The sequence below is a fragment of the Prinia subflava genome, chromosome 25 (genome assembly GCF_021018805.1).
Source record: "Prinia subflava isolate CZ2003 ecotype Zambia chromosome 25, Cam_Psub_1.2, whole genome shotgun sequence".
Lineage (NCBI taxonomy): Eukaryota > Metazoa > Chordata > Aves > Passeriformes > Cisticolidae > Prinia > Prinia subflava.
The window spans coordinates 2,970,024-3,208,216 of record NC_086271.1 but is presented as its reverse complement, the minus strand read 5'-3'; the positions used below and the strand labels follow the sequence as shown (position 1 = coordinate 3,208,216).

At 40.9% G+C, this 238,193-nt stretch overlaps 4 protein-coding genes and 1 long non-coding RNA gene across 11 annotated transcripts in view; 3 read left to right on the top strand and 2 right to left on the bottom strand.

Moving 5' to 3' along the window:
- Window positions 1-9,285: 9,285 nt before the first annotated feature.
- Window positions 9,286-166,045, top strand: LOC134561977 (uncharacterized). The gene is made up of 3 exons (XR_010083034.1): window positions 9,286-9,353; window positions 162,411-162,589; window positions 164,207-166,045. It is a non-coding gene; the product is annotated as an uncharacterized LOC134561977 (long non-coding RNA).
- Window positions 166,046-173,317: 7,272 nt separating this feature from the next.
- On the bottom strand, window positions 173,318-195,328 carry PROS1 (protein S). The gene is made up of 15 exons (XM_063419411.1): window positions 194,932-195,328; window positions 191,227-191,384; window positions 190,775-190,799; window positions 190,370-190,456; window positions 188,950-189,072; window positions 188,716-188,838; window positions 186,815-186,940; window positions 184,635-184,756; window positions 182,866-182,984; window positions 181,250-181,439; window positions 180,435-180,602; window positions 179,263-179,431; window positions 178,670-178,818; window positions 177,770-177,983; window positions 173,318-175,676 (listed from the first exon to the last, which is right to left on the bottom strand). Exons 1-15 carry the CDS (start codon window positions 195,326-195,328, stop codon window positions 175,531-175,533), a joined length of 2,316 nt encoding a protein of 771 aa, XP_063275481.1. The 3' UTR covers window positions 173,318-175,530.
- A 343-nt stretch (window positions 195,329-195,671) lies between these two features.
- Window positions 195,672-228,083, top strand: ARL13B (ADP ribosylation factor like GTPase 13B). 7 transcript variants are annotated; one of them, XM_063419417.1, is made up of 12 exons: window positions 195,672-195,810; window positions 198,175-198,342; window positions 199,892-199,958; window positions 201,798-202,047; window positions 216,948-217,053; window positions 219,329-219,531; window positions 220,540-220,633; window positions 221,763-221,979; window positions 222,396-222,512; window positions 222,952-223,020; window positions 223,761-223,804; window positions 225,980-228,083. In XM_063419417.1, the coding sequence occupies exons 2-11, from the start codon at window positions 198,274-198,276 to the stop codon at window positions 223,766-223,768; spliced, it is 1,200 nt and encodes a 399-aa protein (XP_063275487.1). In that variant the 5' UTR covers window positions 195,672-195,810; window positions 198,175-198,273; the 3' UTR covers window positions 223,769-223,804; window positions 225,980-228,083. The 7 variants fall into 7 exon arrangements, with proteins under 7 accessions (XP_063275487.1, XP_063275489.1, XP_063275482.1 ...); XM_063419419.1 differs by lacking the exon at window positions 222,952-223,020; XM_063419412.1 differs by lacking the exon at window positions 223,761-223,804.
- STX19 (syntaxin 19) lies at window positions 205,643-214,318 on the bottom strand. Its single transcript, XM_063419420.1, has 2 exons — window positions 214,086-214,318; window positions 205,643-207,024 (listed from the first exon to the last, which is right to left on the bottom strand). The coding sequence occupies exon 2, from the start codon at window positions 206,908-206,910 to the stop codon at window positions 206,032-206,034; it is 879 nt and encodes a 292-aa protein (XP_063275490.1). The 5' UTR covers window positions 206,911-207,024; window positions 214,086-214,318; the 3' UTR covers window positions 205,643-206,031.
- Window positions 228,084-230,199: 2,116 nt separating the features above from the next.
- NSUN3 (NOP2/Sun RNA methyltransferase 3) overlaps window positions 230,200-238,193 on the top strand; it is a 14,061-nt gene continuing 6,067 nt past the window's right edge. The window contains exons 1-5 of the mRNA XM_063419359.1: window positions 230,200-230,582; window positions 231,322-231,431; window positions 232,260-232,603; window positions 233,874-234,028; window positions 234,555-234,676. Of these exons, the coding sequence (XP_063275429.1) occupies window positions 230,280-230,582; window positions 231,322-231,431; window positions 232,260-232,603; window positions 233,874-234,028; window positions 234,555-234,676 (1,034 nt within the window). The 5' untranslated portion in view covers window positions 230,200-230,279. The remainder of the gene's footprint in view (window positions 230,583-231,321; window positions 231,432-232,259; window positions 232,604-233,873; window positions 234,029-234,554; window positions 234,677-238,193) is intronic.

The following is a 238,193-nucleotide window of genomic DNA, read 5'->3' as shown; positions in this document are numbered from 1 at the left end:
CTGCTGTCCCCTGCTGTCCCCGCCGAGCATCGTCCTCACCGCTCCTCCTCTGCTGCCCACAGGGGCTCCCCATCTGCTGTCCTGCAGCCCAGCCTACCAGAAGCCCCAGGAATGAGGAGGGAGATGGCTTGAGGAGATGTTTCAGAGTCAAAGCAGTGTTTCAGTGGTTGCACTGTGAATTGTTTGCCCGGCTGCGCTTTCCCTGGCTGCGCCGTCCACGTTTAACTCTGTGAATCCCACCAGACATTTGGGGTTGCCTGGGATTCTTTGCCCCATAAATCACGTTCAGTGCAGATATATTATCCCCATCTTTTCTGCATTATCTGGGTGGCTTTTTGCAGATCCAGCTGGATATTTGCTGCCAGGTTTTTGACCACTGCTAAAACGTGCAGCTTCCCCTCAGCCTGGTTGTCAGCTAGTCACCAACAACGATTCCCATTTTTAGTGTGCCCCTTTAAAGTTGCATCACCTTTTAGTATTTAGCTATTTTTAATCTCTTTCTTTCACTCTCATAAAGCTTTTGGGGGGGCTTTAGTTGAGGACTAAGTCACAATTCCCGCTTGTATATCCTTTAAAAAAATGGTGCCTCATTTAACTGAGTTAATACTTGCCTAATTGCAATAGCAAAGCAATAAAATTCAATCCCTACACAAATGTGATGCTGTAACTTCCTTTCCTCTCACTGATGGAGCACTGGGCTACCTGCCAAGAAAGTCAAATGAAAATAGGAAACAATATGAACAAATAAAATCTATTTCTGAGATTTAGATATAGATATTTTCTTGAGTTTTTTGCTTGGTTTTGGTTGGGTTTTTTCTTAATATTGTTATTACTCAGTTTGGTTTTTTACTTTCTGTTCCCAACTTTTCTCGTTGTTCATATGAGTTTTTAGAGACAGAGAAGCTGGCCACAGAGAATTTTTTTCCCTGCCCCTTTTTACCTCTTCCTTATATATAAGCTGTCCTCTTCATATAAGGGTTTTTTGTGGGGGGAAAAAAAAAAAAAGTATATCACATACCACCTCCCCAGCACAGACTATATAAATAACTGTAATTAAGCCAAAGAAACATTACATTCCTCCCAACAAATACAAAATAAAGTTGAAGTAAACCTCTGTCCCTGGCACCAGGCAGCCTTCAGAACTGTAACACAGCTTTATCAATTTCCTGCTGCAAGGTGAGAGATCCCATCTGAAGAAGGACAGAAGGCAGAAGGAAAACATGCACAGGGCTGAAGAGGTCAGAGATCTTTGCTACTCTTAACACCCAAAACTAAGTGCATTCTTTCTCCCTCCTTTTGTAATTTCTGTTCAATATATCCTCTGCTGAACAAGTACCACAGCCAGCTAAACTGTGCATTTAGAATGCAAGGAAAGATATTTAATAGCACCCACACACTAAGGGGATATGCTTAAGATAATGTTGGGTGATTGTGACCCAGCTCTGCAGCGTGCAGACCAGGCTGCATCCTCTCACCGTGTGTTTTGAGGCATAATGTATATAAACATTAGGAACACAAGCAGCTCCTTGGCCTTTTCTCTCTGGCTGCCACAACACCTACTGCAGTCTGGGGTTTAAGCATTCAGCCCGAACTGCATTTTTGTGTATCTGCTGTGGTTTTAACCATGACAAGCCCAGCACCACAAGAACCCTGTCCCCCCAGTCCGCCTGCTCCGATGTTTTCACTGGGCTCGGTGCCCTTTCAGAGGAACCTCTTTCACAGGATTTCTTCCCAAACCCAAGTCTTTACCTTTAGTATAGGCAATCACTGGCTCTTAAATGGCCTCTTAATGAGTCCTTGCAATGATTTCGGCTACGGCCTTTCGTTGCTAAGTGCCTGCTAGGAGAGTGCTAAAATCACAGATTAAATACTTTGCTGCTCTCAACAGGAAGATCCTATGGATCACAGTAGATAGTGCTCCTTCAGAAGACAGAGCAAAAGTTTTCCATCTTTTGGGAAACCAGTGGAACAACCTGCTTGGATATTTTTCTCCTAATCCTTTGGAATTTACAATCTGAAATTTAGATCGCACCCTGCTTTCATCTGTGTCCTCGGTGTCTGTGCAGCATCTGACTCAAAGGGCACAGGGCCAAGTGAACCAATGGTCAAAAATGTTTCAGTGGCTTCCCAAAAGGCAAACTTTCAAACTTCTCTGCTACTATTCTATCATTTTATCAACAGGACTTCTTTCTCCAAGTAGCTGTTCCTGTCACGCTGTGAAATATATTGAGTTTGCTATGACAGGTCTGGCTGTGTGTACTGTGATACTGAAGCAATAAAACTTTTGAAATATTCTTGAAATATTTTTAAAATATTAAACAATTAAAAGTTTTATGGGCTTGGATCACCAGGTGTATGAAATCTACTTGATGGTTTAGGCTGTTAGTCCTGTATCTGGTGGAGAGGTTGCCACTACTATGCAGAGAAAAACTTTATCTTCCAGTACAAAGGAATCTGAAAAAGCTCAGAAGGCTTGTCAGAAATTTCACCTACAGTTTGTGAAAAGCTGATTAATTTTCCAGTGGGAGAGTGAGAGGGGAAAAAAAAAAAAGAAAGAGATCTGGTTTGTTCCCTGAAATACCAAGCTCAGTAATATTGGAGGCAGGAGTAGAGGACTCGGGGGAAGCATTCCTGTTTCCTTCATTTAGCCTTAGCAGGGTTTGGACACAGGGCTAAAGTTACCCCTCTCTCCAGGGATGCTGTGCAGGGCCTTGGATGTGGAATGGGAGCTGTGCATTATAAATCTCTTTGCACAACAGAAGAGTGTAAGATTCTTGGAAGAAAAATACATCGGCTCTTGTGTCATTTGAGGGTTGTGGCACTTCCAACCTCTCAATAATTGCCTAGCTCTTTGCATTTGTGAGAAAGCAGAATGAGATGCCTTAAAAGGGGGTTCTGCGTATTGTAAAAGTCCGACTGCAACTCGGAGAAACACCCCTGAGACTTATTGCTACCATTAGAAGCTTAGAGTAATGTGCACATATTTTTCTTTTTAGGCCATGCACACTTTATCCAACCCTCAGAGGTAAAAGGAAAAAAAAAAAAAAGGAAAAAAAAAAGAAAAGAAAAGAAAAATGAAGAAATGTTCTGTTAAGTGTGGGGTGGTTTTTTCCCTCTGCTTTGATCTTGGCACCACATCCCTGGCATCACAGCCCATGGTGCCACAGTCCCTGGGATCTGCTGAAGGCCACAATTTCTCTGTGGTGCTGTGATTTCCAGCACTGCTTCTCAGCTGCAGGAGGGTGTGAGGCAGCAGCTCTGGGGGGAGGCAGGAAGGGAGGGGGTTTCATTCCGCCTGGAGACCCCAAAACTCAGCTCCAGGCTTCCCTGTGGGGTACCAGCACCTGGCACAGCCACTGCCCAGCCCTTGCTGAGCTCAGGTTTGGCAAGGCTCAGTGGTGAATGGTGGTGGAATACTTCGTTAAGGAAAATGCTCCTTGTTGGAAACTCATTCCGTGTCATTCTCTGTGAGTATCTGTGGGGCCTCAGCAGCAGGGCAGAGCCAAGGTAAAGGTTTGACTTTGTTAAGTGCCTTGTCCGTTCTTGTTAGGTTTGTCAGTGCACTTTAGAAGATCTCAGGTCTACTTTGCAACCTAACAACTGCAATGTTCTCCTTTCTGCTGAAACTTCTTAATCTGCCTTGTACAAAACAGTGGGAATGACTAAATCACAGCAAAGAGGAAAAAAATACAGTGAGGGCTTTAGCTGTGGAATAATTTGGAAGTTTTCACTTGGACACTAGCTATGCTCCAAAATCAGCAGCAAAAACAGGTTTGAAACTATTGTCACCAAAGACTTTCAGGAGGATGACATCCTCCTGAAAAGTCTGAGTCTGGCATCTCACAGAAATAATTTGGAATGGCCTGAGGCAGAGAAACCCCTCAGCCTTTTCAGCTTCAGAGTTCATGATTCCCATGGAGCCATGCAGCTCTTCCCATCCCTACACCAGAAAAATCTTTGGCCTAAAAGACAAATCCCGTTCTCCCTGTCTCCCAGGCGTGCTGGGCTCAGAGGGATGACAGCCCCTGCAGTCTGTGTCTGGGGCAGACATTAATCCTGAGCCAGGGCTGATCCCCACCCAGCCCGGTCCCTCTGCCCCTGGGCTGCCTGGTTACTGTCACAAAATCCTGATGTGCTGTGAGAGCCACAGAGTTAGGGGGGAATGTGGGTTTGTTATCTTCTTTTCTTCGTGTTAGAGCCGGGATTAACTCACGGGAGTCACAGTTTTGTGTTCAGACTCAGCGTTTGTTAATTCTTATCTAAAGTGCAGTCTCACGAGTCGTGAGCTCTAACTAGCAAGGTAGAAAACGGAGGTGCCTCTAACTCTTTCCAAGGACTTTTAATTGCTAATTAGCCCAATAACGAGATGACACCTAGATTATTTATCCTTTTGATCCAGTAATTGACTGCCCAAGGTCCGCAATGCAGACCCCTTCACCCAATTAGCAAAACCACCCAAAACCATGAAGAAGAAGGTGAAGAAGAAGGACTTAGAGAACACCCTAAATCCTCCATATTGCCCCTTATATATTATTATATACTAAAACCTTACATTCTGAGTTTTTCACCCTGTGAGATCACACAATTCCATTCAAACTACACACCCACAGCCCCGGTGCCATCACTCCATTTCAGAAGCCTCAGTTCCACAGCCTCAGGCCAGATGCAGTGCTGGCTTGAGGGTCAGTGCCTGTCGGCACAGAAAGCCTGGAATTTTCATCCTGCAGGGTTCCAACATGGGAAAGCCCAGACTGCACAGGGCTGTCCTGCTGCTCATCACCCTGGGGCTTTTCCCCAGCTCTGCAGCCCTGCTCCACCCTGGTGCTGGAGCTGTGTGCACGGGGTCCACTGTGGGATGTTCCTCCAGCCTTTACTGCCACATCAGCCTCACAAGGATGGAGACAATTGAAAGATGGCAACAGCTTCGTCTGCCAGCAGCAGCCCAAGATTTCTCAGTTGCAGGGCATTTTTAAAAGTTTTCCAGCCCATAACATATTGCTAAAGCTTACAGACAATCGTTCTGGCCAATCACTAAATGCATATGTACACCTGCTTCAAACAATGTTTGTCTGTATGCTTTCTATTAACAATACACAATATTCCATTATTAAGCTTAAAACCTTTTACTATCTTGCTAAGCATGTTTTTCTGCAGTCTTAAGGTCTGTCCTAGCCAAGCCTAAAACCTCAAACTATAGCTTCGTGTCCTTGCTTGCTGCATCCTTGTATCCTCTGCTTTCAAGCTTTACAGCTGCAGCTAATTCCAAGTTCTTCTGCTCTTTGTGTTTCTGGGGGCTGCTTCCACGGCTTTCTGAAGCCTCCTTACCTTTAACATTTCCCACACGCCCTCAGCAGCAAGAGAGGAACCTGTGCAGTCTGTTTGCTGGGACAAGAGCTCGCAGGAGGACAATTTCCTCTCCTCTGCTGCTGGGTGTGACTCCCCCTGGCTCAGGGGGGCTTTGGCAGTCTGGCTAGCAGAGGCTGGAGCAGGAGCTGTGATAGACCTGTCAGGGCTTGACAGCTCTGTTTTGTGATGCACAGGGGGATTTGGGTACAAGTCAATTGAAGCTGCAAGAAATTTAGGGGTATGGCATCAGCTTGTATGATTTTTTTTATCTTTTTATGTTTAATAAATGAAATTGCAGTAGATTTTAACATGCGTACTGTGGCTGTAGCAGACCTGGATGACTTAATAAAAACTAAAATCAATCAAACAACTTGATTTTGTTGGCGAGTTTTTGCTCTGTAAGTGGAAATAAATGTTTTTGCAACCCTGATAATTTCACTCTCATTTCTTCAGGCAGTGCCAAAACACTGAGTTTATATTGTTTGCTGAGTGCAGCTTTGTTTGTTTTGGTTTTTTTTGCTGAATTTGTGTTTAAAGAACACTCTGTTAAAGATCATTTAATGTAACCTTTGTCACTACAGTGTCTATCAATGATGACCAAAAGCGTGAAGGAGTCCTGTGGCTTGAGAAAAGACTTTTCACCTCCTCACTCTCTGTAACCTTTATTTTTCTTGAATTAACTAACTAAGGGACATGATGAAGGCAATTAAAGCTTCAGATCACTGACTCCATGTGGTCACAATAGAGTTTATTTTTATTGTAAGATAATGACTCGCAGTGAGGGAAGGAAAAGGGATAAGGTTTTGAACAAAAAGATGCCAGGAAGGGAATTTGATTTTATTGGGAGCATGATGAATAAAATGACATAAATTGTATAAAGCTACGTAGTGTTTACTCCTTGGTAGATCAGTGGGAGGTAATCAATGGCCTATAATTGGAAGAATATTTGGTTTGCCTCTACTCTCAGCCCTTCCCTGGGCTGAAAGACCCCTTCCTTCAAAACCAGGTAGTTACAACACCCATTATAATCTCATTTTGGTGTTGCATGTTGAGCTCTGTACCTTGCTGTGCTCTCACAGAATTGAGCTCAGTCCCACGAGTGGCTTAGTATCTATGTGCTCATAGAACTTCTGACACTTGCATTCAAAAAATCTCACTTAAAATAAAGAGAAAGAAACCAAGTGTTTAATTTAATTATCCTGTTTTGGAAAAAGAAAAAAAAAAAAAAGCCTCGTGTGCATTTGGGCACTCAGAGTAGATTTTGATAATAAATCAGAGATCGAAACAGTGACATGAAGGTAAAAAATAAACCATGTGGGTTTTTTTTCTGGAGGATTTTTTTTTGCCAGAGTTAGAAAGAAGACTCCTTTAGTAGATACAACCTTATAAAATAGTTTATATTCTTGCTGGCAGGAGGCATGTTCCTTCTCTTAGGATATGATTTTTAACCACCATTTTAGAGAAGCTGTTGAAGCAGCTGTTCCAAGAGTGTGAAAATTAGAGGCGGTGGCATCTCCAAAACCTGAAAGTTGCCATCCAGGTCAATCAAACTGGAAGAAAGCCACGTGTCCTGTGGCTGTGGGTGGAAGAAAGATGCCAAGCAGGACCCAGAGCCCTGCAGGAGGCACAGCTGGAAGGCACAGCCACCCCACCAAAGGTGCTGCTGAAGCCAAAGGGAGGTGAAACCCCAGCCTCTTATCTTTTTTCCATTCTTCAGTGAATGATTACATCTAGCTGTGGATTCCACAGCATTACCCCTGGAGGATTTGCTTTTGGACAATCCTGATTCTCAAGGCTTTGGGGGTTTTCTGGTCCATGGAGCATAAAATCCTGAGGAGGCCAGGAAAAAACAGGATTTACAATCCGGCTGAAGATTTGGAAAGACCCTCTGGGATGTCTGCCCCCACACATGACTCCCAGAAGCCCAAAAGAGGAGAGTCTGGATATCCATGCCCACCTGCCAAGAAATGGGAAATTTCTAGGCTCAAGCCAGATGTGTAGCTGGAGTTTATATGACTTCCTGTTCTCTCTCAAATCCATGGCTTTCTGCTCTGAGACAGTCCTCACAGCAGAAAAACTGAGCTCAGCACATCTGTAGACTTATTAGCTGCTTACCGGGTTGCTTTGGGGATAAATATTTTCAGATTTTTCATAGGATAATTGGAATTTCCACAAATTAGCATTTTTCTGCTTAGGAAGTGTTCTCCTGATGCCAGCAGTCCTGAGCAGTGCAGGTGCAGCCAGCAGAGAACTGATACATTTAAAGAACTTTCTAATAGGTCAGCTAACAAACCCAACAAAACCAATCCATTTTCCTAGGTGGGCATCTTAGGGAGGTTTTTGTTCTCTCCTGGATGCAGTGTGCAGAAAAAGATTGGCCTTGTTAAAGCCTCTTGCTGCACAGAAAGGTGTGAAGGTTTCTATGTCACCTGTGCAAGCATCGGTGTTATGCCCTGACTCTTTTCCTTTTGTCCAGATAAGGAATTTCATGAGCTACAAAAATGATAAAACCTGTCCAGAGGCAAAACATTTCTCATATAGCCTTGAACCTGTGAGTTTTCTGATGAAGGAGCCACAAAACCTTTACAGCATGGTAGCCCTCGGATGGCCTCAGAGGTTGGCAGAAGCCCCCCAGGAGCACCCTCTGTGGTGTGCTCAGCCTGCAGGTGTTTCTCTGAAGGAGGTGTGAAATCCCAGTTTAGCACCTCGGTGGTCTGGATTGCCCCAGTCCTGCTCAGCCGGGGTTTCTGGGGGAAGATGAGCACCCTGTGTGTTACCTGTGAGGGGCTGGTGCAGTGCACGGGCACGGTGAGAGCATGAGCTCCTCTCTGCTAACTGAGTGCTACCACATGTGGAGTCACTGCGTGTTTACAAAACTGCCTGGGTGGGTTGATCAAAGGAGCAGGGCCTTTCCTTTGGTTTCATTCCTGTTAACTGATGAGAGTGAAAAAAAACCCCAACCAATCTAATCAAAACTGAGCTGCAGCCAAACAAAAAAAAACCCTCAAAAATGAAGGATGATTAAGCTGTACTGTGCTTGTATCTTGGATTTTTGAGGCTTGCATAGAGAGATGCCTGTCCCCTTTCTTTCTATTCCAAGCCTGGCACAGCTGGAGCCTCATGTCCCCTCGAGATACCTAATGACCTGCAGATTTATTCCAAGGCAGTTAAGGGATTTAGCTCCTTCCAGAAACTGCTGAGGAAATGATCATCTGATACAGAAGATGTGGTTTAATGTAATGACATGCAAGAGGGAAATATGTCATATCCTCAGGGGCCCAAAATGCCTCTCCCAGTCATCCAGATGGATATTCCCTGGTGCAGGATGTGCACTTCTCCCGGACCCTGTGGTCATCACAGAGCAACACTGGAGACGCAAGCAACCAGAAACTTGTCCTACTGTCACAGGAACCTCTCTTTTTGTTGTAGGAGCTTAACATTTGACCTGTGCAGCTTCAACTTTTTCCTTTTAGCATCCACATATCTTTAGGGGAAACTGTGTAGCTGAGTTTTTAAATGGGATCAGTAGCAACTACCTGCACCTGCGTCCATCTGCAGTGAGTTAATAAAGACAGCTTGCATTTAGATATAAAAGTGTGTATTTTCCCATGCTGGAACTTGATTGTCTTTCACAGAGTTACACAAGGGACAGATTTGGATAAAAGTAAATCCAGTCCAACTTTTTACTCAGGGCAAAAGTTATATTGGGATTAATAGGCTACTCTGGCTTTCTGTCCTGCAGAATCAATTAAAAACATTTATAAAGGAACAAACAAACCACCCCAGGGGTTTGTGCACCTATTTTTTTAATGGCCTTTTATCACGCATAGTCCTCAGCACCTGTTCAAAATGCAGTGTAATCTGAAGAGGGCTTCTTTATTTGGGTGTAAATGTCACAGCTGTGTGTGCTTAAAGCAGTGCTTAAAGCAACTGTGGGCAGGGCGAATGTGTCTGGCTCTGCTGACCAAGCACACCAGGACTTCCTGAGGGCTGCTGGCTGGCAAAAGGTACAGTAACCTCTGTTGTGATCATTTTTGGTGCTTTTGAATTTGAGGTAAACCTAGAGCTGTCTTGGGTTGGTTTGTAGACTGTCACAGGTTGCAGTCTGCCTTGGAAGAGTTTTCTGTGGCAGTTGAGAGGGGGTTCCTGGTGTGGCTGCTCTGCTACAGGTGACCTGCAAGGCCCTGAGATAGGGAAGGACCCTATTTCCATGGAAAGCACCTTGCTGTGGCTGCCTGGCCTTGTCACCTGGGGATTCTGCATGGGCTGGCAGCTTTGCTGTGCCTTGGCCTTGCCTTGGGGTGATGCAGAGATTTTTTTTGTGGCTTGAGAAGTGAAAGTTGGTGGAGTGAAACCAGGAATGGTGGTAGTCTTGGCTTGTGCTCCTGCTCTTGTGTGTCCTGCCCACCAGGGCAGATATGCCTTAAGAGAGATGCTTGGCTCTTTTCTAGTGTTAGCTAGACCCAAGGGTTCCTGCTTTTATGAAATGTGTTATAAATGGTAAGGTTTTCAGGTATGATGATGTGAGTGCCTTTAACAATGTGATAAAACTCCCTGTAACATTTATTATCTGCATGGTGGAAATAGAACTGCCTTCTTGCCTTGAATTCCAGGCTTCCTCTTACCTGATGTGTACTGAGCTAATTTGCTATGAAGCTATTTGCTAAAGTAAAGAGTTATATGATGGGAGGGAGGGAAATAATTTCATGCTTAGGGACAGGTTAGGTTTTAGAGGCCTCTAAGAGACTAAACTCAGCTTGGAGGGTGACAGTCTCAGCCTACTTTGTGCCCTTTGAGCTGCAAATCTTTTGCCGACTTAGATGTTTTCCTTTACAGGTTGATATAGATTGATTCACTTTTATCTTATTTTGGGTTTTTCTGCTCGGGGTTGGGGAAAGGAGGTGACTGTGGTGGAAAAGAATTGATGTGCATTGCTCCCCTGAAGCAGTGCTTCCCCCGAGCCCCGCTGTGAGCAGGGAGCATTGCCCTGTTTGTGCCATGTGCCCCACGTGTGCCAGAGCTGTGCATGCCAGGCACAGCCACGAGCAAAGAGCTCCCACAGTCAGTGGGGCTGGCAGACAGCAGGGGCAGCTCTGTGGTGCTCACAACAGGAGCAATCTCTGCTCAGGGTGTGCAGGAGGATAGCAGAGGATGGCTTTCCCTGCATGCAGAGGGCACCGACGCTGCCTCTTGTCAGGACACTGAAATATGAATTACATTCCGGGCCTGAAACTCAACCTCCCACCTTGACAAATTGGCTGTGAGCTGAGCATGATTTGAGCCCCTCCAGTGCAGCCTGGCTCGGTGTCACCCCTCAGTGCCCCGTGAGGAGGACGTGTGAGCATCACACAGCTTGGCAAAAGGGTAAACAGTGCAGAGCACACGGCCAGATTGTCTGCTTGGTGCTAAATAGATGGGCAATAATTGAATAATGCTGTAATAGCGGAGGAAGATCTGCCTAACATAAGGCATAAATTATGCTTCTCTCTCTCTCTGCCCCAGCTCAAATGTTTCGGAATCCTTTTTCTTTGCCATAATTGGACATAATCAGTAACACAGTCAGTGACTAAAGGCTGTCTGGTATCAATTCCCGCATTCAGCAACCACAACATCTAGATTGTGAGAGAGTTAATGTCCTCTATTAGTTGATTAGTTCAGTTAATTTGTTGTGTCCCATGGTGATTGTAAAGTAAATACAAAAGGGAGCTCTGTTTCAAATGTCTTCCTGCAGCTCTGTGTGTGTTATGTACGTGTGGTACATGCATATGTGTATATCTGGAGTTCTGTCTGCTTGAAGGTGTTGAGAAACTGCAGTTTTCCCTGGCTGCAGAGGAAGCTTCTGGCTCAGCATCTCCTAAAGAAAAATTTCCAAGAATATTTCCTCTGGTTCAAAGGGAAAGACTTGTTTTATGGAGCAACTCAGAAAGAGATGTGTGTGACTTAGAAGAATTTATCTCAATTTTACTTCTAGATATAGCCTGTGTGTCATGCCTTGTTTTCTAATGGAAATTCTTTGGGCAGAACTCCTTTTCTTCAGGAATGTGGCCTTGTGATTAATTAATAAGCTTAATATAAATCATCCTTTCACTTCTCCTCAGATAAAGCTCACTTCTGCTACTGCAGATGCTAATGTGTCTTCTTTAAATCATAAAGCATGGGTAGACAATTAGTTGTGTGTTTTCTTGTGACCTAGTGGGTTAGTTATGGATTTCTGAAGTAGTTCTTTATGTCCACCCATGAAAGACAGTGCATGTCACACCACAAATGCTTTTATTTCCTTTGACAAACTAGACATGCTGAAAAAAAGCAGAGAGTTTTTGCAGCGGCAGACTCCATAGATGTGGCAGGTAGGAAGGTATCCTGTTGACAAACAGCTTCCTAGGGTAAAATCTTACTTTCCTGAGGATTCAGACTGAACTACAGAGAGAACCTGTTGGCTTTGTACCATGGAGATCCCCGTGCCAGCAGTTCTGCATCTTCAGAGCAAGCTGAAACCCTCATGTGGGGACTTGCTTGGATACCTGTGCTCCAGCACCATTTACTTCCTCCTGGTAGGCACCAGCAGCTTCCCCTGGCTTCTATATTAATCTTTATTCCTGAAAACAGGCAGAGATGGCATTTCCCACTCTGTGACAGCTGTGGTGGTGGGGCTCCTGATGATGGGCCCAAGTGCAGAAGGAGCTTTCAGCTTGGTGGGGAACAGCAGCTTGTAACAGTGCCATGATTAAAGTGTCAGGTTACTGCTCTTTTGTATTATATGCAGACTGCAAAAGATTAATGCCGGGTGATTTATCTTCTGTTGGATTTGCTTGGCAGTGAATGAGACTGTAACCAATTTGCCTGGGGCAGGGGAGCTCAGAGTAAACCCTGAAGGTTTAGGGGGATGGACTGGACAGCCTTCTGTGCCCTTCCTTGTCTTGGGGAAGTCGCTTAGGAAAACCTGGAACATTATGTGGTCACTTTAACTCTTGAACTTTAGCTTTTGAAGCTTCAAATCACCTTTTCCACAAAATAGAATCCCCCAGACCAGCAGGTCCCAGAGCAGACTTCAGTTTGCCCACATTTCTGCAGCTCCCCACATTGCCTGCATTTTTTATCACTGAGAGCTTCCCGAACGAAAACAGCTTGCTTTGCTTTCTGTTTGTGGGTTTGTTTTTTCGGTCCTTGGTCTAAAATTTGCCTTTAATCCTGTGAGGTGTGGAGTGCCATGGGTTTCTGTTCTTCCTGGGCAGTCTCCAGCAGTGGTGGGGGACACATCCCTTGCTGGCTGGTGAGCAGGGCGAGCATTTCGTGCTCCCGGCTGGGAGATGGGGATGTGCAAACACACCCTGCCGAGTGGGGAAGCGCTGCGGGCTGGCAGCCAGCATCACCCAAAGGTCAGCGCTAATTACTGCCCCTCGTTTGCATGAGAAGCTTTGAAAGGTGGAGGAGAAAAGCGTCTGTGGCATTTTCTGCCAACACATTACCGGGCTGACGGGAGGATGTCAGCGCTCATCAGCGCTGATGGACCGCGGGCTGGTCCTTGTGCAATTAAGCTGGGCAGGAATATTGCCGCAGAGTTAACTTTGTGGGAGTGATTGCTGTGGGTGTCAACACGTGCCCCCCGTGAAAAGGAAGAGGATGTATTTAGTAAGTACATGAATCCTTATTACGAATGATTAGTCAGCTGTTTAAGGTGATCACCTCTGTCTCCACTCCGTCCTTCCTCTTGTTTTTGCATGTTTTACTGCCAGTTGCACCAGGGAAGGACAGAGGGCCACATCTACACTGATTAGGCTCTGTTGACCAGAGTTTTGACTGTTTCTCATCTAATTGAACCTTGTGAGGTTTAGTGTGAAACATGAAGACATTTTTTAAGCCTTGATGTACAGATGTACCCTGCAGCTCTGTAAAGAGCTGAGGTGGAAGCAGCTGAAACAGTAGTACAAGGGAGGTCTGGAGGAGCTGAAGGAAAATCTGACTTTTGGAAGAAATCTGAAGGCAGGAGGCCCTTAATTAACAAGATCATTTGCTTTGAATGACTTGGGTTCTGCATGTCAAATTTCCTTTACCAGAATTTCAGTCGGGGCAAGGAAACTGGGCAGTGGAAACAAAATCCCTTAGGAGTGTCTGCTGATTACCTGAAGGTGAAGTCGATCAGGACCAATTTCAGGATGTAAAAACATTACTTCAGATGAAAGCATTTATTCAATGGCATTGGTAGCATGATAGGGCTTGGCTCCAGCAATTAAAATATTGCCAGAGATACGTCCTAGAACATGCCAGGTCTGGTCTGTGTCTGTGTCACCTCTGTGTATCTGTGACTCTGGGAAACACTGCTGAGTCTCTGCTGTTGAAGAGCCAGCTTTTCCTTTGGTGTGAATTGGGCAAATTCAGTTATTCAAATCTATATGCTCTTTTTATTTCCCCTGAATAAATCAAAGTAGAAAATAGCAGTAGCTCCTTGAATTTGTCAGTTGAGCTGACGTGTTTCTTCCAACCCTGTCCCTCGCTTTTCTCTGTTATTGTTAGATATTTAAACTGGCTTCAAAGAGCCTGCCTACCTAGTTATTAACTTAGAGAGACTTCAAGTTCTGCAGAAGCCAAGTGCCCGAGCCCTGCTGTCACTGAGTGACAGACGAGTGCGAGTTCTTTATGCTCCTTTGAACTTCACCACCTTCCTGCTCGTCCCATGCACAGGACATGAACACCGACTCTAAAACACACAACAAAAACCCTCTCACAGAATGAAGCAGTGGCTGTGGCCTCACATAAATCAGGGCTTTGACTTATCCTTTGCACAAGAGGAAAATACCAGGAGACAAAGGGCTGCGTGCGTCCTGGGAGACAGAACAATTTGTCATGCATTGGGATCCTGTGTGTGGCCAAAGGCAGTGCTCAACGGGTGATAAAAACTGCTCCTGCTGTCCTCCTGTGGCACCTGGATGCCCGCGGATTGGGATTGCTCTGTGGAGTTTATCTTCTCCTCCTGGGTGTGGTATCTCCTCTCCAGATGTTTTTTGGGGCCTGCCCTGGCAGTTCCTGAGAATGGTTTGCTGCACCTGAGAGCCTGCACCTTTCTCAGGCACAGCAGCAGCACTGTCCCATCTCACCTAAACCAAACAGAAGCCAAGGCACACTACTTACTTCCCTGCAGGAATTTTCACAGCTGATTTAAATCCTATTTCAATGCCTGAATAAGCCACCTTCTGAGAGGAGTGAGGCAAAAGTTGCTGTCCCCTGCAAAGCATCCTTGGCTTGGTTGTATAAATTTCATTGAGTGTTTTGTTTCATAGCTGTGGTTATCGGACACTGCTTGTGTTTAGGAATTGAGTTCATACAAGGTTTGAATTTTAGGGCAATGGGGTGGTCGGAATGGTGAAGTAAGTCAGAATGGTTAAGTCAAAGTAAAAAAATCCTCAGATGGTAGAGGGTAAATAATGGGAGTCTTGAGATTAAAGCTTGGAGCTGGGTCAGAAGTAGGAGGGCACAGTTATTGTCCCCAGACTGGGGATAAACTGTGAGTAAATAAAATGGCAGGAAGAGGAGGCTGAGTACAAGTCTTGAAACAAGCACTAGGGTTAGAGAGGAGTACCTTGATAGAGTTAAGGAATTTTATAGCCATAGTTTACATAGCATTTTTGTCTTAGTCTGTGCTAGGGCTTGCTGAAGACTTCCAAAAATCCCCTGTTTAGGCTTTTATGTTTGGCTTTCTGATAAACATAAAGGTGAAAGAGAGAAATTTACAGCAAGAGATAATTTCCAGATGGAAAACCTTCCTAGCTCAACCTCCTCAGAGGTCTGTGAGGTTTTAGTTCAAGCCCCTTCATAAACTAAAAGGTGCTGCTTACAGTATGCTTATTTTCATATTTGATTAGTAAGCACACTAAAAATGTGGTAAAGAGCAGGACTCTGCAGGGAGGCCATTTCTCTCCACACCGTGCTATCATTTGTCACTCAGTGCTGTTAAATTAAAAGCAGCACGGCTGCAGCTCAGCTATTACCTACAGCCACTTAAAGGCCAGCAGTTTCAATTTTAAAATGTTTTACATTTCTGTGAGTCTCAGTAACACATCTTCATCCATGACTGCTCAGCTTTTTATTGACTCGGAATGAAAGAGGAATGTGAAACCGTTTTTGCTGTGTGCCTTGAAGTGTTCCCAGGAAAAGGGAATGTGCCAGTGTGTCAGGCTGAGGTCTGGGTTTTGGGGTTTGGGGGGATTTAATTTTTTTTCTTCCTTTATCTTTGTAGTAAAAGTGGGGCTATAGTAGTGCCTAGAGTACACAGGAAGATTTTCCCTAGTGGAAATGTGGTGCTGGGAGCTGCCTGAAGTGTCTGCTACAGCTGCTTATATTATCATGAAACCACTTTGATTTCTTTGCCTCTGTAAATGTAGTGAAACCTTTGATTACCTGAATTATTAAAATTAGGGTTCTGGTAGAGACAAAAAAGGAGTTCATTAAAGGGAGATCGACAGAAGGCTGATATCACTCTTTATCTTACCTTTTCTATTTTTCAGGTTATGTAGTTGTTAGTTAATTTTAAACAGTAATAGCTGGTGAGGTCTGTGGGTGGGAAGTTGCCCAAAACCTTGGTTGCCTGTATTTAATGAGGGCTAGAGGAGGGGGGGGAAATTTAAATCCTGCTGGGTTACCTTTTCCTATTCTTCCATATGTCTTTTATCTCTCATAACTCCCACTGAACAACCACAACAATCAACAGAATAATTCTTTATTGAGCAGAAACAATTGCATTTGAAATGGTCTCATGGTGTGGACTATTTTAATGTGCCACAATGAAACTTAGAGTTCATTACACTGGCAGCTGAGGGGATACAATAAATATTTGATATTTATATATTTGAGGACAGAAAGCAGTTTGCAGACACATGACTTAAAAGAGCTGATATTCCTGGACAAGGAGATCTCCCTGAGTTTTGCACTTCCAGTGACTGGGAGACCTCACAAGGTAAACAATTGTCATAAATTATCAAGTCCCAATGTATTGTAACACTGACAGACACAAAACTCAGCTGAGGGAAGAATAATCCATCTGGCCTTCAGATGACTGTGCAGTGATGCATAACTTTTCTATTAAGAGCAAATAAGCCTTCAAGGTAGGGGATACTGGCAATGCTTTTGCTGGTGGAATTGGGGAAAGTAGAAAGAGGATAAAATCTCAGACATAGTGTGATAGAAACAATTGTTCAGCCAAATATCCTGAAGTAAGGCTTTATTTTTTTTTCCTGAGATGTATTCTATGAGAGCAAGAAAGATAATCTTACAAAACCCCCAAAAACTCATATTAAAACAATCACCTGGGGATGGATGTGAATTACTTTGTTTACCTAAACAGTAAAGGAGTGTCTGAGAGCTGCTACTACGTTCAACTTAAGGACCATGCAGGTTTGCTCTGTAAAAAATGTCTTTGCTGTTTCTCTTGTGCTTTGCTCAGTTTAAAGATGATCCAGCTGATTTTTGAATCTTACCATTGTCTGGTTGCAATGAGAACTGATCCTGGGGGAGGAGAAATACCTGAGGACATTAAAGGTCTTTAGGTATTTAGACAGAAGCCTAAACATTAATGTTTACATCTCCCCCTGCCAGGAACATGTCTCTGAAGGAGGCTGTTGCCACTGTACCACTGATTTTATCCTTACTAAAATATTAGGACAACAGCATCCATCCTGACAGGGAAAGGGGAGCTTTAGGGTAACTTCATAACCCAGCAGATGCAAACTGATCAGAGACAAAAATTAATGTTATATTTTAAATTATTAATTAGCCATGCATTGGAGAAAAGGCCTATCTAGATGCTGGAGCTGTATTCACTGGTAGCTGAACTGCTGGAAGACACATTTCCAAATTCCTTTGATTCATTCTGTTTTCTCATTAGCTGCAGAGGTCCCAGCCTGCTGAGAGGTTTCTGCAGGATTGTGGCATCTTCTGGAGCTGATATTGGCTTTCTGGTGCTGGTGGCTGCCCAGCCTGGAGCCACTCCTTCACACAGAAAACTAGAAATACAAATTGTACAAGTGCCAATTTGTATTTGAATGTGGAAAAAAGCTTAATATAATTGAGAAACTGTTTCAGCATAACCTTAGACATCTTATAGCTACACTGCTCTCAGTTAAGAAGAGCTTGTGCATTGCAAAATGGTAAAAGTGAAAATCAGTCAAAGGCTTCTTTGGTTTTATTTGGCTTTGATTTTTTTTTTTTTTAGTTGATTGATGGTTGGTGTGGTATTTTTTTTTAAATTTGTGGTGGTGGTTGTTGTTTTAACTGAAATGTGGAAACAAGTTAGTAAAACAAAGCTAGGGAAACTAAAGGGGCTTCTTGGCCCTCCCTGCCATGAAAGGGATCTCCTCACCACAGCCCCAGGAGCTCTAACTTGGGAGTAGAGCCTCTCAAAGGTGACAAAGGCATTGAATTTCCTTTAAAATAGGCATTGCATGGTCCAAAGTGTGTGTGTGTGTGTGAGGGAGTTGGGAGCAGTGAGCACCCCTGCTTTGAGAGAGAATTCATGTTGTTTTCATAAACCACTGGGCTGACAAATTTGAAATGGTTGCAGAGGTTCCTGAATTGCCTTTAAATTGGAACTTAATGTCACTCTGTTCAAAACAAACAGCTTCCTTTTTTTTTTCCTTCCCCCCCACTCTGAGCTTCAGAGTTTGATTTTTGAATGTTTTCTGTATCAGCTTGAACAAGTTGTGCTTTTGGCTTCCCTGTCCTTGAGGCTGCAGAAGTCTCTCTCACTGTGGGGAACACAAAGCCCTGAGAACTGTGGTGGGTTAGAGTTGCCTGTGCTGCCTCAGACTTTATGATAAAACAGGAAAATCCTAAAACAACATTGCAAACAACACTGAACTTAAAAAAAAAAATCCTAATGCAAAAGTCTCTTCTTTTGTGAGTAGTAGCACACATGAGCTTTCTTTAAATCAATATATAAGTAGTTCAGAAGCCAAAGTTAGTTGAAGGTTGATAATGACTGTGGAAGGAGCCTCTGGAGGCGCATTCTGCTTTCTCACATCACCTTCCCCCAAGAAAACCACCTGAAAAGTCCTTTTCAGTGCTTCTTCCTTCTGTGAGGTTTATTTTTGCTGACCTCGGTCCTACTGGATCATTCAGGCTAAAGCTACACCTCTCACTAATGTTTCAAAGTGTATTCAACCCTCTAATTAGCTGGGATAAAAAAAGAATATTTAGCTCATTATCCTGTTTCAAAATTCTAATGGAATGGCACTGCTGCCACTGTGATACATTCCATATTAGGAGAAAAAGTGAATTTCTGAGATGTGAGAAATGTAACATCCTGTCACCCTTTGCAGGGCAAGAATCTGATGTTACCACATCTTTGATAGAGAAACCAGAGGGGGAAAAATTCTTTTGGCTGTTCTGTAGTGATGTGTTTTTACTTCCTTTCAGCGTGTTGTTAAACCCCACAATATTCAGGAAAAAAGAGCAAACCCCTCAAAAACTCAGAAAACCCAGCCCTAAAGTGCATCAGTAAAAATTTTTTTTTGTAAAATTCCATATAAATACATAAATATACTTTGATGATATGGGCAGGGAACCTTAATTTAATTTCCTACTAAAAACTTCTGTCCTTGTAATTACTTCAAATACCTGTACTCCAATTTTAAAACTTCTTGCAAGGCCTATTAGGGCAATGCCTTTAAATCAGGCATTAAACTGCAATTAAAAAAAATTTTTTTAATATACTGGGGAGAGGCTAAAGAGACAGAGAGTCACCAAAGGAGGTGGGGTGGGAATGTATGTGTTTAATCTTAGAGGAGTGCAGGTCTTTTGTGGTGCTTTGACTTTTGGACAAACTGAGCTAAAATCCAAATAGCGGCATTTTGAGTTATGTGATGAAAAACACAAAGCAGAGATAAATAATAGTGAATATTTACAACACTGATGCCCTCAGTATAGCTCCAGGCAGTTATTAAACAGCAGATCTTCTTTCCCAAAGTAAAAATAAATTGGATTGTTTTCATGTGTGTGATAGTACTGTAAACAATGGATTTTAGTCTACACAACTTTAGTGTTTGATGCAGCATTTTCACTGAGTTTACTAAAATGTGTTTGTGTCCTGTGTGTGACTGACAGCATTTAGTGAGATACACAAAGAAATCTCCCCTTGTCACATCCCCACATCACATTCAGGCGGGGATGCTGGGGGAGCCTGAGTAGTTAGATCCTACATCCAGAGGCCCCAAAGCACCTTGCAAGGATATTGGAGCAACCTGTGTATTTTGTGTCCTGTTGATGTGCAATCACACTCTGGCTCTTTGGGAACAGAGTGGGAAGTGTTCCAATTCTCTGCAAAGCCAAAACCAACAGAAAAGATCATGAAATCATGTGGTCCATCTACAGTGACTTTCTCCAGGCATCATTTTGGTGTCAATCACCTGGAAAAGGTTATGCCAGCATTCAGTCTTTCCCAAGCACAAGGTCTCGATCCAAATGCTGGGAAGCAGGAGCTCCATTGAATCAGGAGTCTCAGGGACCAAACCCCTCAGCTATCAGCAATCTCTTCCTGATGAGTTCACCACTGCTTTGATTGTGCATTTTTAGAGACATGTGTTCCATAAATATAGAACTTTATAAAATAAATGAGCTTTTTGATCAGGTTGCACATCAGCATAATGCAAATACAAGCCCTGAAAGAGCAGCATTTAAACATTGCAGTTTTGAAGGATGAGAGTATGTAAGTACCCTCCCTGAAGATTTTTTTTCCTCCATGATTAACTCTCTTTCATTTTCTTTAATCCGTTGCCATGTGCAGCAAAAAGACAAATTGTGTTTACATTACCTTGGTCCTTCCCTTCATTTCCAAAACAACTGCTTTTATGCACTACATGCAGCTCGAATCAGGCCTAATTACCAAGCCCTACATCTGCTTTCAATCTGTGGGCTAGCACACAAGGTTGCTCTTGTTTTGAGGCTTGCACGGTGGTTCCACTTGTTTGTTTATGTTTTTGCTTCAGAAATGTATATCTATAAACATCCACAAGGACAACAGCATCCTAATATTTGACATCCAGCATGCAACAGCCAGGGAGGATTTCTACTTGGGTCTCTGCTTTGTCCTCAGGACAGGCACGATGCTCTAGACTAACCTAGCTCACTGAATCCATATTGGGGATCATTGTTATCCTCTTTTTGCTCCTTTTCCATCAGCTGCCTTTGGTTAACAAGCTTCCTTAAGACTTCAATAAAAATTTCCCTCTCCATTGTTTGGGTTGTTTTCCTCCATGATGGCAAAAGTTGTGCTGAAATAAAAGACTTCCTAAAGGCCCTAGGGAGGAAAGAGATTCATTCTGCTTTGTGCTGCATTCATCTCAGTTTTCCTTGAAATGGTTGTTCATGAAACAGTAGAAAGCTGGTTCTGAGAATTTCTATATTAAATTTTAGAATAGGTGGATGGCAGAATTAGCTTGAAAAGGAAACAATCACTTAGAAGGTCATTGTTGCTATAAGCACCAGCATGTTGGGTCCATGATCAAGTCTCTTTGTGCATGAGAGTGAATATAGAATTTATTTAATGGAAAACCAGGATTATGTGACATACATTGCATAGCAGGCAGTAGTGGCAAAGCCCTGGAAAATACCAAAAATAAGAACGAACAAAATCTCAAATTTTCACAAAATCTCAAATATGATCCAGATCATGATATGGAACTACTATTTATTTTTTGATTAATTATTGTCTTTGCTGTGGCACCAAAACTGATGTTGGATGAATCTGTTGAAATACTTTATCTTGTCTCTTAACACACAGAGGAGAAAGGGGCAAGCAGTAAGCCCCAGGTGGGATTTCTGTCACAAAATGCTGTCAGGATTTTGTGTTTTATTCTGCCAACATCCAAACCATTTGTATGCCTAGTGAAATGTTTATACATTGCAGGCAAGTGTACTCTCACACTCTAAATGAGCCACCACATATGTGTCAAATGTTCTAATATTTTTTTTGTCTTTATCCCTGAAGGTGTAAATCTTTTTAGGGCATTTCAATGTTTGGTTTGATCTCGTTTGGTTCTTTGATATATTTGTGAACAAGAGTGCCAGTGTTCTTTCCTCTTAGAGAGCCATTTGTGGGGTTTTTTGGGTTTTTTTTTAAAGTGTATATAATTATTGATGATATTATTACAGAGTGCATCTGCTGTAGAATAGCTCTCCTAGATCTCTTTTATTTTGTGGAGTATCTTTCACAACGTAATAAGACTGAATAAAATTGAGAAGGCTCCTTTGCTCCATTTAAATTACTCTCTGTCTTGACATCACATTCTTCATTTCCTTCATTTCCTCAATGACTTAATAAGTACTTAAATTAAACAAGAAAGGCGTTCTAACACAGAGGTGAGGAAATCCAGAGTTAAAGCTGCTACTCTGCTCTTAATTCACCCGGTGGTGCATAGGCACTCTATTAAGAAAGCCACAGAACAGCAGGTGAGCTTTTATCTCCTGTTTCTGCAATGCATATTCCATCTGTGCTGCACAGGTCACTGCGTGTGCTGTGTGTGATCACCCACTGCTCTGGACCCCTGCTGCACCAGGCTGCAGCCAGGTGATGTAAGAGGATGAGGAATGACTGCCTGATTAATATATTCCTGTGTTGCCTGATGATCTCTCTGCTCACAGCACATTCTTTTAGTGGAATGGGACCCAAAACCATCTTTTCCCCCACCCCCTCTGTAGCCTCCTGTTCTTTCACTGCTTAACTTATAGAATGTGTGGAACCTCTTGTTGTGGTCTTCAGCTTATTAGAAACAGAGGTCCTTTCCTCGAGTGACAAAAGCTCAGCAACCTTTTTTGGGTTCCCAAATTACTCTTACGAGTCAAGAAATGAGTCCTGGCATGTGCCAGCTTTCGTGTTGCAGTGTTCCTGCAGTGACATGGACAGGGACTGTCCTGAGCTGCCACAGCATTTGACACTCTGGGTGGAACTGGTGCTTTCCATGCAATACCTCCTGTAAGGTATCACACACCTATTGCTTAGTAGTGGATCATGTAATCCATTCTGAGGGAGCTTGGCAGGATATAGGGTGTTAATCCCCAGAAATGCTTTCTGAACACTCTGATTTAGACCACAGTTCTTGTATGGGAGACTCTTTGAGCCTGATTCTCCAGTCTTGGCTCCCCATGAGCCTGGACCAGCCAGGAGCAACTGGCCAGGTGTGTTCTCTCTGCTGCTGCTCCATCCCCAGGCTGTGATATTCCAGGAGGGAGGGATGAGTCCCTGCCGTGTGCAGGGCACCAGCAAAGCTGTTAACATCTGTGCTGCTCCATGCTGCTCCTTCCTAAGCCCCTGACTGTCCTCTGAGACAGCAAAAGGGGAGAGGAGGGTTGGGGGTTTCTTCTTTTCTCTGTGCTACAGCTGGGATTAAGACATGGGACACAGTTTTTGTGTTTGGACTTGCATATTTATTAATTGTTATCTGTAGTACAGTCTCATGACTTGTGAGATCTAGCTAACAGGGTAAAAAATGTCTCCTTTTGACTCTTTCCAAAGTCTTCTTAAGCATAAACTATCCAATAAGGAGATGGCACCTATATTATTTTTACTTTTAACCCAATAAACGACCACCCATGGTCTGCAATGTGGACTTTTCTATCCAATTAAAAAGAAAATACCCAAACCCGTGAAGAAGAACTTAGCCTACACCCTAAATCCTCCATAGTGCTTTATATATATTATTATATACTAAAGCCTTAAAGTCTAAGTTTCCAGGGTTTCAGCAGAGGGTGAATGCAGAGTAATTCCTGTGCCTGCACGCTCTGGGAGCTGGCTGTGAGATGAGTGTAGGCACACTGCGAGCTGCAGCTCCCCTCGTTGTGGAAATGCACTGATCAAAGGCTCTCTGTCAGTATCTGATTAAGAGCCATGTAAGAGTGCTGAAGACATTTCCTTCTGGCTAACAGCTCTGATTACAGGGGGCTCCTGGAGTGAATTTCCCTGCTAGCAGACAGCCGTGTCTCCAGGCTCCACCTGACGCTCTAGGGTTTCTCAATGCCGTGGCTTCCTGTTGTTGAAGGCTACTATTCATTCACAGCTTGTAAATCAGTGGCTTGTAAATCAAAGCATGAAAAAAACTACTGTTGGAGAAATGTTCCTCAGCAAATTCCTCTCCCTCCCCCAGATATTTGTTTTCCCAGGGTGTACAGTCCACGATCATGGAAAAAATATTTTAAAATTCAACATCTGTAACTAATGATAGAGGTGGAAATGAAGGGCCATACCTTCTTCATTACCTAGGAAATTTGCTGTAACTACTTTAATGTGATTTTTATTTTATTTTTTTTTTATTTAGGATGAGGTTTATTTTATAGCAGAGCCAAATTAACGTTTTTATTGCTAACAAGTAATAGGCTCTCATCTTTACAGTAACCTTCAGAACGGCTGAAAGCTTAATGTAAGCAAGAACCAGAGGGGAGATTTGGGGTTGCTTAGCACTGATTTTCCTGCAAAAATGATTGAAATAGTGTTAAGGAGCTCTGCCCTGATGAATGAATCCAGGTGAACACCAGCAGCTGCTGCTACTGCAAAGAGCACAGTGAGGATCCCTCTCAGGGGCTGGAGAGCTCCAGGAAGCAATGATAATTACAGGACAACATTTGGTAGCCAAACCTCAAGAAACACACACCCTTCGAAAGAGAACAGGCTCAGAATTACTGCCAGACATGCTGCTTATCTGGTGTGACACTCAGAAATGTGCTGTGCATGTAATTTTTAGCTTTAACTCCTCTCTGTGTCAGCAGGCAGAGTTGCCTGCTGGCCTGTGTGCCTGTGCAGAAATTTTACTGGGGCAGATTTGAAGAGATCTCAGTGTTTAAACCCACCTGGCACCTACAAAGCTGAGTCTAGGGCCTCCCTGCCCCTCAGCCCGATGTGCTCCCATCCTTACCCCAACCAAAGCTTCTCCCATGTGCCTCAGGAGAAGAACCTGTGCTGTGCTCACCTTGGGCGTGGTGCAGATGCAATCCTCTGCAGGTCCTGAATAAACTCTGCAGCTGGAGTTCCCAGCTTCCCTTTGCTTTTTAGCCAGAGTGGCCTGTTCCAACCACAAAAAAAGTAATTTTCCATCTAAGATCATTTAACATGTACCAGATGGGGTTTTTTTGGTACTGAGCCCTAGAACAAGGCAATGACTGGAGGAGGGCCGTGAGAGAGAGATCAAGAGAGAACTGCTGCAGCCACAGCTCTGAGAGAATCCATGGGATTTTATATGGGGAGGATGGGATAAAGATGGCATAGAGAGCTAGTGAAGGAGCTGAGGCAAGAATTGAGGGAACATACGAAAATAGTAAGAACTGCTGTAAGAAGAGAGACAATTTGAAAAGAAATATAACAACTTCTCTGAAAAGCTAAAATATGTGACTTAACTTCCTAAAGGGCGGGGGAGCAAACTCCTTTTTCTATCAAATTAGGTGATACAGCAGCCAAAGAAACATCTGAAAATGTGTTGGGCAGAAGTAAAAAAGTTATGGTCAAGATATAAAAAGAAAAAAAATTATTAATTTTGCTTTATTTTGACTTTAATCATCACATCATTAATTCTGAACTTAAAAAATAATGCTGTGTTATTACTCTTGATGATGTGGTTAGTTGGTTATGCTCTTTATGTTCCTTGTTGCAGTGAGAAAAATCTGAGTGTGCTTTGAAGTAAGAGCTGAGATGCAAGAAAATGCATTTCCTAAAATGTACTGACAGCTTGCAGAAGGGACTGGGCTAGCAAGAAAACGTCAGCTATGGAAAGAATAATGTGCTTAATTTCACAGTTCCTGGAAGTGTTGTCTCTGAAAGAACTTTGTCTGTGCACAAGGATAACCTGTATAGGAGCTTCATAAATCTCTCTGGATTCATGTTTCTAATAAAAACAGGTCAAAATTATTTTCTTAAGTGAAATCAGAACCGAATTTGATGTATAAAATAAAAATGAGGTTTTTCTGTTCTCTATAACTCCTAATTTTTATGCTCATTTCCATTTCTCAGTTTTAACACAGAATAAATATGAAAATGCTGAGATGTCTTAAATTAAGGGTTGCATTTGCAGTATTTCCATTGGCAAAAACTAGAAATCTGGTGGCCTATCCAGTTCTGTGTAACCAGGAAGGTACCACGAGCTTCTGGGTCTCCACACACACAAAAATCCCAGACTCTGAGGTTTTCCATAGATAGAGATGACTTGTTTTATAGTTTTCTCCCCTTAGCTTCTCAGAACTTCTGAAAACAATTCCTTTTATTGCTTTTATGTTTAGGAGTAAAATTTCCTTCAGTTAGGTATTTAAAGCTGCAGTTGTGGATGAGTTAACCATCAATTCTGTGCAAGACTCTTGAGATGAGCTCAGACTGCAAGCCCTGTGACACTTGACCCTTCCACGTTTGCATGTTCACCTGAAAATGCTGACTTGGAGCCAAGCCCTTTATTCTGTGCTTTGCTGTCCCAGTGAAATGTGTTGCTTTTCTCAGGAATGCTGCAACTTCTACCTGAAGCTTCTTTTACTTTTCAAAATTGAACCTCTGGACATGAATTCATGTAGAAGTGATTTATTTTGAAGCCATTTTAATAGGCTTAGGTACTAATTAGTTTCAATTTCTTGATTACTGTCTTTAATCATTTTGTGATTGGTCACTTGACCCTAATGACTCAATTTTTCTAATTTGATTAGGAAGCTATGGGCCCTGCTAGGGTGGGTTGCCTGGATATAAACTCTTTCTGGAAGACCCTTTAGCAGAAATGTCAAAAGAATAGCTGCTCAGATCCATCATTTCCCTCTTATTCGTGCTGGGTGCTTTCCCAGTTTTGTATCCGAGGGCTTGCAGGAGACCTGATGGATGCTCCTTCCTTTTTGATGTTGTCTGGGCATGGCTGGAACTTCATCACTGAGAAGGGGACCTGCCTGTAATTACTGGGCCTGTCCTAGTGATGAAACTTGTCTCTGGAAAGGGACCTTAAAACAATAAGACAAGATTAATATCTGTGAGCAACTTTGGTATGTCCATTCCATTCTGAGAGTCATGATGCAAACCTTATCCTGCTCTGTGTGACTGGGGAGGAATTCAGCATTTGATTTTCCCCTGGTTCCTGCTGCATCTTGTCTTTGTGTAAATAGAAGGCACAAAAACCCCAGTACATAACATTTTTTGTATCAAGTGAATTGATTTTTCATTTCCTTGTGTTTCCTTCAATTTTTTTCAATTCCCTCTTATGTGTCTTGTGCTTTTTCATGCCTCTGCCTTTGACTCTTTTTTTTTTTTTTTTTTCTGTCAAACATCAACTTTTTGATTTGTGTCACATTTCCTTCTCCCTCCTTTCCTATCCTCTGCAGTCCTCACAGCTTTTAACCAGGGTCTTGTTTAATTATTGCATTAGTCTGCATCATTAATGGCAATCAAATCCTGTATCTCACTTTCCTTTTCTATTGCTACTGGAGCTTGGATATGCAGGGGTTAGAGGGCATTTGCCCCAGAACCTCTTGTGCTGACCCTGCAGAAGTTTGATGAACTTGAACATATTAGGAAGTGTTTAAATCCAGGCAAAGCTGTGGAATCTAAGCACTTGTTATAGATAGGAAGAGTGCTGAAGCCTTAAAGCCTTTCAGAAATTGCTTTCTCTACAATAATATCTCTGGAATGTGATTGATTATAGTCTCAATAATCATTTAATAAGTAATCTCAAAGCCTTAAGTGGCTGAAGATTTTTTTCAGGGGGTACCAGTTGCCTTCATTTTTGTCCAAATCTCTATTTAAAACATTAGTGAAGAACCTGAAAGCTGCTGATGTAGACCTTTGATTTCTTTGCTTCTAGCTGGTGTGGAGGCAGTAATCTCTGAAAGCAGGGTCAGGGAATTATTCCACACTATAACTAAGCTTGACATCTCCCCAGTTCTGTAAGGAGAGACAGAGATACAACCATTACTTGGCTAGTGGTCTTGGTGGTGTGATAACCAAGATGGAAAATTGGTTATAACTGCAAATTGGTGTTGGAAGCCACTGGGAGGTATAAAACACATCACATGTTTCCCAAGGTGCACAAGGATGTTTGGGCAAGGTGCGTGTGTACATCTATTTATCCATAGATTTTTTTTTTCCCTCTGTCTTTTCTCTTTCTAAAGCTGAATCAGAAGTGGGGATGAGAATGTGGGGAAGAAAATTGATCAGAGCTCATGGAACAGAATTCAGACCACTGGGACTCTGGGCACTGGTTTTTAGTTTTGGTTGAATGCAGCACCAGGTGGAACAGACTTGTGGGTCCTGTAAGAAACTTTAGGAAAAGCTTTTATAAAAGAAATATTTGATAAGTAATTGGTCTATGATAATGGATGTCTCCAAAAATCTCTGCTGTGCACAGAGAAAACCTCTGAGGGAAGGAGGGACAATTTCAGTCACCTTGAATATGTGAAATATTAATGCCTGATATATAAGGGACACCATAAACATTGATAAGAATTTGTGAAGAAAATAAGTTTTCCTTTTCTATCATATTCTATCTAGAGAAGGAAAAAATATTGTTTGACTGACAACAGCTTTTCATCTATGGGTTCTTCATTCTCTTTTCAGAGCACAATGCTTATCTCTGCAGTTGCTTGAGCAACAATCTCCTGCATGCATCACGCAGGCTTCTCCCCTCTCTGGGGCCTGCAAGTCCCTGCCCAGCAAAGTTTGTTCTTCAGGTGCACTCCTTTCATGCCACTTCTTCCTGTCCCCAAAGGCTTCTTGGCCTTTTTCTCCTCACCTGCTCCCCTCTATCCCCTCATGAGCTGTGTATTACACCTTCCAATCGTGGATTGATTATTTTTCTTCAAGGGGGAACAAAACTCTCATTCAACATATTTCTAAATTACAGCCTCGAGGGAGGAGGAGCAGGAATTTCCAGCTACCTATTCCCAGCTGAAGTGCCTTTTTTATTTTGGTGTGTGTGTAAATTTAAATGTCATTTATCTGTAGGGAATTATGAGAGATTTTTTTACGAGCAGGCAGCTCCACCTCTAGGGATTAAAGTAGAGATTTAATGTATTTTCTTTCTTTCTTTTTTTGGCATAACTTCTATTTTTTCTGCATTTTATTGATCAGTTGAAGACCTTATAAAGAGAAAGAGACAGTGAAGAAATCAGTAGAGTTAGGTCTTGGGTATGTGAAGTTTCCTGGCTTGTCTATAACCTGTTGTGTGGCTTCTCTCTATTTATTTTGCTTCCTTGTGCATATTAGAATCATCTTTTCACAGTCTTTTAAGTTTTTTTTCTCTGGAAGTAGTATAGAGCACCTGCATGTTGTTATAAGAGAAAGAGAGGGAGTGACAAAGCTTAAAAAGACCTTCATTGTTGGGAGCAATGTGGGTCAGCATCCCCTTTTCACAGAAGGATGGGGCAGCTATTTGTATAAAATTTTTGTTGTTTTGGTTTTTTTTGTGTGTGTGTGTTTTTTCTGTGTATGTATGTTGTCCATTCAATATTCCCAAAGTTAAAATTTACCATCAGCCTTGTTTCTGAATGCACTGATAGCAGTGCTTTCAGTTGTGGTTTGTTTGTTTGACTTGTGGGTGAGACAACAGGGAGCCCACAGATGGCATCTAATATTTAGGCAGAAGAAGTCAGCACCAGTGTCACAGTGGAAACTGTTATAAATAGAAAATGTGTCTGCAGAAGAGCTAATTAATTTACAGTGAAGACACTAAGCAAGATAACTGGTGCCAAATTCATGCAGGAATATTTTAAACTGACATTTTTCTCAGCCTTCAGAATAACTTCCACTCTGCTCCAGCATGGGGGAGTGTAAGAAGCTGTGGGAAGCCTGGTGGTGTTTCCAGCTTCTCTGAACGCGGGTTCTGCCAAGTGAAACTCTGTCATGCAGCCTGTGCTGGCAAGGGAGAGAATGTGTTCAGCTATCTCAGAGCTTTCAGTGGCAGAAAGCATTCCCCCTCACTCCTGGGGAAGTGCAGGATGCAGCCCTGGTGAGAAGTTGTGCAGCACACTGTAATTCCTTCAGCGCTGAGGTGGGGCTGTAATCGAGTGAACCAACAACAACAGATGGATTTGTTCACTTGCTGGTTGGCTTTTTTGGTTTTTTTTCCCTTGGCACACTTTAAGACCTGGGTTTAGCATCTCTGGTTAAACGATACTTCACCTTCCCTCCCACATCTGGCCCTTCCCTTTTGTGCCCCCGGTGCAAATGAATAGCTTGTCTGTTCCCTGTGCCTCGCCTTAAGCCTGAGATCTGTGCCATAATTTGGCTCCAGTTTGATAAGACGCAGACACGAATTCTATCTGCTGTAACTAAACCTCACCATTTATAAATCTCTTGATGATACCGAGGCTTTAAGCAATTTTTCCTCCCTCTCTGATAGATGGGGCAGAGGCAGGTCTGGTGTGAATGCCAGCTAAACTGTGAGAATGCAGCATAATACTTGGGTCAAGCTCTTGGTTAGTTATTTTTATATTTTTAAGTTGAATCAACACAAATTTCTTTCATTTTTCCAGTGCTCTTCATTTTTATGCAGTTAAATACTTTTTTTTTCATGTTGACTTCAGGTATCCAGCTTTGATATCTAGAATTTTTTAATTCCCTATTTGGTAGTGGGAGGCTCTCAACACTTATTCAAGATATGGGTTACATGATTTTGGAATAGCTGGGGAAACTTTCCAGGGCAATAAATCTCTTTTGGCTTGGAATGAATTCATTTATGGTGTATTGTCCTGGGTTTTGCAACAATGCAAACTGGTAGCTCTTGAAAAATAGCTGTGGAAAATACACAAATAAAGAGACTAAAAGACTCTGAAAATCAATCTTCCCTCTTTTGACTTTAAGGATTTTTTCTATAGTTTAATGTGCGTGGTCACCTGACTTCCTCATCCACTCTTGTGAGCATGGTAAATGCAGTACCAGCCCAACTCTCTCTCTTTTAGCACTTGACAAAGTTGCTGTCTGTTGGACTTATCTCTGGAAATATCATTTAGGCCTCCTTATGCAATGCTCTTGTTCAAATATACATTTTCTCTCATAGTTTTTGACCTCATTGAAATTTCCCCCCCTTGTCCCCCCTCCTTTGCCTCTTCCCCACCTCCAGCTCCAGCCTGAAGCCATATGGACTCCTTCACTCTGAGCACTAACCTTTGATGGATATGCCCTTTATTGCTGCTCGCTCCCAGAGTCTGCAAGGAGCAAGACTGATTTTGCAACTGGTTTATTTCATGTCTTGAAATCATCCTGGGGTAGGGAAGGATCACAGGAGCTCTGCATCTGAAAGTTGTTTTTCACCCGATGAACAAGTTCAGCAGAGTTAATCTCTTCATAAAGCCCAAACCATTCCTTGCTAATGGGAACCACGTGCACATCAAATAGCACAGGTCCTGGGGAAAATACTTTGATGCTCCAGATACAGAGCATCTTCAGGTTAAATGTTGCTGGAGACCCAGGGTGGTGGGAGAAAGTGGAGGTGCAGAATGGAAATGGGGTTTTGGGGGATCAAAGCGGTGTGCAGGGCACAGCTCAGGTCATTGTGCTGCCTACAGCTCCAAGCAAAGATCAACAGAGCAAAGACCTCCAGAACTCATGTGAGGTGTATCTTTTCTTGGCTAACACCTTGCAACTGGAGGCCAGGAAAAATACCAGGGGTTTGGGGAATGGTTGAAGCAATGTTTCATACATAATCTAAGTTTTGGGGTGCTATTGAAGCTGATGTCATCACTTGTGGTGTCACTCAGCTCTATTTTCCAGTCAGAGTGTAAGCCAGAAACAAACTTGCCTACAAACTGGAATGATTGTTTGGAAGAGTTCAGCCACCCCTCTGTGCTTTAGGGGCACTGACCAGGGATGGGGGGAAGGATGGAACAAAATCCCTTGTGAGCAGGAGCATGGGAGGGGAGTTGCCACTGCTGGCACACCGTGTGCTGTGGCTAGTGGGTAAATGTGCAGGCTTTTTGTGCATTTCTAGCCAAGATTAATTACCTCTGCTCTTTTACTCTCTGTGGCATTGCAATGAGCACACAGCTTCACAAGTTCACCATTTGTGCATCTGTGTGTTTACATGAAATGTTTCAGCTTTATTTCTGGCAATAATTATTCTTTCACTTCTAAGGACAGCTCTGACATTTATGTCTGTATAAAGAGATGCACTCCCATTTTCTTTGCCTTCTAATAGTTAGGCCAGTAGCTAATCCATGTCAAAAAGGATCACTTCTCTGCTTGTGTCCTTAGCTTTGCGTCGGGTGACTTCTGAAGTTCCTGTTCTCACATAGCAAGGACAAAAATAACTGTGTGGGTAAAAATGAAGTATGGGGACTGAATCCTCAGGTATATTAGAACAGAAGATGTACACGGGATTTTAAAGGTGTCTGTCCACCCTTGCAGGTATTGAGAATCCATTAGACCCCTGCCTAAATGCTGCTGGTGGCTTTGTTTCTGTGCACTGTCACTCTGCAGCCTCTGCCAGCAGATCAGGGCTGCCAGCACAGGTTGTGACCTGTCTGCCTCAGCTGTGCCTCGTTCTGCACAGGGGGATGAGGGTGTGGATGTGGGGAACGTGTGCAGTGTTGGCTTTTTGGACTACATTCACCTTGGAGCCGCTTTTTTTTTTTTTCTGAAAGGTTGTAATGTGTAGTTAGCCCAGGTCAGGGCATGGCTGATGCTGTTCCTGCAAGTCCCTTCCACCTTCCTCTGTCTCCCTGCCTCCTGCCACTATCAGTCCACCTAAGGGAAAGGATTCTGTTCCTAATCCAGGAATCCTAATCAAAAGCTGCCTCTCTGCCATGTCACAGCTCTTATTTGTAATTGTGCTGTGTGCATCTGTAGGGTTTTTTTGTTTTGTTTTAATCAATAATCGAGGGGCAGTGTTCCCTTCTGATCCCTTGCTGTGTCCCCTCCTGGCCTGGAGACATTTCAGGCTCCAGAAGCTCCACCTGGAAGCCATCCCGCTGCTGCTGCTCCCCCTGCCTGCCCCGCAGGGAGTGATAGCCTAATAGTTTACACGTGTACCTCAGTTATCTCTTCCCTCTTTCCAGCTCTCTTCCCTGCCATGCATCCATCACTGTGCAACAGCAGCTTTGGGTGCAGCACCCAGGCTGCATTAAAGCCCTGCTTGATTGATTCCTTATAAAGATTAAAGCTGCTGACATTTGTGTGCCCTAGCGCAGATAGCTGGCTTTGATTATTCTCTGTTCCACCCCAATATCAATCTGAGCCAGTGGAGTTATGCAGATGCAAGGGGAAAATCAGATGTGCTGCCCAGGCCTTTTGATGTCACCATCTGCCTGCTCTGATTTGCATCCATTGCTGCAGAAGGAAAACAGGAGCTCACCTTGTAAGCAATCACCCCAATTCAATAATTAATCTAAGGGTGCACAGTCTGTGTCACAGCTGGAATTATTGTGCCAGGTTTCATCACTCTGCCTTCGTTTGTATCTCCCTGGTAACTGGCTGTGACAGGGGAAACAATTGGTTGGTTTCCTTAACCAAAATGTTAAAATGGAAAACACATTAAGCTTTAGGTGCTAAAAGGGTTTCTGGGGTGAGATGGGGAGGGGAAAGGGTGTGGAAGTCTTGAACCAGTCATGCTCACTTTGACATTATTTCTATGCAAGCAAAGCCCTCCCAGACTCATTTAATTTTTTTATCTTCCTGCCACTACAAATAATAAATTCCTTTTTCTGGCACTGCCCTGTCCTGTGTAGAAGGGCTTGTTCTCCAGCTGCAAGAAACCAAAGCATGTTTTATTGAGCACCGCAGTTCAAACCTCTGCAGTGCTGCCCCAAATGCCACGCTGGCTGTGCATCCCAGGCAGAATACTGCTATTTTCCCCTCAAAACATAAAGCAGGTCACTTTGCTTGCCTTTTGTGGCCCACGAAGGATCTTAAGGAGCCAAAGAAGCTGAGGGTTTGAGGCACTGGGAAGGCTGGGCACTGTACCACTGACAGTCCTGCTTTGACGTATGATTGTGATGTCTCCTGGGGGGCTTGCAGAGAGGTCTAAAATGACCCTGTGGTCTAAAGAGGAACACTACTGGTAAAAGTTTGGAGAGAAGAAGTGAAGGTCTGGTCTAGGACCCAGTGGTTTTGGTCTACTCCTATTGATTTAAATGTTTCACTTCTAAATGAAAAAAACACAAAGTCCAATATCTATATCATGGTTTTTGTTTGGTAGTTTTTGTGAGTTTTTTGGTCAGGTGGTGGTATTTTTACTTGGTTTTTTGTTGTTTTTTTTTTAATAAAGAAGTAAGGAACCAACTTCTGTCAGGACTGGGACATCTCTATATGTGCCCAAAGGTATAAACATCAACTCTTTTAGGATTTTTCACTCTCAAGATGAAACCAGAAGAGGCTGGGGAACTAAAACCCTTGTAGCTTGAGCCACAGACAGATATGAAACTTTAGAGCCCCAAGTTAAATTTTGTTTGTGGGCATTCAGAATATGACTTAGTTTGAGAGCTGGGTCCTGAGGGCTCAGGAGCTTGTGTTATTGTGAGTGGTAAGCGAGCAGAGGAAAGGCTGCCTGTTTGCTCAGCTCTCCCTCATCATGTACCTTTCTCTGTCTTTTCTGATTCATGTTTCAAACCACAAATCCTACAGGAAGATGCCCTCTGTAGGTCACTTTATGGAGCAGTGATTTACTTGCAGATGCTGCCCCAGGTACTTTTCTGTCAGCGTGTCTTAAATTTCATCCCCGTAGGAGCTGCAGGCTTGCAGCTCACCCGTTCCCTGCCATGGGCACTTCTGTGGCTTCTGATTATAAACCTGCATTACCATATTCTGGGTAATAGTTGCTTTTCATTATCTCTTTGCAATTTTCCAGCCCTCTACCCACCAAGGAAAAAAGAAAAAGTCAAGCCTTCATAAATTGTGAATAAGCCCCTGTCATTTGTGATCCATTGGTTTGTAGAAAACCATTAATTGTGATTCCTCCTCATTAATTCTGGCTATGAAGATCATGCAGAGCCCAGTGTTGCATTAAGCTTTTTATTGTTGAGAGACAGCAGTAAGCCATGACCTTATAAAGCCTAGCAGTCAGTATTTTTATTAGTATATAAGATATGATGCATTATACCTGCCATTTCTGTGATTTTCATGGATTGCTCACAGCTCTTAGGAACTCTGCGCTTGACATTTAAGATGGATACAGCACCAATTAATTTAAAAACACAAACTTCCTGGCTATTCTCATTATTGAATTAGCACAGTATTGTGAACCACTTGCCTCCTGTGTGTGAGAAACAATTCATGAGTGGGACATCAATGTTAATGCTGTTTTAACCTTGGCTGGCTTGCTCAGGGATGGAACACTTGATGAGATGCTTACATCTTCTGGAAAAGTGCTCGTTTCAGCCAGCTAAATCGACCTGCTTATGGGTGTGGTGATGGGGAAAATATGCTTTGGGTACAGGCTATAACCTGGACATTCTGGAATTCAGAATTGCTCAGAAAAAGCAGGAACCTGGTAGCAAGAATGGAGTCAGGGTAAAATCTCCCCTTAGCCCCAGCAGCTGGAGGTTAGTGTCAATGAAATGAATTATTCTGTTGCTTAGAGAACATACTTGGAAGTGTAATGAAAACTCTCAGCTGAGCTGGCATAGCCCAGTCACTTTTTAAAAATCACTTTTCTTCCAGTTTTGCCCCAAAAGCTGTAGAAATCTGTTATTGTTCCCAGTCGTGTCTGGATATGAAAAGCTCTCAGTATTGAATTATGTCCCCTCAGAGAGGACAAGCAGCTGCATAAGATACCAAACAGCCAAGAAGTTTTACCTCTGTGTACTGTGCAAGAGAGAAAACAGCTTTGACACACAATAGATAAGAGAGATTGGTTATTTTAGTGCCTGTGTTTGTCTTTGAAGCTGTATCAGCAGCCCAAGAAAAGTTTACTCTGCTCTTACAGTGAGCCGTGCAGCTGCAGGCTTCACCCTTGGAAACCATTATGGGTTTTACCTTCTCTGTAGATGCTTGTTTGAACTTCCTAGAAATGTTTGAAGGTGTTGGAGGAGGATCTGGTGCAGAATTTCACAAGCTGACCTCAGTATCTGGAAAGCTGGCTGGAACTGGAAGAGGAGCAGCTAAGTTTTCAGACCTATATTTAATTGTGTTTACTTTGTAGTACCTCTATCAAGAATGAGACCCATTTTAAAGAATGAAGTTCCCTTATCAATCATTTGGATGGAGATTTCAGTGTCAGTGACCTGAATGTTGAAATCAAGTTGTTCAGATTTGGATAACAAGAGTACCAACTGCTGTGGAAATTGTCAGGTTTAAACTGATCAGAATATAAACACTGTTAGTTTGAAAACTAGATAAAGGTTAAAAAAGTGCATGCTAAGCCACCAAGCAGGAATAACAATCATAAAGTGGTATTCAAATAGCTCTGCTGGGGGAAACTGCTAATTGTCCCTCTTGGGTAAATAGGTGAAAGAAGAGAGTAGCCTCAGGGTAAAAAATTACAGCCTCAAGCCAGACAGAGAGGGACCCTGTGGGTGTCTCAGCCGCTGCTGTAGGTTCGGATTTGGCAGTGCCAAGAGAGTGCCTTTCCTGGGCATTCTCCTTCCCAGGAGCTCCAGGCTGTTCCACCCCGGGTGTTTTGTCAGCCCCGGACTGGGCTGCCCTGGGGCAGTGAGCAAGGAAAAGGGAGAAGCGACAGAGATTTTGTTGTTTTTCCTCATCTCCTTCCTCCCTGCTGTTCCAAGCCCAGGCTCAGCTGGGAAGGGACTGCCAGGACAGGAGAGTGAGGGTAGGTGCCTTGAGGAGAAGCACTCTGGGCAAGAGAAAATTCTGATGTCAAACTATAAATAACTTGAGAGATCCTGGTCCTTGACAGCAGGCTGCTCCTTAAAATTGGCAAATAAATTAACTTTAGCAGACTAAAATGTAAGCTTTCTGTCATCCTTGGTGTCTGAAAACCTTTTTTGCTTTTATTTTAAAAGGGAGACAAGGGAAGAAATAACTTCTAAGAGTTAGCATTGTCTGTGTTGAGCAATGTAAAAGTGCAAGATATATTATATCAACACTAAGTTTGGCCTGTTAAGCCTCTGCATTAAAATTCAGTCTAATCTGGTGTGATCTATTCCCTAGATACCATATGAAAAATGAAGAATTTGCCTCTTTAGGAACTGTTTCAGTCCTAAGCCAAAATATCCATAAAGCGGCAGCTACTGTTTATCCGCTTGCACAGAAACATCTACGAGGTTTTACACTTTTTGGATCCAGTTACAGCAAGTGTCACAAGCTGAATAACAAAACCTTGTTCCCAGAGATCTGCCTTGGTTATTGATGGTGCCTTTAACAAGCAGGAAAACAAGTGCAGAGGGTGGGAGTCCGACCTCCACTTGGATCAGGAAAAAGCAGAGGGATGGAGGAGGACATTGGCAGGACAGCTTCTGACCTTGTGCCCAAAGACTGCCAAAACTCCACAAGGTTTTTTGTTTTGGTTTGGTTTTTTTGGGGTTGATAAATGAAACAGCTTTTAAATAGACTGCTGTTGCCATTTGTTCCCCTTGCTGTTGCCTCACACCCAAATTGTGGCAGCTTCCAGGTGATTTCTCTCAAGCCCTGGAGGAGAACTCTCTGCTGACAGGGAAATCTCTGCACTGATTCATTCACAGTAATATTCATACTCTTCTGATCCTCAGGACTTAAATGAACCTCTACTGCCTCTTCACCCACAGTATATGGTGTTAATTTATCAATCTGATTAGTTCTTTATATGCCTACTGGAGATTCTGTTTGGGAACGAGGAATGGAGCTGGGAGCTGGTGTGGGAGCTGGACACAGAGCTCCTTCTGACAGCAGAAACCAAACTTTGTCTGTCCAGGGAATATCCTCAAACACCCCAAGATGTATTCATGGGGCTTCGTGCACGTCAAACAACCAAACTGTTGTGGCTTGGAGAGCAGCAGGTGCAGGGATTGCTGTTCCTGGGAAACTTGATGAAAGTGTGGGTTATTCTGATTTCATCTGAGAAGCTGCTGCCTGACCCTGTGAGGGTTGGTCTGCAGATCCATTTCTTTCCTCCAGAAGGAGGTTTTCTATTATAAGGGTGTGGGGTTGGCTTAGCACTATGTGCTCTTACCCTTCTGGGCCCTCTCTATGTAATACTTGAACCTTTTGTGTAGGGAAATGTTGCAAAAACCATAAAGATATTTATGGCCTACAGTGAGCTGCTGATTTGCCTCTTCTGTTTCAGCTAGTGCTGTCACTGTTGTGCTTACCCAGAATATTTGAACATAAAAGAGTTGTGTCTTCCATTTGCTGCAGCAACTGGCAATTGAAAGACTAAAATAAACGTAATATTCTCAAAATAAATCTAGGGAAAACCAACAGGCTATCTTGAGCATTCTGGCAGCCAGTGTTGTATTTCTTTTTCTTTGCTCTGAGTCAAACTGAGTTCTCTCAGCAGAAGGAAGCCAAAAGCCTGTATTGGGGTGGTTCTGTGCATATCTGAAGCATTGAAGGCATTCAAATAAGAATGTTTTGCCCAGCTGTTTAGGAGAATATGCTGCATAATTGGTGTACCATAAATAAAGTGACTATTGGTTAGCACAGCTGTCATTTCTATAGTCAGACTTGATGGAGAATCTGGGAGTCATTTGTTATGAAAATCTGGTAAATCTGGTGGGTCTGTTTTGTCACTCTTAATTTGTAGGCTTCCAGAAGAATCTAGAAGATTTCTCAAACAAACACAATGGGCTTGTCTTTAGTGCAGGAAAAGCTGTAATCACTTTGCTCATTGAGACACAGCCCTGTTTCTTTCTCGGTGCAAAGGGAAGCAGTCAAAGCCAAGTTAATCAGGGCTTGTGAATGTGGGGTATTTTTTTGAGGGGGGGATTTTTTTTGTTTGTTTGGGTTTTTGGTTGTTTTGTTTGTTTTATTTCATGACAATAGAAAGTAATTTTTAAAAAAAGCAAGTACCTTTTGTTTATAAAAATTCATATTCAGTAACCAAATTTTTAAAACTTAATTTGATTAAAGGACCAAAAATAACTTCTTGGGTCATCTCATTGCCAGATATGAGCTACTTAGCTGAGGCTGTGAAATAATAAGAAGCTGGTTCAGGTAGGAAGCTGTCCAATTGTAGGAGCTCCCTAAACAAGATGTGCTGTAGAAATCATAATGGACTCCTTCTGCTGGTGTTGTGATCATCTTCCAGACAGAAAAAAAAGGAGAGAATTCTTTTCTTGACACACGGACCTCTTCCACCTCAAGGGATGGGTGGACGAGGACTGACTGTTCATTATTGGTGTGAGGGGTCTTCTGTCTTCAGTGAATTCATGTAACACTAACACATCTGGCCTCCTCAAGAGTCTCCCAATTAGACAAGTTTAATTTTTGGGGTAAGAGTTGTGGAGTTTGAGCTCTGTTAACTGGATGTGCCTGAGTGCTCTCCTGCTGTCAGCTCCCCAGGGGAAATGAAAGGCTTCCACAAGTGAAGAGGGAAAGATAAGGCTTAACACTTTGTAATTCCTTACCATGATCCCTTTGTGTCCAGCTGACAGCTCTGCTGGCCCCAAGGCTACAAATAAGTGCCCAGGGAAAATGGGAAAAATACTCTTCTCCCTATGTTTCTGTCTAGGGAGGGACTGTATCCATATTATAAGGACCACGTAACAGAAATAGGAGCAGAACAACACCAAACACTGTCCAGTACAGTAAGAAATCCCAGATGAGGATTGTGTTCAGCTTCGGAAGAGAGCTCAGGAGTTTTTGATGGTTTTTTGTGTTTTAATCAAAAACTAGAAGAACTTGTAATATGAAGCTAAGCTATAACTTTTTGCTAAAAAAAAAAACCAAAAAAACCCAACCAAACAAAAAGAAAATGAAACCTACACACACCCTCAAACCCCTGAAAACTGGGAATGGGACTGTGGAGATTTTTAATGTATTGGCTTTCTCTTGAAAGCCCAGAGGCAGCATCCCAGGTAACTGTGGAGGGGACCTGATGAGAAACACGTGGGGTGAACCTTTTTGAATAATGATGCCATCTGCAGGAGTTTCCCAGCCATCAGCCCTTGTCCCAGAAGACCATTTGTACTTCACAGCATTAATATTCATTAGGTGTAACACCATATGTTGCACAGCAGGATGCACTGCCAGCAGACTGTTTGTCATAAAGCCAGATTTAATAAAGCATTGTAAAACAAACATTATGATGATAAATACAAAATGACAGGCTAATTAAGAGAATCTTAATTGCCATTTTTCCGTAATAACATTTGTTTAGTGTGTATCTGTCCTGTGCTAGTACCTTCCTTGTACAGCTTTTCACTTTGTATTAGTTCCATAAGGGAATCTGTGCCCTGGATGTTTCAAGGCATTTAATGTACTGTTGTAAGAAATAAATTCAAGATTAATGAATTGTTGCTAGACTATAGATGTGCATAACCATTGACCTCCAATCTTGACGAGTGCAAAGAAATCCAGCCCTGAAATGTAGATTTCAGAAGGGTGAGAGTTTGTTGGGGACAACTTAATGCCCCCTCTTGAGGGAATAATTTGACAGTGCAGCAGTTGCATTTCTTTAGACAGGCACTGTGCAATCCTTCTACAGGAGGAGTGCTTTTCAGGGAACAGCTTAGATATCCATGGCAATTTTCACATTTCATTGTGCAGACTGAACGGCCTCTTCTTTGCCTCCTTCACTCGAGTAGAATTTCATTATTGCTCCAGTGCCCTACACTGGTGACTTGATGGGAGAGGAAGGGATTTAAAGAATGTGAAACGATATTGTGAATTAATGCAGGGAAGAGACACCTATTTTTCTTGTTGCTATTACATTTTTATCATAGCAGTTGCTGCCAGAGTGTCAGGAAATTAATATATCCCTCTCCAAACCTGTCAAGGTGGTGAGTTACAAAACTTTCAGAAACTCTCGCAAAAGAAAGATGGAGAAATAAAATCCTATACTGTTCAATGTATATCTTCATACCTGATTCTTTTATATGAGAGAGATAAAAAATCATGACTCGAGAAGGCCACAGCAAAACTCATATGGGAGGTTTCCCATCATAATTGGGGTTATGATTGGATTTTAGTGTTCATCTTAATAAGATTTCTACTTCCACAGGTGTCATTTTCCTCTGTAATGGAGATTTGGGGTTCTGCCTCTATGTACTATTTTGTTGTGACCATAACTAAAAGCAGGTACAAAATTGAAAGTCAGGGGGAGGGAAAACCCCAACTCTGAGTCCATTGAATATTTTGAATTTTACCACCACATCTTTATGCCTGGGCCCCTGAAACCTGTCACACATTTCACAAAACAAACTATCTTTAGGGACAAAAAAGACTAAAAAGGGTCCAAAAGTTCAGAATTCATTAATTTAATTAAGTCTTTTTTCTGCTGTTGTAAGTCAGATTAAATTTTTAATGTACCTTGACTTGTAGATTTTGAATTAGTAGTGTTTCAGAAACTGGATGTGCTTGCTTTTTTGCTTGGAGTGGTTTGGTGTTGCTGTTAGCTGTGCTGTCAGACTTTTTAAAAATTTTTTTAAATTTTATTTTACTTAATTTGTGATAAACTGTAACTGGAACAGAGAATAAGCTTGATAAGTCTTAAGCTATGAGAAGTCTTTTTTTTGGTTGTTTGGTGGTGTGAATTGGTTTGTCTTTTGTCGATTTTTGTGGAGTTATTTCGAGGTTTTGGTTGGTATGGAGGTTTTCCATGTGAATAGGTGAAAAATATTTCTTTCCTTCTGAGAACGCTTCCTGGACTGTAATTTACAGCCCTTCCCAGTCTCCCACCTGGATCATCTCCCAGCAGTACCTTATATAGTGCTTTACTCTTGGTTTTCTCACTGAGTACTGCTTCTTTCTGTACCCTTGGGTTTGGACTACACTGCTCAGGTTTCAGTGTTCTCTCCTTAGCACACATAAATTATCAGTGAAGGATTTTCTAGCCTGATTCTGGGTTGGGGGGTTGGTGTGGAGTTAACTACTTTCACTCTAGGTTTTAACCTTATTAGAACTATTGCTCCTTCTCTTTGCTTCCTGTGCTATCTTCAGGTGGCTGCTGGGTGTTTGACATTGCCTGTGATGGTAAATTTACTTTACATCTTCCAGAATATGAGGTGAGCAAAATGTCCACCTCACCTTGTGTAGGCTCAGTAGGTCTCATCACAAAGGAAGAAAAAGGCTTGAAAAATTATATTAAAATAAAATAACAATAATAAGCCCCACTGGATGTCAGATTTGTACTACTAGAAAAAAAAATGCACATGGGCTTTACTTGAAACACTTCTGCAAGAGGCAATGAATGCCAAAGAAAAAAACCATTTAAATTTAAATCATCCTGGGATTGCAGAGAGAAGTGGGATGGCCAGGACAAATTAATAACTAAGGAGTGGTTTCCCTTCCTCCAAAGGATGGCCAGGACAGTCATACTCTGGAGCAGGGAAGATGAGGTAACTGCAGTGATGTGCTGAAGTGATTTTTGGGAAAGTGGAGATGGAATCTCAAGGCACATAATGAGCCATCTGATCCTGCTCAGAAAATGGTGAATGATGTGTTTAAAACCCACATCTTCACCTGACAGCTGTAGAGACTTCAAAATATTTGTGTTGCAATGCTTTTAGAAATATCTTATATCCTTTATGACATCGAAGTTTTCATGGCCAAGGGGCAGAAATGATCGATTCACAGGCTCTGGTTTAGGAAAGTGGTTTCAGCACCTTGGGAGTTGAGTGGTGAATAAACAGAGTGAGTTCCTCATGTGTTTTGTGCTACTCTAATTTATTCCAAGTAGCAACCATACTTTTTTCTGTCCTCACACTTTCCTCTAGTGTTTGATCAAAAATGGAGAGGCAGATGCTGGATTTAAGGTGCTCCTCTGGCCCTTCTGACATCAGTGGGGTTTTTTATTCAGAGAAGGGAATGTGTATTCATCTATTGTGGGCTGGAAACTTGCTTGTGGTTGAAGCCCATTTGTGTTTTGTGTGTGCTTTTAGTAGTTTCATGTTGAGAAATCCAGTGTGAGTTTCCCCTATACAAAAGATTATCTGTCTGTGAGTGGCGAGTTAGCAAAATCTTCTCAGTTCTTACCCTGTTCAGTAATGCCACGTTAAGAAGAGATGTGTGGTATATGCTAAGAACAGATTCCTGAGAGCTTTTAGACAAAATATTTTCAGTACATCAGTGTTTCTTGTTTGTTTTGACAACTTCGTCATCCTTATCTCTTGAATAAGTAACAGCAAGTACAGCTGATTTTTTTTTTTCATGCTTAACTCACCAAAGCTTTCAAAACAGTGATGACAAAAGAAAAAAAAAATTGCCTTTCCATAATAGGCAGGTAAAGTTGTGCTGCATTGCTGAATGTGTCTTTGGCAAAAAGATTTGTGACAGACTTTTCAGTGAGTGACTGAGGATAATTAAAAGATGAACAGCTGGGTACATGCAAGCATATAGGGCCTGGACAATAAATAGCATTAAAGAAACAAGGAAGGGCCACTGCAGCAGTGATCCTGTCCTTTGATTTGGGGCCTCAAAGTTCAATAGGTGTGATTAAAAACAAACAAACAAAAAAACCCCAAAAAACCCCACAAGCCCAAACAAATAAAAGCCTAGATAAAGATCAGAGCTGAGTACTATTGAAGTGCTATGCATGTCTTTCAAAAAGAGTTCACTTTATTTCCTTCGTAATACTAATGTGTGTTGTCATCTTGGTAGCTCCGAAGATCACAGAAATGTCACCTCTCCTCCTCCTCCTCACTGCTGCAATGTCTGTGACATCCAGGCCTCACTTCCAGAGGATGTGGAAGTTTTCATTTGTTGAAAGTCATCCAGGAAGATTGATATAAAATGCAATTTATTAAGTCAGGCTCGGAAAGTCTGAGTTGCAAAGAGATGGACACGACAGGAATTATTTGGGAAACAGAAGTGATGCTGGACCCTTGTTTTGACTGGGTGCTGCTGCTCTGAGACTGATTAATGGTGTTGGAGAGCTCTTAGATGGCCATGGCTGGCTGAGCTGGTGGTTCAAAAGCTCATTTTCCTCCCAACTGGATTAGTGGAATGGAGGGACAGCGGTCCTTGCTGCCCAGCCCCTCAGGGATCACCAAGGAGTGATGCCCTGACCACTGGACAGGTCTTGTTGGTCACAGGGGAGCCCCTTCCACCTTTCACTGGCAGCTTTTGGCTCAGCAAAGCTTCCAAAACCCCTGGCAGCACAAGCAGGCAGTGAACTGTACTGCAGCTTGCTATTTCCAAGGGCTCAAAATATAAATCACCTTTGCCAAACAAGATCGAAGTGAAACATGATGAAATGGAGCAGGTATCTGAAAAGACTTTGTAAAGATCTTTGGGTTATTTATTTTCAAGCCAGCTGAGGAGATTGAGACTAAAGCATCCAGCTGGGAAGGCTAGGAGAAAAAAGCATCTAGAAGTCAGACTTAGGGTTCATCAACATCTTCTGCTGTTATGAATTTAATCTAACAAAATTATTTTGAATATTAGTGAGGGATTTGCACCTAGAGAAGAGAAATAGTAGTGTAAGAAAGCTTTTCTGAGATACACTAAACTCTTCTTACCACCAGAAAGAAATGCCATCAGTTTGTGACTAGTTTTTTAAATTATTTAGGAACAGCCATGGGGATTTGGATTAAGGTTTATACACAATGATATTCTGTGCTAAGTTTCAGTCTGGGAGTGACACGTTAAAAACAAGCCCTGTCATGTGATTATAGGACGTGAAGATGTGTGCTAGAGAAGGAAGGCAAAGCAGAATGATAAAAATCATGATTAACTTTAGGAAATAACTGTGAGCTTCAGTGTCTACATGCAAGAAATGAGGTTAGGAAGGAACTGGGAGGAGAGGCACAAAATGGTTAGATGCAGTTATAAATTAATGTTAAATGAAAATATTTAGGACCTGAAATGGTACCAGTGAGATCCAGACTATCCTGTTTCCTCAGTCTAAAACTACTTAGATTTTATACATGTAGTGGACACTTGCTTTATTTTGAATTTTGTCTCATCTGGTGACTTTCTGCAGCAAGAAAACAGCAAATCTGTATTCTAAGCAGATCAGTAAAACAATAAATTCATTACAAACAAAAACCTCAGCTTAGAATAAAATAGCCTAAATCCTAAATGGGCATTATCTTAAATTTATCTGTTATTACTTATGCTCTCAGCATCCTCTTGTGCATTTGTTGGAGAATGTCTGGCTAGGTGTTTTCACATCTGTCAGCAGAGCCAGCCCCTAAATGTGGAGTGCAGCACTTGGGAACACTTTGCAATGATCCCCAGAGGACCTTTGTCCTGTAAAAAGCAAAGAAAGGATTAGATGGACCCACAAATGCATTACTTTATTTTCATCTGCAAGAGGAACAGCATTGCTCCAGCTTGGTCCCACGTGTTCCATCACTTTGGACAATGATCTTGCCAGACTGTAACTACTGCTGTGTTTGAGAGGTAAGTGTTATATTTAGAAATCCTCAAGGCAAAGTCACAACTTGAAGGATATATTGTGAATTACTTTAGTAAATATTTTTCTTGTGTTGTAATAAATGAAAAAAAAAAAACAAAAAACAAAAAACAAAACAAAAAACACACACCACCAAAAAAACCCAACACCCAACCAACCAACAACAAAAATTCTTTAATAAGTGACTTGGAAGAAACATCAAAAAAATGCACTGCAGAAAGGAGAGGCACATTAGTGTGGGTGGTGCTGCACAGGACAGAGAGAGAGATTTAGCAAAACTAAATCCTGGACCTCTGGAAACCAACACCCCAAAATAATCATTGCATGATTTAATTTGTGGGAACTTTTAGGAGTTATTCCTAATAATTTTGTCATTACCTATATCTGGTGTGGTGCTGTATGAGGGAAGAGTTCCTTACAGTGGGACACTTTTGACTGTGGAAAAACTATGAAGCAGCTTAGATCAGATTCAGATCCTCTGTAGGTAATTGGGTCCTTTTGAATTGAAATATAAGTAACAAAAATGAAGATGTCTCCAGACTGTGCTTTTAGTTGGAGATTGGTTCTCCTTTTTGTTTCCCCACTCTGGATGTCTTCAGAGGCTTCCAGATAAAAGTTCAGTGTTCTGCCTAGACAATTGTCTCTTAAACAAGTTACTGATGATGCTTTGTTTTGAAAACTGCTGGAACTGTGAGGCACATGTGTGATTTTAAACAGTGAGATAGGAAAAGTTAGCAAATATGAACTCAGCGTGAAGGCAGTAACTGGGGGGAGCTTTTGACTTGCTGACCTATAATACTTGCTCTTTATTCATTCATATAAATATTTTGTTTAGTGTCTACTTTGAAAACACTGAGTCAATCTGAAAAAAAGTTGAAATATTTTTAAAGCCTGTGTACTTCTCCATAATCAAAAGAAAAAAGCTTTGGGGTTTATTTTTAATGGGTGGAGTGGGGAATCTTCAGAAACTCCCCCACATTTACATGCTGAGTCTGAGTCCCTGCTGGTGACCTGAGCTTTAAGGACACTTGGTCACATGAATAGGGGAGAATTCAGCTGGCTGATTGCTTTTCTGTAAACTTTGGCCTAATGGCTCTCATTTATTGTTTGATTATGAATTCTTCATCCATTCCTTGCCACTAAAGCCAATTGTGTCTTTTTATGAAGGTATGAGAGCACCTTTTCAACTAAAAAGAGAGAATTCTGGATTTGCCTTTCTTTAAATTTTTTTGTTTGGTTGGGGTTTTTCATTGGGTGTTTTGTGTGAGTATGAGATTTGTTTGGTTGTTGGGTTTTTCCCTTTCTTTCCTGTATATTACTGAAAAACTACACCATTTAAAAGCACCCCTGGTAATTATAAATTTCAGCCTTTCCCTTCCTGTGGCAGACAAGAATGAAATACAAGTCCACAGGTAACAGAACATGCCAGTAAGCTGTCAGTGCACAACACTTAAAGAGCTTTCATTGGATATCCATCTTCAAAGTGCCTTGTAAACAGTGACAGTCAGAGTGGCTGAATGAATTCATCACTTCTGGGAAACATTGGCTTGATTAGATAATTATCCAGTTTCTTTTGTGCTATGGGGCATTTCACCTTTAGTGTTTACCTGTTGGCTTCTGGAGAGAAGTATAAATTACTGGACTGCAACTTTTCCCACATATATTCATTGTGGTCCCTCATAAATATCTTGAACCTCCTTAATTCCCTGTCTGGCCTCAAGTATGCTTCTTCTCCATGGAAGTTTTCAAAGGTATCATTTTTTCTTTGTGAAAAGGAAAGGGAGAGAAGCAGAATGAGCAGCAGTGCTGCAGCATCACCCTCCCTGCCAGGTGTGTCCTGCGGGTCCCAGCTGGCAGGGGCACCAGTGCAGCCTGGACACAGAGTTTGTCCCTTGTTCCCAAGGTGCCTCTGCACCACTTGAAGCTGAGATTTATTGCTGAGAGGGTGGACTCTGCTCCAGGGACTCAGCTTGGAGAGCTGCTTATCCGGGAATACAGGTCAGTGCCTGGGGAGCAGTGGAGGGAGCTGGGTTGTTTTCCCAAGCTTGCCCCTTTTGACCACAGAGCCAGGCCCAAGGGGGATTTGTTGCTCTCATATCTTGTGCTAAGACTCTGGAAGGTTTGCCAGAAAGAAAAAATAGGTAATTTTTTTTTTCTGTGAGAGCTGCCTGGAAACATTGCTCTTTTTTTCTGCTCTGAGCCCCTCTAGGCAAAGCAAATCAGTGTATTATTGTGGGAGGAAGAGAATTCTGCTGCTCAAAGCCTTTGTACTCCTGGCCTTATCCCTTGGCTGATTTTCCCAGGAAAGGAGCCAGGGAGTGTAATCCCACATCTGCAGTGGGGACAGTGGCTTGAAACCCCTTTACCAGTGATGCTGCTGCCACAGAGGGTAGAGCCCTACACAGAGAGTGGTTTCCAGAAAATATTGGGCTTTGAGGGGTGGGATAAGAGGGTTGGAGGTAATGGGAACTTCTCAGGCAGGGATCTCTTGTCTGGGAGGCCTTTTGAGGGGTTTGGGCGATGAGTACTGGAGATGTGGGCTGTAGGCTTTTGGGAGAAAGTGCTGCCCTGTCCCTGCCTTCCTGGAGGCTGCCATAGCATCTCTTGCCATCCCTGTGGGCTCTACTGTATTCCAGCAGTACAAAATATAATTCCTCTAAGTTTACTCTTTGGGAGTGCTTTGCCATCCAAAGGTTTTCTCTGAAATTCTCCCAGTTGCAGACTGAGACTTGTCTATCCCTCTTCCAGCCTGCAGTGAGTTTGGCAAATGAACTCTGTGCCTCCGGTTTCCAGTAAAACCTGATGTGGCAATAAATAATGATCTGTCCCTGAAGCCAATTAAAATAAATACATCTTAAAATGTCTAATTAAAAATCAATCAAACAGCTCATGCTTGCATTTATTTCTTTCCAATAGATCTAGATTTAATCTCTAGAGCATAAATAATATTCCCTCAGATGATATTTAGAGTAGGGCATTATGTATCTTTTCTATGAACTATGGTTCAAATATCAATGCCCACCCCCTATATCCAAAAATTGTGTGGTTGTATCATCAGCAAAGGTAGCAGCAAGCAAAGATTATATGTTTAAGGAAGTAAGTTTAGGGTGTTTTCCTCTAAGTGTAATTCACATTGTCCAATATTACTAAAACAAATGGGCTATATAGCTCCTCACAGAGGGACATGTTTTTAGCATTTGGCTTTCGGGGAGGTTCCCAAGCACTTTCACATGAAGTCAGCATCTCACCCTCTGCTGTTACAGATGGAAAAGCTGGGATCCAGAATGGGAAGGGGCTGGCCTAAGGTTTCTCCAAAACCCTTGGAAAGTCCCCCAGTTCCCCTCCAGCCCATTAGTTTCAGGCAGCAGCCAGGCACTGGCTCCTTATTTGTGTTGCAGCAGCACTTAGCAACCTCACTGAGGTGGGGACGGTGGCGCTGCCCCAGCCAGCAGCTCCCACCCCTGTCTGTGTGCCTTGCACCCCAAACAGCTGCAGCCAGGAGAGCAGGGAGAGGTGTTGAAGTGACATGTCTAAAACCAGGCCTCAGGGAAGCAAGAAACATCAGCAGGAAGTTCTTGAATTTCAGCCACTGGACGATGATTTCTGCTTTGGTGTTAGGAGAACATCCTTCAGCTCCCGGGGGGAGCCTGCAGCTCTCAGGGGGCTGGGGGAGGCAGGACAAGCCATCAGTCAAACTCAGAGTGTGCTGCTGGCAAGAGGGTGTTTGTTCTGGTCCTAAATGGCCTCAGGACCTGGGTGTCATGTTCCAGTTTATCACAGCACATCGAGGTATTTTGCTTTCTTTCAGTGGTCCATGTATCTTCTATGTGCTAAGATGAGAACTTTTCCTTGGAAGAAATGCAGCCATGGTTCAGCAACACAACAGGCACCAAATGTTGTCTGTAAAAGAAAAACTCCCTGATTTTTTCCATCTCACCATTTTTAGCAGCTGTTTTCTTTTCTTTCTCTTGTAACAAAACAGTAACTTATTTACCCTGGAAATACGTATCAGCTTGGGGGTTACAATCCTTTCCTTGGAGTTTTTGAACCGATCCAGTTTGATAAAAATTCTGCATGTTCTAATCAGTCAAAAATAGTCCTCTCATCAGACGTGTATTTTTGGATAGCTCTAATCATGATTGAATTGGTCAGATGCCTAACTGCTAATTTAAATAGAACCATTTCACCATCCAGAGTGCAGTGAGTCACTAAAACGAAAAAAAGAGAATCTGTCTCAAGTGCTTTGCAGTAAAAATAAAAAATTGAAAAATTTACAGCCTTCCATTCCCTCATAGTCAGACAGCAAAATCCTCTGCCACAGCATTTGATAAGTTTTTCTTCATTATTTGTATAAATTTTCTTAAAATCAGCTGTAGTTGTGTTCCCCCCCTTGAACTGGTGACCATCACTTGAGGTTAGCAAGAAAACAGAGGTGTTGGATGGGTTTTGTGTGACTGTGGGTATTTGCAGTGGAAATTAAATAATGACAACTCTGCTCAGACATGATTGCACCACTTGCTGGGAGTCATTGCTTTACTGCTTTGTCAGGTTGCCTTAAGACAGCAAGGAGGGTTGGCCAGGAGCAGAGTGGTGTTTTCAGGTGAGGTTCAAGCTGGACATTCCCTCTCTGGCAAGGTGCAATCACCACACTGGTGCCTGTTTGTACCAACAAGAAGATTTCTTAGATTTCTCCCTAAATGATGCGAGAGAGGCCTCAAACAGCTTCAGATTTTTCAGCTTGTTTGACCTTGTCCATCCTCTTTTCTAAATGACCACTCCATCTTAACATCCAACTTTTTGTTCATGTTTTAACAACTTGAAGAGGGCTACACCAGCCACTGGGCATCAGTCAGGCAACAGGAGTTGTCAGGAGGGAGGAAAAGGCTCTTTTCCAGCTCTGTGACTGAGGACAGCCTGTCCTTTACTGATCTCCCTCTCCCCACCTGCATTCCCCCCCAGCACTCAATTACCCATTAAGGTTTTTAAGAGAAACAGAAAGGCAATTAAGTCCAGTACAGCAGTGAGAAAGAGGTGGAAGCCGTAGGCTTGCTGAGAAATCTATCCATAAATGAATTAACTGCACAAATAATTCCAGCTAATTAGAGGTGTGCATTCCCCAAATAACTTGATTCTCTCATTTACTTAATTGAGTTGATGGTTGCTCTGGGATGGAACAGTGAACTGTGCAGTGGCTATTACAGTAAATATCACTTTGACTAAATCTGTTCAAACAATCCAGACTTTTTCTGTTAACTTGGAATTTGCCACAGAATCAAAACTGTTGCTTTGGGTTTGTTTTTTTTTCCAAATTACATCTTTGTTTTTAGTATTTTAGAAGATGAAGGTAAGGTAAATTCCATTTACAATTCCCTAGTTTAGCTGAAAAGTAGGAGCTATAAATGAGGATTGCTGATCAGAGAAGTAGGATCTTTGTTTCACAGTTCAGAGAAATGCTCACAGGACTGACAACTTTCCAAATGATGACACAGATAAAACTGCCCTGCTTGGATAACAAATCCAGGTATTGCCTGCACTCTAAGCAAGCTTTTTTTGGGTTTACACAATTTAGAATCTTTCCCTAGATGGAAAAATGGAAGAGAACCAGCAAGCTTTGCTGGTGAGATGATTTCTCTCTAAATGACAAGAGAGGCTTCAAACAGCCTCAGGCTTTTCAGCTTGCTTGACCTTGCCCCTCCTCTTATTTAAATGACCACTCGATCTCAGTGTCCAAGTTTTTGTTCCATGTTCTAACAACCTGAAGAGGGCCACACCAACCACTGGGCATCAGTAAAGCATCTTTCTTTTCTGTTTGTTCCTTTGCTTTGCTTTCTTAATTATATTAAAGAATAAGCATAAAAATACTGCTGGTATTGAAACCATCCCTTTTCAAGAAGAATAGATTTCAATTCCTGCTTTGTGTTAGGACCAAGAGAGAGGAAACTTGACCAAGATTTTTGTTCTTTAGTGTAATGCTTGCTGGTCAAGGATCTCCATTTTAGCACTCAAGGATTAGGGATGTGAATGAAGGAGAGGAGAAAAAAAAGGAGAGAAATTAAAATATGAGTAGCAAAGCTGAAACAAACAGACAGTAGGCACCTTTTTCTTTAGGAGAAATCAAGTTGGAAACATGATCCTGTTCTCTCTTCTCTTGGAATCATTAAAGGTACTGGTCTTTTGCTAAGGAAATAATTTAAGTACAAGGTGATGTCCACAGTGCTGTTTGTCCTTAGCTTGTACCTGCTAACAAACAGGGAAATCCATCTGTTATGGAGTCACTTTCCTAATGGACCTTCAGAGACGTGTTCCACATGTCAGTGTTCACAGGGAAAATAAAGAAGGAGACTGCCAGGCCACCCAAGGCTTTGCAAATAGAAGATTTGTTCAAGGAAACCTTGAAAAGGTCCAACACAACTTCTCTCTGTTGTGTTATTACTTCACTGGCAAAATCTTTCCTCTGTCCTTTTGATTGTCACCCTCTCCCAGCAATACATCCTCATGGTAACTCCATTTCTGCTCAGTCCTGCCCTTCTTTTCCTTCCTCTTGTTGCTCTTCTGCTGTTTATTTTCTTTTCACTGTTGTATTTCCTACTGGCACCAGCAATCTAAACTAGTGGGTGGGTTTTTGAGGCAAGGCCATTTTGTATTCTCTTGGACATGAGAACATTTCTCTTCAAGCAAAAAAGCAGTGTTGCTAATTTGGTACATTGCTGAGACTTAAGTTAGTTTCTAGATTTTTTTTTTGTTGTTTTTTAATTGGATTTGAGCTTCAGCAGATGTTGGAAAGCAAATAAACCATATGCAGTGGTTGTTAGACATTACTCATGGTGTAATCCCTTTATCCAAATACAAAAGTTAAACATATGAAACCATATCCTTAGATAACTGCAGGAGTTCAGCTCATAGTCAGAAAGCCACCACCAAGTAATTCCCATCATTATTTGGTGCAGCACATCCTCTCTGAAGGAAGGTGGGCAGACAGGGGGAAGATGGATTCATGGCTGTGCTTTAAAATAAATGTCAGCTAACCACAAAGGGTCAAATTCATTGCTGATGTAACATTGCTGGCTTCAGTGGATTTACACTGGGGATTAATGTAGTCCTTTCTCTAATATATATATATGTGTTCAGGGGGGAGGAAGATGGTTTTTTTATAGATTCAGCACAGGATATGCTGGCATATAAACAACCCAAACAGAATTGTTCCCTTCTCAAACATCTGTTAGCATGAATGTCCAAATCCTGTGTATCTGCCACAGGTTGTTATAATCGAGCTGCATTACATTAACAAAAATACAATAACCATTTGGTCTCTACTTTAAACAAGAGCTTATAAAAATGGCTTTCAGGTGGAGGGAGTGGTGATTTGGCAGCCTTCTCTTGGCAGGCCTGTGGATTGCACATGAGGGAAAGTTGTTTGGTGGTAGAGCAGACAAATTGCTTAACAATTAATAAAAATAATGCCTTGTGTTTCTGCATGACAAGGTGCAGTGTAGGAATTCTCCTCTCCCCAGCTGCTCCCCACTAATAAAACAGCTCTGTAGGTTTTTAAATTGCACACAATGAAGTGAAACAGTGCTTTAAAATGGGGTAACACTGTGCTTTGCACAAGTAAAACTGGAGGTACATGGGTTACAAATCTAATTTCTCCAGACTGTCCTGCTTTTAAAAGTCTTTGCAGCCACACGTCAGTCACCATATTACTTTTGGGTTTCTTCTGTTTTATTTAAGTTTCTAAGAGTTTTCTCCTATATTAACCAATATAATAGAGCGTGTAGAAAATTATTACAAAAATCAACCACATTCTTTTAAGAATTGTATAGGTATGTTTTCATCAGACTAGAGCAAATTTAATATCTTAAATCTTATTTTACAAGGCAATTCTACAAGCCAAAGTGTGTTGCAAAGTGATAAAAGGCTCAAGAATATTTTCTTAAAATCAGAGGTATGTTTGAATATATTCTTTTTGTTCTGAACATATGATGGGGTCTTAATTCTGAGGCTTCGTGTGGAGGAGACAAACTTTGTCAGCCAGGCTGCAAATCAGATGGGAAAAATTTTGCCTTGTTTTTTGTAAAGCAGCATTTTTGTGAATTTTGCTTTATTTGCTGAAAGCTCCATGGCCAGATCTCCTTCTGGAGAATGGCACATCAGCTGCTCTGGGGTTGTTTGCTCCTCATGCTCTTGGCTCCACTGGGCCTCTGCCATGTCCTCTCTGAAGTACAACCAACCAGTTTTCTTCTCTTACCAAGAACACTTTCTCTGTTTTACTGAGTTCTGAATGTTTTCTGTCCTGAATCTGAATTTTCTCTTTTTTTTTTTTTTTTTTTTTTTTTTTTTTTTTTTTTTTTTTTTCTTCTTTTGCACCTTACTCTTAAAGTAGCAATTGTTTTCCTTGGGAGAAAATAGGAATTTCTTGGAGTGTCAACTTTTTAGAAAAGAAATCCAGGCTTCTGGATGTAATTTTCCTTTATAGTAGTGTGTGTGATTCTCATAGCACGGATGATGTTTTATCAGTGGTAATTAGAAGCCAGATACTGTGTGAGGATTTCCTCTTTTCAGAAGATATAATTTATTAATTGTACAACACACTCAGCAGTTTCCCCGAGTTAATCCCCAGTGTTTCATATTTGAGATTACCTTGTTCAAACAGCAGCTTTTAACTTTAATCACATAGGTTTGGGGAAATATCTGTTATTTTGCTCAGAGTGCAAAACCAGTTCAGACTAAAGCTCTAGAAATCTGCTGGAAATCTGAGATTGGACTCGTCATAGAACAGAAGCTGGTGGGACATTTGGTTTGGGCAAGGATTTTGTCTTTTGTAGCACTTGAAATCAATAGGACTGGGATAAACCCTCCTATTGCTGCATAAAGATAAAATAATTACTTTTGGTTCTGCTTTTCTCATATACTCACTGGTTGTCTTAATTAAAATTATTGCCTTGAGTTTGATAAATTAAATTACTTTAAAAGATTCCTTATTTGTACCTATATCAGTAAAGACTGAATACTTTAATTTGGAGTTTATAGAACCTCCTAACTGCAGCATTTTTTTCTGGTTGTAGAGAAAACATGGTCAGGTAGATCCTGAATGATGATCTAGTAAAGCTGACACAAAGTATTGCTGAAAAGCTTTGAAGGAAAATAAACAATAAAAATAACTTTTAGGATGTGGATTAAGGTAGGAATTCCTATGTCTCCAATTAGTTAACAGATTTGTATCCAGAAAGGAGGAATTACATCCTGTTAAAGTGATTTTTAATATATATATATGTTGGTTTTGGAGAACTTTTTATGTTTTAAAGCAATACTAATAAACACAAACGTTTGCTGGTAAGCATACAATAGTCAGAAGTTGTTAATGTGGTCTTGATTTCCTGCTGCTGGGTTCAACAGGGTGTGCTCAGGTGATGTGTTAAAGAAATCTGTGTGGTTTAACTTGGTGGTTTTGGTGGGGTTTTTTTTGGGTTTTGTTTTTAATTAAATTAATTTTTTTCTCCTCAAATAATTCCTTATTAAGATTCTTGTAAATGAAAACATTTAGGTGTCTACTAATCACCAATAGCAGCTAATATATTTCTCAATTAATCAAGTAAAGCCTGTTAAATGCAGTTTAAGGACCATTTTATGGGGATTGTCAGTGACACCTTTGCAAATGTACTTGAGCAAACTTTATTTGAGAACTTACCAGGGCTCTTGGGCAAACAAAGCTTTACTCCTCTGCTAATAACCAGTTGCATTGAGGGCTGTGCAGCATTGAGAAGCAGTGAACCTGTAAACCTATGAAATTTTCTGTGTCCTGCATCATAGAATATCCATGCCTTCAGTGGTTTCCTAGCTGGTCATAGGGAAATGCAAAGAGGTCGAGCAGAGGGGCACTACTACAAATCCCCATTCCTAAATATCTGTAGAGATTCTCAGATCAAAAGGGGGATACAATTTATTTTACCTGGTTTTTCTTTAATGCAATCCTTAACCAAAATAGTTATGTTGTTGAGCATAGCAGAGACGTAAATAAAGTCCATCTTTCACAAGGATGAAATCATCCCAGTTCTGTGGCCCAGAGGTGTTCCCATAAGATGCTCTCTGTGCAGTCTTTTTTGGGGGCTATAAATCCTCAGAGGTATTTTTAAGGGTGTATTAGCTGTGCCTTATGGAGGAGACCTGTGTTTCATTTGCCTAGCAGCTTTCATTACAGGTGCCTTTGGAAGGTTGATGGCTGGAGATAGAATCAAAAATAGAGGTGAAAAGGAGTTATTACTTGTCAGAGACCCTTATCTTCCCTGCTGCTCTACAGGGCTCTGTGAAATGGCCCAGATTACGGATCGATAACAGAGTGCTTGCACTCAGCTAAAACCAAAACCCCATAAACTTTAAAACACAGAATCAGTGCTCGGCTGGGAGCTTGCTGAGAGCTGAGCTTTACTGCTCGGCTCATCCAGCTGAGGTCTGGGGAATATTTGTCTTCTCAGTGGCATCAGTGGAGGCTGAGCTGGCTGCCCTGGTAGTCTGGCCATCCTTCTGCAGTGACATCAGTTAAAATGCTCCAGAGGACTCTGCAAATGCACTGCCTTCCCGCCGATTGCTGGAGCTGCTGAAGGATTGAACAGTGTCTTCCAAGGGAATAATAGCACCTGAGAAAATGTGCTGCTCTATAATGCCTTCCTTACCTTTTTGAACTTTGCAGAGGACACATGTTCTTGTTGGTGAGATTAGCACAGTGTCTGGACAACAGTGCACATCTGGTTTTTTACTTTCTGCTTTTACTCGAGTGGCCGTGAGTGTGGCAGAGGCTTCAGGTTCTGATCCACGGCTCCAGGGCTAGGGTCTGAGGAGTTCATGTGTGATAGTTCTTCTACAGATGCTGTGTTTTTCTCCTTATTGTTCTCCCTTTGAACTGTTTAGGAAATCTGCACCCATGAAGGCAGCAGAAGTCAGGAGCTGGAGCTCCCTAGCAGTCTGTGCCCTCCCCACTCTGGATGGACAGTGTGGGGTGATGGGGATGGGATCCAGAAAGAGCTCCTGGTGCAGTAAATTAAGACTTGCAGGTGTCCCAGAGGCCCAAAATGCTCCATCACACAGAAATCTTGTCTAGTACAACATTTCTGCAATATTTATACTTTTTATCATAGGTTTACACGCTGCTGTGGCTGCTGTACTTTCTCTGTATTTATGAGGCTTGCCTGGATATTATTATATAAATAATACCTTTTCCTTAGCCCTTTTCAAATGCTCCCTTTTTCCTGTCTCTGATTGTCCCTGCAGGTGTATTAACACAGAATTTGTACCTTGATACTTTCTCACTGCAAGATGTGTGTGAAAATCTCACGAGATAGCTGACGGTCTCTTTTGCATTGCTAAGTGGTGACAGCAGGATTTCAGGATCATAGGGGAACAGGCAAGAGTCCACTGTAATGTTTCTAAATCCTCTCTTAAAAGCTCTCTGAAGCTTGGAAAAGTCATGAGAGAAACACCTGCGGGGAAAACATGAATTTTCTGGGGGTCAGAGGGCAACTGGGTTTGCAAGGGAGCTCGAGAAGCCTCTCATCCAGCTTCCTGCTCAGAGCGGGGTCAGCCAGGGCTCAGCCCAGGTTGCTCAGGGCTTGACCCAGCCAGGATCTTGAAATACATCAAGGCTGGAGACTGCACTGGGCAGGAACTGCTCCACTGCCTCACTGATCTCATGGGGGGGAGTTTTCTGTATTTCCAGTGTGAATTGCTTGTTTCAGCTTCTGCCACTGCCTGCCATCACCCTGCTGTGCACCCCTGGGAAGGGCCTGCCTCTGCCTAGGGATGACTTCCCTGTGGGCAGTGGGGGCAGCTGCTGGGTCACCTCAAAGCCACCCATTCCTCAGTCTGAACAAGCCTCAGCCTGTGGGTTTGTTATCTTCTTTTCTTCTGTTAGAGCCTGGATTAAATGCTCGGGAGAGGCAGTTTCATGTTTGGACTCAGATGTTTATTAATTGTTACTTATAACACAGTCTCATGAGTTGCGAGTTCTAGTTAACAAGGTAGAAAATTGCTAACTCTTTCCAAGGTCTCTTTAAGCATAAATTATCCAATTATGAAATGACACCTAGATTATTTTTACTTTTAACCCAATAACCAACCACCTGTGGCAATATGGATTTTCTTACCCAGTTACAATACACCACCCAGACCCATGAAGGAGAAGATGAAAGAAGGACTGGCCTACCCCTAAAACCTCCATCTTGCCTTATCTATATTACTATATTCTAAATCCTTACAATCTAAGTTTTCCACCATGTGATATCACACACTACTACTCAAACTACACACCCACAATCCCAGTGCCATCACTCAGTTTTGGAAGCCTTCTCCACAGTCTCAGGTCAAATGTGGTGCTTGCTCAAGGGTCAGTGCCTTTTAGCACAGAAAGCCTGAAATTTTCAGCCTCCAGTGTTCCAACTTCAGCCCCTCAGCCTTTTCTCCTAGAACAGATCCTGCAGCCCCTGCTTATCCTGGTACCTGTGTTATGACCTTTATCAAAGCTGAGGGGCTGAGGAGGTGGGGATGGGATGCAGTGCTCCAGATTCACCCTCACAAGTGCTGAGTGTGAGACCCCTTGATCACCTTCCCCTGCTTTTGTTCCTGCTCCTCTTGTCTCTTTCCTGTTTCACACCTTTCCTTTCAAATTTCAATACAACTAGACTAGAAAGGAGTCCCTTGTCTTCCTTCTTTGAAAGATTTTCACCTCTAAGGTTCATTTCCACTCACAACAGATTAAAAACTGCCTGGGATTTGTTCACTTGCACCAGATAATCCCAAAATCACAGTGTTTTAGAGCACCACAGAGTGTTTGCAGCACATGTCCAGATAGGGGCTGGATAAAGCTAAAGAAAAAAGGAAAAAATAAGACTGAAAGTCAAAGCCCAATAAAATTCTGAACATAGCATTCAGGACAAGCCTTTACTGGTAAAAAGGACTTATTCTGTCAAAATAAGAAGTTTTAGATAAAGCCCTACATTATTTTTTAAAAACACATGCATTAGTTCTGCTCTGAAAAAGATTGCTAGATAGAAGTCCTATCAGAGAGTAACTTCTTCCAGCTTTGATGCTTTTAAGAGATGAAAGTGTGTTTTTGGGCAGAGGAATAGGCCACCCACATCATACCCACTGTTAGAGTAAAAATTAGGCAGCCATGAACCCATAAAAATAGATGAGTCTTCATCAGTCATCTGAAATATTTTGGTTCATTTTGCTGCAGATTCAAGTTTTCAGGGGATCTTTGCAGCGTGAACACAAAGTGGGTGAGGTTTGTTTATGAAGGGATGAGGTGCTAATCCTTCTGCCCTGATAACAGCCATGTATTTAGGGCCATGGAATACCTTGGCATTACTTTTTTATGTGCAGAGGATTTCTGAAAATGGAAGTACCTGGAAATAGTTATCATATTTCAGGTCTCCCAAGCGGGAGCTAAAGCTGCAGGTGATGTTTCAAGAGCTATGAATCAGAGAGATCCATTTAATTCATTTAAGGTCGTGATGAACTCGTAGCCTTTGGTAAGAGGACTTGAGCCAGCCAGAAAAAGATTGAATTACTTGTCTCATGGGAGGCTTTTCTCTTTTGCTGGAGATTTCAGGCACTTGGGGGTCAATGTGGAACAGCTTGGACAGTGTCCCCCTGGCTGAGCCCCAAACCATCAAACCCCTCTCGCTGTCTTTCTTTGCCAGCACTTGCTTCACCTTCACCAGTCCCAAGACATGCAAAGCCAAATAGAAGAGAGAAAAAGAGTCCAGATGGGAAAGGGTGACCAGATGTTTTGGTGAGGTTGGGATGATCCATTACAAAGGAATTCTGTTTTGTTGCCACTAACATAAAGGCTGTTCTTGTGCATTGAAATACAGAGCTTTCATTATCCCAGGCCTTTGTTCTTCCCTTTCAGACTGATATTTCTGCATCTGCACTCTACTCGCCTTTGCATCCTGGGTATAATGGAAAAGAAATGACTTTTTCACCTGCCTGTAGCAATCATTTCTAGAAAACACTTTCCCAAGGAGCAGCAAGCCTTGCAAGTTCCTAACAGTGTTCCTTGGAAAGGATTTAGCCACCGTAGGGCTGCTCCCAAATGAAATGAACCGCAATTCTTACAGAACTCCTGACCTCCACATGCATGTTCACACATTCTCAGCAAATATTAGGGTGAGTTAGGTCTCCTTTCTAAGCAAATACAAACCTGTAAATAAGCTGGAGAATCCATAACCCTTGGACATCTGTGGTTTTAACTCAGTTAATACGAGGTATGGCTCTAGTGTTTATTGAGAATGAGAGTATGAAAATATACAGACATAAAGAATCTGCTGGAGGGAAAAAAAGTTTCTTTAGGTGTCCTAACCTTCAATATCACTTTCGTTAATCGATGATAATTCAGCCTCACATAAAGAGAAAAGGTTGTAATTTGTAACGTCTTTTATTCTGAACTGTCAGACCCTCAAAATGCAAAGTTAAGAATGTACCAAATAATTGAAGAACAACAGGCAGGCTGTCTTTGCATCTAGAGTACCCAAATTTGCTTGAAGAGCAAACTTGACACAAACAAGGCTTCAGTTAATTCATAATTAATGAACAAATCATTAAAGGTAAAGAGAATAAATAATTAAAGGTAAAGATATTAATTTGTAAAATAAAATAAATTAGCTTCCCTGGGACTACTTTCTGATTCCACTGATCTGTTGAGGAGCCTTTCCTGAGCTGTAGTGGTTGTACACATTTAAGAGCAATGTGAGAAGAAACAGGTCCTTGAAATAGATGACTGACTGAAATTGTGGCTTGACACTCTCAGCTTCACTCTGTTCTTCCACACAGGTTAAAGAAACCTGTGTGTTGTTTGTCTCCTTTTTTTTCTCTCTGAATGCTTGTGTAAGTTCACCAAATTTTGGTTTTGGTTACATTTTCAATCTCACCCATAATGTTAAGCAACTTTAATTATTATTTTAACGAAAGCTTTCCCTATCTATCATCTGAACCTTATTTTTTCCACGAGGTTTTGACTCCATAAATAAATAATTGCCTATTCTAATACCTGCCCTGCTGGCAGAGCAATGTGGAGGGCTCCAAGCTCAGATCACCACCCCTTCACAGAGTACTGAGTGTGTTCCAATCTCAGAGATTTACAGGACTGGGAGTTTTAAAAGGTTCATGCTCACAGGAAAAATGCTGTTCTCATGATTGGAACTTGCTGTGGATTTCCAGAAAAAGTGCGAGTTGAGTGTGTTTTATTGACTTGCTTAAATATTGAGTGAGTACAAATTCAGCTTTTTTTAACCATCTCACACCAAAGGAAAGTGGGATGACCGATAATCACCTTGTTCATATTTAAGATTAGTTTGAACAGGAGCCTAGTGGCTTCTTAATGCATCCATCCATCTATAGGGCCAAAGAAAAGTCCATCCTGTAGATCAAGGGTGCAGCAGATGAGCTCAGTCTTTTGCCTTCAAGGATTGTTCTCAGAATTCTTGTGATGGTTTTATCTCAAATTGAACAGCTCTTTCTCAGTGAAATAATTAATTACTCAGATGAAATACTCTATTAGGTTTGCTATAGAGACGTTTATAAGCAGGGTGTCTGTAGAAATGTAAGTGTTCAAGCTGTTCATAATCCATATGAGTGATATTCAAAAATTGGCATTATTTCCACAAAAAGACATCTTTGTGCATTATCAAGGCAGGAAAAATTACAAACAGAAAATTCAAATGCAAGCAGATAAAGAATATTTCTCTTCTCTCAGGCTTTTCTATTTATTTACTTTAACCCAACTGGAATTTTAAAAACTAAGTGAAATTTTGGGTTGGTGACAAGTTTGGCACAGTTAATTTTAAAATCTAATTTAAAGGTAGAATTGGCTGATTAAGGCTCTTGGGCTGCCTGTGTTTTGAAGGCAACTAAAACATCATTACCACAGTGTGGTAAGATAAAGTAGCAGATTTGTGTAGGAAAATATTCCTTGTTCCATTCTGGAATTACTCTTAAAAAATACATTGCTGTTTTATGCTTGTCTGAAGAAGTTTTAGAAAAATTATTTATTATCTGTTGAAATGAAGAGAAAATTTTTCCCCCTTTATGCAGACAGGAATGTTTGAGTTACACAGGTGCAACTCCCCTTTCATTTTTTCCAATGGCAGAGTTTGGCCCCTCACCCCCTTCCAAACAATCCAACAGCAGCATTTCCCTCCTGGTTTGGAAGGCTGAATAAAGTGATATATTTCCCATTTCTTGGCTGCTTTGGCATTCCTCCCTGAAAGGGAGGAGAAGCCTTGCAAAGTTTCCTTTGGCCCAAGCCCCAAAACATCTGCTGCAGCTGGGGAAAGGCAGGTCAGGCTGTGGTGGTGCCCACAGTGGGGGCTGCCCAGCAGCCCCCAGGGCCCTTCCTGGGGAGGGGAGGGCTGGGTGGCACTTTTAGGCTGCTAAAATTAGGGATGCTTAAGGCCCAGAAACAATTATGTGGAATTATAGCATGGTTTGGGTTGGAAGGGACCTAAAGTTCATCTGGTTCTGACCTGGGTGCTAGGGGCTGAGTCTACTCTCCCCTTGTGCTTTTGAAGGTTTTGTGAATTTATTCTGATCTCAGTTTTATTCCATTTTTCTTTCTGAAAAAGTAAACATTAAATGGCCTGTTGAGCAAGCTGAAAGGCCACAAAATATTTTTAAGGCTTATAGGAACCTGAGAGAGGCCTGTTTTTTCAAAAACCAAATAATTGCACTGCTGTGCTCAGGTTGCTCTGAACAGCCAAATGTTTGTGTTTATTCTCTCTCAAAACTCGGGTGCCCAAGCTTCAGTGGTCCCACCGACTGCCCGTGTGCATGCTTGTGAAAAGGGATGCATTCTCTTTCAAACCCACGAGAAAGAGGATAATCAGCACTAGCTGATATCTGCTGAGGGTGTGGACACTGGGAGTTGGCTTGTGGAAATTTGCTGTGCTATGAAGGAGTGAAGCTGAGCTGAGAGTTTTGGTCACACACACAGTGTGCTGCTTTGGAGCTCATGGAATGAAATCCATGAGGAGAGGAAGGCAGCTGGGAAGCAGAAGGCTCTCTCAGGGCTGACAGGGCTCCTTTGCTGAGGGATTTATGCCCTCCTGTTTTCCTTGTCTCCCTTCCATGTCCTGTAAAAGTGAGGATGATAAATGACAGTTTTTATTTCACTTGGAGTGTCTGGGGAACAAATGCTTTGAAGGCTGAATGCCTAATTGCTATAAAGAGTAAGAATAAGCTACCAAAACCAGGTACCTTAAAACACCCTGTAAGCCTAACCAAGCCCCCTCCCTATAAACCTGTAAAATTCCTGTAAAACTCCTCTTCAGGTAAGACACTTCTGTTGTCTGGCAGCAGCAGCATTCAGGCTCATTTCAGCAGGATGAGAATTTTAATTGAGAATGAAGCCACTCAAGCTCATTAAGCTGGTCTTAATTCATAGCTTAAAGGTAGCTGGTTTCCATTAAAAGCCAGATATAAATATATGCATGCAGTGTGACCTGCTGGGTGCCTTGGGTTTTGCTTTCCTTCGCAGAGCTTCCTGGGGGCTAATCACCTTCCCAAAGGAGCAAACAAGGGGGTGAGAAAAAAAGATGGAATTCCCACTGCAGACCCTTCAGCAGAGCCCTTGGTCTGGGGAAAGATTTTTCTTTCCTTCCAAAGGAAAAGATAAAGCTCTGATGCCCCAGAGCCCTTTGGCTTGGGCCAAGGCATGTGAATAGCTTCAGTGAAAGGAAAATATTTTGGTGAGCTTCAGGTCTGCTCCTTGTTCTCCTGTTCTCCTTCTGTTATTATGGTGTTGTTTTCAAAATATCTTTACTTCTCTTCTATAGCCTTAGGAAACTAATAAGAAAAAGTATCTATTACTACTCTGAGAGCAGCCTGGGCTGTTCTTCTAAGTGTTTGTGGAGAAAACCTTTCTATCCAGCTGAGAGCTTTTCTAAATTAAAGCAGAGGACACTGAGGTGAGCACTGTGACTGCCAGGTGATTCACTGAGAATACCCTGCTCCGTGGCCCAGGTTTTATTGGCAGCTTCTTTTTTTTTTTTTTTCTTTAACATCCTCAGTTTCTTGCAAAGAGACAGGGTAGACATATTTTTCCAACTGGTGTTGAAAATTCTTCTTTTATGGAGGGCCAGTGGTGATGTTCCTTCTTTTGCACCAAAAGCAGTTCTTGAGGGGTGTATTTACATGTAAAACACATAGATGGGATCTTTGTTTGGATCATTGGTCATGCCATACACATCCACAGCATGAAAAATTGTCCTTAAGTCTTCTGTTTACTTCATGTGTGGTGCAGCTGCAAAATATGGTGGAATAATGGAGCATGCTCTGTTACAGAACCATTCTTTGGACATTCCCCTCATGGCCACCTTTCTTTCCCCTCACTATTCTCTGCACTCAAGGATCATCTCTGTGCCAGAAAAATGTGTGATTGCAAAGCAGGTAAAAGACACCCTTGAAAGCTAAAATAAGGATGCAGCTGAAGGATAGCTTTGATAAGGGTGCTCAAGCAATTATAAATAGATTTTGAGGAAATAAATGTGTGTATAGGTACAGGTCAGAGTAAATTCAAGAAAGTTAGTTATAAATTTCATATTGGAAGGTTCAAACTGTCTGGTTTTTTTACTCTTACTTGGCTTGGTTATGATATAATTATGCTTCAAATCTGAGAAATAAGGACAAAGCCTGTTCAGATGTATACCTACATAACCTTAATATTAATATGTGTATTTACTATTCGTAGTTGCTTTTCTGAAGGAACTTGTTGCCAATACTGCTTTTAGAAAACTTAATATTTGTTTACCCTACCTCTAAAAAATAAAATCTGAGTGTAAGAAACACATTTTCATCACTGTTTTTTGTGATGTTCACACAGTTCTTTCCAACCTGGTCTGTGCTGATAGTTTCAAACATTTCTCAGTGCACTGCATTTTCAACCTGTTAAAATTCTGGTTTGTGCAGTTAGGTGAACAATTTTGTAATTTGATGCTCATCCCAACCCTTCCCCTCTGAAAAAACCCAAAAGCACATAACAAATGTTGAGTTAAATAATAGTCAAAACAAGAGGCAGTTTAAGGGGACTGGATTTATAATTCCCTAGATTTTGAAGCCATGTAGGTGAAAGGCAGGAGGCAGAGAATTGAAAACAGGCATAGACCTACAGTCAGGGAAACTACAGCCAAATATTGTGCTGACATCTCTGTCCTTCAGTCAGCATGTGTTAAATTAAGAACAACAGTTGATAACGCCCTTCAGAAAGGACATCTCTGTGTTCCCTGAAGCTATAGGATATCTGACACCACCAGTGATGGATTCCTGGGGCCACAGGAGGACGGATTGTCCTTGAATCCCCTCTTCTCCAGTGTCCTTACGAAAGGGCTCCCCACCCGTGTCACTGTCAAGGCGAGTCTGAGGACCCCTCTTGGTTTTGTTTAAGAATTCAAATGGCAGAAGGAACATACAGCAATTCCCCAGCTGCAGATGTGGATCTGTGTTTGGCAGAGCAGAATGCAGACTGTAGGGCTGTGCCTAGGAAGGCATAGCTTCACCCATTTATCAAGAAAAGCTATTTGATCAAATGAGAATCCCAACAGATCCTGACAGCCACCTGGGGGTGTGTGTGCCACAGCCAAAATCACCAACCCAGCAAGTGAAAGAGCTGATCACATCCACGGGCTAAATCATGTGCACAATGAGGAGCTGTCTGCCCTTATCCCATTTGGAAAGGTTTGCTTTTTACTGCTAAGCAGCAAAATTCCAGAATTCCTGCTGCAATTACGGCTGCACTGGCACTGCCTGCCTGCTTTCCTTGTTATGGCATTTATGGACATTTTCCATGCAAAGCAGAGAGACGTTCCCACAGTCTTGGTGTGACTGGAGGAGTCTGTGAAGACTTTTTGGTTTAGAGGAAGGTCAGGGCTACCTTTTATCAAGTGTTTGTGGCTCAGTTTAAGGCTGAGAGTTCTTTAAGGACCTCATGTACCTCAGATCCCACCCATGCCATCAGCAGTAATAAAAACCCCCACAAAATATTCAGTGATCCTGTTTAGTGACAGCTGAGGAAATGCTGGGCCTCACCCAAAATTCTTTGCTGTAAGAAGTAAGTGAAAACATAGGTTATATAAATTAACTGTTTATGTATTTCCAGTAATTAGTAAGCTGTGTTAAAGAATTGAATTTTGGGCCAAAATTTTAACTGCAGGAAGATCCAGTTCTGGTTCTTTGTGTGTCTCATTCTGTGGCTAGGTTAGATTGTTTTATTTGAAATGGCTTATCTGCCTGAAAGTGGTTTCATTGCAGCTTAGTATTTCAAATGTATTTTTCCTTCAAGTTTTTCTCTGTGGCAGTTTTAAATCCCTTTAGCAGAGATGTGCAAACCTTAGATTTAGTGTATGAATATATATATGTGTGTGTCTATATATGTATCTATTTCGTGTCTGAGACCAATTCCAAATGTGATTTTATTTTTAAGTGAGCACTTATGACCTGCTTTATTTGCCTGAATTAATGGTTTTTCAGGAGTATGTTAGGAATATATATCAAAAGCTGTTATCTGAGATACATTCCTTCAAAGACATAAAGCAGGAGCAAGACTCATCTTTGTTTAGAAACATCAGATTTGACTACTAGAGAGGTTTAATATGAAAATTCTTTTGGTTTTTCATCGGTTTCCTCTAATACATAATGAACCCAGAGTAACTCATTGAGTGCTTGCAGAAGTCTGGGCTGAGGCCCAGGTATCCAAGTGCTCTCAGACAATCGACCTGTCTTCTCTCACTCCCCAACATCAGCTCTGCAGGGCCATGATGTAATATGGGAGATTTTTGGCATCGGGGGGAGAAGCCCTCTGGAAATTAAAGCAGCAGTTCCCTTTGCTGAGTCTGGAGTCTGGCACTGGGCTCTTTTCCCCTCTCTGCTGGATCCTTCAGGCAGGCTAAACTCCTCTGTGTTCTCCCATCTTTTCCTGGGGGAAATGGGGGAGGGAAAGAGGGAGTGGAACAGCAGAGAGCGAGCTCAGGCTGTGCCTTCCATGGCTCTGCTCGTGTGTCTGAATTTTATCTTGGGCATGAACCCTGCCAGGACTGAAGGACCTCTGGTGTCTGACCCAGCTCTGGCCAGCACAGACCAGTTTGTTTTGAGGATTTAACATGTGACACTTCCAGTACCAAATAAAACCATCCCGTCAAGATTTGAATGCTATTTTTTTTCTCCAGAGACCTGAAGTGAAGCAGCTCACATGGTTTTCAACCTCCCCAGCCTTACAAAAGTGGTTGGGGTGTATGAAAGGGAGCTGTCTCTCTGGATTCATCTAGGGGCAAAAATAAATCACTAGAAATTTAGAAATAATGGTAACATTATTTTTAAACAAATAAAAAAAAAAAGAGACAGTATCAATCAGGGGTCTTTATTTGCAAACCAAACCCCAACCAGATCTAAGTTACTGTTTTGGACTGGTATGTCAGGACTTTGGAGGTGGCATAGAGCCTTTTTTCTTAGTCAGTGTTACTGTGTGCATCATGTGTGCTTGTTGTCACCCACAACACCGAGGTGTGTGGTCAGCCAGTGCTCTGGCCCCAGGGGAAACTGGAATCTCAACACTCCACAAATATATTTCTTCAATTTATGAAACAGGGTTACAGAAGACAGTTCTACAAAAGCAAATCTTTGTGGCTTTTGTCTCAAGCAACTATAAAAATTCTCCAGTATCTGGGGAGTCTAAGGGGTAACATTCCAGGGGACATTTCCACAGAATGGTAGAAATATATTTGTGAAAGAGGAAAAGAAATCTATTGCTTGAGAAAGGAAAACTGAAATGCTTTTCCTCCACCTGTGGATGGCAAAGTGTAGTGGTGGTTGTTCATGTTGTGGCTCTGTGCAAAGGCTGGAATATATGCTGTGAAATGAAGAAAACTAGATGATAAAATGAAATATAGACTATTTCATGTGCTATGAAATAATGAAAATGTCCTGAGCAGTACCGTGAGCCAGACCAGTGGTCCTGGCACTGTGGCTTAGGAGCAAAGTATGGGAAGCTGCCACTGATTTAGTTCAGGCTTTCAGAAAAAGGCAAGAGTGGTGATGTCAACAGGGTGGTGTTTGCCATTTTGGCTGCTGGGAACACTGGGCTGTTCTGTCACTCCTGCTGACTGTGACATTTCAGAATAAGTCAGATAAAATTCTGGAAAATGCTCTGTCACGATCCCTTTTGAGCAGGAATGGGGAAAAACATTAAGAAGTAGGAATCTCAGCCAAATAGTCCCATCTCATTTTATTTGATCATTTTAATGATTTACCATTTCCTTGACTGACTTCTATGACAACTTTGTCTTGGGTGTTAAAGTGGTGTTTAATTTATTTTTTTTAATTATTTTTACGTGCGGCACTATTTCCCTTCCAGATGGGTTCTGAGCAGGGGTGGCTTTTCCTGATGCTCACTTTGTCAGATCAGCAGAGACAGCTGAACAAAGGAAGTTCCATTTGATGAGTTATGATCACAGGATAATCTTCTTGAGCAAGGAAATGAAGGAAAGCATGATATGATCCATTGCAACTCAGAGACACTGCTGAAAATTGTGGAGATGTCAAAGGGTTGTCATGTCTTAAAGTCCCAAAAACGGAGCTGGGCTTTCTGGTTGGCCTTCTTATCATCCTTACCAGACTTCTCAAGGGGTCTTACTATTACCACACATCTTTATTTGTTTTTAACATTATTTTTATAACTTTTTGAGTCTCCCTGTATGTTTTGGGAGATGTTAAAACTTGTACTTGTTGCAAGCCCAGCTGACAGGACACAGAAGTCAAAACTTGAGGCCACATTCAGGATGTTGTGACTGTTCTTTTTATCTGCTTGTCTAAAAATGAGGGTTATTTTCTGATTCACAGTGGGTAAAACTTCTGGCTCTTTGTAAAAGACTTGAGGACATGGTTGGAATATTTTTGTGTTCAACAACTGCAAAAGACTCATCTGTTTGCAGGGTTGCAAGCTCATAGCAGAAGAAAATATCTGACACTGAGGTTGATGAAATAATTTTATTAAATTTAAGATTAAAAGTTATTTGGAATGTTATCCAACTTTGCTCTTGGAAGTTACAGAAAACCTAGGGTGTTTTTAATTGGATTTTTTTGGAACGCTTTCAATGCCTCATTGAGGAGACAGCAAAAGGAACTATAAAAGGCAGTACTTTCAAAAACTAAAAATACTTCAAGATCAGCAATCCAAATTTCTTGTTTAAAAAGAGCACTTTGCAACTTTGATCTGAAAATTTTGCCATGTAATGTTAAGTAAGCAAAATAGATACACAAATATTACGAAATTGAGAACTGGGCTCTTTACTGATTGCAGGAGGGTAACGCTGGTCACCCTGAGGGGGAAATCAGTAAAGGGCAGGAGATGTATCCAGTGCAGAGTCAGGAATGGATGAAGGCAGCAGAATTTCAAAGCAGGGAATTTTGAGTATGAAGAACAAGCAGGCAGGAAAACAGGATCTCAAATCTCCTTACCCATCCACCCCCCCAAACCCAAACAAACAAAAAACCCCCACAAAAAACCCCCAAAAATCACCATGAACAAACAAAACCCCCCCAAAACCAACCAACTGACAAAACAAAACAAAAACCCCAACAAACCAAAACAAACCCCAGACAAAATCAAGGATGGAAGAAAGACAAAAGACCTCGAACAGCAAGGAGAAAACTCTGAAACTTTTCCTGTTTCCCTGAAAGCTCTGCCAGCAGCTGAGCAGCAGAGGCTGAAGGCAGCAGGTGCAGACTGAAATCTAACCAGCATGGGTGCTCTTTATCAGCAGGGCTTTGTTCCATTGCTCTTCTGTGGCCCTCCTGCCATGAAGAGCCATTCCAAGGTTGCCTTCCAAATGCAGAACCAGTGCTGGGAGGAGGAGTGTGGGCCACGAGTCTGGCTAGCAGCTCGGTTTATTCCTTGTGTTGACAGGTTGCCATGTGCCCTGAGGCTTTTTTCTCCCATCTCTTCTCCCTCAGTTGAGGAATTTTTTTTTTCTTCTACCTCTGTGTGAGAAATCCCTGTGCTCACCAATACCGAATACTGTGTCAGGGAAGTGAAGGAAATGGATGGTAAGTTTGTGAAGAGAAGATATTTCTAGTTCTTGTGTTGCTTGAAGGTCTTTTCTGTAGTGAAACTACTCTGTTTATCCTTATTTCTGCGTCCCATCTGATCAGCTGTTCACCTGATAAAATCTTTATGGTGTTTGTATGTTTGTTTTACAGCAATAACTTGCTCAGGACAGACCTCTTGGTGTATGGTAAACACATTGTTTTAATTGGGTGACAGTAGATTTTAGGCTTTTTAATTCCAAAGTGTAGGAAAACAACAGGGATGGAGGCGTGAGAGGACATTGGTGAAAATGTGGAGAAAAAACTACACATTTTGAACTTAAAATGGTGACAGATTTTGTGCCAAGTGGGAAGGAGGCAAACACAGAAACCAGAGCAGCTGCTGAGACTGTAAACCGAAGAATTTCTGGAGAAGAAATTGATTATTCCACTCAGCAGGACTCTCTGGGTGCTTTGTCCAGGGGTGAATTTGACAACACAGCTGATAGCCATGAAGGGATATATTCTCTTTTCTCACAACACTTAGCTCATCCCTGGGAATTCATGTCTGAGCAAAGTCTCTTCCAACAGAAAATTGAAGCATCCCTTAAAGAGTCAGTCACAGAAAGATAAAAGATGTATTAGAGCTGTAAGATTTTCTAGCAACAAAAGTCTTTATTTACCAGTTGAATTATAAATCTACAGTAATTTGGATGGCTTGACAAGTGTGATTTCTTTGCAACTCAGTTAAAAACTGCAAATCCCATGTGATGCATGAAAATTTATTTCTTTGGCAAGCAAAGGACACTTTCATTGCTGACTCTGTTCATTTTCAAAAATTAACACTTGGGAAAGAAGACAAGAGATTTTATTTTTACTGAGAATGATAAAGAATGACTTTGCTTGTTACTCTGATCTCTGTATAATTCATAGCCCAAAACATAGCTGATCCTAAATCATACAAACTACAGCACTGCTGTTGGTACGTGAGGAAAAAAATTACCCAGAAAAGTTTATTATTTTATAAACAAAATAATCAGCATTATAATAGACAGGAGAATGGACATGAATGCAGAACAAATTCTTCTTCTTCAAAACTAAGTCAGAAATAAGGAGATTAAATATAAAATTACTGCCAAAGTAAGTGTGTAGCTACTCATGGCTTGGACTCTGTCCCCAAATCACTGCCTGTGGGTCCTTTGTGGCCTCAGCAAAGGTAATTGACACCAAATTATTTAATAAAACATTTAGTTTACTTTTAGGATTTTTAGTAACTGTTCTTGGACACCTGGTTTTCTTTGTCTGTTTCTTGTCGGTTTTTTTTTTTTTTGTTTCCATTTTGTCTCTGAAGCCTTGTATTATTTTAGATTAGGCCAGAATGAATGATGCTTGTTTACCATATAAAGTCACATCCTTTGCTTGCAAAACCAGTAATTTTCCAACCCAAGAGCAATTTACACAAAGTTTTGCAGTTTTATTGGTCTCCAATGGCAGGATATAATTTCAGAAACAGAGAAGCCCTCAAGAAAACATGGATTTTCATATGCCTCACTCTCTAGGACTAAGTAGTCAGTTGGGGAAGGAGGAAGGAAAGGAGGAAGTAAGCAGTTGATATTAATCCAAGCAGATGATTTTGCCAAAACTACCCATGAGACAGCAGCAACTTTTTCTTGAGAGATGAATCAATCTTTCTTTGTGATATTTCAACAACTTTCTTTCTTCTTGCAAAGGAAATGTTTTTCAAATTCTACAGTACTTGATAGCCCTGCCAATAATGTGCCCCAATTCCTAAAAAATAGGCAATGGAGTACAGGGAAAAATCAGAGTGTCACTTGTTTTCAAGCAAAAATTTCAGGGCTATGAATTAAAAAAAATTCAAGGTAAACTCCAAATTTGAGGGAAGTGAGTGTGTTGTATCCCCTGTTTTTGGAGTGTGTATTGGGACAACATGAGCATTGCAGAAAGGAAGGTAATTTGGTAAGGTGAGGAAATTAAAACAGGAATGAAAGATTTCATTGTCTGCTAAGGGTGGAGTGCTAATAACAGACAACCTGATGAATCTGAGAGGAAAAGACTCCAATGCTGTGTGTTTTGTGACAGCAGCAGCAGAGGCAGCACGGTGGAAAACGCTTGGCCCTTTTCAAAGATGTTGGAAAGAGGGGAAAAAAGTGTTGGGGAAGCCGTGCTGAGAGTCATCACCAGGAGACAGCACAAAAACCCGAGAGCAGTGAGATTCCATCACCTCCAGGCATGTAAGCAGCAGGGGGACTGACAAAAAATGTGGGAACTTTGACTGCTGCTGGATGAAGAAGTGGGAAAACACCAGAACTCGTGATACAAGGGTGTACCAAGGGGAAAATAAACATGATTCAGGGATAAGGCTGCTCGAGAGTGTTTTGACAGGATCGTTTTATAGCTCTTGATTCTAATGGAAGTTTTCAGTATGGACAAACTATTATCAGGAAAGTATCCTTTCGGCCAAAATTAGAGCAACCCCAGAGACCAATCCCAAAATATCTTGCATGATTCCATAGGAAATGCTGACTGGAGATGTGTGGGGATAACAGAACAGGAAAAATGTATGATATTAACTTTTCCACACATGTGAGCCTCAAGTTTATTGTGAAAACATGAACAAAAATGTGCCCAGTGAGTAGTTCTGAAAGCACAAAAACATTGAAGGTAAGAGTGCTTCTATCTTGTTGCTTCCTCATTTGATGCTCCAGAGTGAGGTGAGCTTGTGACTCCTCTCTGTTTTCTGTTTCAATTTTATGGGTTTCTTCACAGAGATATGTGTAGTACTAGTAGAGATTTCAGGCCTTGTGTTTCATATTTACCCTACTAAATAAATCAAAATTTAAACATCCTATTTGTAATCACAAACTAAATGTGCAGCTGAACCTGAGGTAAATCTGCTGTCATGGCAGATATACTTGTTAACACTCTGGGGAAAAAAAAAAAAACAAACAAACCACAAAGAGATGTAAAACATTCATTATTAAATTTAGTGTTTGGAATGAACATTTAGTAAGTTTTAGGGGTTTTAAACCCTCTGTCTGAAGCAGTTTAAAATTTCAAAAGTCCAGAGTGCTAAGAATGATAGTTGAAACATAGAATTTTAAAAGGGTTTTTTGTTTCTTTTACTTCATAATATGTTGTACCATCTCTGTATCAGTATAGGTGTTTTACCTGTCTATAGGTGCTGGGGGAAGTTACTATTATTTCAAAAGAGGTGTATTTTTTCCACCCAAAAAACCTCAAGTGACTCCACTGACCAAATCTAATGGAAGTAACTGAAAGGTGGAGGATAATTCTGTAAATGGTTTCAGCTCCCTGTTCTCATGACCACAGCAGTTTATTCCTCCCAAATTAAACAGCAAAAGGAGGAAAGAGAGCAGATAGTATCAGTAAATAGATGTTGTTGAACTTGGTTTATATGAACCCAAGATGAAGATTAGCTTTGTCCAAAAATAAATTGATAAGCCCTAAATATTAAACAAGTAATTGATTATTAATTTAACTTCAGCAAGGTAGGTATTAACCATGAGAAAGAAACTCCCTAAACTTGTCAGGATTGAGAAAATTAAGCCTTGATGTACTTTTATCACATTAAATATACAAGTTTACAGCCTGTTCCAAAGATGAAATGGATGTTTCACTCTAATTCATGGATTAGAAAGGAACAGGGGCAAAAAAGGGGTTAGGCAGATGTGGTGCCTGCTCCCTTGAATATAAAATGTATTGTCTTGCTCCTATTCTAGCCAAACCCAGTGTGCAGCAGACAATTGTTGATATAATGGCAGAGCTGAGGCAGAATGCAGCACAGCAATACTCAGAGGCCACAGCTTTCATTCTTCCCCTCGCTCCTTCCAAGCAGCACAGGAACATCAAACCCCTGGCATTGCATGAGGTACCTGAGCTCGTTTGTTTGCAGCTCTCTGGGGCCACAGTTGCTCTGCAGGCACTGCTGACATTTAAAGATCAGCCAGATGTGGTTGTGATTTTATTTCTGACTCCACCAGCCAAATTGTGTGAGCCACCCCCTGGTGATGGGGTTCGTGCAACTTGCTGGAAGAACCTTCCAGGCAAAAATTGTCAGCCTGTTATGATCTTCTTCCTAGCTCTCCCCAGTGATTCCATTTAAGTGCATCCTGCTTGACAAAGGAAATCAAAGTTGCTAACTCTAATTAATTCCAGTCAAAAATTATACAGTAAACTGCAGTCAGCTTAGCTATACTGAAGGAAACATTAATTCTCCTGTTTTGCAAATAGTAAAGATTTTAAATGGAGCCTGTGCCCATATATTTTGAGTTTTTTCCACACAATATTCAGAATCCCCACTTTCAGGATGTCTTGTCATAGCCTGTGCCATCTCTGCCTTTTCTTCTGTGTATCACTTGACACAAGGTCTGTGTAACTGTTCTGCCTGGGAAATTCTCAACCAAAATATCAAAACAGAAAGACAAGGAGCTACAGGAGAGGCTTCAGCAGACAGTCACAAAAATGATGAGGGAGCACCTCTCTTTTGAGGAGAGGCTGAGGGAGCTGGGTCTATTTAGGCCAGAGAAGGGAAGATTGAGAGGGGATCTCATTATTGTCTGCAGATATCTCAGAGGCAGTGGCAAGAGGATGGTGATCAGTGACACTATGAGGAGCAAGGGCCATAAATTAAAACACAGCAAGTTTCACCCCACAGTGAGGAAGAACTTTACTCTGAGGGTGGCAGAGCACTGGAACAGCTGCCCAGGGAGTTTGTGGAGTCTCCCTCTCTGGAGACACACAAACCCCACCTGGATGTGCTCCTGTGCCACCTGCTCCAGGTGACCCTGCCTTGGGTGGCCTCCAGAGATCCCTTCCAACCCCAAGTATTCTGTGATTCTGTGGTGTTGCATTCCCAGGTAGCAGGGACAGAGAAACAAATTATTTTGCACTCACTGAAGGTAAAGTTTAAAACAGCCACAACACTGTATTTAGGAATGCAGAACTGTTCAAACAGATCCCATGAATCTTATGTTTTTAGTTTGTATTGTATATACAATGCTTTTTTAGCCTTAATAGCATGATCACTCTGTATCTTATTGTTTAACACTATTCATAATTCAAGTTACAGAGGAAAGGTAGATACTGTCAGTGCCTTTTCCAATTTAGCTCCATGACAGACCCACCAAATGTTAGAAATCCATTTCTTTAAGGTAAAAGATGTGCTTTCTGGGGCTTTCCTCCATCGATTCTTCTAGATCCACACCCTTGTCTCCTTTCCTTGACACCGTAGGATGCACAAGCTGATCCTGGAATTTTGTTGGTTTTTAATTTTTTCCCCCTTTTTTTCCTTCTCTATTTTCCCAGCCAACCAAGAGCAGAGAGTTTGAGGATAATAAAGGGTATTTGAAGCAAGTCCTTTTTGAGGCTCCTTGCTCTGTTTGGGGCCCCCTAAAATGAGATGAACCCCAGCAGGCCATGCTGAGCCTTCCAGAGCTATCCTGGTGCTGTTGCTGTGCTGAAGTCCAGCTGAGTCAGTCACCCATTTTCGAGTTAGAAAATCTCTTTTTCCCCCTTCTGCCTGGGTATCTTCAGTTTTGGTGCTTCCAAACAGCCCCTGAAGTGCTGAACAGCATGCTGACCCCAGCAAGATTGATGCCAGGGTGCCAAATAACTGATGCAGGGCTGGGGCTTTACCCCTGCTTGGAAATGAATAGAGTTTGGACATCAGGTAAACGAGAAAGGGAAATCTCATCATTTTCTCCAGTGCTCATAAGTGGGTTCATACCACATGCAGAGCTTTGAACAAAATGGCTCTTCACCAATTTCCAGTCTGAAATTATCACACTGATGCAAGTGCTCCAAAGCTTTTATTTCTTAATGTGAGATAAGTAGTCTTTTTCAAACTAGGATACATCTCTTTATCTAGGAAAAAAAAATCCAATTTTTACTGTGATTTTGATTTTTATAAAACTCTAATTTCACTGTGGTGTGATCTAGACAAATTTAATTCTTAGATTGTATAGAGCTAAAAAACGTGACGAACAGGATGTCTTTGGGTCTTCTTAAATTAATGAACTTATTATGTTGAGCAAATGAAAATACAACTTTATAGGGTGATCATTAACTCCTGTCTGCAGTGGGCAGGTCAAAACCTCTACCTCCACCTCGCAGCACTGAGGTAGCTGAGGCACTGTTACCTTCTTCTTCTCCTGCTGCAGACAAATGGGAATGAGACCATGTTTCTGAAAAATGAACATTTCCTCTATTTAATATCTGTTTTTTACTTTTTAATGAGTGATCAGTGAAAAAGAATTGAAAAGCTTCAATCTCTGTGAATTATATATGTTTTTCTACATCGAGGAGCTTCCTGAAGTGGGAGTATCCAGGCAGAGAGAAGAAAAGCAGTATTGGAACAGCTTAATCACCAAGCCCCAACAATAACCCTCTTGGACCTTTCTGCTGTCTGAGAGAGAGGGAATCTCTGGCCAAATGAGTCCTCTCCTGTACCTACCACCATATGGAAGTGCTTTTCAAGAAACCGTTCCTTGAGGGTTTGGAAAGCGGAGGAAATGATTTTCATGATTGTTTTAGGACTTCATAAGGATGGAGATAAATTCTTTGCCTCACCCACAACTGACAGCTAGTGCAAGAGCCCATGCCGACAGGAAATTCAAATTTTCTGCTGGATATCAACGTCATCCCTACTTAACTCTGGAAAGTGGGGTTAAAGGACGAGCTGTGGTTACAGTCTATGGAAACTAAAAGCATTGTTGCCTGAGATGTTGTGAAGAGCTGAGGTTTTCTAGGCACAGGGCCAGCATTTCTTCCCCCTTATTTAACAAACTGGACTCCAGAGATGTTAATAATTTCAAGTGGCAGATTACAATATGCAGTGGTGGTGAAGCTATTAGGTGGGTTTATTTTAAGTAGTTGGAGAGGGTGTTTTTTTCTTCCTAACATTTTTCAGGCCCAGATTTGAATTCCCAGGGTTTTAATCCAAAAGGGACTGCTACATCAATTTGATGGAACTCCTGTTTTCCACAGGCTGTTACACTTCACACAGTTAACAATGTGTTGAGTCTAGAAACTTGTGTTGGCATAACACTCAATTTCTAGGAGGGTATAAACTTGAAGCTATTGCACCATGTCCCTCAGGAGTGTGTTCTACTTGTTTATGTGATGTACTTTTGAATAAGTTAATCAAGCTGTTATTTGTTTTGACTGAAATTGGTTTAATTGCCAGCTGTTTTCTCTCTTGAGCCTTGGTTAATTGATTTAAGTAATCATTAATATTAAGTTTCTTTACCCAAGTCCTTTTAAGTTTTGAGAGAGATAAGCAAGCTGGCATCTATTAGTATTTTGCTGTATGACTTGGCCTACTGCTCTCAAGTAATTTTGTAGATCTTAATTTTTATCCTAAGATTTCAACATATTTTAAATCCTTTGTTATCCTTCAAAGGACTTTATCAAGAATCCAAATCAATGTTATCAGCCATGGTCACATTTAAATTGAAGTTGAATAGATAGTTGCCTAGAAATGATCCCAAAAATTCCTAATTAAACAGTTTTTCACAATTGACCATCTGGTGACCTTCTATTTCATGTTTGAGAGGTGGAGTTGTCTGAATCCATATAATATATGCTTTGTAGAACAAGGTGAAAAATCTCACGAAAGCTTAATTTTAACATATCAGTTACTCTTATTGTGTAAACTTGTTACCTTATTACAGATGACATTGTGATTATTGGGCACCACTTGTCTTTCACAGGATTATATTCCTTAAAACATGGCTTTTGAATCACTACCAAAATTTTCATTATTTTTTTCTTAGACTGATTTGCCTCCCTTACCATTATATGTATTTTCTTGTGAACTTTAACAAAAATATACCTGGTTTTGCAATTTTTTAGAAGTAATATTAAGCCAGAGATCTCTTCTAAACTTCTTGAGTCATGAGCAACAGTTATCATCGCTCCTGGAGTTAAACTTTTTTTAATGACTAATTCTCTAATGGATATTGTGTAATGACACTGTTCTCCCTTGCTAATGGACTGGAAAAGTACCTCATTGCCTTCAAAGGATGTGATTATGTCATCCTGACTCTGTCTAAATAGGGAACTTTAATATCTGTTAAATGTCTCTGCCCTCGTGCTTATTGGAACTAAAGAGATGTGGTGTAGGATGGAGCTGATGTGCCAGTTTTGAGCTAATTCTGCACTCTACTAATTTTCAGGTGCCTCCTAGTCTAGGATTGCCATTAATGAGTCATTTTACAAGAGCTGTTCGACCTGCACAGCATTTACTCATTTCAAGGATGCATTTCTCCCATCACCTTTCCACATCTTACAGCCAAACCCGCCGTGGCCCCCAACACAAAATTACCGACACGTCCTTTTCAGAGGGGTTCTTCAGCCAAAGAATTCTCAGTGCCTTGTGCAGAACAGGCACATTCTTAGAAGTTTTCTTTGGAAGGGTGAAGAAACTCCTCTGGTGGGTTTTCTGCATCCCCTCAGCACCACATCCCTGCTCTCAGGCTGTGCATGAAGGCAGAGAAGTCACATCCAGGTGAGCACTGCTTCTGTCTCACAGGAATTGTTTGTTATCTTGTGAGATGAGCCTGCTCTTTACACAGGTATCCTGTGGGGAATAATCCTAGCAGTGCAAAGTCAAGGAATTCCATTTCCCTCTTATTTTTATAGCAGAGCACTGAGATAGATCAATAATCATCTGAGCTGATTTATTATCCACTTGTTTCAAAAGGAAAAGGACAGTTAAAAACTCAGGGTGTGGACCTTTCCAGAATGGAATCATTTTGAGGTCTGCCACCTCTGGCTCTTTATTCATGCAGGCCCCTGGCACAGTGGCACCTGCACAGCCAAATCCACATCCAGGGGCAGAACTGGAGTTACTTCTGGAAATGAATTGGGCACTCTGTCTATGAAACAGCTGCTGGAGTGATACCACAGCAGCTGTGATCATCTAAGAGCAAACAAAGCACTTCAAAATTCAATTGTACAAAAGGGCCTTTGAGGAGGATGATAAATGACCTAAATTAAGCTACAATTTTTAAGTGTTCAATTATGAGCCTTGCTCATAATGAACACTTTCCTCAAGATTTCTTGCACCTGTCGCTGTTGGAAAACAACTGGCATTCACCTGTCTGTTGTTTAAGGTTTTGTTCTCAGCACATTATTTCTCAAACAGCATCTGAAGTGCTGGCATAAGGAACTAATATGTTGACTTTTTCGTTTCCTTTTGGCATGCCACTTCCTTCTACTCACCTGGCAGGAATTCAAAGAACAATTTGTGTCTGGGAGCAAAAAAAAGTCTGTCTTGGTGCAGAGTTCCTTTGATAAAAAGTGTTTTCTATATTGATGTCTCCAAAGTTATTTTGGGGTTCTCCAAATCTCAAAATAGCAAGGAATAATTAACCACTTGCCAAGATGATGAACCTGTAAGGCAGTAGATTTTTGAATCAATTGTGTAGGTGTAGTTTCCTTAACAGCAGTGCTTTTAACTGCTGGATTGTTCCAGCGTGTTTTGTGCTTGAAACTAAAGCATGATGAAAATGTCATTTTCTCTGTCATTTTGTATTTTCCACTCTGCTTCTTGGTAAACATTATTGTCACATAATCTATTGCTGAAATCCCTTTCAGGACTTAAACAGATCTGGTTTGCAGATATCAGATTTGAAGACTGGCAGTCCTCTAGGCTTTGGAGCTGTGTTATTTACTTGACAATCTATTTTAGGGTGTTTCATTTTCTTTTTGGTTGAGTGGAGGTGTTTAAGTGTTAGTCCATATTCTGTCCTTGAACTGAGCTTGAAAATGTGGCTATCAAAACCTTAAACCCAAGCAAAGTGAGGAGCCAGAACTATCTTTTGAAGATCAATTTTCCTAGAATAATTTTTAAGTCATTTCTTCCATTACCTCATTAATATCTGTGTCTTCCCCCTGCTCTTTTTCTCCTGCATACCATTTCAGTGAAGTAAAAAATTATGATGGTTGTGGGCAATAAAAAAAATATGGGGTTATGAAATGAATTTAATTTTTCAGGCTCTTTTTACCAAGTGACATTGTGAGGGCCCACTGGCTGCTCAGTGCTCCACGCTCCCCAAGCACGGGGGTTGCTTGCAGACACCCCACCTCTGGGATGGCTGCAATGCTGGGGCTATAAAAATGACTAAAAGGTGAAGATTAAAATGAAGCATGGGACTACTTTCTGCCTTTTCTTGAGGCTCTAAATCTCACAGAAGCTTTCAGTGGCTCTGAAGTTCCATCTCAAAATGGGAGGAAAAGAATTTGTAAAGCAAAGTTTTGTCATTTTGATTCCAGGAGGTAAAATGTCAAATGCTGTAAGCCCGCTGCACTGACTTTGATTCTTGCCAGAGGTCCAAAAAATCGTGCCATTTTGAAAATCAAAGTGACTGGGAGCATGATGTATGTTTGTGCAAAACAAATGCCAAACTTGCATGCTGGAGTATTCACGATCCACAGTTTTGGATTCATAAACAAGTGTTTGAGCCAGGGGTCCTTAAGTATCAGCCTGATGGAGACCAGAAACTCTGCTATTTACTTATCCAGCTAATGTGCACTAATCAATACTCCTTCAGGAGTGAATATTTGAAGAAAATAATTCACGCTTTGTTTGCCATGTTGAAGGAATTAATTGAACAGGTTTTGGTATTGAAGACACTATAGGAAATTGCAGCCTGGTTACAGAGCAGGTAAAGAAGCAAAATGTAGTGGTTACCTTTTCTGTCATGAATTAGTTTCTCTGTTATAATAAATTATTTTTCTAGGGTTCAGATATGAGTAGGTTACAACACAGATTTGTCATTTACCCTCACACACAACACCCTTATAATATCCTTATCTTGGGAGATATTTAGAGGGTATGAATCAGCTGCCAAGAGTTAAAATCCCTTAATTAATTTGTCACATGCTTTTCTTTTAACACTCTAACTGTACCCTTTTCCAAACTGAACTCTGATAGCTCCAGATTTCTGGAGATATGACTTTTTAATCCAAATAGTGCCACTGTCCTTCCTTCATCTCCTTCTGCCTTCAGTTTTTAATCTCTTTTAACCTCTGCAAGCAAGACTAAGGCAATGCAAAGCATCACCACTGAGTTTTCTGGTGTTTGTTTGCATTGAACTCTGTTAAAGACAAATTGTCATGATCCAAATTTTTCAGTTCTCAGAAATAATTCACATCACACTTTTTGCCTGGCAAGATCTTGCAGGAACATCTTCTTGTGAGATACTCTCCCATTGATGTGATTTGATCATGTGGCACAAAAATCTCATCTTTGGAGAGCCATCATGAACTGTTCTCCTCCACAGACATGTGAATTCCTAAAGGGTTCTCTGTGATTTCCCTGGTTCCGTTCAGGAACTTCCTCTCCCTTGCTGGGTGGAAGCTGTGGCAGCAGAAGTGACTGGGGAAGTGTCTTAGTTTGGAAAGACAGGTGTCTGCCAGGGAAAAGCCAGAGCTTCCTTTGGAATGGAGAATGTAAACTCCCTCCCTCTGAATTATTGAAATTTTGAAATTAAGGGGCTTTCAGGCAAAAATATGGGAATAAGAATAATAGCTCTTTACTAGGAATATTTAAAAGGTAGTAGTACAAAAAAAAAAAGGCCAACTAACAAAAAAAGAAAACCCTGACAGGGTCAGGACCTGACACTGTTATGGTCAGGGAGTTGGGAGCAGTCCAATTAATTCCTCCTTGAGGGACAGATGTGGTTCTGTTAGAGCAGAGATGATCCTGTAGAAGGGTGAGTTTTCCTCTGAAGGTCCAGTGGTGTGAGATGGGTCTGGTCTTCCTCTGGGAATGCAGTGCACACAGGCTGCCCTGGTGTTCCAAAGCTCAGCTTTTATCCAGGTGGGAATGCCAGGCTCCTCCCCTGGGTGGAGCATCTCCCATGGATGATGGAATCCATGCAGTGAGCCTCCATGACCCACGGACAGCAGATATCCCTGGAGGGAGGATGGGTCTTGGAAGAGACCAAGAGCACAGCTCTATCTGGTTTTAACAGCTGCCCATTAACAGAAGACACCCGTGCCTGCTCCCCCTGGAGTTATGAGGAATGGGTCATAAAGAGATTTAAAAACCACCTCCCCAGCCTGTTTCAACAGATGGAAATGGAACAGATCCAACATTGCAGCCCAAGGCAGGCAGCAGCCACAGGTTGCATTATACAAACACTGCTGACAATAAGCCTTCGAAGCTCATGAATCAATTTTAGCAGTCAATGGTTTTTAAATGTGAGTTTGATTGTATTTCTTATCTGTACTGTAATAGTTTACATTGATTTTTTTGAGTTTTTCTCGAGCAACAACAGAGCTGGAGAGCCCCAGTTAGAGCTCATGCCTGGGATGCTCCCGAGGGCTCCAGGCTGTGGGAGACTCTTCCATGGCCAGGAGAGCTGGAGGTCTGTGAGCTATCCTGTTCTGCATTTCCAATTAGAGCACTGGAGACTTTGTAAATTAACCAGAACATCTCTACAGAGGGAGGCATTTTCTGTCCTCAGCCCGTAACCCAGGCACAGCTCCCACTGATTTTGTTTTGGGTTTTATTTCCTCAGGACATTTTAGATGTGATACTCCAAAGGAAGGGAAGTTGACGTCATAAAAGGATCTACTTCTTCTTGCTTACAATGCAACAGGGAGCCCTTCCAGATGAAGAGCATATTCAGGTTCCCATAACATACATAATTAAAACACTTGTAAAGGTTTATTTCATATATAAATTACCAAAATAATCACATTACTATTACAGTCCTTTTTGGGTAGACAGAAAACAGTGCAGGTTTGCCTTTTTTAAGATGAATTTACAGGCAGCAGAATTCAAATTCTATATGTCCTTTAAGGTTGTTAATATTGTCCTTACAGATAATAAATTACCCAGAAATAGGATTCCTTTATAATTTTTACTTTGTAAAATTTCAGTAGTTTGCATTACAAAAATAATGCAATTGCAAGTGTCTGTTTTGTGTATTTTTATTTCATTCATCATCTAAAATGTATTATTTCTGTAAAGAACTCCCATTATAGCACAAACTTTAACAATATCAATTCCCTTCAATGGTATTTTAAGTATGTTGGTTGTTTCACTGATAAAAATGACTAAAATGTGTGTTGGGGGGAAAGTGCAAACACTAATTCTATGGCTTTTTAATTTGCAGTAATTTTTCAAAACCTTTCAGAAAATGAAATCAGGGAGAAGCGTGACCCAGGCCCACCACTAGAGAACTTACTGAAACTGTGTTCTTTATGAAATGAAAACATCCTGATTGCTCTTATTTCAACTGTAGCACATGGGTAGAAAATATACACAATAATTTTACAGTCAGAAAAGTGTCTGTAGTACCAGTACAGGCTGTTTGTAAACTCTGTAAGGGTATCTGCCCTGGCAGTTGGAATAATCTGTAAATTTAGGATACCTCTTTAATGCCTTATAACATATTGTTGAAGCCAAATGGTTGCCAGATGAATGATTTGCAATATAAGAATTTTTATAAGCCTATAGAAAAAAGAGCTTTGTATAAGAAAGTATTTTTCTGCAACTCCTTCCCATAAGAATATTCTCAACCCAGGCTAATTTTGTTCATGCCAAATAGCTTAAATTGAAATAGTAACCATCAAATAACCACTTTTACTCAGAACACATCTGCATCCTATGACTCTGCAGACAAGGGTGCTGGCCCATATGAAAAGGGATTTACTTTTGGGAGCTTTCCCAAGCAGATTTGGAGTTTGAAATAGCAATTAAAAAAAAAAAAAAAAAAGAAAAGAAAAAAAAAAAAGGAAAGAAAGAACCAAAAGGCCAGAGAGGCTTTAGTTCAATGTTTATTTCCAGTGAATTCATATACAGGAAATTGAGGAAGACTGTCCTGCTATGGGCTAATTGGAAAGTGTAGGAGCATCAGAGTAGTGTTCTAGTGCTGAGTAAAACACTTCCCTCCTCAGATGCTCACACAGAAATTCACTGGTATTCAGCAAAAGGCAAGGTAACCTCCAGGATTTGTGGTGAACCCTGATACATTTGGCCTGTGGACCACCTGGAGGTAAATATTTCAAATAAAAAATTTTAATTTCTGTTCAGATTGCCATTAACTCCATCCATCTCATGCCCCTGCAGTGTCAACCCTCTGTGGGCAAAAATGCAATGGGAAATCATCCTATTTGTGCTCTCACGGGGTTCTGGAGGTGGATGACCATGAGTAGATGGCTGGGAGTTGAAATTATCCATTGCTCTGTCCTTTCTGTACTGCCTGGGCAGGGTGAGATGTCTGACCTGGCCTGGAATGAGGAGCCAAGGGATCTAAAGCTCCAGGGCAGCTCTGGGAGGCAGCTCTGGCACTCATGTAGAGAAAAAAGGGCACCTCGGTGCCTTAATTAAGGGAAAATGGCACCTCAAACCCATAGTAAAGGGAAAGCCTTAATGACAGCAGAGACAGGAGCTGAAACTTAACTTTTTTATATTTTAGCCTGACAACCCCAAATTGCAAACCTGTATGAGCACAGCCTGCCTGTGTCAAACCATAAAGAGGAGAATTTAGTTTAACTTGCCCTCTGAAACTTGTCCTTCTTCCTTTGCATAAATCTTGCTCTCTGCCAGATAAGTTTAGATATTCCCTAAAACAAAGTAAGGCTGTTCTTGATTCTTACTTAGAAAAGAGTCCAACAGAAGTTGTTCAGAGCATGGAATATTAATGAAAAGAGATGTAAGATATCATCCACTTGATATTATTTTAGCAGTAAATTAAAGGTAGTGACCTCTAACAAAATTATAAAGATGGCTAGATTACCAGGGAAGGAGTTCAGCCCAATTCCAGCATGTGAAACTACAAAATGGACCTCTCTGGCTCCATTAAGAGGTTCAAGAATTGTAACAGGGGTCTCCAGATTTCTATTAAAATAGTATATGCAGTGTGATTACAATGCATTATATCTCTATATAATATTTATTCATTTCCCTAGTCTTTTGAACTTCATGATCCTTTGATCAATTATTTTCAGAGAAGGAAATTGAAATTTCTTACATGGCAACTTTGACAAATGTGCAGCATATATATTGTATAGCACTCTCGTGGGGGAACTTCAGAAATAAAATTAGTTCCATCAACATGCCATGAATTCATTGGCTTGGGCCTTCCTGAGCCCTTTGTCGTGGTGAATGTGCAAAGGATTCTTTCACCTTTATCCCTTTTTCAGAAACATTGTCTAAGATCATTCTTATTACTCTTCCTAATTACCTTTCCCAGCTCTTTACCTTTCTTTTCTCAGCAGGAGTTTAATAACAAGCTATAATTTCTCTATGGAAAAATAAGTGCAGAAATATATATATATATATATATACACACACACACGCATACAGATGTGTGTGTGTGTGAGTGCATATAAGTGCCTGCACACACATATATACATAATTTAGTGGAAAAATTACTGTCTCAGCAGGCAATATATGCCTTCCATTTAGGAGACGGGCAAAGATGATGATAAAATCATTAATTCTGTCAATATAAATGCTAAATAGAAATGGGAAATTGGTTCTCTGCCTTGTGTCACATTTTCTCCGGTAGGAAATTACAGCAGAGAAATTCAATCTGATGAACTTTTTGTGTTTGGAGCCCCCTCATCAAAGCTACAGCACGTGATAGGCAATAAATAGCGTGACACCTCTTAATTAAACTGTGCTATTGTTTAGCCCAAAATAAATGCTTTTTTTTTTTTTTTGCTTGGCTAGTGAGCAAACTGCAAGCTCCCATGGGAATCATAACATAAAGAAGCCATAAAAGTTAACCAAAATCAAATTGACAAGCATGCATGCTTAGGCTGGGTACGGGTATAAAGTCTCTAAAGATCTCACCACATCTTGATTTCTAAATAGAGTAATTTATTTATACAAAAGCACATATCTGAAGGCAGAGAGTTCTAAGAGCGGCCTTATTCTACAACCAGTTACAAACCTAGGCAAAGAAAGTCTGAACAAGACAATAACTAAAGCATAGAAATCTTAACACACAGAGTTCTAATGAAACAGCAAATAAAGCACTGAATTCCTAACAAACAAAGCTCTAATAAAACTATAGACAGAGCATATAATTCACAGCCTCAGGGTAAAGCAACCTCTTATTACTGTCTGCATTTTCAATCGCTGGGATCACACTAACAGAGAGGAATCGATCACAAATTTCAGACAGGAATCTCAGCCACAGGGATCGTAGTAACAAAAGGGACCCCGAAATTCCAAACCCACACAGAACCCTCGACCACAGGGAAGCGGACGCAACGGGAAATCCCGAACCGCACAGAGCTCCCGTCCGGGGGATCGCGAGGGCAGTGGGGGCCCGAGCCACGCAGGGTTCCCGAGGGCAATGGGGGCCCGAGCCAAACAGGGTTCCCCTCCGGGGGACCGCGAGGGCAGATGGAGGGTCCGAGCCGCGCAGGGTTCCCGTCCGCGGGATCGCAAGGGCAGATGGAGGGTCCGAGCCGCGCAGGGTTCCCGTCCGGGGGACCGCGAGGGCAGATGGAGGGTCCGAGCCGCACAGGGTTCCCGTCCGCGAGATCGCGAGGACAGTGGGGCCCCGGGGTCCCTCCCCACACAGAGTCCCCGACTGTCCCAACCAGCGCACCGGTAGCAAGTGCTGCAGGGGAAAAGGGGGGACCCCGGGGCCCAGGTCCCTTAGAGCGGGGACCGCGATGTATAATACCTTAAAATCCCATCTCGGCTCCCTGTCAAGGATCGTTCCTCAGGTTGCAGAGAATGGAGGTTGGATCGATGGATCGAATTGATCAATCAATCGATGCCTCCACCTCCAACCCTGAGGCTTTTTATCCCAAATTGCAAAATGCATATTCATATTTTTTATCTACACACTAACCAATCTAGGTACAATTCTAAAGTTCGTAAAACTACGAAAAACAGTATCAGAACCTACGCACTTAACATATCTATTAACGCAAAACACTATCTTGCTAGCCTCAAGTTCTATCTTGTTATTGTAAAAAACCTCTATCCTATCATATATGAAAAACTCTATCTTCCCTGCATAAAGTTTATACGAGTTACAAACAGCAGTCTACCCTATTTTTGTTATGTCTTTAAGTTTATACGAGTTACAAGCAACAATCTACCCTATTTTTGTTATGTCTTTACTCTATCACTAGGCCTGAAGCTGTGTCCTTCTACACTGAACTAGGACTTAGGGCATGTAAAGCTTAAAGCTAAGGGTTAGATTTCTACTTTGTGCATTTAAAGCTTTTATATATTCTAATTTTTCTAAAGGCTTTAATTCTATCTCTGTACTTTTCACTTCTCTGTGGAGGATCCATGGAAACATGGACTCCGACACATGCACTAATTATCTCTGGCATTATAGCACTGCAAAGGTGGATATAGGTTGAGAAATAATAGAAGTAAGCCCATTAGTAGTAAAGCTCTGAGGGTTTGAATGTTTGTAAAAAGAGCATTTTTTTACCTTTATTCTGGGTATTTTATGCTTTGTACAATTTTCTAAATTTGTAAACTTGTAATCTTTTAAGTAATATCTAATCATATTCGATAAGTTTGCAAGTTGTGTTTATAAAAGCACTATTTTGGAAAATGGCTATGTCATAGCTGGGGAAGCCTGTTACAGACAGATGTAAACTTTTTCACACTGGATGATAGCAAGGGCTTGTAGCAAGGTGGTGAAGAAAAAGGAAGTGGGAAAATATGCAAAAAATAAATTAGTCTGATTTTACAGTGTGAGTCAGACACAAGAAGGTTTTTCAAAATCTTCCATCTACATCTGTGATTTACTTTTCCAAATACATAGAGTACTTCTTGTTAGTTGTGAATATGAATTAAATTTCAAAGGTTGTGAAAAATGAAGCATCTTTAACCTCTTTTTCTGTGATCTTTTTAATTATTTTAATACATTTGTCTGTCTAGTAAGAAGGAAAATATTTAAAAAAATCATAGAAGGTCAGAGTATTAAGATGGATTTCTGAATGCAATCAATTCCTTTTTTTAATATAAAAATTTTCTGGAAAACTGAATTCTTTTTGTTCATGCTTTACCTGTAATTTCCCTGAAAACTCAGTCAAGAACTTCAAGAAAGAGAAGTGCTGCTCTTCTGTGTAAGGCACTTGACCCATGAGGGACTTTGCTTGCTTTAGAACCAACCACAGTATTTTGCAATGAACAAATCAGTAAATGGAATTATTCCTTCTGCTCTCACCTGTGGAGTGAGTAAATAAAATCAAAACTCAGTACAGGGAGAAGAAACTTAGCTCACCTCATTGTTGGGTTGTGGAAGTAAGAGCCAGGGTTATCCTACAGCTGAAAAATGCAGAGAGCCCCTGCCATAAGCTCAGGGAGCAGGGATTTAGAACTACGTTGGAAAGAGTTCCTATTGAAGATCCAATCTTGGGAATTTATTTAACTTTGAAGAGACAAATTTCCTGTTACTATGTGTCCAAGTTGTCTTCATATGAAAAGATTGCTTGTACTTGGTTTTACAGGCAAAAATCTGGATTAAAAATCATCCTGAAAGCAGTTGCTTCCTGTAACTCCAAAGTAATACTAATAGGTATTGTTGAACTCCCAGATGCACAGAGGCATTTTAAATGATGCATGTTTTCTTTTACCAGCTAACCTTTACTGATCTCTCAAGTCGTGTTATCTTTAGGAATCGATAGTCTACCAGCAAACGGAATTATGAAAACATGGAAAGCGCTCAAAGATCCGTGACTTCGGGTGGAAGTGATGGAAAACCCTCGGCTCGAATTACTGCTTGAAATATTGCCTCTTAAGGGCAAACAAGCCTCTTGCTTTGCCCATTAACCTGAGCATGAAGAGCATTAGAAAGCAGCAGAGCTGAGCCCCGGGCCCGCGGAGGATGCGGTGTTTGTTATTGCTGCGTTGGTGCGCAGCGCTGCACGGCTGGAATACAGAACGAGCCTGATCGCTATCAGCAAAGCAGGTTCTGCAGCCACCCTGCTGTCAGAGATGGATTTTACTGCCCCTCCAAAACGGAGGGATTGCTCCAAATCCCCGCGTGCTGCAGGGAATGCAAACGCGGTGCTGTTTCATTTGACTAAGCTCCTGAATTGTTTTTGTGCTCTTTGCTACGGGGAGCAGAGTAAAACTTGTACAGAAAGGCAAAATAGCGTGTGCATGGTCAACTTAAATTCAGAATTACAGACTGGGGGGAAAGAAATGACAATGAGAGGTAATTTTTTTCTGCAAAGGCTGTGGCAAATTCTCCCTGTCCAAATCTTTAATCCAGTTTGGGTGGTTTTGAAGGGCATGTAAAATCAAAACCAGGATGAAGGATGGTTACCAGAGGGTTTAGTCAGCATTGGGAAAACTTGTCAAGTTTTAAGTTTTATCTTTCCTCCAGAAAGTTCTGAGCCGGGGTGAGGATTGTCCCAGCACCAGCACCATTTTCTCAAGATTCTTCATGAGAGCAATAGATCCACACCTTTATGGCAGCTGGACCTTCTCTATCCACAGCTTTTATTTGTTCTAGATTTGTGTTTTTCCTTGTATCAGCAAACCTTAAAAACCATAGTTTTCTTCATGTATTCAGCTAGCTCTCTGAGGTAACTCCAGAAACAGTTCCCAGCCAATTCTATTTTTGAGGGTCATCTGCTGAAAATAAGTCTGAAAAATTATGAAAATCAGAAAAAGAAATGCTTGGGGATACCCCACCTCACCGGGTACAATATGTATTTTTATATAAGTTAATCTATTTTCTGCAGCATTCCTCTCTGTGTTTACAAGAGCTAAGACAATGTCTCTGAATTCCTTATACCACATCCCTATGCTTGGAAACCTTGGAATTTTTTTAAATCTTTTAGCAAAGAGGTAGAGCAAGACCATATGAGCAAAACCTTTTAGCTTTGGAGGGCAGGGGAGAAGTAAAACTTTTGAACTTCTACTCAGACTTAACTGTGAGTGTTCAGATATGATTTCCTTTTTGTTTGCCTACTAAATTTAGTACAGACTGACATCCTCATCTTTCTCTGGTGTGATTCCACTGAGAGTAACAAAACTGAGCTGATTTTTGTAATACCTTAAGCCATAATTTCTCTGTTTTCAGTGGTGGCTCATTTTAAAGCCAATCTGTAGAAATATAGCATTTTGCTAACTAAGACCAAATACATAGATTAATGCAGGGTAAAAAGGTAATGTGAAATATTAAATACTGGGAACTTTTATTGTGAAGAAAATATGGGGTTTTTTCTTTGAGTCTATCTTTTATTTATGAAAATGAAAATTTTTATGTTTCAGCTGAGTAGAAGTATTTGTGCACACTGATACTCTTTTCCTCTTGTATTTCTTTTCATAAATATTTTCAGTCCTCCCTCTATGTTAACTTTTTTTTTAGCCCCTTGATATTTAGGCTCCTGGGAATGTTTCTGTCCAGATTTTTCCTGCAATGTGTAAGACAGAGAAATGAAGCTCCATTTTCTTAAGGAAGTAGGACTTAAGGAAAACTCAGTTACTCCCAGTAACAACATAACTGTGTTTCCTTTGTCCTTTGTTTCTTATTAAGTGTCTGAAATTATTTTGCGACTTGTAGAAATTTAAAATGGAAAACACTGCAAAATCATCTGTATTGTATAAATACAAAGCAAGTCTGGAAATGTACTAGGAGAGACCCAGTGTGAGTGTCATCTTGTGTGGGAGGCATTCTGCCCGAGCACTTTCTCATTCTGTGTTAAAAATACCTTTGGATCCTTCACGCTCATGCCAAACAGAAAGTGCAAAGAAATTCTGGCCCACGAGGAGACCACCTCTAGACTGAGAGGAAACATATGCTCCAGAAGCAGTGCTCTTTTTCATTCAGCCAGCCTGGCATAATCCTCACATTCCCAGACTGACTCTTGTCAGGATTTAAAAAATGCATGTGGGGGCAGCTGGAGTAGTTTCCGTTCCACTTTATTTAAGCTGTGCCTCTCATCCTGCCACAGACTTGGCAGACAAATGCCAGCCTTCTTCAGCTCTTGGAGATGACTAAACCAAAGCCCTGGTATTGATTTTAGGATGATTTAGTGCCCCCGTGTCAGGAAGATGTCCATGGATTCTTTTATTCACGCTGTTACAGGAAGGGTTTAAATTGGCAAGAATTCACAGTTCAGACTTCATCTCTAATCCATATTAACAGAATAGCATTGCCTTTCATTAGCTGTTAATGAATGATTTGGTATGGGCTGTGTGCTTTCTGAGTGGTCTCACACCATCACCATGTGTTAATGGCCTCACTTGTTTTCTCTCTGGGATTTTTCTGACTCGTTTTGTTCTGAAGGGAGTTTAACATACCCTTGCATTGAGTTTCTTTATGCATTATATATTAAAATAGAAATTCAACATACATTTATTTATTTCAACTTATTCCTCTCCAAGAACAAAATTCCACAGGTCTCTAGAAATGAAGTGGAAATGCCTGGAGGAGAAGGAAAAGCCAAGTACCAGACAGTCAGGGCAGGGCAAAACTGAGATCAACATGTGAAAAAGGGTCAAAAGTTAAAATCAGACTTAATGCAGATAATCTGTGCATAATGTTTTGGGGGTTCTTTTTCACGTTCTTTGGATGTTTATATGTGCAAAGAAGTCAGGACAAGATACTCTCAGTAAAATCTTAACACATGCGTGAAAACATTGTACTGTAACACAAGTGAATGTTAGAGGAAAAGACCAACATAAAAACTCATGTTTTATGAGGATTCAGACATTATATTGCTGCTTATGGCTGTGTTGGACATAAAAAACCAGAAATGTCTGTATGAGGAAATGTAGCCTTGGGTTCATGCCAGGCTCAAATGCAAGGAACAAGACAAATACAACCCCAAATTTTATTTCTATCTCATCATATTTGTGTTTGTGCACTCTAAATACATCTAAGATCACACGTGTTGAGTTGAAAATCCATTTGTCAGTGAACCCGTAATTAAGTAATATTAAGCAAAGTAATTTCTTCGATAACAACAATTGCATGCAGAGATGATATTGGAGTTTAGGACAGATAGAATGGGAATGTCTTCCAGTTTCTAAGGGGGACCTGGGTGGTGAATTTCTGTATCATCCCTGATAACAATCAAAGCACATTCAGTACAACTCAGCTTAAGCATGTGCAACAGCAGTAAAAACAAACATGCCAGCCAATGCCCTAAGAAAGGTTAGTCAAAACCTAATCTATTTTTATGCCAGGTCAAAATTCACGAGGGCAAACAAATTTTCTGGCAATTCTTGACATTTTTCCCTCTTTCTATTCCTTGTGCTCTTTTTTCCATACATTGAATTGCTGCAATGAGAAAATGACTGTTTCAATTTTTACAGCTAATGAATCAAATAGTCAGCACCAGGAAACTATCAGAAGATCCTTCTTGAAAAATAAAAGGAAGGCTTTTACCTCCTTTCAGCTTCTATCAGGTAAAAGACTTGTTTGAGAATTGCTGCCTTATTTATCCCACATCCTTTTCTGGCGAAAAATGCCAGATTTATTTCTTCCACAGTAAGACTGCAGAGCTGGTATTTCATCTGTCTCACCTTTTAGGAACCTTTAGATCTATTTGTGTGTTTGTTTCACTTGCTGGTGAACCTAGAGGATTTCAGGGTTCCAGCTGGAGTGGAGATCTTCAAATTTCCACTGAAAATTCTGACCATGGCTGCAGGAGAAACACAACACTTGAAGTTTTACCAGGTGTGGTATAAAAAAAAAGATTATATTCACATTTAGGCTGGAGAAGGAGTTTGCTGGTGCCATGTGGAGACTGCTGAGCTCTCCCAGTGACCATTCCAAGCAAGGAGGGAGAGAAAGCCCTGGACTGGCCCCAGTTGTGGTGGATGATTTTATTCCCAAGGGAGAAGGAGCTGAACGGGCACCTGGGAATTGCAGCCTTGTGCAAGGGTGGGCTTTCCACATTCCCTCCCTCCAGGCCTCACTCCTTGGGCAAGGCTCTCGGATACTGAGCCTTTAAAACTATTTTAATAACGGCAGAAAATGAATATGATGTATTGCCAGTGAAAATATATTAATCAATTTAAGAGTAATAAAAAGCCGTTAAATTCACGGAGGGTGCAGGTTTGGAAAGCTGAAGGGTTGCAGGTTTGCCAGCTCCACTTCCTTTCTGGATGCTGCTACTGAGGCACAAGAGTGTTTGACTGATCCAGAGATGGGTGGGTGCAGTCCCTTTAATCATTAAAAAAAAAAAATAAATTAATGAACACTCTGTGTGGTAAAACAAGCATAGCTGGAGAGGTTTTGGGGGCTTTTTGTCCTTGGTAAAAATGAAGAAATAAGGAAAAAATTATTATGTTCTTAGAACATAAATATAAAATATTTTATTAAATAAAATCCATCATTTTACCTTGGTTTGGCTTAAAACTTTCCCATTAACTCCAAAGCAATTTGCTGGGTTTTTCTGTCTTTCTTGTGAACATCAGCTTCTAAATGAGAAATGACCCTTCAAAATTATTTGAATACCATCCCTCTCTCCCAAAATTGAAAAGGAAATATTTTAATGTTTCCAAACTATTTCCCACCCATTTCTTTCAACCAACACTTTATGTTGAATCTGCTTTTAGTTTCTCAACAGTTTTGGTTTTGGCAGAATTCAGTTTTCCACTGAATTCTCCAATCTTTTCAAAAGAATACCTGACTTTGATCATGTGTCCCCTCATAAGAAATAGGTGTGTCTGTCTGGGAACAGCTAATACCAAAAATAAGAGACTGTAAGTGCTTAAATTAAATTCTTGAGGAATTAGGATGCTCAGGAGGGAAGGGAGTTTTTAACCTGAGGCTTAGTCTTAAATGTTACATCCCTGTGATTTCTGAAATTATCTGGAAATCTTGACAGAGTATTTCACAGTAACACTTTCTATGATACACAGGGTGGAGAGGCTCCTATTGTTATGAATATTGTGATTTTCCCCTGTGTATCTTGGCTGCAGATAGGATATAGAGTCTTGAAGAATTTTTTTCCCTGTACTAGAGCTCTGGAGAGTTTAAAGGTCTTTAAAGTCTGATTTTCCAGAGGGAATTGCAAAGCTAAATACAATCCCTGACACCTCCAGAGGTTTAGTATCTGCTTTCAGGAAAACCACACCTCCTCACTTTGCAGTTCTTGGATTTGGACCTCAGCAGTGTTAATCATAAAAATAAATAAATAAATAAATAAATAAAAGGTGAATGAATATTTAATATAATAAATGTCCTCAGCATAATAGAAAACCATGGAGAAACATGAGGAAAACTGAAGAGCTGTTTTCATAATGACCATGATTAATATTGTGTTATTTTAGAGCATCATGTTATATTTCAAATGGTGACTTAGCACAAAAGCACCATTACTGTGGGGTTTAAATCACTACTTATGAAGCTTTCCTCTGGTAGAGTGAGAATAAGGTTGGCCATATTAATGCATAAAGAGAAATATTATTCCATTTAGACCCACAGAGTGCTCTCTATAATCAGGCCCAGCACTGAGGACTGTAGTTTTAACACGAAAGCACCATGAAAGGTTAATCAAACCTGAATATCCTGCTATGAGATGTTGCTTTGATGGATGAACTCTTTATGTGCAAATGGGGGCAATTGACTCTCTCTGCACCTCTGAAGGGGTATTGATCTTCCACTTGTGCTGTGGATGCAGTGTTCTTAATTGGGCTATTTGATTTTTTGTTATGTCTAATTTCATCTGGTTTTTATTTTAGTGGGAAGGGCTCCCATTTATTGAAGTCTCTACAGCAGTAACGAGATTGTCATTTAAGCTAATTCTGTTTGTTTCAGTGGTAGAAAGGCTGCAAAACTGCCTTATTGATTTTGCTTATAATAAAATGCTGCTTAAAACATCTGTGGCAGCTGCAAGAACTCCATTTCAGCCTAAGAAAAAAAAAACACTTAGGTTTTCCAGATCTGAAGTGGTAGAACAAAATCATGTGAAGGAGGAGCTTCTTTACTTTAGGGGTAAATGACTGGAGGAAAAGGAGTGGGGTTGAAATGAGGGGAGAATAGGGGGATATGTTTGATGGCTGAGTGTTTTGTGACATTTCTTTCCTTGCTGTTGAAGAAGCTCAGTGGGAGGACAGCAAACTCTGGGTCTCCAGACTGAAAGCTCGGCAGAGGTGAGAGCTGACTGACTATTCTTCGATGACAGCTGCCTCTACAGCCTCCTTGGCAGAGCCTCCTTGGAAAGCTTCCACCGGAGGCTGGAAGCTCTCTCTGCTGGACAGCCAGAGAGCTTTCATGCTTTGTGAACTCTGAAAGCTGAGCTTCCTTCAAGAGCAGCCCCTGTGTCCCAGCAAATTATTTCCAATGCTCTGTCCTTGATAGTAGTTAGGTGCATTCTGATTAAATCCTGCCAGGTTTGTTTGCCCTGTGGAATAACTTGGTCTCTGACATGTAAGATAATGTTAATGAACATGGAATTGCTATTGAAACAACTTCCAGGACCAGTATCCTCTGTTCAACCAAGTCAGGCTTAATATTGCTTGACATTAGAGAAGAATGTGTCATAGATAAGAGATGTCACCTGAGGTGCTTGTGGGATGGAAGGAAATGAGACATTTTCAGGAAAATAAGTTGCACTGACACAAAAGTTTGCTGCAGTACCCAGCGGGGGAGCTGCCTTTGGCATGTTATCCAAGAAGGGAGTGTGCTTTCTTCTCTGAGAGCCCCTCTTTTCCTGCAGGGCCTTACTGCTTCCTCAAGCACTGACACATGTTCCTCTGCAGCAGCCAGTCCAGCAGTCCTTGAATTTCCATGCAGAGGCCTTCCAGCTTGAATTACTCACCCAGGACACACGGGCCGGAACTCTGCTGGCTCTCTGCTCCACTGCAGCTGCTTGTCCCACACAGCAAAGGCTGGTCTGCCTTTCTGAGTGCAAGAGCAGAAATGCTCCTCTTGTCAGCTCCAAGCAGATGTCTTCTGGAGACTGAGCTATAGGGAAAGGTCATCATAGATCCATTTTGTGCCTGGAGTAAAGCTTGGGACAGAATTTTGTCCTTGGTTATTAAAGAGCCAACAGACCAACTAGTACACCAGTAAAAGTAAACAGGACAAAAGTAGTCCTCAGCTTTGCCATTTCGTATCTGCACTGGTGGGCCTAGACCAACTGAACACCACAATCTCCCAGACTGCTTTTCCTCTTTGGGGACATTAAAAATCATCTTTCTTTATTATCAGCAATTAAGATTAATGGGCATCATTCTACTCTTTGGCGCTCCAGGATCAATTCTCTGCACACTCTAAGCTGGTCTAAACTGAAATTGTGGTTAAATTGTCAAAAGAGAGTCATATTTTTTTCCTTTTGCTATCTTACCCTCCTTGCTTCTGTCTTTATACACCTTCTCAGGTAAGGCAGAATTTAACCTGAATCTTCAGTTCCATGGTTAATTTGTCTGTGTGGCTGCAAAGTTGCCTGTGTCAGCACACACAGAGAGTGGTGAGGCTGCAGTGTTGCCTTACATTACAGCTCCTGTGAAAATCCTGCTGTAGCAAACAGGTTTCCAGCCTGACGTGTCAGCTAAGCCCAACTGAGTGATCCAGGGCTACAAACAACTTCCTTGTGTCACCCATCTCCCTTCCCTCTCCACGTATCGCACGCGATCAGGTCAAGCTTTCCATGCCTCAGACATTTTTCCTGCCCTACGTTTAACCACAATATCCTGTTCCTGCAGGTGCACATCCCTCTTTGCAGCCAGGGTTGTGTCCATCCTGGGGAATATTTTCCAGAAGCTGGTGGATGCACTCGCTGGAAGTTGTCTCCCTTGTGCACAGTAACTGCTCACAGCTCAGCGCTGCTGTGCTTTTCTTTTCCGTCTCTCTGTAGGTTATCCCCGGGATGTTAGGACTTAAATTTTCTTCCTGTTGTAATGACTGGGTGCCTACTTTCTTGGAATATTTTTTCCTGAGCAATTCATCAGCCCAGCACTTTTAGCAGAACAACATACTTGTATATGCTAAACAGAATCAAAACTCAGGTGAAGTCAAGAGCAGTGGAGTATGAAACAACAGAGCAAGTTGACACTTTGCAGTTTCAATTCTTTTCATATGTTAAGATTTTGATGTTTCAGAGGTTTCCAGCTCTTCCTGTTTTTACCATGTCTAGAAAGTTGAAAAGCTGAGTCATAAAGAAAGTCAAGCCCTTCTGCTTCAACATTGTAAAAACCAATGGGTTAATGAATGCTCCAAGCATGCATTTAGCCTTTTGCTATGCAGAAAGTCATAATTTTTTTTAGGCTGAATCTTTCATTTGAATGTATGATTGACTTGGGCTTTTTGTTTTGGTTTTTAAAAGTGTCTGAGGAATGTCTACTGTGCTTCTTGGTTTTCTGCCCCAGTCCTGCCAAAATAATGTTGTCAGAACCAATTGTGCTTTCCAACAATTTAAAAAAATCACTTTCTTCTGAAAGGGATAAACAAGTTTTGAATCAGACTTCATATACCCAACTTCCAGCTAAACCAGGCATGGCAGGCACAAGGCCAGGAGAGATGTAGAAAAACTGACAGAACAGAGAGCTTTCATGTAAGGTAACAATGCAGGTCAAGAAAAGCCACAAAGCAAAAGGAGAAGGGATTAAAGATGTCAGATGACCAGTAGTGAAGGCAAAACCTTTCAGAAAGAAGTAGATTCTGCTGGAGGCTTTTTACAGTGCTTATGCCAATCTGGACTTAATACTGCTTTGGGGATCTGTTGGAATGAATGAGAAGTGCTGTAGAAATGCAATTTTTAGTACCAGAATCCATGTCTGAGAGTTACAGCCAGGAGCACTACTCAGCCGTGGTTTCTTTCCTGACTGTACATTTTAATGTTACAAAGGTAAAACGAGTTTTTTAGCTTTTGAAATTCATATTTTTAGAAAAAGGTTTTACCAAAAGGACTAAGAAGAGCATTAATTTAGTATCTATCTCAGATAGCGGTTTGTTATTTGCCCTATCTAGAATGAGATTAAATCATTCCTTCATAATTTAATCCACTCTGTTCAAGTTAAATATTTTCATTTAGGCTAAGAGAAGTTTCTCTCTCAAAACTGTACACAACGTTATAAAAGAGAAATAGGATTTTCCATATTGGAACCCAGTTTTCAGGCAGTGGAAATGTAGTTTATTTCACATGATAGTAGCTGTGCTGTGCCTCTGAGTGGTGTTGAAGAGGAGAGGTGCAGTAAGAAAGAAGAAAATGTCACTATGCACTTTTAGCACACATGGTTAGACCACAGCCCCTTTCAGTATGTAGGTAATTCAGGTAATTCACCTCACAGAGATAATTTGTGTTTAGAAACAAGTGCTTCCCTAGGTAGGGCTGGCATATTGGCAAAGCAGTGGTAAAACTATATCTATAATCAGGCAAATTGGGGGAAAAAAAGAGCCACATCAGGGTGGTGTTTTCGTGCCCAGATTGGTTTAATGATTTCTAAAGAGCCATCTTCCCTGGGGCTTGTCTTGTTTTTGGTCAAACTAAAAGCCAGAGCTCTTTTGGAGCTTTCTTATCACTTGAGAAGCCCAGGGAACCTGGAGATTGCTCAGTGCCAAGCCAGGCCTCCCTAAGCCACAGACCAGGCCCTTCAGAAATCCGTGCCTACAGCAGCATTACTCAATGTGAAACCAAGTTGTAAAAGATTTCCCTGAGGCTCAGAATGAGTATTCTACATCCAGACCATATTCTTTCAAAGGCATGTAATGCTTTTAAAATATAGAGGCAGGCCATGATTTTTAACCTTATCTAAAAGCAGTTTGGTACACTAAAAAACTCCCACAGATGCAAACATCATGTTGATATATTTGCTCTTATCTGATAATACAGAGAACATATATTCTAAAGCAGCTCTCAAATGACACAGACCCTACAACAGCCCCCCCACTGTACCCTCTTAAAGCTTGGGGGCTTTAAAAGGTGTGACAGGGCAGGAGTTTGCAGCAGCAAGGTCTGAGAGGAGGTGATAAAAGGTTTTTCATATATTTTTCTCCCCTGCCCTTACCCCAGTACAAGCCAAAAAAAGACTTGCTGGCCTGTAGCAGAGCTGTTGAGCACTTCTGTGCAGTCTGAGTAATTTTTTTTTCTCTTTAAAAATATGATATGAGTTTGCAGCATCTCGTCAGAACAACCGACGGTTTAAAATTGCCTCCTGCCAGCTGAGTTATTGCTGTCTTAAATCATTATTCCAACAAAACCACCGGGGCCCTGAGGCCACTAGAGGCTCCTGACCCCCTTCCCCAGGGTTTCTCCAGCCTGCCCAGAGTCCAGAACCCCCCGTCAGCCCCCTGGGACTGCCAGCCCCTGATGCCAGAGCAGAGCCCAGCCTGGTCCCCCCTGTCCCCAGGGCGGTACCCAGAGCTGGGGCTGCCCCAGTGCCCCTTCCTCAGCAAGGCTGAACCCCAAGGTGAAACCTTGGCTTGTTTCTCTTGGGGTTATTTTGGAATCTGCAGTGTGTTTTGGCTTGTTTGTCATCTCTTGTCACTGTACTCACAAAGGCACAGCCATGTTGAAAAAAATCAGAAATAAAAGGTCACACATTCAGGAGGCTGCCATTTGCAGCCTGTGTTTGGCTGTGGAAGAGAGGGAAAAGGTTTGAATTTCTGGCAAACAGGGGCAGAATTCTTTCTGATGAAGCCTGTGATGATGCACGAGCCATGGCTGAAAATCATCCCCCAGAAGGGTCACTCCAGATGAGGCTTGGAATTTTAGTTTTCTGTGGTGCTGCATTAGGGTGCAAAGCCCACATCTGAATCCCCATTACCCCAGAAGAGATTTCTGATTCTTCCAGTTCCCTGTTGCTGATTTTAAACTTTTAAAAGTGAGGTATAATTTGTGCCTGGGAGAGCTTCTGCCCTGAACCCAATGTTGCCAATAAAGGATAGCACTTTGTTTATCTCCTCTAGATTTGACTAAAAAGGAAACCCTAGAAAACAAATGATGTCATGACTGCCATTTGCTCTCAGCTCCTATTTGCTAATTTGTTTTCAGCATGGAAAAAGTATCTAAGCATCTTTCTAATGGATGGAACTCATTCTTTCCATTCTGTAGAAGCTCTGCTTTAGAGAGGACTTGCTGCAAACAGAGCGAAGAATCTGACAGATTTTCTAAATACGTGGGCAAATTCTCTTTTTGGTTTCTAATTTCTTTTTTAGGTTTGTAGAGTTTGGGGGTTTGTTTTTATTTTTAAATCCTTAATTGCTTTAAAGGTGTCCTTGCTTCCTACTCACTCTCACAGGTAGATGAACACATAATTTTCTGGGTGCCGGAACAATCCAACCCCTTGTTAACATGACTGGACATTAACATTCCTGTACTAGATTAATGAAATTCATTTTTTAAAACAGCTACAGCCCAGAAATACATGGAAACACTGCGCCAATCAAAACTAATGAAAGGAGCCTTAAAATGGAAATGGAGCAGTGCTTAAGATGACCTAACGTTACACATGCATGTGCTTTCTAGTATTGACTTCAAGTAATTTTGGACATTTTAAAAGGTGATAATTTAAATTTTAAGTTACTTTGACAGATTAATAATTACATTCTTCTAAAGTTCAATTGGCTCAGGAAACATGATTTTTTTTTTAAACTGACAAAGCAATGTTTATCTGCAAAGAGAAGCATTAACACCCTGTAAGAAGCAGATCTTAAGTCCCTGAATATTAATTTACATAATGTTCCTGCCTTGGATCAATGGGAAAGGAGGAAATTGTGAGGAAAAATAGCACGTTTTCGTATAAGAAGAGAATTTTACCTTTAAGGCCAAATCATCACTTGTGAAGAAGATTTTTGTCATCTTTTGAAATGTCTAACAAAACAAGGGGCATTAAGTTTGTCACTATATGAAATTTTCAAATCCCCAGTTTTGAAAATGTTATGTAATAGCCTGTTTTCTGATTTTTGTCAAGCAACAATAGCAGATTTTTCAGTAACCTGTGTCTTCTTTAAGGACATCTACTGTGAATTTGCATATTCTTGCAGTGTGGAGTTGGTATTACAATAACCACGTTTTTGGGACCTTCTCTTAGGTGTTCCCACAGGAATGTACTTACCCCTTGAACTCATTGCTCACCTGCACAGGGCTCTGTGCTCTTCATTTCTCTTTCAGATGCAGAGCTATATTCTCACACAGAGATTTCAAAGTGGAGGGAAGGAATTATGGTGAACGTGAGGAAAATTGCCCGAAGAACACCCAGAAAATCAGAACTGTAGAATTTACTGATACAATATCACATCTAAGCACCTCTGTGGTGATGTGATAGTTAGAAAAGAGTTTATACAGTTATAGATGTCCAAAATCAAGAGATTGTTCAGATTTGTGATAGGTGGTGCTGAGACACCCACAGAGCCCACCTTAACTCCAGATGTTGTTCCATAGCCCTGGTCCCAGATAAAGTTGTTTTGTCAAGGTAAGGTCTGGCCAGGGGCTCTGGTGAGACAGCTGGAAGTATTGATCCTTCAGCTGATGATCCTGGGAGATGAGAAAACCATCCAAAAAAAAAAAAAAAAAAAAAAAAAAAAGCTTTGCCCTGTGTCAGCAGAAATACTGGGTGGTTTTGAAATGCAGTGTTTAAAAACAGTGCCTTGTGAAGAACACTGGCAAGGTGATTGTTCCTCTGAGGTACAAGCTGATTTCAGGGTCATGCAAAATGTATGGGGTGATCCACAAGATACTTTTACTAACCAAAAAGGAACTAAAAAAAACCACACACAAAAAACCCCTCCCAAAACCCCAAAAACAAAACAAAACCAACCAAATAAAACCCCACCAAGAATATTTGTTTTTCCTAGGACCTTTTAATATTGGAAAGGTCATATTTGCTTAAAATAAAGTAAATATGAGGGCATGGCTTGAGCTGTGTAGGGTTTTCCTGACTGGTTGAAACTCTGAAGATTAGAAAGGTGATCTTGGAAATGTAAAGGCACAGATTCTGTTGATTGGTAATGGGCACCACTCTTCTCCCCCCACACCACCCCAGCACCCTGATCACAGGACTTAGCACAGGAAAGTGCCTGATCTCTCAGTTTCCCCATTGTGGCCACAGCCAGCTTGGCAGAAGTTTGGGAAGTCACAGACCAACCAAGTGAAACTCCTGAACAGTGTAAAAGATATCTGTTTCTTTTAGTCATTTCACAAGTGGCTGGTTCTACAAGAGGAGTCTATGTGCAATTAAATTAGTGTAATAACTGCCTTCTCTGAAGCTAATGGGATGATGTGAGAACAGAACAATGCAGGAGCACAGTCTGGTCAAGCAGTCACCCTAAGAGAGGGAATGATGTCATCTCCAAAGAGGATATCAGATGCTTCTCTAATTTACAGAGGGAAACTTTTCAGAATTGCTTGCTGCAATTCTGAAAGATGCCAAGAGCCTACAGTGGTTCTGTGCTGCTCCCAGTGGGCTGTAATTACAGTTATAAATGAGCTTTCCCTTCTGAGGGTTAGCTCTGTCCTCCCTGAGCAACTGAAGGGAAATACAAGTGGAGCCAGGACTAGGCAAGGGACAAGTGCAAAGCTGTGGGTCAGGGAAAAGCAGAGAACAAAGGGATGAAGAGACCCTGTCAAGGCAGCCGAGTTAATTCCTTATTTTTACTATAAGCAGAACAAACAAAATAGCTGCTCCAGTGAGTTATTTACATCAGTGTGCTTCAGAGCAGATGGAGGGCTTTATATCCCATTATGAAAGGCATGGAAGTTACAGTGACATGAGTCCTAATTATGAACAACTTAAACTGCACCATCTGCATTTAACAAAGCTCCATATGCGGGGGGATGATCGAGCTTGGCTGCCTGCATTTGTTAGCAACACGTGCAGAATAGACACGGACAGGAAGACCTGAAGATGCTCAGGCAGGCTCTGTGAGAGGAACTGGAAGTGTTTGTGGTGTCCTTTGTGCCCTCACTGACCAAACAGAAAACTGGGGCAAGAGTCACCCCAGGATAGAATTATTGCTGCTCTTAAGAGGGGTATTCCTACGTGTTTGCCAATTCCAGCTTATTGGCCATCCAGTCTTAGCTAACACCTCCTTTTTATTTTTTTTTTTAAGTTTTTTCTCATTTTTTCTTTTTATTTTTGGCAGAAATTCTCACATCATCTTCCCCATGGCAATCTGAGCAGAAAGTGTGTAATTTTAGATGCTCAGATTGAAAGCTCCATTCTTTTGCCACTGACAGCCACTCTGCCATGCAAATTTCAGCTTAAGGGATCTGTTGGTTTCAGTTTAATGGAGAATAAGAAAATTGATCTTTCTTTGGAAAAGGAAATTTCATTGACGGAAATAGCCTTCGTTACCCAAAACACAAATTAGTGTCCAAAGTTTGACTTGAAAGGGGTCCTTCTATTCTCTGCAGCAGGAGGAATTGTTTCTCTGCTTCCTTTAAAGAGCCTTAAACACAGTCTGTAACTGAGAGGAGATTCAGCGGGGGAGTGCTTATTTTTCTTCTGATATTAGCAGTTAGTTCCACAGGAGAAAAATTTAAGACCAGAGCCACACTTAGCTGCTTCTTCCCCCTAATTATGGCCACTTGAAATACGAGGGAATTCCAGGCAGTGTACAAAACGCTTTGGTTGAAAAGATGAAATTTCAAGTGAACATAAAATTATTTTTTTCAGCATGCTTGCATGTGGAAAAAAAAGGGTGAAGGAGGTCAGATATGTACGTGCCTCTGGTTATCACAGGTGATCTGCACTGCAGCTCTTCTGGCTCTCTCTTCAGAGCTCCAAAAACACAGCCTAGCAACAGCAGCCTCCTAAATCTGGGCCACTCATGGCCCTGCCCTCAACCACCCCTCTCCTACCTCGCTCAGAAAGGCTTTTGATCTGGAGCAATCTGAAGCAGAGTGAATAGCTGGTGAACTCTTGAGATGACAAACATCTTGCTCCAGGAGGGTTTTGTGAATCATCTTTTAGTGAGAGATGGCAGGAGCTGAGGTAGCTGTTATTACACTGGGTTCAGTTCCTCCTCAGGCTGGACTCTGTATCTCTGTGAGAAAAAAACAAAATACTGAATTAGGAACAAAAAAAAAGTGAGGTCTTTATAAGCAAAAGTAATTGGGTGAACACAGCATGGTTGAAAAGTGAGAGGGGATCATTAATGTCTGTTTTCACAGAAATCTGGATGTAAGGGATTAAGCTGACTGTAATAGATTCCTCCCACCTCTGTTTCCCCCCTTTCCATTCTGCTGCCTCTGATATGGAGATTTACACTGACCCCTGGGCTTCTAAATCTTGCAATTTGCCAGCTCTTTGATAGAAGCACATTCTCACTGGCCACTTAATTCCTTTTTGATCAGTATTACGTGACACCAGCAATCAGAAGGCCTTTGATTCACCAGCACAAAAGGGAGAATGGAAATGTACTTTTTTTGCCCCTAACACAGCACTGCCATGAGCCAGGGGCTGTAATCCTGGTTTCATTTTTTCTTTCCTGTTTTTTAGTGATTTTAGAAGCCCAGCTTCGAGCTAAGCAAGAACAAGATAAGACAAGTTCTTTTACCATCTGAATACTGAGGGAATAAATCTTTTTATCTCTCCCTGACTTCAGGTGCAGGAAGTAAAAAACCTTTTCTGTATGAACACTGAATAGGACTGGCCCATTTTACTTTCCCTGTAGCATTAGCTGCGTTTCTAAAAGGAGACCTATTTAACCACATAAAACAGCAGGAAGTGTGAGGACAAAATGGAGCTATTTTCAAGAAGACAACACTGAAGAGTCAGATATAGCAGACACAGGGAGTAAAACCACCCTCCATTAAAGTTGTGACTGAAGGATTCTGGAGAAACTCCTTGAGATATTATTTCACGAGTCTCAGGCTAATGTTTTCTTTACCAGCACAAGTATTTAAATACAAAACATGTAAATAATAAGGGTGAAAATTAAAAAGAAAAGTGAGCTTAGATGTAAAGCGAAAAGTTGTCTTTGTTTCCTGTCTTATACCCAATTTCTGCTCCACTTTCTGTGTGTATATGGTGTATGTACACTCCTGTCCTGAGGATATCCACGATAAAGAGTTGATATTTTATCAGTTTCTGAAGTATTGCTTGCACCTTGTTTGCCAAAAAAATGCTGTAATTTTATAGAAAACCAAAAAAGCCATCCCATTTTGTTATTAAAAAAAAAAAAAAAAGCCATATTATTCAAAATAGTAATGCCATAGATTGATTCATATAACTTTACATATGTGATACATTAAAGTGGTCTTAAATTAGAAAAAAGGGAAAAATATCTTGGGCTGAGAGTTAAAATAATTTCACTTCTTTATTCCTCTCTTTCATTCCCTCTCCACGATGCAAAACAGAGAGCCTGTTTTAGTTTAGTTAATGGAATTTGTAAATAAGCATTAGTGAATTTAGGATTTTAGAAACAAATTGATTAATATCCAGAGTGAATATGTACAACTGAGAGAAAAATACATGTTTAAGGTTGCTACCAGAGGATTAGGAAGGTATGAGTCCAAGTGCCAAGAAAGGGGGAAACCACTTAAATCATCAGTCTTCATTTTATCCATAGGAGTCTGAGGGCTAAATTAAAATTCTGCATAGTGAGAGTAAAAACCATTGCTGTCTTTATTATTGTGCTAGTTTGTGAAAGGGGTTCAATAACACACAATGAGGATGGAGCCCCAGTGGCCCAGGGGATCCCTCACAGTTCTGTGCCCCTAAAGTCAATATTGAAAAGGCAAAGCCTTTATGGGGGTGAGTGGATTTTTTTCAGCTACACAGAAAAAGAGCTCCACTCTGTAAACTTAATGCCCTTGCTAGCTCTGCTGAGGTCTGTATAAAAGGTGTCTACTGACTGTGGAAGTTCCTTAACCTGGCAGTGAATCATCCATCATTGAATGCTGCATGTAAATACCGAAGTCAAGAAGGTTTTCCCAATGTCCTCTAGGCTGGTAAGACTCAAACATCTTGGATTTGACAAACAACCCCCAAGCCCTTCCCTGACCTTGGCTATGAAATTCTGGTCAGATGAAACACTTTTTTTTTTTTAATTGCTCTCTCATCTTGGTTGTAGAGCCCACCATTGTTTATTGAAGACAGATTCAAATTGCAAATTTTCACTTGACAGGAAATGAACAATTTCTGCATGGGTTTTTATAAACCTCCTATTTTTTCACAAATAAAAATTTTGAAAAAATATTTTTTGATAACTTCAATTACGGTACACAAGCAAAGCAAACATTTCGTCTTTTAATTTTTAAAGATGATGCAAACATCAAACATTTTGATGAAGTTTAAAACCAAAAAGTCATGAACAAAAAAATATCCTATTTGAAATTAATAGGAAGCTGTGGTTTTAAAAAGATCACCATTCTCCCAGAAGTGTATTCTGATGGACAATATTTGACTCTTTCAGTTGTTTTTAAGTAAAAAACACTCTTTTGGTTGGACATGGAGAGAGAATGGGTTTGATTTCATTTTGGTGACTCAGGTACCATGTAGCAAAAACAAGTTATGAAAGCTGGGCTTCTGCGATACTCAGACTGTATAAAATGAAAACAGTTACTTATGTTTTCTACCTTTTCTTTGGTTTTTGATCTTCTGTTCCACTCTTAAACATGAAATCCTGTGATGAAAATTATTTTAGAACAGTTATCTATAGCATAAAGATACTGTGATATATGTAAGCAAATGAAATAATAATTAGAAAAGGTTAATTTCCATCCTGATAATTCTCCTTTGATTCATGAGCAGAGTTTATAAAAGGAATTGAGCCTGAAGCTGCTGTACCTAGGTTGTTTAAAAGCCAATATTTTGCTGTTGTTCTCTCTGTTGTTAATTGCTGTATGATTTGAAAATGCAAGTGGCAGAAACAGCAATAGTCTCTTGTGGGAGCAGGTCCCTGCTGAGTGCCAGCTTAATGAGAGAAGCACCAAAAATCTGCCCTTTTTTTGGTTTTTTTTAAGGGTGGTGAAGTTCCCTGTGCAGTTTAGGGGTCACAGCCTCTGATGGGGAAATCCAGTGTAAGGAATCACTGCTCTTTCTGGAAAGAGAAGGCTCCAAAAAGCCCATGAGGTGTTCACTTGGGAGAAATCATCTGCCAAAGACTCTGCAGCAGCACTGAGTTACACCAGCTGAGGCCAGGGGATGGGCCAAGGTAGGGCCAGAGCAACAGAAATTACAGATGAGATCTTGGAAGACAAAGCTTTTCTTCCACTGATGTAGAACTACATTTAATTTGCCGGCATGCATTGAGAGCAGATATCAAGTTTATTTATAACCTTCAGGGTAGAAATTCATCAAAGAGAGCTTTCCTCAGTGTCTCTGCTTTGTATCTGCAGCAGAAGTAAAAAATAACCAGAGTGAAATTTGCTTGATGCAGCACTGGAACTTTCATGTTAGTATGTACAAAAACATACACATAGGTATTAATTGTCTAGGATGATAATAACATGCTATCCATGAATTTATACCTTATTAACTACCAGGAAAAAAGCAACAAGCATTTTAGCATCTGTGGCTCCAGGCAGCAAACAGCCTAATCTGCTGATACAGGATTCAGCTCTGTTGAAATTAGAAAAGTGTGGTCTAACTTAGTTTGAGAGAATCATCTCCTCATTTCACATGGACCATTACAGGAAATGCTGTATTTTCTGGTGCACATTTGGATGGATACCTCATGGTGGTCACCTGCAAATGGAGCAACAGGACCACCTTCCTGAGCCTCAGGTGTTCCCACCCTTCAGAGCTGTGACAGTCTTGTGCCTTTTATGGTGTTTTGCAGTGGATTTTCTTATTTTGAGAGGAATCCCTCGGCAAATAACTCAGTGGCTGAACTAATGTCAGCAGAACATTTGGGGTTTTCTTTGGTTGTTTGGGTGGTTTTTGTTGTTGTTGTTGTTTTTTGGTGGTTTTTTTTTTTTTTTTTTGGTTTTTTTTTTTTTTTTTTTTTTTTTTTTTTGTTTTGTTTTGTTTTGTTTTTTGGTTTTTGGTTGGTTTTTTTTTTGGTTGGTTGGGTTGGTTGGTTTTTGTTTGTTTGTTTTTTGGGTTTTTTTGGGGGAGGATTAAGATGACTTTAAAAAAGGAGGCCCACACCTGCCCCGCCCTAGGTGGAGGAGGGCAATTGAACTCAGGTTTTCTGCATCTCCTGTGTGTCTGAACCTGTGCCCTGGAGGGCTCACTTGCTGCCCAAGCTCCTGAGCAAACAAATGCTCTGAGAATTATTTTAATAAGGGCAAATTCACCAAAAGTTACTGAGATTAATGCTGTGCAAGTAACAGCTTCTTTGGGATCTGGATTGATGGTGGTGTTCCTGCAAGAACTGTAAGTGACGTCTCATGTGTTTTTTTCCCTAACTGAGCCTTGTTTGTTGTATTCAGCAAAACTTTGGGAAAATGGATGAAAATCTGAACATAATGTAGAGGGAAGATGATTTGAAACTTTTCTTGTACTTACTTTTTCCCTTTTGGCATTTTTTTTGGTAGCCATGAAATAACTGGATGTATCAAGTTCATCATCTGCAAAAAGTGCTTAACTTTTTTTGGTGTGATAACATAAAATAAGCAAATTCTGATATGTCAAAAATATTATTAGGACAAGAAAAATCATCTCTATGAAGTAACTTCATCTGTTCCAACATTTTTGCATTTTTTGCTTCTCTCTAATTATATGTACATATATATGTACAGGCAAATTTTATAAAAGGGGCAGAATGAATGGAGACTTATAAAGTATATTTTTATCTTTTGATCTTGAAATAGTTGTCAACTGGGATTATGCAAATATCACAGGGAATGAAGCAAGTTCCTGTAGTGATTAAGAAGGTTTTAAAAATAACACCTGGTAGAGCTGTCCTGAGAGCAGTTTTTTCTTGCATAAAGTTGGCCGAGTTTCATTTGTTACCCTTGGGGTTTGTTTGTTTACTGGGTCAATTTTTGTTTGGTTTTAGAAATGGATGGTAGAAGATGCTGAAAAGTATTTCAGGAGTAAAATGTAATTGCATTAACCTGCTGAGACTTGAGGTTGTGTTTTGCACTTACCCCTCTCCAACTTCTTGTGATAATCTGGCTTTGTGTACTCAGTAAGAGGGACAATTTGCTGCGTATTTACAAGACACTACAGAACCTGCAAAAATTCTTTTTCATTGTGTCTTTATTGTCCTCTCTAAAACATTTTAAGGGTGTCACGGCTTGTAAATACAATATTTTTGGTGTTAGAACAGTTTATATCTCTTTTCTTTCTCCAGTGTTCATGTTGTGTATCTCAGGAGATGAAAAGTTTCAGTCTGCAGTTTGTTATAAGGGGGTTTATTAATTTATTGGTGCTTCTCAAACATGAATGAATTTATTTTCATATCAGTCAGTTCCCCTACACAGATAGAAAAATGAGTGCTGTAAAGGAAAATGAAAGTTGTTGTGTCAAAATCTGTGACTGAGGAGAAAGGGTGGTATTGGATAAACAACTCTCCGGGCCAATTTACATATCCAAAATAATTCATTAGTATTTTTGGCTGTTATGGTTCTGTTGGACTAGAAAATGACAAAGCAAATGTGTTCTCTTTTGGTAGGTCTAGTTAAACACACCTTAGGGTAATTAGTCACCATTTAGTGCAAATTTTATATTAAAACAGCTGCCTGCAAACTGTTTTCCAGTATTAAATCTTCACCTCTAACCACTGACAAGCCTTCCATATGGACTGGAGATTCTGTATGCTATTTAAACTTGCAAGTTTTCAGCTGGACAGTTTCTGTTACTTGATCACTTTCTAATCCACGGGATTTTTTTTGTTCTGTCTAACCTTTGTGTATTGCCATGTGGCCAAGTGCTGTCAATTTTATGTCCCTCATTAAATTTGCATGACTTTCCAAAATAAAATCTCCAAATTTTCTCAGTAGGATCATTCATATGTTCCACATAAACAGATGAACACTGTGATACGGTGGCAACTGATAATATTTGGAATAATTTGTATAAATTCTAGGAGTGGCTGGTGTTGGCATGTTATTAATTGTGCTTACTGAAACTCACATTTTGCAGAGAGGAACTGATTTGTCTCTCCAAAGTGTCTCTGTGTTCCTGTTCCTTGGTGTGAGTATTGCATGATTAGGACAGTGATGCTCAGGAAATACAAGTTTTTGATGGAACTGGAAAGTGAAGGCTTTGTTCATTGTAGTCAGGCAACTGCATTAAGCTTACAGGGTGTTTATTTCCCATCTGCCTGGGTTAAAGCCAGCTCAGAAATGTTTGCAATGTAATAGCTGCCGAGTTAGCTCTGTGTGGAGCAGACACAGAGAAACAACCACTGCAGTCTAGACAGTCTGCAGGAAAACGTGGGGGTTCCTTAAATTAGAATAATGCTGTGCTCTCAGGATTAATGTGTTCAGCTCTGGCGCCTCTTGTTCCTCCCTTGTGTTAGAGAGAGCTGGCACAGCTCTCCATGGGACTCCTGTGCTGGATTCAGGTTTAAAAGGGAAAAAAAGAGAGGAAAAAAACCCCCTATCTTCTTTGTTCAGACTGGTTTTGGGTATATATTACACAGTGCAGCCCCAGAAATACTGTTCCAGTGGGAGAGAACCTGGATTCACATCCTGCACATGAACAGCTCAGCCTGGGGAGCTCATGCAGACAAGAGAAGGTGGAAACATCCTGGGTGGTCCAGGCAAATGCCCTTTTATACCCTAACGTAGCACTTTAGTGTTTAAAACAAGTACTTCAGCCCAAGCCTAAGCAGTGCCTGTCTTGTGTCAGTAAGGCTTTAGTTGCCTGTTGGTGTCTGGTTTTAGGTAGGTGTGAGAATTGCTCACCCCATAGCAACTGCCTCAAGCCAGAGGTTTGTGAGTATTCCTCTCCTTTTCATGAGTGAGTATTCCTCTCCTTTTCATGAGTGAGTATTCCTCTCCTTTTCATGAGCGAGTATTCCTCTCCTTTTTGTGTGAGTATTCCTCTCCTTTTTGTGTGAGTATTCCTCTCCTTTTCATGAGTGAGTATTCCTCTCCTTTTCATGAGTGAGTATTCCTCTCCTTTTCATGAGTGAGTATTCCTCTCCTTTTCATGAGTGAGTATTCCTCTCCTTTTCATGAGTGAGTATTCCTCTCCTTTTCATGAGTGAGTATTCCTCTCCTTTTCATGAGTGAGTATTCCTCTCCTTTTCATGAGTGAGTATTCCTCTCCTTTTCATGAGTGAGTATTCCTCTCCTTTTCATGAGTGAGTATTCCTCTCCTTTTCATGAGTGAGTATTCCTCTCCTTTTTGTGAGTATTCCTCTCCTTCTTGTGAGGAATTTCCACGATCCAAAGCAGAGCCCAAAGGCTGGGGGATTCGGATTTTTGGATTTTTTCAGCCTGGTTGTTCCAAAGGCAAGGCAAAGGGCCAAGTAAAGTGCATCTCCCCTAACAGCAGATATCAAGGAAAATCTGATTCCTCCCCATTCTAAGCTGTTTGTGCTGCCTAATCTCAGGGCTTGCCCCTTTTGAAAAACTTATTCCCTACTGCTTGTCCTGTTCACAGGAAGTTCAGAGCTTTCCAATTAGACTGGTGTAAAAGTCTATGCAAGCAAACATTTTATATTTCCCACAGCAAGTTCCCACTTTCAGAGCAGACCCCCAGCTCTCCATTTGGGGCTGTTTTTTTAAGTGAAGATAATGTGACACTGAATCCCCATGATATCACTTAGTGCTTTTGCTTGAGACTGATCTGGCATTTTTCTAGGCCAAGGAGGCAAAATATTTTTAATTACTCTGAGCATATCTTGCTCCCCAAAGTTTTGATTTTTCTGATGAGCTTTGTGGTTCTGAATTTTTAAATATTATTCCTAATTGTATGGATATTTGGAGATACCTGCTGGATTCATTTTGCTCTAGCACAGCCGTAGGAAATAACTGCAAAAATCCAGACTTCTGTGCTTAACACGTCATTGTCAGAACTTTGTACCAATATTTGTGTACAGTTCCACACTGAGGGAAGCATCTTTGGTGGAAAGCACTTTATGTATATGGATGTTGAGCTGCAGGCAAAATTAGGAGTTGACATCTGCCGGCTTCTTGGGAGTGAAATACGTTACTGAAAAATATTCTTTCTGAAAGAAATTCTGACTTGCACTTTCTCTTTCTTTTTTTAGTTGTTTTTTAGCTTGTGTATAACACAGTAGGTCTTACTACAGCCCTGTTCTGTTTCTTCTCCTTTGCAAACACCTTTTTAAAGTTAGCCCTCTGTTCAGACATTGCACAATCCCCTTTGGATTGCACTCAGTGCTATTAAATATTACAGCAGCATACTTTCTTGACTTTGCTGATGTTAAAAAAGAATATGTTTTTTCTAGTTTGTTTTTTTTCCTGTTTTTTTCTGTGAGTATTCTGCTTTAAGCATACTTTGTAGAGCTTCTGCCTGGAGCCTGCCAAGAGCTGAAGCAGGTTTTTCAGGGGTCAGCTGTCAACTGCTTGGTCACAAAGGTCCTGAGGCCTGCAGGGAGCTCCACAAGCAGGTGGAGGAGATAGAGGAAGAAAGTGATGTCTTGCTGATGTACACAACAGCCCTAAGGGACACACTTTCCCAAAAGCAAATTCTGCAGGGGCACTGTGGTCAGGTGTCAAAAATGTTTACAGAATTAATTTCACTCTCTGGTGGGGGGCAAGGAGGGAGCCCTTCCACATCTTAACTTTCTCCCTTGCTCATTCTCCTGATGCTGCTCCCCTGGTGTGACACGTTTGTTTGTTGCAGTAGTGCTGAAGGAAGCCAGGTGGCAGGGGCACTGGGATTGTACAGACACAGCACAAAACCTGTCCCAAAGGTTTTATCCATTAAAGCAACATTATTATCTTTCTCAGCTTCTCTCAGCTTTTGGGGCCATTGTCCGACATTTTGGCAAGCGTGCGGTTCTCTGAACTTTCTTGCAGTCAGTCCTCTTTGAAATATTTGTATTGCAGTTTAATTTGAAAATTCTATGTGTAGAATGACTGAGTTTTTAATCTATATGCAACAGGATAACTTCTGAGATAGTTTTAGTGAGGTAAGTCTGCTCAGAACACGGTTTGGGACGCGGTCACAAATCATCACAGCACTCATGCGTTTGTAGAAGGAAGATGAGGAATGGTCTGTTTGTGACATGCTCACAGCACAAGTGGAGATTGTCATCTCCCTTGGATCATGTTGATGGGAGCAGGGGGCTGGGAGGATGTGAAATTTAGCAACTGAATAAAGATGGCCTTGGTCTGCAAAAAGCACTTTTATTAATGAATTTGTGAGAACTCACAGTTTCCAGTTTCATACCTTCTGCACTGATTTCTATTCCACCCCCCTAAACTGATCGATGCTTTGTGTCAGACACACTGGGAATCCATCAGGATCTGTTTCAATCCCTCAGGTGAATCCTGAAGAGAACTTTTTTTTCCCCCATCACCCCTCCTAGGCCACATGAAATTAGGGTATATAATCTGTTTCTCTGGACTCTACCATCAGCTGCCCTGGTATTTTTGTAAGTTCAAGTGTTTGGCTGGGGCTTTGCCAGGTTTTGGTGTTTGGTTTTGTTTTTTTTCATTATTAAGCACTAATGTGGTTTTTCTTACTGGAGCACCAAGGTTGATGGTCAGCTGATTGTGGGGGAGAAGCTGCTTAAAAATTAAATGACTCTTGTACCAGTGTTGAAATCAATAGGGCAGTGTCAGCCTGCAGCACATGAAAGTTTTCCTTATGGCTGAAAAAAAGGTAGGGAGTAATAACTATTTCAAAATTACTCAGTTACTGTTCCCAGCTAACAAAGGCGTTCCCAGGTTTTTAAGAAACATTCCTTGTACCGCTCTGAACTGATGACTCTGATACCAAATGGAAACATTCGTTCAAATGTTATTTAAATAATAATTGCTGAAACCATTTCTATTTCTATTTCATTTCTGCTAATAAAACATCTTCATTTTTAATGAAATACTGTCTACACACACTAATTTCCAGCAAAATATTCTTTATTTTTCACAATTATTAAGACAAAGGAGTACATTTGTGACATTATTAAAGCATCATCAACAAATTAGCTTCCTTATCTGTTCTCTATCTGCATAATCCCCATACCCCTGTCACCATGTTTACAAATCCAAATGAATATTATGCAGCCCAGATCTAATTAATTTTGGATTAGTCTTCCAGACACATGTAGTGCTGATCAAAATAATCTGTATTCTCTCTTTTTTTGACCCCTGGAGTGTTCTGTTTGTCAGGGGATGTGCTGGAACACGAATATCAACAAGCAGGTTAATCCTTGGGCTGTCGCTCTCTCCCAGATCTGCAGCATCCTGGAAACCTCAGAGATCCAGGGAATGTCGGGGAGCAAATCAGTGTCATGTGGGGCTTAGGACAGACTGAGATCTGACTAGCTACCTAAGTGATCCAGCATGGTGTGTAGTGAAAATAGTCTGCTGAAATGGCTTTTCAAAAAGATCTGGCCTCCTCTTGTGCCCTCCTTGAAGGGGAAGAGCCAAATGGAAGAGATGTTTGAAAAACAAGCTGAGCTGCTATGAATTTCAAAATGGGTAATGAGAAATTTAGGTGATGGTGATTGGGTGATTTGTTTGGTTTTATGCATCCTCTGACAGGGCAGCTAGCTGGGACTTCTGCCCCAGGTTCATGGCACGATCAGAAGGTTTAAATGGAAAAATTAACTTCCCCATCCAAGCTTTCATGGTGACTGAAGGAAAAAAAGTGAAGATATTGTGCATTCAAATAATTGAATTCTATTTGTTGAATCTAGTAATTCATTTACTATAACACAAATTCAGGCCCCAAAATAGATGGTCTGCAAAAACTTCCCTTGGAAGGCTGTTATTCAAAACAGGAACTCAATTCCTTTTTCCTTTTTCCTTTTCCCAGAAATGTTTGTAACCAAAGGGATGGAAGAGAATAGCTCAAGAATGACTATTTTTTCACTGAATGCAGATCTGGTTGGGTTTTTCTTTCTGGCTTGCCCTCAAACCGGATTCATTGTCCCCCCACGGTGCTCCCTCAGACTGCAGAGCTCTTTCTCTTTGACTTGGGGTCCCCCAGTGGGTCACAGCTGCTGGCATGAGCTTGGTACCAGCTTGTGGAGAGCCAGTGCCAGTGATTAAATGGCTTTTCCCTCCTCTGTGCCCTGAGGTACCGAGTTCCTAGATCAATGTCAGGCTTTAAACCATTGTCCCAGTGACACAGAACTTGCTATGACAAGGCAGCTTTATTTATGTATCTTTGAAAACACCACTGAGCTGCCTTTTCTTCCGTGGCCCTTTGTAATGAGTTATTCTCCAAGGCTGGAGACTGACTGGTTAAGCTGGTCTTACAGAGAGTTTGGATAGGGGACATGCCAGAGCGTGTGTCAAGTGAGACACTGCAGATCTTTCTGTGCTTCACTCAAGCTCAGCTTTAGACAAATGTATAGAAGCACTGGTAGCTGGGATGTTTTAGCATCCTGAAATAAGAATCATACACATTTCCTACAAGGAATGTTAGAGTAGCTGCAGTAATTTTTGGTAAATACATACAAATCTGCCTCTACTTGTAGGCTGCCAAAAATGAGGAAGGAACAGAGATGCTGAAATAATCTTTTGGTGAAAATTTGGCTCTAAGGCCCAGCTGCTGCAAGTACTTAAGCATGGGTTTAATTCTGTATGTGTGGTCAGCATTACTGTGAGTTTAACAGAGGTGTTAGCATAGGGAGAATTGAAAACTTGTGTAAATTTTGCTGAGAGAGGTTTATTTGTGAGCCTCAGCATAAACAGGATAAATCTGGTAATACACAAAAGAATGTGTTCCTCAGAGTTGTTACATGATGAATTTGGGCTTAGATTATTTTCTGCCTTTGAATGAAACCTAGAATCAGTCTCTGAGGAACAACAGCTAGAAAGGATAGGGGGAAATAAGGCTTCCAAGTTGGTCTAGAAAACAAAAGGTGACATAAACAATATTAAACTGATGTCTTTAGTGTTCATTTCTTATTCTGCCTGCCTGATCAGTTCTCACTGGATGCAATGGCTGAAAAAATTGTTTGGGACTGCAATAGTTTTATGTATTGCCTTCTGCTCCTCCCTTATGTCAAATGTTTGAAACCAGCAATTTCTTGGGGCCTTTGATGGAAAACAAGGTATGCAGATATTTGAATTAATGTGATGATACTGGGACTTCCTGGTGTTCAGATTCTTTGTGGTCTTTAAGAACAACTTGTCAAGAGTCAGATCCCTTGTGCTAGACACCATATGGTTCCTTTGCTCTGTGATTTTCGATTTCTCACTAAAAAATGACGAAAAACTTCTTTTCTCCCACTAAACAGACTGTATCATACACCTAGCTGTTTAAAGCTTCACTTTAGGCAGAAAACTAACAAAAACACGAAGGAAGTTAATGAGAGGAATTAACATTAAGTGTAAACTAGCAAATATGCACAAAGGACAGAACAAGAAGGGGAAAAAAAGCAGCAGATATTGATGTTATGACAACTCCTCTTTTAGACTGAAAAAACAACCCCTAGAAAAGATTAATTACATTGTTAAGTAGTGCAACTTTTAGTAGCTAAAAAACCCAGAGGGCTCAATTCATCTTTGTATTTTGTCTTCAGAAGTGAGTGTCAAATGATGATGCAAGATAGGAAACACTGATGGATGGGATTGAGTCCTATTTCTGAATTATTATGGTGCTGTAAATCTGTGCTGTTCTCCTGACCTTGGTGTAACATCAGCTGATGGCAGCTGAGAATTTGGTCCCTTGTTGAAGCTGAACTTATATAACCTTTCTCAAGAGAACAATCAGCATTATTTTGTGTAAGGAAATGAAGAAAAATCTGAAATCTAGACAGGGAGGTAAATTAAAACTTGTGTAGAGAACAAAAAGGTAAACTAATGTTTCTTGATGGGAAGTAACATGTGCTGCTTTATGTACAAAAGAGGAGTCACATTCCCCCACAGAACAGAATATGTATTTACCCAATCTTTTGACAGACATTAACAGCAGAATTTACATTATTTGGCTTAGATATTTTTACAGCAGTGCACATAACTCCAGGTCAAATACTGCTTGAGTCAGGGAAAACTGAAGTGGTGGTGATGGACACTGTAGCTTTATTTCTGAGTGGGGCTGAGGCCTGTGCCCTCAGAAGGAAGAACCTTCTGAACGTACAAAACCTTGCACAGCCCCATGTGTGGCATGGAGCCTGAAATGATGTTTTAATCATGATTAAATAATCAACTCATCTCGGTTATAATTGAAGGTTGTGTACAGTGATTCAGCTTCATGAAGAATATCCAAAACAGAACTGGAGGAATGCTTGGGAGAAGGCTTCTTTCATTTTATTCCATAACACATAAACTTAAATAACACTTTTTAATTTTATGGGAGCTCAAGAAACCATGTGCACAGCCTCCCTGCACAAGGGAGGACAAGTCTTTTTGAGTGGCCCTGTGAGAATATAACTTGTTCTTCCTGTCTAACCAGAGAAGGATGAAAAGACAGAAACATCAGAATATCCCACTCCCTGATGAATCTCTGTCACTCTAGTTATACCAGACAGATACCCACTTTTTTCTTTTATTTTGCAGTAATAATAAAATGTGCTGGGACTGCAGAAGGCTTACAGCTGCTGCTGTCTCATGAACAACTTTGTGCTCCTTTGAAGCAGTTCATCACCACACCAATGTAGGTTCCTCCTCCCCTGCTCTGTGCATTCCTGTCACAATGTTCTACAAAGACTGTCTCTCTCCCCTTCCTCTGAGCTGCACAGGGACATTAGCATGAAAACGAGGACTTTGTTCCTTAAGTGTTCATCCATTCCTCCAGCTTATCCTCCCACCTGAAGTCCTCATCTGTGGCATCAATGAGTTTCCCTGCAAATCGGTTTGATGAGGCTGCTTAAGTGCAATCCACTTACGTATTATATGCAATAATCTCTCCGTAATTATAGACCTCCCTTTATTATTATGACATCTTTTAACACTTTTGAAGTTCCCTCAGTCTCATAATTCAGCTTCATTGACCAGAAAACAAAGAAACCCACCAGCTGCAGAGTTAAAATCATGATGCTGTTGGCTTTAATCTCTCTTTAATCATTAAAATATAAATTAGCACTTGTACTTGTTACTTCCCAAGCAGCTTTCTCTTCTGGATTTCTTTCATCCTCTGCTCACAACTGCCACCTGCTTTTTCTAGTGGCCTGCCTTGTACCAGGGAGGAGATTCCTTCCCAGGGTTTGTCAAGAACAAGGTTCAGGGGCCTTAACAGCAAAAAATCATAGTACAGCAGAGGAGTTGAGCAAGTACAGAGGAGAGGGTCAAGGCTGTGGACATCTCTGTCATAAGGACACACTGCTTTTAGCTGGGGTCCCCCTCGAGGTGGCAAGTTTCTGAAGCCTCTTTGGGGCAGTGCTGAAGTTTTTAACCAAAATTGGATGCATGGCACACACCACTTGTGCTAAATTTCCTTGCAAATCCTGTGGTGGGGCTCAAGGTTGTTTTGGTCTTATGTAAGTTTTCTATAAATGAAAATTTGCCTTATTTCCAGTGCACTGGAGTGTGTGAACACAGGCTGCTTGTCCACAGTTAGCTGTTGCCTGGGATCCACCAGCAGGAGCAGGTTTTCTGTTCACAGCTGCATCTGCACCCCAGCCAAGAGCAATTCTGGAGGAAAGGATGTGTTATCTTCTAATGGGATGGGATATTTTAAACATCAGCCTTTGGTACACAGCTCCTAAGGCTCACAGCTCTATGTGTGGAAGAGCTTTAGTGTTACATACGCAGCTCTGGGTAAAAAAAAAAAAAAAAAAGATTTGCTGAGCTGCGAGGAAGGGTGAAGTAATGGAAAAATCATGCAGCACATCTGACTTAATTGTGTCCCTTATGGAATACCTAAATGATGTGCAAAGGGATGGTCCTAATTAAGAAAGGCTCAACCTGTTGGTTAGGTCTCAGAAAACTTCTGTTCTTCCTTGTTATCTGAGCTTCTTCCTACATTTCCTAAATGTACAAGACAAAATTTAAAGCTTAAATCAGTGAAAGATATACTGTGTCTGGATTTTGTGTATTCGTGATATTTTCCACAAACTTTGAACATGATATGGTTTGGCTCATGGCCAGTTCTTAAAACAAAGCCTTTTTTATTATTATTATTTTTTTAAAAAGAAGTCTATCTTCTGTGATATTGTTCAGGCTATATGAATTAGACATGTGATGCTGTGGCTCCATTGAAAACAGATCTTTTTCTCCAATAAATGCTGAGGAAGCAGTTTTGTTCTCTGCCAGAATGAGATAGTTGTAACATCTCTGAAAATAATCTTCCTAATTTTGACAATACTACGAAAATCCTGGTTTGTTTTACCACGCATAAAAACTGGCTGTACATAATTTGTGATGTCTTAAAAGGCTATCCAGGGCTCTATTTATCTTCCACTTCAATAAGCAGAGAATTGGAAAAGAACAACAGAAAGAAGCAACAGATGTGCTTGGGTATTTGAGCATAACCCCATTAAGGAAGACTCAGTGTGGTTTATTGGAATTTCAGTGTTGTAAAGCCAAGCTCATGTGACTTTATGGGCAATCCAAAATTTGTCTGGTACAACAGGAGCATCATTCAAAGTGGCACAGCTCTGTGCCTGGCGGCAAAATAATCTGCCAAAGACAAGCAGAAATTACAAGGAGTATGTGGAGGCAGAAAGTCCCTGAGCAAAACCCACAGAACTGTAGGACTGTGCTTGGAGTTTCACTGGGCACCTCTGAGAAGGGCCCAGCTCTGTTTTATTTGCACCCTCCTGTCAGACATTGATAAGACGCCCCTGAGTCTTTTCAGAGCTAATGGCCCCCGCTGTCCCAAACCCTCCTTGCACGTCAGAGGCTGCAGTCCCTTAATTACCTTCCCAGACCTCTGGTGGGCTCTCTCCAGGAAGCCCATTTCACCTCCACTTTCCTCTGGGTTTAGCAATCCTCCTCAACAATTGAAATTTGGGGTCTGGAAGAGAGAGTAATGCTGCCATGACCAGCCCTGCTGTTGTTCCTGCTATCAGCCCACCCTCCCAGGGGAGTTCGTGCCACACCAGAAAAATGGTTCTGCAAGAGCAGCACACCTGCCCAGCGCTGCTTGGAGGATGGCTTTCCTTTTCCCAAGGCACTGCAGGTATTGTGGCAGACACTGGGATGTTGGAACGCTTCCCAGTAACATCTAAAAATATTGAATTGCAAGGACCATGGTGGTGCCTTTGAAAGAAACGAGTGGAAATGGGTTTGAGCATCGCCAAGGGTTTCAGTGACATTTGATCAGGTGTGGATTCCTGTAGTCCAGGAAGCTTTTGTTTCTAATTAGATGTTTCTAATAAGTAATAAGTAATCATAACCATCCCCCTCCCCCCCAAAAAACCCCAAATAATCAAAAAACAAGCTAACCAGACAAAAAAATCAAGTTGAAGAGTAAATGCAGAGACCTGCTTGTATTCAGGCTTGCATACCAGTTTAAATTAATTTTATTTCACACTTTATATTTTTTATTTTCAATATTAATTTTTCTTTGTCCTTTAAATAGTTTATTTGTCTGGAAATACTAAATAAGAGGGATGCTGTATGCTGCCAGGTGGGACAGTTTCACAGTTACTTGAGTCAAATATAGTATTTTTGTACTGCATATATTAAGAATAAATGAGTTGTCACTGAGGTTTATATTCCACATGCTTAGTAAAAGCTATGTAATGCAAATAGGGAAGTCTCTAGGAAACGGTAAATAAATAGAATATTATTATTTGAAAATACCAGGGCATGTTTTGATTTTGAAGCTTAACTTGAATGGCTTTCAATGTCCTATTAAATTGCTGGTTATGTGGGCTGTTTAATAACTTAATTCAGTTAATTCACTGAATAGTGAGCAATTGGTGAATAACTTCTGTGTTCAGTCAGTTCTCCACAGTAAAATGAGGATGCAATAGAGGAAATGAGGCAGGTGGGTGGGTATCATTCCCTGAATTCGATGCTGACTCCTACCTCGAAAGGGATGTTCCCATCTAACTCAAAGAATTAAAATGTTCCCTTTCAGTTCTAATCAGTTTTGACAAGTGTCTGTAAACCCTTTTTGTTCCACAGAAGTACAGAGGAGAGAATTTTTAAACAACTGACAATCAGTCTTTTGAACCTGAAATGAACTATCAAGTGGGTGTATTTGTTGTGGGTGAATGTGTGATTTATACCCAAATTATGAACCCCCGCACACAGAGGCTTGGGTAAGATGGAGGGACTTTTCAAAGCTATTTGTGGGGATTTCTTGTTTAACAAGAAATGCATTTACCATTCTGCACTTCTTCCAGCTTCCTGTAGTAAGTGATTTATAAGAAAGGATTTTTAAGGTTTGTTTTAGGGTAAAGCCAGGTGCTGAAGTAAATTCACTTCATAACAGATATTTCTGTTAGCTTTGAGGAGACCTCTGCATATTTCTATGCCAACCTAGATCTGTTGGAACCTGCTTAAAAACTCTCGAGCAAAATCCCAGGCTCTGACTGGTTTTTGTATTCTGCCCTCCCAGCCATGCAAAAGGGAAAAATAAGTGCAAGAGGGAAAATTAGGTACAAGAGGGAGCAGGTGGTGCAGGATTCAGCAGCAAATTAGCCATAAACTTGTGGAGAACAATGTAAGTAGAAGCAATTAATTCCATATATTGAAGAACACTATTCCTTCCACTAATCACAGCTGCTCAAGTCTCACTATGACTAAGAAAAGAAGGATGATGGGCAGATATTTGTAATGCCATGAAAAAGTACACCTGGTTTGCAATTTAAATGGTCTCGTGATAAAGGCTAAAGCCATCTAAATTCCAGCTTTAGGAAAGCATTAACATTTCCTCCTTAGAAAGTATATTAATGTATAATAATATATATAATATATATAATATATCCCTTGTTAGAGGTCTTGGGGACTGGCTCTGGATTTGATTATCAATTCAAGGCTGTATCATATCCATGACATTTCTTTTTCCTTTTTCTACTCTTTGAGCTCTGTGACTAAATTGTGATAAAATAAGGATTCTTACTATTTATTTCACTAAATTTTATGTCCATCATAATGGTTATAGCAGTTGTCAAATCAGAGATGGAAACAGGGAGGCTTTAGAGCATAATTTTCTGTTACATCACTTAAATAAGGACCAGCTTTGCTGTCTGTTTATTATGGGAGCAAGAGAGATGTAGTTTTTATTCACATACAGGATTGGTAGAATCCTTCTTTCTCAGTGCTGTGTCCTCACCAGAGCTCAACTCAGTTTTCTGAAGCAGGGCTGGAAGCAAAGGACACACTCTGAAAGGAGTCCCCTTACAACACTAAAAAAAATCACCCTGGTGATGAATAAGCAGTGGTGAAATGTATATTTTTTGGAGTGTTTAGACCATGTTTGAGTGTCCCTTGAGAGAACAGGGGAAGGAGAGCAACTCCTAATTCAATTGTGAGTTTATGGACTGTGAGCAGAAACTGCTGGAAGAAACGGTGTGCTTGGTATTCCAGAGGGGTGGGATTACTCAGGGATCATTTTCAGTCCCTGAGGCTCTTAAAAATCCGTGGAAGATGAAGACCCTCTGTAACGAGGGAGCGCTTCACCCAGGAGCGGGTGGGAGGGGAGTGAGGCCATTCAGAGTCAGGCCACGAGACAGAATTCCCAATCATGGAGAAGAAACGAGTGTGTGTTTGCCCAGACTGTTTGTGTGGAAATCCTTTCCTTCGGATCGAGTGTTTCTCTTGGAACCCCTGGGCCCCGGGAGGCAGCTCCAAGAGATCAGCTTGGAAGGAGTGCGTCCACTTGGCCCGCCAAGGCTGGTTGAGTCAGATGTTTGCGTTTGTCACTCCCCTCTCTTCTATAAAGTCTGGGCTGGGCTTTGCTGGCCGGGCTGGGGAGGTTGGTTGTGCTGGGCTCCCCTTCCTGCCCTGTCTGCTCTGGAGTTCTGCTGCTCTGGCCCGTGCTGTGCTCAGGGTAAGTACAGCAGGCTCCAGCTCTCCAGGGGCTGTGCAGACAATGAGCTGGAACCCCAGAGGCAGCTGGAAGGAAAATGGGTAATGTCTGCAGCGTCCCACACGGGGGGAGATGCTGAAGCTTAATGATGGAATATGCCAGAACTTTGTGGACCAAACCCAACAGGGAAAAAGATGAAATTAATAATTTCAGACTTTGATGGGAACTAGAGTGGCCCAGCAGAGTTTCATTTTGGTTTGGCTTTATTTTTTTTTTCTGGTGTTTGTTTGTTTGGGTTTTTTAATGTTCTTTTTTTCATTACCTCATGTAATATAATACAATGAGCTTTTCCACCAAAGGCAGGCTATTGTCCTGATTGTCCAAACAATAGCCTGGGTGTTATCAAGAAAAATAATCCAGGAAAAAACTTGAAATTATTAAGTAGGAATCAAAACGGCAGTTTTATCCACTTTGTGTATTGTATATTTTTCTCTTACATCAGGTTGTCTTGTGGTATTTTTCCACACTCTTCAAAGTTCTTGCTGTGCTTAATGTGTCTTGAGGAAGGTGTTTCTCTAATTCAAAAGGCTTTTGTAAAATATAGAACCCAGTTGCAGTTCCGATTGTTCTTCAAGAGAAATATATTCATTTAGCCCAGCCTTTATGGAAAATAACTAATGTAAGCTTCCATAGGTGACCCAATTAACCCCAGCACTGGCCGGACAGGTATTTCAAAATCATAAATGATATTTAAACACTAGATTATTTGATAACCTGGAAAATATTTTCTTGCCTTTCTCTGAATCTTTTGGACTGCATTTGAGCATGAAAGCTGAAATTGATATATTGTCAAAAAACCTTATTCTCATCTTTGCCTGCCAGAAAGGGGGGCCCTTCAACAGCATTGTACATGGAAGCATTGTTAGTCAGGGTGATGGGTGACAAAGCAGCTGCCACGACTTGTCTAATTAAAAGGCATTTAATCTCACATCTTTGGTATTAAGCATGACTGAAGCTGGCTTTGGAGACCCTCCTTGCCTGCAGGATGGGGAGGCACCCAGGACCTCCCAGAGCTGAGTGCAGTGACAGCATGACACAGGGTGAGGATAAATCCCTCCTGTTTATGTCTGACATTAAACCTGAGCCCAAGGTTATGTGCAGCATGAGATTTACCTCATTTCCTCTTCTGAGAGGATACAGTTGTGGAGATTTGCATGGTGGTTTTTCAAGCTTCAGCCTTCATGTGGGTGGTTTGCAGGGTCAGCTGAGGCTCTCACCTGGATGGCACTGTCCCTGTGGGTTCTGTCCCTGCTCTGAAAAGAGAGAAGCCCCTGACAATTTAGGCAGGGGGGGATGCAGCAGAAGTCAAGGCCATGGCAGTGATTTGTGCAGCTCAACATCTGCTTTCACCCCTTCCCTCTCCCATCTACTGTAATAACAACTTATGGCTACCTATGTTGGGCATTAGGTTCAATTATCAAACTAATTATCAAAGTAATGCAATCAGGCTAAAGTGGGAAGTGAGACTTAGCCCTCACTGCCATTTTAACGCTGTAAAATTCCAAGCCCACTGCCAGCTGCCTGGCAAACCAGGCCAACAGGTCCATCCCAGCCTGGGGCTAGTTTGCAGAAATGCAGGAGGGTGCTCGTGCACAGAGACTGCACAGCGCTCCCTGGCTCTGCCCAGAACCACCCAGAGAGGCTGAGACAGTGGAGCCCAGCACTGTAATAGCTCTGTGTGCTGTTAGACCTCAGCACGCTGTTATACCCAGGAGAAGGCAACCTTGATTTCCATATTGAATAGTAGTGCTCTAAGCTCAACATATTGCTTTGAATCAAAGCAGCTCGAACTTGAAAGCGTTCATAAAGTGGAAACAGGTGTAGTCAGCTGTTTAAATACTTTGCAAGTTGTTTGACACATTACCACAGTAGTTTGATTCACATTTGAAATTTAGGCATTTGCATAAGCAGAGTGAGATCATAAATCATTTTGGACAACGTATTATTATTGTGTTAGTTCCTGGGGTTTGATGGAAACAAGTAGCTGGAATCAAGCAATGCAGGCTTGTTCTGAACATGTATATACATGTTTATGATTAGCACTAAAGCAAAGAAAGTAATAGAAAATAATTTTTCATAAATAATAAAAATCAGATGAGTGGGGTTTTTTTTATTCAGTTGCATTATTTTTGTGCCTCCTTTTAGTGAGTTTGGAGTTGCTGAGTGGAAGTAGCTCAAATGACTGTTTAAATAAAATGTCAATCAGGCATCTAAATTCCATGCAAAAGGGAGCTCAGGCATTGCATTTGCAGGACTGAATTCCAGATGCTTCAGAGCACTCCAGATCATGTGCTATCTGCTGCTCCTTGTTGTCTTTTGAATAATTGTTGCGTGCCACGACCCGTGATCTTTGTTTCCCTAGAAGTTCATACTGCTCCATATCTTATGACATGCTGCAAAATGGATGAAAATATTAATCTTCTAAAAAGAAGTTAATTTAATAGAGGAAGAAGGGAGAGAGCCAGGCCTTATGTTACCCTTGTTTGATGAATGTTCTATATTTCATCTTCATGCACTGGAGCCAAGAGAGAGTGACTTGTCTCTTTGCATAAACATATGGTGGCTTTGTTTTGAGGCAGATTTGTGACAGCAGTGAGTGAGTGACTTCCCAGGCTCTGACAGTTGTCATATTCCTGGGTAGCAGAGCTGCCAAGGAGCATGAATATTAACACAGCAATTCAAACTCCCTGTAACACCAGAGCACTGGATTCACAAACTGCTTCTCCTAAGAAGTTGAGTGTTACTACATTTGTTTGCTCAGGGGGGTTCTGTTCGTTTGTTTGGGGCTTTTTGCTTGTTATTTTTACAGCTTTTGGGAGTCTTTATTTTGGAGCCAACATATACAATAGAAAGTGATTGTCTTTGATCCAAAGTAGTCAAAGATAGTGGATTTCAGCAACTGCAGTCTCTTTCTGGGGACTAGATCTGTTTGTGTTGTTTAATGACGGGAAGCGACTGGTGTTTCCTCAATAGACAATAAATATGGGATGCTGTGAAATGCAAAGCAAAGGGAACATCATCTCTGTCTTCCCCTTGACAGAGGCCATCTGACAGATCCACTCTTGCTCCGTGAAAGTAGGCAAGAAAGGGAAAATAATGAAGAAAACTGTCATGAACAACAAATTCATACTAAGGATTTTATGGATAAGGCAGAGTGTAGATAAGAGACTTAGAAGACCATGGCGTGCTGTGCTGAGAAACATTTATTCAAACACATTAAAGAAAAACCACAATGTTTTATTATTAAACAATTCATGTTTTTTAGCCAATAAAACAATCGGGCGATTGAGGTCAGACCTGAAGAAAGCCAACTCCTCCATTTCTTGAAGATCATCAAAAATTTTCAAAGGAAAACACCATCAGGATCAGACCAACTTTATTATACTGAAAAGGAAGAGGGGAAAGGGCACAGACAGATAAAAATTTGTCTTTGTGTGCTCAGTTAAGTTCCCCACTTGGCAGTGCCAAGAGCCATCAGCCAGAGAGACACAGCAGCTCAAACTTGATTATGACTCTCAAACGGGCTAGTTTTGAGAGTAATTTCAAAATAGCAGATTTCCCAGGAAAGTGGTCAGTAAAATAAAGAAAGCCAACTTAACAGCTAACTCTTATAAGTATTTACTATTTGTAAGTGTTATTTGCTTAAATTTTGATGCTGTCTACCCCAAATCCATTTTTTTCCACAGGACTTGACAATTGGATGTGAGGGGCAAAATTGTCTACTTCTAATCTCCATGCATCAAATCTTATTTAAATGCAAATAGTAACCTTAAATTCTTTCTCCTAATTTAGTTTTGCAACCCAAGAACACAAAAAGGTCTCACTGAAGTGATTTTTTTCTATCAGTCTGACATTTGTAGAACCAGATCCAAACCAACTGTGTAATAAATAATAAACTGAGCATTTTTGTGTAATAAAAATATCGTTGAATATATAAATTAGCAAGCTGGTAGAGAAGCCAAATGTGATAGCAAAAGATGGCAAAAAGCTCTGTTGTCATATTTCAGATTATTTCGCTCCCAATGTGATGAGGTTATTATAACCCAAAGCTGACAATGAAGCTGTCCAAGAAAAGCACAAAAAGATCATGTTTTGTGTTATATAAATATGTAGATGCTGATTCCAAAGTAGAAGGAGCAGTTGGTGACAAAGTTTTAATTTCTGGATGTACTTCCACAAACTCTTCAAGTCCTTGATGTATTTAGAAAGCAGCCAACTGTTAATACCTAATTTTACAGGGAGAAAGTGCACTGTGGAAAACAAAACAAAAATATAATTCTTATTTTTGATACAGCAAACCACTTAAGCACGTGTTCCATCTCATAATCTGGTTAGAAAAGCATTGAGGCATTTATTTCAGTGTTCCCTATAGTACTACTTAAAAATTAATTCAACAAGCTGTTGAGCAATCTTGCTTCATCCAGTAAAACACTCAAGCATAAGCAAAGTAAAATTCTGTTACAGATTTTTATTGTCCCAGTCATTTTTCCTAGTCCATTTTTATGCATAAATTTGCTCTTTGCTTGGCATCAGAGGATGGATTTGCTTTTGTATTAATTGCAAACTTTATCCTGAAATGTGGAGTGAAAGGATCACAGAGAATCACGTGTGAATGAGAAATAGCAGCAGAAGTGATGAAGTTTTTATTTTGGTTAAAATTTGTGCTCATATTCAGACTGACATGAGATCAGCTCTGCACTTCATGGCTTTCTTCTTAATATAACCATGTAAAGAATATTATTCTTGTTTCCAGTTGCTTGAGTTTTTACTTTTTCAAAGGTCCATATTTCTGATATATTGTCCATTTTTTCTGATAAGGATTTGGGGTTGAATATAGGGACATATATTAAATTATGGGAGTAGAGTGCTTTGGATAGCACTGGATACCTCCAAATTTTACTGTTACTAAACAAAAGTAACGGTGCTGAATGGAAATTCACTTCATCTTATCAGGATGTTTTAGAAGCAAAAACATAAACAGGATCAAAAAAGGGTTGGGCAAACTCACAAAGGAGCCATGAGCTATTAAACACGATGTTTCCCCAGGTCACTGAGCAGAATTCTTAATCTGCTCTTCAAGGATGAGATAAGGAACACTACATTTGCTTTGATTATTCAGTGTTTCCCTTGGGTATTCAGTGATGATCACCATGACAGGCAAGATGGGTTTCTGTGTTGCATCTCTTCTCCTGATACACTCTGATGTCTTCACAGCAAAACCTGGCAGATCTCACCAATGGAAAAGCAATTTCTTTTCTTTCCACTTGTGATTGTGGAGAAATAATTTGCCAGAGGTAAGAGGACAGAGAAATCTCCTTGAGGAATCCAGAGAAGACATAGAAATGTTCTCTAGAGCATGTTCAGTTCCTGTTCTTGTCATCCAAAACATTTTACTTAAATTTTTGCATCTACTGCTTTTGATTTTTCTCAGCCTGTTCCCCAAACTGAATGGCTGCTCTAATAGAGTTAGACCTCCACAGGTGAAAGGGATAATGTGCATGTCAGTCAGTTATTTCTTCTGGAGGAAACTGTCTTGTGCTTGCTTATAGGCAAATACATTCCTTATTTTAATTAATGATTTCCCAAACAATTACACAAAATAGACATCCAGGAATAAATAGGAAAGTCTGCTTTAGATGTTTCTTCCTCTTAGCCAAAGGCCAAATGTGTTTCACGTTAGAAAATAACTTGCACTTTTCTTTCTAAACAAAAGGAGAATGAAGGTGTCCTTCTTGTGCAGCCACAGCCAGACAATAGTCATTATTATCTTATTTTGACAACTGAAAAAAAAATTACCTTTTTTTTCCCCCCTACAAATCTATTTCCTAGTGAAAAATAGAAATAGATTCAGCTGAAACCTTACAGTTTTTCATTTACAACACAGATACTGGGAGCCTGTGATCTGATTCAGGTTGCATGTGTTGACTGACCCCTGCACAGACAGTAATTGTAATCACCAGGCAATAACTCCCTGGCAATTATTTCCTGTGCCTGTGAGCTGAGTTGTGTCACCTGAGACAGAATACCCACAAAATTTCTAGAGAAGGTTCTGCTCTCCACAACAGCCATCGGGCAGGTCACGGGCATGAAGAGCAACTCTGATTTCAGGGCTCATAGACACTCTGCTCTGGGAGTTAAAACACTCTGGTGATCTAGTGGAAAAAATAGCTCTTTAAACATCTTACATTTGATTGACCCTCTACAAAGGACTGTCTTGCTATCACAAAAGTTATCCACAGTGCTTTGAGGGCCATAGGAGGAGAAGGTAGGTGTCTCTAAAGCAACGCTTATAATCATCTCCAGTTTGTGGGAAGAGTTTTCACTGTTCCTTTGAGAAGTTCAATTATGTGAAGATTACAGAAGTAGCTGTTGGATTTATTCTCAAGTGCCTTTGGTAATAATTCAAGGAGGAATGAGTGAAAAAATAATTTGAAGTCTGACATTAATCTTTGAATTTGTAGAAGAGCAGTTGTTAGAAAATTCCCTACTGGTTTCTTTTCCCAGTTCAGTCCAGAATAGTTTTGAACAGGAGGTTATTCAGCGCAGAGTTAGTACTTCTTTTCTGTACAGCTGGCATAAAATATTGCTGTCAAGAGTCAATTTGGGTTGGTAAATATTTTTCTCCTGCAGTCTTCCAGTATGTTTTTAAAACTGACAGAGCAGGCTGAAAAGCTGAATCTTGGAAAAAGAACTATTCCATGAACTTTGATTAACATCACTTGGTTGATGGATCAAAACCAGAATCTGAAATCAAACTTTTTTCTTTTATACAGTGAAGCTAAAAGTTAAGTCTGTTTATAATGGTTTTTGACTTTAAAATGAGAATGTTATATTCCATCTGTGTTTGCTAAAAGCCTTACGAAAGAAAGAAACTCGGTTTACAACAAGTTTATTTAGATCAAGATCATCAAGTTCCAACTGTATGGCCTGATCTCATCAGAATTATCCTATTTTTGGTTCCTGTCTATGTGACAATAGCATTCAGATCTAGTGCTCATGAGCCTGACCCAAAACTAAACTATATCCTAAGGCAATCTCGGATCGTGAGCATTAAATCTTTCCTAACTGCAAATTATACTTTCTCCATTAATTTCTAGAATTTCCCAAGTTATCAATTACACAAAGCCAAACGTTCAATGTTGAAAAAGCCCAGTAGATTTGGATTTTAATTTCTCTTAGCTCTTTGTCATTGTTCAGAGATAGTGCATGTGATTTACAGATGGTAAAAAAATCCCAGGAAACTCTCAGGATACTGGGAATCACTCTTCCACAATTTACATGAAAGGCAAGGTAAGCACAAGGCTGAAACAAATGTGTGTTTACTCTGACCAAGACAAGCAGAAACAGCTCAGGACAAAACAAGAAGTGTATTTTTCTCTGGTTTTCCAGATTAGATGAGTCTGTGTGTATGAGCTGGGACAAAGAGGTTCCTTTAGTTCAGCTGCTTTTAATGTTACGCAGTTGCCATACCGTGGTGTGCAGCAATGGGGAAAACCAGATTTCTATTTCCAGTTACAAAATATGAGGCAAAAGGGCAGGCACACCCCAAGCCTGGCTAGGGCACATGGCAGAAAATCACATACCTTGCTCTTAAACCCTTGTTCTGAACAAGGGTTCCCATCAGAACCAAGATCTCTTTGAAGACTTGGAAAATTTCCTGCTAGGTTTGATGAAAAACAGAGCTTTGCATGAGTTATTTTCACAAGCAGAGCACAGGGCACAAGTCAGATTGCTGGGCTCCCCTGGGGATGCTGAGACAATTGGGTTGCTGGATCCAGGGTGTCCTGAAACGTGTGGGGAGGGCTCAGGCTGAGTTTGCTGGTGCCACTCCTCCTCCCCACAGAGTTTTGGGCTTCTCCCTCTGGAGGGTAAGTGAAGGGGAGAGTAACAAATCTCAACACGTTTGCTACTTGACATTTGAGCACCAAAATTTAAACAGAAAGGCAGAGTTACCGCTACCTTTGCCTTGGCAAAATGTTTGAACTTCACTTAGTTCAGGCAGAGGGTGCAAATGCCTGTGGTGCCCTTTTTGTACCTTCAGCTTTTGGATCGGGACATTTTTAGTATTGGGAAGGTGTCCTTGGCATATTAAAGGAGGCACAAGGTCACTGCTTTGTGCCTGTGTGGCTAAATGGAAACAAAGGCTGCACACTGTCTGTCAGGATGCTCTGCCTAAACATTTTTCCATTTTTTTCTGGTGAGTAGCTGGTTTTAATTACTCTCCCTTTGGGATGCACAGTGTGCTTAGCACAAGTGGTTTCCATTAGAAAGCATTTTACCAGGAGTGCCCACACAGGTGCTTTTTAATAACATGTAAGGGATCTTTGCAGAGAAACCTGCAGACCTTCAAACTTGCCAGAGCATTATGGCAACAAATACTGGAAAGCTAAATAAAAGGTTTTGTCACATTAGGAAAAAATAAGGGATTTATTCTGGGGTCTTGAGGAAAGTTCTGATGTGCATTTCACTGGGGTCAGGTTTGCTTTTTACCTAGTGCTTGCAAGCACTTATATATTAACCAGCAATATTTGCATAATCCTTTCTATATGTATTTATAAATATTATTTTCATGGTGCAATGACACAGAATATCCTCTGTTGTACTCATGCTAAGCAACATTTTACTTGACAAATAGTCCTACTGAACTGTGAGAGAAAAAGCTGATTGAATGCTAAGGTTTTGGAATCTGACCATAAATAAATGGTGACTCTTTTTTATTGCTTCCAATTTCTTATCTCTGAAGTTTCCTGGGGTAGATTCAAGCTGTCCAGAATTAAGATCATTGCTCCTCAGTGTAAATTAAAAGCAAAATTAATGATGTCTGAATTTATTTCCCACAACTTTAATGCTTTCAAGATGGTTTGCTCCACCTCACCCTGAGCTTCACCAAAGTCAGTGGAATCAGGCCAGTGGTAAATATTGTCTAAGATTCTGAGAGAGAAACTTCCTGCACAGAAGATGACTGCTGCAGTTTTTAATTTAAGCTGCAGTTTTTCAAGACAGAGAGATATTTAGAGTCACAGGCACATCTGGGAATATTTTATAAACTGTAGTATTCTCCCAATGAAAATGTAAAGCTTGTCTTGTGTTATATCCAAACTTTCATCTTAATTAGGGTTTGCATTCCCTACATGCAGCCATATTTTATGTTTGTTTTGACATCAGAGACATGGCATTAATTAAATGCCAGAAAAAGTAAAGGTGGTGGAGAAAGAGAGTGACATAAAATATGTACATATGAAAATATGTATGTGTGTGTGCATGTGAAGCTAAATAGTTTATTTTGCTCTAAGAGTCAGCATCGAGATCATTCTTGAGGTTTTATTCCTTCCTAGACTTCAATGGGGAAAAATCACCTTGGGAGTTTAATGGAAGGGCAAGTGAGATGAACTTATGAGAAGTTGTTTTTTTTTTTTTGTACTCAGCCTCTGGTAAACAACTTTTCAGTTTTCATTCTGAAGGTGAACTCTGATCACTCCTTCTGTTTGTAGCATCAGGCCTACTGGGATGTCTTCATGCATGTTTGGTTTTGGGAGGGGGTGTTTTTCCATTTTTTATTTATTTATTCATTATTAGTTTCAGTTGTCTTTACCCGAGCTGTCAGAAACATAAGAAAAAGATGCAGTAGCTGTGACACAAGTTCTTGTTGTGGTTTTAGATAAGTGTGGTCTGAAGCTCACAGAAACAACCACTCCAAACTTCTCAGCTACAGCTAAATCTGAGTTAGAAGTCAGGAATGGGAGCAATAATTGGCTCTTTTTAACTATACATTGAATATGATTCATAATAATGATGTGACAGGACACACAACTCTGTAATCAACTCTGCAGATGTTTATCAAATTCTTGGTGATGTCTTTACTTCCTTACATAAATGCTCGCTGTGCACTGAGGCCCATGTGGAAATTCTGTGTGTTAGTCCTGAAGGCTCTTCTGGATCCCTCCTGTCCTGGAAGGATCAGAGAGAGGGAGCTGAACTCATTTGTTGAGTCCTGGGCCAGAAGACACAGTCCACTGGAGTTTCTCACTCTTTTCCATGTAGGACTTCTTGTTTATCCTTTTATTGCCAATATATTGGCCCAAGTTATGCTCCAACATGTGAAGAATATTATTTTCCATGTCCTCTGGCATTATAGAGACTTCTCTGACAGCAAATCTACTCCTCCTCCCCAGTACATACTTGTTTCCTTATACCAGCTTGCAGATTAGAGGGAGTAATAATTCCTTCTTGGAGAGGGAAAACAGTATCCCACTTGTCCAGCCATGTTATCATCTACTGAGTTATTTAATACTCCACACGTTTATTTTGTGCCATTAATCACTGAATCCGGATGACACACAGATTTTTAAGGTAGGGAAAACATCCTGCCAGAATCAAACCATAGGGTTTTCATAGAAGGTGGGTTTTTTTCGCCTGTGTCTGTATCCTGAGAAGGGAGACAGGCAAGTTCACTGCAGTATTTCAAATACTCTGATCTTTAGAATGCAAATATCACAACAGACATTGTATTCAGCACCAGATAAGATCTGGGTGAAAAATTAAATTTAAGAATGAGGTCCTGTTCCAAACCCTTCTGGATACTTGAGGAGCTGCTTCCCTCTACAGGAGTGTGCCTGACCATGACAGCTGTGGAATAACAGAAAGATTGGAGGAATTATTTTTTCAATTACTTTAATGGAAGAATACATGTTGTACTCAAATTATATTGGTCTTTTGCAATTCTCTTCTTTACATGGCTGTCCTAGAGTAAATCTCTGTGTAAAAATCTGTGGTACTCTTTTGAGAAACCTGTTTGTAGTTTTCAAAACTTGCTCACTCAAAGAAAATTTGCTCAGCTCCTCATGCTCTCTTCCTTGCCTGTGGGTGGAATTACACTCTAAGAGAATTGTATCAAGAGCAGGATATGAAGTGCTCTTAGGAATGTATCTTCAGTTTAAAAATGGGGATAATCTCGATGTCATTGGGGTCTGAAGGAAGCTCTTTTGCCTGTAAACTTCATAGTGCTTTGCCATAAGTAAATGGGGCCAGTAAAAGAGTTGGATGTGTAAAATAACTTTGGATTAAATCATGGATGGTTAACCCTCGTTAAGCTGAAATTTCAGAAGTTCATATCTAGCAGAGCACCCTTTTGAGAAAGGCAAATTTTAGTAGGCTAGATTATGTGAAGTTTGGATTAATATTTGACATTCTGATACTGGATAAGCTAGAATGCCTTTAATTATTCCAGAGTTGTGATCCATGTGAGATCGTAGAGCTGCAAGGCGAATTTTATCTCCATATTCTTAAATCCAAAATCAGTATGTGTAAAGCAAGAGTTGCTGAAGTCTAACTCAGAATTTGTGTATTATAATAGGTAAGAAAAAGCTTTTCAAATGTATAAATAAAGAGGTAAGAGGAGATACTTTTAAGCTCCAGTGTCAGCATGGGTTTTGCTTTAGATGTGGTAGTAAAAAAAAATCCCAAAAGAAAAGAAAAAACCCAGCAACATTTTGTCTTGGCTTTCCCCCACTCCCAAAATATAACAGAGATATTTAAAGTGGAGAGAGAAAAATGACCCATGAATTTATATATATCTATCATACTGAAGGATCAAAAAAAATATTGAAGTAAACACGAAACACATTCAAATAAATAGAAAATATCTTGTGTTATAACACAGCTGTAGATGAAATGAGATTAGTCACTGATAAATTCATACAGACATATATCCTTTGTCTAGCACAGTGCATCAGCCTGATATTCACACATTTCTGTCATGAAAATGAGTAAAAGATTGGAAGAGGCATGTTTAATATGAGAATTGCAAGATTTTAATGTAAATGAACCATAAACAGATGATATAATGACAGCCACTGATGAAAAGTGGATTACAGTGCAGATTAGAGATGAACTCTGGATTAATTTGGGCATGAATCTTGTTTGCTGTTTTGACAGGAGCTATTCTGGCTGTCTGTTATTTCATTTCTTTAAAACCATGAGGGAAAAAAGCCTCTGTAGGGTGAAAGATCAATGCACAAAAAGGAATAGACAAAAACTGTCTGTAATTATATTTTGACTGAAAACTGTAAAAGCAGTGAAATTATGCAGTACTTTCCAGCAGAAGTACTGAGAACAAGCCAGAGACATATTACTGCTAAAATAAATAAATGTCTGCATCAATAGACTTGATCTTTTAATCTCTAATTGGTTTTAATAAAGGACAGAGTTTTTTTAAAATATAAATAGACTGAGAGAATTTAAACTGCATGCAATGAAAGCAATGCAAGGCTGTGTTGGAAACAGCAAGGATACAGGAAAATATCAAGTATTCAATCCTCAAAGACACCTTTGGCCTGTGCAATCATATGGGTGGTATCCTATTAGGGGAGAAAATTGAGTATGTAATTACAGACTGTATCATGCAAATATTGGGGGGTGGGGGGCTGATTCAACATTTCAAAGGGCGGCTGTAATTCAGATATTTTGCTTTTAGTTTTAATGCTGTAATGATAGGTTTGGTTTTTAGGGTTGGTTCATTTTTTATATGCCTGCATGTACATTTCCTATCTGCACTAAGACAGAACACCCAGCAGCGCTTTGATAAAACACGAAATAATTATTACAGGTTGAAAGTGTTAATTCTAGGATTATCCATCCAAAACAGTAGAAGTGATATAAATCCCACCATTCTTTTTTCTTTTTTTGGTTGGTTTTTTCTTCTTCCTTTTTTCCCCAACCTGGCCAATATTAGCTTTCCAAGTCAAAAATCACCAAGCGAGTTTCCAAGCATTCCTCAATCTGTCCACACTCACCGAGCTCCAGGAAGCAGAAAGGCTGAGACAGCTGCTCGTAGCTCTTAGAAAATGCTGAAATCTCTTTCAGTAGCAAGAAAAGGATCTTGGAGCAGAAGTTTTCCACAGGAAAAAAAAAATGTTATCAGTGTAGAAGTTTCCAATCCATTTAAAGGTCAAAGTGGCAGAAAAAGTTTTTAGATCCTTAAGAAGGACATAGAAAACCTCCAATTATTTATAAATTAAAAAAATGCATGCTTTTGTGTAATAGATTTTAAAGAACAGCTAGACAAGGAATGCTCTGCAATGAAAGGATTAACATTCATTTCTGTCATTTATCCTAGTAGAGATTTTATGATTATGGAGCTTGTTGCTGGTGGAAACTGCTGCAGCAAAGTCATCTTCAGTAAATTTCAAATAAGATAAATAATCAGTAAGCGCTTGGCCCCCATTAAGCCACTAAAAATAAATTAGAGAAAATATGAGCCTCAGAATTCATAATCTCCATGCACCCCTCACATTTCCTCATATATATGGTAATAGGTATTACGAGGTTGTTTGATTTTTTTCAGTTCTGTTCTCAAGAAATTTCCTACAAAAGTAGGAAATGTGCTGAAAATATTTGCAGGTTACGGCCACCACTTGTCCTATTGCATTTCCAAATTGTCACTTAGCTACCTTAATGTCACTTGGACTTTAAAAACTGTTCATAATCTCCTCTGACAGTCACTCCCCAAGAGATCTCTTGCAATTAAAAACAGAAGAAAACTGCACCTTTCAGTTAAAATTTTGAATTTATGTTGTTTTCTTGTTGGGAAGCCAGCAAAACAAACAAATCTCAGAAGGGAGCTCTTCATACGTGCTGGAAATAATTGAAGTCAGGCTGTGGCTACTACAGAAACAGAAATGTTCTTTATTTGATGAATGACAACTTCACAAAATCATCAGCTTCTCAGTAGATCTCCAAGGGACTTAATTTTATGCTGAAATCTATACAACAGTAACAAACAAACAGTTTTATGCTCCTTGCTTGGTCCCCCTGCTGTCCCTAGGGTTTGTACATCATAAAAATTAATTTAGCAATGCCTCCTCTGTTTTGCCAAATATTACATTTTTATTGCATTGTGAGCTTGGCTCACAACTCTCTTAATTAAAAAGGGGAAAAAAAGCATTCCTAATTTTTCATTTTTAATCCCAGCATAGGTCCACTAGCCCAGACCATAAGGAAACAAATGTTTTCTGTCAGAAGTGATGTTCTTAAAGATAACAAGGAAAATGCCTTGCTCTATCTAAGGAAAACCTGATCAGTTCAAGGAATATTTTCTGGGGCAGGCCCTTTATTTTTCATTTTCATTTTCACCTTGCGTGCTCTTATTTGATACAAGTTTCTTTGCTGAAGTCCCCAGGTATTAATTTTGCCTGTATTTATTTGAGATATTTGTTTATGTATTTTTTGAGATATTTATTTGCCAGATACCCAGAAATGGTGCATGGGAGGTCTTCCTGAATTTAAAGGTTGACTTTTACCACATGCAAGAGTCAAAAATGTGCAAGACTTTATCTAGGAGCTCAGTGTAAGATAGGTCCTTGATAGAGTTCCAATTAAAATATAATTACATTGTCATAATTAAGAAATAGATTCTTGGATAAATACAAGGCTGACCTAAATACTTTTATTTAGTTCAAGATTTCTAACAAAAAGAAAACAGGATTAAAAGGGTACCATGAGGAGAATTTTTTTTATCATAAATGCTTGGAAACTGTTAAAAAATCATGCTGGAACACGATGATATTGTATCTACTTCCCTAACTTATCCACAAAACTAGATGAGCCTTGGAAATGGATAGGAGAAAGAAGATGATATAGTGTTTTAAAAAGATATTAAATATGGAGTAACTCATACAAGCTGGGAATGCCTCAGGGAGGTGGACTTGTCACAGGAATGGGAGGTTTTGCATGGGAATTTTCTTTGCTAAAGAAGCTGGCTCGTGGATTTCAGGTCCAGGGTCCACTTTGCTGACTTTTAAGCCATGTCAGGATTTGAGATGTGCTGTTCTGGGATGCTAGAGCTGGAAATATCCCTCTTTAGAAAAACCCTGCACAACTGTTGGGATAGGAGAGACAATTGCCTAAAGTGTTGTCAGTGGATAAAAAACCAAAATAGGTGGGGAGCAAAAGGCACAAAAATCCCTGAAGCTTCACGTGATGCATTCAGCTACCATGATGCCAAGCTCAGAGATAAGAGATAAGCAAGCCAGAACCAGTTTGTATTTTCCCATCAAGAAAACCAGTGCAGATTTCCCATCCCATCAATGCAGGTTAATTAATAGGCAGGAATTCTTTACTGTGAGGGTGTTGAGGCTCTGGGTGAGAAGCTGTGGAGGTCCCATCCCTGGAAGTGTTCAAAACCAGACTGGATTGGGCTTGGAGCAACCTGGGCAAGAGAAAGATGTCCCTCCCTTGTGATAGTGAGGTTGGAACTAAATCTTTAAAGTCCCTTCCAACCCAAACAATTTAGGATTGTATCTGTTCTTCTGATGAGGATGCTAATAAATCTTCTCTTCTATCTATCTATTTAATGAAATTTACTACTATATTATGCACTTTTGGCATTGCCTTTAGTTTCCCTATTTCCCTGGCACAGTTTGGTGGAACCGTCTGGTGGATGCTAAAAACACTGAACAAATACTCAGCTTAAAACAAACCATACAGCAGAGGAAACTTAACATGATTTAGTCATGGGATAAGTCTTGGCTGAAGCTCACAATGTGTTCTTAAGCCTTATAACCAGAGGAATTTTAGGTTACAGGCAGAAAAAAATATGAACAGCATTGGCTATCAAAGGAACTTAGTCAAAAACATCTTTAGTTCATCAGAAACAGAAAAAAAATTGCGGTTAAACTTTCTTAAAAAAAAAAATCTAAATTGAAAAAAAATCAGCTTTGGGGGAGTTTTTTCTCTGCTTCTTGCTTTTCAGGGCATCCAGAAACAGCAGGGCAAGAAGAGCCACACATTTTCTGGTGTATTTTGCTGTTTCCAAATTCCTCTCTTCTCCTTCCACCTTTATTGTCCTTCCTTTCTCTCACAAGTATCTTTTAGAAACCTCTACCCTGTTCCCTTGAGCCTGGTACTTCTGGGCATGGATTTCTAGGGCTACGATGATGGAAAATCATTTTCATCCTGTAGAGGAAGCCTGGGGAAGATGATGCCCTGCAGAAGCTGTTGCACAGGTTGCTGTGTTTTAGGCAGTAGGCAAGAACTGTCCATCCTGTCAAGGTGTACAGCCCTTTTAGCCAAGGAAATTCATGAACATAGTCCTCCAGTCCAGTTCTTTGCAGTATTTTCTTTTTTCAAAGCTGAAGGGGATGTGGATGAATGAAATGAGTAATTCCTGAGAGAATCCTGTAATATTTTCCATGTATGATTAGAAATGTAAACATGTTGGGAAGGGATTCGAGGGACCAGGATTTGGAGGTGTGAGGGATATACTCTAGCCTGTTCATAAATCTAAAAATGTTTTTTTAAAATGCTAAATAAAGTAGATGTAGTTGTGATTTTTACTTTAGGGGTTTTTTTTACCGGTTGCAGAAGCTGCTGGTGCTCTCAGCCTCTTTCTGGAAGAGCGAGGCAGAGCAGCAAACCCTTTCCATCAGGCCACAGATCAGGCAGCAGATGGCAACTTTGGACAGCCTCCGACCAGGCTGGCTCCAATTAGAGATGAGTCCCATCCCCTTCCAAGTGAGCACAATGCTAGGCTGAACTGGGAATTGGATCATGTCTAAACATTGTGTCTGGACTCAGGATGCAGCAGAGTTTTTGCTGTACCTGATCCAAGGGCTCGACTCGAGCCAAGTTCTAATTAGGGCTCGTACCTTACCAGAGAAATGCTCAGTGTGTTGCCAACAGTAGCTCTGTGTTACCTATCTTCTCTGCTGAGGCTTTAGGAAAGATAAGCTGTCTCCAGGGCACAGCTGGGCTCTGAGGGCTGCTCAAAGCAGTCTGTTTTAACACCTGAAAAGAAAAAAAACACCACAATTCCTTATCTGATTTGGTAACTTGTTTTCTTTACAGCTCGCTAGACTTAGGAGACACATCTATGAATACTCTGCTAAAAAATGAAAGCCAGGTAACCTCTGAAGTAATCAGCAGCTTTTAAGTAGTTGTTTGCAAATCAGGAGCAACTTGCACTTTCCCAACCGTCGTGTGTAGATGAAAAGAGGCAATAACTTGAAAATGAACTTCAGAACAGCAAAAGGCAAAGCCTGGGAAACAATTTTGAGGGCAATTGTTAATAATGTGGATGACAAAAACCAGAGGAGCCTCTCTAATTGGTTTTCTGAGTCCCTCGTTCTCAGGCTGGCTGATTGGAGTTGTGCTGCCTAATGTTACTTCCCACTCTGTAATCCCTTGCTGTGCAGAGAAGGGGAGAAAGTGTTGTGGGACTGCAGCTTTGCTCTCTCCTCCCTGACAGTCCATGTGTTCTTGTGATAATAGCTGAGGTTTATTAAATGGGTCTGGTGTCTGCAGCCCCTTGTAGGCAATCCTTCTTCATGTGACTCCTTGCTGTGGAGCCGAGCTCGGCTGCAGAAGGATCTCAGCACCTCATTCTTTTTGGAGTTCACCCTGCCAAAGCCCTGCACCAGAGCAGAGGTGAGCTCCTCCCTGGCCAGGGAGGGAGAGAGGCACAGAAAGGCTGAGTCTGTGCAGTACACTCAGGGTAACATCAATCTACCCTTATGTAGGTATGCATTGTCTCCCTCTCCTTTTTTTTCTTCTAAGAACTATTGTTTCATAGAAAAAAAACCCAGTTTTATTCTATGCACATGCTCATAACTTACGTCACAAGCTAAGAGGATGTGGACATTTGAGGTTGCAGATTGTTTTATGATATGTTGTATGATTTTGGGATTTATTTGTATGAAGGGCAAGTCTCAAGCTCTACCCCTGAGCTGTGCTCCCCAGCCTGCCCTGGGAAGGGGATTCTGTCTGCTCCAGCTCCCTGTGCTGGGGAAATCACTTTGAGGGAAGCTGAAGGACAGAAATAAAGCTCCCTCATCCCCATGATAGCCAGAGGGAAGCCAAACCCCACAGGGGCTGTGGGTCCTGACTCTCTGCCCATGAGGCCAAAAGAACAATCTCACATTTACTGCAAATTTATGGGTTAATATCTTGAAAGTCTGGCGTAGCAAAGGCTGTGCAACACTTCAGGCTGCTTTAGCATGCACGTCTTGTTAACATGCCAGGCTAATTCCACTCTTTTGCTTCACAGACAAGCACCACTTTATTAGCCACAAATCCATTATCTTCTCATTTGAAAGGCTCTGAATAGCTTATGGCAACATTCTGCTTTTGTAATACAACAAGTCTTTTCACATCGGTTAAAAATACTTTAAGAAATGAAAAATAAAAATTCAACAGTGACAGGCATTCCAGTCGTGCCTTTCATCCTCCCTGTGTGAGCCAGCAGGTGCAACTTGACATTCTTTAAACAAACCTTCCCCCTGCTTTGTGGCTGAATAAAGGCCTTGACAAATGCTTATCCTTTGATATGATGTGTACTTGACAAAATTCACAGGGAGATCTGAACTGCTGCTTTGAAGCAAATACTTATTAGAACACTGGAGGACTAAAGTGCACTGTGATTTGGCTCGGTTGCTAGTAAGACATCAAGTAAAATGTGCCCATTATGTCAATTCAAAGCCAAATCTAAACACCGACTTCTGAGAAATCTGAAGAGAATTTGGGGCTGTGCAGCTCTCCTGCTTTATTGCTTATCTAATTTGCATTTCCTTCTCAGTCTGTCAGTTCCCCTCTGCGTTTCTAGCCGAGCAGTTGGTGAATCATCTGGAATTCATTAAATATTTTCCATTACTTTATTTTGCTTTTTGCTTTCAAGCCTTCTCGCCCTCTCCCCCAAAATGCAAGGCACTTCCAGCTGAACAGGAAAGGGGATGGAGACCTGTCTCCCTTTCATGGCTTCAGGGCTGTTCCAGATTTGTGTTTCATCTGTGCAGACATTCAGTGTGGAATATTTGGTCTAGATTACATGGAAAGGTGCCATGAAGAATGGACCAGTAGAGGGTCAAAAAAACCCTCAAGTTGTAGTCCAGGAAAGATTTGTAGGTGAAATGAAATTAATTCATCTCTTTCTGCCCAGAAAAAAAAAAATTCTAGAACACCTTTCATCCTTTCTCTCTATTAATGTCTTGAACAATGCTGTGAAATGTCACAGTGCATTGCAAAATCTTCTTTCTTTTTCATGTTAGTAACCCCTAGTCTGCTTTCAGGTGTCTGGGCACAAGCAGGCAGCTCCAGACATGATTCTCCAGGTCTAGAGAGAACCCAAAAAATGCCTGACCTGCCTCTTCCACAGCAGATGGCAGCTAATGCCATCCTGGTAGAGGATCTCTCTCTGATCCTAACAAGCTGTTAATTTAGCAGAGGTATTTCCAGATGCAGCTCCAGAGAGCTTAGGAAATTCAGGTTCAAATTTGAAATTTGATGTAATTTTGAAATACTGATTATAAGTAACTGCCAGGACAGCCTCCCTGCATGTGTCATTTACTCACTTTACCTTGATATATTTATGGCAAATCTTGATAAGTTTTTAACAGATTTTCTGTAGTCTAATAACCTCAAGCAGAAAGTTTTTCTCACAGTTTGAGCTGTATAAATAAATACATCACATAGCAGCAAGCAGGTAAGGAGAAAGGTGCTCCAGCTTTTTGTTTCACCTACTGTCACAGAAAAAGTGCTTGGAATCCTTGATTTGTTGACGTGTTCAAGTGGGAAATGACACCAGTTTCTTTTTCTGAAAACTACGATGTAAGCACAACAAATTTTAGGTTTTGCTTTGAACGAACGGGTTACACCCTAAATATTACACCTTACAGCACGTGTAAACACAGATATAAATATGCAGTAAAAAAAAATAATCCACTTGCAAGGCTTGCTGCCCTGGGGAATGGTTTTGGAGGACATGGGCGAGGAGTCCAGGGGGCTTTCCATGGCTTGAGGAGGATTGGGCTGTTCAGACCCGGCACTGGCCTGGCCTCAGGAGCACTGAGGTCAGCCTGCTCAGCTCAAGTGGAACTAATTTTAGGAGAGAGTTGTAGGTAACTTTCAGGTAATCCTGCTGCAGAGAGTGCAGTGCAGGCTGAGGTTCACACGCAGGGTTTGTTTCTACTTTTTTACCTAGCCAGCCCCAAGGGCTGAATCTCTTAGAAGCAGTGAGGGCTAAAAACACAGCAGCTGTCAGCAAGGCTGGCCCTCTGACACTGCAGGGGGCAGGTGCCACTCATGTCCCCTGGAGCTGGCAGGTTCCAGGTGATGCCTTAAGTTTTAGTTTTCCTGTATTTCAGACTCTGTGCTGCCCAGGGGTGTGGTTCTGACCTCATATTCAGTGCCAGACAGCTCTTCACAGAGCAGGGAGGCAAAACAAATCCTTTTCCTGCTGAACACCAAGGACAACTTTCAGCCCAACAGCACAAACAGGGGTGGGCTGAAGGGAGGAACAAAAAGGATGGGACCTCACAACCTGGAGCTTTAACTGGACAATTAAACCCCAATATGCAAATGGACCAAAACTTATAAAACTCTGAGACCTTGTGACTGGTTTGTCATCTTGTGACCATTCTGTGATCATTCTTGGTCCACCTTGGGTGTATTCCTGGTCAGGCTCTTGTTCTGCCCAAGGTGGATCCTAGAGGTCCTCGAATAAATCCCTGCTTAGTTCTCTAGCTCTGTCCAGGCTCCTCTTCCAGGTCAGCCTTCCCAAGGCATCACAGGGAGCACCAACTGAGCTGTCAGGGTTTGTTAACCTCCTCTCCTCTCAGCTACACGTGTTCAGCAAGAAGCCAGGAGCACTTTGCCTGAGCTCAGCAGGATGAGAGTGCTGAGCCAGGGACCTGGGCAGGGCTTTCCCTCAGCAGACAGAAGCTCACAGCCCATCCTGGTGCTGGCATGAGGCTAAGGAGGCAGACTTGCTGATGCTGCTGCTCTTGGATTTCAGCTCTGTCTTAAGGCAAATTTGGGAGAAAACCTCCAAATGGGGCCCTCTGGGAAGCAAACCCAAATGGGCTTGCCCAGGAAAACATCTCTTTAGAGAAAAGTGGAAAAAGCTATTTGTTTGACAAACAAAGTGCCCACAAGCCCTGGTGGGCTGCAGGAGTGAGCTCCTGGTGCTCCTCTGGGTTTTTCAGTCCAGGACAGGTTTAAACAGTCCCAAGAAAAAGGAAAAAAAATCAGTCCAGGGAACTTCTCTGCCTCAGCTAACTAAACTAACTCAAAGGAAAGGAGATCTCTGTCCCACTGTCTGTCTGTGTGCTGCAGATAAACAGAGTCCAAGAGCAGAATGTGGACGAGTCCAGAGCTTTTCTGAAAACAAACTGCATGCTTCTTCTCTCTTCCTATTGGCTCTCAGATTCAGTCTCAAAGGTGTAGAACTCAATTTTCAGCATAAACAGAACAGGGGACACAAGCATCACTCAGTCACCCCAGGACAGGCTCCTGACACGGGGCCAGAGCTCTGGAGACACTGAGGCAGGGATATCACAGCACCTAAAGGCTTGGCATCAGCTCCTGCAGCCAGAGCTGCCCTGCTAATCACCACTGGGAGAAACTATTAATTAGTGGTGCTAAGAAGGGGATAGCAGAGAGTCCTGCAAAATTCATATCAGAATCAGCCCTGAAAGAGCTTTGTCTCTATTAAAGAGATTAATGGGAGATGTAGAAAGTGAAATGCAGAATGTGGAAAGTGAAAACTTGCTGCTGCATCTCTGCTTTGGCTGCTCCCCTCAGCCTTTCATGCGATAGTGTAAGGGCTGTCATCTCTCTGTCAAAGGCTTTGCCCTTTTTGTACACAACTTATTTTTTTCAGAGAACCTCTTCTTGCATCTGAAATAGATGCAGCTCCTGAATTCGCATGAGACATGGGGCATACCAGAGCATCCAGGGGAAAAGAGTGCATGAGGCTAAATCTAGAAACCTTCAGAGAAACTCACTGTCAGGTTGGAGTAAAGGGAAAAGAAAGAGAAGTAATCCTTTCCACGTTTTAGTAGTTTTTTATGTATTCAAGTGAGACTCTCCCGTTTTCTTCCATGGGAAATACTGGAAAAAACCCAAACTGAAATATGATTATATTCCTCAAACTAGCTATTTGTAAGTAAAATGAATTTCATCTTCTCCAATGGAAACCAGGGGAGTAGGTAAGGTGATTTCTTTTCCTGCCATTTTCCACAACTTTCAGTCTCTTCCCACGTCTGGGAAATGTTTCTAGGAGTCTGTAAAAAGACATCTGGGAGGCTCCCAGGCTCCCAATATTCAATTAGCATTTGGTACTACACTCTTTTCTTTGCAAATTAAAAACTATGCAGTTACCATAGCAACCCAAACAAGATAAGAATCTGAGTGAAGACAACCTGATTTAAGTGAAGATAAACAGACAGCAATGTAGATATTTTAAATGAGTCTGGCAGTTTCTTGACTGGTTGTGCCTTTTGTTTGTTTCTTGGGGGTTTTGTTGTTTTCTCAAGGTGTATTTGGAATAATAAACTTTAATCCTCACTTGAAAACTCTGGCAATAGCTGGGTAGCAAGAGACACAATTTTTGCTAGAGAAATACATCCAGCACAAAACAGTGTTCTTTCACAAAGTTCCTTGATCTCTGCTCTTAAACCGGTTTTGTTTAGACAACAGGAAATATGTGTAGCCATCTCCCTGTTTTGTTTGTTGTTGGGCTTTTTTAATTAGGGGCTGGGAGAGTGTGCTGAGACTTGGTGTGGGCGCTGAGTTTTGTTAGGTAAGCAGGTGGGTTTGTGCAATGTGACATTTAAATTGCAGTCTGTAATGTTTGCACAGTGCTTGGATCACGGTTGTCCCTTTGGACATGGGCAGATCATGATCAACATTTGGTTGTTTGTGCAGATGGAGCTTTAGAGATACAAAATCACACCTTCTGTATTCGTTTTGTGGAGATCAACCACAGGTATGAACCTGAACTTAGAGAAATTTCCCCCAAAATGCTGGGACTGTGCTCCCCTTTGTCAGGGTGGTGCCCTTGAGTTTGTGGTGAATGTGACACTTCTAAGCCACAGAAAAACCCTGAATAACCCATAGAAGCTTTCTGGCCTTTAAGAACAATGTTTCTCACGGTTTTTAAGGCATCCTGTTTTAAAATGAGGAGAAGGAAATCATTCCAAGCTCCCATCCTCCCAGTGTGCAGCGTTTGCCTGCAGTATGCCCCTCCAGATCATCATGTGGCTGAAGCTGAAGCTTCTGAGCACTGACCCTTCTCTGCCAACCACCCTGCTCCTGTTGCTGTTTAGTGAGAACTTAACCCTGTGTTTGGAGCCCCTCACCGAGGTTTTGGCCCCAGTAAGCCAGGCCAGTGCACGTGCAGCTCAGTGCCAGTACCGGAGTTACCCTATGGGGTAAAAGGCTCAGAAGATGTCACTGGTGCTCAGCTCATGTCAGTGCAGCACAAAGGGACCTGTGAGAGGTGATCCTCTGCTCTGCATCAGCTTGATTGAGGCTTTTTTTTTTTTTTTTTCTGTGATGACAATAAAAGTGAAGGCCAAGTGTGTTGCAGCAGTTTAATACATGTTTGTGTTGCCATGATGCCTCTAGGACAGCGTTCTGTGTGAGATTCTATACGGTGTGGATAATAAGACAAATTAGGTATTCCAGCTGCAAAAACACAGTGTGCAGGGAATGATGTGCAGTTCAGCTGCAAAAATACGGCATTTTTGTGACATTATGTTCAGCCCTCTTCCCCCGAGACGTCTCCTTCCAGGTCAGTGTGGACAGGACAGACATTGCCAACACGATGGAGTCCATTTGCTTGGCAATCAGGAAATCTGCCCTTCTGCAGTTGCCAGTTTTGTGCTTCTAGCCAATATCAAAGTCAAGTGAAGAAATTTGGACTGTTAGCAGAGATAAACACGGTTTGATTGGGATGGGGAGGATTTTGTTAGAGAGAGTGTAAAAATACATATGTTTTGAACATATTTAGCTTCCATGAAAGAGGCAATTTCACAGCTTAGAACATTTCAATAAGGGTTTTTCTATTTGTGTCCCTTTCAAGTTAAAGTATATCTTTTATTAGGCTTTATTTATTTCCATAATTGTCATCACCATCTCCACCTTTCATCCTGGTAAATTCACTGAGTGGTCCCTGTCAGAGAATTTTATTGATCCGACCCTAATTTTTCAGGTGTGTGTGTATAAAACTGTGCATTACACACTTGCACCACTTAGGAGTGAGCAGCAACTCAAAATTCCTGTGGGAACCACAGCTTGGATTTTCTTTCCTTATCATGTGCCTATCCTGATACCATACATGGCTGGATGCTTTAATAACTGTTTAAAAATGGGAGCTCCTAAGTAACAGGAATATCCACAAATTGCCTAAGTTCTGTGCTCAATCAAGGTTTATGAGATTTAAAATTCTTATTATATAATTATAAAAACAGCTTTAAGGATGCACACTCAGAAAGTCTCAGCTGGTAGGATTAGGGGGGGAAAAAGTCCTTTTGCAGCAAATCTCCTGGAAGAAACTACCCAGATTTTGTGTAGTCTAAGTTTTCCCTAATCTAATACATCCAGTATTCCATTCAAAGCATTGCTTAACAGTATGACTCTCAGCTAGTGTGCATAATTCATTAACTAATGCAAATTGAATGGCCCAGGAAATAGCTCCTCTTTAAGAAAAAAGAAAAAAAAGAGAAAAGAAAAAAGAACTCTTGCAGGAAAACTAAATTTTCTTTGCTGAACAGTGAAATTCGGAGCTTTGTACTTTCTGTACTTGTTTTTCCTACATGCACACCAGCCTATTGCAAACCCCTTAGAGATATTTTATAGCCTGGGGTTGAGGTGGTTAGGGAAAATCCCAAACTGGATGAGCTGCAAACTGGGGATGCTAAGAAGCCCCTCAAGAGCCGATTTTGGTTGTGGACCACGTGCCAGTGGGACAGGCAGAGTGCATGGCTATGGCCTGTTCAGAAACTCAGATTTTCAGGAGTCCCACATCACAGTGACTGATTCGGTACTGAAATTTGGAGGGATGAGGGAACTTGGTTATCTGTCAGCTGTAAACACGGAGGCAAAAAGCGTGTTTCTAAGAGGTTGGGAAAAGGTGTGAATTGTGCCATCCTTCGTGCCGGGTGTGGCAGCTCCATGCAGCATCGATGCGATTTGTGTTTGTTTTTCGGCTTGGTTTGTTTTGTGTTTCGTTTCCCCGCTCACAGCGGGTCTGCTGCAGCTGCAATAGTTAATGAAGTGCTGGAAATGGAGCTCTTGTTCAGCGCAGGGGAAAAACCCTTCCCTCCGCCGGCTCCCCGCAGGCTGCAGGAGTGCCTGGGATGGGTCAGGGGGAGGATTTGGCCGTGAGCTCCGGGCAGAGCCCGAGCAGCAAAGCCGGGGAGTTTTTCTGACAAACAAACACCTCGGCAGCTGCATCCCACCCAGGCTGGGGCGGGAGGATGAACCTGGAGCTGCGGCTCTCCCGAGGTCTGTGTTCCGCCTCCCTCTGCACCAAGGGGGCTGCAAGCATTCTCCTGCAGGCAAAAAGGGACTTCCAGCTCAGGATAAAGCCCTTGGCTCTGCTTTTGTCAGCCGAGGTGTTGACGTTTGTCTTCTTTTGGTTTATTTCGCGTTAAGGCTCGGCCACAGACATTCTCACAAATAAACAGACGTGGAAGACTTTTGCTAGCGTATTTGCTTTTCCAGTGTGAAACTAATGAGTGACATATTCCTTTAGCAGCTGCCTTGGTTGTGCAGCCCCTTCCTGCAGAGATCATGCCCTGAGAAGGAGGAAAAAGGAAAAAAAATAGTTCAAAACCTGGTAGAATGATAGCAAACATGTAAGTATAGATGAACACTTAATTGAAATAATAAATGACTCACTTCAGCAAGACCCCGAGTGAATCCCAGTCCTGGACTTCCTGTGCTGTGTGAAGAGCCCTGATGGTGTTTATTTAAATGGGAAACATTCTCTGCAAGGAAATGGGTAAATAGGGACCTCAGAAGTTCAAAGCTAAGGTTCTGCAGAAGAAATACCAAAGCTCAGGGCCGTGCCCTTGATTTGTGTACACCATTGGTCACAATTCATATCAATCAAAGATCTTTCTCAGTGCTTGTTCCCATTATTTGGTCTTATTGAGCTTGCAAAAATTGATCTTGTTTGATTTTAGCCTGTAGGAGCTTCTGTGTCGTCAAGCTTTAATGACAGATGAAGGTAACATCAGATTTACCTGATTTGGACAGTGGCTGCCTGGTTTTGGTTCTGTCTTGAAACAAAAAAGTAAATGGATGTATCTAAGCATAAAAGAAATTATCTAAGCAGTTAAGAATACATATATTTAAAACTGCTTGTCTCATATTCTGGAAGGCTCTGGAGAAACAACTATCTGAAGACATTTTCTGGCTGCAGCAGTCACTGGAGGTCAAACCTTTTATTTGCCAATACCTTCTGCAGTGTTTATGTGAGTTAAGTAACAATCATTTCCTTCAGCATGGATGTTTCCAGCATGTGTGAGACAAATTTTGCCAAACAGATGAAACAAGAAGAATCTCCAAAATGTGCAAGTGAGACACAACATCACATTTACAGCAGGGACAGCTTGTCAATAGAATTGTTCCTTTCCCAGCAGTGTCTGCTGGAGCTGCAGACAGAAAATCCCAAAGAAGTGTCAGAGGTGCCCAAAATAACGATAAAGTTATTTTCAAGCTATTTTCTAAGGAGGTATCTTCTTCTGCCAGGGCCTGACAATAAAGCTGTCGGAGATTTGAGCGGCTGGTTGGTCCCAGAGCAGAGTGGATCAGATCTGAGTGTTTGCATAAGTCAGATACAGGAGCTGTGGCACAAATATCTCTGAGAACACTACAGCTGAGAGCTTCATCACAGACTGAGTGATGGAGGCAGTACTAAACCCAGTGATAAATTCAACTTTCTACTGAAATTTCCAACTTGATCTTTGCTTGGGCCACCCCCTGTTGGGGACCTGGACCCCACAACACACTGGGATATCTCCAGAGCTGCTGTGGAAGCTGAAGGGTGTAACATGGTCTGTGCTTGAGGGCCATCCATTAAAATGCTTGGCTTTAATTCTGCAACAGTGTGGATAACTTCAGAGGGCACTGGATCTTTAATTTATTTCATTAGGAGTGGGATGAGCCTAGGAAGATCCCTTAGATCTGTGAGTGTAACTCAATTTCACTCCTGTCAGTTCAAGCTTGGTGCCTCTCTTTCAAAATCATGTGACTCTAGAATGTAGCAGAAAGCAGTCTGGATAGGTGTGGGGGTTTTATTTTGGGGAAAGTGTGCTTTTTGTTGTTGTTATTTTATAGGCTTGTTTGGGGTTTTTTTCTCTTGTTTTGTTCAGCATTTTTTTCCTCTATTTTTAACAGGAGAGATATTTTTCATCCACTGTTTGTGGAGGTGTCTGGGGAAATGGACCACCACACAGACTATGCTAAAATAGCTTCAATTTAGTGATAATTCAGCACCAGGTTCTGGCTGTTTATAACCACTCCCAGGGAGTTTTCAGTCCTACTTTTCCCTGGTTTAAATCCAGCCCCTGTTAACCATGTCCACGGGATGACATCAGTGCCCATGGGAAGTTTGCATAACCTGCACTGGTTTTACAGTGCATGTCTAAAATGCCTGGTTGGGCATTGTTTGACAGGACAAAATATGCATTAAAAATAAAAAAAAAGAGGGAGGCAAAAGCCTGTGAAAAATAGTTTGGTGCTTACACCAGCATGAAAGTTACTCACAGGCACCACTGGTGCTGCTCTGCAGTGTTGAGATGATTTTAGCCCTTGACAAATTTAGAGCCCTGAAAGGGACACAGCAAATGTTAACCAAAGTGTCCCCAGGGCATTGATTTTAAACACCTCATCTTCACTTTGGTTTTCCATTTTTAGGCAGCAAGTTTATGAGAAAGGAAAAATACATGCTGAAGGAAAGGAGAGGCCTCTGGTAGTTTCCAAGTCAGCATTTACGTGACTCAGGTTCATTTGGAGAAGAATAATTTATGGTGGTGTGAATAAATAATAGCTGTGAGTTCTAACTGTCCAAACATGATACATAATACTCTGGGAAAGCTTCCTTTGCTGCGTGCTAATGACTGATTGCTGGCTTTTATGTTATGAGTGACTGTGGCGAGTAAATCATTGGAAAATAACTGAAGTGCTCAGGTTTGCTTAAGCAGCACTTGTCAAACTGCACCTTCACGCCAAGGTGAGACAGGAGTTCAGCTCACTGCTGCAGTCACTGTGGTCTCTTTGCCTGCTTTTGTTAGCAACCGTGAAAGATCAGCTGCTGAACTTAAAATATCAATGGTTTGGTGTGATTTGCTTTGCACAAAACTGCTGTTATATCAGCATCCCTCCTTGTGGAAATAAATTTATTGAGACATCAGGTAAGAGACCAGATCATCTGGGGAGATCATCTGTCAACTAATCCTAAAAGCAACACCAAAATATATCCTCTCATGTGTTCATTTTGTGTGTGGAGAAACATTTTCAAGCTGTTGTTAGTCTTACCATGTTCCCTGCTCCTCTATCAGCATCCACGGTGGGAAACACTTCTTTTTGTTCCTATTGCAGCTTTACTGAAATGGCTCTTTTTCTATTTTTTTTTTTTTAAATCATCAAAGAGAAGTGTGTTGCATGCTTTTCTCCCTGCCTGACACTGCTTCTTGACAGAGAACCTTGAAACTTTGTCATGAAAGGAAACTATTTAAAATGTTGCTTTGATTTTCAGTTGCATCTCTTTGTTGTTTCTATTGAGGGACATTTTGAAAGGCAAGGATTTTTTTTCTATATCTCTTGCAGGGTAAATAAAAATTCTGGGTAAAGAGATAATTGGACAATTCCATTTTTTTCCCTGCATGTTGAAGCCTACATTTATTGTGCTTTCTGCATAAGCGGTTTTCTGAGTTGTTTCCAGGGAGAAAAAACAAGCAAACAAAAATAGTACAAAGGGTAGTCCCACACCTTACAGGAGCAATAAAAATTTCTGTCTGTTCTGCCACCTTTCTTATCCCAGGTGACAACACATTCATGGAATTTCTCAGTGGGTATCCTCCTTGTAATATCCAGGCACTGAATTCACTATCAGAGCTGTGTAAGAAGGAAGTCCTGGCCTTGTTAATCTCAGGCATTTGACAGGGACACAATTGTTTTCAATGTCACAAATGAGATTTGGGGTTTTTTCATGTCTTCCAGCCCTCTGAGAGTGCAGGTTTGGGTTTTTAATTGCTCCATGTGAACAACTGTTCTTAATTGGATTAGGAACATAAAGGCAGAAGGACACCAAAACTCCATCCATGTATTGTGATGGCCGTGGGTCACCACGGGTTTGAAGCCAGTCTTGAGGTGGTGACATGGATTTCAAAGCTTTCATCTCTTATTTAGAGAGTTCATTGTGCCTGCCTGTTCCACTTCTCGGCAGTCATCTTAGTCAGATCAGCTCTTCTGGCCTTTTTTTTTTTTCTCTTTTGCTCTCTTTTGCCTGTATTCATGGCAAGATAAACCCATTCAGTGAATGACAGGGTGAAACTACCCCACTGATAGTGAGTAGGTGGGTAGTTGTACCACTGAACGTGGTTTTCTCCTGCTTTAATCTCTCACAAAATATTTGTATTATTTTTAACAGGTTTTATGCCGGGGGGAAGTGGTTCCCTGCCCGTATTTGTGCTCAGTTCTGTTCACTTTGGATCCAGTGCACTCATCTGAATTTAGCATTCAGTGAGCAATTCTCTGTGGCAGTCACATGCATAACTTCTCACCATCTGGCATCACTATGGCTACTACTGGCCCAGTGCAGTTGCCATGGTAGTCAATGGAAATTTCTGAGGGTGACTTCACAAATCCAACACAGGAAACAAAACCTCTCAATCCAGAAAAAAGCTCAGCACTGAAGCATACTCTTATCTTTTTCCTTTGGCCTGTTCTTGTTTTGTGGAAAGTGTAATCCCCACCTGACAGGTGAGGACCACTGTCTCCAGATTCATCCAGTATTTTTAAAGGGGTGGAGGATTGTAAAAATAGGTCCAAGAATTGTAGGAATAGGTCTTTGAAGAACCAGGTGAGCAGCCTAACTCTGCTGCCATCCTTGAGAAAACAGCTGTGGCATGAAAGCATAAAGGTAGGGGGGAGAATCAGCTATCACAGCATCACATTCACAGATCTGGAAACAGATCTTTGCTGTTACCAAGAAAAAAAGAAAAAAAAAAATCCCTCTAAATCCTTCTATGGGTAAGTTTGTTTTAACAAAGGTAGGAGTGTGTTTGACATCTGATTAATGTGAGTCCTCTATTGTTGCTCTGGCTTTCTCAGGAATCAGAGATTTAAAAGGTTACATTGAACAAGGTTCTTAAATTAGTGGAATGACGGTAATCAAGGGCAGGATTTGGCCTCGTATCTTGGTTTTATTGATGTCATCTACTTCACGTGTCTCTAATACAATGGAAATACGAGAGTAGTTTCAGTCCCTGTGACCCTCTTATGAGTGAGACCAGAACCTCACTAGAAAACAGAGAGCTACAGTATTTCAGTTATTTTCGTGCAGATTTTCTTACTATTATCTTTTTCTCCTCTCTTCAGTGTGTTCTTTTTCTGTGTATTAAAAGCCACTTTCCCTCCTCTGGAGAGATTTTCCCTATCCCATGCCCTCCCTACTCCCAGCTTCCTTGACCCTCTTTTTACCTTTCTTTTCACACGACACACAATTTGGGTTGTTTTCAAACAAACGTGAACTTTTACTTTGTTCTGATTTTATTTGTGGCCTGAAAAACAAAGCACATTAACTTGAAACAGACACTGAATCGCCTATGGGGGTAACTTGCAAAGTACTGATGCTTGGAAAGTTCCCAAAAGAAAACAAAGCCCAGCAGTCTTGCCTTGTTTGTAGAGCTGATGGAGATCATTGACTCCTAAACCTTTGCCATCTCCTTCCAACCAGCCCCCTAAAATAACAAATACATGGGTTATGTCAAACAGTTATGGTCTTCTGGAGGGCGAGCCAGACATGAGAGTGACATCAAGACTGTTCCTGCACATAAACATTAGTAGCTCATTTTGGGGGCAGCCCTGTCTGAGCTGTTTACTCCCACTGGGAATCTGGCCTGACATCCCAGGGAGAGCAATCCGAGTGATGGATCTCGAAAACAAAGCTCCCCCCGTGTGGCGTGAAGCGCCCCCTCGGGGTTTTGCTTTGCCGTGTCCCGATGATGTGCACGGAGCTCTGCAAGCACAGAAGTCGGTGCTGCATGCCCCAAACTTAACTTAGAAAGCAAAGCTGGCAGGGAAACCCAAGGCCAGGCTAAGGGGAGAGTGGGATTTTGTGGTTGTGGTCTGCCCACACCTCAGTGGCTCAGAGCATGTGTGATTATGGCAGCATTCATTCAGCTGAGTTAAATGTTTTTCTGTGCCTGTGTAAAAAGAAGAGAATTAACACGGGCAGGTGCTGTAGTCTAAGAGTAATTTAAGATCGCTTGAAATGAAGCAATTGCTCACTCAAAATTAAAAATTTGATAGCAAAGTTTCACTTCGATGCTAAAGAAGTTTAGCATTTTACACGTATCATAGGAAAGTGTCAATCTTTATTGATGCCATGCTGTTCATGTAGTTCCAAAGTTTAAACAAGGGAAACTTTGCAGCCTTCATGGTGGACCCCAGCTAGAATTTGCACACAGAAACAGAGAAGGAGGAGAACACCTCTAAATACAACTTTGTCTAAAGGCAAGAAGGTGGGAGTTATTCTTCTGCTCAAATGGGAACAAAAAAAGGGCTGCTATAACAAATGCCATTTGTTTCTTTTTCTGAAACAGCAGTGGTAAAATGCAGAGGCACAGTTTCTGCCTTTGCAGTGTTTCCCATAGGAAAAAAAAAAAAGTAAAAATAGAGTGATAGTATGGATTCTTGCTGCTTTCAGTAGGATTTGCCACAGGCTAAATGTGTGATTGCTTCTGAGGTTTGGTTGCCTCACCTTGATCCATGAGAATGATTCCTGCTTGTCACAGAGCTCTGTGCAGCCAGCGTGGGCTGTGCCCCCAGTGCTGAGCCTCAAATGGCAAAGGTTGCTCTGCAAAGACTGCCATGTGTTTGAAGGGCTGCGTGCCAGCCTTACAGGGCACATTAATGTAATCCGTCCTATGAATTAATGATCACAGAGTAGTTCTCTTATTGATTTTCCCCTTGTATTTTCCCATTTTTTCCCTTCTTTGCTTGAATTTCCTTGTCCTTCCTTCTTTTCCCTTCATCCCCCAAAAGGGATGGCCCTTCTGCTTTCCTGTGTTTTGGACATGGTAAGTTCAGCTATATAAACACCCATCTAACAAAACCAGCGTGTGATAGACGGGCATACTAAAAGAAGAATTGGGTTGTTATCTCTCACTCCTTGTACAGAATAGATGACTTTGGTAAGGAATGGGATGCTGAAAACCTCATTTCTCTCTCTCATGGCTCTCTGGAGTGACTCCAGAGCAGGCAATGGAGTCACCCTCCTTCAAACACTGACAGGAGACACCAGCCCTGAGAATTCCCTCTCACAGCACTCTCTCTTCCACTGTATTATGCAAATATATTACTTGTGTTCACTGCTCTCAGCATTTCTTTTTCAGGCCCCATTTAGGCAGAATTACTGAAGTCATCTAGGTAATAACGTGAAAGAAAATAGACTCATTCAATGACAGATTTTGAAATTGCAATTGGCCCTTGAAATGTGAGTGAAGTCAGGGACAGGTAACAGATGGTGGCAGTGGCTAATCTTTCAGCCTATTATTTTACCACATGGGGGTCTGAGCCACAGATTTTCATGCTGAAAATAAAGGAGAAATTAATCACCGTATGACAATGTATTGGTTAAATAGTGCAGTGATATTTGCCTCCAACCAGAAACCATATGCAAGGAAACAGGCTCCAAAACAGGAATTAGGCTGTTTTTTGTGGTGACAGACATCACATGACTTCAGAGGAAAAAGAGCTCCACCATTTCGTTTATACAGAGAAAATGAATTTTCTGGCTATCCTAAGGAGTCTGTGAAAGGAAACCTACATGCAAATACCCCATAGACTCTAATAGGAAATGATAGCTTCTCTGTGGAATTGAACTGGGAATTACATCACATGCATAGGACTCTATAGGATGGTTAAAACCAGAAATTATTTCATTCTGTGTTATTTGACAGTCTCTTAGCTGGCCTTTCTTCGCTGAGGGTAGAAGTGCTTTGATTACTGCAGGCCTTTATGAGGAAACCCTATTCAACTGTAGTAAACTTCTACAAATATATGTATTAAATGCTTATTACAGTTTACAGGGTTTTTCTACAAAAGAAACACACAAAGAGCACTTCTTTCTATTCTGTTTCTCTGTAAATGCCTCCTTAAAATGCTATCAAGGTGTGATCATTTTCTATTGGTCATCCAGAGCTAAGGTACTTAAACTTCCAGGTGACTTTGCTGCTATCTTCACTGCTGCTAACTGTGGTAAGGACAAGGATCAGCTCCAAAACACTCTCTGACTGTCAGAATGTGTTCCAGAACCCACTTCAGACAAAGAATACTTGGTTTTAGAAACAGATGTTGGGAAATAGAGGTTCATGACTGGAGAGAAGGTGGAATACAGCTTGAGCCTGCAGCAAATCCCACAGTCCTGCCCACGCACTGGCATGCAGAGAAAAACCCTGAGAAAAGGTCAGGACTTGGTCCAGTGCACTATAAATACAAATAACTTTCATTAGTGGGTTTTGGAGGTGCATGCCTATGTATGGGAGTAGGAGCAATAAGAAAGTTGGAGGTCAAAAGCAGCCATGGAATTCTGAGAGGCTCAAGAAAAGCAGGGGTGAAAGGTGCATCTCTGAAAAACAGTTTCCCTTTGTAGCTCCAATTCCATTTTTGCAGAAAGGGCCTTTTCCTGTGTGTGTGTGCAGAAGGAAATAAACATGTGCAATTTGGTGATGTATTTCACACATGAAGTGCTGACAGAGTTATTGGAGGTATCCATCACCATTCACAGTGCTGCACCAGGTCTCAGTGAACAGGTCTCCTAGAACTTCTCCTGTGTCTCTACATCCAAAGAATAAAAATCACCACTAAAAAAAGGGAAATTAGTCAATCCTTATAAAATCGTTGCTCAGATTAGCCTGATATAGTCAGTGGTCCAAAAAGCCCTGGCTATATTTTTTCATTTAACTGCCTTTAACACAGACCCCAGTGTAACTCAGAGTGTTTGTTCAGATTTTTTGTTACTAATGAAGGTGTAGACCAGGCCTCTGACTCTGTCTTTCAAACCGAGGGGTGCAAGTGAGTTGAACCTTAAAATTATTCTAATTGAAATAGTTTGTAACAGAAATCCTAAGATTATTCTGAGGAGTTTTTTAGTGTTTCTTTTGTTTTTTCCTTGCATCCTCTAGAAAAATGTTTTTCTCATTTGGCATTTCTTGCACTTCTGTGGTACTTCTAGTCCTTTTCAAACATCAGGAGAAACTTTACTCTGTGAATTCTGGTAGTGAAGTAAGTATTTAGTATATTTTAATACTAAAGAAGCCCCAGTCTTGACAAAGAAATATGAAATACAAGCTTTAGTTTCAATAAAAATTGTAGTTAAAAGACTTTATAATCTTTTCAGTACTCATCAATCAGATTTTATGGACAGACAGTTAACTGCTTCAATGCATAATATCAAACAGAATCTGATCTGCTCATCACACTGGTTATGTCTTTCCTTTCCCAATGGAACACTCACATGGTAATGGGAGCAATTTCCTTGGATTTTTCGAAGGGTTTGATTGTACAAACTTGAGAAAATGTCTACAGCAAACCTTGTCCCTGGTTCCTAGAGAGCAGGAAGGAAGGAATGTGTCCCCTCCACAGAAGAGTCATATTTTGCTCACATTTCAGTGCGAGCCTGCCTATTGTGTTTGTGAAACACACTGAGGAGGCAAAAGCTGAAATTACAGTTTATCATCCAGCCAGACTGATTCATGGTTTATCTGCAGCTAATTGCTTACTGCTTAACCTGCTTTTAGCTGCATCCCCATATGCAGCCTGTTTCAGTCTTTAAATGCCTTCAAGTCAGTTGAGGAATATTAATTTGTTCCTCAGCTCAGAAGGGTGCCCAGTTGTTGGGTCAGCTGTTAAGAATGGGAAATAGTCATTAGCACCAGGCCTCTTGCTTTCTTCCATTTGATCAGATTACAAATGATCAATCAGAAAATAAAGACTCGCTGCAAGCAGGCAGTTCCATGTCTGAGGAGAGTCCACACTGTCCGACTCAGTGCATGCCCTTTGTGAGGTATCATTTGCCATTATTTTGTATTACTTATCCAGCAGCAGTCCCTGGATGAATTAACTTACACTCTGCTTTAACTTGTACTGTCAGAGTGTGTACTTCAAACAGGAACACACAGCCCCTGTGTTATTTAGGTAAGGAAAGTTTATTACTCCACATTTATAGAGCCTTGGCTCTCCTGTGCCTTATAATCACAGAGGTCCTTTACTAGCATGACCAGGAAATGAACTCACATCCATTTCTTCTAAAGAAATTCAGACCTACAGATTGAACATGAAATCACAGCTTCTGCAGCTCTGTGAGAATATATTGTGACTTTCATCCTGTTGCTCTACAGTGCATTTTAAAGCTGTCCTGGACAGTTTGATAGCTGTTAGAAATCAGTGTATCACTCTCAAAGCCAAATGAGCTTCACTTGTTCACAGAATGCACCGAGGACTTTGCCTCTTCCAGCTCCTCCAGAGCAAGAAATTCGATGTGCTCTGTGATTTTGGAGCTGCCTAAGGTGGCAAATGTGTCTTCCTGAGATGCTCAGTCCACTTGAAACTCTCAGCTCCTGAATCAAAGACGGATACAGGAAATGAACGAGCCAGGCTGTGCTTATTTAAACAGCATGGCCAAAGTAGAATAATCACGTTGCCAATTTTGGATGGACCCAGTGGCATTTAGAGGACAGGCCCATTACAGGTGACTTGGTTGCTCTCTATAGAACCTCTGCGCTTGGAAACTCAGGTTTTCCTTCTCCTCATGGACAAACCATGCTCCAATGTTTCGGGAAGTCTGCTTGCCATCAGTGAGGCACCTCTATCTTGATTGCAGCTCTCTGGGAAACTTTGCTTAGTTCAAAGTTCAAATGCCTCTCAAGAATTTGATCCGGGCAGGCAATATGCAAATTTTTTCATCAGAAGTGCAAGCCATGGGGCAAGAGCTTAAGGAGCATTTGTTTGCCTGTATCCTCCTCCTCAGTGACTGTGCACAGACACAATCAGCACTTGCTCTTAATGAGGCTGGAGCTGGCCTGAGAGAGGAGTCCTGCTGGTGGAAAGCCCAGCATCAGCACTCCCACCGAGCCCTGGAGCTGGCTTTGCACATCCCCATCCTCCAAGGAGCGCGTTTGAAAAGCCCACGGTCCTTCAGGGGTTCGGACCCAGGCGGTGTGAAAAGCAAAGATGAATTTCCTGAGCACGGCGCTGCCCTCAGAGGAACACGAGGGGCAGCTCCCCAGTTCTGTGTGCAGCTACTCCAGAAAATCAGAATGGTTTCCAAGGGTCTCCAGCTGTGTTACAGCCCCTCTGCTGCTGCTCCTGCAATACAACCACAGAGAAAAGCAGCAGCTTACACAGGGGCTGTGATCCTGTAAAGGCTGCAGCTCAGAATGCACCTACATGGAAGCACTTTTCCAGGGAGGGACCTGTGGTTTCTACACCACTAATCAAAATCTCTTGCTCTCCCTGGGCTGGCTTTACCTGAAGGGAAGATGGAAAGAATGAAGGCTCCACTGCAGGCTCTTGCTCTCATCCAGTTGGAGTTTGTCACATTGCCACAGCTGAGTGGCTTCATCAGTTACACAATATGGACTGAAATCTGATTTTCACCTGAGTTTTTATTGGAAAAGATTTTTTGCCCCCCTCTGGATTTTGAAATACGTGAATTTTATATACTGTGAGTGCAGGTGGGCAAATTAAAAAACCTAAACATTTATTGATTTTAGACCTACATATCTCAGGAATTTTGAGGCTGGACATATAGCTGAGGGTTTTAAAAATGCTTTGAAGTGATGGTGGCACATCTTTGGAGCTCTTGATCCATCTCTGAGGAAAAAGCAGAACATGATCCTGCCCTTTGCACATGCCCTGTGTTATCTGGAGCCATGCTGTGGAAGGGAAAGGGATTGCTTCTGCTAAACAGGAGGTTTTCCTCTGGCCTAGGGCTTTGGGAGAGAGTTTCTGAACTCGAATTTCCTTTCTGTCAGCTCATGTAATCATAATTACCAGGCACTGGTCCCTCTTATCCCAGTCCCCTATCTGACATCTGTGCAGAACTCTGAAATCCCAGACTTACTGGTGTGAATCTGTGGGAGTAGTCTGGTTGTGGGAATTCTTTTTAATTTTTTTTATTTTAAGGATTTATTTCTCTTTTTCTGATCAGGTGCACAGCACACTCCTGGTTCCCACACCGGAGAGGAAGCAGCTTCTTGCTGCACACTCTCCTGGGCAGTAATTACAATTTCTCAGGAACGAAGTTTAGTTTGTAATTCAACATTTCCCCATAGCACAATTGTGTAGCACCTATACAAATATTTGTTCCTGTTAAATGCTTGGGGAAAAAAACCCAACATTATAGAAGAAGTGAGAATAGGTGTAAGGTAGTCACAGGAACAAAGCCTTTTATTTCCCTGTCCTTGAATCTTGTACAACATTTATTAAAATTGTAATACTCCCATTGACATCTGTAAGAATAATTCTTAAATATTTGTAGTTCCTGGTGGATTCTAGATTGATATCCTTTAATCTATTTATATATTCAGTTTGCATTCAGAGGCACAACAAAACTGTCATCATTGCCTGGGTATAAATCTTAAGGAGCAGCAGCTGAGCATCAGCAGGGACCCCAATTCCTGTGCTCCTCCAGTCCTGGAGGATTACAAGTCTGATAAAGGAATGAGAGTAATTTTTTTCTGATTAACTTTGTACTCAATCTTTTCCTGGTGTCAGGCTAGTACAGGTTACACCATCTTTTATTCTATGTCAAACAGTCACAGAGGAGAGGATAGCATGACAGATAAAGCTGTGGTGGCTACCATTTTCTGGTCTTTTTTAAGTCCTTAAGGATGAGCATCTAGAGCAGAAGAAAAGCTGTGAGATTGGGAGGTTACCACCCAGGATTTCTTGTGATTATTGAATAGTTTTAATATTGTGCAAGTCCACAGCAAAAGCAATAGAAAATGGGAATGTAGATCAAGTAACTATGACTTTTCCCACATTTTTATTTTAATTTCATGTGACAGAAAAAAAGGCCAGGATAAAAAATATTTTAGAAAATAATTTTTTATTGAATATTCATAGCCTGCTGGTGAGAAATGCTGGGATTATTAAAATATGTGTTTCTCTCATGGGGAAATAAGGCCATCAGATGTCTGTCCCCATCACAAAGAAATGCAATTGAAATGACTGTCAAATTATTTACATAGTGGTAGCTCTTATTTAAGCTGTCACCCTTAACACCCTGCAGTACCCCCCTCTGCCTGCATCGTGGTGCCCCCCAACAGGCAGAGGTACAGACTCAAAAAAGATTTTGAAAAAAACCCAAACTTTCATGAGGACTGTGGAAATTTTGCCAATGTTTGAGTTGGACTGTATGAACTGTTTGAAACTTTGCATTTTGGTGAGTGATGTTTCAATACAATCTATTTGAGTGGGGGAAAAAATCCCTGTGGTTTTTTTTTTCTGACCACCTAATCGTTTGTATGTAATTTTTATTTTTTAAGGAAGTCTTCTTTTTATTTTCCTCATATGGAGTAGGAGGCCACCTTAGCTATCCAGATGAAGCAATAAAATTGTTTTATCTCGTTGTGTTGAACAACAAGGGCTCAAGAGCTATGAATTCATGATCACAGAGTCATCGAATGATTTGGGTTGGAAGGGACCTTAAAGTTCATCCATTCCTACCCCTTGCCATGGGACACCTTCCACTGTCCCAGGCTGCTCCAAGCCCTGTCCAGCCTGGCCTTGGGCACTGCCAGGGATGCAGGGGCAGCCACAGCTGCTCTGGGCACCCTGTGCCAGGGCCTGCCCACCCTCACAGTAAAGAATTTCTTCCTAAAATCCAAACAAAACCCATTTTCTTTCCATTTGAAGTCACTCCCCCTTGTCCTGTGATCCTTCCTCTGAAGGAACTTCAGGACCAAAGATTGTCCAAGGGGTTCCAAGTAAAACAAAAATTGAGATTCATTTTAGCTTTTTACAATGCAGCTGCAACTTTATGCTTTTGTGTCCAAAGAGGCCTAAAGGTAATGGCATGTGAAATTGTTCCTCTGCAGCACTCTGGGTCTGTGAGAGATGAAGCCACAACCCTTTATCTCTGTCTGCAAAGCTTGCAGCAAGGAGAAGAAATTAGTTGTAGAAAGCTAAATTTTGGTTAACTTTAACTAGGCAAAAAAGGTAGCTAAAAAATGACAACATTCTCAAGTGCTCACTACCCAAAAGTTAGTCATGAAGAGTTAGGAAACCAAAGCCAAAGCAGCAGTTGTAATGAAATAAAAAGAGATGCTCTCAATTTGAATTCCAGTGCTATGCTATTAAGCAGCACATTTCCAAGTTTTTTCAACAACACTGAGGGTGATATGGCAAATATATATTTTACTGTGCTTTGATAGTAATTGCATTTCTGCAAAAGAGATTTGTTCTAGGTTATCTGTTGAAATCCAGCCAGGTCTTTGGTGGAAAATCCCTGCCTTTTGTCTGTGTTTCACTTCTGCATCATCAGCCCGACTGTTTCCATATAAAAACGTGACTGGAATTTGCAGGTATGTTAGTTATTGGTGATTTCACACCTGCTGAGAAGCCAGACCTTTGACAGCTATAAACAGATGCCTCTGTAACACATTTGGTTCTGCTCAAAAACTGGAAATGTTGTTGTAGTCTCTATTAAAATAATAATAGTGAAACCATAGCTTTACCCTGAGTAGTAAAAGTTATGCATTCACAGTGAGGAAAAACTATTCATATGTTCATTCAGAAGAAATATTTTTTGCTTAAATTAATTTTTAAACTACACTTTATCTGGTGCAAATGTTGAGCAGAAACAAAGTTGGACTGAGGATGTTAAATCTGTGATTATTCATCAAGCATAAGCTTCACCTGGAGTTTCAGGGCCAAATCCAGTGGGTCTGCAGGCAAAGATTGCATTATCTGAGAAATATTGTTTTTCCATCCTTTAGGTGAGGAAAAAGTGGTCAGATATTCCATACAGTAATCCCTGGTTAGAAAATTTTAGCTTCTGAAAATTGTTGTGCTGTAGCAATCCAAAATATAGACACAGATGAGCTTCCAAATTGAAAATGACCCAGACATAGCCCATGAGCCTCAGTTAACTACAATCTTAATTTGAGCTTGACTGTGGGCAGAAAAATGAAACAGAAAAGTTCTTTAAAAATGCTTAGAGGTTGTTACAGTGGTTAGTAATGCTTTGCAATAATGTGTGTGCCTTTTCAGTAATAAATGGATTGCATGAATGATAGATATGGAAGCTCCCATAACCTGATGAGTTCATTATGGAATTAGAGCTTTAACTCACGTGCAAGACTAATCATAGAGGAAGAATGTTCATGCTGAAGCTGATTGAAAAGAATGGTAACTTAAAAAGCTTTAGAAGACATCAAAAATCTTTAAAAATCAAGTTACGCAGGTAACAAGACCAGAATGTGCAGAGAAGTCTAAGTTTTGATTTATTTATTTTTAATTAGTGAGTGCTCTGTGTAGTGCAGTGAAACAAACCTTGTTTGCTGGTGTTTCCCCACTTAATGTACTTTATGAGAAAAACCCACATCCTGAAACATTTAAATCTAATTGCCTCTGACATGCCTGTCTCTATTTTTATATTTTTTAAATTCTATTTTATGTGTCTTCTTGGTATCCAGTTCTTTCTTGATCTTTGCTCTCTCTCACTTTCATGTGACCTTTCTTACTGTTCTCAGCTTCCTTTTCCTTTCTTCGGTGGGGATTTCAACAGAGGGGCACTGAAACCTGCAAACCTCCTTTGGTGGGATGTTATGCTGTGCTGTCATTTTGAGGATGCCTGTTTTGATGAGGAGCCTGAGAGCTGGAGGGCACTGCTGGAGGAAAAAGCCAAATCCTCTACTCTCAACACAAACAGGTATTTGCACACCTTCGGGCTCATGTTGTCTTCCCAGCCTGTCTAAATCCTGCAGCAGCTTCCCCTCTCCTCCCCTCGGGTGGGGCCCTCTGTGCTGGGAGAGCTTTTGGTTGTGATCTGGATTCACACTTCACATGAGTGTGGAGATTAATTAAGTGAGGGATGGATACCCAAGACATTTATAATTAACGCCTTAAGTAAGTCATAAACCAGGACTCCGAAGATGAAAGCTCCTTGCTTGACTGATTCACTAAATCACACATTCCCTCTTGACCACTCTTTTAAGGGTACAGTCTTTGCCAGCTCCGTGCACGTGCTTTGAGAATCATTCACTTCTGAGCTTCCTGCACTATCAACTGCTCAGGATTTTTTCCCAAGCATGTTAAACCCTTTGAACCTGCATGGCTTCATAAGAGCTGATTAAACCTTTTAGACCTGCAAGTTGGATGTTTTGCATATTGAAGGACTCTAATCTCATCCTTAAATCTTGCTGGCTCACGGGGTTCCCCACACGAAAGGTGTTCTCCCTCAGCTTTGTGGATGCTTCTATTTTCATCCTGGAAAGCTATGATGACTCTAAGGGGGTGTCTAAGAGGGAGCAAGTTACTTTGAACCTTCTTTTTACTACAGGGTGGGCATACCTTTCAGTTTCACTGAAAAATCACTATAAAAAATAAATAATAATTCTGGTCTCTTTCAAGAGACCTTTTCTTTTCAGAGAGAGTGTTTGGGGTCTAGTCCAACACTCCTGAAGTCTAAGAGAACCAGGAACAAGAAGGGAAGCCAGCATGGCTAAAAGCAAACTAAGGAGGTTATTAGAAGTATAAAAGACACCCTTCAATAAGTGGAGTCCAAATGGAGATTGCAGAAAAGATAATAAACCTTCTGGCAAGCAAAATGTGAAGCCATAATAAAGCTGGCCAAAACGACTTTGAGGAGGAAAGGGTTCAAACTTTAACAATAAAACCCTTTTTTTTTAATACATCAAAAGCAGGAACTTTGCCAGCAAGTTGATGGGGACAATATATTACTGAAATGTAGAAAGACCATTCTAGAAGGACAAGTCCATAACAAGAAAAGCTGGGAAGTATCACAAGGGTGAATGCTCATTGAGGAGGGTTTTCCTGTGGGAGCCAATTGCTGGGGACTGTCCTGAGGAGCTGCTGATACGGGGGCAGTTTGATAGTAAAGGGGATTAGAATAAATCAACACAGCAAAAGGGGTAAGGGCCATGTAGTACCAGTGCAATTTGTGCAAAAACTCCAAAGAAACTGAAGGAGCAGTCACCTCTTATGGAATCTTACCCCTTCAGTCAGCCTTGGCTAAGAGATTTGTGATATTCTGTGTCTGACTCTGCTTTTCCAAAAGACTTCAGGACAACCAGGCGATGAAAAATGTGTCTGACTTTCACATTTCCAAACTGATCTAATATTCCTTTGTTACAGTCAAAACAGCAACAAAAAAACCCAACCCAAGCCCACGCTTATTGCAGAGCAAAACAAATCAAATTTCCAGCCTCAGTTCTTTTGCATGAATAATTGTTCCAAATCCAGTTGAAACATAATATTGGGGTTTTATCTTTGCTTGATTTTGACAGGAGATCCCTTTCTGTTCCAGCTTGAAGTGCTACCAGCTCTTTCAGTGTGATTCAGATTCACTGCCCAACTGGAGTGGAGAGGAAGAAACAATTCCACCTAAAAATCAAACAAGCACTGAGAGACATTTGGTGGTTCACATTAATGGGAGAAAAGCTGATGTTCCCACTTCCATGTGTATCAGTGGGGCTGGTTTGAAGGGCTGGCCTCAGTTCTGTTCCCTGTCCCCAGTGCTCAGGGGGAAAATAAGGATTAAGTGATATTTTTGGTTAAGACATACAAGAGCCACCTGGTCCCTGCCTGATCACCAGCGTAAGTCGGAACAGCCAGTTCATATCCAATTTCCTCTGGTCCCTCTGGAGCTCTGGAAAGCAAGGAAAAATCCTAGAGCTCTGCACTTCATCTCTTTCCTTCAGCACTCCCATTCCTTGGTACAAATGCAGTCACCTGCATGGAGGACTGAAATACATTTGAAGATAAAAATCCATTTTGTCCATCTTGTACCTGATAAGTTTCTGCACAGAAAACTGTTTCATCTGGCCCTTTTTTTGCCCTCTATTTTTACAGTCAGTGCCATAAACAAGCTGTACATAAACATCCCTAGGAGTTGTGAGCAGGTAAGGGCTGTGCTCAATAATAGCACAAAGCTCCCAGTTCTTCCTGCCTGTGTGGTACAGGGCTGGGACATTTTGTGTGTGGAGATGAACCCCACATGCCTGTTGATATAAACCAGATGGGCTCATTCCATCCCAGTGCATCTTAAATACAGAGAATGGTGGTGGTGGTAATATGTGGGCTGGCTACTTTCAGTTTAGGTCAAGGTTTAATTTCACTTTCCAGTTTTACTTTTGAGAAACAGGGTAGTTGTTCCTAGCTGGAAAACTTTGACCAACTTATCTGAACATAAAGATGAGCTTTACCAAAAATGAGGAATTGGAACCCAGCTGCAGTTAGGAGAATCTTAAACACTGACTTCTGATTCCTGAATGCATCTCATTTGTTTGTTTTTTTTTATTTGAGGTTTTGTTTTGGTTTTCCTCTTGTCACGAACGGCCCATGGAGACAGTGACTGTAAATGGGCATCTCCAGGTGGTCATTGCATTTGTTATACTTTGAGCTACTGGTTTTGGTCCTCTTTACTGTCAGACACAAAACTTTTTGGGTGTTGTAATTTCCTGCAAAACCTTCAGGAATGAGCAGGCCTTTCAGAGACACTTGAACACATAACTGGAAAGGATCACCTACTTACCTGAGAATGCCTGCAGAGTATATTGCAGATTTTTTTTTTGTGAAATATTTTGGGTTAGCTAAAAGAGAAAAGTAAGTAGTTTCTCTTTAATATACTTCAAATATATCCTCAAATATATCCTTTTTTATTTATGATGATCATTGCTGTCTGCACTAATAAGTTTTTGCTTTTATCTTTGATTGCAATTCATGGGGTGAGGTTTATTTTCAATTTTATGAAACTTGCATAATTGCAAATTTTGTAATTTTTTCAAATTGAGACAGAAGCATGTTAATTCCCTTTAATTCACAGACAACATGATTTGTGGAAGGGATGATGAATTTACTGAGATTTACTTCAGGTGTGCTACGCTTACTTCATGAAATCTTCACTTGCCATTTCAGATGTTCATCTAAACTAAATCTCCACCTTTTACATCGGTGGGGGGAAATCCCCTTTGCCCATCAACTGAAATAAAATAAAAAAAGTTATGTCTGTGTTTACAGAACTTCACAAGTCTGCAAAAGACAGGACTTGGTTAATTTGTACCACAGCTATTTCTGGGGATCACTCTGTGCTCAGTTTCTCCCGGCAGCATTTCTGCCAATAAATAAATAAATAGATAAATATATATATATAAATATATATATAAATAAAAAGCAGAAACGACCATTTTTGCACTGCACTGGTCTTTTCTTGCTTCAAACATTTCGGGGGTTGCAGCTGCCCTGGGGGCTGTGGGAGAGGAGGATGAGGATGAAGATGGGGAGGAGGAGGATGAAAATGAGGAGGACGGTGAGGATGAGGGTGAGAGTGAGAATGAGGATGAAGATAGAGATGAAGATGAGGATGAAGATAAGGAGGAGGAGGATGAGGACGATGGGGACAAAGATGCAGAGGAAGATGATGAGGATGAGGATGCTGCGCTCTCCCGGTGCCGCAGCGCCACCGCGCGTCCCCTCCCGTCCCCGCACCGCCCGTGCATCTCCGGGAGCGTCTCCGGGAGCCTCGGCATTCCCAGCCCGCGGGGAGCGGAGGCACAAACACCTTTAGACCGCCTAAAAAGCCTCGGAGAGGTGTTGGAGCTGCGTTTGAGCAGCTCTCGGTGCACCATGCAGAAGCTGCGCGCTCTCTCCCGCTCCCGGGCTGGTCCCTTCCCTCCTCCAGCCGGAGCTGCCGGGGGATGTCCGGGACGCGGGACGAACACCGTGTTAATACGATTTAATAGCACAAGATTTAATAGCAAACACCCTGGTGCTGCCCCCCTGAGCTCCACAGCAACGCCGCTGCCCCCGTGTCCCATTCCTGCACTGCCCGCCCGGGAAATCCCGAGCCTGGGCAGCCTCGGGGAGGTTTCTCACAGACAGCAGTGCATGCAGGTGTATTTACCCCACAGCAAACCTGACCTTTAAAAACCTAAGAATCTTACCTAAAAAACCCCTTAAAAGGCGACCTTACTCCTGGAAAATCGATTTATGGAACAGCAAATGGATGGATAGATGATCCCCAGGGGAAAAAAAAAGAAAATGTAAATCATCACTGGGAAGCATGTGGAAAGATCAGCCAATTCCCAGGTGATGTTAGTGGGCTGATAACATTATTAGCAAGTATTTTACATAAGCCGAGTTTGTGTGTTTCCAGGTAACTGTGCTGGGTTTAACAGCTCAAATAAACGTAACAAGATCTGGTGTATCACATGATATCAAAGCACTGAGTGAGAAACTGGCAATTGCTCATCCAAAATAATGCAGTTTGACATGAAAGGATTTTTGCCAGCCAAGGTAGAAATTCTCCAGTGCGGGGAGGATGATGTGTTTTGTCCCTAAAATACGGGATTCTCCACAAACACAGGCTCCACTTCAGTAGTCAGCCATGTGAGAAACATCCCTTTCTCCTTGGTTTTGGTATCTTAACTAAACACATTTGCCCAAGGAGGCAGAGTGTGTGAGTGGTCACCTCACCGTGGCTGATGTCATCAGACATGGCACATGCATTTTAATATGGGCCATCCCCTCTTGTCCTGTGAGCAGGAGCTCCCCTGCCCCCAAGTTCAGGGTGCTTTGTATGGGATTTCTTATTTGTGCTGTCCCAAACATCGAGTGTTTGTGTTCCTTTTCCGATGAACTTTGGTTCTGACCCTGCTGAGGGTGCATTGCTTGTTTTGGAAACACTTGCAATATCCCTGGTCTGTTTGTTTTCCACCCCAATATGCTGCTACATTCCTGCAAGCTTTCTCTGGTTGTAATGCAATGTTTGGCCGGGAAACAGAGAATACAAATGAAAAACAGTGCCCCAGTCTTAGGGAAATGTAGTGAAACTGTGACAGAAAGTGTTTTATTGGAAACAAGACAAAGATTTCCAGAGAATTAATAAACAAGCAGCTGCTCAGCATCTCTGCAAGACCATCAACTCCAGATGTGTGTTTCCTGGAAGGATCAGAGTATTTTGTTTAACTCTCTTCCTCTGCCCTCAGCAGGTAGGAGAAACAGAGGTCAGGTCTGGTGCTTATGTTCCAGAGGAGATAATTAGATATTTAATAAGTGTAGCAACAATACAATTTGCATGACCAGCTAACCATCTACAGATTTTTTTCCAGTAATACATCCAAACCACTGACTTTCTCCAGGTTATTTGTTGAAGACCAGCACTTAACAGCACGTAAAGAGTCAGGCTCCAAAGGGGCAGCAGCAGGAAGACACTTCTCCCCTGCAGGGCTAAGCAGGATCTGTCTAATGTTGATGTTGGGTCTCTGTTGCCAGGACTGTGGAGTTTTGGAAGGGTCAGAACCTGTATTTTCTGAAACAAGGGCCCAACTCCTCCACAAAGAAATAGAACTTTCAAAAACAGTGATGGAGAACATGAAAGCAGACCCTGGTCCACAGGAAGTCACTGCACCATCAGCTTCTTGCCCCGGGAGACATGGAAGTTCAGCTCCTGAGGTGAGGCCAGGCACGGAATTCAACAGCAGCTAGTTATGTCACCTCAGAGGGCTAGAGAGGAGTTCTGCTGCCCTGTCTCTACCCTGACAGTGCTAAAAATCCAGGTTCTCCATGATAGCTAACACCTTTCCCTTCAAAACTACATCCCAGAAGGATACAACATCTCAGGACAACCCTAGAGGCAGATACTCCCTTTGGAGAGACCACAGACTGGCCCAGGGGAACAGCAAGGAACTCTGTTCTCCCAGAAGCACAACTTGCAGAGCTATTGAACCGAAGTATTAGGACCAAAGTATTGTTGGGTGTCACCAGATGCTTTGAATCCCAACAACAGAAGCAGAAAAGTAAGTGTGAGGCAAATCAGAGAAGGAGGCTCAGGTAGGCACTGCCTCATGCAGAAGGATCAGGAGGTTTGGAGATCTTGGAGCTGAGGAAAATTGAGTAGAAGAGGTTTTACAGAAGTTGAGAAAGGGGTGAAGTCCTACATGACCAACTCAGTTTCTTTCCTGGTTGCTGGTTTTTGAAACAGCAAGGGAATTGATAATTAAATGCCAGTGGTGGCTCTGCAGCACAGATGTGGCTGAGCCTGGCAGAAGCCGGCACACCTTTTACACTGCAAACAAAACTCTTTTATTGCTAAGCTAAGCAGGCACAGACACTCACAGGGATCTCAAAATGCCTCATTTGCGCTCAGGTGAATTTCTGTGTGAGCACTCAGTGAGCAGCAGGACATCCAGGAATCTGCTTTCTCTGGAGTGGATGATGAATGGGTCACCTCATACACGGAAGGAGGGGACTAACAGAGAGAACTTCCCTCAGAACAATGTTTGGATAAACCTTTCCTTGAAAAGTACCAGAGCCAGGAGGCAGGATTGGCTTTTGTCCTGTGAGGTGGGGTAACAAGACTGGCAGTGAAAAAGTGAACGCTGTGGCCAGCAGCACAAAGCCTTTGAGCAGACAAAGCCTTGCAGGTAATGTGGAGACATGGAATTCCTGTAAGCACATTTGCAGACCATCACTTGAACACTGCAGCGTCTGTGGAGACAAAGGACAGGGACAGGACAGCTCCAGAGATACCTGGCCTTCCCTCCTTGGAACAAAGCAGCACAAATGGGCTGGCAGTGGCAAATTAACCCAGCTGCAGTTTGCAAAAGGCATTGGTGTCATTGCAACTTCCTTCATCCTTAGGAACCCAATGTCTGGATAGAAAGTTCCTAGTGGGAGTTTAAACTTGGTATCGCTGCAGAAAGCCAGCATGGCTCAGGTTCAACACTTTAAAAGGTTTTATACTGTGCATTTATATATAGCAAAATGTACAGCAGACATGGGAAGTCATCAGATTTCTGGCTTGTCTGGAAAGTTGCTTTCTCTCTGTATACATCGTCCAGCAGGGACAGCTTAAATCTGGTTGTCCCCATGTAGGACTGCCACAAACACATTTTAGTTTTGTTTGAAGTCAGAGAACCTTTGGACTTATTGCCTTTCTCCTCTGACTGCAAACATAAACCTCTGCAATTGCATGCAGGCACATCTTTGTTCTGGTGAAGAACAGCACATAACTGATATTTTGGCTTTGAGATCCTCAGTGTAACAAGACAGATTTCCAGAGGTGCGAAGGGTGGTGGGGTGGTTGACTTTCAACAGCAAGAGGATGCCTAAATTCCTTCTGTGCTCTTGGACATCATTCCTTTTTGTATTGTTCTGCCACTTACCTAGAAAAACAGTTTCTGCAATTTAGGAGTTAAACCCAGTGCCAGCAGCAGAAAAATCAGTGCACATAAGGAAAAAAATCCATTTGGTTCTGGGCAGAGGCACAAAGAGCTTTGGGGCTCTCTTTAATATTCACTGTGCAAACTTCTGAGAAATTAATGTCCGCTTTTTAAGTTTCACTGGTTGCTTTTTGCTTGTTTGTTTGTTTGGGGGGTTTTTGGGTGGGGTGGAGGGACGGAGGATTCTTTTTATATCAAGACCTACAACAAGGTGTAGAGTAAAACTGATTAAATCCATTTCATCCTTCATTAGCAATGATTTCTCCAGGCTTCTGGTAGTAGCTCAGCATCTCAGATATTGGCAAAGTTTATTCTTACTTTCTTGTAAATGAGATAAACTACTTTTTCACCCCTTGAGATCACAGCTCTGCTTCACCAGCTTCAGCTATCACTGACACCCAAAACAGAGCAAGGAACAGCTGAATGCGTGCACTGCTAATACTGTCAGTGGTGAGGAACCTGGCACTCCTGGGATCTCCACCTTTTGATGCAAGTCCAAAGCCAATTGAGAAGAAAGGTTGCTACAGACTGCAAGAAGGTGAGATAGTAACCTTTGAAATTACCTGCTTTACAGTAGCTCTAAAAACCATTTTATTTTCTGTGGGAACAAAATATGGAAAGGTGACTCACGTCATTTACGTCAGTGGTTGGGCTTTTCAGTGACATGTGAAGAACTCACCAATCCCTCTTACCCCAAATTACTGTGATTAGATTCTGTTCACTTGTTTGAAAAAAAAAATCAGCCTGTACTTCAAATTCTTGTCAAGCTCTTTGTTGAAAGTCTTTTGTGTGTAAATAAAGTTCAGAAAATAATAGTGCAAAGCTTAAAAAGGACTGGCAGCGTGCTCATCTTACGTGAAGTGTTTGTTTTTGTAGGTTGTATTTTTAAAGAAGAAGACTTTTTTTAAAACAGAGATGCTTGGAAATGCTGTTCATTTATCTTTGTCTAAAATGCTGAGTGCCTGCAAGAGCAGCCTTCTCCTGTGGGGACAGGACACCAGTCCCTCTCCTGACTGCCTGACCCGGAGTGATTTTGCTTCCCCTGCAGGAGGGGCACCCCGAGCCCTGGGGTTTGAACCCACCCCAGCGGATGCAGGGGCAGTTTGGGGCAGACCCTGACATCAGCCTGGTTCCCATCTGTGGGAAACAGCAAATGCAGCACAATGACTTCACTGGGAGCATTTTGTGAAGCTGCCAATGAACTACTTAGGAAACCTCTGGAAGATTGTGAGAGCATAAACCTCCAGCAAGGCACAAACTCCAGCTCATCTGTACAGCTTGGGTAATGCCTCTACTGCCCGTGGCGCTTGTATAAAGTCAGAATTACAAGGTGATGGGGTTTGCCTGCTCTAGGCAAATGGGTTTGTTAAATCCACATGACCTCCTGTCCCAGAAAAAAACCTTTAAGCACAAGGCTGGATTTTACCCAGGTTTAGAAGAGCAGATTGCTTTCCACAGGCCGAGTTGGCCACCAGCTGGTGGCAATGATCAAACACTCTGTGATAGGCTAGGAAAGAGTAAGCCTTGCATAATGACAGCTGTGTTTTGGTGAGGGCTTTTGTGAGCTTTGTTGTTGTTGATGGAAATCACACCAGAATACAAAGAAGTGAAAAAAACACTGCTGGAAAGGTAAGATATTGCCGAGTGGTAGTCTGAAATATTGTTTTACAGGTTAACTACTCTTTCTTCTGCGTGTTTTAAGAAAAAATGTTTTTATTTGGTATTGTAAGTTACCCAAAACTTAAAACAATTCACTTGTAGCTTAGTCTGTGCCTTATGTCCTACTACTGATGTTTTTTAATATTTTATGATACAATAAATATGGCCACTGATGAATTGTAGAAATATTGCTCCCCAGTTCTGTAGCCCTCACACCTGCTCAGTTTCTTCATGCAGGGTGACAGTGTTGCTGGTGCTTTTTTGTGTGTGTATTTTGGGTTGAGGGGGAGGTTGTTTCAAGTTTAGTGCTATTTTTGAATGGTTATTTTGGTTCCTTGTGCGTGTCCCTTCCCACAGTGCTCAGCTAGACTGGACAGAAGCCACTGCACCAAGGTGGATTGAGTTTCTATTTTTTGGTTTTTTTTTCCTTATTTGCTGAGACAGTAGAAATTTCTGAAAAAACCCCCCCACAATAGCTCAAAACTTTTCTTTTTAAAAGCCATGTAATTAAGTCCTGAATTACATCGAAGTTGCATCAATTTGCACCCACTCAGTTGATCCAAGTGCCTGTAAGCAACACACCAGGCTCCCTTACAACTTAGCTACTTATTCACATATTCCTACTGAAATTTAGGCTGCCTCTTGAGCAGAAGGATGTGCTCAGAGTAATGAGGAGGATACAGCTATTCTGTAGACTGAAAGCATTTTTTAAAAAGCATGAACATCTCAGTACCTTGGTTCTTACTCAGAAAGTGGTGCCTTACTCATCTGTTGGGTAGTAGTAGTATGGTTTTGCTTGTATTTCTATTTAGGGGTAAGTAACTTCTATTTCCGGCAGATGAAATGAGAACTTGTGCCTAAATCAGGGTGGTTATTTTGTTATAAAAAGGAGGTAATAAAGTGTGTACATATGATAAATGACATTAAATAACCAACATCAATGCCCCAGTCAGTGACAGGCAGGACTAAAGTGACAAAAATGAGCGTGGCCTCTCTTTCTTTGAAGATGATCTAGAGTCAATCTTGAGCATCCATAGCCCTCAATCCACCAGAAAATATGCAGGCATCAAAGCATGTAAACTAAACTGCTGTAGTATAATTGAGAACCAATTTCAGGACTGGGTTTCACTTTCAAGGAAACTGGGACATGTGGAGTTGTAGCACAAGTGCACGGGAGCTGAAAATGCAGAGCAGGTCCAGCTGTTCTGTATAAACCCTGAATGGCCCTTGTTGAAATGATTATGCCTCAAAATACAATAAAATACATCTGATGAAGGAGAAAAAACAGGAACTGGTCACTTGTTCTCATCCCCTTTGTTTCCACATGTAGTTTTAAGCAAAGCCTAATTGCCTCAGGTACTCTTAAACAATTAATAAACTTAATTATCTAGAGATATGGATGCCTATTTGGATACCATATTAATAGGAGTCAGTTCTTTTCTTTCATGCTGAAGATGATCACAATCTCCTGAGTAAGGCGTTAGACCACTAGAACAAGCCTTGCACTGCAAAAATGAACAAAAATATGCAAATACAACTTAAAATGAAAAGAAACTTGCAAATGCTGCTTTATTGAATTCTTACAATAGGGAGGCACTTTTACATTAAAAAAGAAGTGTAGGTTTCATTATTAACTACCAAACCCTAAAATATTATTCCATGAAAACAAAGAGAATTAGTGTCTGTGTGACAAAGTGATTGGTTTTTCCTTTCCTTTCTGTACAATTTATTACATTGAAACAAACAAAACCTAAAAACAACCCTAAAAAACAACAGCAAGAAACCTTTTTGTTCCTGCAGGCCAGAAGCATTTAGAACATTGATGACACTTTGCTTTGTGTTCCTCATCTCTTACTTTCTGTGCTTGTTGTACGGGGCAGAGTCTGACCCAGGGGCAGTCCAGGATTAATGGGTGCCACAGAGATATTATAAATAAATGATCATGTGTTTGTTTGATGTCAGAAGTCTCAATTCAGCTCTGCCTTGCATGCAAAACCTGCTTGCTTCAGTCAAGTTATTCTTCAGCTAAGACCTGCATGCAGAGTGTGTGTGTGCTGGGATGGTGGAACAGCAGGGAAGGATGACTGCAGGAAGGGATTTCCCCTCCAAGGAGTCAGAATTCCAAGCTTGTTTTCCATGCCATCCTAGAAAAGCGACCTAGTAGCAATGGCAATGAGCCCCTGGGTGTCAGCTTCTTGCTGGGCAGACAGGGAGGCTGTACTGGGTGAAAGCTGGGAGCAAATCCTGTATTCCACTACCCGAGTGGGAAGTGAAGTCACCAACGAGTTCAGCCAAAGCGATAACACTGAAAGATGGGCTCAGATTCTGCAGCTCTAACCCCTGCATTTAACACTGGAAGAAACCTCACTGGTGTCACTCGGAGTATCCCTGGAGAAAGGCAGTCCTCCAAATGAATATTGTCACAATCCATCCTTCTGGACATACATTTCCACTTCAGTGTCTCAAGTGCAGACAGCAGAGCTGGGGTCAGGAATGGTGGCAGATAAATGTCTCTGTGCTTGATGGATGAGAGGATATATTTATACCTCACAGCAATTCTCTTGCTATTTATTTGGTTTGGGGTTAACAAAACCACCAGGTGAGCTGCACAGGGAGGCTTCTGGTGGTGTGAAAATGAGCTTGGAAGTGGAAAGAACACTCAAAGGATGTTAAAGAAATATTGGAAATGCTCAAAATCAGCACCCCTGAGGAAAGCAATATTTCTCTAATTGCCTGTTGGTTTATTAAAGTTGGCTGAGCAGAATATGGCTTTACATTCTGATGTTACTGGCAAAATTCAGGCTTTCAATGGCAGCAGAGCTCACAAATAGATCTGTTCTGCAGCTCTCTGAAGGCAAGGTTATCCTAATAAAGGGAATATGATGGATCATCAGACTGCTTACGTTGAGCAGTGCTAGATTTGATGGAAGAAGTGTTTGCTGCAATTCCTTGGTTTTACTCAGCAAATTCCAGGTTGATGTCCTGTGATGCAGAGCTTCTTCCTCCAAGCCACTTCCTCTGTTTTTCAAAATTGCCTGGGGTGTATTTTAACCCACTTTGACTGGAAATGACCTGACCTGATCCAGAACTCTTTTCAAACTCTAAAGCTGGGTTCTAAAGACAGACAAATTAAAGCTGGTCCAGTATAACCAAAACTGTTTTCAAAAACTGAGCTTCTTAAAGAAACACTTCCATTTTGAGGTTGCTTTGCCAACGTGGATACAACCTGTAAACATATTCTCAGGGAGTTTGGGATATAGATTCCAGGGTATTTTTTCCTTTACCAAAAGCACATATTACAAAACCTGTAGAGACTTTTCTTTGCATTTTATGCTTGAAAATGTTTAATAAATCTGGTTTCATTTAGATTTTACTACATTAAAATTACTTGCAGCTTGTAACTTCGTGCTGAAATATAAGACGTGAAATTCTTTCTAAACAGAAATTCCTAAACTTTCTCTCCAAGCTAAATATGTCAATGACATAGCATGAACATGGAAGATAAATCTAGCTTTAGGATTTCCCACTGATATATAAAATAATGTTTTATAAACTTTTTATCTTGATTGTCTCTTTCCAGCTGAACAGAGAGGGTTTTTTTCCTCCATTCTGTATTAAAAGGGAGAGAACCATGCAGCTGCTTATTTCCCTGGCACATCTTGCATGAAATAATGCAAGCTCCATTATGGCATGAGACTAATTACACAAATTATATCTGGAAGAAAAAATAGTTAAATTAAGATCTGAACAGTTACTGCATGATCAGAGGGCACGAGTGAGATCTGATGTCGTTGTGTTTGGAAAGGGCTTCATCCAGATCCAGCTGTCTGCTGTTGACCTTCACCTCCATGCAGCCATTGTAAAAAGCAGTCACTGGTGTAGCACCCAGAGGAACATCTGCACAGAAACACACTCAGTTCATTAGGCCAAGGCATGCAAATTCCTGTGGATCTTTCAGATCAGTCAAAACATGGGGAATACTCCACTCCCCATTCATTATTCAGTCATGGGAGAAAAGGAGCAATTTGGCAGGAAACACTTGAGTTCTTCTCCCTTTTCTTTATGATCAAGATCAAGTCAGCAAAGCTGAGAAAGGCCAGTAAAATGTTAAATATGCATTAGAAGGCTGTTTCCCATCCAGAAACTGAACTCCAGGAATGTTTTTCATAGTAGCTTTTCCTGTATTAACAACAGTGAACCAAGAGTTTGTTTCCTGGAGCCCACTGTTCTTGCTCTGAGCTACGAACAGATGTTTCTGGGCTTGGAGGTCACCAAAAGAACTGTCTTGCTTTTGCCAGGAAGCTACTCTAGATTCAAATCTGCAGCTTCTCGCTTGGGGCACCCCTGGGAACTTCACACATCTTACTGCTTCCTCACTGCTGCTTCCAGGTGAATTCTCTGTGAAAAACTCAATCTGCTCCTCATTTAGGTATTGCTTGGCTTAGGGCAGAGTCAGATCATGGATATGCTTCCAGAAACAATATGTTAAGTGCAAAATCAAGCAGGCATTGTTCTCCAGTCTTAGGGTACAACTGGCTTCTTACAAGGTAGACCTGAGGTGATGCAAACACCCTCAGCAATCAGAATGAGGGTGTTTAGGAGCTGATCTCAAAACACCCTCTCTTTTTTCAGGTGTTAATCACCCTATCCCTCCCTAGGAGATAGATTTGGCTATTTTAGGAACAAGAAACACTGTTTTCTCGTGATTTTATTTTGCTGTAAGCTGAGGTATTGCACAAAGAGTCCTGTAGAATTGTTCCCTTCTGCTTTTTCCCCCCAGTGATGAAAACACCACTGTCACAGACCCGTGGAAGTTTCATTTAACCTGGCTGTGCTAAAATAACAGGGGAATACTCCCACCACTGTTACTAGTCTGTAGAAAGGGGTATCAAAAATGGGGACTGACTGAAACGCATGAGGTTTTTGAATACAGTGCCTTGCTTTTGGGGGGATGTTGTTTGTTTGTTTTATTGTGTTAATTTGCATGTTTAAGATACCCTTTAAAACTTAAAACAGAGATGACAGAAAACTCAGATTAAGGAGCAGCAAGTAACTAATACTGGCTTCTTATCTCTTTGAGATGCCTGAATAATGCAAAGCTTTGTCAATTCCTCTGCGGCTGGCAATGTACTAAAAAAGAATCATTTAAGCATCACAAAGACGAAAAGGCCCAAGAAATGACTGGAATCTTAGTTACTGTGCCTCTGGTAAACTGCTGACTCACCTGTACTAAGTAAATACTGACTTATTCCTTGTCAATTCAGGACATGTCAGTCAAATTTGTAGCATTTTCTTAGGAATTGTGATTCATTCTCCATAAAATAATAGAGGATACAGAAAAGCTCTACCTGTAGCAACACTGTAACCATGGCAACTTTCCTCTAGCAATTTTCAAGTTTTAATTCAGGTTTTGACTATGTCTCACCTGGAGCAGTACAATTTTTCCTCTTGATTCAGCCTGAAGTCAAAGTATTTATACAGAAGTATGTGCACACTTCCTGGACAAATGTCTGAATAATGTTAACTAGAAGCTTGCTTTGAACAGAATATTTGCTGTTCCAACACATTGTCTGTCTCATAAAGATTGCCAGTCATCTCTTGTGCAGAGTTTAAATGCTGAAACCATATTCCTGGCTTCCCCTTCTGTGCTTCTGACTCTTGAATTATTTACAAATTCTTGCTTTTCCAACGTTTTTGATGCAGTTCCTCAACTGAGCCAGACGGTGGCAATTCAGAAACGTGCAATGCTCACCCAACTCAAAAATCAAGACATTTTCCAAATTCAAACCTCTAGAGGGAGAGCTATGTCCTAATGTCCAAATAACGCTACTGTTGAAAAGCTGGCTGCAGGAAACAAGAGGCACTTGAGGGGAAAAAAAACCCCACAAACCTTTCTTTTTTTAAATTGTAGGCTTTTCCTAGCATGGGTAAGGCTGAATACAATCAGGCTTGCAGAGACAATCAAATTAATGAAAAGAAACAGGCCTCACCTGGCAGGCCACCCAGGTAGGTGACAACATTTGCCATCATTGCTTGATGCAGAGCTGAGAGTTGCTCAGAATTGCTCCTATCTGTGTGTGAATCAACAGCCAGTTCAAGTTCCTGTCTGGTCACTAGGAGTCCAACCTCCACTCTTCTGGGGGTACATAACTTCTTCGATTCCAGCTGTGCAACAGTGATGTTCCCAATGGTCACAGTGATTTTCTAGACAGAAGAATGGTAGATCACCAAAGATGTCACATGTAACTTTAATGTAAATCATTATACTTGGTTCTGGTGCACTTTGTATTTGCAAGTAGAAGAAAATATTAAATACTGGTACCTTCAGCTGGAGAAGCTGATGTGTAACCATCACGTCTGATGATAAATGCCATTCTTAAAATTATAAGTGAGAATGGTTTACAGGGAATAACTCTGGCTACAGTTCTGGGGTGAAATCCTGTTTCACCTACAGTTTTAAAGGTACCCAAGTGTTCAGCACAAGTTGTTATTTTGGGGAAAAGCCTGGATTGGCCACAGTGTATAATTACGCTCTAGCTTGGGATGGCTGGTGTAGAGGGGATGTAAATGGAAACTTAAGGACAACAAAAGCTGTTTGTAATGTGGCACTACAAGATGCAGTTACTCTATACACTGCTCTGTGCATTTGGAAGGAAAGGTTAAAGAAAACATGATGTAATGGATCTGAGCTCAGATTACATAATGTAATCTCCCTGGCATGAGTGATTAGTGCTAAGTCACTGCTGCAGCAATCACTAACACAGAGGTATTTTCTGCACATACAATCTAATTTTCAAAATCTTGAGGCTACCAGCTCCACTGCAAGTGTGAGTAGCTTTTTTTTAGTTTGATTTTTCACCTGGCAGCCACTAGGAGAACTGTAAGATCACCTGTGAGTCAGAGGAGTTAGAGTCCACTATGGACAATGCAAGAGGCACTGTTTCATTAGAAACCAAGGCAAACATAACACCAGTGTCTGTGGATGGGCGAATAGTCAGAGTCACATTTATTAGCCAGTCTTCAGCACTGTCAAGATTATCTGTTTTAAAGAGAATAATTGAAATTAGTAGATGCACCTGCTGATGAAAAATTAATATGGGGTTAAAAATTAGTATTTAATCTCCTCCCTGTGTGAAAAAATTAGTGCTAATTTTTTGAATTTGTAGAAAGAACTATAATTCTGAAGAAACCCAAGCCAATACAACAAACGAACAAAAAAACCCAGCTAACTTTTAATCCTGGATCTTCAATAGTGCCCAACCTTTGCAAATAAACTTCTGAAAGTAAAGCACTCTAGAGACTGAACAGATGACACTACTCAGAATTCTCCTTCAAGCAAATTCCTAACAGAAGCTAAGGGAATCACTGGTGGATGCAGAAGTGTATAGCTTAGTTTGTGTGCCTTTTTTGTATTCTTTCTTTTATAATTTCAACAGTTCCACCACCAGTCCAACAAAAACCACAGGGATAGAAAAATACTTACTATAGTTTATCTGGAATGCTGCCATTCCAGTGCCAGGGTAGAAGGATCCTTTCTCCACTGACACTAAACAGTGTTTGCTTTGTTTTTCTTGAATAACTTCATTTACTCCTGAATGTCCCTGGTTCATCAGGTTCCAGGCCCGGATACAACCATCCAGACGAGGGTTAATCTGTAGGAGAATGACAGCATTGAGAGTTTGAGTCCAAAGTTGGCTTTAAAATGTCAATAATGAGGCATTATTTTAGATATCAGCTTATTTCTGTGTAGTCAATACCAGTCTTATCAATGCTACAGGTTACAGCAGTGATGCTGGGAGGAAACAAAGGGCAGGCATTTGGTATCTCAGCCTCCCAAAGGTATTTCCCACTTGGCTACCAGGGATCTGGACAAAAAGAGATTGCTTCCAGTTTTAAAGCTCATGTTGTGACCTAGACAAAAGGACAGCAGATTTTCTGTAGCTGAAAGAAAATAACAACTAGTAATGCTCCTTGTTCAAAGCTTTATCTTTATACCAAAGTACAAAGAAATTTCTGGGATTGCTTTTATTGGATAAAGGGATGTTATTGTATTGTTCCACAATTTTTTCTCTGCTTCACTTTTGAGCAAAAAATTTATTTTTTAAATTTATATTTTAAAAAAATCTAAACTCTCTGTTGAAATTGCCAATGAGGATGAAGGCTCCTAGACTGTAAAGAAGACAGTTGCAACAACCTGACTGTACCCATTCTTGAGGCTGGGAGACTGAAAGAATCATGGGCCTTGTTCAGCCTGGGCTGTTGTAAAACCTTGTAAAAATGAAAGCTCACTGTGCTGCCTGCACAGTGAATGCTGCACTTATTCAGAGCTTAGCAAAAGCCAGGACCAGCAAATGAATCACCCTGAAATGCACTCTCAGCAGCAGCAGTGGTGGTGATTTAGGGAATCTTAAAGCTATATTAGGAAACAGGCTACAGAATCCTCCAAGATTACACCAGAAGTGCTGTGTTTTTACAAGTGAAGACTTACTGAAGGCAGACTGAAAAGCTTCACACATTTATTTTCAAAACAGTGGTTTAAGAACCACATTTTGATTTTCTAAATGGCTTCCATGCCTAGCTTTCTCCTTCTGTGACTCCCACAAGTACAGAACAGAGCATGATCAATCAATATTAGTCTTATTATTCTTTAATTACCTGTTTGACAAGAGCACCGCCCACTCTGCGAGGTAATCCTGCAATGTAGACCTTGGTTTCCAAGAAACCCTGGGATTGTTTAAACAGAGTTCCCGGGCTGTTAATACTCATCACAGCCTCTTTAGCTATTTTTACACTGATGCTGTGTTCTAATTCTTCGACTGATATCTGGAATAAAATACAAACAATTACATATACACACACACAAAATAGAATATATTAAATACTAATCACACAAGCCCTATGAAGCATGACTAACGTTTCTTTAAATACTACCTTGTAAAAGAGTTTTAGTGACTATTTAAATTGTATTTAAACTTGATGCAGGACAGCTGTCCATATCCAGGGACATTCACAGGAGGGTAACAAACAAAATCTAACTGACATTAAAAATTTGCTGTGCTCTATAGATTGTGTAAGTGAGACAGGCTCTACATCTCAGGTGTGAAGGCTTGAAAAGCAGGATGAATTTTTGGTCTAGCAGATGTAAAACTTGCTCTAAACACAAAGTATCTAATAACTGTGTACTTGATCATGCAATCACAGTTTTGAATATTCTGCCACTTTCCTTTTCATGTTTAAAGTTAGTTATTGCTATGTTGATAGCTAGAGGTAATTATCTTTTCCTTGATTGTTAAAAGGTAGCAGAATTTCCTGATGTAAGGCTTTCCTGTGCGTTTCTTGGTTGATTTTTAAATCTGAGGTTTGAGTGCATTATTTTAAGCCTTTTAGTAGTTGCTCAGTTTCTCCCTACTTTATTTATCAGCATCTTCCCACAGTGAGTAAAAGGAATGGGAGAAGAAAACCCAACTTACTATATGCCACAGTCCATCATTAATGGCTTTGCCCCCGCTGGTGACCTTTGTTCCAAACTCATTCTTGAACTGAATCTCAATCTTTCCATCCCGGAGAGCAAGCAGGATCCATGCTGAGCTGTCCAGGGATTCTGCATACAGGATAACGCCCTCTGCGTCGTACGTCCGGAAATCAAACTCTGCTGTAAATCTGAGTTGTGAAGAAGGAATCTTGATAAGAAGACAGGAAAGGTGAAATACTGTACAGCCTAGGGTAACTCATTAGTAGGGTTAGAGAAAGGTTCACAGACAGTAACTTTTGGTGTCTCTGTATCTGAGCAGGGGTGATTTTTGCACAGTTAGTCAAAAGCAGAATGGAACATAAGCCTTGTTCACTCAAATCCAGTGGGAAGTTTTCAGGTTAACACCCTGACCTGGGATTTGAAAGAACCTTGGTGCAGTTCCCAAATTCACTCTGAGCTTTACTTGTGAAGGATATCCCAGTCCCCTGAGTAAAAAGACATGTAATATTCCTATTGCATTTCTTAGGGATGCAATGCAGACAAAATTGAAGATCTGTGATGTGGTTCAGTAAAACTGGGTTGCCAAGTGTTGTCCTGAAAGAATTACAACCTAGAAATTCACTCCTGCTTTTATATGCCATTCTCTCATTTGAGGATTTGTGGGCTGGATCTAGGTTGGATGCATGTATCAACAGCAATGTTAGGATTTATTATGCAGTGGAAGAGAGGAGAGTAAAAAACAGTCTTTGGGACTAGACGAAACAGATTAAGGGTGAAAGGAGAAAGCAAAGCATTTGGAAACTGGGGTTGCCAGGGCAGCTGTAACTCAGAACTGGGGTGGCTGTCCCTCGCAGTGCTGCTCTGTGTCCCTTAGATGGGGCTGTCCCTCGCCAGACACACCAAAAACCGCTCTGTATTTACACTTCAAACATTTCTCATCTCAGAAAGCTCTTCCAGGACAGCACTAGCGCCAGGTCAACTTGGAACAGCGGCAGAGGACAGAGTGCTCAGTATTTATGTCCATCTGTGCGGTTCTGAGGCTCTGGGGATCACCAGCTGAACAGCTGCTGCTGCTGTTACCTTCAATTGTTGGGTCACTAAGGCAGGGAACGCTGCGATTTTGGCTGCTGCAGCAAAGAAGTGCAGGAGCAATAAAGGGGTCGGTGCCACGGGCAATCGCTCTGACAGCTGTAGAGAAAATCATCCAGCTGGTGCCCTAGGCAAGGCACTGTGCTCTGTGGGTGTCCTCTGGGTGAAAGGAAGCCCAAGGAGGGGCAGGGGGCAATGGCCTGGTTTTGTTGCTCAGCAGGATGGGCAGAGCACGTCCCAGCTTCTACCCAGAGCAGGGTTGAAGCAGCAGCAACACCTGAACTAAAGTCATTCTATGTGTAACTGTATATACTGCAACTATTTTCATATACCTTCTGAATTGTATGTTGATAATTCTAAATGCCTTCCTGCTTATTCACCAGTCATTCATCATATAAAGATATCTTATCCAAGGGAGAGAGGGTGATATAATTTAGGCATGCAATGTATTCTTCCTAAACCCTCAGACATTAATGGAAACAAATGTCATTCCAATGCATATTTTTATCAGTAGCAAATGCTTACCTTGTGACATCTGGCAGTTTGAACTTTAAGTACAGAACGGGAATTCCTATAAATTGCTCTGCCAGGTAAAGCAGTTGATAATTCTTCTCAAGATTCAGTGGGATACACTCAGTAACAGACTGAAAATGGTAGAGAAAATAAGCTATTAATGCACTGTGATAGCTTATGAGGCAACTCCTGTTATTGCCTGATAGCCTTTTTATTTTTAATGTAATGGCTTGCCTCTGGGTTTTTTTTGGTTTTTTAAAACTTGAATACCTATGTACAAATGAAATGTTGTGGTTTTGCTTTTTCTTGAAACATCCATCACTTAAACTGCTGGACCATAATCCAGAGTGACACACGGATCTGGTGGATTGAAACTAGTATTTAAATATTTAGTTTTTAAATTAAGAATTCCAGTCTTCTATCAGGCACTTTTCTTTCACCAGGGATACATGACACCCACCTTCTAGGGAACTATTAAGCTCTGTTATTAAACTTCTGCAGAATCTAAACCTGCTCAGGTGTTAGAAGGGAACAGACCAGAGCTGTATCTTGGGAAGATTGTGTTAAAGAAGAATTAAAGAATCACTGTGCTTATGGACAAGTAGGAGTTTCAAAGTTTCTTTGATCAAGTTTGAATCCCTCAAAACATTCTGTGACTGTCTTCCATTCTGACTTTGCTATTCCTGATGTAGCAGTTCCATTAGATGTACAGGTGCTCTTCTGGAATTTTATGGCTACTTCATTTTATGGCTGCTGGTTTCACTAGTCTTTAGATTGAACATATTTTCAGCTGACTGAAATTTTCTTTTCCCCCAATTAAAAGGCATGAAACTAACTTCCAGATAGAGATTTAATCACTTTTGAACAACAGTACTGAAAATAAGAGCATCTTCCAACCTCATTACATCCCACCATTTCAAGCATGAGCAAAATGAAATAGAATGAGTGCCAACTGTTGTTCTTTAAATTTCAGAAAGTACAAACAAGACCTAACACACATGCTGGAACTTGTGTCAGATCCTGCAGTTCCTGCAGTTTAAGCCAAATTTCATTATACTCTGTTAGAAGTGTTTTATTGTTGTTACAAGTATTTTATTGTTGGCAGTTATCTGAGCTCATTTCTCAGACTGCCTGAACTTTTCGAAGTATACAGAGAACCACTGACAAAAAAATCCTTGGTCTTCAATCCTTGCATGCCAATTCTCTGGAGTTTCAAACTTTCTGCTCCTAAGAAGTATAAATTTTCAAAGTGATCAAGAGCAGCCAATTTTGGCTGCAGGATGTTCTCCAATGGGCAAGTATTACAGAGTGCTTTTCCTTAAGCTATGGCAGATGAGAACTGGGGAAGACAATCCAGGTTTTTTTTTCAATCCAAACAGAGTAATTCTGAAATAGCGAGCAAAAACTTTTGCACAGCCTAAGGAAAACTTGGGAACATATGGACAAAAGGAACATTCTGTCTCTGAGTAGGCTGAACAGGAATTATTTGTTTGATAGGAGAAAGCTGAGGCTTATTTTGGAAGCAGCAGGGAATAAAGATGCCTGGCTAAAGCAAGCTGCTTTTGACAGGACTCCTGGAAATGAGCATGCATGAACTGAATGGCATCCAAATCCCTGCTGCTTTGTGAGCCAAACCATAGATCAGAATCCCCAGCATTTTCTCAGAATTTTTAATCAGTTCTCAAATAGCTTCCTATTTTCCTTAATCTAAGATATCTTCTCATCAAGAAATACCCAACTTGGTGATTTTCCACATGGAATTTTCCACGGCACAGTTTTACCTCACAATTCTTCATGTCCTTAGAGAGCTTGAACCCTTTCTTGCCATCACAATAGCAGCTGTAACTTCCTGGTGAGTTCACACAGAGTTGAGCACAAATATTTTCAGCGCATTCATCAATATCTAGGAGAAATTAAAGCAGACAGAAAGATTTTTTTTTTTCATGGCATGGACTGAAAACTAACACAAATGAATGGAATAATGGACAAGAGAGGTTCTCTGGAATCATATGAATCCAAAAGGTGATTTAGTAATCTGATAGAGGCCTGGAGTGCAGGGCTGGAGACAACTTGGTCTGATTTCTGAGGCATAAGGTGGCTGAATAGTGAGAGACCTCATAAATTGCTACCACAGATGGCACAAATCCCATTCTAGGTCAGATCTCTTCCTTTCCTTGTAAGATATGATGAGAGCTCAGATTATGAAAAGTATATATGGCAAATATGTAAAGAAAGGATGTGCTTTATTAATATAAACCCCAAATAATCTCAGGGAAAAATACCTTTTAAAATAACATACAATAATCTCATAACGCCTAAGTTTCAGACAGCATCTATCTGTGGAGAACAGCCTGATTTGAGCTGTGATTTAAGCTAAATCAACTAAAAGAACTTCATTTTGTACTTAGTAGGTTGTGCAAAGTAAGTAATTTAGAAATGAAAGGCTGTTTAAAAGGCCAATGTAAATTTTACACTTCTAATATAGAAACAAAATCTCTCCTTGGCAAGAGACTCAAATGAGGGTGATTTGGGCTTTAGATTAAAGAAACTGCAACACTTATTCTGAAGCAAATGGCCCTTCTAGTGGGAATAAAAAAACAGTACCAATGCATGCATTTAAATCTGGGGGTTTTTAAGACTAAAATACTTGTTTTTTTCTGTTGCTTGGAGGAAGAGAGGTAAGGAAAAAGATAACAAACTCTGTTCTGTTCTTCATTCTAATAGTATGTATCTGTCATCATAGAGATAGCTGTGCATAAATGTATGTAAATTCAATTTTTCTAATAAGCATAATAGAGTTTAGCCACCTACAAGCAATGTGACAATGAAAAGCTCATGTCATTTAGTATTTCTGTAAGGCTACATTCCTGTCAGGCTGCACAATCCTGTCCTTAGACAGGATTTGGTGACTCATTTAATGTGGTTACAACAAGGTCTAAAAGCTTAGCAGCATAATCCTCCTGCTAGGGAGGTAAGACTTTCCCTGCTGGAATGTTGTCATGTTGCAGCCTCCTGAATCCATATTGGTTCCAGTAGAAACAAAACACTTTGGTGGGTTACATCAAATCGAATTTATCAGAAGGAAACCCTAAGAGGAGTAAGAATTAACTACTGTGAAGTTTTTCTCACTTTGGTGCATGCAGGAACAGAAAAGGGTCAGTCGTGTTTTAATCCTGCAGTAACTGGACAAAGAGCTGACACCTGGGTATGTAATCAGTGCCACTGTGCAGAGCTTTGTCACAAGAGACCTGCAGGAAAGGCCATGGAGCAACAGATCCATGGCCACCAAGAGCTGCTTTTGTGTTCTTTTGAGCATTAGTAGAAGGCATATTCTCATTTAAAATAAATGACAGTCACTGATAGATTTTTCTTAAACAGACAGTGTAGAAGATTCATCTTCGTTGTAAAACTCTAAGAGCTTTCCTGCCTGTTTACAACTGAAATTTAGTTTCTGATGTGCAGTAGACAGGAACTTTAACAAGCAGAGAGAAATAAAACATACTCTAAGACAAATATGCAAATACTTTCAACACTGGAGAAGTTATGGTCTTTGTATGAGTGGCTTCTTGCTACTTCACTGCTAGCTACCAATACTTTTCAACTTTGCTATAATCGTAATGGAACTTTGGAAATGTCTAGTTCCAGATTTTCATTTCAGGAAATAGTCTTTTGGAGCAGCTCCTTTTTTCATAGTTCTTTCTCAGGATATTTAGGAATAGTTTTATTTGACATTTGAGGTCTTTACAAAAAAAACTTTTAAAAAATCTTTAGAGAATTGCCATGCTGTCATGTAATACAGCCTGACAACCTAATAAACAATTAATTTAATAAAGAATATGAAGATTAAGAAACACGCCAGTAGATGAGGAGCTGATTTTGGTATAGCAGTGGATTAAAAAGAGGCAAAGGGAAGGGAAAGATGAAAGATATGAAAAATGGGGGGCTGGGGGCAAAGACCCACCTTCACAGTCCTTGGAAGTTGAATTATATGTGTAACCTTCTGGACATTCACACTCGTATCTCCCCTGGGTGTTTTTACAGATGGCTGTCCCACAGATGTTTGGATGTAGCACACATTCATTTATATCTAGAAACACACACAAGTTATTAAAAAACAACTCCCACTCTTGCACACCATTTTTCTTCCCGACCTTATCCAACACTGTGCAAACTGAGTGAGGCTGGCAAATCTTCCTGGTAGCTCCACCATGCTGTCACAGCAGCCCAGAGCTACAGCCAGAAAGATTTCCAGAGGGCTGTAAAAGACACTTCTGCATGCCCCCAGTGAAAATATTCTCTACTTGCCTATCTTTCCTATCCCTTCATGCCTCCTGTGGGTAACAGGGAAAGGGATGCATGTCTAGCAAGGCAGAGGGAGAAACAGGCTGCAGACCTCCCATAAACTAAACCAGACTGCATAGTAAAATCTTAGAAAAAGACATCCAGAAAGACAGGAGATAATCCAATCAGAGGTTCTTCCACGCTACAATCAATTCATGTCAGTTCTCTTTTAATTGGCTATGCTGAGAGGTGCTCAAGTCCCTCACGGTCTCTCTATCCCTCCAACCATCTTAGTGTCTGTCTTCTGTCCTGTTTCCAATTTGTCAGTGTCATTTTCCTACAATGCAGATGTGACAACAGGATTTAGGGTATAACATCAATCTTACCAAGTGTCTTTGAGACAGAAAATATCAGATCCCTGGTAGTACTTCACTGCCACTCATGAATGCAGGGATCATTCTAGTTTTCTCTGTGGGTTTGTGGAAATGGTGCTGCACAGGAAATTCTGCCAGTGGCTTGCTCGGAGTCCTGGACTTGTGGTGAGTCACAGCTGCCTTGAATTCAGATTACTTTTCTACAGTTGGTAAGTGCATTCCAAATTCCTGGTTGTTTAACTTTGTAGTTGCATGCAGTAAAATACTTGAATGCAGTTTATCAAATGATTAACACTCAAGGCACTAAAGTATATTAGTCTATTTTTATCTCTGATTACTTTTTTACCAGATTTTCCAGTATTTTTGCATGAATTAAAGAGGTTCTAACCAATTTATCTGCTTGCCCTTTTTCATAAACCCAGAGTCTTCTGTCATTCTGGCAAGTCTTTTGTGGTTATTAATTCACAAAAATATTTAGACTAAAGAAAGTGAGAATGGAAGATGGCCATCAAGTTCAGCCTCTAAAATTACCTGACAGTATCCAAAACTGTTGTCATAATTTGGTAATAAAATATGACATTATAATGGATTCTAACTATGCAGTAAGAACTGCTAATTATGTCAATACTTAGTCTTTATTTGGAACAGAATGAAGCAGGTAGGTTGTGGCCAACAGCAGACACAAGCATATACAGAAAAAATTATGCTAGATGAATCAAAGAAAAGTCTTTCTCTCCATTAAGAGACTTTTTGGATTCATTAATAGTTTCTTCTCCAAAGAATTTCAAACTGCAGAAAGAGCAGCATGGCTAATTAGGAGTGATTTGGCCTAAATCAGTGTTTACCAGAGAGAATTTCCATGGTAACAATATCAGCTATTTGCACCACTTTATATTCCTGTTTCAGTGTGCTTAATAGACACGTGAAACTGGTGAGACACCAAAATGAGCTTTACGGAGTTCCAGTAATGAAGCAGAATCTCACCTACAGCCATTCCCTCCTTCTTTCCTTGCTTCTTCATGTGGTTCATTATTTGGCTGCCCAAATAATGCCCCCAGCGTGTAAGGAATGAGCAGGCAAATTGAACCAGGACTGGATCTTTCAGAGGCACAGAGCATTTATGGAACTCTTGGATCAAACCCTTCTCTCTCTCTGGCCAGCAGGCACTGTGGTGGCATGGAAAGGGGCTCCCCCCAGGTCTCCCTACCTCCACAATCCCGTTTGTTGGAATGCATGAAGTAGCCATCTTCACACAGGCAACGGAAGCTCCCAGGGAAATTGGAACAGCGTTGGCTGCAGCCTCCATTGAGGTCTTCACATTCATTTACATCTGGGAGGAAAAGGGAATAGAACACTCTGCTGACCAGCTGCAAATACGATCAACAGCAGAAATGTAACTGTGCTTCTGAGAACCAACATCACACGGAATCGGAGGCTGTACCTTCCTCACAGTTCTCTCCTCTCCATCCTGCTTTACAGACACAGGTATACTTGGCCTGCCCATCTATGCAATCCTTATATCCATCTTTGTGGCATGGCAGGGGGCTGCACTGGTTTGAAATTTCTGTGGGGTAGAAAACATGGAAAATCCTTGTTATTTGGGTTATTTCTCCTCAAGAATCACTTCAGTCTTTCTTCTTCTCTTCCTACAGGGCCCTGTCATGACATAGGAAAGGTCTTGATGAATTATCATGAAGCACCCCCACAACGATCTTGCTACTCATTCTATCAGCAAGAATTTTTGAGTGAGTGAGAACATACAAAGCCAGCAGTACTTTTTCTTTGTCAGGCAGAAAACAACTAGAAGACAAATGACTTGCAAAGCTATTCCCTGCAAGATATGACCAGATTTGATATTATTATATGTAAAAGATACATTTCAGTTTTTAAAGAACAGTGCTCTGCCCCCATCATACTACCACAAATTTCACTAGAAAGATGAAAGTTTTAAGAATTCAAGATTAGAGAGTTGAATTTCTCTGTTCAAGTGGCCAGGCAGAGAATCTGATTATCTATTCCATTATTACAAACTGATCTGGAAAACATGTTCAGTCCTGACCATGTGCAGTGTAATTATTAAGGATTTTTTTGCCTTCTATTGCTTTCACTGTTTTTATCATAGTGTGAGATGGTTAAGGGTAAGTATCCTTATTCAAACTAACTGGAAGTTTCTTTGATATAACCAGGCTGTAGGAGGTTTAGAGAGATGTTTAAACTGTGACAAGTAGGAAATATGGTAAAAATGGCTTGCTGTGAATTTACTAGAAAAAACAAAATTCCTGCTGGACCTGTGACTGTATAGGCATAAAAACCAAACATTTGAGAAACATCCCAAGTTTCATGCTTTGTGACTTTTTGTTTGGAATTAGAGACTGTGTTCCAGATAAAATTTTGATTTTGTTTTGGTCTTTGGTTGGTTGGTGGGGTTTTGTTTGTTTGTTGGTTGGTTTTGAAATTTTCAGCTGGTAATGTAACTACGGGCCAGGGTGATAGAAAAGACAATTAACAAGAGGATCTCTTACTCTACCTGACAGAACATGACTTGCTAGAGGCAAAGGGTTTGGCATAACTGTTAAAGGTGTGGTAGAGTACAGAGGACACACGGGAATATTGCTGGGTTGGTGTAGGACACTTCTGTTTGCAGAACTCTGCCTTCCATGTCAGTTGTGTTCCTTTAACTTCAGAAAGCTAAAAGCATTCCCTTTAACAGCTTTCTCTGGAAATGCTCTGTCTCACCTCACATTTTTGGTTAATTTCTGGTTTTGATTATTGCGTTTGCCTGAGCTAAATGGTTATTTGCCTCTTTCTGTGTCCCTGTGAACTGCTTTTTCACCAGTGTGTGTTCCAGCATCAGCACTTACCCTTGACACAAGCCCTCAGGTCAGCTGGAGAGTCTGGAGTGACTGCAGCCACCCTGAACACCCCTGCTCGATGGGAGGCAAGGCAGTCTGCAAATGCAAAGCCACACAATCAGTTCAGGGTCCAAACAACTCGTTTACCCTGAAATTACACTACTTGCTGCATGGCATCTTCAAAGAGCCTGTTCTCACAGCCTGAATTGCAGAACTGGTCTGGGCATGTTAGGGATCACAGCCCAGCCTTCAGAGTGCCTCTGTGAGGATCTCAGCACACAGGACGCTCTCTGCATTATAATCAGCATAGAAATCATCCTGGTGCTAGGGACAGAAAAACTAAACCAGTATTACCCAAATGAGAGCATCACTCAATCATACACTTCAGTTGTTTAGGGGTTTTTTTGTACTTACTTAAATATCTGGGATAAAAATATTCCTGCAGAAAGAAAAGAAAAGAAAAATAAAAGCTAAGAAAAATTTCAGGCAGATAAAATGACAGCAAAATACATCACTGAATATATTCTGAAGTATATTGATATTGTAACAACAAAAGAAGAAAAAAGTTACTTTGAGTCACAGAATACAGGCCTGGTTTTCTATATAACTGTTGTTAGGGCTAAGGCAGAAGTTTATTTAATACACAAACGACTTGGTGGAGAGATTAAAATACTGCAGTGAATTGGACACTTGCAAAATGAAGACAATGTAAATAAATTGGGTGTCAAAACCACTTTGAAAATTGTCTCTTTAAAAGGGAGGATCTCGCCCAGTGTTGTTATTGGGAGCTGTGAATTCCACGTGCTTCTGTCTTTCCCTCTGCAAAGAACTACTATCTATGCCATAGATACTCATGAAATACTTACAGTTTCGGGATTATTTTCAAAGATTTCCCTGGCTTCTTCCCTATTGCATAATTCTTCAATGCATTCTCTTTCCAGATTTCCCTTCTTACTCTCTTCCATGAAAGAGTTTGCTCGGCGTTTCCTCAGCAGGAACTGAGAGGCATACTGCTGGGGTAAAACTTGGGAGAAACAGAGCAATTCTGTTACTATTGATCTCTTTTTGCAACAGCTGAAAAATGCTGTAAACACTGAGCAAATATGAGAATTTCACACAAAATTCTGAATTAAACGCTTAGTCAGGAGTTGATGTTTGCTATTGGTTTGAAAAATGCAAGCAAGAAATTCTAGGATTCTGTATGTGGGAGCTGTTTCTGATCCAAAAGTCCTTAATCATTAATCTGTGCTATTAATCCCTAATAGCATCAATGTCTGAAGCAGGATTTACATGTCATACTCAGGGCAAGATTTAATTTTTTAGATTATGGTTATTACAAAGTGAGATATGTAACCAACATGGAGATAAAAAAAGCTGATTATATTACTGGTTTCAGTGATCTACAAGTAAATATTCTGACCCTACTTAATTTATGTGAGACCAAAATGATGTCTTACAAAGTCAGGCTACCTGTTATATGTAATTAACATAAATGTCATTTTATTTTTCAGAACAGTGAAGAACAAGACAAAGGTGAAAATGATATCCTGGGAATTTCAAGGCAGACAACCTATAAATACATTCACATTTTCAAAAGGTAAAACAATTCCAGCCAGCTTTTATGTTTAAGATCCAGCATGAGTCATTACTTAATTTTCATGTATCTGGTTATTGTCATTTTAGTGACTTTTAACAAGTAGTGAACACTGAGAAATGACACTAAAAATGAAAGATATCTGCTTCAATGTTCTTTGCAGAGCACACAACACTCCAGAAACAACCCTAAATTAGATTGCCTGGTTTAATTTTGGAGATAGCTCATGATGAAGAGAAAAATGGATGAGCACAACTGGAAGAAGTCCAGTTGGTTGGGTTAAAGGGTGCAGATGACAGATGTTAACTGGAGAGCACCACACTTCCACTCCTGCCCGCCTTCCCTCACAGCCTCTGCACACAGAGCTGCCCGGCCGTGTGAGGGTGGTGACACCCGCAGGGCCAGTCAGGCGTGGTGGCCACACACATCATCCTAGCGCCACAGAAAAGGGCCATTGAAGCACACAAAGCCAACGCAGGGCTGCCTGTGACAATTCCCAGTCCCAGAGCACCCTCATGAGCCACACCAGCAGCCAGGCACCAGAGAACAGCTCCCAGTTTCTCTGCACTAACAGGAAAGAAAACAACAAAGGAAGGTGACTAGAAAGAGCAGCTAATGAGGCCCAGAGCTCGAATGGAGACAGATTTAACATTTAACTAAAGCCACACCATCCTAAACACATTAAAGGTCTCTATCAAGTGACAGGGAACGTTCTAAAGTGCTGCAACACTGGGTAATGATCTAAAGAAACCTTTGTGCTACAGGCTCCTGAGTGAATTTGACGTGGGCTGAGCTTGTAGCTACAAACTAATCTATTTGCTTTCATTCTGGTAAAACTAATCATCCTGGTAAGGCAGTAAATGAGATTTCCTGAGCATAAGGGGAATGTACCACAGCTCACCTTTACAGCACACCTCTGTCTCAGAGAGCAAGTTGCTTAGAAATGAAAATGTCAGTTAATTAGACTAAATGCTTTATTTCTCGCTAATAAGAAAGATGCAGAAAGACCATCTGTCCCGAGGCAAAAGGAGTGACAACAAAAGTAGGAAAATTATGTATTATAGCTGCTGGGTTTATTTCCATGGGAGATATCTACTCCCCCAGAGGTGTTGACATGGCTGTGGTTGCACAGGCTCTGTGGTGTAGATGAGGCCTAATTCACAGCTGACTTTAAACCATCTTGTTTTGACCTTTAGCTACACCACTGTCATTTTCACACAGTTTTACAGTAAATAAAAGACAAGACATTTCCAATTGTGTACAAACAGATGTAACACTTTATACTCCATGTCTTCAATAGAGTGAGGTAATGGGAACAAGTCTTTTCCCCTCCATCAGAGCAGTTTATCCTTCTCCCAAGTTGATTTCCTGTAACTTCTGACTTTAAATAAAACATGCAACTCAAAACAAACGCCATGGGTTTTTAGTGCAAATATTTCAATCCCCATGCACAGCAGTAGCAGTGTATTTATTCATCTGTGTATTAATTACAAAGATGATGATAGGACCTTTATTAAACACAAAAAATCCTGACTCTTGCTGCCAGTCTGATTACAGGAAACTCCAGCCCATTTCTGACCCTGCCAAACCAAGTTAACCCTTAATGCACTCGGGGTGCTGCATGTGGTGATCACCAAAGCCTTGTGCAACTCCAGAGCCTAAAAATTTCCAGAGGTGGTGTACAGCCACTGTGTCATGAATGCTTATCAAGCATCTAAAAGAGATGCTACTAAAAAAGAAAAAAAAATTGTGGGAGAGGATGAGATTATTACAGCTGTTCTGTTGTGCAGATGCAGCCATAAACCTGCTTAAAGGGGGCCACTTAAACATAACTTAGAGCTGCCTACCTAAGACCCCAGCCAAGGAAAGCAGTTGAATAAAACTGAATAAAAAGTGACACCACTGGAGGAAGAGGCACAATCTTGTTTGCACAGCTTTGTAACTCCTGACAAGCTCATCAGTGATCTTATGCAGCCAACAAAATAAAGCTAGCCACTAATATTTACCTGCACCTTCTGCAAAATGCTGATGTTTGACCAAATCCACCTGCACTGAGGCTTGCAGAAGCAACTTTATGATTATTGAATGCTATGAGCTGCATTATTAAGCTGTTTGCTTCCCCCTCTCCTCCCCTGCCATTCCAGAAATCCCTGGCACTGTTCAGAACCAGAGACAGGAAACTGGACAATATGGGCCAGTGAAATTTTGGATGAGCAGGACAGCTGATTTCCTACTGTTAAGAAAAAATGACAAGGGATGCAGTGGAGAAGATAAATTGAACCAAAAATGTGACAAAACCAGGAGAAAAGATCATTATGAAATCTTTATTAGAAGGTTTATTTTTAGGACCTGTTAAAAATGTTATAAAATGAACTTTCATCTTTTGATACTGCTCCCTTCGTAAGTCAGGAACCCCAGCACCTCGCAGAACAGTAAACATTTAGTTTCTGTTCTGCCAGTTTAATCATTAGTAAAACAGGTCAGAAACAGGCTTACTTTGAGCTGCAATTCTGCTCGTTTCAGCTACACTGTCTTCTTTCGCTGTTAAGCTCAAACACTTTTGTGTCAAAGACAGAATACTTTATTTTTTTATTTGCATGTGAGAGCAAGTAGCTTTTACCTAGACTGAGAGGTCTGAACTTACAAAGAGGGCCAGCGCCGCTTGCCCGGACACAATAAAGCCACTTTTCTGAGCAAACCGCGATCTCCCGGGCGGTGTTCTCGCAAGGGACCCAAGCTCCCCGCGCACACCCGTGGGCTGCCGCAGCAGCTCCAGAGCCGCGCACAGCCCGCAGCCCCGGCTCGGCTGCCCCGCAGCAATCGCTGCCGAACCCGCGGCACCGCGGGGCCGCACGCCCCGAGCACCGCGCCCGCCGTGCCCCCGACGGCCGGGACGGGCCGCCCGCCCCCGGCCCCGCTCCGGGCCGCCCCTCGCCCCGGCCCCGCGCCTGCCCCCGCCTCGCCTCGCCTCACTCACAGGTCGCCGCCTCGGCCAGGGCGATGGCCAGCGCCAGCAGCGGGAGGCACCGCGGCCCCATCGCTACCGGGGACTGCGCGGCTGCTGCTCCGCGGGGCCGGGCGAGGCTGTGGGGGCGGGAGGGAGGGGCAGCGGCGCGGGGGAGAGGCTGGGCCGTGGCCGGGCAGCGCTGCCCTGCGGGAGCGTCACCGGGGCGCCGGGGACAGCGCCGCGGGGGCGCGGGCGGGTCCTGCCCGGCCCGCCCCGCTGAGGGAGGCTGCGGCCGCGCACAGCGGGCGGGAGCGGAGCGCGGCAGCGCGGGGGGGCGGGCAGTGCCCGCAGCGCCCACAGCCCTCCATGACTGCAGGGTCTTCCCCACGGCTACAGGGTCGCCCGCATGCTGCAGGATCGCCCTCATGGCTGCAGGATCGCCCCATGGCTGCGGGGTCGCGCCGGCTACAAGCGCACGCCCCGATGTTTACTCCGGGACGGGGCTGGAGAGGGGGGGCCGGGGCGCGGATCCTCGCCGCTGATTGGCTGATCCTCCGCGGGGGCCGGGCGAGCCGCCCCCTCTTATTGGGTCGCGGTCCCACCCCCTGGCTTCTGCGTGCGCGCCATTAAGTGTGTCCCGCGCCGGCCGCCGTCGGCCGTCTCCCGGGGTGACGGGCTCGGTGTGGCGTCCCTGCGGCCGCGGAGCTCCCGGCGCGGCCGATGCGCGGCCCTGCCTGAGCGCCTCACCGGGAGCGGCCGAGCGCAGCCGGAGCGAGGCCGCTGCCACCCGGAGCTGACGCCGGTTCCCCGCCGGCCGCCGCCGTCGCCGTGGCGGGGCCGGGCCGCGCGTGGCGGAGCGCCCCGGGCCCCGCGCAGCCGTTGAGCTGCGGGGCCTCGGCGGAGCCAGCGGTGAGCGGGGCGGGGAGGGCCCGGGGGAGGCGGCGGGGACTCGGCAGCCTCAGGGCTGACGCTCTCCTTCCCCGTCACAGAGGGCATTTTGCAGAAAGCGTTGGGCTTATAAGCTAAAAAAGTGCGTCCACAGTGGGAGAGACGAGCAAGTGACACATGCGGGAAGCGAAGCCGGGATTTTAGAGTTGATGCTCTCTTGGACACGGGAAAGGAAGGTTGGCAACGTGGCCGGAAAGTGCAGATGCTCTCTTGAACTGCTGGACTCGTAGTAACTTCTCTTCACAAGAAATATGACGGTCTTATAGCACAAGATTTGAGTGCTTTGAGCTTTCAGGACGTCACAGTTCTTGCACCTTATTTAGAGCTCAACTACAGTTTTGGCAGAGAGAATGGTGTTCACAAATTTTTGCTGTATATGCCTACTTTGCTACTCAGTCACTCGATTTGCTATTTAAAATGTAACACTGTAAAGTGCCCTTATAATTGACATGCAGACAAGAAACATTACAGCAGGAAGTAAAATAATTAAATTGTGTGAGGAGGGTCAGCTTTAAATGATTTGTTCAGCTGTTTCCAAGAACGTGAAAGCTTGGCGTGACTGAAAACAATTCTGTGTTGTGAAAGCCTCTTCTGAAGGTTATGTACTAAATGTACTGTAAATGGTGTGCAGGCTTCACTGCTAAGTTTGATGGGTTTCTGGGCTTGTTGGTTTCGTTTGACCTCAGCAAGCTGACAGATGTAATACCTGGAACAGGTTGAGGATGTTCTTAGTGCAGCCTATAAAATACCTGTTGCATGTTCCATACATATTTCAGGGATCAAGTCCCTCCAAACTGACATATCAGAATGGGATTTGCCTCCCTACTGTAATATTTTCAGCTGTGTTGAATGTCCTTTTCTCCTAGAGTGGCTTGTTTCTGAAAATTTTTACCTAATTTGTCAATTCCTGCTCACCCCCTTTTATGGTTTTGTATTTAAACAAGATTCTTGTGCTAGGGCATAGTTGCTCTCTGCTTTTCACTCTTGAATAAGTTCTCTTCATCTCATGAATCTCTTCTAAATGCTCTGGGCCATATGTAGGCTTAAGAGCAATTTTGTGACAGTTTGCAAAGGTAGTTTGTATAAAATGGCACGGGAATTGTTCTGTGGGGATGCTCAGGCACTGAAAATGTTACATTTTTGTCATCTGACAAAATGACAATGGCACATTTTGTTCACGGAGCTGTTACATTTTGCTTTCTAGAAATTTGTGTAGCTCTGTTCTCACAGTGAGCTTTGTTCAGACTTGCTCGTGGGTTGAGGCCACTGTGTGTGGGCTTTTTTTTTCTTTTTTAAAATGCTTTTGTATTCTCCAGAGCTTGGTTTTAATACTTGTAATACTTGTAATCATCTTGCTCATTTTAGGAACTTCTCTATTCTTCATCCACTGAAGAGATCTCCTGTAGAGAAGCTGTTCTCAGGTTCTCGTGGATAATGGAATATAAATTTTTAAAGAGTATCTGTTCTCTCTGCTTTGGATGAAACCTGACCTATTTCTGACACTGAATGACAGCAGATCTCTGCAAAGGCATCCTTGAAAATGAGATTTATAAGACCAGGAGGAGTTCAGTTCCCACCTCTGTAAATTATCTAAGCCATCACAATTTATTAGGATAGTTACAATCTTTAATTATTCACTTGTTGGCATCATTTAAAATCACCTTAGTTTGAGGTCAGTTATCATTTAAAATACGAAGGGAATTTTGAGGTACAAGCTTTAGGAGACCTGCTGAGGTAATTCTCAAGAAGAGGAATGTTCTGTTTCTTTCTGCTTGAGGAGTGGAAAGTGGGATTGTGGAATGATGGAAGGACTTGGTGCTTCCATTTAGTTTAGTGACAATTACTAGATATCATTGGCAGTTCCTCAGAATACTCACTGGAGAGCCACAGTTTCCTTGCTGTGGGATATTTTTGTGCAAAAGAAATTGGCAGTTGAATGAATACACTTAGCAGGTAGAGATGTTCTTTGCTTGTAATGCCTTATCCTGTTATGTTCTTGTAAGTCTTACTCATGCTTGAAATTGGTCCTTATTCTCTGTCAATCAGCAGGGCTGTGGGACCTGTTGGTGAGACAAGCACTGAAATCTTGTAGCTGGATGTGTCTTGCTCCTCTAACTTGCAAGTTCTCTTCTGTGCAGTGGCCTGGCATTATTACTGGGGATAAGTAGTGTGTGGTGGCTGCCCAGATCTGTAAAAGGGAGTTGGATGAAGTGTGAGAGGATGGAAAAGGAAAAGATAATGAGAACATAACACACTGAACAGCCAGGCTGCTGCCTTCTTTGTACAGAGTGCCTAGCTATTTTTTCCCCTTTTTTTTCTTTCTAGGAGTGACAAGACAAGACCTTGGCTCTGAAGTCTGTCTTTCCTTGGGTTGTTCTGGCCTGTCCACACTCTTCCTGTAGCTTTGGTGGCTCTGGATGGCTGATGAAGAGGGATGTTCAATCTAATGGCCAATTGCTGCAACTGGCTAAAACGGTGGAGGGAACCTGTCAGGTAAACATGGGAAAGTATTTTACATTTCTCACCTTCCCAAACTGTGTTTCACCTGTGTTTTATTCATTGTTTCTAGCTGATCTAGCTTGATGCCCAGCCTCTTACCCACCAGCACCCCCAAGTTTTCTCCCCAGGGCTCTTCTCCATCTGCTCATCCCCCAGCCTGTGCTGATACCTGACCCAGGTGCAGCACCTTGTACTTGGTCTTACTAAACCTCCTGATATTGCCATGGGCCATTTCTTGAGCTTGTGCAGCTCCCTCTGGAAGGCTTCCCGTCCTTCAGGTGTGTCAGCCTCACCACTCACCTGCAGCCTTGCTGAGGATGCCCTCAGCACCTTTTCTGTCTCATTAGTGAAGCTGTTAAACTTCTTTAACAGTGTTTAAGAAGTTTAACACTGTTAAACTGGTCCCAGTATGGGCCTCTAAGGGGCACCTCTGATCACTGATGTCCACTGGCACTGTCACCACTACCAAGCAGTTCCTTACCCCCCTACCAGTCCATCCACTGAGCCCATCCCTCCAATTTGGACAGAAATCCAGATAAATGATGTCTGTAATCCTTCCTTTGTCCACTGCTCTGGTCACTCCATCACAGGAAGCCTCTAAGCTGCTCAGGGTCAAGTTTGGTTGGTTTTTGCCTTACTCTTCCAGTTTCTGCATTTTGAGATTCTAAAGTATAATTTGTTTAATTTTGGGCCTCTTTTCTCAGAGGTTTTTTGCTTTTCTGAAACAACTTGTATAGATTATACTTCATGTTTGATACTATTACAGTTTAGAGTCTGCAAATAACGTTTTTTAGAATTCCATCACTTAAAGAGGCATAAAATTGAGGAAATTGTTTTGACCACTGAGTCTTTACAAATAGGAGGAAGAACTGAGATATACACACATAAATACAGTTTTCTCCTGGCTTTTAAAATCCTATCCTGGTAAAAATATTAACCCGTATACCAGTTTGCTAATAAATTGTGCATTCCTAGCACATTTACAGTTTTGGTCTGCACATTTACAGTCCAGAAACAAAGGCATGGTAAGTCCCATGTATTTCCAGCATGTGGTGTTGTCTACACAAGTGTTTTACACTGTGTGGTGTTGTTCAGACACACTGATGGAGACAGAAATAATTTTCTAATACAGGAAAAACTTTGAGGGAGAGAGATGGTAAAAACACAGGGGAATGGAACTGCAATTACAGAAATTGTTAAAGGGACCATGACCACACCAAATAAAATTGAAAGTACCATGAAATTAAATTGCAGCAGGCAAGTACCAGTCGAAAGCAGAATCATTGCCTCATGTGAAACTTAGACCATGATATGAGACTTTTCATTTCATACTTTGTTCTGCTGTTCTGTCTAATCAGATGATTGGACATATTAAGCACCAGACACTCAATAGTGGCAATGCCTTGGTATTTTGATATCTCTTCTTTCTAGTATTTGGTGGTAAATTTGCTGTGCTTGTGTTTCAAAAATAGAATAAATGATGTATTGCTGGAGAGAAAAAAAAATTAATATCTTTGTCTTTTTTTTCTCCTTATGGAGGAAGGTGACACTAATAATGGTGGGTCTTGATAATGCTGGGAAAACTGCTACAGTCCGAGGAATTCAAGGAGGTAAGTGATTAATTTATCACAGCAATGGAGCACTGAGAGTATCATTCCTAATTTTCAATCACTGAAATCTGAAAATATTGCTTCATCTCTTAATGTATCTCTCCCTCCTATATTGTTGAAAGAAAATGGTGTTTGTACCATCCAAATATCGTATATATCACATCTTAATACAAACATTACATTGGACAACACAATCAGTGGAGTTGATTTTTTTCTTTTTCCTTGTGTGCATATGCTGAAGTTGCTTTCAGGTGACCATTCCAGTAATGTGCATACAGCAGTAAACTTTACATAAAAATCAGTGTTGTAACTAAGTATAAATAAGCAGAAAAGGTTTAAAAGAAGGAAATTTGTGTGTAAAACATTAAGGATGGTTCTAGTCTTATGTATTTTTTATCAGTACTTATAATCAGAAAATGATGATAAATAAAACTGCCATTAAGAGACCACTCCATCTTGAAGGGTGCTTTGCCCTGGCACATGCAAGTGGAATATAATTTGAGAGAAAACTTGTGCTTATAAAAACAAAAATTCCATGGGATTTTTTTCCCTCCACTTGTGGGATTGTCTTTCTAAATAACTTTGATCTTGTGCAAGAACAAGAGTTTACTTAGTAGTGTTTTGGCAGACTCGGAGACTCCACCTCGAGTCTGTTTACTTGAGTTATGTAAGTTCACAGACTTGCTAACGCACAAGTAAAATCATGAGTATTCTCTCCTATTCCTCCATCTTTGCCCTGAAAACAGGAGTGTTCCATTATTTAGCCTTCCATTCTATTTGAAAATCACCTTTAACATCTTTACCATCTGAATGTTACAGTTATTTCTAAAATTCCTATTTTTCAGGGGAAAAAAATGAGATAAAGATGTGTATTTCTAAAGGGAAACTGAAGGAAAAGATAGTTCTGATTTCTTGGAGTGTTCCCCAGGGCTTAAGTGTTCTGAATGCCCATCCTGGCTATCTTAAGGGTAGGAGCAGAAGGCTGGTGAGGATTCAGTTTCTGCACTGCTCTTCAGAGCTCAGTGCTTTTAGCCAGGCCTTCATTTTTTTTTCCTCTCAACAAGATGAATTCTGCATGTTTCTCCTGCCTTGTGCTACCCAGCTGCATAAAACTGAGATCCAATTATCTTACTAAGCCCTGCAGGCACAGCTTAGTGGTGTGAGGCAAGTCCAGGCTTTCTTTGCCCTCAGGAAGGGGAGACAGCAAGCCCAAGTATTAAATAGAAATCTATAATTCTTTAGCATATTGCATGGCAAATTAGAAAAAAACAGCAAATAAAAATAAGCAAACAAACAAAGGCTAAAACCTGGCCTTGAAAAAAAGGAATCAAATCATTTACATCTCACAAGAACATGGCTTCAGTCATTTCATCTCTTGGTTTGAACTTCTGAAGCTGTTTTGGTAACCATGAAGGATAAAAAAATACATTTGGCAGAGCACAAGGGTTCCCAGGTCACAGTGCATTAGCTCTTTTGGTTGTTTTCCTTCTCAAAGTTGGATTACTACCATGGAAGTGAGAGTGGAAGTGAAAATGCAGTGCAGTAACCACCACTGCAATGAAACTGTGGTGTGAAATATTAAAATCTGCATTTTGGGCCCCTCTCTTTCTCCCACCCCCTTCCCACTCCAGGTGCTCCTATCTAAATTAATGTAAAGTAATTAGCTGAGAGATGAGTTAATTGAAAATTCCCTGAGGAGAGGGAAAATATTCATGTAAGCAAAAATGTGGTCAGCAATATTTAACAGGGGAGTTTTGCTCCATGCTTTTAAAATGCAATTTTTGCTACACAAATCCCACTATAGAGTCCTCTTTAAATGAAGGCTTTCTTCTTTGACAGAGTCTCCTGAAGATGTGGCTCCCACAGTTGGGTTTTCCAAAATTGATCTGAAACAGGGACGCTTTGAAGTCACCATCTTTGATTTAGGAGGCGGAAAACGAATTCGGAATATCTGGAGGAATTATTATGCTGAGTCCTACGGTGTCATATTTGTGGTGGATTCCAGTGACGTTGAAAGAATGGAAGAAACAAAACAAACCATGATAGAAGTTTTAAAAAGCCCTAAGATATCAGGAAAACCTGTGTTAGTGTAAGTAACGTTCTCCTAATAATCTGAAATTGGGTGAATTTAGACCTAAAGAACTATTTCTGTTGTAACTAATATTGCTGTAACTTTAGCACTAACCAATATTACAGTTAATTTTATGGTCTTATGTTTTATTGAATCCTTCTCAGGGATATCTATTTCTCTCCTCTTTCATTAGCCATGGAAAAATAAGAAGGTGGGATTTTTTAATGCCTCAAAATTCTAATATTACTTGAAATGCTAGGTTTAAAGGCTTTACAAATTTGGCATGATAACATGATGTAAAAATATTGCTGCTACTTATGCCTACATCAATTAATTAAATGGTAATGGTTGATTATACTCAGCAATCAGGTGATCTCTCACCAATAAGTGTCTTGTTCACTTAACACATGGTGCTGCTGGTACATGATCAGCAAAATCTCTTTAAAGGAGACCTGCTTTAATTGTATTGGGCACATGCTTTTCTCTGTTTAGTGGGGTTTGTAAAAATATTGGAAAGAACATATTTCAGTAAATTCCACACCAAAGATATTTGATAAAAAATACTCTTTTGAAGTTAAAAAATAAACTCTGAACGTTTAAAATGGCTTATCAAGTCAATATCTTTGCCTGGTGAGCATAAGACCTCCATAACACAAACTGCACAATATTCCTGTGCTATCATAAAGAATCTGTACAGGTAAGAGGAGAGGCCTCTTAGTTTTAAAAAATAGTGATGCTCTGCTGGTTTGAAGCTTAACCTGGTTAATTGTGTTGATGAAGTGGAGGGTAGTTCAGCAAAGTAATGGTGTGTATGTTGAAAACAGATTCGATTTTACCTTTCATTGCTCTGAATGTAACTGGCACAGTGAAGGCAGTAAAGCCAACTTGGTTTAACTCCAATGTGTTGCGAAAATGCAGCTGTGACAGTGGAAAACTGTGTTGTTTTTTAAATGACATACAACTTGATGGGGGGTTTTGGTTGTGTTTTGGTTTTGCTTGGGTTTTCTGGGTTTTTTTGTGGGAATCTCTATGCTCTAATGGCATAATGGCATTTGTTTGGGTGGCTGACTGGACCTGCAGAGAACTCACTCACTTTCCTGGATCATGATACTGCTTTTTCATCCCTATCATTAGCTAACCAGAAAGCAGAGTGTATTTATTAACTGCTCTAATGGTGACTAAACCAAGCTATTTGATGTTATTATTTTTGTATTAGATTAAATATCCAGCCTTTGATCAGAATTAGCTTTTGCAGTGTCCCAGTTCTGTGGAGGGATCCAATAGTTCTTTGGTTTATGCTCCCAGTATGAGCCTGCCTCTTAAGAATTCTGTCCTGTATTGTCAGATTCCCAAATCTGTGCTGAAAGCTAGTCTTTTTTAATATTATATTAACTTTGATGTTCAGATTTTGTTTGTGTTTTTTTTTGTTTTGTTTTGTTTTAATGATGAGATACTTGCTTCCTGTGTAGCAATAAGTTCCCTAAAACCTTGCTACATTTTTTAATTAGTGCATTTTAATCTGTGCAGAATAGGCTGAATTGCACATAAAATTGGACATAAAATTGCTGCTAAATACTCTGTCTTACAGAAATATGGGAATATGAGAAATTTGATGTTCAGTGTGATATTTTCTACAAATTTAATTGCTGCTCTCTCATGTTGTTATTTATCACTGCCCATGGATTCTGCCCACAGAATCATTTTAAGACAGTTTTTCTCAAGTGTTGATAGTATTCTCTTTTACTGTCTCTTGGTATAAATTACTTAGAGATGTTAAACTTGTCCTTTGGGTTTTTTTACTGTTCAGTGTTATCACCTAATTTATGTTTATGGGTAAATTCTTCTGGGAGCATCCTCAGGACTTATATAGGTATGCAAGTTTAAATTTTCTGTACTTACGATTATTTTTGTATTTTCTTTCATCAGAAAGGAGCACACAGACATTATATAATGCAGGCAAATGCTGGTTTTGTTTGGGATTAGTTGTGTTTGTTTTGAGTCTTTGTTTTGGTGTTTTTTAAGTTAACATGGAACATGTGCAATGGGAAATGCAAGTCCATGTGCTGTGACTGATATTTTATAATTATTTTATATATTTTATAATTTAAGGAAATTTTTGGGAAGCTATTTTGTTAGGAGAAAGCTCCTTTCTACCTGCTATTTTGGTGATAAGGGATTATAGCTATTAATGTTTCACTTTTCTTCCTAGAACACTTGGAGCTGGGCTTTAATTTGTTTGGTTTTCTGTGTATTTATGTAATTACTGATAACACTGGAAAGTAACTTTAGTTATTACTACAAAATTGCTGCTGCTAATAATTTTGAATGCTCAGTATCAAATTTGGTGTAAACTGTAGTTCATGCTATTATTTCATACTCGTTATTTTCAGTTAATAGTATCCCCTATCAAGGAGGAGGTTTCCACAAGTCTTTCTCACTTCCCAGTTCTCCAGTGTGTTTTATCTGTTTTGCCTGTTTCTGACCAGTTTGCAGCTGTAGATGACTTATTCAGGCAGCTGTTTTTTAAGTATTAAAACTTGGATTTTGACAACTTGAGTTTTATTCCACGATTGAAAGTACAGCTCTTGTTTATTGGCTAATTTCTACTCTGCCCTTGGAACATAAAGGTATTTTAATACATGCAGTTAAGGGGAGAATATTTAATGAGAGAGTTTCAGTGCTGTCATCATCTAAGTTTATTTTTTGTTGCTACTGTATAAATAATGTTTTTCACTTTAAGATTCAAGCATTTGATTGTATTTCAATATCAGTTAATTTCAGTTGCAGTTTTTATCTGGGATGGAAGGAAGCTATTTCTAAACATCACAATATGAAAATGACTTTGATAATAGATTAATTTTCTTTTTCCTACTACATGCAACTAAAAGCATCCAGTTCACTTAGTGTCTAGCTGAACTGCACTGCAGTTTGTTCTGCCTCCCCTGACTATCCAAATAAAGTGGTACTGGTTGTGTCTTTGCACAGCACAAAGCAGTTCAGGAATACATTTCTGGTTTGCTGTTTGGGTTTAGTGTGGAATTTTTTTTTAAATTTCTTTTTGGAAATAACTTTTTTCCTCAGTTACATTCCTATTGTCTGTTAAATTGTATGGAGAGCTATTTCTCACTCAGTTCCAAAAGGATTTAGTTACAGGAAGTTCCTTCCAACCTAATCATTCTCTGGTTCTAGATTATGGGATGTAAGGTTGGAGTTCTATTTTTTATTCTATTTTTTGTTAATTTTTGTGCTAGCAAAAGTCAGATCGCAGATGTGACTGTGTATGTAGGTAGGATAGGCAGCATTAAGAATGTGCCTTGTGAGTGTGTAACTAAGGATCGTATTCCCCTGTCCTGGTAGGGCTCTGCCTGTGGAGTTGAATAATATAAATATCTCCATGTCAGTTTATTAAAAATGTATGAACTTTTCCTATAGAGGTAATATTGAAACATTCCTGATAAGTTTTCTGCCCTCTTGTTTTGTTTAGGCATCCCGTTCTGGATTGTAACTAAGGGTGTCTGCTTCATCTGTGGATCTGTTTTGTAGAGTTTCAGATTCCTGAGGAAAAAACCATTTAGAATTTCAACAAGTAAATAGAAATGCTAAAAAACACAAGGCAATTAAAAATACTTATTATTATTTTGTGAAAAGTAAATAAAACATTTTTATGAGTCCTGTCTTTGAGATTAACAGTATTTTCAATGCTTCCCAACAGCACAGGAAGTTTGTTGCCACACTTTTTTAGTTTGAAGAACAAAACCAAACTTTAGAACTTCGGAACTTTGAAGTTCAGAAGAACCAAAAAGTGTCACTTTTATCCTTTGATCCTTCCCTATAGTTTGGGTTTCTGTGAAAACCATAAAATTCTTTACTCTGTTTTGAAAAACTGCCCTGCTGAAGGGTAATGGGAAGGCAAGTGAAGCAGTTGAGAGGTCCCATAAGTGCTTTCCAAGAACAGTTTGGTGTGGAAGAACCATTGATACTTCAAGCAGTTCATTTCTTGTGTCATCTGCAGCACGGACAACACCAGCAGCAAATTGCTTTGCAAGGGTTTCTTTTTTTATACCTGACTGCAAGCCCAAACTTTTCTTTAGATACTTGAGTATATTCTTGGGTGTTGTTCATGCAGATTTCTATGTTGTTGATCATCTCCCCTTGCTCCTCCACCAGAAGTGAGATCTGGATAAAGAGTTCTTTCATGTCTTTGATCTGATTCTCCAGATTGACCAGTTCTTTGTGTCTCTGCTCAATCTCTGACAGCTGAGCTTTAGTAATCTTGACTTCAGTGAGTAGATTTTCATTGAAAATCTCCCATTTTCCCTGCTGGAGCATGTCATTGACTTCCTCCTCGGACACCTCTTTACCAGCTACCTCGAGCTGGCGGAGGATGAACGTCCTGCACTTGTCCTGCTTGGCAGTGATGGCCTCGTTGTAGGAGAGCATGGCCTGGAGGTAGCGGTGGGACAGGAAGGCGTGCTGGGCAGCCAGGATCCTCACCGTGGCTCGGGCCGGCCCGTGCTCATTCTCAGCTTTCCTCACTGTCCCTAACAGTTCATCCAAACATTTGCGTACGTGCTCTGCTTGAATTTTGATCTCCCTTGCAATGTTAGATTCCTTCTTGAGAACGCTGAATCGTCTCATTGAAGACACGAGGCTTTTTTGTTGTTGGCTGAATTTATTGACTTCTTCCACCAGATTGTTAATTTCGTTCTGGAGCTTCTGGATTTCATGCAAGTGCCTTTCAGTTATGGGCTCCTTTTCATAAATAATGGCCTGCTGTTCAAACTCCTCCTGCTCCTCTTCTTGTACAGTTGCACCATTGTTTTCCCCAGCTATCTGTAGTTCCTTAGCCCTCAGTTTGAGCTCTTGCAGACGATCTCTCATGGTTTTTGTGGTCAGGATTCTTTCCTGGTTTTTGTTGGTTCGTTGTTTTTTTTCCCCTCTTGCAACACAGGAAGTTAATTCCAGTATATTTTTTGTTTGGTTTGTATTACTGCACTGTAATCAAAATGTAACAACAATTAATGTTAGTTAATTGTATGTATATATGAAAAGTAGTTTTGGAGATTAGAGCTACTTCCCTCTGCACCAAAGTAAAAGTAGCAATGAGTTGAAAGTGGAGGGTGTTCTGAGCAAGTTGTGATTTGTAGCCCAAGGCCATTTTTGTGGTAAATTTGGGATGCAGAGCATAGGACTTAGACCAGAGAAGTGTGGAGAGGACTTTTATTTTGGGGAGGAAGAGAGAAGTAACTCCAATTATTTTATTGTTATTCTTTACTTGAAGAAAACTAATCAACCTATTAGTCTTTTTTGAAATGGAAGTGAGCATGGATGTGCCATTTTTGGATTCTCAGTAGGAAATATTTCAGTTTCTGAGACTGAGACAAACTTTGTAACGAATGAGTGTTCTGGCATGAATTTAGATTAATTATTTGGCCACACTCAAAAACCTTTCTCCATTTGCCTCGCCTTTTCTTCCCTGGGGAGTTAGTAACTGAAGCAGTGAACTACAACAAAACAGAACAACAGAACTCCGATCATTTAAGACTCTAATAATTTAGCATGAAAATAAATTAATTTTTTATGTTTGAATTTTTGTGGAGCTGAATCCATATCACTGATGTTGCAGCATAAAGATTTTCTAAGCCTTTTCTGAATTACTGTTACACTGTCATTTAAATTATTCATAAAATTGATGCAGATGTGCATTGTGAACCACAGTGGGCTACAATTCAGTGCTGTTTCATATTTAACAAAAAGCAGATACAGTTTTGTTTTATTCCCTAGCTGTTGTGCAAGCTTTACTGGAGAGATAATTAAGAGCAAGATATTTTCTAAAACACTCCCAATGGAAACAAAGTTCAACTATTTTTAATCATAGGGAAGAAAGTATTTTTCTCAAACTAGATAAATTAATTCCTTGGACTGTGATCAAGAACGGAAAATTTCAGTAAGAAGTAACATGTTCAGGACTAGAAGATTATGGGATTTTTTACTTAGGGTCTTCTGGTTCAATCAGATGTGTGTCTTTCAAAAAGGGCTGTTCAAGCATAAAGGTTAGACATTTAGCACAGTGGTATCTTCTTGCTGTTTCAGAGTTTTTAGGGCTCTTCTCTGAAACAGTAGCATGAAATAGGCACAACTCTTATTAAACCCTGATTCTACAGATATTTTTTATTAGCAAGCATATGAAGGATTTCTTAATAGTATCCAAAAGGTGCATTTTTAGAAACTGCAAAGGGTCTGTCCAGTAACCTGTCAATAAGCAAATGATTTTCTTGTATTTGAACAGTTCCAGATGATACTGCTGTGGTATCTCTGCTCCCCTATGCATATTTAAAGTCTCTAAATAGTTTTTTGTATAAGTCATGGAGTTGAGCAGTGTGGACACATCTTCACAGACTTACATCTGGCTTTCTGCAGGAGGATTAGCTGAAAAACAAAACTTGAAATGCTTCAGAGGTCAGTCATGAGAAGGAATGTTGATGTTCTACCCTAGTGTGGATTTTCCTTACTACACTTTTTTTTTTCCTCTCCAATGCCTTAATATTTGAATTTAGTGTTTGTTGATTCACATCAAGACAATCTCAAAAGCCTGGCAATCATTAGAAGTTACAGTAATGTGCTGAGATTTGTGATCAGGGCAAGTTATTTATTGGAGAATGTTATTCTGGGGTGGGGGAGATGCAAAATGTATTAATTTCATGACAGTAATGCCTCTCCATTGCTGAACTTTTCTGTGGATGTCCCCATGGCAGAAGTCAGGCAGTTTCTCCCAGATAAGATTTTTCAGGAATGTTCCAGAGCTGCTTGGCACCACCAACAGGGAAAGTTCAGCCTGGGGCATGTGAAAGGACTCAGGGCTGCTAAACAGGGCTTCAGAGAAGTGACCTGAAAATCTCTTCTAGTCCAGCCTCACACATCTGTTGACCAATGTTAATTTAGCAGGGCTGGGCAAACCTGGGATTAAAAGCAAGTTCTGAGGGCAACATTAATGTTTATGGTCTGAGGTGACAAGAATTTCTTGTGTCTAAGAGAATTGGTGCATTGCTCTGGAAATAGCTCTGTTCCTTGGGGCTGGAGAGAGGAACCTCACAGAACTGCAGAAGAAATCTCCAAATATTATTAAATATCAAAGAAGTAAGCAGAAAGTACTGGAGATGTTTTTTCTTGTTTAAAGATTAGTCTCACAAAAGACTGGAATGTAAGCAACTGAATCTTAGTTTCATATCTTCTCTGCTCTTGGGCTTGCCTTCAAAGCCTGCCAGGGACAGGCTTGCCAATAATTGTGTTTGATTGTACTGGCAACTGGAACACATGCTGGTGTCAAAGAAATGAGGATGTCTTCATGACAGAGATAACCTTGGAAATTGTTGGCTTGGCTTCTTGAGTGTTCCACAACAAGCGCTGTTCATTTACTGAGTCCTTGTTTCGTCCTACGGGTTTGTATATAGGGGCACATCCTGTTTCTCTCTGAGATGAAAGCACCTCACTTTCCTTGAAGTTTTTTCAGTAAAGGAAGAATATATCCTTTTTTGTTTGTTTTGGGTGTTTTTTGTTGGTTTGTTTGGGTTATTTTTAATGATTGTTCAAAAATAAGGATGGGTATGTTTTTCTGACCCTTAACTGTGAGTCAGTTAAGGGCACTGGGTAGAGGATGCTTTCAGGCAACGTGTCCCAAAGGAATTTCATGTTACATGTAATCCTAAACATTTGAGGTCTTATTATTATTTTTTATTCATTTCCAAGCTGCAGTGAAATTACATGAGAGCTCTGTCATGTGGTGCCAAGAAACCCATCTAACTTTTTTCTGAGCACAATGGCAATGAGTAAATCTTGGAGTCATACTCTGGAGCTTGATTACAGCTTAAGTGTCTTAAGACAGCAACAAAAAATTAGTGAGAGATATTTACTATTTAAATGGACATAGTTCAAAATCCTTGTAGTAGTCTTTGGGGAAAGCTGGTGTTTTGAGTTGAAATTTAGTTTGTGCTCTCTCATGTTCTCACAAGGAAAGGAGGAACTTGTTTGGTGGTGTTCTGGAATCTTGCCCTGTTACTCAAAGATGTATCTGAAGTAACTAAAGAAGGATATCTTGCTATAGGTTACATTTATTTTCTCCTTTGTTTAAAAAGTTCCCTTTAATTTAAATACCATGTAAACAAATGTGCTTAAACTAAGGATTATGAGACATGAGGTGGTTGGATGAAAATATCCTCTTAAGCATCTCTGTCATAAGATAAGTCCTTGGAAAAACATACTTAAAAATAGTTTTAAGTTCAAGTTTCTGTTTGTGGGAAGTGTGGGAGTGGTTCAACAAGAAAATACCAAAGGCAGAGAGCTTGCCCTGCCTAAAAATATGCCACAGATGAGATGATGGTGTAAAATCAGTAACAGTTTCAGCAAAGGGGATGATCACAACTTCTGTCTGGACAACCTGTGCCAGAGCCTCACCACTCTCACAGTAAAGAATTTCTTTACATGTGATCTAAATCTTTCCTCTTGCATTTAAAACACTTCAGCCTTATCCTATCACCATGTGAAAACTGCCACAGGACTTCCCAGGGAAACCAAAATTACCAGTATGTACGAGAATGGAAATGCTGCACGTGAAGCAAGGTAGCTTGAGAATTCTCGAATTAATGTGAAATAAATTGTGGGAGGTGGAGAAATGTGGATATTGAGTAAAAACAAGAAATTAAAATGTAGTAAATGCTCAGACCTCAGTATTCAAAGAATTCATTAGGTGGGAAAGAATTAGGCCAAAGTTGCTGGAAAAGTGTAGCCAAATCATGCTGCCCTGGAGTGAGTTTTCTAAAAGACATGGAGAGGGGAAAAAGAGACTCAAAATACTTCAAGATATTCTTGGGCCTTTGGCCACAGAGCTGTAACACAGATCATGTGTTAGGAGATGTACAAGTCATGTTGTAGGAGATGTAGCTGTCTTGTGTTGGTGTTTTGCTATTTTTGAAGCATTTGATTCAAAGATACATACAGTGAATCAGCTGCAAATCTGAGCTTGTTCCTTTGAGTTTGGAAATGTTCTTTATGGTTGTGTAGGTGTACTTGAGGCAAAGGAGCTACCAGCATTTCCATGTCTGCAGACATTCCTGCTGATACTTTGGATACTGATAATAGGAGGCAAGGAGTTCATGCTTTTGCAGTTATATAAATTGCAGTGAGGGTGATGGACACTGCACCTCATTGACAAAACAATGATTTCACTGTGGTAGTGGCTTAGTCTGCAGCTAATTCTCTGTAATTGGTAAGAACTTCATGTTTTGATGGGGATTTTTTCACCTGTTTAACCAGAGATTTGCTGTCAGTAGTGCTCTTTAAGAGTCCTCACAAACCTAGAGGTCACAGAAACCTAGAAAGAAAGTAATGATCTCCTCTGCCCAAAGATCACATCATTAAGGTCCAAATATTGATATATTTTAAAGCAGTATTTGAAAATAAAATAGGAGCAAGAGAAAGGGCTTCAGCAGGATAGAGTACAGGTGGAATTGTTTCCATTTAATAGGATATATAGTTTGAACTCATACTTAACGGCTTCATATTGCTCTAAGTGGTGTGAGAGATTTGTCCTCCTGACAGTAGAGCTGCAGACTCAGAATTTGTGCCATGTACCATCCCACTTGCTTTACATTCCCATTTCATCTCTGTCAGACCACAGAGCTGCCTGTCACAGCCTCGGAACTCACCTGTAATAAATGTAAGGCAGGGTTGTTTAAAAAACGTACAGGCAATTCAACTGTACTTAGTTTGCTTAGGGTTTGATATGTCAAGCTGGAATAGAGTATAAGAAAACAATTCACTTTTTTTTTAAAATCTAGTTCAAAAATATATTGCTATATCATTTATTACCATTTGTTTTGGAATTACACATCTGGAAGCTGAACATAACTTGCTTTAGGTGAGCTCAGACATGTCTGTCTGCAGCCTGTTTGACCAAGAGGTGGGATTGAACTGATAGCAGAGCACAGTGTGTCAAGAAACGTTTTCAGTAAATAGGAATATGATTCAGACCTGTGGTGAGAATGAGGCCACTTAACAAATTATAATTGCTGGTGTTCTTGTGACCAGTTCAAAAGCTAATACGAGACTGAAGTTGCCTAGAGATATTGTAAACAGGAGGAGTTTAGAATCTTAGTTTTAACTGTTCTCTTATTTAAATGTGACCTGGAGGAGAAGTCTAGAGGAAATGCTGACTTGCAGAACCGTCTCCTACAGCTCCCTTAATCTTGCAGCACTTTATTCACCTTTTTTTCATTATAGTTTACCATAATAGTCAAAGTATTGTTTTGCATGAGAATCGAAAGCATGAATTAAGTCCCTTTATTTGAGAAAGAGCCACATGTCAACCATCAAAATTTACTGATTGGTTTGTCATTGTCAGCAACCCAGAAGGGGCAGGGGCTTGAAATGCTAAAGAGGAATGTGCTTGAAGGTCTGTCAATACTTCTATTTGGAAGGCAATCTGCAAAAAAATCACCTGATAGAGCAGGCTCAGAACTTCATCAAGAGTGCCTTCCATGGCCACTTGAAACTGTTGGTCTGTTCACCTATTTGTTTGTTAAAAGTATGAAGAATTCTCTTTTCTGTGACTTCCTCAAAATGCTCGTGAATTGCCAATAACTGAAGAAGGAACAAGCAAAACAAGCAGACAAGTCACTTATTTTTGCCTGTGTGTGGGTCAGGAGTTTGACTTTCATGGGTGTTAACATCAGCAAACCGAGCTTTTAACATAAAGAGACCAAGCTTTTCGTGCTGCATCTGCTGAGGCCTCACTTCTCTGCAATGAAACATCCTCTGGCTGTCCTAGGATTGCCCAAGAAAAAGGTTAATGGATGAGAGGTAAAAAATCCAAAGGGAAAAAGGGTAGAGCAGCATTTTTAAATGGAAGATACACTGCAGAGTGAAGAATATGGCATTGTTCTTTCCCCTTGTTTAGACTGCTGTTAATTTCAGAGGTTCTGTCTTTGTTTTCCCAGCTCAAAGCTACGACTTCTTGAAGTACCCTTAAAGACTAATTTTTGATCTTAGCTAAACCATTCTCATATTCATTTTCCTACAGTTGCTTTCAATCATGGGGATAGTTCTGGTGCTGTAAAATTTTGACCTCAGGGATGTTTTGCTCTTCATGAATTTTGATGGACATTATGCAGATCTGACCCAAAATTTTGGGGTTGTGATCACTGATTCATAGTAAATATAACCCCAAAAGTAGCATATCTGAGATATTTTTACAGATTTTTGTATTGCAAAGTAAACTTTTAATACTGTTTTGGTTTCTGATGGGGTTTTTTTTCCCTCTTTGTTCAGTAATTGAGATTTTATAGACATGTCAAGGAACTTCCATAGCGTTCAGACTTTGTTTTTCTCTGGCTGAAGTGGCTTCTAAGAGAAATGTTGTCACTGAGCTGTAGATGTCAGTTGTGCCAATGCACACATAACACTCCCTTTCCACATTGTTTCCCGTGACTCTAAAAGTTCAAAAGCTCTCCAGTTGCTTAGAAAAATCCTCCTTGATCTAAAAGCAGTAGGTGCCTACTTTCTCTTCATTTCTTGCATGACGTAAGTTTGTTACACTAAGACAATTCAAATATACTTTATGTGAAACTGAAGTAAGCCAAGCATGATTTTACAGACGAAAGCTTACTTAGCAAACTTAATATGATAAACTAACAGCCACTCTGCTGTGCTTTCAAGTATGTTTTGATATATACCTCCTACAGGTTTTTAAACATGAAAAATTGCTATATATGAAGTTCAACTGACTTGGAAAATTAAAATCAAAGTCTGTCTTTTAAGATAACTGATGTATTACCTAAAGAAGGAGTTTTTTTGCATAAAACTTTCCTCAAACCCTGGTGGTCCTCTACAAGAGCAGCAGAGCTGTGAGTCCATATTCACCCACAGAAATACCTAACTCTTTGCAAGGCAGACATACATTATTTTTATGTCTTGACACTTAGGCACATTTCCATTCCAAAACCCACTACAAAGCCTTTTGCTGATATTTGAAAATTGAGAAACATTAAGAGAAGAGTATTTACCTCTCAATCCTGTGCTGGTGGCTTTTACCCTTTACACAGGAACTCCTGAGGTTAAGCTTCAGTATAATCCCCAAAACATTTTTCCACAATATTCCCTGAGTAACGTGTCTTGAGTAACATTCCATGAAGAATTTCCTTCATTCTTCCTGCTTCTAGTTTTTATATCGTTGTCCAAGTGTGATCATCCCCTGGAGTGACGGAGTGAGAGAGAAACTGCCCTCTGCAACTGCAGGAGCCAGGCAAATTGATTACTTTGTGCCTGGGGAATCTGGTTGTGCCTGTTTGAAAGCCAGCCCTGCTGGGAGGCGGATCCCTCTGCAGCGCCCAGCAGCAGGAAGCGCCTTGGAGCAGCTCCCCGGCAAGTGGAGCAGTGGAAGCACGAGTGTAAGGGCAGGCTTCGCCTTCTTCTGCACTAAAGCACAGAGGCAAGAGGAATTATTGAGGGTAGATGCATCTGTTCATGGGGTAAAAAAAGGCCCTGCAGAATTTTACTACAGTCTCTTAAAAATACTTGAACTCTGTTTAGAAGCTTGACCTCAAGTCTGCAGTGAGCAGGGGTGTCCAGCAGTAGATGGACCTCAGCACAACCACTTCAGTTCCTGGGGAGATTAGGCAGAGACAGCTGTTAGGAGATGCTGCTTTTCCAGGTACAGCACCTCAGCCATATTTTTGGAATGCAGTCAGTATTGCTGCTCAGAAAGTGGAAGCTAATTGACCAGAAAGACAAATATGACACCTTTCAAGGTGGTAGAGGTTAAAAAGGTTAAAAATCAGCAGCTACTGTAAGCTGTGGGATGTTAGTGTCAAGCTGCCACTGAGCTATGCAGCTTTACCAGCATTTCATTCTGCTTCAGCTGTGCTTTGTAGGCTGTGCAGGGCAAGAACAGCAGAAATAGCACAGTTATTTAATCCTCAGGTGAGAGAGGAATAGGCTGTGGCAACAAACACTGCTCAGAAATATTTCCTTCCATTAGATCTAGATGAATTGACAGCACTGCTGAGGAATGCTTTTTGAGGCTAAGAGGCAGCACAGTAGGATTTTCAGACTGTAACAAAGTAGGTTACGTGGGGGAGAAAAAAAGCGGAGATTTTGTTTCCAGTCTTTTAATTACTTTGTTGCATTGCATCTCAGTTTTTCCCTGGTCTAGCTTTGGTGTCATAGCTAAATACTAAGAAGACAAGTCTTGTTCTAGCTGGTAGGTGAAAAGAAGCAGTGCCAGAGTATTACAAACATACTGCAAATATCACAGGTTTTGTATATGCATTGAGCAGCAGTTTGGGGATCCCTGCACTAAATCATGCAAAGCACTGCAGAAGTTCTCTCTTTAAGAAGTGGGTATTCATTGTAAAGGAAGGGCAGGGAGAAGAGCTTTATGCTCTTTCCAACTCTGCAGGCCAAGCTAGCAAAGTTATGATTATCAGTAGGACACAGGGATTTTTATCCCCAAGATGAGGATAAATAAGGGAATGGTTTGAATGGTTTGGAGCACAAATAGTTAAGAATGATGAAGATTGAGAGAGACTGGACATTTGAGAAGCTGCTTTTCTATGGTCTCCTTCATAAACAAATTCTTCTTGGAAAGGAAGATGAAAGATTAGGTAATGAAACGTAGCTCATGAGGGTAATGGCAACAAGGAATATGGGGGTTTTGGCTGTAGATGCAACACAGCTTTTTTTATAATGTTTTTGATGCTGAAATATCTCTTGGGAGTAAAATAATTAAGAATTGAAGCCCTCATACTGGGGTTCTGGAGAATATGGAAGAATAAGGTCTTAGATCAAATTAAAGTTCTGACAAGTTCTGGTAACTATGGAGTGAATTCTTACCACTGTTCCTTCCCAGCAAGGAATTAACAGGAATTCAAAGTACAAGCTTTGGCCTCAGTTCCCAAAAAGCCATTTGAATTCATGATAATGACTTGAGATTTCAGGAGGAAGACTGGGATATCTGGTTCCAAAACCTTCTGCCACTGAGCCTGTGAAAGCCTAATATTTGTCTTCTTATCCAGAAAATTGAGTCAAAGTTCTCATGTCATTAAAATATTGCTAAATTTCAGAGGAACGTTATTTTAGTGGAATTCCTTTATTAGAGAGAAGCAAGTACAAATTTCTTATTTTCTAATGCTGTGCAGCACTTAGCTTGGATTAATAACATTGTAGAAAGTGCAAAATAAGGTTTGATTGTATTTTTATACTCCTAAATGAATGTCTGTCTTCTAGAGTCCTGTTTCCTACCATATGTAAGTGACAAGACAATGATCTACATCTTTCAGAATACTTATTTTGTGAGTTATGTGGGGTTTTTTTGCTTTCCTCTGTTTAATGAAATATGGGGTTTAGAGCCATTCATGCAAGTTCCTCCCTCTACACTTTAAGTTTTACTCAGGAAGAGCAAGTTGAAAACATTTTTTGATATCAGAGAGAAATGCTGGGTAGCAGGCAGAGCTGAGATGATCCTGAAGCACTTTCTCACAGGGAAATGCTCACGGTTTGGGAAATTGCAAAAGTGTGAACTTTGATCCAGAGGCTCCAACAGATTGTCTTGTGTTGCTTTACGTGTAAAGCAGGATGGTCTTTTATGTACTTTCTTAACTGTAAATATGATTGCTTTCTCTAGAATTAATATTAAATGATTACTAAGCACCTTAGTGATTATCTAACCTTAGTATCTGATGAAAATGGTGCACAGACTAACATGCTTATTAAGAAGAAGAAATAATTAAAGCTGAAACAAGGAATTTTATCATTTCTTTCTCAGTCTTCCCCTTCTTCTTCCTAGTTGTGTCACAAACTCAGCTTTTGGAGATGTGAGAGTCTGTCTGTGGTAGGATGCTGAGTGTTGCTTTTGATCTTCCCTCCAGGCTGGCGAATAAGCAGGACAGAGAAGGAGCTCTGTCAGAAGCAGATGTAATCGAGTCCTTATCTCTGGAAAAGCTGGTTAATGAACACAAGTGTCTCTGTCAAATCGTAAGTAGATTTTAAGATGCTATATTTTCTCGTATCTGTGTAAAGCTTCCGTTAAGGTAGGAGATTTTGCTACATGGCATAAAACTGAAATTTAGATGTAGTATTCACTGTCCTGTTAAGAAAAATCCTAGCAGGAAGTCATTGTGAGGGGAGCCAAACCCAGAATTTTTTATGGAAGATACTTAATATTGGTCAATATTTCAGAAAATATATCCAAATTAGCAGTCTCTGAAGCATTTTCTTTAAGCCTTTGTTTTAATCTACCAGTGAATCTTAGGTGGGGCTTTACTTCCACAATCTTTTTCTGATGACAGTAAAAAACATTTTGGAAGATAATGTGGGTTAGGCTGTTGTTAATCAAAATACGAAGGCAGTTTTGCAAAGCTATTTCAGCTTTGGATTTTAAAATTAAAAAATAATTTTAATTCATTAGGGAAATTTGCCAAATTTATAGAGCACTACATATTACTGCTATTTTCTCTAATAGCTGAGTTAGAGCAGGGCATAGCTCTGTTTATTATGTCATGAATATCTGAGTGCTTTCCTTCAGTAAGTGCACTTTGCACATATAGCAATCATAAAAATTAAAATTGCAAGTTCATCCTTGGTTTTTTTTCCAAGGGACTTCTGTGCCCAAAAAATTTTCTTAAAAAATATTCAGTAAAAAAGACCTGAAAGATACAAGTGTATTCCAATACATCTGAATTGCTTAATTTCTGATGTGTGCCAGTGAAATGCTGTTCTTTTTCTTTATTTATATTTTCTGTGTAATTAGGAAAGACACCGGGTCACACACTCTTAGGACTGTTTCATACTAGAATGGACACCTTCTTTACCAGGCTCTTTAAAGAGAAACATGGTTGCAAATTCCTGGGGTCACTTTAAACAGAGATTGTGAAACAAGATAGAAAGTTGGTCAAGGACCAAACCCTTTTTTGTTTCTTCTTACTCTTTTAGTTATTTTTCCACTGGATCTTTACATTTTCCCACAAAGTATTAAAGCAAATGGACAGAGTAATTTGTCTTGCTGTTGGACAGTGTCAGTGAGAATGATCTTCCTCTTTTTTGTATTTAATATGTCTTTATATTCCATATTTCTAAATTTTTATCTTTTATAGCCAACTGCAGCAATAATCTTGGTGCAAACTGAGAAGAACATTGCCCCAGTGCTGGCCAGTGTTTGCTCTTGGTTTTCTCAGAGAAACAAGTTGCATACATTTTCTATACATCTCCTTCTTGAGCAGATCCTGATGGAGGGTATTGCAGGGTTCCATAGTGAAAAGGACTCATATTTGAACCTTAAATCTAAACATAACTGGTCAGATTTTTTTTCTGTTGTAAATTGTACATTCCATATCTGACTGTGTTGCCATTTAAATGCTTGTCAGATGGAGAGAGCACTGAGAGTTTTCCAGATGTTAGCATTGGAGAGTTGGTTCCATTTAGTCTTCATAAACACAAGTCCTGAACACGATCAGTGTGAAATATCATCTCTACAGGCTGTACACAGAGCTGGATCTATTCAGTTGTTATTCAGAGAATGTTTTAAAAGACACGTAAGTGCTCCAAAACATTCTGGAAAATAGTTTCCAGGAGATCTTCAGAGAACATATTTTCCATGTTCCAAGCTTGAATCAAGCCCTGTCTTTTTTGTCCCAGTTAAAGCCTACTTGTCATCCTGACGTGAAGAATTAAGAGGAAAGTATTCTTTTCCTATTTGCAGTTTCACCTCATGTTTTTGAAGGCTATTATCCTATCTCCCTGAAGTGTTTAAATCTCAAGAGAAGCACTCCTGGTCCTTCAATGTTTTCTTACCAGATTTGTTTTCATAACTATTTCAGAACTATTTTCAGAACTATTTTCTCAATGAGGTTTGCATTTCTCTTTCAACAGATTTGCCTAGATCATGTTTCTCTCACTTGCTGCTGAGAGTATAATGACAAAAAGTTTTACTCCAATGGAAGTGCTGGGCCTGTTCTGATTTAAAAAATTCAATTGGTTTGACAGCCTTTCTGATAAATTCACAGGAGATTTTATTTATCCCTGAAGTGCTTATGAACTTGTTGAACTTTTTTCCATGAACTGAAGCAAAGCTGATTCTCTTTCATCTCAGATTTTTCCATTTTGATAGATAAATCTAGCATGGACTATTTATAACCTGTACTTCTCAGTGTTTTACAAGCTTCACAGTAACTGTTCAGCTAATTTCTTGTTTCTAGTCAAGGAATGTGGTCTGAACCTCAAATATTTTCCCTCCTTCTCCATGTATTTACAGGAACCTTGCTCGGCCATCATGGGCTGTGGGAAAAAAATTGATAAATCAATAAAAAAGGGATTATTTTGGCTTCTCCATATCATAGCAAAAGATTTTGATGCCTTAAATGAGCGCATCCAGAGAGACACTACAGAGCAGAAAGCACTGGAGGAGCAGGAGAAACTGGAACGGGCTGAGCGAGTCAGGAGGATACGGGAACAGAGGTATTTTACCTGTGCTTCCTGCTCCATCCCTTCCTCCCTTCTCTGAGATATTTGGTTCATTCCTGTGCATAGATCTTACAGGAGCCAGGCTAGCCAGGATTTAAAGCTTACAAACCAAGAGTCTTTCTTGAAGTTTGTGCCCCTTCATCCCCTTTATTTGATTTGCTGCATGCTGGAAATGTGCTGTGAGTGAGAATTGTAAGGTAGTTGTGGAATAAATTTGGCCTTACTAATATAACTTCACAGAAGACTGACCTAAAAAATAATTCCTGTGGTTTAAGCTGAAGTCACCTTCTAAAATAAAGTATTAAGTTAGACTCTCTAACCCATATGTAAATATCAAAGACTAGATATGAAAATTTATTCAATATTATGCTTAATAAACTTCAGAATATCCAACAGGTGAGGCATGAAGGAGCTAAAGATGATGCAGTGAGGGGAAGCAGGATAAGTCATTTATTACTCCCCTTCAAAGTCCTTTCTGGTCTTTAGCAGCCTGCTATGATGACTGTGAAGAACTGATGTGAATCATTTTACTGGGTCATTTTTAAAATATTTGCTGAGCACCCCTGTCTTCTGTTCTGCCTTGTATAGGCAGAGAATTTTGAGTCTCAGTTACTGTGAGAAGTAGCTGGGAAGTGTCTTGGGCCTATATTCTGGCTGTTTTGGTGTAATTAAGCAAGTAATTTATTAAAGTACACTTCAAACAGCTAAAACTTGACATGGGCTTAATATATATTTCACAAATTCCTGAAAAGAAATGGTTTGCTCCTAATGTGCCACATGTCTGCACACACAGAACCTCCTGACCACGTTGGATTGTGTTGGGTTTATGCCACATGGAGAGGTGTAGTGGGGAGGGCTGACATTGTTCTCTGTAAAATTCATGGAGTCTTCATAATTCTTTATTCATTCTCCCTCTTTCCCCTCCCCTTGTCCCCAAAAAACACCTCCAAAATGAAACACCAAAACCTCTGGAACAACATCAACCCAATAATAATTCCAAAGGGAAAAAGAAGAAGGAAATGCACCTGAGGAGGAAGACCCTGAGCCTGGGAAATGTGGAAACCCCTTCCAGCCTATATCTGCTGTGATCTCTGAGGTAGGAGAAGAGGGGGAAATCCGGATCTGTTTAGAGCTACCACTGACAAATGTCTGAGAGGCCATGAGAAAAATGCTCATTTGAAAGAGTTGTTCTGTCTGCACAGCACTTTTTAAACTCTTATTTTAATCTTGGCAGCCTTGTTTTCTGTGCATTGAATCAATGTTTTTGTGATAAGAAAACCCCTATTATTGATAGGGGAGCAAGAGTTTTGTAGACACAGTAAAATAAATGCAAACACATGACTGAAAACATTTCCTAATTAAACTCCTGGGACTCAGAAGTGGAAAATATTCAAGGTCTGTTAGTTTCTTCTAAAGTGTTTTAGTGATGTGGTGAGTCCTGCTGAATCTTCCTGACTTCTTTAGTTATTCAGAGTGTGAGCATAACTTCTTTTCCGTTTGAAAATAGACTCTTGAGAATTTTTATTCATTCTGAAATATGCAAATCACATTCATATATTAAAGTTTCCTTAACCTACATTTCTGAGTTCTTTTTTTTTAGTTGCTTGGAGATAACACAATCTAAAGAAACACGTAAACCTTTCCAGCAAGTAATTCAAACATTTGCTTTTCTCCAAGACAAAAGCACCCATACCCACAGGACATGCCAAGGCGGCTACATGCACAATAATCTATTTAGCAATAATATTAAAAGCAAAAAAATAAAGGTGCAGCTGTGAATATTGCAGAGATGGTGATTTAGTGACACGGAATTGTGAAGCAGCCTGTCATTGAGGTTGTATGCCTCAATAGGTACTTATCCAAACTGGGATAGCATTTTCTGGAGACTTAGGCTCTGTGCATCTGTATTTTTTTTTTTTTAACTAATACAAATAAAAAAAGTAATTTAGAAGAAAGAACATAGAAGGTTTTTATGGTTTTTTTTTAATAGGACCAAAAATAAAACGAGAAAATTTGCGATAAATCTAAAGATCCTTTTGTTTTATAATTCCCCCACCCTTCCTCTAGATAAAATATTGGAAATTTAATTTCTTTATCTATTTGAAAATAAATTCTATGCTAAATGTAGAATATTTGGGGAATATTTTCATTTTTTAATAACCTTCCTGTTTTGTTAGTTTACAGCATTAGAAGTCACTAAACAAAAATCTTTACCTTTTTGTTAGAATGAAAAACAGTTGGAAAAGGAAAAGAAGAGGCAGAAGTTGGAGACTGAAAAGGCTACAATTGTCCTAAAATCCCAAGCAGAGCAGGACCACGTCTCAAGCAGCAGTAGCCAAAACACAAATGACAGCAGGCTGGAAAGGTGCAACTCCACAACTGCCCAGCTTTTGCAGCATGCAGAAGAGAGTGACCAACAAGCCTCAGAATGCCTTGACTCAGGTAAAACTGCTGCCTTCCAGGTCATTTCATGTGATTTTTCACATGCTTCTTCCTTCTGTCCATATTATTTGTCGTTATACCCCATACCAATGTCATCTATTGGAAACACAAAAATGCAGGAATAGGTTATAGAAGTTGAGTTTCTTCATGGAAACGTAGAGTTTGCATATATTTATGACCACAGTTTATTTTCTATAGCAAAATGTTGTGTGACTTATGTTTCCCAGTATTTTATGCCCAGAGTTTTATTTTCTATAGCAAAATGGTGTGTGATTTACATTTCCCATAATTTTATGTCTAAAAAAATGTACTGAAAACTCTGATGTATCTCCCCAACCCTTGTTCTAGAATCTGATGTAGGATATTACCTAAATATAACTGTAGGACATGTAATGTTTTATTTCTGTTGGATGTAGGTAACAGTAAGAAAAAAAGTAAAAAACCAAAATTAAAAAGGGGCCACAGAGTAGAACCTGTTAATGCAGAGGACTCTCTTCCCAAGAATCCTACACCACCACCAGCTCTTCCTCCAGGTAAGTGTAAAAACAACAACTGATGTCTGCATTTGTGGTTGGGAATCCTTGAAAAGTCTCACTTGTGAATGATGAAAGTGGACTGGTCTTCATACAGAGAGGAGCTACTAAACCTTCCTCTCTAGAAAATCTTTGATGCAGTTTCCCACTTCATTATATGAACTTCCAGTGATATTGATTTGGCCTATTCCATGGGGGAAAACATAATTTTCCCAAAAAAAGAGCCAGAAATTTGATTTCTCATTGAAGTGATTAAAAATATCAATATTTTTAGGCTAAATCAGTTTATTTTTGAAGTATTTCATCATGGATGCAATGAAGTGTATAGCTTGGGCATTTGTAAATGCTTTGGTTTCTCCCAAGGAGATGTGTTGTCTGTATAGCTCAGAATAATCCAGTGCAGTCATGGAATGCTCTGACAGTTTTTGTTTTCCTTTAGTTGGATGGGGAACTCCCAAACTTAATAGACTTGGAAAACTTGAGCCTCTTGGTGAAACTCATCATCCTGGTAATTGAAAGTACTTGGGGTTTTGTACCTTTTTAAACCATTCTTCATTGTCCATTCACTTCTACATTCACTTCATGCTTCGTCTGTTTTTCATTTCTAAATTGCAATTTTCGTTGACCAAAAGCTTTCCCTTTTGCTTAGTAGAAAGCATCTTTTTGATTTTTTTCAAATCTGATTTTTTTATTAGAAAAAACAATGAGTGCTTTCCAATTCCCTCATAAAGTTTAAAGTGGCACGGGATATCAGAAGTTGTTAATGATCTGAAGTTATTTGCACCTAAAAACGATAAAGTGACACATTGCAAAGAGTAATGGGGCCAATTAATTGAAGAGTCCAAATACATACTGCATTTAAAATGAACATTTTTAACTGGAAATATCAAGTTGCAGTAGGCAGTCTTGATTTCTTGCTTCAATAATGACTAATTTCTATTTTTGGAAGATTTTGAAAGATAAAGAAATTGTTTTTCCTACATTGATACTACATTTTTTGCTGAGTTTGAGATGATAACGTCTTCATTTTTCTTACATTTTTTATTTTTCAAATTTTAAGAAGTGAATTTGGATACATCTGGAACATAAGAACAAGGAACTTGTCTGCCAGAGAATCAAAAGGTGCCTGAAGGGGAAATAAGATTTCTAAACCCAAAATATTTATTTCTCACAGGAATAAAATTCACGTGCTTTTAATGTGATTTGTAATCTTAATTGTAAACCCATCTTCCTCTTTTTTTTTTAAAGGCAAATAGAGAGAAGGTGACAAGAAAGGAAAGCCAGATGAAGAGGTAGGGAGGAGAATAAAAGGAACTCAGTTTTTATCTGTGCCCACGGGAGGTGTTGCATTCTGTAGGAAGAGCGTGGGTGGGACAAAGAGGAAAAAACTTGTTTAAGTTAGGTGTTAATTTGTAAAATAATTATAATTATTACATAACTTGGGAAGTTAACAATGGCAGATGTGTTGGTAGGGAAATTACCTCTTGACCAGAGGTGTAGGAGCAAACCTGAAGTACTCAGAATTTACAGCTGAATTCAAGGCATTGCCTGCTCTTTGGGAGATTTTTTTTTCGGGAATTTTGAAACACTCACAAGATTCACACTTGCAAATCCTAGCAAGAAAACAGCTATTAAGAAAGCATTATGTATAAATGAAACAAGTTCTTTGCATACATAGCCCAGCACTGTCAAACCTTTACTTAGGTCCTGATTTCCAAAAACATCATTTATTTATTTCTTTTGCTTAAAGCAGCTGTGGGGTTTTAACTCTGTCAGTTTGAGATCCACAGAATCAGAGAATTACTGAGATTGGAAAGGACCTTCAAGACCATTGAGTTCCACTGTTAACCCAGCACACTGCCAAGGCCATTTTGCACTGATTTAATTTCCCATCTGGCCTTGCCCATTTTCTCTCACACAACAGTGTTTTTCAGTGAATTCTTACATATTTTGCACACTGACAACCTGCTCCTGACCGGAAACTCAGAGTTTCCCTAAGGCCAGTGGAGCCTATCCCAGATTCTTTTTTTACAATAATCTCTAAATTGCATCTTTCTGAAAATCAACTTATTTTTGTTTGTCCCTTCAGCAGAGAAATAATTCACTGGGTTTTATTCCTTCCCCTAGGTTTGCCCAAAATTCAAAGGTGGGTTTAAAAGTTTTTTCAGACATTTAAACTTTGTAATTACACACTTATACTCACTAAAGACTGCAATTTTTCCAGTCATGCTAATAATTTAGGTGATGAGCACCTGGTTATTTTCAGCGGAGGATACATTTGCAAGAATGTTTCTTTCATTATAGAAAGTAAAATTCTCTGCCAGTCCTAAAGTGCTTTGCCAGACCTCATAAAATGGGTGAACAAAACCATCAGCTGGACAGATTTTCACTGACCTTAGAATCATTTGCTGCAGTTTTCTTGCTGCTGTAATTAGTGCTCTTGAAATCAAAATATTTATGACAATAGTATAAAAGTGTTCTCATTTTGCTGACTGAATTTAAGGATAACCAAAACCTCAATTTTACAGACAGGTCCACATATTCTAAAGTAGTGCAGTCCAGTTTGTTTGCTTTTGTTAATCTTAGCTCAGGAATGCAATTTTTACAGAAGTTAGTGCACCTGTAGAACAAGTGGGATATATTCTTTTTGGAAAATGATGATTTATTAAAGCTGAGTTTTGTGTTGGCAGGCCATCAAGGCTTTGCTGGGGAAGAAGTGGTCTGTATAAACAAAAATGAGATTTGAATGCTTCAAAAAGCTGCTTTTATTTTTTCTTGATCTCTATCTCTTTGCTCTTACCATCTTCCATATTATTTTGCTTGTGAAGTGCTTTGCATGTTCCAGTCTGCATGGGTTTTTTTATTTTATGTCCATTACAAATGTTGGAGAACACTTGTTACTCTCTTCAGATGTACTTATTAACTTGGGCTTATACAATTTTACCACTTTAAATTCCTTTATTGGCTAAAGGAAATGGTGCAGCTTTATCTAAAAATTCTGAAATAGTTTTTTTAGAAAGTTATTTTGGCTTGCAAGATAAATGCCATGCATAAATGTTCCCAAACCTTTGGATTCTGCACAGTATTACTGTCATTTAAAACTATATTGTAATGCAGCCTTGACTACAGCAACATACAAATTTCAGTGCTTCATTTTTTCAGTTGCTGTTTGTACACTTTGGATTTCTCCTCTCCTATTTTTAGGGATGTTTACAGATCCCCTTCGGGCTTGATTTTGCAAATGTTGATGCATGTATAACAAAATGTAATTAAACCCTCGTTTGGCCAATTCATCTCTAGACATTAATTAGCGCAAGGTTTGAAAGTTTGCTTGGAGGAATTCACTCTAAACTCATGGAATACCTGGCTTTCATTAAGAAAGCAAGAATTTAATAAACCTTCTTTGTGCCAGGACGGTGGTAGGTGACAGACTGATGTGTTCTTCTCCTCTGGAATTTCTTCCACAGATTTCTATGGAAAGCCTCTGCCCCCACTGACTCTACGCCAAAGACCCAACAGTGATACCCATGATGTCATTGCTTAACTGGAGGACAAAGAATTTTAAAAACCATAATTTAAAAATCCTATCTTTTTTTTTTTTAACCTTGAAGGAAATTTTTTTACATGACATTTTATCAGCATGTGACAACTAAACATGGAGTTCATCCTGTTGTATTTAGTTGGTCAGACTTTATCATTTACTTTTCACGTCACCAGCTCTTCTTCAGGATTTATTTGGTCTGCTTGTGAAAAGACATGGCTGGAAACCTGAAGAAAAACAACTTCAAGATCCCGTAATACTGGATTGCACATTCCCACTGAGACCTTTCTCCAGGTGCTGTGCAAGTGTTGGTATTTTTTCAGGGAATAAATGATTCTAAAGCATTTTGTAAGATTCCTGTATGATAGAGTGAATATAGAAAGGTTAAACAAATATTGAATATATTTTTCTACCTTTTTATAAAATGAGTTCAAAGTTTGAGTGGAGCTGTGTAGCTACTACCAATAAAAGGATACCTAGGGAGCATTAGAAAGCTGATAGTCAAGTGAATAAAAATAGTGTGTTTGACTCTTACATTTCTCTTACAGTACCAATACCTTTTTTAGGTATTACATTACATATTTCATGTTTCTGGCAATCTGAAGCAGAGGGTAAGATAAAAAAATTAAAATAAATACGTTTTATACAAAATAATGCTATTTGAACTGTCTGGAAGTTTTCTTATACATTGTTTTCTTTGTTTTATTAACTGAGTGTGACATAGGTAATAAATTCTGTGGAAAAAAAATAGAGTTGAATACTGTATTGTCTACTACAACAAACGAGAAAATTGCACTAGGGGGAAATTTGCACTAATTAAATGATTCATTTTGATGGGAAACTAAATCAACCAGTATGTAGATGACCTCACAGTTCTTAATCTCAATAATACTAAAATACCATGCTGCAAACTAAAGAAACCACGGGTGTTTAAGGATTTATATAACATTTCCTTTATAATGTGTTTAAAATCAGATACAATTGATACCTAAACAAGGGTTACAATTTGTTATGTTCCTATTTAAATGTTTTTCACTGTTACATTGGAGACAACCGGTGGTGTATTTGTAAAGGTTCATTGTTCTGCTGCTTAATGACAGACAGGATGAAGCCCCCATTCAGGGGTTTTTTTTGGAGAAGCAGTAATTGATAATTTTAGATGATGCTCTGTCATCAATAACATGGTTTTACCAAAGGAGTTTAGATGTTGAAAGAATGTGGTGTGTTATGTGTTCAGCACTTGGGTATTGGAAATCTTTGCCATATGCCCCTTGCAGCAAGGAGTTGCACAAACATCTACCATACTAAAATGAAATTATTAAGATTTTTAAAGAGTAAGGTGGAATCAGTCTTAAGGATACTAAGTTTGGAATATGTGGAGAGGTTTATTCCTCTGTGTTTGCCAGTTTAGAAAAAGGAGGAAACAGTTTCTATGAGACCACCAGCATGAGAATACTTTTGTTGTATTCTAATACTGTTACATGATTCAGTTGAATTATTCTCAGGATTTGGTCATTTGCCTTTCAGACAACACAATACTACGTGGAGGGGAGGTTGCACAAAAATTTTTATATGTAGTCTCAACCTTATTAACACCAGCTCTGTTACCACTTACAGTTTTGGCTTAAAGGCTCTACTTTTGCAGACTTACTTTTTCACAGCTTCAATTTCTAGGAATGTTTTGTTTTTCCTTTTTCCTAAAATAATGTCATGGAAGTCTTTATTAAAAATTAAGCTAAATACCGGTGTGGTAACAAAATTTGAGAAACTGAAATGTTGATGCTTATATATGAACTGTGTGTTCTGTGTGTTGTGTGTGTGGGCACGTGTATAATTTTTGATTTTTGCTTTTAAAATAAATTTTATCAGTCTGTGACCAAAGTACTCAAAAATGTATTGTAAGTTTTTATTAATATGCTTTGTAATTCTTTACTATGGTGGAGTTTTTTTCAATAATTTATACTGCTCTGACTTTTTTATTTACTCAAGATGACATTTATATATAGAATAAAACTAATGCAAAGCATCAACATGTTGCCTGTATTACCATAAATTTACAATTTTTTGGAAGTAAGTCTAGACAGAAATATTTAAGGGCTGCAAGTCTCATATTTCTATGAAGTAGAGACCTTATAGACTATAGAATCTTTGCATATTTTTGCAGGAGAGATGCAATCAAATTTAGAATATACTGAGAAATTGGCAATAAGTTGGCTGTATATGTATACCTATAAAGAGCTTTGATAGTGCACTTAATATTTGAGAGATAAAAGTTGTGCAGCTGTAAATTGAGAGCACAAATTAGATTTTGTCAGACTCTTTGTCATCTATAGCATCACTTCTGAAATGTATCAGTGCATTCAGCTATTTAAATACAGGAGTGGTAAGAACACAGAAAATCACTATTTAAACAGAACATTTTAAATTATCTATGTGTAATGTCTTGAATACATTTTAGACAAAATCTTTAAAGGTAAGTTAAAAATATCTTCTTGGAAGGAATAGTAATGTTCATGAACTGAATTAATGTGAGAGACTCAGTGCTTCAAAATAAGTTTTTAAGGTTGTCTTCACTTTTAGTTACATCCTAGAATCCACAGAAATACCTCGCTCATAGGTTTAAAGGTTTTTAAATCAAAATTATTAGAAATAGACATAGTCGATATCCATTAGGTCTCTGGTGTGAGATTGGAAAGGCTTGATGGACCATAACAAGGTAAACAACATAGATTCTTTTTTTTCCACCTTAAAATAAGATTCAAGCAGTATTTTTTTCAGTAATACATTCCAGTATTTTAGTGGAAGAAAGTTTAGTACTGTAACTTCAGGATGCTGCCCAATAACTTTGCCATCATGTTAGCTTCTTGGTTCCTGGGATTCATTCAGTTTGAAATACTTTATTATTTTGAATAGAACATAGCCACCAGTATGTCAGTAGATGCATCTGTAGATGGAGTAAGTAGTGGAGCCTGTTGTTAATGTAATTTGAGATAAGTTTATCTGCAGTAGCACGTGAGAGAGATACAAGATGCATTTTTGCTGCCTGCAGTTTGGCTGTGATGGTGCTGATGAACCAGAGCCCTTTCTTTGCTTTGGTGTAAATCTGGTTTCACACACACTAACACTGACAGCACTGTGGGATATAGCCATGGATGAAGGGGAAGGTGGCTCATTCAGCAGACCTTTTTGTGTTATTGCTACAGCAAAATTCAATTCTTGTGTACATCCTCTGGTATGGTACTGCCCTTGGTACAGCCACAGAGAACTACTTTTTGTGTCAGTTTTGTTCTGTATCTGTCAGTAAAACTCACACACCAAAACGCCTTTCAGGTTTCCTTCAGGTTTGGTATGTGAGAGGTCTCCGTTTTGCCTCCAGGCCCTTTGTCAGGACCCTGAGGGATGCATTTTGAATCAGCTTTCAAGCCTGACGCTAATCTGCACGAGGTGAGCCAAACCACTTAGTCTTCATTAACTGGTGCCTGAAACTCAAATATTTATCCATCCAGTAGCACTCCTGCCTTTACCTTTGCACCCTTTTCCAGTCTGGATTTCAGCAGCTGACTTCAGCCTGCAGAAGCTTTAATTAGAACTACTCTTAAACAAGTTTGCTGCTTCCACAGGACTTGTTCTTAGCTAGCGTTAGCAAATGGGTACGAAAGGGAGAGTGTGTGGGGATTTGTTTTGTTTTGCTGGGCCACAGTGATTGCAGCAGGAGACGGCACAGGGCAGGATGCCCTTCCTTGGAGGAGCAGTGTGCAGGTCTCAGCTTCTGTCCAGATGAAAGGATCAGAGGAGAGCAGCCTCAGATTTAGTGCTGTAAACCAGTGACAGCTGAACCGGGGCACAGGGGTCCTCCTGCTTCCTCGGAGAATGTTTTATCTGGAAGCGTGTGTGAGAGATTTCTGTGAATAATTCTCAAGCCTCCAGCTTTTTTTCATGGCAGCAGTAGCAGGTTAAGCTGGAGCTGATCTCTGGTGTGGTTCAGGTGAGCTGAGTAGCACCTCCAAAGGCCGGGCCAGACAGGAATAAAGGTCTGGTGACAAGGCACAAGCCTTGATGGTGAGGGGGGGTGGATGCCATCAGACCCTCCAGCAGCCTGGGTTAAAAAAAAAAAAAAAAAAAAATAAAAGGGGGGGGGGGGTGGGCCAAGAAATTAGGAAGCTGTTATTGTTTTGGTTTTTTAAGGGTAGTGAGACACGGAAACAAGTGCCCAGGTAAGCTGTGGGATGGCAGTGTTCAAAGCCAGGCTCGATGGGGTCTTGAGCATCCTCTACAGGGTTGTCCCCAGCCCTGGCCGAGCGGGTTGGGACCAGCTGATGTTTAAGTCGCATTCCTGCCCCTGCCCGTTCTGTGGCGCTGTGCAAAGCTCCCTTCCCAGCCGTGCAGCGGCGGAACGAGCGCGGAGGGGCCGGGCCGGGCCGCCCCGCCCCGGGGAGCTCCGGGCCATGCGGGGGCCGGCGCTGCCGCTCGCCCGCCGCGCTGGGGCCGCGCTGGGAACGGGCCGGGCGGCGGGGCGGGACACGGGGCCGGTGAGATGGGGCCGGGGCTGGGGCAGGGGAGATGGGGAGGAGGGGGCCGGGCCCGGGGAGAGGAGGCCGGGGCTGGGGCCGGGGAGATGGGGCCGGGCCAGGGCCGGAAGCGCGGCGGGAGAGCCCCTCCCGCTTCCTGCGCGGGCCGTGCGAGCAGAAAGAGCCCGCCCGTCCCCTGAGCGCTGCCCGCGCCCCCTGCGTTTCTGTGCTTCCACACCCCCTGCGTTTCTGCACCTCCTGCGGGCAGCTGCTCCTGCAAGGAGAGAGAATTCCCGGCCCTGCAGCCCGAGCTCCGTCCCTGCGCCTGTCCCTGCGCCTGTCCCTGCGCCGCCTTTGGAAGGAGCGCGGTGGGACGGGGCGCTGCTGGGTGCCCTTAGGGAGGGAAATTCAGCGTTTACCCTTGGGGTTTGCGCTTTCCAAACCAAAAGCTCTTTCCCTTCCTTTCGTAGTTAAACTCCATCAGAGTCCCAGGAGCCACTGGATTATCAGCACATGGATATGGAGGGGTATTTGTCAACTAGCCGTGCAGGGAGAAAGAGTGAGAAAGGGAGCTTAACTCCTTTGCTCTCCGAAATGTCTATTACATCTTGATCACGTAAACATGTGGTCTTAATATTTGAGCATCCCAATATCACTGATACCGAGTTGATGTAATTAGCGAAATGTTTTTATTAGTTCTAGAACTAGACAGGGTGTAATTTGGCTTCACTACTTTTCTTTTTTCTTGCTGTCTCTGAAGGTGGAAAAGAAGACAAAAGGGAAGCTCCAGAAGCAGATCTGTCAGGTGGTTCTGGATCACTTTGAGAAGCAGTACACGGCAGAACTGGGAGATGCATGGAGCAGGGTCAGGTCTGTGGCTTTGGGGAGATGCAAGGAAGGGGAGAGAAAAGGACTTGAATTAGCAGTGACACGTATGGAAAAGGCTGTCACCTAATTTGGGTCTTGATCACACAGCTACTAAAGAACCTCATTATTAAAAACCAAAAAGCATAGATGTATAGCATTAGTTCAGTTGAGTCAAAAACTCATGGATTGGATCAATGTGTTTTTTCTGTTTTAGGAGGTGAATACTCCTGAGGATTTTTCTTCGGAGGTTAAATGAAAAATTACTAATAGGAATTCAAACAGAAACTGGGAAATCCATGTAAGAAAGGCCTGAAAGACAAACAAGCATGTTTCTATCACATACCACTGCTGTCTGTCTTCCAAAAATATCTGTTGATTTAAGTTTTACTGGCTAAGTGTTTGCAGAACATAAAATGTAAAAAAAAAAAAATTTGTGAAAATGGCATTTTAGTGTTGGCTGGAATGAGCGTTGTAAAGCCAATGTGTGTGTGATTATTTATATTGTTTACAACTAATGTTACAGATATTCTTTGTCCCAAGGGAATTACATTATAGTCAGGAATAACAATATGATTCATCATTTATATGTTCTACATAAAATAAGAAAAATGGAGAACGTCTTGTTTTAGAAGAAGCTGGTGTTTTAAATACAATAATTAGAAAAACCAATGGCTTGCTTTCCTATTAAAACTATTTTCCTGCATACTTTTCTAGCCAAAATGACATATTTCTGGTTACACCAGGATTATCCAGTTGTGAGATTGTGAGTAAAGGCTTCCTACACCGTTTCATGTGACAGGTTATTGAATGGCTTTTACTTTTCTCCCCCAGAGATGTGCTGACCTCGCCGTGGTGCTGGCAGCACGCCGTGCTGCTGAACAGGTTCTGCCAGAGCCCCGGCCTGGAGAGCAGCCTGGCTGAGCAGGGATACCACCCTGCCTTCCCAGCAGCTCTGCCCTACCTCCCTGCAGCCTTCAGGTGTTACACCAGCACAGCTCCTGGCAGGTTCCCCGCCCAGAGGCACCAGCCTGGCCGACTGAAGGAGTATTACCTGCTCAATGCTGCCTCGCTGCTGCCTGTGCTGGCCTTAGAGGTGCAGGATGGGGAAGGGGTTCTGGATCTCTGTGCTGCGCCAGGGGGCAAATCTGTGGCTATCCTGCAGTGTGCCTGTCCAGGTAATGGAGCCAGGTGCTGGTGGAGGAAGAAAAACCACACAGCAGTTTGTATTTCACCTAGTTCCATGCTGTTTAATAAGGGTTTTATGAAATCTGTTTGCCTAAAGGAGGATTAAAAATGCAGTCCGTACTTTGACATCGGTTACTGCTGAGTGACAGGCAAAAGTGGGGTGGTAGCTCTGTGGATTTTTTCTCCACTGTTATCTCTTCAGAAGTTACTTTAAGCCATGTCAATTTGCTGGCACAGAGATGTAAGTAACCTGCAATCTTAGAATACTTTTCCTTTTTACTTTATTTTTTCTTTTCCTCTGCTGCCTCTTTCATCAGTGCTGTGTAAACACTACAGGTAAATTTAAATGTGCTGATGTAAGGCAGAGCATAAGAAATGAAATGTGCAAGATGCGGGCAAAGGGAGAAGGTTTATGGTCAGGAATTGGTAGGAGGAGGAGGCTTCTGAGATGATCAGAGTGTTTAGAAGGCAGCAGCAAGCAGCAGCTTGGGTCAAGGAGTTAAAGCAAGCTGGGATTGCTGTGTCCAAGTTTATTTGCTGGCTTGGGTAATATTTGTTTCAAACTGTTCACAGCACCTAATGCTCCTGCTGATGAGGCCATTACTGTAACCACCTGCAACAGCTGGTGACAACTGGTTTCCCTCCCTCTTCCAGAGGAATGAGGTGATGCTAATGAAGTAAATTAAAAAGGAAATGTCCTTTCAGAAGGTTCAGGGAAAAAAAAAAACCCACAACACTTTACCCTGTGTCTGCCTCTGAAGAGACCAAACTGTTGCTGATAATGGAAGATGTCAAGAATTTGATTCTTAATATACCTCAGTGAATGCTAAGATGTACTTTAAGATACCAAAATTCATGCTTTATTCATTTAAAAGGCAATTTAATCATATGGGGCGTGCACTTGATTTAGATGGTGGCTCAAGGAGCCCAGGAAGGCACTCTTTGATTATGGGTTGTGATGAGAGTTTGTTTCACTGGGGAAGTCTATTGCTACAGAAAGATTTGGTAGTAAATATTTAGGGTTTGCTGTGTAGGAGCATGTTGAAATTTATTTAGGTTTATAAAAATTCAGTAGTATTCTAAAAGGTGCAATAACACAGGCACATAAGGTCCATGGTAGTCCGTGGTAGTCATGGCAATGCAGCAGAATTTCCAAAATGGGTCTAACTCCTTGTATTTGTAAAAGCAAAAGAGAAAAAAAAATTATAGAGACTTCTCTTCAGGTGTTTACTTGTTTGTTTGTTTACCTATTTTTCCAAGGTCATTTTCACTGTAATGAATATGATGATTTGAGATCAAGGTGGTTGGAGCAGACAATAGAATCCTTCATCCCAGATCCTTTAAATAACTTGATAACAGTCTCTAAACTGGATGGTAGACAGATTGGAGATCTTCAGCCTGAATTTTATGGCAAGGTGACATTATTATTATTGGCAAATTGTATTTTCTGCATTCTTAATCTTCTTCTTCTTATGCTGCTATCTTTTTAATTTTTTTTTCCTCTGGCTCCCTACAAAAATACCTGACTCACCAAGGGGAATAAAGTCATGTACAGGATTTGTAGAGCCTCAGGAAATACTTTATGAAGCTTGTTGTGCATTTGTTCCCGTGTTGGATGACGTTGCCCATTCAGCCTTGGGAATGAATTCTGAAGGCCTTGTAGCTGTGATCTTTGCATGATGTGTAATTAGGAAGGGGAGGAGAACAAGAGGGAGCTGCTCAGGTAGATCTTACTTTTGGAGCATTAATTTTTTATCTCTCCACTTGCTAACCCCATAAAAACGTCTAAAAATAGCAATGGGACCATTTCACCCCCAAAATGGAAAATAAAATGTTCTTCATGCTTGCAAGAGAAAATTGAATATATTTTGGCACATGGTGTTCAAAAAGTGACCATCTTTGTTGAGATTTTTTTTTTTTTTTACTTAATTAATTGTTTAGGTTCTGGTTGATGCTCCTTGTTCAAATGACAGAAGTTGGCTCTTCTCTGCTGACCCTCAGCAGGCTGTGCTCAGGCTCATGCAAAGGAAGGAGTTGTCTTTCCTGCAATTCCAGCTTCTAAGGTGAGAAGTGCAAAAAGGTAAAGGAACTTGTTGGAATTAATAAAAATTACATGGGGGCAATAGTTAATAAACAAACCCAGGATTCCTCCTCTGAAAATAACATCAGGAATATGTGGTTGTGATGCTGTTTAGAATAACCAGTGGGTCAGAGATGATGAGGATGTGGAAATCTGTGTGATACCAGCAGTGAGGCCTTGGTCCTCTTAACTCCCTTATTCACAGGAATGTCCATTTGCAGATGACTCACAACAGTCTGGTGTAAAATCAAAATATTTTAGGTGGACACAGCTAAAATGGGTTTAGATCTATTCCATATTGATTGTTTGTAGCACAGAAAGGCTCCCAGTCCTAAGTTGCAGGGTAAAAAAGTAAAAGAATGTGAGGTTTGGTGGGGGAAAGAGAGGATTGTTTATTTTTGAGAACATGCCCCCAGTAATCCAAAGCCAGGCTGTCGTGTATTACACATTTTAATGCTACCAGCCACAGGCTGGCATTTGTGAAGCATTTCAAACTGCACAGTTTTTGTGTTTTTCTCAAGGGGAAATAAAAGAGTGACTTTTCAATAAAACCTTCTAAACTTGAGTGTTATTTGTGGAGTAACAGTCATGCCTGAAGTCCATCAGTCAAAGCAATTTGAGGGAAAAATAACATATTATTAAAAAAAAAAAAAGAAAAATTTAATGCAAAGTTCCCATTGAAGTTCAAGATAGTTTTGCAAAACTTCCAGTTGAAAAAGGCCTGGCAGAAGCCTGTGATTTATTACAGAAATATGAGGATCTTATTGCAGTAATGCATCATGTCATCCATTTCCTGTGAAGAAATCAATCACATTTAAAACACTGACCTGTTTCAGTTTTCCTTTTTCAATATCTGACATAGAAAATCCAATTTGTGAACCCATAGCAAAAGGAAACATACATCATGCAGAGAAATGTTGAGAATTTGCATAAATCATTCTGCTTTGTAATCCTGGGGAACTCATGACAGCAGAAACCTTGTTTTTTTTAAAAAAAATACGTTCCTGTCAGCCCAAATCAGATTTAATTCAATTATTCCTAAATAGAGAGAGAACTTTCTGTTGAAAATGTTCTTTACTTTAGCAACAATAATAAGAATTTGTGAAGACAAAATACCTTTGCTATATAATTTGTAGTAAAAGGAGGGTTATTTTGAAGAGTTAGAGTTTGTGAGGGTTATTGGTAAAGGCTATAAGGGTTATTGATTGGGTTATTTGGGTTATTGGGTAAAATATTTGAAGTATAGCTGTCCACTGGCTGGTTATTTTCTTTTTACCTGATCTCTTTAGAATGAATTCCTAGTTCTAGGGACATCTCAGATCCCATGTGAAAGGGGAAAAAGAAATGATAAAGCAAGATCACAAAAGGCCAAATGGTTTTCTGGAACAAGTGCATTAGAACTAAAATTCTGGAATGCTTCCCTCTTCAAGCCTCTGTTTAACGACTAGAGTGCATTATTATAAATGAAAAGATGAGTTTGAATGCGTTCTCCAGTACTTCCAGTAACATTCAGGGGGGCTGAGCCCCACGAATCCAGCTGTACTGCTTTTTCCATGAGCCAGCTGGTGCAGGGCTCTGTCTGCTTCATTGATTCAGATTTGCTGGTGCTTTATGCTCCCTGGTGTTGCTGACCTTGGCTCCTGTATCTGTGAACAAAAACAAGTGTGAGGCTGAGGCCCAGCAGATTTATTGGGAGTAACGCAAGAAATACTTTATAAGAGCAGGGAGAGACAGGACAAGGAGAATGGCTTCAAACTGAGAGGGAGTGGGTTTAGATGGGATAGTAGGAAGAAATTCTTTACTGTGAGGCAGTGAAGCCCTGGCACAGGGTGCCCAGATCAGCTGTGGCTGCCCCTGGATCCCTGGCAGTGCCCAAGGCCAGGCTGGACAGGGCTTGGAGCAGCCTGGGACAGTGGAAGGAGTCCCTGCCCATGGCAGGATATTGGAAATGGATGATCTTTAGGTCCCTTCCAACCCAAACCATCCTGTGATTGGAAGGTGAAGCTTGAGGGACCAAACATAACTTCAGTTTAGCAGGAGGACTAGGTGTAACATAAAAATGAGCAGAGTGAAATGCAAAGTGGAGCTCTGTTTTTATTTCTGTCAAGCAACAGCCTAACATTTGAGATTCCCTCCTTAATTAAGGAAATACTTCACCACTAATTTGTTTTTATGTTTTATGTTTTGGAGGAAGCTGAAGTCATCAGAGAGGGAAGTTAAGGAAGGAAAAGTAGGGTTTGCAATACAATGTAATTAATTAAATACATGGAGGCTTCAGAGAATGAAGATCTGGAAGAAACTGATGCAGCAGTCTTCCTCCTGCAGCCTGCATAAAATCTGAAATGTAAATAAGTGATATAAATGCTGAACAGCAAATGTTCTGAGCAATGAGGACACCACTGATTTGAAGGAAATTGAAATTGTAGTGATTGCTTGTACGCAAACCAAAGCGTCCCTGCTGAGTTCTCTAATCCAAGAACACAGTGCAAATCTTGTTATTATTTGGAGTGTTTGTGCAGAGAACAAATTGCAAAGTAAAAAAAAGGAATATTCATTTCCTGATGCTAAATGCTAACATAAAATACAGTGGTTCCCAAAAGCAAATTTACCAATGTTATCAGTTCTGAGAGAGAAATTAAATTTTGGGCTAAGCTTGAATGCCCAATTACACAGTGGTTAAACTGTTATGGATGTTGTAATTATTCTTAGGCTGGTTTCTGCAGCTGAAAGGAACTTGTGTTAGGGCTCAGCAGAAAAGAAATCCAGCAGAATACAGTTTAGAACACTCAGCAAAGGCATTCGGAGTGCTGGAACTCTTCTATGCACAGCATATCTGAGTAATTAAACAGCTCTGTATTTTCACTGAATTGTGGAGTTTTCCACAGGAGAGGAATTGTGTCCTCTTAGCTAGGCTTTTTGTGGTTATAGAGTGAAGGCAAAAATTGTGTGTATAAATATAAAATGACATATTTAGCATATGTCACCACGGTACCACTTGTGTGGAGTAAATTGTGCTGAGAATTGCTTCATCACATCTTCAGCTCTTTCCCCTGGAAGTTTTCCTTTTGCTCCTCTGTAGCTGCGCAGATAATCCTTTTATTTTCCAAAACCATCTTCTCAGTTAGCTCCACTGGGAATTTTTGAGAATTCCAACTGTTGGACCACAAGAAATCTGCTGTGGGTTGTGTGGTTGACAGGATTCTTTAGCTGCTTTCTGTCTTGAAAAAGCTGAATATTTTGTGTGTGTTTGTGCTGTGCCATTCCCCACAACACTCTTGGTTGGGTTGTTGGAGGTTTACCTGGTTGGCTGGAGTTTCTCACACAGAGTGAGTGCTGTGGCCACTGCTGTGGCTCCAGGTGTTCCAACAGAGCTGTTAAAATAAATGGCAGTACCCTGTGAATAACTTATGGATCAAGTCCCTTAGGATATGTTGCAAAGCCAGGTTTATTGAATGTATAAATAACTGTATGACTAAGCAAATAAGCTACTCAGCAGCTTT

Excerpts from the sequence above, each read along its gene's own strand:
- PROS1 (XM_063419411.1), bottom strand. The coding sequence starts at position 195,328 with ATGAGGGCGATCCTGCAGCATGCGGGCGACCCTGTAGCCGTGGGGAAG. Across the intron at positions 179,432-180,434 it reads GCGGTGCTCTTGTCAAACAG|ATTAACCCTCGTCTGGATGG; the intron begins GTAATTAAAGAA and ends ATTCTCCTACAG. Across the intron at positions 177,984-178,669 it reads CTAACTCCTCTGACTCACAG|AAAATCACTGTGACCATTGG; the intron begins GTGATCTTACAG and ends TCTTCTGTCTAG.
- ARL13B (XM_063419412.1), top strand. The coding sequence starts at position 198,274 with ATGAAGAGGGATGTTCAATCTAATGGCCAATTGCTGCAACTGGCTAAA. Across the intron at positions 220,634-221,762 it reads TATCTGCTGTGATCTCTGAG|AATGAAAAACAGTTGGAAAA; the intron begins GTAGGAGAAGAG and ends CCTTTTTGTTAG. Across the intron at positions 221,980-222,395 it reads CTCAGAATGCCTTGACTCAG|GTAACAGTAAGAAAAAAAGT; the intron begins GTAAAACTGCTG and ends TGTTGGATGTAG.
- STX19 (XM_063419420.1), bottom strand. The coding sequence starts at position 206,910 with ATGAGAGATCGTCTGCAAGAGCTCAAACTGAGGGCTAAGGAACTACAG.